This window comes from Theropithecus gelada, chromosome 7b (assembly GCF_003255815.1).
Source record: "Theropithecus gelada isolate Dixy chromosome 7b, Tgel_1.0, whole genome shotgun sequence".
Taxonomy (NCBI): Eukaryota; Metazoa; Chordata; class Mammalia; order Primates; family Cercopithecidae; genus Theropithecus; species Theropithecus gelada.
Window position 1 is genome coordinate 58,067,110 of NC_037675.1, and position 288,358 is coordinate 58,355,467.

Here is a 288,358-nt window from a genome sequence, read left to right on the forward strand (position 1 = left end):
CCTATGCCAGACACTGGGTATTCAGTCATGAACACAAAAGACACAATCCCCCATCCTGAATGCACTTGTAGCAATGCCAACAGCGTCCTCCAGGAGTCTCTGAATATGGAGGCTGAGCCACGATGCACTTCTTTAAGATGGATTAATACCATAGCATTTGCAACTATAATATTATGTTACCTTGGACACCAGGCAATTAGCAAGTAATTAAATCTCCCTTGGTCTGAATACACCTGCAACCAAACTGTCTGCTAAAGTTCCGTTACACTCACTAATTAGCATGAGTTGAATGACAGGATAATCAGAAAGAAAATACCTCCTCTTGGAGACTAGGAGTAAATGATGAAAAAGTGAAATGTGCTTTTAACACTTTTTTGCTTGGGTTTATATTAATGTAGAGTGGATGGACCCATTGTTTATCAATATTAATGTCTCTGGCAATAAATATGTGCCTAGGGAGGACTGACATATGCTCATATTTATATTCATTCTTTCCATATCACAAAAACTTTGAAAATAACTGTTGCTTATCTTCTGAATGCTTCCAACAGTAACAAATAACTATCTCTCGGAGCTAATAGTGAAGGCACTGACACCTGATTAAGTATGGGGATACTCATTCAAGAAGCCACAGTATTATTTTTATGACCACCTACTACAAAGACACTATAGAAAATAGAGGACTCATGCAATTTCTCCCCCGTCCAAAATATTCCCCATTTCAAGAGAGACTGATGTCAGCCAGATTAGCTTATAAATCAGGATAAATTAGCTTTCTGACTACAGAGTACTTTTTTTTTTTTAATAAATGGAGAGAAGTATTCAATAGATCTTTACAAATTAAGTTTCCCACTTTTAAAATTCCTTGGCTCTTTGATTAATACATTGCTTTTAAGACTTCAGTGAGAGGTATCATATTATCCTTGTGTTATCCCCTACTTAGGAGCCTACGAATGTCTCTTAATTGGGGACAAAAGTCACCACCTGGGCTGGTGGCTGACTCATTGTGCATGCTTTGCTGGACCTGCCACTGTTGAGTCAGTGGTTCTTATCCCTCCACCCAGGGCCCAAACAAGCTCCAGACTTCCCGCCTTTAAGAAACGTCATGCGCCTGTCATTCCAGCACTTTGGGAGGCCATTGCGCGTGGATCACGAGGTCAGGAGATAGAGACCATCCTGGCTAACACGGTGAAATCCCATCTCTACTAAAAAATACAAAAAAATAGCCAGGCGTGGTGGCGGGGTCCTGTAGTTCCAGCTAATAGGGAGGCTGAGGCAGGAGAATGGTGTGAACCCGGGAGGCAGAGCTTGCAGTGAGCCAAGATCGCACCACTGCACTCCAGCCTGGGCAACAGGGCGAGACTGTCTCAAAAGAAAGAAAGAAAGAAACGTCATGGATCGGGGCTGCAGCAGAAACAGTGAGTTAGAGCAGACTCGGGACAAAGTAAAAAGTCCTGAGAGCCCACTCTGGGTTTTTCAATGTCTACTATTTGAGACATTTGCCAGCCCTTAAACAAAGGCTCAATGGACAAACTTCAGTGTTCCCAGCTCTAAAGGAATTTAGCTTAATGCTAACGCAGAAAAATTCCCCAGCCACTCATGTAACTTTATTAGACAAAGTGGAGCATGCCTGCTCTTAAAGAAGAAGAAAAAAGACATTATTTTCTTTTTCAGAGATTGTGCTACCCTCGAAAGGGAATGCATTTGAAGTAGTAAATGTAGACATTTCAGGCAAATATGTACTTTGTCTTCAAATGAACAGCTTTCAAAATGATCTTGGTTAAGCTCCCTTTTATTTTTATCTTTTATTCCCCTACAATGCCAGCTGAGGTTACCCATCTCCCAACAGCTACCAAATGGACTAGTAATTGTAAGGCTCGGTGATTTAATTAGACTCATTCTAAACACTCACATTTTTATCAATTAGTTAATGGGCTAAAGAGAGTCTCTTTGTTGGAGCCAGGTCATTTGGAAGCTAGAGGCTTCTTGAGGGCAAGAAGCTGAAGAACAGCAGCGTTAATATTTGTAATTAACCTCACGAGTCCTAGGTTGTTCAATTAGGAATGACCTCCCTTCCCTTCCATATGCCTTTCGTCAGATGGGGTTTTAATGTGAAATAATCACTGAAGAAAAATGAACCAAAAAGAAAGCTTCCCAAAAGTTAGACCTGGATGAAAACAGGACAAAAGAAAAAGTTCCCCATCTCAAGTGCTTCTCAAGTTATTTATTCAACTAGGGTTGTTAATTGGTGGCGTTCCTAAAAATAATAATGATGAATTTTTCAGATCATTAATGCTACTAATAATAGATATCAGAACATCTTTTAAAATAGGGGTTTGTCTAATCATGCAAGCTGATTCTAAAACAGGGGTGATCTATTGTGCTTCTGAAAAATTTTAACCTTTGATTCCTTTTTGTAAATTATTGCCTTCAACTTTTTTTGTATGGAGAATTCCGTTTACATTTCCCTGTGAAAAAAGGCTACCATCCTCTGCCTATAGTTATAATAAATAAATGCTAGGTGCATTGAATCAAAGATTATTTTGCTTCTTAGCAAGCTAGTCAACTTCTACTCTTGCAAGAAATCCATGGGCAGTTCACGAATTGTACATACCTATTCCTACTGCTGATTACTGATAAAACATAAAGCATCTTTACACATAAATAAAGACTGGTATTGATTTAAAAAATTAATCTGTGAGGATGGGATAAAACAATTCATAAATTAAAACACACCAAAGACCACAATGAATGATCTATCAAAAAAATTAACACTCTCAAAGAATATACACCGTTCTTTTTTATTTCTAACTAAATCTTTAAATCTCTATTGTTCAGCATCATCAGCATTTTGAATTTTGAGGAAAAAGATATATTCACTTTGATGGCAAACACATCAAAATAGTAGCAGTTACAAAGATAATTTCTTTGTTTTCTGCCTGGTTAGAAACCATTCACAAAGAAAATAAAGGACTGAATGCCCTAGAAACATGCAAAACAGAGAGGAAGTGACACTTGTTTTGAGGATTTTAACAAAAAAGGAGGATGGACCATCACTTGAGAAAATTGAATTCTTTCAGGCATTCATCACAAACTTTGAGTCCTATCTATTGCTCCTAGTCATCAAAATTAAAGATGCCCAAGCAGCTGGTAAAAAGTAGCAATTCCTTTCTCCTGCTGTAATTGTGTGCATGTTTCAGCAGTTCTGACCAGTAGCAGTTTACGTTTATTGTTATGATCAACAATTATATTGTGCATGCTCAGTAAATATGCTGCTCTGCTGCGCTTCATAAATGTGTCCTTTGTTTCCTTCATCATTAGGCAGACATTCGTTCTGTACAATGTCCAACTTCCAGACAGGTGGAATAAGGAGGTGGCATCTGTCTAAATATTGAATGCCACGCTTCCCCCATCTGCTGTAATAACAGTGCTGGGTCTGCTTGGCTTCAGTTATCCTCTTCTGCATACAACCAGCCAGCCATATGCCCTATATACTGCACGTGCCACCAGAGTGGCAGGGCCTGTTTTACAGCCTCTGAGCAAGTAGCCAAACAAGTGGGGAAAAGATGAGAGGAAAGAGGAGAAGCAGAGGTTGGAGGTCAGGCCAGTGCAGGAATCAGCAGGTGATGGTCAATACAGCCACTGAGAGCTGCTCAAAGAACCAATAGAAAAGGCCTTCAAAAGTCAATGGCCAGCATAGAGCACACTGCCAATCAAATTTTACAGGGCATACCTTCCAGGCTAGGCAAATAAGAAGATTTAGAGCACATGGCAGTTCATCGTTTATAATCCTGTCTTAGCCCAGCATGGCTTAGAGATAGTTCAGTGACAGATGATGAGCACATGACAGCTGCAGGATCTTATACAAACGCATACAGTAAAATTAAAATTAAATTAGTGACACACGTGTACACATTGGTTGTGCAACAGTTACACAATCTGTTCGGGACCCCTCACAGACTCTGCCACTAGGCCTTCCATACAGGATACCAGTAAAGCGCTTTGAAAAGGCACCCAGGAGTTAGTCCTAGCCAGGAAGAGCCCTAGCCTTGGGCAAAGGTAGAATTCAAAAGGACTCTTAGGCAAATAAAGGTGCTCAGGTTCCCACCTACAAAAATGGCAAAGTTTAATGATGCTTTCCATTGGCCTAATTAAAATGGACTGAGGGTTTAGAGTATTCAGAGGAGGAGAAAGAAACCCAACAAGGAAGTAAGTGTATTGGGCCTGGACTAAACCATTAACTGTCGTGCTCCTTCAATCTGTAATCTGCTGATTTCATTACTGACACTTTTTATATGCTTTCATAAAAATATGAATTCCTGTACGGATAACTCTAATTTGAGAATAACTTCTGTTATTTTAATGTCTAGGTCCTTCGTTACAAATTATGTGTTCCTTCATTCGTCTGAAGATTTGTTTTAGGTAATTTATCACAATAAGGGATTTTCCAAATCACGTTTCTCTATGAAACCTTACAAAGGTGTTACGTATTTTTCAAAATTTAAAGTTTATTTTACTATTTTTGCTCTCTTTCCTTGACCCAACCCATTTCAAACGCATTTGTGTTTGATTTTCATATTTGCTTCAACTCAGATTTTAATAAAAACCACCATGTTGGCAAACAATTATATTAGATAGAAGAAAAGAGTTTTGGTTTCTGAGCCGCTTGTCACACCTCTGTAAAATATTCTATTTGCACCTCATGAAATCAAAACAAGAATTATAACTCCACAGTTCTGAATGTTTATAATAATTTACTCTGCATGATTACTTTATAAATCAATTCTATATTTTAATACATAAAATAAGACATTAGATTTTTTTAATTAAGAAAGTTTTTTTAAAGACTACTTTAAATTATTAGAACGTTATATCAAAACAAATTTTTATATTGTTAATCCTCACAGTACCTCTTTGAACACAGTGAGTGAAACGTAACAAAGCGCCAAAAGAAATAAGCAGTTTGACCAAAGTCACATGAAAAAAAAAAAAAAAAAAAAAAAAATTCGTCAGTGGAGGTAAGACTCAAACAAAGAACTTGTTACCTGCCTGTTAGACTTTTATTATAGATTCAAAACTTCCTGACCTAATTGTAAATTCCTGTCACCCTCTCTGGGTCCTGCTCTTCTGCTTTAAATCACCTCCGTCTCCCACACTCCTGAACACGAAGGCAACCTTAGAATCCATGTAAATGTGTCTGCAAATCAAGAAAAAGCCAACCGGTTCTTAAGGTAAGGACTGAAGCCTGACTTCTAGACTACTTTGGGGCCATCTCTAAAAACTTGAAAGAATTGTATTCTTTTAAGAAAAAAGAATTTTCTGACAATGAAATCTTATCTATCAATTCTAACAGTGTTTTGGATATAGGATTTATTGGAGACTTTTACATTCTCATGATGGAGTAATAAAATCACCTCCTGTTTTCCAACTGAAGAATCTTTGAACATTTCCTCTTTGATTTCTATGTGATATGTAGCTTCCCTTGAGGTCAAGTTACACTGAGTGTGCACACAAATTATTACATGCCTCAACTAAAGAGATTTCCTTAATCATTCTTTAAGAAAAAAGAAAAATGAAAAAAAAAAAAAACACTTTCACAAGCAATTATTTTGTTTTTATTGTTACTGATATTTGACCAAAGTTTCTGCCAAATCCCAATTCTCTGTCCCATTCCCAGAAGGATTTCAAACAAGTTTCAGCGCTGGTCACATGTGTTGTGTGGTGGTATAGTACAAACAGAGGTATGGCAAACACAAATTCTGTGACACTCTACAGTTACTGTGAGATGGCAGAGGCCCTTGTTTGAAAGAAAGTGAAAAACAAATGACAATTTTGAATCTATATCACTAGCCCTTTATTTTGTATATCCTAACAACAGGCTGAAAATCTGCCCCCTCCAGGGCCAGGTATTCAAATTAGATTCCTAGTTCATCCATATCGTGAGTATAGTCTGTGTACCTGCTAACACAAAAACCAGAGGGTTTGTTGTCCTAACCCGTGTGAGGCCTGGAGATCTACAGGTGGTCAACAATGAGGATGTGCACACAAGGGGATGCACTCTTCTTCCAAAGGTTGGAGAAAATGGAAAATAAACATTGATAGTAACTATATATGTCCTATTAAAGAAATATGCACATACATTTTTTATAAATACTGTCACAGGAAGAGAACACTCAGGCATTAAGGGTAGTCAGGTTGTTGTAAAAGTTACCTAGGGGATGGAAACTCAGGGTTTGGGGGATGAAGCACCCTGCCTATAATGGGAAATAGTCACAATCACAGCAGGTGGTCTCAAGTTTATTGAAAAATGATACAAATCATAATACCAAGTAAATCATAAACATACACCATTAGGCTGATGGTTGGGTTGATAAAGTTGTGAAACCAACAGGGACCAGTGTTTTCTTTCAAGGGAATTCTGTGTCCCAGCTCCTCTCTGTAGTCCACCCATCAGGATGAAGCTCAAATCTTTCCTGGGTGGGCAGCAATGGAAGGAAAAGGCAGGGTGGAGCATGGTCTCTCTATATCCCCAAACAAATCTTAAAAAAAAAAAACACAACTTACTTATTATTGTTATTATTTTAAGTCCCAGTTCTTCATTAGAAATAAAAGAGTTGTATTCAGGAGCCAAATCTGAAATGATGAAAATCCTGAGAGGAAAAGAAGCAAGAAAGATTTAGCAGTTCACCCTTTTATTACTGTTATGATTACTCTTTATTACTTAGCACTTACATGGCACTTTATTTTTTTCCAAGTGCTTTACACTCCTTAATTACTTAATCTTGAAATATATTTAGAAAGGCACTTGAATTTATTTAATGCTGCTATTCAAAACCTATTTTGCCCCATTGTCAGCCCCCACTCGTGGCAGTACAGTATCTTCCTGCTGGGAATTGAGGTGTGGAAAGGGGTGGCTGATAGAAAGGAACTCCTGAAGAAAAATGGAAGGGGAGGAAGGAGAGGAGAAACCAGCCTGTGCTCAAATAACAATAATCAGCAATGACTACTAGTCTCTCCTTCTCTTTGGCATTCATTGCCAATCTGGAGTCTTTCAAATTTTTAAATAATCAGTAATTTATAAAATGCAGTAAATATAGATTCTGCATACCACACATACAACAGATTTTTCTAACTGAATTATGTTGCTTGTCATGCAAATAGGTAGTCCTGAACCAATTAAAAAACAAAGGCATGTTGTAATGTAGTAATGGAAATTTCTTGAGGCCAGCTCTTGGGTACAGGGTCCTTAAAGACAGAGAAGAAGAAAAAGAAAAAGAAACATGGAGAAAATATCATCATTCTATCAGCAGTTAACTTGAGTCTACTTATGCATGATCAAAGACTACAAATATAGTTTAAACAGCATGAAATAATCGCCGGGTTTACAATATGAAATGACTTTTAAAAGCAAAACCGACAACAATCCTGGTGCCACTATGTTTGGAGACTAATTTTGTGATGTACAGCCAAGCTGAGGTAGTGGTAGGGAAATTAGGGTTAAGAGGCTAACCTCCCTCCTGGGTTCCCTTTGAAGATTTCTATATTCTGGGGAGAGGGTAATGAAAATATTTTACCACTCCTATTGCAATTAGGTCAGTGGGCCAAAGAAAAAGGCTGGTCACACCACCACACACCAATGCAATTGCATTCCCAAAGGAGGCAGAAGGATGGTATTCAGTTCCGTCGGCTGCCTCGGAAAGGCTAAGTCCAAGGGCAGTGAACAAACTTCCTTCAGAACAGGTCTTCCTCTCTAGCCCTGGCATTTTGACAAGAGAGTGAGAGACTAAAAGAAGCAAGTCTTCCTTTCTTCTTCAGCTTCTCACACCTGAAGCGCACCCACACCAACAAGGAGAAGGAGAAAACCCAAACAAACCATACCCACAGCTTGGAGATGAGGGCTGGTATTTACGAAGATAAAAAGAACAACCTTTGCATCTAGATTCCCCTGGTAAGAAAAGAAAGCTGTAACTGGTAGGTTCCATCTATTTGGCTGCTCTGTTATTTTTCTATTTTAATTTTTAATATTGATGAGGCAAAGAAGTGACACACAAAAAATTAGAAAGCAGAAACTTAATAAAACAGCTCTAAACATGACAGCATTTATGAAAAAGATTAATTACTAGGAGTAAAGAGGCCTGATGCCAGGAATTTATAGGATTGATACAAATATGATGCCCTGCTGGGCTGCTAGGCCCATAAAATGCAACCCTAATCTTCAGGCCTATTATTGTTTTTGCAGAAACAACAGGCTTCAGCCATGACAACAAAAGGGCATATAATAGAGTTTCAGTAGGGGAAAAAAAATCACTCCAGCCATAGAAAATAAACACCATTAGAGAATATGTTTGTGAACACCTAACCCAGCCTTCCCTTAAAGCACCAGTGTCTACAGAGTGAAGGTGGCATTGTTGTGTGTTATCTAGAGGACTGAAGGAAAGGAGAGGACCAATTAGTAAGAAGAAATGAGGCCACTAAAGGTTCTGATTGGCAGTGGACAGAGAATTTGTTCACTTGGGAAATAATCCAGCCACTTTCTTAAATAAAAGAATTGCTCTGGTAAAGGTTATGGGACAACTTCTGCTTACACTCACTACTTTAATTTCTTGTAAACATTTTTAAAGCCCCTCTCCCCCTTACTGTGGTTCTCCTTATGCATCTTGCCCATCTCTTATAATTGATGTGTCTGACATTCAGAAACACTTTGTGAAACCACAAATTAGTCATGGCAGGAACAAGAAAAGAAGCTCAACTCGGCAATTGGATTACACTAACCAATCAGACTGGTGTCTGCCTTTGTTTGTACTCACCACACTGATGGTAAAGAGAAAGACAAATTTCATAACTCATAATTTGAGGTTTGCACTAAATTCACATCTTAAATCATACCCATTTTCTGGGGACCAAATGAAGGAAAAGCAGTGTGCCATCTATGTTTGTGTGTCCGTAGCATCTTTGAAAAGTATGAACGGGCATACGTAAAATCCCCTACCCTGAGTGTAACCTGTGTTTACATATGAATTATCTTGATGTTCTACATCATTCAAAGGGTTTGTTTATAACATATGGTATCTGTTTCACACGCTAACAGTGACTTTTTAATTTGAAGTCAGCCACAATCAGTGGTCCTAAATCCTCACTGTCTCCGGGATTAATTATGGGCACTAGACAGCAATAGCAATCCTCTCTTCCTGATAAGCTCCATAGACGAGTTGGCAAGAGGAGAAAATAGGCCTTTCAAGGTTAGAGAGTTTTCAGAGCTGACATACACAGGCCTTTCATGACACCCATTTGGAACTGGAATATTAAAGATAAAACTCCCTCCATTATTAGGGCATCTTAGTAAAACATCACGCATGCAAAAAATGATGTTTCTAAATGCTTGCTTGCTTACTTTGCTTTACAGAGGTTTCTACGTTTTCCCCTCAGTAGAACATTTTAAAGAACTATCTACCTCTGTCTCTGTGGTGATTCAGTGATTGCTAAACAAACAAAACAACCACCACAAAAGTCCCTAATCAAAATAAGGAACGAAGCAGCAGCCTGTGGTTCCACAGGTCGGTGGCATCACAGCTTCACAAACCGGAACTTGGGGGAACTCAGAGTGTGTCCAGGACACAGTGCCTCACTACAGATAAAGAGATGCTAGGTGGCCGGGCGCGGTGACTCACACCTGTAATCCCAGCACTTTGGGAGGCTGAGGTGGGCAGATCACAAGGTCAGGAGATGGAGACCATCCTGGCCAACATGGCAAAATCCTGTCTCTACTAAAATACAAAAAATTAGTCAGGCATGGTGGTGCATGCCTGTAGTCCCAGGGACTTGGGAGGCTGAGGCAGGGGAATCGCTTGAACCCAGGAGGTGGAGGTTGCAGTGAGCCGAGATCGCGCCACTCACTCCAGCCTGGCGACAGAGCAAGACTACGTCAAAAAAGAGAAAAGACTCTAGGTCTCTCCCCACAGATAAATGAAGCAGACACAGTGTAACTCACAATGCACCTACCTGGTTTCCCTGTAATGTCCAACCTAAAGATAGAATGCCTCATTACAATTTCTCATGCAGACTCATTTACGTAATAGATGCTCTAACCAACTTATTGGTTAGAAATATACTATTCTGCCCATTCATTGCCTACTTCTAAAGATTGGAGACAGGGTCAAATGAGATTTCTTGAGATCCTTTCTAGTCCTATTTTTCAGAATCTAAGATGTTTTATTGAAGCAGCCTGATTGTGTCACGGGCACCTTGTTTACATGTTCACCTGAGAACTCTCAAGCACCTACACCTTGCTGCACATTGATTGCACTTGGAGTGAGCGTACCATAGTGGGAATAATGAACATTGGAGTTCCTACCTTTAGGGTTGCCAGAAGAAAAAGGGCATTAGATCATTCCGGGGATTAGGGAAAGTTTCCTTGAAGAAGTGACTTTGGGGCTGAAATCTTAAGGAGGAGTAGAAATTACCTGAATGAAGCCAAGGAAGGAAAACAGAAGTCAGCTTTCTCCAGGCAAAGGGCGCATCATGGACAAAGTTCCTGAGATGGGTGAGGGCAAGTTTCTTTCTTTCTTTTTTTTTAAATTTATTTATTATTATTATACTTTAAGTTGTAGGGTACATGTGCATAACGTGCAGGTTTGTTACATATGTATACTTGTGCCATGTTGGTCTGTTGCACCCATCAACTCGTCATTTACATCAGGTATAACTCCCAATGCAATCCCTCCCCCCTCCCCCCTCCCCATGATAGGCCCCGGTGTGTGATGTTCCCCTTCCTGAGTCCAAGTGATCTCATTGTTCAGTTCCCACCTATGAGAGAGAACATGCGGTGTTTGGTTTTCTGTTCTTGTGATAGTTTGCTAAGAATGATGGTTTCCAGCTGCATCCATGTCCCTACAAAGGACACAAACTCATCCTTTTTTATGGCTGCATAGTATTCCATGGTGTATATGTGCCACATTTTCTTAATCCAATCTGTCACTGATGGACATTTGGGTTGATTCCAAGTCTTTGCTATTGTGAATAGTGCTGCAATAAACATACGTGTGCATGTGTCTTTATAGCAGCATAATTTATAATCCTTTGGGTATATCCCCAGTAATGGGATGGCTGGGTCATATGGTACATCTAGTTCTAGATCCTTGAGGAATCGCCATACTGTTTTCCATAATGGTTGAACTAGTTTACAATCCCACCAACAGTGTAAAAGTGTTCCTATTTCTCCACATCCTCTCCAGCACCTGTTGTTTCCTGACTTTTTAATGATCGCCATTCTAACTGGTGTGAGATGGTATCTCATTGTGGTTTTGATTTGCATTTCTCTGATGGCCAGTGATGATGAGCATTTTTTCATATGTCTGTTGGCTGTATGAATGTCTTCTTTTGAGAAATGTCTGTTCATATCCTTTGCCCACTTTTTGATGGGGTTGTTTGTTTTTTTCTTGTAAATTTGTTTGAGTTCTTTGTAGGTTCTGGATATTAGCCCTTTGTCAGATGAGTAGATTGCAAAAATTTTCTCCCATTCTGTAGGTTGCCTGTTCACTCTGATGGTAGTTTCTTTTGCTGTGCAGAAGCTCTTTAGTTTAATTAGATCCCATTTGTCAATTTTAGCTTTTGCTGCCGTTGCTTTTGGTGTTTTAGACATGAAGTCTTTGCCCATGCCTATGTCCTGAATGGTACTACCTAGGTTTTCCTCTAGGATTTTTATGGTATTAGGTCTAACATTTAAGTCTCTAATCCATCTTGAATTAATTTTCGTATAAGGAGTAAGGAAAGGATCCAGTTTCAGCTTTCTACTTATGGCTAGCCAATTTTCCCAGCACCATTTATTAAATAGGGAATCCTTTCCCCATTTCTTGTTTCTCTCAGGTTTGTCAAAGATCAGATGGCTGTAGATGTGTGGTATTATTTCTGAGGACTCTGTTCTGTTCCATTGGTCTATATCTCTGTTTTGGTACCAGTACCATGCTGTTTTGGTTACTGTAGCCTTGTAGTATAGTTTGAAGTCAGGTAGCGTGATGCCTCCAGCTTTGTTCTTTTGACTTAGGATTGTCTTGGAGATGCGGGCTCTTTTTTGGTTCCATATGAACTTTAAAGCAGTTTTTTCCAATTCTGTGAAGAAACTCATTGGTAGCTTGATGGGGATGGCATTGAATCTATAAATTACCTTGGGCAGTATGGCCATTTTCACGATATTGATTCTTCCTATCCATGAGCATGGTATGTTCTTCCATTTGTTTGTGTCCTTTTATTTCACTGAGCAGTGGTTTGTAGTTCTCCTTGAAGAGGTCCTTTACATCCCTTGTAAGTTGGATTCCTAGGTATTTTATTCTCTTTGAAGCAATTGTGAATGGAAGTTCATTCATGATTTGGCTCTGTGTTTGTCTGTTATTGGTGTATAAGAATGCTTGTGATTTTTGCACATTAATTTTGTATCCTGAGACTTTGCTGAAGTTGCTTATCAGCTTAAGGAGATTTTGGGCTGAGACAATGGGGTTTTCTAAATATACAATCATGTCATCTGCAAACAGGGACAATTTGACTTCTTCTTTTCCTAACTGAATACCCCTGATTTCTTTCTCTTGCCTAATTGCCCTAGCCAGAACTTCCAACACTATGTTGAATAGGAGTGGTGAGAGAGGGCATCCCTGTCTTGTGCCAGTTTTCAAAGGGAATTTTTCCAGTTTTGAGGGCAAGTTTCTTTAAGGAATTGAAAGAAGGCCAGTGTCTGGCATCCTGGGAGTGAGGAGGGCCTGGTGCTGAAGGAGGCAATAAGTGTGGGTCGGGGCCCAGCTGCAGGGTCTGGATTAATGCGAAACCCAAGAGCCTTTTCCCTATGTCCTCTGCTCTCGTAGAGTCTTGTCAATTATATCATGAACAAATAAGACTGTACGATCTCACTTTGGAAACTCTCAAAGATTTAACTACCCCATAATACTCACAAATAACGTAGAATTATAGAAACCTAGGGTTTACAGTCTGAGCTGTTCAGATATCCAACTCCTGTTTTGCAATTAACACCCCACTTTAAAGGCTTAACCATCTACTAATTTCAGAGCTGTAGCCAAAATGTTCTCCTCATGTGTACAACAGGTTAGCCTCTGAGTTAGGAACTTCACTGGCATGCAAAGATGAATAAGCTCCTTTATAACTGGCCTATATTCAATAAAATTTTGGTCTTCTATGAATAAAACTTTGGTTCTATCATAGCTAAGAATTTGTTTCTCAGTGTCTTCTTCTTAAACTACCCACGCAATTTTTAAAAACTAAATACCAGCACTACCAGCACTAAGATACTAGACTCCTAAAAAGTGGAAAAAAGACAAAAACAAACAAACAAAAAAAGCAAAATCAGCCAAACCTACCTTTTATGAGATTGAGTTAGCCTGCCAATGTGGACAAAGGATTGAACTTGTTGTAGATACACAATTATATAAGGTATAGTTTCCTATGTCTTTGGAAAGTTGACCCTATGGAAGGTAACACAAGGAAGCATCATAAGTAGGGATATGCTGACTATTAACTTGACTCAAACATCACTAAAGAAAACATCTTGGCTGGGCGTGGTGGCTGACGCCTGTAATCCCAGCACTTTGGGAGGCTGAGATGGGTGGATCATGAGGTCAGGAGTCGAGACCATCCTGGCTAACACGGTGAAACCCCGTCTCTACTAAAAATACAAAACATTACCCAGGCATGGTGGCGGGCGCCTGTAGTCCCAGCTACTCGGGAGGCTGAGGCAGGAGAATGGCATGAACCCAGGAGGCGGAGCTTGCAGTGAGCCGAGATCGCACCACTGCACTCCAGGCACGGTGGCTCATGCCTGTAACCCTAGCACTTTGGAAGGCTGAGGCAGGAGGATTACTTGAGGTCAGGAGTTCGAGACCAGCCTGGCCAACATGGTGAAACTCCTTGTCTACTAAAAATACAAAAAATTAGCTGCAGCTTATTAATTAGTGCATGCATATAGTCCCAGCTGCTTGGGAGGCTGAGGCACGAGAATCACTTGAACCCAGGAGGCAGAGGTTGCAGTGAGCCAAGATCACGCCACTGCACTCCAGCCTGGGCAACAGAGTGAGACTGTCTCAAAAAAAAAAAAAAAAAAAAAGAAAAGAAAAGAAAGAAAACATCTTTTTCTTAGCCTAATTAAACATGAGCTACTAATGTACAGGATAGATAGTATTGAGCACTAAATTTTGTCATTTCTTAATTCATAAATTGCCTCCAAAGCATCAACTCCACACTTCATTGAATCTTTTTTTTTTTTTTTTAATTTTTTAACTTCCCTGATACCTTCATTGATTCTTCTAGGCCTTTCTTAAGCTCTTTGATTCTTTCTGAGGATGAGGTTCTTGTTTCCCATTGTTGACTATATCTTGCTAGTGGACATACTTTTGGGATTTTTAATAAAGTGTCTTCTTACCCTACATTCTGTCTTCTTTTACTCAACTCCTCCTCATTCAAATTTTTAGTTTTAGAGACAGGCTCTCACTCTTTTGCCCAGACTGGAGTGCAGCGGTGCAATCATAGCTCACTGTAACCTTGAAGTCCTCGACTCAAGAGATCCTCCCACGTCATCCTCCTGTGCAGCTGGGACTATAGGCACGCACTACCACATGTGGCCAATTTTTAATATTTTGTAGAGACCAGGTCTCACTATGTTGCCCAGGCTGGTCTTGAACTCCTGGCCTCAAGTAATCCTCCCACCTTACCGTCCCAAAATGCTGGGATTACAGGTTGAACCACTGCTCCCTCCTCATTTTTAAAAAACGTGTTATTGTTTGGTTTATTTTCCCTGAGCCAATTGCTTTTGTATAAGGCAGTATTCTTTCTCTTGGTCTATCAAACAGGGACTCCTATTTCTGTCATCTCTTCAGCATTGGCACCAGTACCGGCAGCAGATCAGTCCTCTGGACTTTGTTTCATTTTTTAAAGTTCGTGGATAACTGTTAGTACCCTTTCCCTTAAGAGTGGGTTTAATTTTCAGGAGCAAGAACCCAAACATCAGGAATGATGTCATCCTTCAGTGCTAAAAGGCAACTATTATAATAAAACCCACTCAATTTATATCCAGAAGCCATATTTGCAGCTTATTAATTACATAACTCTACAGCAACCCTCCAGGCTATTGGCTTTCAGCCATTTCACTTTTCATTGGCACTTTCAGTAGAAAAAGAACAAGAAAAAAACAGAAGGTTGAAATTCTCATAAAGCAGCCTTGGTTTCTCCCTTGTATATTGAGAATCTTAAAAATTTGGGGGAAAGGGCTTTAGGGATGACGTAGCCCATCCAAGACATGAGGAAACTGAGGCCCAGGACCCCGCAACTTTCAAGAACACAGCACTGATGTGATGCCAATGTGCAGATTAGAGCTAGACCGCTGACTCTGGGCCCTATGCCTCTCTGCTGTATTACAGATACTCTCTTCTGGGACAGGAAGTCAAAGTTTGGAATTCTAGTTTTCTTCTAGCTTCCTTCTGACACTGCACTTATAGGGGAGTCTTGTAAGTTTTCTGAAGCCCAGAATGATAACACCTGAGTTATCTATTTCACAGAGTTACTATACAGGAAATACTTTAAAAGTCTATAAAAAGATTTTTCTTTTGGAGAGCGGAAGAAAATATATTTGAAACATTGTAGTGAAAGATATCTGGTTCCCAAGAAGATGGTAAACAACTCGTGATACTGGTTTTCAGCATGAAACCTCGATCCTCGGTGGTGCCACTGAGTGAGAGGGGAACCGATGATTCCAGAACGTAAAACCCCTGGTTCTCCTTGAATAGATCAGTCCAGGAAATGGAGGGAAGAGAAAGCAGACAGGTCAGGTATCACAAACATGTTTCAGGCATGGGAGGGAGTACTTCTCTGCCATGCACTTTTTCTTCCCTCAGTGCCCTCTGTGCACAAGCCACCACTAAACTACCTGGGGCAGAAAAATATTAGTGCCAGCTCCGCACTAGCTGGCAGCAGTAGGACTCATGTCAAGATAGCCCTGCAGCCCAGCTGTCGTGAGAAGCTAATAACATAATCTATACCTTTCTTGAAATTCCAATCAAAATTCCAGGAAGACTTTTTGGAAACTTGAACACTTTAATTCTAACTTGAATATGGAAGAATAAAGATCCATGAAGAGCCAGGATGCGTTTTAAAAAGAGGAGCCAAGAAGGAGGAGGAGTATGATTTACCCCGTGAGACGCTCAGACATGCGGTAAAGCCTTGGGAATAATAAAAAACAGTAGTTGTGCGATACAAGAATAGACCAATAGTTCAGAATAAAGAGTCTTAAAATAGTAAAATAAATATGCAATAAAACTATATCTAAATATATGAAACTTCTCTTACATATCAAGCACTTTGCATATAAGAAAACCATCACCACAAATCAGTGAAGAAAAAAAATGGGTCATTTAGAATGATACAGTCTCGGAAAACAGATTCATTATACGAAGAAAAATTGAATTTATACCTAAAAAGATGAACTTCAGTGAGAACTGGAGATCTCATTGTGAAAGATAAAACTGAAAAGCTAATATAAGAAAAATGTTGCAGAATATCTTGGTAAACTAAAGGTGAGGAAAGAGTTATTTTAAAAAATTTAAAGGCATAAACCATAAGAGGGAAAACTGATGGACTTGAAAAAAATATTAAAATTGGGAACTTTATTCAACAAAGGACACCACAGACAGATAGCAATTAGGTGACATATAGGAAAAATGTGTGTGTACTGAGTAAAACCAATTAATTTGGTTTATTAATTTCTAGACTATCCAAAGAAATCCTACAGATGAACATGAAAAAAGGAGCCAGGCGCTGTGGCTCATGCCTGTAATCCTAGCACTTTGGGAGGCCAAGGCGGGTGGATCATTTGAGGTCAGGAGTTCAAGACCAGCCTGGCCAATGTGGTGAAACCCCATCTCTACCAAAAATACAAAATTTAGCCGGGCATGGTGGCGGGCACCTGTAATCCCAGCTACTCAGGAGGTGGAGACAGGAGAATCACTTGAACCCAGGAGGCAGAGGTTGCAGTGAGCAGAGATTGCACCACTGCACTCCAGCCTGGGCAACAGAGTGAGACTCTGTTAAAAAAAACAAAACAAAACAAAACAAAACAAAAAAAACACCAAAAAAAAAACTTTGATAAAAGCACAAATCCCAATAGGAATATGGTTCAAAGATATAAATATTCAAATCACAGTAAAGGAAATCCAAGAGGTAACAAATACATGGAAATGTAGGCAACAACACTAATTACCAGAGCTATGTAAATTAAAACAATAAAATAACTGTTATGTATGTCGGATTAGTAGAACATTGGAAAATCAGATAATGCTAAGTGTTAGAGGCTGAGATATTATGAACACTTATGCACTGCTGGTGGGAGTGAAGGCCTGTACAGTTAAGCTAGAATATAACCTGACACTATTTATGATGCATATGTGAGAGAAATTCTCCAAAACTATCACAAGAACAGAAAACCAAACACCGCATGTTCTCACTTATAGGTGGGAACTGAACAATGAGATCACTTGGACTCGGGAAGCGGGACATCACACACCGGGGCCTATGATGGGGAGGGGGGAGGGGGGAGGGATTGCATTGGGAGTTATACCTGATGTAAATGACGAGTAGTTGGGTGCTGACGAGTTGATGGGTGCAGCACAGCAACATGGCACAAGTATACATATGTAACAAACCTGCACGTTATGCACATGTACCCTAGAACTTAAAGTATAATAATAATAACATAAAAAAAAAATGATCATCTACAATGATGCTTATGGCAGCATTTTCATAATAGTGGAGAACTGAAACAAGGTAAACACAAATAAGATAGATGCATATAATATTATGTAGTGATCAAATGCAATGAGCTATAAGTATATACAGCAACATTTGCAGATCTTATAGTATGGAGGAAAAATTTCAAGTGGAATAAGATCCACAGTACAGGCTGGGTGTGGTGGCTAACGCCTGTAATCCCAATACTTTGGTAGGCCAAGGGAGAGTGGATTCCTTGAGCTCAGGAGTTTGAGACCAGCCTGAGCAACATGATGAAACCCCGTTTCTACAAAAAAATTAAAAATTAGCCGGATGTGGTGGCACCCCAGCTACTTGGGAGGCTGAGGTGGAAGGATCACTTGAGCCCAGAAGGTCGAGGCTGCAGTGAGCCAAGATCACACCACTACACTGCAGCCTGGATGACAGAGTGAGACCCTGTCGGTGATGATGATGTGATGTTAACTGAAGAGTATCATTAACTCAACTGTTTGCATCTGATGTTAAAATTAAAATAGAGGATTTTAATTTTACTACAGAGTGGAAACGTTTCATAAAGTTTTAAAAAATATATGCTAAGACCAACAAGGAAAGGCATATTGTAAAAATTAAATAAAGTAGTCATTGTGGACTTTTATCTGGAAACAAACATTCTCAAGGATAGATGACTGTTAGTCTCAAAAATTTAGCCTCATCCAGCGGTTGAACCTAAATGTTAGGCATTTCTTTCTTTTTTTTTTTCTCTTTGAGACAGAGTCTCACTGGAGTGCAGTGGCGCGATCTTGGCGCATTGCAACCTCCATGTCCCAGGTTCAAGCCATTCTCCTGCCTCAGCCTCCCAAATAGCTGGGACTACAGGCATGCGCCATCACGCTCAGCTAATTTTTGTATTTTTAGTAGAGACAAGGTTTCGCTATGTTGGCCAGGCGGGTCTTGAACTCCTGGCCTCAAGTGATCTGTCTGTCTTTGCCTCCCAAAGTACTAGGATTACAGCGTGAGCCACTGCTCCTGGTTGAAATTTCTTTATATTCTGTCTTGCAGAACTGGTATAGGGGAACTTTGCATCTCTAAAAGAAATGTGCTAAACATTTTATTAACAGCTGGAATAAAAATGTATGTCTGCTTTTCAGGGCCAGTGTTAGAGAAAACCACTAGGAGAGTGACACAGTATTTCGGGATTAAGTGCCACTCATGGTACATGCAGACGGCACCTACTCTAGGAGATTCAGCATATTTGCACCAGGGACAATTCTTTGTGTGTGTGTTTTTTTGTTTGTTTTTGTTTTTTTCTTTTCTGGAGACAGTCTCACTCTGTCGTCCAGGCTGGAGTACAGTGACACAGTCTGGGCTCACTGCAACCTCCACCTCCCAGGTTCAAGCGATTCTCCTGCCTCAGCCTCCCGAGTAGCTGGGATTACAGGCGCCCACCACCATGCCCGGCTAATTTTTGTAGTTTTAGTAGAGCTGAGTGTTCCATCATGTTGGCTAGGCTGGTCTTGAACTTCTGACCTCAAGAGATCTGCCCGCATCAGCCTCCCAAAGTGCTGGGATTACAGGCATGGGCCACCATGCCCGGCCTGCACCATGGACAAGGCCTGCACCAAGGACAATTCTAAAGTTCTAAAACATGAGAATTAAAAATAAGAGAATCCATCCCTTTAATTCACTTTATTTCTAATTTTACTATTAGCAAACATACAATGCTTAAAGTATCATTTGAAAAGTACTATCTATTTCAGTGATTTGCAGTTATTATCATAAAGCTGCTCAAATATAAATAGTAGAGTTAGAACTTTATTCCCAAAGGACTTCATTTCTAAAGAAATTTCATGATGCATGCAGTGTGGTCCCTGTATCTACAGAAGGAACTGGAAATGAATTACGGGCCTCTGAGTGGTGCCCCTTTTAAGTCTGAAGTCATTTGCATGGTGGTGGGTGGTGTCATAGAGCATGGTTGTAGATCCCCGAACAAGGCTCGGCTGCTCCTCTTCTTCCAGCCCTGCATGGACTGTCACCAGTGCATTACTAATTGAACATGATGGGTGCTAGGTTATTAAAGAGAAAATTGCACTCTACTACTTATCAAATGCTGATTAGCATAAACAGGACATGGGCTTGCTTTCTCTTGCCCTATTCAATAAACATTTCATTTGAAAAATGAATTCTGTCACCTGAGACATGGAGTTCTAACTCAAACTTCTTACTTGGCATGTAATATTCAGAGAAACTTGATATATAGCCCACGGTTTGTGTATTGTCATATTTATTTGAAAAAAATTCCCCAAGCAAAGCTTGATGTCTTTCCCTTTTAAAATAGGGGAAGTAGGCAGGGCGCGGTGGCTCATGCCTATAATCCCAGCACTTTTGGGAGGCTGAGGCGGGCGGATCACAAGGTCAGGAGATTGAGACCATCCTGGCTAATACAGTGAAACCCCGTCTCTACTAAAAATAGAAAAATTAGCTGGGCGAGGTGGCGGGCGCCTGTAGTCCCAGCTACTCAGGAGGCTGAGGCAGGAGAATGGCGTAAACCCGGGAGGCGGAGCTTGCAGTGAGCTGAGATCGCGCCACTGCACTCCAGACTGGGCGACAGAGCCAGACTCTATCTCGAAACTAATTAAATAAATAAATAAATAATAGGGGAAGTAAAAAAGACAAATTATGTAAGGTACTGGCCCAAGGCCGTGAAGAGCAGCTGACCCAGGCCCCTTGGGCAATAGACCAGAGCCCAGCTTCCAGGAGACCCAGGAGCCAAGGCGAACTCCTCTCAGAGCAGTTTGGCACAGGCCAGTTGCAAAAAGCCTAGAGGAACCCAGCCTTCAGCTCCCGGCCTCATATGTGGCTACAGCTGCAGCAGCTTTGCAAACGTGAATGCCTTCCACACCCTGCCTCCTGCTTCCCCTAAATGAAGTTGAAGGTAAGCAAGTATGAAGGAAATTAGGTGAATAAATCATGGACTCTTCCTCCTCTGCTGCAGTTGATAGCTTTTGATGTGTCTGCCTAGCTCACAATGGTTCCCTCACTTCTGGAAGTAGTTCTCCTACCCTGCCTGTCAACATAGTAACATGGCTTGTACTTCATTACCCACCAGGATCTTCATGGATTGGATTAAGGGTGGGGGCATCTGTCCCAAACTAATTTCATTCCTTCCTCAGAATTTGGAAGTGGGTCAGAAAGGCAGCACACTAAATTCCGCTGATACTTGGAATCATAGTGTGTACACTCAGGAACTGTGAGGAGGCCATATTCCACTACACAGACAACAGAGAGAAAGAGAAAAAGAGCTGGCCAAAGAGGAAGCAAACAAGAAAATTCTTACGTGTAAATACCCAGAAGAAAAAAGAAACATTGAAGGCCTCAGGGCTTTGCACTTCAGCTTCGTGACTGCCTCCTGCATCCCTGACTTGAGTCTAGAAGAAAACCTTTAGATCCTGAAATGTCCTTCCCACTTTTGTTTAAACTAGTTTTAGTTTCTTTTCCATAGAATCCATGAGTCTTGACCAACTAATATACCATTTTTCTTCCAAGTAGTTCAAAGTGACTGAAAGAGAGTTCCAGAAATCATCAATATCTATGAGAAGCTAGGGCCAAGATATCCACAAAAGTTTAGAAAGTGGAAAGCAGATGGCCAGGCAGTAACTCTCTCAGCAAAGCAAGGAAAAAATGTTATTAATAACACCTGCAGAAGAGAAAGACCAAAATCAAAATCAAACAAAACAGAATAAAAGCAAGATTTATGCCACAGAACCCAATAAGGGGCCAGGATTCAGAGGCACTAGAAAGAATAAAATAGGCGTGGGACCTTTCCACGGAAGAATACATCCTGCAGGGGTCACATGACCAGCCCTCCCTCACATCAGCAGGAGATAGGAGGGCTACTCTTTCAATAAATCAAACCAGGGCACTCACAGACATGGGCTCTCCAGGAAGGAGGAAGGCAGGGCGCGTTAAAAGACAGAAGGGATGACAGTTTGCAGGCTGAGTCAGGACCATCCAAACTTCTTTTCCTGCTTTTCCAGAATGCCAGGGACATGTCTTGTTTTTTTTGTTTGTTTGTTTGTTTTGTTTTTTTGCTTGTTTGGTTGTTTTTGTTTTGTTTTGTTTTGTTTTGTTTTTTTGAGACAGAGTTTCACTCTTGCTGCCCAGGCTGGAGTATAATGATGCAGTCTCGGCTCACTGCAACCTGCGCCTCTCAGGTTCAAGCAATTGTCCTGCTTCAGCCTCCTGAGTAGCTGGGATTACGGGAGCCTGCCACCATGCCCAGCTGTTTTCTTTGTATTTTTAGTAGAGACGGGGTTTCACCATGTTGGCAAGGCTGGTCTCAAACTCCTGACCTCAGGTGATCCACCGACCTCAGCCTCCCAAAGTGTTGGGATTATACCACTCCAGACCATGCCTTGTTTTTTAACATGTTGAATACAGCCTGTGTAGCCTGGCGCCAACCAAATGGAATGGACACTGACCTGAGCATTAAGGCAAGGTCCTGCAGGCTTTAACTGTTTTGTTGCTAGGTTGTGGGAAGGGAGTCTCAGTGTGGCTGGAATGAGGCAGTCTGAGAACTTGAGGCAGTGGTTATAGGCCACTAGCAATAGGAGTTTCAATAGGTTTATGAGTATGGCTGCACTGGTGTGTCCAGTTGACTGTCACCCCTGTTCATTTCCCATAGGCAGAAAATTTGAGAATTCTTCTCTGGAGAAACTTAACAGGCCCAGAGAAAAAAATACTGAAAACTTAGAGCCCCCAATATAAAGACCAGGTTATGCCCAGCCATCCTACGGTGAACTCCAATAGTCAGCAAAATTCTACCTATGCACATAGAACTTCCAATTGACTTTTAGTACCCCATGTTTAAACATAAATGGATATCCAAGGATCACCCTGCTTTAAAGATGGAGACCAAACAAACAACGAAAATACAGAACTCAGAGGAAACAGACAAGGCAGAAAAAGGGGAGAGAAAAAGTCCCAAACTTAAAAAAATTAAAAATTAATATCTTCAGAGAGCTGAGTGAAGAAAATGCATACACAAAACAAAAACAACTAAAAAAGCACATACATTCATTCATTCAACAACTATTTGTTGAGCATGTATCAGACACTGTTCTAATGATCACATTCTATTTGCTATCTCTGAAATTGCTCTCTGTTTGGCTGGCTGCCCATCCACCACTCCACAGTTATAGCCCTAAAGCAGCCTTCATCACCTTTCAACTGAGTTTTTAGCAGCTGACCTCTAATTCTTCTCCTTGCATCCAGTCTTGCTCTCCTATAATCCACCATTTACATTTAGTATGTAAACTCCCAGGGTCGATGGCATCTCCACAGCCCAGAGAAAAGAGCACAGAAGTCTTAGTGCTACAGACACAGCCCCTGTTTATCTGGCCTCTGTCACTGCTCCAGCCTCATTTATCACTCTCTCCTCAACTCAACATCAAAGCACTTGAATTTCCCATAATATCTTTTAACATTTTGTGGTTGCATAACTTTAAGTTCCTTCTGCCTGAAATTACCTCCCCAAAGTTATCCGTCCTTCAGGCCTCACTTTGAGAGACACCGCCTCTCATCTCACCCTAACACCAGGCAGCATTGAATACCCACTCCTCACTGCCTGCGCCATTGATGTTATGCTCTTCCCCTTGCAGGAAGTGTTTGGCTTCCTGCTCTGTTGCCCCATCTAAACAATGCACTCCTAGAGGCCCGGGACCTTGTCTCATTTGTCCTTTGGGTCCTCAATAGTCCAGGGCTCAATGCCTGGTGGAGAAATGTTCTTTGAATGAATGGATAGGTGAATGGACGAATCCAGAGATGAAAGTAGGAATGGGCACACTGAAAATGCTACCTTCCTGAGAACACAGGCCAGGTCTCCAGAATGAGGAGTTTGGTTTAGATACGCCACAGAATAGGAAGTCATTTTAAAAATGATGGCTTGTAGGTCTTCAAGTAATTAAAGCCTTGAGTTAGAATGATGAGTCTGTCATGAAGTCCAGCGTGGATCCAAAAAAGTGAAGGGGGAGTGTGGAGAAAGCAACATGTATGAACCCCATCTGTGTGCATGGTGCTTTACACGATACCTCAGGCAAGACTCATTCCAATCTGATGAAGTAGGAATTATTATCCCCCTTTTAGAGATGAAGGAACTGAAACAGAGAAGTTAAGTAACTTTCCCAAGATCAAGTAAATGATGATAAATTTAAATCCAGGTCTAGTCTGCCAAGGTAACTCACCATGAAGATCGCATTCTTTTCATAACTTCGACTGGCATAAAAATATATATCATTTCCATACTTGACCCAAAATATGTGAAGTACTCTGAAATAAACACCATTTAAATTAATTTCTGGCTTTAAGATGGGGTTTATTTCACCTATAACTAAGCAAGAAAACACATGCTGCCATCACAGGAATACTGCCTATATATATATATATATAGAAAGAAAAAAGAAAACACATATCTACACATGTCTACTTAACTTCATTGGCCATAGTTTACTCATCTATAAACAAATAATTACCTCATAGAGTTGGTATATAGATTAATGAGTTAATAAACTTAATGTACTTCGTCTTGACTGGGCATGATGGCTCACACCTGTAATCCTAGCACTTTGGGAGGCTCAGGTGGGTGGATCAGTTGAGGCCAGGAGTTTAAGACCAGCCTGGCCAACATGGTGAAACCCTATCTCTACTAAAATTACAAAAATTAGCTGGGCATAGTGGCATGCTCCTGTAGTCCCAGCTACTCAGAAAGGCACAAGAATTGCTTGAACCCGGGAGGTGGAGGTTGCAGTGAGCCGAGATCATGCCACTATACTCCAGCCTGGGTGACAGAGTGAGACTCTGTCTCAAAAAAAAAAAAGTACATTGCCAGGCATGGTAGCTCATGGCTGTAATCCCAGCAATTTGGGAGGTGGAAGCAGATGGATCACTTGAGCACAGGGGTTCAAGACCAGCCTGGCCAACATGGTGAAATGCCGTCTCTACTAAAAACACAAAAAACTAGCTGGGCATAGTGGTGTGCACCTGTAGTCCCAGCTAAAAAGGAGTCTGAGGTGGGAGGATTGCCTGAACCCAGGAGGTCGAGGCTGCACTGAGCTGTGATCACACCTCTGCACTCCTGCCTGGGTGACAAGAGTGAGATCCTGTCTTCACAATAACAAAATAAATAAAAATAAAAATAAATTTAAAAATAAAATACTTAGCTAGTACTTGATATATATCAACACTTGATAAATATTAGCTACTATTGTCATGTTGTATTTCTTTTATTAAACTGATACCATTCATCTCGTAAGAATTCTAACCAACCATTTAAAATGTTCTCTTTGAACACAAAATTTCTTTGCAGCTTGCATTAGATATAAGAATTATTTTGCAATGTAACATTTTAAAATAAATTATAGGAAATGTATAACTGAATCGTCTGTGAATACAACTATAAACAGCTGTACTACAAATATATTAAATTACACAGAAGTCAGTCCATCAGATTGATTTTTAAAGATATTGCATGAAATACGAAATCAGACACATAATGATGTACTGCTTTTGAACTTCTTATAAGCCCAAAAGGTACCACAACTTGTTTACTTGACAGCTCAGCCATTAATTTCAGAAAGGCTAAAATGAATAACCACCCAGGTTACAGTTGCCTTGCAGGAATCCCTCTGCTATAATCTCATAGTTTTTTCACCTAATTAATTTCCCCTTTCCTTGTACCAGAGTTTCATGAGTGTATCTTGTTTGGAGGAGATTAAGAGTCACACGCTTCATTAGCAAGGTGTAAATTATCAGCGAGGCCCTCTCCATCCACCTGCTTAATCGGGTTAATGAAGCACCTCTGCAGGGCCTTCCTGGGGCCGCCCTCACCGAGCTCTCTGCAGGTTTTACCTCCCTCAGCTGCTTGAAAAACAGGGAACTGTTTAAAGGCGCTATTGGCCTGCTCTGTTTCCAACAAGGGAATCCTTGTCTCTAAAGTTCAGCCTCGCTTTGGTCTTTTGAAAGAGAAAAAATGTTGCTTGGGGAAAATTACCAACAGGTGTTTTTGCTTTTTCCCTTCTGTCCCTTGCTCTTTTAGATAATTTGCCACAAATGGGGCTTGAGTCAGCTTTCGACATTAGGCTTGTGACCATTTTGTATAGAGTCCCAACTTCCTTCTAGGCCTTTTGAATATCAGTGCAAATGTCAGGAAGGTAGAGCCTTCATCATTATTTCTTCTGGTCATCTCAGTTTTTGAGATTATCAAGGTACCTTTTCTTTTTCATTGCATTTAAGTTCGTGAGTGTTGACTTAAAACTTCTACAGAAAATTTTTAAATTGAGACACATCCCAGCTGTATTTAAGCTGGTCATTTCTAAAATATCCTTACTTATAAAGGAATGTTCTGGTGGTTGTTCCAAGCCTTCTGGGAAATCTGCACACTGACCTGGGGCATGCTTATCTTATACCTTTTCAAAAAAAAAAAAAAAAATGAGGCCGGGCACGGTGGCTCATGACTGTCATCCCAGCACTTTAGGAGGCCGAGGCAGGTGGATCAGTTGAGGTCAGGAGTTCGAGACCAACCTGGCCAACATGATGAAACCCTGTCTCTACTAAGAATACAAAAATTAGCCAAGCATGGTGGCATGCACCTATAGTCCTAGCTACTCAGGAGGCTGAGGCGGGGGAATCGCTTGAGCCTGGGAGGCAGACGTTGCAGTGAGCTGAGATTGCGTGGCTGCACTCCAGCCTGGGTGACAGAGTGAGACTCCATCTCAAAAAAAGAAGAAAAAAAAAATAAAGAACTACAGGTGTGCAATGTAGACATTTACTGGGAGACTTAAATAGGTTTCTGGCCTGCTCTCCACTGCCGTCTTTTCTGATAGGTACAGCCGGCAGCTTCACAGCTCCCTCAGGTCCATGTATAGGTGAATGGGACAAAAGTGGTGGGAACAAACTCTTGGGATCCCTCTTTGGCATTTCCTCAGACCAAATTTTCAATGAACTTAAAACTAATTAGAAGTCAACTTTGGGTGTTAGTGACTATCTTGGGACTTTTATCAGAGAAAGAAGCCCATTCGTTGTGCTTAAATCACTTGGCTTTCTGAATGAAATCTCTTTTCAGAATTTGTCACTATGAGTTCCCTTATGTCCGATAAGAAATGCTCCTCTTCCTCCTTTCTGAAACTCCTTAAAGTGCAAGAAAACATACAGGGAGGAAAAAATCCTTTACTAGATCAAGTTCTCCCTCTGATCATCTGTATACACTTTGATTTAAAGGGAATCCGATAGAGGAGGTAGGTGGAGGCATAAAGACAGGAACAGAAAGAGGCCTGTGAACACATTCAACATGTGTGCTTGTTTTAGCTACTCAGGTGGAAACTACTAAGCATAAGTATGCTAAAGCCTTCAGTTGCTTCTGTAGTGTTTATACCCTTCAGTTTATATAACCCTTAACACATTGAAATTTGGGTTTTTAAGATGATGTCTCATTTGGTTAACAGTAGCCCTCAAACATAAACATACACACACAAGCACAGAACATACACAAACACTTACATGGATGACACACACATGCACAGACACACATATACAATTCTGTGTTTCACAGAAATCCATTCTTCAGTCTTACAATAGGGTAATTTAAGGCAAATTATGTGAATGACAGATTGATCCATCTGTAATGTCAACACTGATAATGCAAATATGGTAGGGATTTTAGACCTGTAAGCTTTTTCTTTTATTATTAATGGAAAATTAATCAAATGACAGCTGAATCTGTTTCCATTCAGCCTTGTGAAATAGTGTTAATATTAATGTTGGGATCTGTTTATCTTCACTGTCAGTCCTGGTTACAATTATTATGTTGTTAAGATAAGAAACCTTTACATTTACAGTAGGTTCCTCATTCTTTTATAATCACTCCCATTACAGACACAACTATCCACTTCTGATGTAATAATTCTCTTTTTAACTGTGTAATCTCTAGGACAACACCCATTAGCCTGCACCACGCTGACCTGAATGTGTGTGAGCCACCAAGAAGCATCCGGGGCTGCTCGGCAGTCAGGGCGCAGTAGCCAGCTCTGCCACCCCAAATGTGCTAGGAAACAAATATTAATCTATTCCTTCTTCTTTTCATAAGGAACATTTTTGCCTTTCTTTCCTTTGTAAACAAATGCAATTTCTCACTGCCACCATCATAAATCTAAGGAGAGAAAGTAGCCTTGAATCCATACCTGCATAATGGCTGCACACAGGACATGTTCTCCAATCTGACTGACAGCTCTTTTCCATGTTTGTGAAGACAAACTAGCATCTCCAATCAAACTCAGTTTTCTGAACCTGCAGGCACTAGTCATGTTTGGACCATTCCCCACACAGGGAACCATATTTTCAGCTCCATGGCAATTTCAGGAACAGTCTCTGGTAACATAGACTGACAACTATAGGCGATATAAACAGTGTGCAAATAATATCAAAGGATAAGTGAGAAACTGGATCTTTTGGGAGAACCACCTGCAATGTCAGGTGATTCCCAACAATGGGATTGTGATCATATATGATGCTGAACGGCTCAGAAGCTATGTAAGTTGACTCCATACTGGTCTTTTTCATATGTACCTTGTATGTATGTTTCCAGCTATTGAACTTTTAATAGCCACTGGTGTTTTTATGCTTTTAAATTTTTATTAATTAAATAAAAAGCAAATGCAACTTTGAAGTCTCCTGATTTTCTGCTACCCTGAAAACATATTCTGACTTTTTAGATAAGGTGATTGCTTTCAATTATGATCACACTCCCTCATATCTCTGATAAGTGAGTCTGTACTAGGAAAGAAGAAGGAAAGAAATCATGTGATTTCTGAGAATGAGACTTTCCCACTAAGGTAATTTTGCAAATGGAAACTGCCCAGCTTTAGCTCCTTTTACTAAAATTTTATAGCAGTTGCTCTCAAATCATCTCCATTCATTTATTTATTCAACACTTGACAAACATTTACTGAATGCTAATACTCTCTGCTGAACACTGCACTAGACAATAAATTTATGTAGATAAAAGACAATCCCTACCTTCAAAGACATGCAGTCTAATGAGGAAGACAGGTCAGTGATTACCACAATGTGGGGTACTAGTATGACAGGGGTAGCCCCAGGGTGCTTTGTGAGCACTCAGACTAGGGCAGGAAAGAAATAAGGATGGTTTCCTTGGAGAAATGAAGCTAAGGATTTTAGAGTAGAAAGGTATCTTAAACATCCTGTAATTCAACTTTCCTTCTATAGACTATGGAAATTCCTTCTACAGACTATGGAAATTCCTTCTACAAAACATAGGACCAAAATTTCATCCTGTTTCTGTTTGGATCGTTCGTAGATGAATAGCTCACTGCTCTGCGAGTCCATTCGTCACACTATTTGGAGGCCTCATTGTTAATAATTTATTTCTTAGGATAAGTCAAAATTGTTTCTCCTTGTAACTTCTATCTATCACCACCCGACTACCTTTCACCATAGAAAATAATTAAATCCCTCTTTCCTTTTTCAATGTCTCCTATATTTAAAGACAGTAATTATATCCTCCTTATTTTTTTCTTTGGATTTAAATATTCCCAATTTCTTATAATGTTCTTCAAATGAGATAATTTACAAGTCACCAATCTGTGACTTGTTCTCCAAAGAGAACAAGTAATTGTCAAAGTCCTTCACTTTGCACTTCTGCGGTTATAATTGGGACACTATATTTCTACTAAGTCAGCCTACCATTGCATTTAATGTTTGTTACTTGATTGGGAAGCTCTCACTCTGTATTCCAGCAGCTTTAGAGTCAAACCATTTTTTTCCTGCAACTGCCCCCTAAATCTTCTCTTCTTACTACACACTCTGTCTTAAAGGCATCAACATACTTTCAGGCATCTAGACTTGAAAACTTAAAAGTCCTCATGTGGGTATTTATTATATCTCAGTTGGACTAATTAAATTGCTGCCAACTGGCCTTTCTGCTTTAAATCTTTCTCTGCTATAATCCATTCTTCAGCTGCCACCAAAGTAATCTTCACAAGGAAGGCTCTGATCATGTCACTCCAAGCTGATATATATGCTCTATCTTCTTAAACTTCCCCTGCACTTCTCATGGAAATTTTTTTTAACCAAATATATATTTTTACTTGCCACATTCTATTCGTAATCCTATTACATACCATGAGAGTAATACCTGTGCGATTATATTTACAACCTTGTTTAACACTTCAAGTTCACTTTGTTTATTACCTATATTCTGTGTATTGATATATAATTATCCAGGGTCATAAGTATTGGTTTTAATTCTCAATCTTTTTTTCCCCCATTACTGGACATTTTTTCTAGTATGATTTTTCTTTAAAGGCCACAACTGTTGTTCTCCATAGTAACAAGAAAAAATATGTATATCGTAAGAGAAATACAAATAAAGTGCTATGGAAGATTCAGAGTGAAAGAGATTGCCTCCAGCTTGGGGGCCATGACAGATAGGAGGAGACCCAGGAAAATCTTCCTGAAAGAGGCAGAATTTTAGTTGAGCCATAAAGGATGGATAGAATTTTGGGATTGGGTCAGAGAAAGGGCATTATTGGTGTTGGAGTTTGCAAAGGAAAATAAACTGGGAGTGGGCAAAGAATTTTGATAGGTCCCATTGCCAAGAACATAAAGTACAATGAGAAAAGGGAGATAAGGCCCTAAAAGGAAAAGAGGGATCAGATCACAATGTAGTTGAATATCAGACGGAGGCATTTGGTGCCGTTAAAATAACAAATTTTCCTTTCCTTGTTTTTTTGTTTTTTGAGACGAAGTCTCACTCTTTCACCTAGGCTGCAGTGCAGTGGCATAATCTCAGCTCACTGCAACCTCCACCTCCTGGGTTCAAGCAATTACCCTGCCTCAGCCTCCCTAGTAGCTGGGATTGCAGGCGTGCACTACCACACCTGGCTAATTTTTGTATTTTTATTAGAGAGGGAGTTTTGTCATGTTGGCCAGGCTGGTCTTGAGCTCCTGACCTCTGGTGATCTGCCTGCCTTGGCCTCCCAAAATGCTGGGATTACAGGCATAAGCCACGGCACCCGGCCACAAATTTCTAATTTAGAGTGATCAGAATTCCATTTGTGCCTCCATTGCAAGCTTTGGATTGCCTATCTTTTCAAGGCCAATAAAGATATATACTAGGGACCAGGCACAGTGGCTTACACCTATAATCCTAGCCCTTTGGGAAGCCAAGGCAGGAGGATCGCTTGAGGCCAGGAGTTCCAGACCAGCCTGGGCAACATAGCAAGACCCCATCTCTACCAAAAAAAAAAAAAGCTGGATGCGATGGTTCATATCTGTGGTCCTAGCTACTTGAGAAGCTGAGGCAGGAGGATGGCTTGAGCCCTCAACTGCAGTGAAGGCTGAAGTGAGCTATGATTGCACCACTGCACTCCAGCCTGGTGGCAGAGCAAGACCCTTTCTCTAAAAACACAAAATATTTTTTAAATTAAAAAATAAAAGATAAATACGAGGTGTGGGTTTATATTGTGTCATGTGTCCCCATTTGAATCAGTCAAAATATGCAGAGGTTAGTGGGTTTGATGACCCTTGCCACATATTAATGTATAATACAGGAAAACGGAGACACTTCCCAATTTGCCATCACATGACGACTTTAGGCACAGATGCCTTTGTACTATTCAGTGCAGTGTCACTGATAATCACAACGTGTCTCTTCCTCCTGGGGACAGCTACAGAATTTCTCCGAATTGCCAAGACTTGTACATCACCTTTAAGATTCCTCCGAGTACGCTCTCTGCATCCTCTTCTGAGAATCTCTGCGTTCACCCTTCAAAGAAAGAGTCTCTTACCTGTTGCATGGCTCTAATGCTGCCAAGTTTCTCTTCCTCCTCCTGTTCCTCGTCCCCTTTATTATACTCCTTCACTACAGAACTCTTGCCACTGACTTTTTGCCATTTCAGTGTATGTGACATTTTTTCCCCCATCTGACTTCTATCTAGTCAACCTAAGCACTCCAACCTCTCCAAAAAGGTAGTTGAGGTTCTTCGCCCTAGAACATGGATTTTTATTTTTATTTTTTCAGCCCAGAGGTCCTTTATTTATTTATTTATTTTAACACCTATTATGCCATGAATTCACAGGGAATAGGTTCCAGCAGCTCAGGCTCCTTCCCATTGGTTCTCACAAAGTGTGCTTCTCTGGGTGGAGCAGGCTGGCGCTTCAGTTGAACTCAGGTACCCTTCTCTTTGGCTTCTTTCTTTTTCTGATCATTTTCCTTCACACGTTTCAGGAAGCTATCTTGGCTCTTAGAGTGCTTAATATGCTCAATACGTACATTAATTCTCTTGGCAAGGATCTTGCCCTTAACTTGTTTGTTTACAACAATGCCAACAGCATGCTGGGTAACATTGTAGACTCTTCCAGTTTTGCCATGGTAACACTTGTGGGGCATTCCTTTCTGAACAGTACCCATTCCCTTGATGTCTATGATATCACCTTTCTTATAGATTCGCATGTATGTGGCCAAAGGAACAACTCCATGTTTTCTAAAAGGCCTAGAGAACATATATCGGGTGCCTCTCCTCTTTCCCTTTGTGTTTGTCATTTTGGCGAATTACTGGAAGATGGCGGTTCCGGTCGAAAGGCGAACATGGATTTTTAATGTAAAGTTCACAGGGGCAGCCCCGACACATACATATCCACAGTGTTTGTGCATAGTATTCTGGGGGTCCATGAAATTGGATGGAAAAAAAGTCTATAATTTCATTAATTTCTTATGGAAATTGAACATTTTCTTCCATTATGAATATAGGTAACAAACTATTGTCCTTTTTTTTTTTTTTTTTTGAGACAGAGTCTCACTCTTGTCGCCCAGGCTGGAGTGCAGTAGTGCAATCTTGGCTCACCTCCCAGGTTCAAGCAATTCTCTGCCTCAGCCTCCTGAGTAGCTGGGATTACAGGTGCCCGCCACCACGCCCGGCTAATTTTTGTGCTTTTAGTAGAGACAGGGTTACACCATTTTGGCCAGGCTGGTCTTGAATTCCTGACCTCAGGTGATACACCCACCTCAGCCTCCCAAAATGCTGGGATTACAGGCGTGAGCCACTGCACCTGGCCTTTTTTTTTTTTTTTTAGATGGCGTCTCACTCAGTCACCCAGGCTGAAGTGCACTGGCACGATCTCAGCTCACTGCAACATTTGCCTACCAGGTTCAAGCAATTGTCGTGCCTCAGCCTCCCAAGTAGCTGGGATTATGGGCACGCGCCCCCATACTCGGCTAATTTTTTGTATTTTTAGTAGAGACAGGGTTTTGTCATGCTGCCCAGGCTGGTCTTGAACTCCTGACCTCAGTTGATCCACCTGCCTCAGCCTCCCAAAGTGCTAGGATTACAGGGGTGAGCCACCACACCCAGCCAGCTGTTGTAAAAATTAAATGAAGTTTTATATCTATGTATTTAGCACAGTGTCTGTTAAATAGTAAGCATTCAATAGATAAATATAATAGCTATTATTAATGATAATTATAGTTCATTATTAAAGTTGATAATACTACCAGTTTCATGCAAAAGTAATTGTGACTTTTGTCATTACTTTTAATGGCAAAAACCGCAATTACTTTTGCACCAACCTAATATTAAATAACAACTATGATTCTATGTGACTTCCTCCTCAACTCTGTCAAAAATTTTTTATGTTTTTTCTAAGAGACAGGATCTCACTCTGTCGCCCAGACCGGAGAGCAGTGGCTCTATCATAAGCTCACTGCAGTCTCAAACTCCTGGGCTTAAGTGATCCTCCCACCTCAGACTCCTAAGTAGCTGGGACTGCAGGTGTGCATCCCCACACCAGCTAATTTTGTTGTTGTTATTGTAGAGACAAGGTCTCACTATATTGCCCAGGCTGGTCGGAAACTCCTGACCTCAAGAGTTCCTCCCAGTTTGGCCTCCCAAAGTGCTAAGGATTATAGTTATGAGCCCCCACACCTGGCCTAAGAAATGTTTTCTAATAGACTTTTTTCTTTAGAGCAGTCTTCAATTCACAGCAAAATTGAGCAGATAGAGATTTACCTCGAGACTTTTTGTCTAAAAACATTCATCATTAAAAGTATTCTGTAAAACAGTGACAATGAGAAATTCAGTTCAATTCAATTCAATGAATACTTATTAAAGAATTATTGTGTGCTGGGCTATATACTGTATGCGAGATGGTGATGATGATGATTACTATTATTATTATTATTATTTTGAGACAGGGTCCCACTGTTGCCCAGGCTAGAGTACAGTGATACAATCATGACTCACAGCAGCCTCAACCTCACAGGCTCTGGCGATCTTCCCACCTTGGCCTCTGAAGTAGCTAGGATCACAGGCACGCCACCATGCCTGGGTAGTTTTTTTATTTTTGAGGAGCCAGGGGTCTCCTTAAGTTGCCCAGGCTGGTCTTGAACTTCTGGGCTCAAGCAATCCTCCCACCTTGACCTCCCAAAGTGTTGGGATTACAGGCATGAGCTACCATGCCTGGCCAGTGCTGAGATTATAAAATGGATAAGACCTGGCTTTCTGCCCTGTGTAGCTCATGGTCTAGCTGGAAAGATAACCATGTAAACAAACAGTTATGATAACTTGTATTAAGTACTAAACATTAGTATTTGCAAAGTGCTGTGTCAACTTGGTAGACAGAAGGATTCTTTGGCCGAGGAATGAATCCTTGGAGCTGGAAGGCCTCACAGAGATGATATTTGAGCTGTCTGGAGGGATGAGTTTAGTAGGCAGAATGAGTACAGAGAATTGCCAGGGAATGCCAAGAACAACAGTGTTTCTAGAATGTAGGGTGTGGGAATAAACAGAGATGAACCTGAAAAGGTATTTAACCCCTGGGCCAGGCCGTGTCATAAAACTTGCTACTCTGTGTGGTTCCAGGACCAGCAGCATCTGTATCACCTGGGAGATTGTTAAAAATGCAAATTATTGGCCCGGTGAGGTGGCTCATGCCTGTAATCCCAGCACTTTGGGAGGCCAAGGTGGGCGGATCATTTGAGGTCAGGGGTTCAAGACCAGCCTGGCCAACATGGTGAAACCCACATCTCTATTAAAAGTATGAAAATTAGCCGGGTGTGGTGGCACATGTCTGTAATCCCAGCCACTCAGAAGGCTGAGACATGAAAATCACTTGAATCAAGGAGGCGGAGGTTGTAGTGAGCTGAGATCATGTCACTGTACTCCAGCCTGGGTGATAGAGCAAGACTCCATCTCAAAAAATATTACAAATTATTGGGCTCCACTCCCGTATCTACTGGATCAGAATCTGTATTAGTGAAATCCCCAGGTGATTTATATACATATTGAGGTTTGAAAAGCACTGCTCTAAAACCTTAAATGCCAGGCTAAGATGTTAAGCCTTTATTCTGTGGTCCATGTGTGTTATCGATCTGGTTTCTAGAAAGTAAGTCTAATAGCAGCACCAACCAACAGATTAGAAGGTGGAAAGCAGAAAGCAGGGGGCTAGATAATAGAGGCTTTCCACAATACTCTCTGATAAAGTTTTACTGGCCATCTTCCTCAGGTGAAACTGGCAACCAGTCCTGGTTTCATGGCTGAGCTCTGCTCATCTGAAGAGATGGGAATGGATCGTTAACGGGGGCTTAGAGCATCATCATATCAGCCATTAACTGGAGGGGAGGCAGTTTTTCCTTGATACTGCCCTGTGCCTAGAATGTTTAAACTAGACATTATTTTGTATCTATCAGTGCTATTTTAGAAAAAAAAAAGAACAACAAGAAGAAGAAATTCTGCAACACACCTTCTTCCCTATTAACATAAGAACTAGTCTGTTAGGCTAGGCACAGTGGTCATGTCTGTAATCCCAGCACTTTGGGAGGCCGAGGCAGGAGGATTACTTAAACCCAGGAGTTTGAGACCAGCCTGGGCAACATGGTGAAACCCTGTCTCTACAAAAAAATTAAAAATTAGGTGTGTTGGCGCATGCCCGTGGTCCCAGCTACTCAAGAGGCTGAGGCAGGAGGATCATTTGAGCCCAGGAGTTTGAGTCTTCAGTGAGTTATGTTCACAACACCATACTCCAGCCTGGGCGATACAGAGAGACCTTGTCTAAAAAAAAAAAAAAAAAAGAAAAAGAAAAATTAATTTTTTAGATGTTTGATATAAATTTAAATGGCCTAATGAATTAGTAGTATTAATAATAGTGACAATTCAAAATATATTAACTTTTATTTCTTAGCAAGATACCTGTTCTTCTAAAATGAAAGAGTATTTATTATCTGCAAGAAAATCTCCCTTCTTGACCAACATTGCAACCTAATGTATACCTATGATTCTTTCTTTATTGTTAGAGTAGCCAGCTGAGTGATGTCTTAGAAGTATCCATAACCCCACATTTTATAGCAGAAACATATCAGAAGGGGCCCCATAGCAGTTCAGCCAATGGACACACCTATCCCCTCTTCCTACCTGACTATGGACAAGTGGGAAAATTAGAGCTTAGTTACTAAACCAAGTTCTAAATATACCATCACCACCATTCTCTGTCCCTCTTGTTTGGTCTCTCTCTCTCTCTCTCTCTCTCACACACACACACACACACACACACACACACCTTTCTTCAGAAATTTCTCCATTGGTGTCATCTGTGAACAAGGCTAGCCCCATAGCAGATGCAGAAGAAATTAGGACATGCACACTAAATTAGGAAAAGAGACAAAAATATAATTTCACTTTATTATTAAAGAAAATACAAATGTGTATAAAAAACTACCTTGTAACTTGATTTGAACATTAAGTCTATTGTTACCTAACAATGTATTGGAAGTATGTAGGGAGCACAGCCTGTTGACAGGGTTCAGGAATGTCACTACAGATTGTGCCACTTGAGAAAGATTTGGGAACAGTCTGGGCACTCCCTCTCTGAAAGAGCTGTGGAAGCTACACAAAGCTTTCTAATGCTAGTAGCATGCCAGGTTTTCTAAGAGATGCATTTTCACTTTTTTGTTTTCCTAGTAGGATTATTACTAGTAGGATCTACTAGGATTACTACTACATCATAGAAAAACAAAAACAAAATCAAACCCTGTACTATTTTTCTCGAAATCAGCTAGTTTCTAAGTTTAACTACCAAGTCAGAACTTTGGCATTTACCTGGTATATCAGTTACTACTTTTAATACCATGTTTTCTCTGACTTTGATTTTTTTTTTTTTTTTTTTTTTTTTTGAGATGGAATCTTGCTTTGTTGCCCAGGCTAGAGTGCAGCAGCATGATCTCGGCTCACTGCAACCTCTGCCCCCCAGGTTCAAGCGATTCTCCTGCCTCTGTCTCCCAAGTAGCTAGGATTACAGGTATACACCACCATGCCTGGCTAATTTTTGTACTTTTAGTAGAGACAGAGTTTTACCATGTTGGCCAGGCTGGTCTCGAACTCCTGATCTCAGTCTCCCAAAGTGTTGGGATTCCGTGTTCAGTTTCTAGTTTGAAATTTTAGTAAAACTCACCACACAGATTAGTTTAAACATATTCAATATTTTACTAAGTTAGCTCACTTCCAGTGAATCAAGGGTATAACAATGACTACTGAGGTTTAAATTGGGACATAAGAATAGTACTTTTTCCAATTAACTTTCTAAATAGAATAAAGCCACTAGCCACTCTGCTCCTGTGCTCCTGTCCTTATCTCCCTTGTCTTGGTGACCAGGGGAAATGCTGACCATCCTCTGGTCATGACAAAGACAGAGTGGGAGAAAGGTTGTGGGCTACGGATGGACTGCCAAGTCCATGCCAGTTGTAAAAAGGGAAATTATTAAGCCACAGCAGTCTTTTTGAGAACCCATTCATGCCAGGCACCACAAGAAGGAAACCTGCATTGGCAGGTTTTGTTATTTTTTAACTTGACCCTGACAATACCTGCTGGGTTACCTGCACTTTCTGCCAAATAAGTGTCAAATGAGGGAGGAAGTTTGCACACCTGGTGAATTAAACCTTACAATACCATTTGGAGAGGGGAAAGAGAGAGCAAGGCAACTACAGAAAAGCACAGAGACAAGAAATAGAAACTAGGAGGGAGGAGGAAGAGTAAAGAGACAGACAATTTGAAGGAATTCCTTTATGACATTTTCCAAGATCACATTACATCACAGGGACAGTAATAAGTATTATAGTAGCCCCAGAGTGGGACAATTCGCTACTCTGGGTTTGAGTTTTTGTACCTGGAACTCAAAAGCAAACTGCATCAGCCACTGTGCCTATCTTAGATTTTGATGACCTGTTTGGTTGGGCTGCTACTCTATGGAGTTTTCAAACGCATATAATTAAACATTAAGTGGTCTCTTAATGGACTGTCTTTTCCAAAAGGGCCTTCGTTTAATTTACAATCAGCATGTCTGTAGAAAACACTAAGTAATTGCTTTTGCCCATTCCAGTGACATTTTGGTCATTCCTTTAATAGCCCTCCTTTTTTTTTTTTTTTTTAATATCAGTAGTCCGTTGGAGGCAATTGGAGAGGGTGAAGGAGTGGGTAGTTTCAAAGACATTCAGCCAAAGCCAAGCTTGTTAGCAGCAACTGTCACACAACAGGACACATGACACCATATGGAGCTTCAGCAGCCAGAGACCCCGAGACCCACATGTGTTCTTAGTGCAGAGCACCTTGTGTGCACCAACCTCCTTCCACACATCCGGGACACCCAGAAAGAAAGAGAGACCTGGGTAAGGAGTAGCACACACTGTGCTTCCTTCTATCCAGTGGAATGCTGAATTCTATTCAAATATGTCTTGAAAAATATGTGTTTTTATTCATTAGAGTGCTGACCAACATGAAGCTTCTGGTATTATTTCCATTTCCATACACCTTTAAACCCACTGCTGTTTCCTTCGGACTCAGAAGTTTCTGGCTCCTGTAATCACCACCCACCATTATATTCTCCCTTAACAACAAATGTGAGTTCCAGGGAAGCTGAAACCTTGTGTGTTCCAGACATTGAATGGTGTGTGGTACAGAGAAGACCCCCAAATATTTGCTGAGTGAATAGATACATCTTTGTCATGGCCTAATTTTCCTAAATTCCAAAGAAAGTTTAAATGGCAACTTAATTTTGAGTATGTCTGACACCTGACAACCCTTTCCTGTAGCCATTCTAACATACATTTTAATGTCTCTAGGGCCAGAAAAACATGATTTTTTTAACTCATGAAATTGTGACTAATGCAGTCAATGTCTACTGTTTGCAGAAATTTACAGTAGACATGAGAAGCTGGCAAGTGCTTGGTTATTCTTTGCAATCTCCTGAGGAGGTCAAAGCCGAAGTATCTTCAAGGCAAATGCTGACTCTTAAGTAACTATATTTCCCATGTAACAAATGCAAATCCACATGAACCTACAGAAATCCCTTTGGCAATAACATCATTAGTGACACAGCTGTCAAGAGAATTTTAAAAATAAGTGTTTAAGAAGCATACTGTTAGATAAAATGTAGATAGAAACTCACACCTAACAGGTCATTTAATAGTAAGCCCAAACCTCTGTTAATGCTGGACAGTTCCCCATGGCTTACTTCCAAGAGTTCTTCCTTCCCTAGTTTTGAATGTTCTAAACTGAAGTTTCTGACACTTGGCCTTAAGGGACTCTTCTATAGCTTGTGAAAGGTCATCATTGAGAGATTTCTTGTTTTCATCTCTTTACTACAAATTAGCCCCTTGGACGACCCTGGACAATTCTTCTGCCTACCTGGTGGGTGATGCCTTTTTAGACACTTGTAGGTGGTTATCAGGTCCTTGCTCTATTGCAAACATCACAAAAAAGGTCTTGCCTCCTGCCTGTGCCCTGGAACACATTTTGATTTTGCAATCTTAAACAAATTGATTCTTTGCACAGACCTGTGTGCTGAAGAACTGCTGAAGCTGGTGACTAAAGAAAGCTTTGCTTTTTGCAAATGTGGTCCATTTTGCCTATTCAGAATTTCTTGAGATATTAGCCCCTCTAGTCACTTACTTATTTTCTCTGTAATTCCTTAGAGAGCTGAAATGCTGTCTTCAGTAAATTTATTTGAACAAATTCATTACCCTGTTCTCTTCTTCTTCTGCCATCATCCATGCTAGTTGATTTACATGAAGTCTTTTTTATTCCCAATTATTTTCTTACTTCCTTTTTAAACCAAGAGCCCATTTACAAGTCTTCATTACTTTATTACTAAACTGCTTTACACCACTTTTCTTACTAAATGCCAATATTTAGGGAGGAAAGTATGAAACGTGTTGGCAGCTCTGTTTGAGCCGCGTTTAAAAGGAAATGAAGACCAGAGTTTTTATAGATGAGGAAGGTAATAAACATGGCCCACAGACTGAATTAACCTACATTATATGGTAATAAACATGCTAGTATCATTCTCAATTATAATAAGAACAGGTTCTTATTCAGAGTGCTTGAACTAGAGCTACTTGCAGTGATGGAGAAGTATTTTAAATCTTAGATGGAGAGGACTAAAGTGTGATCTAAAGACAGTGGGGTGGTTTGTTTGCTACAACTTGACTCCCTTGTAGAATTTGTTCTTACTTCCTTTTTTCCTAATATATTTGCAGATTTCTAAATTCTTATGGTTTCTTTGGTTGTTCAACAAAAGATATAGAATATATGTGACAAAGACAAATACAATACACAATGAATTTAGCCATGCAGTTATGCTAAATATGTAGCTTGATATATGGTATGTAATATTATATCATCTCTCTTCTTGAATTCTTCCTACCATATCAGTGTTCCTGTCCTTTTAGCAAAATGAATAGACTCAGCATTAGTTCATCAAGGCTTCTGCTCTGACTCAGTGTAGCTGGCTAGAAACTGACTACAGTGAGAATGACAATAACAATGATAACTCTAGCAGGTAACATGAATTGAGCACTTACAACCTGCCAGACACTTAATCCTCACAACAATCTGGAAACTAGAAAGTGTTATTTTTCCTATGTTGTAGACAAAGACCCTCAGGCCCAGAGGGCTTAAATAATCTTCATGTGGACACATCTATCATGTTGTAGAGAACGATGGATTTAAAACCAGACAATCCAACTATAGAGGCTGAATGCTTAAACACTATCCTTAACTACTCCCCTGGTAAAACTAGAGGCCAATATTTTAAATAATTTTTTTAAAGTACCAATTTACATTTTTTTTTTTTTTTTTTTTTAAGACAGGGTCTTGCTGTGTCACCTAGGCTAGAGTACGGTGGCACAATCTGGGCTCTCTGTAGCTTTGACTGCCTGGGCTTAAGCAATCTTCCCACCTCAGCCTCCTGAGTAGCTGGGACCACAGGCATGCACCACCATGCCCAGCTAATTTTTAAAATTATTTACGGAGACAAGGTCTTGTTATGTTGCCCAGACCAGTCTTGAACTCCTGGGCTTAAGCGATCCTCCTACCTTGGCTTCTAAAAGTGCCAGGATTACAGATGTAAGCTACTGGGCCCAGCCTTAATTTACATGTTTTAAAGCACCTGGAAGTCTTATCTTCTTATTAGATACTGTTGTATGAGGGTTTCTGTAATGTTGGGAGCCTAGAGATACAGACCAAAAAAACATTCAATTTGTATATGAGGTTGGGATAAAATAAACCAAGGCTCGGGAAAAGCTCAAGATATTCAGAAAAGATAAGCAGGATGAGCCCAGATTGTACTTCTATAAGGGAAGGTGCAGACTTCTATTGGCACCATATCTACTAAGTTATCAATGAAACACACAGGTGTAAAAGTTCTAGACCTAAAATGAAAACCAGCCTCTGGAAAGTGGTAAATTTGCCAATTTGGACATATCTTGGAAAGGCTAAGTAAATCACCTTGTCCAGTGCCCTGCTTATTAGTTAAGATACATGCAAATCATTTCAGTATGGGGGATCAATCATATCACCATCATCATCATCATCATCATCATCATCATCATATCACCATCATCACGATCATCACCATCATGACGATCATCATCATCATCATCATCATCATCATCATCATCATCATGAACATGTGGCAGCACTAGGCCAAAAGAACAGAGGCCTAGTCTCCTCTCCTTCCAGGCTCTGGGCTCTAGCCAGACCACCTCTCATTGAGCAGATACTAAGGAAAGATAGTTCTGAAATTGTAATCCCTTCCAAATACTCTAACCATGATAGTTTACCTCTTATCTAACCAGGCAAATGCTGTGACTCTCTTTATGCTGTTTGAAGCTTATATCAGCAAGACACTGGAGCCAAAGCCAGTCTTAAGCAGTGACAATACTTCAATGTTTATTCCGTGCCCTATTTCCTCACAATCACTTAGACAATCATACAGTGTTACAAAATGCACCACGTTATCAGTCAATCAGTGACTTTTTATCATAAGGAGTGTTCTTTAACCAATTGTAAACAGTGCACCCATACTGTGGCTATTCTGTTTTCCCATTAGTAATTATAGCTTGTGTTTATTGAGTGTATTATTTTTGGGAGAAGATACCAAACAATGGGGTAGGGTTTGCAAATACCAGTTAATTAAAAAGGTAGGGCAGCAAACAAAGAATCTAGGAATGAAGTTATTGAACAACATAGTGGGATGTCTTTGTGACATCATTTGCTGAAGGCAAAAATTCTATATATGACAACTTGGTCTTTGATCCTATCCAAAAGAATGTTTTGCTGAAAATACCTATTTTTTTTTAATTTTAACATCAATAACCAACTTCCAACACATGAACCTTAAAAAATGTATTGTTAAAATCGCTGCAATATTTTGACACCTCTTCAAATTTTTTATCTGTCAATCCTCTCTACAGCAATCTAGCAAAATCAAACCGAATCATTTAAACTATGATATTGGGGTAGCAAGGGCAGAATAATTCCACCAGGCAGTAAAAACACATTTCTATAACTTCAGGCTAGAGATGAATACCCTGGGATATGCGGCTAAAACTGTTCACTCTACATATTTGAAAAGTGCAAATAGTATCAGTTCCCCGGCAGGCCACTTAGCCTGCTTCCCCGGAAGGCACCAAAACACAGGACAGTTTTTGTTCACTAGTACTCCCCTTTCCTTAATTCTCCACTGTTCTACCCACTTTACCCTGCCCCTTCTTGCCCTGAACTGATGCTAAATGAGCATATGGTGATCTGTACTGACCCTGCCTGTTGCAAAAATAAAGCTGTTTTCAAAACAATAAAACCAATTCTAGATAGGACTTTACATTTTATTTTTTGAGGTGTATTTTCCATGTACTGTTTGGCAAAAACATCTACTTCCACAAGCTTTTTCTAGTCATAGTCACAGTGATCTTGTTCACAGTTTATTGGGTAGGGAACACACACAGTTACCTTTCCAACCTTTCTAATTTGTATTGGATTCTAAGCTCCCACATCTTGGCCCTCGGGCATTTTCCTTGATAAAGCCCTCCTACCTTAGAGTCCAACGAAGACCAAAGACTTTGGATATGAAATTTTTAAAGTAACCACTGGAGAAGAGGCTTCAATTGTATTGGCCCAACTGGCAATTTGTGGAAGGCCACATGAATTGCTTAGAGATAACACTCTTGCCTTTCACCTTGCGGTCACCAGTTTGAATCAAGCAGAGATTAACAGTGTCCAAGGGTTGTTATCATCTGGTGATGGCTTGGGAGCTGATATGAAATAAATTGCTAGTATCTTGTGTCTACTTGCTGGAGGTCACCCAGTTCAGACTATTTTGGGGACCAGATCCAAATCTTAGCTAAAATGGTTAATCTAAATGGAAGCCTCTGCACAAGGATCAAATGCTAAATAAACGCATAGATTATGCTACCTCTTGCACTAACGGAAGATATCCTCCCAGACAAGGGTGGAAGCCAGGGAGTGATAGGTGGGGGAAATGGGCAAAATCTGTGTATTCTGAACAGCAGGCTTCTGAATATTTAATTTAAATTCTACCCTGGCTCTCTTACAGGTGATTTTACCATTTGAGCTTGATTTCCTCACCTGGATGGTACAGCCATGTCCTCCTTCTGACTCAGAGCTCTCACCTCTTTTACCTATTGTTTCATCCAGCTTTTTTTTTTTTTTTTTTTTTTTGAAATGGAGTCTTGTTCTGTCACCCAGGCTGGAGTGCAGTGGTGTGATCTTGGCTCACTGCAACCTTCACTTCCTGAGTTCAAGAGATTCTCCTGCCTCAGCCTCCTGAGTAGCTGGGATTACAGGCATGCACCACCACACCCAGCTAATTTTTGTATTTTTAGTAGAGATGGGATTTCCCCATGTTGACCAGGCTGGTCTGAAACTCCTGGACTCAAACGCTGCCTGCCTTGACCTCCCAAAGTGCTGGGATTACAGGCATGAGCCACCATGCTGGGCCTTCATCCACCTTTGAGAGTCATCAAGCTTTAAAGAAAATGAAAACTTTTTAAAAGAAACATTTAGGCACTTAGGCATAGTTGGTAAATTTATGTATGTACAGGGAAAGAGAGAGAGAGAGAGAACAAATCAAATAAATTTTCTTTTTTCATTTTTGAGACAGAGTCTCGCTCATGGCAACCTCTGCCTCCTGGGTTCAAGCAATTATCCTGCCTCAGCCTCCTGAGTAGCTGGGACTACAGGTGCATGCCACCACGCCCAGCTAATCTTTCGTATTTTTAGTAGAGACAGGGTTTCACTACATTGGCCAGGAGGGTCTCAATCTCCTGACCTCATGATCCGCCCACCTCAGTCACCCAAAGTGCTGGGATTACAGGTGTGAGCCACCATGCCCAGCCAATAAATTTTCTTAAGCTTTTAATTAGGGCCAGGTAATTGCTTTTGTTGTTATTTTGGCTGAAGAGGGTTTTTAGTCTGAATCATTAAAATACTTGTTTAAATTTTCTACATTGCATTTCACGTGTAGATTCTGTTCAAAATCATTCTTGTTTAGTTCTTTTATTAGTTTTAAATTTGTCATACATAAACAGCCTCTTTAAAAATAATTCAAATTAAGTCTCACTGGGTAAAATTTAGAAATAAAAGTCTCTTTGGGGATTAATTTATTTAAATGAAATCAAAGTCTCAAAAAGTACAGGGTAGATTTACCAGCCCCTACGCCTGGCTCTTTTCCAGTTGTTACCAAGAACTACAACGTTTCTATCTCCAAGTTCACCCAACATAAGTATCAAAAAGACAATGGCTTTTAATTCTGGGTTGTTACCAGTCTCTTTGTGAATTTGATGAAAACTGTGGATCTTCTGCCTGGGAAGACTACACTGCAGAAATACAGAAACCAATTTTTTTTTTCCATACAATTGAAATAATTCATCCATCCTATAGAACCTATTCATGGACAACTATCTTCAAAGGATGCCTGAACTACAGATTAGGAATCTCTGAAAAAATATCAGCTCAAGGATCTTGTGTTAAAAATGTGTACATAATCCACATTCTTATCAATACATATGAAGGGAAAAAGGAGACAAAACAATGTGCCCACCCAAAATGGGCAGGAATCAAGGGTAGTGGTTTAATCAGCTAAAATCATTGGTGAAGATGAAGATGGTGAAAGCATGGTTCTCCCGTTTTCCATTTCTCCCCACCTCAAAATCAGAGGGCCGGAGTGAATCGACTGTTTTAAGACTAAATGAAAGCTATGTTTTTGGTTAAAGGTAATTAACAAACAGACTGAGAGCTTGTTAGCTTTCTAAAGCTTCAAGTGGTCAATTTAGACTAGAATTAAAAATAGAACCAATTTAATCAGCAAGAAGAGCAGTTGAAAGATGCATTTCAATTAGACTTGCATCAATTTAAATGTAAAAATATTAACATGATTCCTCTTTCCAAAATTGCCCAGTTTCATCTTAGACTTCAATTTAAATACCTATTTGTTACATATATTTTATATCTACATGTATTTCTTTTTTATTTTTGCCCACATATCTGCCTCCCAAATAAAAAAAAAATCTCTAGCATTAAGCAATAGCAATAAGGTTGGTTGGAAATCTCAAACCAAATGTAACTCAAAGGTCACGAAACTAACTCGGATTAGTGGCCATGAAGGACTTGCGGGGGTGGGGTGGGGTGTGAAGTGAGCTTTGTGTGCAACTGTAGTGTTCAAAAGCTCTAACTCAAAATTCATTTTAGGCCAATTCGTTAAACCAGCCGTCTAAACGGGCCCTGGCACTGGGTATCCGATCGCTCCACGCGCCAGCTGGTGAGGCCTGGAGTTGGAACCGGAAGCCGTCTCCAGCCGGCCTCCTAGGCCCTGGGTGCCCGGGTGGGCACACTTCCGCGAGGGCCCGGGGACAGCGCCGGCCAAATCTTGCGGGCAACGGCACACTCGGTTCCGGGAGGCAGGTACTAGGCCGGGAGCCTTGAGGCCAAGCCCGTCTCAGTTCCCGCGTCAAGAGGAAGCCTGCGCTTGGGAGCCCTCCCTGCCTGGGGCCGCGATCCAGGAGAGCGGCGCGAAGAGCGCCCACGTCGTCTCCCAGTGTCGTTACACCCACTCACCACACTCTGACCCCCGCAAAGACCACAAAGGAGTGGGAAAAGGGCTGCCTTCGTACTCCCCAAGCCACCCCCGCCTCCGAGCGCGGCGGCGCGGTGTCCGGAGGCTCGAGTCCTCGCATCCGCCGGGCCAGCGCTAACCACCCGCCGCCGCTCTGGAGGGGACCCGGCGGCCCCGCCACGTGCGGCCGCGACCAGGGCTCTCCGCGCCGCGGGTTTCAGGCCCACTTCCGGGGGCCGGAGGCCGTCGGAGGCGCAGGTTGGGGGGTCGTGAGCCGTATGTCCCCCGCAGCTGGCCAGAAAGCTGCCTCTGAGCTTCCTGAGTAACTCACTGCCTCCCCCGGTAGTCTCTCTGGACTCTCCAAATGACTTTTCCTGGGGGCGCCGGGCACAGGGAGGGCAGGCCCCCGGGATGACGCAGGTGTGTACTTTACAGCCAGGGAAGGCCTAGCTTTCAGGGACATTGGCTTAGACGTGGGGCTGGAGAATGGGAGCACTGTCTCTGCCAAATTTTCCGGAGAAACCCCGGACTAGCTCTGTCCCTGGTGCCCCGGCCACTGCCAGCGGGTCCTTAGCGCTGTCGATTGCGCGCACCGGAGCCCGAAGTCTTCCCCATCGCGGGCAGGAGAGGCCCGCGAGCTCTCCCGGACGTGTCCGGTCCTAAAGCGGGGAGCTGAGCAGCCACTTCAGGGATTGCACTCCGAGGGGGCCCGAGGCAGGGAGGCGCGCTGACCCAGCGAAGGAGGCCCCAGCCTTAGGACAATCCCGGCGTCCCGGGCGAAGGTCTCAATCTGCCGGAGCCACTGCCATTCAGGCATCGCTCCATTAAGGCCAGGGAGAAGAGGGGCATTAGCCAGCGACCTGCCCTCCTTACATCCGGAGGTCACCCCGCACCTACAGGCAAGTTTTTCTGTCTCCTTTGAGGAACACTACGCGGTTGTTACATCGATTAAATGAAGAACACAGAAGTCTCTCGCTCTGCCGGGCAAAACCCTCTTAAGAGTATCGCAGCTAAAAAGTGGGTTGACTGTAAGCTGATAATCAGGTAGATGTGGTCAGACACCCACTCCAGAACCTCTGCTACTCAGAGACCATGTTATCACACGCGACGTCCATTAGGCCCCAGTAATCCGCTATCAACGCATTTTAGAGCCATTTGAATGTTAAGGAGATTTTTATTAATGGTCCATGATCCTAAAATGTGACTATTGGTTCTAGGAACAGATTTTAACAACTCAAGGCTGTGATGAGTGATTTTCTGGTTTCCGTTCAGCCTAAGGCCTCAGGAGATTTCATTTGGGAGATTGGGGGCAAGACCTAAGGGAGAGAGCCCTCACTCCACTAAGGACCTGTCTCTAAAGGGTACTTTCCAGCTTTTACCTGGGGAACCTGAGATAGAGGGGGAGCAGGCCTGTGGCTCCTAAAGGCAGCATTTGCAGGTCCTTTAATGGGGAGTCCAGGGGGACAAAAAAAGCAATAGACAATTGTATAGCTACCAGAAACTGGCATCTTATTTTTAAAGAAGCCCTCAGCTGGAAATGTCACCTAGTGATGTCAAGTAGACTAAGAAATTATTAATCAAAAGGCCCCCTTTGCACACCTGCAGTAGGCAAACTAAGGCAGGAGCAGTAGGGGTATCAGGTAGCAGAGGATTCTGATTCTTGAATACCTTTTTTCCTTGTGGTGCTGAAACAGAAGTCAATCCAAACTTTGCCCACTTACCATTATATTTTCAGTGGGATTCTTTTTTGTTTTCTTTGTTGTTGCTGTTGTTTTTTCTTTCAAAATACCGTGTTTCCACTAAGAATTAAAAGAAAAGGGGTGGGGAGATTAAGGAATAAAAGTGAGTCATAGACCTCATGCTGTTTGACTTTCCCTCTAGGAGAAAAACAAAATTTGAAGCGACCCTCCCCCTAGTGATAGCCTGGCTTCCCTGGCACCTGCAGTTATCTTTGACCAAATGGGTTGGACTTGGTAGGGATCCTTTATTTGAATTTGCTTACTGTTTGTTTGCAGTTGACAGCAGGTTGGTTTTTAAACATAAAACACACTGCTTGCAAGAGAGGAAGTCTGGCTGTTTCTCTTTAGCATTGGGGGGCCTCCCTTGGTTGTGAGGACTGCTGCATAGTAGAAGGCCTTTCAAACGCACGTCTGCTCCCTTCTTTACAGCCACTTCAGTATACAGAAACTTCCTCTAGTTTCCCATTTGGTTCCGTTTCCTTCCAACTGCTGCCATCACAAAAACTACCCTTTCCAAATAGTGCCTAGATTTTGTTTCCATCGGGTAAAAAACAAACCCCCCCCCCCAACACCTTATTATTGAAGGTCTCATGTTGCTATTAACAGGCAGTTTGAAAGATGCTCCAAGCAATCCTACACAACGTGTCTCAATACACCGGAGCACTACGGTTTCACATGTAATGTTAATTCTGTCCGAGACAAATCCTATAATCTGTGCAGTTTCAGAGCCTAATACCAAAAAACATGGGGATGGGTTTTGTTTGGGGTTTTGCTCTCCCCATTCCAGGGTAAAGTCCCAGGGGCTCCCGGTCTTTTCTGTCACACCAACCCAAGGGCGGAAATGGGGCGACTGGGGAATCAGGTTTTATCAGAGCACCCTGCGCTGACAAGCTCGGGCGGTTTAGAAGAGAAAATCAGAGGTGCTCAGGGCACCTGGTCACAAATCTGGGCATGCAGATGCCTGATAGGGGATTGGACCCTTTCGTGGCACGAAAAGGAGAGAGATTGCTGTTCATCTTAAGTCTCGAAGGAAGGCAAAAACCCAGGCGGAAGTCATGGCTGACTCTGATCCTGCGTCTTCCCATTCTGGTTGTTTTCCACCACATCTGCTTCCATTTGCGTGGGATGCGCTGGTCTCCTGCCCGACTCCTTTGTGTTCCTCTTTTGCGTGATTAAAAACACGTTTCTGTATGCAATAAACCATCACCTAGCATTGGCACGCCTGGTTTTGGGTTACAGTTTTGTTCGGGTAACAACAGCGAGGTTCTCCCTGGGTGTGAGATGCGGGTTCGAACATGGGGTGTGCGCGCCAGGGCTGGCCGCTTCCGGTTAAGTGTTCACCGGGACTTGACTGCGGCCCCTGCCCTGCAGGTAACCGGAATAGGCTGCCTGGCAAGTGTGCCCTGCCCGGGACGCCGAAGAGACCGCTTCCCCATTCCAGAGCTGGCCTCTGGCCTTCGGCGCCGCTGAGTACTGCGACACGTCCGAAAAGAAAGAGAAGGCACTCAGTTTAAAAAAGGAGATCTAGAGGACTGGGAGAAAGGGGATGAGCCAAGGGAAACTGGGAATTGCTCGTGCTTCCCCCCGAAAGCCTCAGTTCAGTGCCGGAGGAGACCCCAACTGAGGGCCAGACTCCCCCAAATCCAGGGGCCGAGGAGCTGGATTTCCTGGGAAGTTCCTCGGGGGCCCGAGGCAGGCCCAGCTGGGCCCCGTCTGCTTGGAACGCGGGAGGCCACAGCCGTGGCGGGAGCCCCCGCTGTGGCGGCCTCGCCCTTTGCAGCCAGGAGAAGCCGCCCCCTCCCAAGCCGTCCGCGGCTTATCCTACCGGGAGACCTAGGAAACTAGCGGCCGCGAGCCCCGCCGGGCTTGCTTTCGCCGTCCCGGCCCCTTCTCCCCGGCCGGTGGACCCAGCTCGCCGTCCCGTCTGTCGGTCTCGGTTTTAGCTCCTTGGGGCGCAGGGCGCTCGCCTCCTGACCAGGCCACCCCACCCGCCAGTTCCCGAGGCCGACCCGACCCCTGCACTACGCCAGGCCGCGAGGTTTCCCAGCGACCAGCACCCCGGCCCGCGGCCGACCTGGAGGCCTTACTGCAGGGCTCGGGCGGGGCCCTCGCTCGGCTCTGGCTGGCGGCCCACTCCCGCGGGCCCACAGGCCTCGCCACCCGGCCTCGGCCTTGCGGCGGCCCACAGCGCCCTGGGCCCGGCGTCCCCGGGGCCTAAGGACTAGGCCCAGGGGGCGGGCTGAGGCTCAGGAGAGGTCCTAGGTGTGGGCCAGGGACGGAGCCAGCCCAGAGAGAAAGGGGGACACCCGACGAGGCAAGAACCTCAGTCTCTCCCCTGCCTGGCTCGCCAGGCTGTGAGTGGGGCCTATTGGGCAGCGCCAGCCTGGGGAGTCCGACGTCTGCCCCGGCTGGGGACCCTGGGGGCAGAGATGTGAGTGCTGTTCCCGGGTAACTCCGACTGGGCCCTGGGGAGTTAGAAAGCCAGATCTTTAGCCAGAGCGCCGAGGGCGCGGCGGAGAGCGCGGGCCGCCCGGCACCACGTTCCTTCTGGCAGTCCCGCCCCAGCCTCCCAGCGTCTTGCGCCTGTGGCGGCGGCAGTACGGGCCTGGGGGGACACCCACAGGAAAGGTGAGATTAGCGGCACCATGTGGGAGAGGGGTTGAGGAAACCCACCATTATCTAAAACCTGGAGGTTTCGAAAGCCGGAACTTAATTGAGTTGATTGAATTTCTCTTCTTATCTAGGAAGGAAAGAAACACTCCCAAGGTGAAATACAAAGGGCCAAGAATCTCTGTGGGAAAGATAAAGGTTTGGGGCAACAGATCTTTGTAAAGCAAACTACCCCCACCCTCATCAGCACCTGCCCTCCAAAACGAAGCTTATATTGCCGGCTCACTTCTTGTTAATTGCCGATACGCAGCTGAAGTAGCTCCCTGACCCCTTTGGAGGACGGCGTCATTTCAGCACCAAGTATCACCATTATTGGGCTTATTAACTTCATTAAAACCGGTCTTGACTAGGAGTGGAGATCGGAACTCTCTGGATGTCTTTAAGCCAGTGCTAGCTCCCCGCCTCCTTCCCTCCCTCCGTTGCCTTCGGTCAGGGGAATTCATTTCTACTTCGCCTTTGATTCAAAGGGATTTAACTGCGTGGTCTTAGTTAAGAGAAGTTGTGCAGAGGTGATGGAAAAATTAGTTTCAGAGGGTGCTCAGGGCCTCTTCTTTCTGACCTTTTTAAAAAAAGTTTCAGGAGAGAAACTGCCCATTGCGTTATTTGCTGAGTAGCCCAATGTTTATCGTCATTATTGTTTTTAAAGAAAGGGTCATCTTTCCCTGCCCGTTGCGGGACATCCTGAAAAACTGAAGGCAATAGTAGAAAATGGTTATTTTGGTACTGCTTTACTGTTGCAGAAGAAAAGCTGGGAGATTAAGACCTTGAATCTGGGTAAACCTCAGGCCCCAATTTAACTTCATGTAAACTACAGTATGTTGAAGGTTATCAATAGGTACTGAAAACTCTTGCCATCAAATTTGGCCTCAAATGTTGGTTGCAAACTATTGCATTTCCCTTACCAGTGAACCAATTTACTTATTAGGAAAGATTACATAGAGTTCAAGAGAGCATGCGCAGCCAGGGACCGGAAAAATGAAGTAGCCAGAAAACAAAATGGTTGCAACTGCTAACCTTCATTTAAAACGTTACAATCAAGAGTCACTTAATTTTGGTCAGCTGTAAGAGCTTAAGCAGCTTAAAATGAAATTAAATATTGCTTTTACCTGAGGAGCACCATGATCATCGGCCCATTTGTCTTTTCTGGTGACTGGTTTACAAAATGCAGGTACGACTGAAAAGGGACCCATTTTTTTCCCCCCTCGGCACTTTCTTAAACACACACAAAAAAACTGACCAGGGTGCCTTATGTTCAACTACTGAAATTATAGGTTTTAAAACTTTTCTGAAACTCTTTTGTTCAGAAATCATTTCTGCCTGAATTGCTTTCAGATTCTGATTACACTCCCTCTCACGTTTACCTCAGTATTTGGAAGTTAAAAAAAAAAAAAAAAAAAAAAATCCCCTTAACCAAATAAGAGAATAGAAACAAGAAATTCTTGTTATTCTGATGTTTTCAGAAATACTCCAATTCTCCTCCTCCCTCTTAAAAACTTGATATATTTTTAAACATACTAATAAAGTGCCTAAGAAATTGTTCAGGTTTGAGGCAGGAAGGGAAAAGCAAGGAAAACAAGATCCTATTGATTGTCAGGCTCTCCAAACTCATTTTCAGAGCAATACTGATGAAAGTCACAAAAAGTCTACATACCACTGTCGTTCATATCTAGTTTATGCATAGATTAGCAAAAAAAGAAAAAGTAAAAATAAGTTTGCTAATTTCCTCTCTGTCCTAAGAAAAACGTGTTTTGGGAAGGAAAGATTGAATGTAGGCTTCTCATTTGTAAATAGTGGTGTAAAATTAAACTGGACCCAATGTTGTGCTAGAACCATTTTAATATAATTATACATATCTGCCAAATCCAGGAAGAAAAGGTTTATGCATATATAACTTTTCCAGTTAACATCTGCAAGCATAAACGACAATGATCTCAGTTTAATAATTCATCAGGGTCAGAGCAATTGACCAATGTCTGTTTACTGCTAGGCTTACCAACAGTAAATTACAGATGAATTCGTGTCCTTTTGCTTCTCTTCTCTCACTCTCCTTGTCCAGAGACATTTTGTCGTAAAGTTTCAGTGCAGCTCACCTCCAGCCAAAGGTAATCTTTTTAGATCAGTACTCAGTTGCTCTGAATTTTGCTTATAATTATAACCTATTTAATCACAGAAGAACCCCTGCAGAGGTGGAGTTCAAGGTTGCATACAATAACAGGAGATCACAGTTTTGAAGTCTAGCACAGATTAAAAACCACAGATGTACCATTTATAAGACACACACTGATTGTCTCTTAAACTACATATTGACTCCTTATGAACATTATTTTTTAAATAAAGTAGTGCATCTAGGACAATCAGTCGCACAATTCACACAGCCCTGAAAAGTTTTTTCAGTGCCAACTACCAGTTGGTCATGAAACGTGAATGAGCTTGAGACACTGTTCATTCCTAAGATTCAACCAAGGATTGGCTAAAACATTGGAACACCTCTGCTTAAGAAGGCTATGACCTTCCCTCCCTTCCTTCACAACTTAGTTTTGTTTGATTTTATTTTTGGTGGTGTTTGGTTGCACATGGCTAGAATGCTTTTGATCACTTTGCAAATCAGGAAAACCAATGATCTAAAACTATGACAGGATCTTAAGTAGATTGGTTTGTCCATTTCGGGTTGCTGGTTGGTAGGCCCCTCTAAGTCCCTTCGTTTTTCCTTCTATGCCTCTCGGAACTTTGATCAGATGAGTCTGAGCATCATCCCATCTAACTCTTTTAACCAATGCCTGGCTAAAACTGGAATGTCCAGCCCAGTATATTTAAAAATCACCCACAAAAAGAGGTTCTACAGGTCTTCACAAAACCTGGAATTTCCACGAGGATGTCTGATCTTTATAATCCAAGCAGTCAGCATTGAAGTTAAGCTTCCAGGAGGCAGTTTGGTCCTTATAATCCAAGCAATCAGTGGTTGAGTTAAAACCCAAGCTTGAAGCTCCATATCCCTGGGTGGAAAGAGAAGCTGGGGACTGATTGAGATGGCTGGTGACTGCATTGGTACCCATGGGACTGAGTGTGGCCCCTGGTCCGGGAAGCTGGTGATGCATAGGGGTCAAATAAGATCCACAGTCCATGCCCCCAAAGTAGGAAGTTGAGCCAGCATATCCTTGACTATAACCTGAAGCCTGAGTATAGGTCATGGGATAGGACCTCTGCATGCAGGAAGAGGAGGTGGACAAGGGATCTGACAGTGGGGAGATGGAAGCTGGGCTCCAGATAGACACAGGAGCACTGCTGCTGGCAATGGTCGGGACTGAGGTGCTAGAGGGGGGAGTGAATTGGCCACTTGTTCCACTCTCTGAACTCACTTCCCGAGCTGGAGATGTCTTCTTTTTGGCAGGTCTCACTTTGTTTTGACCTCCATTCTGCTGTTGTTGCTGTTGTTGGCGGCACTTAGCTCTTCGATTCTTAAACCATACCTTGAAGGGAAAGAAACTTCTTTAACACAGTTTTGAAAACTCCTTAAGGACAACAATGGCTCCCATATTATAAATCTATCCTACATTGGCAGATCAGCTAAACACACAATTTCCCCTGCCACTGAAGACCTATTATGTGGCACTCTCATATAAACTCCTGGACTTGTAAGAAAGTTGGGGAGGCTCTGTCAAAACACTTGACGCTGCCTTATTTCTTGCCCAGAATAACATTTAAGATAATCCCCCAAATCATATAGCTAAAAACTCTCCACATCACTTTCCTATCTTATTTTGCCTCTAACACACACATACACATAGACCCAGCTATATTTTGGAACACTCTCACAGAGGAATAGAATGTATCTATGTCTTTTGGAGGGAAATACATGAGAGGTGAGAGAAAGCAATTCTGTTGTTACATGCTAACAGGAACAGCCTAAATTCATTTACAGTTCATCTTCCAGGAAGCAGCTGCTAATATGGAGGTTGGTTGGTTCCATCACCCTTCTGTCTCTCTTAGAAAGAAAGGCTCACAAAACAAAGCTCAAGGGGAAGAAACGATCTTGTTGAAGAAAGAGGTCTGAAAGTCACTATTTGCTAAAAGCTTCTTTGTGGTAAAAGGAGTGACTTACATGCACTCTGCTTTGAGCTGGGAGCACAGACCTGCTAGTCTCTGAGACTCGAGTCTGTGTCTTTAGAGTATTGCCACTCAGCATATAGACTCAGTCTCCTGTGCTGTGTTTACTGACTTACCACTTCCACCCCCTGCTGCAATCTTGACAATTCTCTTTACCAGCCCTGTTCATGTTCTGCAATGAAGGAGCTATGATTGGTGTACGAGGGGGCTTAGAAGAGAAACTACTGGCATTTTCTGGAGGACAAACCCTTAGCTGAACTTTTGAACGAGCTCTCTGTATGGGTGCTGTAACTGTGGTAAAAGTGATGCCACCAAGGCCAAGCTCAAGACCACCAACCATTTGGAGCCATTTGTTTTCTCCTAGTGAGGACTTTGGTTCAAGCCTTGCAAGTGCTAAAACTTCCTCTAACCTACTTTGAAAAGGCCCCTTTCCCAATTTGCAACCGACACTGATGTCTGTCGCTTTCATAAACATATTCTAGCTGAAGGAGAGGCCCAGGTGTGTATGTGGTTACACACTTTGCAGAGAACTCTGTATGGGGCTCACTTACAAGGCAAGCTGGAGTTGACCTTCCCTCTTCAGTTTAAGGTCAAGTTTAGGGAAACTAAAACAAGAGAGGTGTTACTAGAGACATTATGTAGATATTTTATCTGTTAAATGGCTCAGAACTAGACAATTCTGTTCAATCCCTAAGAAGTCAAGGAAAATACATTCTTTTTGTGTTGATTTATTTAGTAAAAGCACCAGCTGCATCTATACCCTGACTCTGCCACCAAACTTAGTTATGACCTTAAGCAAGTCATTTATTCTATTTTTTCATCTGTAAAAATATTTGGACTGTCCAGGAGCTGAGCTGCTTTCACATGTACAAGTCCATGAGAATAGGAGAGGATTTCTATACAGAGGAAGGGAAGGGTTACAACACCACGTGACTACTCTTGAAATCTGCTCAAGGATGGGTCTCTGTCCACCAGCAACCCGGGCCTTGAAGACCCTTGCTTATAGGATTAAGTGGTGATGGGCAGGCAAAAAAGGACAGGAGGAGAATAGTTTCCTGGTCCCTTAGTGAGTGAAGGAGAATTTCAAGCCTTCCTTCAGTCTTCTCAAAGACCTGGGGCTCTCCACAGCCCCATACTCTGGGGAAAGGTGGCATGATCAGGAAGGATGGTTCTGCCTCCATCTGCCCTACCTGCACCCTGGACTCGGGCAAGTTGATTTTCAGTGCCACCTCCTCTCGCATGAAGATGTCTGGGTACCGGGTCTTGGCAAACAGTGCTTCCAGCACATCTAGCTGCGCCCGAGTGAACGTCGTCCTCTCCCGGCGCTGTTTCCGGGGGGTGGCTGCGGGACAAGAAGCCCAGGGTCCTTTAGGGTGGGGGAGCAGTTTCTCAGTCATAGGCGTTTCCGCAGGTTCTCCGACGCCCCTGCGCTCCACCCCGCAGCAGTCCCCCGTTCCTCACAGCCCTTCAACTGGGAGCCTACCAGTGCTCTCCCCACCGTCTCCCCAGCCTTGCTCCCCGGGGACCCAGGACACACACTGCTTCTTTCCCCACTCGTCTTGGTGTTGGCATTGCTCCAGTCAGAGCATCACTTGGAAAGTTAACAAATGAAACATTTTTAAAAACACACACACACACAAAACTTCTGCAAGGTCAACCCCCAAACCGCAACACAAAAAGGCTATTCCATGAAGTCAAAGGATCTGCGAGGACAGACTGGCAGCTCGAATTGGTGGGGGAAATCTGGATCCTGTTCCCATGATTTTTAGCACACCTCGGGCCTTTGTTCCTCCATCTTTAAAATGGGGACATAGTTCATACTTCTCCTTCTGGGAGGATTTTAAACAGATCTGATCGGAAAGGAAAGCACCCGCATTTGGAGGAAGTCACGCCTCTTGGGATTAAAGCAGGCTCTGGAGGTCATAGGGGAAGGCCTGGGCATGGAGGGAACAACTGCAAAGCCCGAGGGTGCTAAGGACTTACGGAGAGAAAACTCGGCTTCTCCAAGAGGACACTTCTGAGGAATTGGGCATTGAGATATGGGCAGGGGTCTTTTGCCCAAATGACAAGGACAGTAACCTTCCTCATCCCACTCTGATGCCGATCCTTATTTACTTGAATTAAGAATAAACTGATGTGATTGTAACTGTTGCAGACCCACCTACCCACTTCTCCCAACCCCTGTTCTCTGCTTGGTGAGTAAATGCCCCCTCAGAAGGCAAACCTAGTGGAGACCTACCCTGAAGCTGGGTGGGGACAGTGTGACTGCCAACCCCTGTGTTCCATGGGAACAGGGTATTGCATCCCCGGAGGATGGGCGTGGGGAAGGGGGCTGCGGGAGTGCAGCAGGGCTCACTTACCCGGGTAGCCCACGGAGGGGTGCAGCAAGTCCATACCCGAAGTGGTCAGACTCAGCCCATTGACTGCGTAAGGCGGTTGCTTAAGATAAGACATCATGCTAAGGTTGTTTGGAGGTGCAAAGTCGGCCCAAATCGGGGGTACCCAGCTGGAAGATCTTGATGCGCCCGGGGTGGACAGGTTCAGACTCCTTGGTGGGTGGGTTTGGAGCAGTGGAACTAAGGGCAAAGCAAACAAACAGAGGGGCTGGTTTACTGCTTCGGAGGCAGCAGTTCTTCCACGTTTCACCACTAACTTAAAAAGAGCACGGGCTAGGCGAGGCAGAGGCTTTTAAAGGACTTGCAGACACTCCCCCCCACCCCCATCCCCACCCCCACCCCCAGCTGCTCTGGAACTAGAGGGGATGGAGGGAGACCAGATAAACCTGTCTTCCCCACCCCCACCCTAAAGTTAAAAAAAAAGTACCCGAAGAAAGCAATTACAATCTGCCTTCCCCAAGAACAAAACCCCACGCCTTCAAATGCACACATTGCATTCCTATCCCTACATTTGCATAGGACTCATTGGCTGGCACTAGCTAATTGTCTCAAACAAAACTTGATTGGGGCCATTTGCAGAGACAAAGAACTCTTTGGCTAAATAAATAATGCTGATAACAAAGCCCATTGGTGAGAAACAAAGAAACAATTCAAGAAATCTACCTCTCCCCAGACTGTTGCCTTTCCATGGCAGAGATTTTAATTATCTTAGCTTTTTACCACTTTCAACTGCTGCGAACCTAAAATGTCAGTGCGTTTAACATCTGAAATACCAACTTACTAAACGACAAACTTGGAAAAACCGCTCAACCACTATTATTCCACATTTGAAGTCATTTCCGGTAATCATTTTCACCTAATTAGTAGTCTGGGTAATTAGATTTCGAGGTAAGTAACAGATTTATTAGGGTTTTGGAGAACCTTGATTATACGTGTCTAAGGAACGAAAGCTAAACAAACAAGTATTTAACTTTTAATAGACACCCATCAAATATTTAAACATATTGCAAAAAAGTCTTCAAGATTGGCACAGGGCTTGCCAGAAATTGTGAAGTAAAGTTAGAATCCCACCAATCAGATAATGACGGGACCCCACATTTGTAGTGCAAGCTGCTTCCATGTTGATTTTGATGTGTGGAGGCTGCAGATCCTGCAGGAGGCAAATTTTCAGACATTTGGGTCCTCCGCAGCTGCAGCAGAGCTTCCTGTTAACTCTAACTGCCTTTTGCACATTTTAGTTTTGAAGAAAGTAGATACACAAACACCCAAAGTTGTGAAACTAATAGAATTTCTCCCTACCTTTCAAGTTTCCTACAATCCTATAAGAAAAAGAGCTCAAGGGGGAAAAGAAAGGAAGAAAAAAAAAGTTATTTACTTTCTTCAGCTGTGTTACACCCCGCCCCCCCCACGCACCCCAGCAAAGAGATTCAAAGTAGATGTTAATATAGACTGGCAGTTTGCAAGTCTGGCCTTTATTTTCCTAAAATGTGGCACTTATATGCAAGGATCTCTACTTTGAAACTTTGACACCATGAGAGATTGCTTCAAAATGGCGGATACAAGATAAAGGTCTTACTGAGTTTAAAGGACTCCGGGTTTTCATATTTACGTTGCTTAAGACAGCAAGACACAAAAGTCCATAAATGAAACTCAGTAACTGTAACTTCTTTCTGATTTAAATTCAGAGCACAAAAGTCATGCTTTTCTACCCCAAGATCTAATTTAATGTAATTTTATAAATGTCTTTCTTGAAGGAGTTTGTATTATCCTCAGTAAAACTAATTTAGTTGCTCCTACAATACAGACTTCATGTTTTTGCATTGTCTTTTCTTTTCAAAATGCTGTTCTTTAGAGGCTGGGAAAATAAACAAAAACCTTCAGCTTAGAGGCTGTTTAAACACATATACAACTGCTTTAAAATACAGTTGTATATGTGTTTAAACAGCCTCTAAACCGGAGATTGGAGATTTTTTGTTTAATCGTACTACCTTGCAAAGTTCTGAACTACAGTACTATAGAGAATCGTAAAATCATATCAGGTGTACCCTTGAGAAATACGGAAATGTTCTTACATGTCGAGCTCTCACCAAATTAGAAATGCCTGACACATCACACAATAAAGTAGCACATTCCAACATAAAAAGCAGTAACACGCAGAAAGCACCAGGGCCGAGATCCTTCCAGGGGCTCCTTTGCTCTTACCATTGCACAATGGCTAAAATTCTCGGAATAGACTATTTTCATTTTTATCTCTGGATCCACCTTTAAAAGGAAAAGAGGAAAACCAAAAACCAAAACTAAGAGATTCTCTCCACAACTGGCCTAGTATGCACTCTGCATAGAAGGCATGGGCCCTTCAACCTAACTTTCAAAGCCCTTTTCCAATCTCGAAGCGGGGTCCAGAAGGGGGAAAAGAAATGACTTTTCAAAAACCCACGCCTCACTATGACTGCTCACGAGGTGGCCTCTGGAGAACTCATACCTAGAAGCTGGCCGCGGTCGCGCGGCGAGTCCCGGCAGCCGGTCGGCGACCGCACCTCCAGGCGCTAGTGCCTGGGTCCCGCGTCCCTGCCCGGCAGCCCAGCAGCCCGGCAGCCCAGCAGCCCCGCAGCCCCGCAGGCCTGGCGCCCGAGGTCCCGCTCCACTGCCCGCGTCGCCCGCGCAGCCTTATATCTAACGGTCAATTCGTGCAATCTGTCGCTTCCCCCTCCCCCCCGCCTTGTTTTTTTTTTCTTCCAAGAAGCCCATCTACCAGTTGCTGTGTCCTCGCTCAACAATAATTACCTCGTCCGAGAATTAATTATAATAAATGTTTTCTTGATAAACTAACGAGATAATCCGAGGGGCACACGTCCCTTAATTACAGGCCGCCATGCTCCGCTCTGCTTCTCGTCCGGGCTGATTAATTTTCTGCATGATGGAAAGGAAACAAAACTACGCGGACTGGCGACTGGCCTGCGGCTGGGAGGACGACGAAGAGGAGGAAAGAAAGAAAAAGGAGACGTGTGGGCACCGCGGAAAACGGCCGGCGCTGGCCTCTCTCCGGCGAACTCGAGTGAAAGTTTCTGGTCTCGGGGAATCAAATAACTCTGCCACCCGCGAGGGAGGGAGGAAGAAACGTGCCAAAAGGGTTGGCCTTGACTATTAATTATCGTTGGGAGAAAGCCCCGGTGTTAGCGCTGAGGTCTGGGTGTCTACCTTACTCTGGGGGGAGGAGTTTCCTCTCGTACTCCCCTCTCTGTTGCTAATAACTTTTGTGCCTGGAAAAAGTCCCGAGCTGAGCAGGAGAAATCCTGACCCCCGAAGCTCTAGAATGGGGGGGGGGGGGGGCCGGGCGCGGATAATTTCTAGGAGCCACTTCCCGGTCTCCTCCCCAAGCAATCCACCACCGCAGGGTCAGCGCCGCTCGGCCTTCGCTCCCCGCGCACCACTTCGTCTGTGAAGGAGGCAAAAGCCAACTCGGTGGAATCCTGACAGGGGACTTGGGTTTCCAAAAATGTGTCCCGAAATCGGGCGTCGATTTCAAGAGTCACTTGAACGCAGCAACGCGAAGACTTCTTAGGAGTTTGCAGCGCGACCGGTCGCCCGCGCCTGGAGCTGGCAGGGACCTTCGGATGGTTCTCACTGGGCCGACCCAAGGCACAAGTTGGGCCTCGGCGAACCCCTCGGCCCCCGCCCGGCCCCGACCCACAACACCTTATTGTCCCCGAGCCTGGGAAGGGGGTGCGCGAGCGCGCGGGCAAGCCCTGTGGCTCCCCGCCAGAGAACAGCTGAGGGGCCGCGGTCCCAGCGGGAGGATTCCGGTCCCTGGCCTGGCCGCGGCCTCGGGCGGAGCAGGGGCCACTCGCTGCCACTTCTGCCCGCTCCAGGTGCGCGCGGAGGGCTACGTGGGGCGGGCCGCGAACCGTACCCGACACAGTCATGTTGAAAAACCACTCTTCACGTTCGCTCGGCCTGGTGACCAGGGTTGGGGACCACGACAACCAGGGGTTGCGAGGCTGCGTTATTACAACTCAGGGTGGTTTGGATTTTGGGGCGTAGTGGGTATTTGAACACAAAAAGGAGATCTGGAAGCGTTTGGGAGAAACAGAGAACCGAGCTGTGCTAGGCTGAGGGAGAGGAGGCCAAAGAGAGCAAGCAGTGAGCGCCGGAGCAACGAGAAGCCAGCGCTCCCAGTCTCCTCGGTTATCCGCTCCGGTTTCCGCTCACGTTCATCAGGGGCCGACAGGGGCTCGAGCGGCGGCCCCCAGCCCAGGCCGACCCGCAAGCGAACCGGGCTTCCGGCGCGCGGGCCCAAGAAGGCGCCTGGCTTTTTATTATTGTTGTTTCAATCCATCCATCTAGTTACATTTGCATCTTTTTGTCTCGGACTCTGAAAAGGTCCCTGGGATCCATCCAAACGACCCCAACCCGATCTAGGGGCCAAAACGCAAAGATCGCGGAGAGAAGCCTAGAACGGCGTTGACATAAAAACAAAACCACAAACAAAACCTTCCAAAACATCCCAGATTACACTCGCAGCGTTTCGACGACGTTTTGCAGAAGCGACGACCCCCAGGAGCACGCTCTCTGCCTCTCTCTCACTACCGTTCTCATCCCTAGATCACATTTTTCTTTTTGCAGCGATCGTTATTACACCTCAAAATTTGTAAGAGAAAAAAATACATCCGCCTACAGAACTCCACGTTCGCAGAGGGGCATCGGTCGGTCTATTGGAGGTACTGGGGTGATGGCCGACAGACACGGGGACACGTAGATATGGATATAGACAAGACAGACGGACACTTACCTTACAGCCTCATGGGAGGTTAGAAAAAGTCAAATATCCTTTAAATTCCAAATAGCCAGCTATCCTAAAAGAAATCAAGAGTATTGAGTTAGAAACCTTGCAGTCTTCACCCTTCCATGAAAAGTCAAACACAACCAAAAAAAAATTTTTTTTTTAAAGAACAGAAAATGAGGAAGTAGGCTAGAGTTCTAAACACGCGTGGGCCCCTCTGCAATACATACAAAGTAGATGTGGTGAGTGAGGGCTGCTCTAGCAATTTTTATTTTTAATCACAGTGGAGGCTGAGTTGGAGCTGAGGTCGGTCCCGCTCTCAGGGAGATTTGCTGAGAAAGCGCCTCTCTGGCAACTTTTTGACGCAAACTCTCCAACCAATGGCAGGGAGAGAATGATTGACACATCTAAGCCAGAGGGAAAATAATAAAAACACACAACAGGGGGAGGAAAACAGGCCGCTGCTGCACGGGGGGACGAGCAGGCAACAAATCCAGGCCTCCGACATTACCAGAATGTTCTTTAAAGACACTGGGCTTTGCTTAAAATATACATTATGGGCCGGAGCATGTGAATTAATTGTATAATTAAAGTGATGGACAGGGAGTTCTTCTCTTACCCTCTTTTCCCCTGCTTCTTTTACTCCGTAATTTCCTTTCCCCTCATTCTTTTTGTTTTTTGTTTTTAGGGAAGGGAAGAAAGGAAACCCATGCAATGTAAGATGGAAGATAAAAATATTTAAGTAAATGCTGGAGAAGGGCGGGGGATAGGGAGTGACTGGGTTATCACATTCAACCCCAGCAGTAAGTGTGTGGATGACAGGCAGAAAGCAAGTCAGACTGAAACTCAAAAACACTAGTATACCGTCTCAAACAGGGCCAGAACACGCTGACTGCCAGAAAGGGTAAAGGAGGGAGGCCTGGGAGTGCGATGTGAGCATGTACGGAAAACAGAGACAGAAAGATACACAAGTCCAAGAACAAACTATTCTCTAAAACTCAGTGTCTTCTCTATTCCCTAAGCCCTTATAAATATCCTTACACATATAAAATAAATGATCCCCGAGTGAGAGACCTGGGCTTCTGGTAGGCTCCTGGGGTTTTTTGGAATTGAGAAACCCACGACAGACTGCAGGGAACACGAACCCCGGAATCTAATCCCAGGGCCCATTTAGGGGAAGTACCTGGGGCCACATCGGGCCTCGAGGATGCGAGTGTGAGGTCGACAAGATATCGGGGAAGGGAGCGAGCGAGGGAGGCCCCCGCTGGAAATAGCTTCTGTGTTAGAACAAACGCCACCAAACGCCCGACACTGCGAGGCCTGGAGCTAACTGGGCTGGCGCCGCCCGAGCCCCGGGCTGAGGGCCGGGAGGCTGGGAAGTGATGGGACCTGGGGACCTGAGCTGGAGAGTGCGACCCCCAGCCCAACTTTTTTGCCTGGCATAGAGAGCAGGGACCGGACAGGTTTCAAACGGATCCGAGTCCCTAGAAAAGCAAAAACAGACTGGGCGGAGTATGGGGTGGGGGCTGGCTAGTGGAACTGCTGAGTGTGTGTGAATAAGGGGGGTGGGAGTGGGAGCAGAAGACAGCTCTTCCTTCACAACACCTAGTGCAGGAAAAGAAAAATAAAATCTCTTCCTAAATACCCCACCCCCCGCCACCCACCCACCACCAACTACCATCACCACCACGGCTAGTGGGCCCAAAGAAACAGCTCGCTGCTTTTAATTTGGGGACCTATGTTAATGAAGTTGGTAATTAATTCGTCGCTTTGTTGTCGGTTCTTATACTGTATGTGTAATCAAATGTGGCCGTCCTTGGGATTTACAGCAATTAACGAATTACGGGAGTGCGCACGAGGCAGCAAGCCCTCAGCAGCCGGGCTGGGCTCCGGCTCCTGCTCGGCCTGGGGCTGGGGACTTCGCGGCCGCGGCCCCCGTCACAGGTGTCTCTAGAGCTTTGGGCCCTGGCGGCCCCTCTAGCCCCCGAGGGGCCCGGGGCCCGCCCAGCTCCTTCCCGGCCCTCTGCAACAGCTCCAGTCCGGAGACCCGCTGGCTGTCACGTTCCCAGGAGTCAAGACTTTCTAGGGGCCCGGGCGGGGGGGAGGGTGAGTACGGACCTTTTTTTCTCACTCCACCCCCACTGTACTGAAATACCTGGCGACCGCCCCCGAAGCCTTTAATGGGGATGGTGGTGGGGAGGGGGTACCAATGCCCCAGGCGTTATGACCCTCTTGGCGCTGGCTGTCGGAGGCACTGGTTGGGTGCGCTTGGTCAGAGTCACGATGCTTTCGATGAAGGAAAGGCAAATCCACCCCGATCGCTAGAAGCAGAGTCCCCTTCCTACCCCTAGAAAAAACAACGTTTCCCCCAGTTTGATCACAATGATGCTTAAAGCATAAAAGAGCCGAAGAAGAAAAATGGACGTTGTGGATCTGGCAGAGGGGAAGGCCGGAGGGAGGCCTCGGGGACAGTAGGCAGAGGGTGGGATGGAGAAATATCAGCACACGCTCTTGCGAGCTCCACCAAGTAAACCATTTTGGGCTGGGAGATCCATCTGCTGTAGGGTTCAGTGTCCAGGGAAACCTTTCAAGCCCGATGTAGAGGTTTGCGATGTCCTCCCAGATGGCGAGGGCAGCTGAATCTCCCTAAAAATCCCCCTGTTCTATTTGACAGGGGCAGATTTATGCGTGGTGGGGCGTGAGAGGGTTTTGCCCTTCCAGCGGCCGGCAGCAGACAGCTCCCGCTTCTCCTTTGCACTCTAGTCTAATAACTTCGCAGAAATACCGGGCCAATAAACTACGAGTTGGAAATGGACAGTGTTAAATAAACAAGGGTCTCTTTAAAATTCTCATCCACTTCAGATGTCTAAAGTAAGATTGTGATGATTTTGTCACGGTTTGGTAAATTTACCCCTTTAAGAGGCTTTCATAAATCCCAGAACACACCTTCAGCCAGATTTGAATATAGATTTAGGTTTTAAAACCCAGAAGCTGGAAACACCGCTTTATCAAAGAGAATTTCCCTTTAGCTTAGCAATGTGCTGAAGCTCTTAAAAGATTGGATCTGAGAGAGAGAGACACAGAGGAGAAAGAGAACTAGAGACAGAGAGAGGCAGACAGGGAGGGGGGGGAAAGACTTTCTTTTTCTTTCTAGAGGAATTCTGCCCAGACTCTGCAGCAGTTGGTAGCAGGCAAGCTTTCTCCTGGGTGTCGCCTGGAAAAGTTGCAAAATTGTTCTTCACCTGTAAGAACATGCTCTTTATCTTCCAGTCTCTTCTTGTCAATTTGGAAATTGCAGACAGCCCGGCTCAGGTACAGTCCCCACAAACCCTATTCTAGGTCAGGACAAAAGCCACTGGCTTTGGGGGAAGGGGGCTGGGCTCTTTTACTGAAAACCTTAGATGCTTGGTGGGAGAAAAAGACTCTTTGGATGAAAAGTCTAACTCTTGATTTTCAGTAAGTTCTTGAACTTCCAATTTACTATCTGTTCATTGTATTTCTGTGTTTAACTTTTTTTTTCTGTGTCCTGTGTCTTCAACATTTTTTTTTCTATGAATCTGACTTATAGTAGCATGCTTTGTGTTTTTAGATAATTTTCATTAACAAGTGGGTGGTTTTTAATTGCCACTTGCACAATTATTTTGCTATGCACATGAGATATAAGCATTCAGAAGCTAAATTAAGAAAACCGATATGAAGGGAATCAAATTATTTGCCAGAGCGTGTGTGCAGTTTCCAGAATATGTCTGATACTCATATTTTGAAATCAAGATTCATGCGTGGCACTAACTAGGCTCACTTTCTCCACCGCACAAGCCAGGCCAGTTTAAAATATTCCAAACTTTCCTCCAAGTTTATTAACTTTGGTGGGGGGGGGGGAGGGGGGGAGGGGGAGGGGAGAGAAGACATCCCAGGATTCTTCCAGGCTAATTAAAAAAGACGAACAAAACCCATATTCCGTGAGAACATAGCCTCTTGAGGGAAAGGAGCCAGTTAGACTTCCTTAACACTGACTTCAGAAATATGAACATTAATTTCCAATCTTTTCAGCAATTCAGTGGACAGTGAGGGACTACATTTTGCCTTAGAAGCACCATAATACCTAGAAAGAAGTCATTTTTTCATTAGGTTTTTAGATATGTCTTTATTATAAACTTTGATGAGACTAACCATAATTTTTTAAATAGGGATTTAAGATTGGAAATGCAGACAGAATTTAGGGGAAAAAATAAGGCAACAGATCACTTATAAATTAAGCTTGGGTCTCTCACTCCCTGCACTGCGGTTGCCTCAAAAAAGAGGGTAAGGGAGAAAGAAACAACTTCAAAGATAGGATTTGGCTGTCTCGATAAAAGAGTAGGGAGGCAAACTCCAAATTTGAAAAAGAGGAAAAGAGGACCATGTTGTTCCGGAATGAAACGGATTAAGATTGTGTGACAAGTGCGAGATGTGGGGCTGTGAGACATTTATGAGCAGAGTGTGAGCCGGGAGCTGTGCCTCTGTCCCTGAGAGTGTGGGGACCAAGGGTGTGTGCAGAGTAAGGTTACGGTGAGGGATAGGAAGGGCATGTGTGGATGTGAGACAGAGAGAAGTGTGAGGCAGGTCTGTGTGTGTGTGTGTGTGTGTGTGTGTGTGTGTGTGTTAGGAGGGCGTGGATGGGAATGTGGATGGATTGATGAAGGGTGGTAGCTGTCAGTTTACATAATTTTCATCTCCTGGTCCTGAAGTTTCCTTGAAATCAATTCTACTGCAGGCAGCAGCCTTGAGCTTACAGAGCTGATATAAAACAACCATTACAGTCCAATATCTTGCCTGTTTGCAAACTTCATTTAAAACTGGGGAAAAAAAGACCCAGGAATGGTTTTGTAAGAAAGGAAAAAAAGAAGAAAAGAAAACCACAGTGAAGCTTTAAACTAGTTTGGATAAATCTCTAATCTTTTATTTGTAACCTTTTACAAGCTTTATTTCCCGTATATGAAAAGCTTCTTTTATATGGGCACGACAGACTTTTCCTTTGGATTTTTAATTAGAGTCCATCAATTGTAGCCATATTTAAGAATCAATATAAAGTAATCCTTCGAGATGGGATAAGGTTTTAATCGAAAATCTAATTTTCCTCTCTTTGCAGATCATTTTAAGGGGCTGGTTGATAAAAAAAAAAAAAAAAAAAAAAGGTTCAATTTTTAAAAGATAGACACCTAAAACCTGGAAAAGACCATGTCTACAAGAAACCAACTGATGTTGCCTTACAAAGAAAAAGTCTGGCGGTTGTTGGGAACTTTTTTTTTTTCAACTTAGAAGAATTTGACTTATTTTTCTCTCAAACAGTATTCCCTAATGTGGCTCCTATGAGAGTATTCACATTGAATGGAGAAAGAAAAAGACAGAAATTATTTGTCTGAAACAGTATTTCATACGCAAAATATAGCAACCTTAATTTTTTATTAACAAGAAAATCCAGAAATCTTGACATATCCCTTTCACCACATGGTCCCAGATTCCCAAGGTTAGAGAATAAATAACACACACTTTTTCATTTTTGTTAATGAATGCAAACTTCCCATTTTCGGATTCAGGAATGAATATTTCTGACCAATTTTAAAACTTCAAAATTAGAATTTTGCAATTTTTAATTTTTTTGCAACAATTGGAAAGTTGCTTATCTCGAAGGTATAGAATTTTAAACAGTTCTACCAGGGTCACTGGCTTTCAATTTGTCTTAAAAGAGAAAAGAAAAGAAAATGAAAGCAAGGAAGAAAGCAAATAAACAAACAAACAAATAAAAACTAATTGTAGGTGCACAGTCCAGACCGTTTGTGCTGCTGAATGATTAATCTGAGGCATTTGTTCAAAGGCCGAACATTATCTAAATGTGCATAGTGCATTTCCAACATTCACCGCTTAGTTTAAGATCTGCAGATCATCCGTAAACTAGAAGGGACCCCCCCCCCAAAAAAAGTTTATAGTATATTTTCAGGCAGTCACTGTACTTTTAAAAACTGTTGTATCTGTTAAGTGCATTTGGAAAAATGAACTCATCATGTTTGCTTTTAAAAATCTGAATGAAGCGTGTTTCAACATATTTGATAGCCATGCTTTTCTTTTATCTGCAGAAATTTCAATTTATTTAAAAGCCTGGCGTTTAATGCACTACATGACCGCATGAATTTTAGAGGAGCCCTCTTGTATTTCTCTGTAATCGTGTCTAATGAAAACCCGGGATTTTCCATTATTTAAAAAAAAGTGAAAATATAATGCATCTTCATTAGGAAAATTGACTGCTGTGCTCACGACAGTTCTTAATTGAAAAGGCAACCTATTTTAATGGTGTGGTTGAGAAGAAGATTACATACTTTATCCAAACACAAAGACAATTAATAATGAGAAGCAGGCTGCTGCCATTAACTCTAATGCAGTTGCATCAATGTCAGTGAAAAGTGCTCATACCTGAGATACACGGTGCAAACTCCCCCGGCTCCCTCCTTTCCCAATTCACCCACTTCTTAATTTGAGTTTCTTAATGTGCAAGCGCCAGGGCCGGCTGTGGTCAGGCGGGCTATTTTCTGGCAAGTGCGGCGCGGGACTGGACTCCCCTGCCGGCGGGTCGCCGGGTCTCGAGCTGCGCCGCCCCGCTGGAGGCGCCCGGGCTGCCTGGCTCTCCGCGCAAACCTCGCGCCCTTCCGTTTGCGCACGCGGAGCCGGGTGAGGGCGGCCGCGGCTCCCGCGCGATGGAGGATTTGGAAGCTTAGAGCCACCTGGTACATTTTGAGATATTTAGCAAACCAGACTGGGCTGCCTCGGAAACTGGGTTCTGTTCTGACTCATTTGCAGAAAAGTTATGAGGAAAAACATCTTGTAAAATTAAGGTTATGTTTGGCGGGTACAGTCGTGAACGCACATGGTCATCCGGCGAATCAGCCAAGTTTTCCAAAGCGCCCCCTCTCCGGCTCTCAGGCCAGGGGAGCAAAGCTTACGTGTGTGCGTGTGTGCGCGCGCGCGTGTCTCTGTGTCTGCGTGTGTGCTCGCAAGCGTGTGTGGGTTTGGGGTGGGGGAACATCCCGACCTTTCTACACCCTAGTGCGTCCCAACTTCTGACTGGGAGGAGACGTCGGCGGCCTCTGGTCTTTTCCCTTTTTGGGCGAGGTGCGGCCAGCTGAGACCTCACGCCGGCCGCCTTGGACCCAGGGCGCCGAGCTAGGGGAGACAGCGTGGGACTGGGGGACCCCCGGGATCCCGCCCTCGGCGCGGAAGGAGTGGCAGTCCTTGGTGCCGGGCCTGATCCTTGAGACTGCCGGCCTTCCAGGGCGCCAGGACTCGAGGACGCGGTTTTCTTCCGCAGTCCCAAGAACCCTGGGGCCGTTACAGCTTGGGGAAGGGGCAAACTCTGTTTGGTCTCCACGAAGTGCTTCGATGTTCGCGAAAGGGTAGGCCCTTCTTGCTTGGCGTCCTAAACCCCTCGGAACTGGCTCTGCCCCTGCCTCTTCCCCAGCACAGTCTCCCAGCTAAGGCTCAGACAGCCGGGGAAAGAGGCGCCCCCATCAGTATCCCCCACAACCCGCCCCAGTGTGAGCCTGGGCGCGGCTGCAGGCTGACAGGCGCACTGTGACCAGGCCGTCACTTCTCTTCACCAAAGATTAGATGGGGAGCGTGCACCCTCTGGGGAGTTCGCAAAGCTTCTCGCTTTGATCAGCCAAGCGCAGTGCGAGGGAGAGATATTGCTGGGGTCTGAGTCCATCGGAAGTGTCTAGGAGAGAAGAGAGAAGAGCAGGTAGTCGCTTTGGCGGCTGACCTGCGGACACCTGCACACATCCAGCCTCGTGGAGAAGGAAGGACCCTGTCCTCCAAGGCCAACTGAATACACTCTCCTCCCTTGAGGCATAGCCTCACAGGAAAGCTCCTTCCACAAATGCACGCTTCCCTCTGCATCCGTCAGTATCCTGGGGCCAGCTCTGTTGTCCCTCAATCAAGCATACCCCGCTTCCTTCCCTGCTTCCATCGATTTATCTACAGACTTCCTATAGACTTGCCACTTTTGTGATTTTGCCCACGGGCTAGGTAGCCTCTTCAAGACTCTGAAGACAAGCAGGCCTGGAGATACCCACGAAGCCCCAGGTACCTGCTCTTCCTCCCTTAGGGCAGGTGAGTCTCTAGAACATTGTAACCTCCCTTTGGTGAGAGTCAACTATCAGCTACTTGGTGTGGTCTAGGAATCTTCTCGCCTCCTTTGCAGCTTTCCATCAATGTTAGATAAGCCTCCTGCGTGATGGATCTAGAGTTTCACCTGTTCATTTTAAATGCCTTTTTCAGATTGCAAACGTTGGAGTACTCAGTTACTATTTATCAAACAAGCTCTGGTTTCTGCTTTTGGTGAGGCCATATGTGTCAGCTGGAGTAAGGAGGACACCAGGTCTCCCGGGGATAGCTTGAAGTCTAGGTGTCTTACTTGCCCAACAACATAAGAGCAAAAACAGACTTGCTTCCATTTGTGAATCTCTTTCTTAGCATTTAACCTATGGATGCTTGGAGGCATCTTTATTAGCAAGTGTCTGACTTTGGATAGCCACTCAATAATGACATTCCTAATCATTTATTGAATACCATTTAAGTGAGTTCAACCACAGACAGTAACTCTTAGCCTAAATGGCAGTTTTCTGGCAGCTTATTCAGCCAATGAACATGCAAAAAGTGAAAGATATCATTGCTTCCAATACTTGCTCCCAAATAAGACAATGAAAGCCATCACTTAAGGGACACACAGATCACCCACGTGTAGATGGTGTATTCTGGGTTACTGGAAAAGCAGTAACCCTTTTGATTATGCTCTCTTGTATTTGATGGACAAAATGTGTCAGATAAGCACAGAAGAAACAGGCATGGGGTATAGACCTTGAGTATCAACAGAATCTTGGGCTTAAGTCTACCCTGACCTTTTCCTACTGCTTCAACCAAAAACCACAAGTAGTGGTTGAAGTGGTTGAAGTCTTTCTCTAACAAAAAGACATTCCGTAAACATGAGATAGTCACCAAGGAATTGGAGGGAAACCAAACAATTTCATTATCATCAAGAAATATTTTTAATATCCTGGTAGTTGGCATTGGGTAAATATAACTTCAGTCAAGTCTAGAGTCTTAATGAAAACATTTCAGTAAAAGCAAACAACATTTTACATTAGACCATATATTCTTAAATGCAATTGCACATTTTGATCAATTTGGTTTATTAACCAATTGGTGCACACATGGTGGGATGGATAAATTTGTTTTTTTTTTCACGTGCAAAAATATTTATTGAAGTCTCTGATTTATCTAAAGATTTGTGATTATCAAGCCAGGACGTCTCTAGAGCATAAGTACTTTTTCAAAAGTTTATTGTAACATGAACTCACATTCATTCATTCATTCGTGTATGCATTCAAGAAGCATATCTGGGCGCCTACTACGTAGTAGGCAATTGTCAGGAATTGATTATGTCTAGAGGTTCGTATTTTTCTCATTTCAAATAATCGAATAGTAATAATAAACATTTGATCTAAAAGTTTTCATTACTCTCTTCTGGCCAAAAATTAAGCCTGGAGAGATTTGCTCTAAGTTGTAAGGACCTGTACTGCTCATCCATAGCAATGTTCCCAGGGAAAGCTGTAGGAATTGTTTGCATGAACTGACAAAAGTATATGACTTTTAATGTTCAAATCTAATTTGCTTCTAAAAAATAAAATCAGAAGGCAGCTGAGTGTATGATTTATTGTGTGTTTAGAATATGTGCTCCTCAGTAAAAAATAATTTTTTGATAGGAATCGAACAAACCTTAGATTTAACTCTATATTCTTTTAGTTCATCTGTAAAAGATAGAGACCATATATGCATATATGCCATCATTACATTCTTATCTTATTTCAAACAGAATGTAAAAGCAAGTATTCAATTAATTATAAATACAATTTACTTTTAAAAAGCCCCTTTCTGGGCTAGAAGTAGTTACTGTTATTTATTTATGTCCATTTTAGCTTCAACTGCTTGCCAGTCCTAGAAATTAATGGGTTTAATTTCCCCTCAAATTTAGGATTTTTTGAGTAACAACTTACACTCAAATGTAGTCTTTCTTACACAAATTCTCCCCCTCTCTATTTTTTTCACTTTCCATTCATAACACAGACATTACCATGGAAGTTTTCATAGGTTATTGATGGAGTTATTGAACGTGCTGATCAAATAACAGATTAAAACTGAGTCTCCATGAGGTGGCCAGTGCATGAAGGTTTCTTTTTTTCTGAAGAATTCTCACAGGAAGAATTAAATGCTACCTCTTACAAATCAGTCCTACTGATCTAGTGTGTGTTTGGACACACTAGAGACTTTGAGCCACATCCTCACCAATAGTACTTTACCTTTTGGGTATGAATTGTGGGTAATGGTGCCCGTGCATAGCCTGTGGTCTGTAGAGAAGCCATATTGATTAATAGTTTTCATGCAAATTATTCAGCACATTGAGGAATTTTTTTTTTAATCCCCAAACCTCTAAAAACTCATTCTTTATTTTTCAAATTTGGTCTTTTTAATTTCCTTCACAGCTAAGAAGGTATAAGAGCCCCTTTGTTCTGGAGCTGCTGATTCTGGTATTCAAGGTGTTTGTTTGTTCCAAGGACTGCACTTATGATTTTAAAGTGCCATAAATTCTTCAAACTAAGCTCCTACGGTCTTTATACCACCTTACCAGCTTAGATTATGTGATCCTAAGAATGAAAAAAAAAGTTTTTATGAGATTAGGTAGCTATTCACATTATAAATATGAATTTATTAAATTTAACTGGCAAAAAGATCTATTATGAGTAAAGAAGGTGAGAATATAAGCTTAAAATATTCAAGACTGAGAAGAGAGCATTGAATTTCTGATTCTCTCTGTAGGTGGGGTGTGAAATAGAATGCTAGTGTTGCTGAGCCAGAATGCTTGCCTATTTTTACACTTCCGTAAGAGATGTGGGCAATGAAAAGGGATACTTATGGAAGTACAACAGGGTTTATTTAAAAGTTCATCAGGCTTAAGGAGGGCAGTATTTGCCTTATGGAAGAGAGTGGGTCTCTTGATGCCCAAAATGTATATGAGAAAGACAGTGAAATGAAAAGGAGATGAGAATCCAGACACTCCATCAGCAGCCTTACCCTGTGACAGACCCAGAGGCAACTCCAAAGCCACCAGGGCAACTGCCTGTTCAGTTTGCCAAAGAGCCAGATGCTGTTGCTTGGAAGAATCTCTTCCACAGCTTGATGTCTGGGTCCTGTGATTGCCATCCAAAGAACAGTGGTGGAGCATGCTGGGATGAATGCAATCCCGGCATCCCACTACAGTGTTTTCTTTTTCAAAAAAGAGTCATTTTAAATTAAACAAGTTTTAAAACTCACATATTATTTTTGAAAATGTAAAAAGGAAATTGGAGGATAATAGTACAAGGCAAGGCTGTCTATATGAAAAAAAATATCCGCTTAAAACTTAACTTTGCTTATGGGTCATTTTAATTTATCCCATGAGGAATGGGACATTTAGAAGAGACAAAAGACCATCCACCATTCACAGTGATGAAATAAAAATCACTACAATCTAGAAGAATGGTGGTACAAATAATACTTATTGCTTATGTTACTCACTATGATCATTTACAATATTTATTTAAATAAAATAAAAGTAAGATATTCGATATTGCATTTTGTAATAGAATTTTGATTATGGGTGCCACTGAACATGTGCTTAAATAAAAAAGGCAGTAAGAAAAATCATTAGTGACATTTAAGGGGAAAAATCATGCCTGCCTGAGTGTCTGATGAGTCACTAACATCTCTTCTTAAATATTATCAGTATTGTCACATGAAGCAGCATCTCTCCTTTTCAAAATATGTGTTAATATTTGCTGTGTTGTAGCTAAGTGAATAATAGCTGCTGTACGTCTTTGAGTCACTCAGACTACTTCAAGAAATGAATGTCATTTGATCCTAGTGTACAGCCAACACCTTTGCTTTTCCGTGTAATCTTTTATTTTTTGTAATTATGGGAATTTTTTCCCCTTATATTCCCAGACTTTGTCTAATAGCCTAATGGTAAGTGCCTGAGCACCACAGTAAATCTATAATTTCTTTAATCATTGTGATGAATGTGAATCATGGCATGATTAATGTGGCTGGGGTAATAGGTAATGGTTAAAAAGATAATCAAAATATTTGGATAGTAATAACTCACTATACAACAGTGTTTCTCAACCAGGGACAATTTTGTCCCCCCAGGGGACATTTGGCAATGTCTGGAGATGTTTTTAGTCATCACAACTCTCATCTACTGGGTAGAGATCAGGAATGCTGCTCAACATCCTGCACTACAGAGGACAGCACCCTACAACAGAGAATTGTCTGGCCCAAAGTGTTAATAGTTCCAAGGTTGAAAAATCCTGGTGTAGAGAATGGATAACATGTATAATGATATTGACATTTTAAAAAGTTTGGTGACTACCAAAATATAGATAGCTCTGAGTGTTGTTAATCTAGATGAAAAGAAAAAAAAATCAGTGACAGATATTTTCAAATATCTTCACATTTGGGATCATATTGACAAAGTATAAAGGCATAATATTGTCACTTTCTGTAAGATATGTTTCTCATCCTCACTTCAATTATTTTTTAAGCACATAGTTAGCTACAACTGGATGACATCAACAGCAGCTTGGGGATATCATGTTCCTATTTCATAAACAGAATACTAATTCAACAGGAAAAACATATAAAAGAATTTTCAGTTTTTAAATTTTCTTCGATTCCAAAATTTCCTTCCAAATAATTTAAAAAATACATAAACTTATAAAGAGGAAAATGAAAGACATCTTTAATCTGGCCATCTTAAGCTTTTAGTTTCTTTAAACTCAAACTTGTATCTATGGACATTGATTTCTTAATATAGGACAAAATACTGTTCACCAAAATATTTTGTTATGGTTAAGTTTTCATGATATTAACTCCTTTGTCTAGCACATGTAAAGTGAAATTTATCGTTGTTTTCCTAATTGTTCTGTCCATACCAGTTTGCCTCCCTTTTTTTTGTGTGTGGATTTATTGGATTTTTTTTTCTTTTCTTTCTTTCTTCCTTTACTTCTTTTCTTTCTTTCTTTTGTAATGTATTCAGTTATATTAAGTGGAAGACATCTCCCCATAGAGAAACTGGCTTGGACCTCACCTGCCTTATCTGTTTATATCTTGTAGGACTAGTATTCTCCAACACTATGTATGACTTGTCTCCTAGTCATTTCTTCTTAAGTCAGATGTTTAGAACTAATATTCCCCAACACTATGTATGACTTGTGTACTAGTAATTTTTTCTTAACTCAGGTGTTTATGCTGCCGAGCTAAAGTTATTTAACAGGTAATAGTTTTGCCTCAGTTAAATCTATGGGTGAAGATATTGCCACTGGGCAAGACTAAGGTGGTAGTTACAGTTACCAATGGGTTTGGGCAGGCAGACAGGCACAGAACCCTTGTTAAGGAATGAAACCCAGAGAGAAGGGAGAGGAGAACTGCCAGAAGATAGAGCAGCCTAACATGGACAAATTACAGAAGGAAAGAGGACAAGAGGACGATAATGCCATAATGCACAGCCTTTAAATAACACATTGAACAACAATGAGTTTGCATTTAGCATTTGGGCAGTGCTATCATCTGAATGTTTGTGTCCCTCCAAAATTCATGTTAAAATCCTAACCCCTAAGGTGATGCCATTACGAGATGGGGACTTTGGGAAGTGATTTGGGAAGTGATTCATGAGGGAGCCCTCGTGAATGGGATTAGTGTCCTTATAAAAGAGACCCCAGAGAGGCCCTTACCCCTTCCATCTTGCTGTGAGGACACAGCAAGAAGGTGCCCTCTATAAACCAGAAAGCAGGCCATAACCAGACACCAAATCTGCCTCGATTTTGCACTTCCCAGTCTTCAGAATGGTGAGCAATAAATTTCTGTTGTTTTAAAGCTACCCAGTTTATGGTATTTTGTTATAGCAGCCCAAGTAGTCTAAGAAGGGCAGTTACATGACAAGACTTTTGCTTTATTTGAGGCATTAATCTTTGGTTTCCTCCCCGGACCCATATTATTAGGTTGATGCAAAAGTAGTTGCAGTTTTTGTCATTACTTTTAATGGCAAAAATTGCAATTTCTTTTGCACCAATACCTCTTGTCAGGGAAGCGGAGAAAAATTGGAAATGGGCCCACAATTTTCAGGGTTTATTTTTTCCAGGATTTTTTTTTCTTTTCTTTTTTTTTTTTTTTTTAATAAGATACCATGTTGTCCAGGTTGGAATGCAGTGGCTATTCACAGATGTGATCCCACTACTGATCAGCACTGGAGTTTTGGCCTGCTCCATTTCTGCCCTGAGCCGGTTCACCCCTCCTTGGGCAACCTGTTGGTCTTTTGCTCCCAGGAGGTCACCATATTGATGCTGAACTTAGTGCAAACATGCGATTGGTGTAGCACAGAACTCCTGGGCTCAAGCCATCCTCCCACCTCAGCTTCCCAAGTAGCTGGGACTAGAGGTGCATGCCACCACACCTGGCTTTTTCAGGAATTTAAAACAGTGACTAACTCAAGCTACCACAAGTTCTGCATTGGGCAACTGACAATGCCAATTTCATGGAAACCTCCCTGCTGCAATCCTCCCCCACCTGCAATATAAAACAAAAACTTCACTCAACAGTTTCTAGAGCAGAACTTCTTTTCCTCTTCACAAAATAGGTCTCACCCTTGGGTAATTAATAGGTGGCACATGCAAACAGTAACAGGGGAAGCTGATTATTTGTTTGTTTGTTTGTTTTGAGAAGGAGTCTCGCTCTGTCGCCCACGCTGCAGTGCAGTGGCGTGATCTCGGCTCACTGCAAGCTTCGCCTCCCGGATTCAAGTGATTCTCCTGCCTCAGCCTCCCGAGTAGCTGCGACTACAGGCGCCCGCCACCATGTCTGGCTAATTTTTTTTGGTATTTTTAGTAGAGACGGGGTTTCGCGTGTTAGCCAGGATAGTCTCGATCTCCTGACCTTGCGATCCACCCGCCTCGGCCTCCCAAAGTGCTGGAATTACAGGCGTGAGCCACCGTGCCCGGCCTTGTTTGTTTTTATGTACTCTGAGCAACAGAATTTAGAAGCCAGCTCTCTTGTGTCCACCAAGTTCAGGCACATGAAAGGGAATGTAGTGCTTGCTTCGGCAGCATATACGCCAAAATTGGAACAACACAGAGAACATTAGTATGGCCCCTGTGTGAGAATGACATGCAAATTTGTGAACCGTTCTGCATTTTTTAAATTACAAAACAAAAAATAAAAAAATAAAGAATGAGTACATAAGCAGGAATTTTTTTAAAGATTGGAAAAGGTTCAGTGAAGAGAAATGAAATATACCACAGAATGAATAATATGCCAGTCAGTAAAAAATATATGAGAGTTCACCTGAAGTATGGATCCTTTCCACAATAATGGGCAGACAAACCCTTTGTCCTTAAGACTACAGAATCCCTTGTTCTGATTCTGTGTTTGGTCTTCCTCCTCATCAACTAGCTGATTATGGGTCTCTGCTGGGCCTCCTTTAGGTCCTGTTCATATCCAAAGTTGGCCTATGCCAACCTGGTCACTTCTCTGAATCAGGACTGACTTAGGAATTACAAAAAAATCTCAGTCTATGGGTGTTACTTGAAGTTTGAAATTTAATGTCAAGTGTCTTCATCAACTTTATGTCTATAGGTCTAGATATTTCTGTTCCTATTATGGTAGAAATATCAGAGATGGCTCCTCATTTAATTGTGTAGTCATCTGTAAGTTGTTATGACTGCCAATTATAAAACTCGTTTACTTTTGTTCTGCTGCTGTAGAGAAAGGGGTCTACACATCCGCCCTAGTGTTGATAGAAAGGGAATGGTAACTACTCTGGTTACTGCCTGGAGTTTTCTTTTTTATTTCAGTCACTTACTTGTACATCTTTGGCTTGAGGATACTCCTTTTTTATATTCTTACATGCATTTCCATCATTAACTAAAAAATTAACTAAAGAACCGTGTGCTTCTTTACTGGGGTTTTGTGTTTTACATGAGGCCCATTTGTATGTGGTTTGTATATACAACACATTCTTCTCCCAAGAATGCTAAAAACAAAGAAAAGGAAGGAAGGAAGGAAGGAAGGACAAAGAGAGATAGAAAAAGAAAGAGAGAAGAAAGAGACAGGAAAGAAAGAAAGAGAAAGGCAGAAAGAAAGAAAGAGGGAAAGAAAGAAAAAGAAAGAAAGAGAAACATAGTATACATGGCCCAGGAAGCACTCTAGCACTCTACTCTTGGGACTTGGGCTGAGTACAGGGCCTACTTTGGTCACTGTTCTTTAAAACACAAAGGATGTGGACAACCCAAAGTGTCACTGTTCTTTAAAACACAAAGGATGTGGACGACCCAAAGTGAACAGAAAGAGCTATTATGATAGAAATGTCTTATGGTCATCTCTATGAGCATAGCACATCAAGGGTAGGTTTGTTAAACTTGAAGAAGAACGGCTGAAGAGAGAATCCAATTAATGTCTTGAAAAGCATGGATATTTTCTAGAAGAGGAATTTTTATAGTAGTTCTCCATACCTTGAGAGATCCAAGATGATGAAAGAACTTAACATAGGAGCTGTTTCAGCAGAAACACAGACTCACATCCCCAGCTTAGCTATCCTAGTGCTGAAACATGAGAATATGTTCATTGGTGGCCATTGTGGAATCTCTTTGTTTGGCGATCTCTGAGAAGAGATTTGTAAGCTTTGGTTAAATACCTTTATTTACACCTGCCTGAAGATAATCAAATGATTCTTTAAGTTTCCTTCCAGTTCTTATTCTATGAAGCAAACACAATTTCACAATTATTTTTATTAATTGGTGAGCAAAATATTTATTCCCAACTAGTAAACCCTAGGAAAGCCATCTCATCTTTTGAGGTTGTAAGAAGTTTATGTTGTGAAGATTTAGCAGCCTTGAAATTCTCCCTTGAAAAAGCTCAGAGTCCCAGATTCCATCTGTGATAGATTGTTTTGTGATATTTGGGGGGATATACTTTAAAATATTTTTTCTTGTTATTCATAGTCTTAACATTATTTATGATTTAAAAAATGTTTATTTTATGCCATAGGTTATATTTTATCCTTCAGAGCCCAGCACAAACATTTAAAAAAAAAACTAAACTATTTATTACATCTTCAATATTAGTTTTGACTGGTTGTGGTGGTGCAATGTAGCCTGGGCAATGTGATGGAGACACCCATTGCAAAAAAAAAAAAAGTTAATTTTATTATTTGAATTATCATACAGTAAAATGGACTTCTTTTGGTATACTATTCTGTGAATATTTTAATGTATGTATAGATTCATGTAACCACCACTACAATCTGGATACACCAAACTCTTTTTTTTTTTTGTGAGACGGAGTCTTGCTCTGTTGCCCAGGCTGGGGTGCAGTGGCCAGATCTCAGCTCACTGCAAGCTCCACCTCCCGGGTTTACGCCATTCTCCTGCCTCAGCCTCCCGAGTAGCTGGGACTACAGGCGCCCGCCACCTCGCCCAGCTAGTTTTTTTGTATTTTTTAGTAGAGATGGGGTTTCACCATGTTAGCCAGGATGGTCTCGATCTCCTGACCTCGTGATCCACCCGTTTCGGCCTCCCAAAGTGCTGGGATTACAGGCTTGAGCCACCGCGCCCGGCCCACCAAACTCTTTTAACATAAGATACTCTCCATATTTTAATAGCTTTGTCACTGAAATCCATTCTCTAATGTAACTGGTCAATGAGCAAAATATATAGTAGAGTATATAATACTTACTACAAAATGTAAAGTAGTGTTTACGTACAATAAAGTGCTTTACTGAAGATATTCTTAAAAGATACAAGTTGCTGAATCAGACCCATTGTGTTCAAATGAATTTTATGCAATTCCTTGTTATTGTAACAGCTGTCATCATTAACAGACAACAGCATATGCGTATATACATATCAATATGAATATCAATTCTCCATAATTTTGAGGATTCAATAGTGTCTCATAAGGTTTTTTAGTTTTTAAAATCTAATTTAAACTATGACATAGATTTACAATCAGATTATAACTTATAGAACTTTCTGATTTACAATCAGATTTACAATTGGATTGTAACTTATAGTACTTTCACTCAATTACTTGTTGTAGAATCTACCCTGATTATGTTTTGTTTTATTTTTTCTTTAAAAGTTGCTTAGAAGCCAGGCGCGGTGGCTCATGCCTGTAATCCTAGCACTTTGGGAGGCCGAGGAAGGCGGATCACGAAGTCAGGAGATGGAGACCATCCTGGCTAACACGGTGAAACCCCATCTCTACTAAAAGTATAAAAAATTAGCCGGGCGTTGTGGCAGGCACCTGTATTCCCAGCTACTGGGGAGGCTGAGGCAGGAGAATGGCATAAACCCGGGAGGCGGAGCTTGCAGTGAGCAGAGATCAGGCCACTGTACTCCAGCCCAGGTGACAGAGCGAGACTCGTCTCGGGAAAAAAAAAAAAAAAAAAAAAAAAAAAAGTTGCTTAGAACAGATTGCAGAAAATATGACTTCCATCATAAGCCATCAAAACAAAACAAACTCTTTGCCACAACAGATTTATGTATCCTAAAAATACTACACTCAAGATTAAAGAAATAGGTTTGGAGATTTTTTTTTTTTTTTTTGAGATGGCATCTCACTCTGTCGCCCAGGCTGGAGTGCAGTGGTGGAATCTTGGCTCACTGCAACATCCACCTCCCGGGTTCAAGTGATTCTCCTGTCTCAGTCTCCCAAGTAGGTGGGATTATAGGTGCCCACCACCACACCCGACTAATTTTTGTCTTTTTAGTAGAGACAGGGTTTCACCATGTTGTCCAGGCTGGTTTCAAACTCCTGACCTCGGGTGATCCGCCCCCCTTGGCTTCCCAAAGTGCTGGAATTACAGGCATGCGCCACTGTACCCGGCCCAAAATTTGGAGATTCTACCCACCTTTTATGACTGAATTGGATACAATAAAAAGCTTGGGTCATTCTGACTTGTCTAAACTTCCTAAGAGGAATTAATACTATAGACGGAGTCTTTTTGATAGACCATGATGAGTCAGATCTTTTAGCAGTGTCAAATTTGCCTACCTGTTTGTAGATATATAGCATGTTAATAATTTACTGTAAGCCAAGTTTGTATATATACAGGTAAATAATATAGGTAAGGTAGCATTGATTTTTGGTTATGTTGTCTCTATAGATAGAAGAAAAGATATGTTTGTAATTTTTAAGTAGCTAAGTTGAAAAAGTCAAGAATTTGTGCTCCAATGATTACAGTCAACACATTGAATCGTATTCTGTTAAACGTGGTCCTTTCTTTCCATCTCTTCTTCAGAAAGGGGGTTTATTTTAAGACTATAAACATAATACGATTAAAAGTACCTGGAAATTTAGTACCCAGTGTCAGAGAAGATACCACAATAGTCCAATGTAATGAGGTTGGATCGTGTGTATTTTTCCAATTTTAGTCATTTGCTTTCAAAGCTATTATTTCACCCTTACTGATAACCTCTCTTCAGTTTTTAAAAAAAATTACCATTAACATTCACTCACTTTTTGCAGGTTTTGAACAGTTTTTTAATCCAACAAGCTATTTTACCTTACACAATAGATGCAGTCTTAGCCAATAATCTTCATTGTTAATAACATTCAATGGCTTTTTAACAATTATATGACATCCATTGTGTTCCATTTTCTTTCTATGGCAGTAATGCCCTCTAAAGCATTCCAACTAGTAAGGTACACAAGGATCGCTTTCATAAAGCTATGCTAGCTGTCTCTAATTCAATTACTTACCTCAAAGACTTCCTTCAATGCTGCAAAATTGTCCAGATACTTCCCCATTTCTGACGTTCACCTGAGCTGTTTGTGGTTGCTTGTACTGTAAAATGTTTCTTTATCTATTTTCCTTTTTTTTTTTTAACCATTTCACTTGTCATGAAGAAATAAATGGTTTCAGATTTTTTTTTTAATCCTAAAGGATGATCATAGAAGTGATAGTAGTTATATAGTATAGTAGTGTAAGTGTAAAGAGCATCTTGGAGGAAAAAGAATCAGTATCTCTACCCGTGAAGAAAGCCAAAACGTTAAAGTTCAAACTGTACCACCCATGCCACTGCTCATTGCTGCTTACCTTTCTTAATCTCCTTATTTCTAATAGGAAAGCTTATTTTGGATATTTGATTATTTACTTATTATCTCTAGAGGGTGAGCAGTGTGTGGTGCTGCTCAAACGAGCATGGTTCAAGGAGCAGACCTCTAAATATACTCAAAATGCAATAAAGATCAGAAACTACACTATCTCCCTTAATTCACAGTGGTTGTGTTCCATGATATCCAGTGGATGTCTGAAACTTTGGATAATACTGAACTCTATATATACTATGGATAATACTGAACTTTGGATAATGCTGAACTCTATATATACTATGTTTTCTCCTATACATACATACCTATGACAAAATTTACTTTATAAATTAGTCATGGTAAGACATTAACTATAACAGCTAATATTATGGAGCAGTTATTAACAATATACTGTAATTGGCCAGGCACGGTGGCCTACGCCTGTAATCCCAGCACTTTGGGAGGCCGAGGCGGGTGGATCACCTGAGGTCAGGAGTTCGAGACCAGCCTGACCAACATAGTGAAACCCCTGTCTCTACTAAAAATACAAACATTAGCCGGGCATGGTGGCAGACGCCTGTAGTCCCAGCTACTTGGGAGGCTGAGACAGGAGAATTGCTTGAACCCAGGAGGCGGAGGTTGCAGTGAGCTGAGATCGTGCCATTGTGCTCCAGCCTCCGTGACAGAGGGAGACGCTGTCTCAAAACAAAACAAAACAAAACAAAAAAACACACAAAAACCAATATACTGTAATCAAAGTTTTGTGAATGTGATTTCTCTTTTTCTCTGGAATTTTCCATTTAATGTTTTCAAACCCTGGTTGGTCTCAGATAACTGAAATCATAGAAAGTGAAACTATAGGTAAGAGGGAATTGCTATAGAGAGGATTAAACCCCTCTACATTTTATAGTGATTGCTAAATTTATCTTTTGAAAACCCACTGGCTTTACCCCACAATTTCATCCTGGGAGAAAGTAGAAATAATGTTGAATACATTTTCGGAAGAGTCAGTATGTAGTTCTTTGCCACTAATCATGAATCATTTCTCTTATAAAATAAAAATTTGAAGTTAGTTTGTTATAGTTTTTTTTCTTTCTCTCTGAATTTTTAGGTATGGAAACTGATGCAAAATCTCTCATAGGTTTAATTCCATGGTGATTGAAATGATGAAACATTTGTCTGAAATAATTTTGTCTTTTTTTAATCCCTCAAGGTTAATGGTTATAACTCTCAATCCACCTACACCACTGTTAGGATTTTGAATAGCAGGACCCTGGTATTCCCACCACAATCAACCTGCTGTTGCTGTTCATTGACCTAGCAAACTACCAAACAGTTATTTCTTCATGGAATATTGGCTATAAATGCATTAATTGCAATATGATTCTTGGTGAACAATCATAGTGATGCTAAAAGGATACTAATCAGATAGTGGTACTGCTCAAACCGGTATGGTTCAAGGAGCATGTATTTTGTAGTAACAGGCCGTCCTCTGACTCTGAAAGACAAGGCAGAAGAGCTTGAGGGTTGCTTAAGAAAGACCACTGAGGGAGGAAGACCAGGCTGCAGGTACCTGAGTTTACTTTCAAGAAGTGACAGCCTCTCAAAAGATCACTGCTGAGGGAGTCATTTAACCTGTTCTCCAGGTTATCTATGTACACCTATCTTTTCATCTCCACTGCACAGAACTAACGTACTTCTTTTCTCACCCATGTGTGATAGGCATGTGTCAGGTGGCACCTAGGATATTCAGTAGAAAAGGGTGGAGATAAGCAGGTGAAAAAGCTGGGACTTTCTCAAGTGATTGACAGCTTATGTATTCATCAGATCTATTTAATTTTTTATCCATTAGATTGAGAAATGCAAAAGCATGTCCAGAAAAAGGACTGAAAATAGGAGGGCAAAGTCTGGTATGACTGGGTCATCAGTAAAGAAACTCCATTAAAAAGAGTGAAAAGCAAAGAAGGAAAAAAACGTAAGTTTCATTTCAACTAACCCAGTTTATCGGAGTCCAACTAATTTTTTCCCCAGAATAAGTGGGACTAAATATATGAACTATTTTAATATAGGTTAATTAATGTCATAAATACAGATTCAAGAAGAAACACGATGAGAAAAAAAGAAATAGTACTATGTTTGGTTATGTATAGGTACTAGGTGAAGGTGAATTTTCTCATTAGTTGACGAACCATAGTTCACAGAGATTCTTTTTCTTCTGTGAAGTATCCAGTGTTAATTCAGGTATGGTAGTCCGTCCATGGTTTTACTCCTTCCTTCAACAAATGCTTATCGAGCCCCACAGTGAGCTAGATGTTGTGAGGACTATATGGAAGCATAACTCATGGGAATACACAGAAGCAAAATCCACGGTTGCTGCCCTAGCAGTCAGGGTGCTGGCACTCAAGGATGGTAATTGATGGTGTCCTCAAGCATGGCAGTTGAGGAGACTTCAATGAAGGGAGTATTTACAAATGTGTTGGCAGGGACACAGGAAACCACAAGGGATGGTGAAGCACATGAGACTAGCAACACTTGGGAGCCATTACCACCCATAAGCCTGAAGAGGTCAAGGAAAGGGCTGGGAACTGGAACCCAAGGCTAGCTGCAGCTGTGGTTGTGGCTGTAGCTGGAGGAGAGGGCCACCTGATGGATGCGGTGGCCTTCAGGAGATGAATGCTGACCCAGTGCATCCCAGCATGGTGGGCACTGGGCAGCAAATGCTACACACCCTCTCCTCCCACGCACTGATTCCTGCTGGTGGCTTGCATTGGTTAAACTCAACCAAGAGCCAGAACACAGGGGAACTCGCTAACGTAATTCACAAAGGTCTGTGTCCTACTCTACAGAGAAGGGTAGAGAAAGGTAGAGGATGGTTCTAGAGGGGCAAGTGGCATTTGCAGCATGCTGCCTTGGGACATACATGGAAAGAAACATAGCCACAAAATAAAGCTGCGATACAAAAGATGTCACAAGATGACAGTGAGTGGTATAGACAATAGGTTCAGGTGAGGGATGTAATATAACTTAGGGAAGATCCCTAGGAAGAAAGGAATACTTTTTTGGTTTGGGCCTTTAAGAATGAGTAAGGGCCGGGCGCGGTGGCTCAAGCCTGTAATCCCAGCACTTTGGGAGGCCGAGACGGGCGGATCACGAGGTCAGGAGATCGAGACCATCCTGGCTAACACGGTGAAACCCCGTCTCTACTACAAAATACAAAAAAACTAGCCGGGCGAGGTGGCGGGCGCCTGTAATCCCAGCTACTCGGGAGGCTGAGGCAGGAGAAGGGTGTGAACCCGTGAGGCGGAGCTTGCAGTGAGCTGAGATCCGGCCACTGCACTCCAGCCTGGGCGACAGAGCGAGACTCCGTCTCAAAAAAAAAAAAAAAAAAGAATGAGTAAGAATTAGATTAGCAGAGAGGAATATGGAGGACAGAGGACAGGGAGAACAGTGGAACAAAGACATGGAAATAGAAATAAATATAGTATGGCTGAGAGGCTGTATCCAACTGGCTGAAGCACAGAATAAGCAGATGCAGGCATGAGTTCGAGACCAGCCTGGCCAACATGGCAAAACCCCATCTCTACTAAAAATACAAAAATTAGCCAGGCATGGTGTGCGTCTGTAGTCCCAGCTACTTGGGAGGCTGAGGCAGGAGGATTCCTTGAACCTGGGAGGTGGAGGTTGCAGTGAGCTGAGATCGCGCCACTGCACTCCAGCCTGGGCGACAAGAGTGAAACTCCATCTCAAAAAAAAAAAAAAAAAAAAAAAAAGATACAGTTCCTTGGGAGTGATCCAGTTTCAGAAGGCAATAACTGAGAGTTTGACTCAGCCTGAACCTCATCTAGTTTAGACAGGATGTAAGTGAAGTGTGCTCTTCCAAAGCAGGTTCTGATGAATCCACAATAGGTGGTCACTAAAAATTTGTTGACCAAATGAATGGGATAAGTAATTAAAATGAAGTTACTATAAATTTCTATGATGTTTTGAAACAGTGCATAAGATGGCCATTTACATTGATTTCCAAAATCTAATCATCAGTCCAGGCACGGTGGTTCATGCCTGTAATCCCAGCACTTTGGGAGGCCAAGGCGGGCAGATCACAAGGTTGGGGATTCGAGACCAGCCTGGCCAATGTAGTGAAACCCCATCTCTACCAAAAATAAAATAAAATAAAAAATTAGCCAGGTGTGGTGGCCGCTGCCTGTAATCCCAGCTACTCGGGAGGCTGAGGCAGGAGAATTGCTTGAACCCAGGAGGCAGAGGTTGCAGTGAGCAGAGATCGTGCCATTGCACTCCAGTTAATCATCATGCAGACCCACTCTGAAAGCAGGAACCTGGTCTACCTTGTTCTTAAAATAATCCCATCTCCTAGCACAGAGCCCAGCTCAGAGCTACAGCATCATCCTGTATCTGTTGAATAAATGCTGGGATAAATTAATAAATGAATGCATACTTGAATGCATTTATCCTTTTACAGTCAGGTTGCTTGGGGTGGTGATCCCTCCCTACCCTTGGCAGGTACAGTTACTGTTAAGGTACATTAAGTAGTCAGCCTTTTAATGATTACTTGTTTTTTTTGTTGTTGTTGTTTTGTTTTTTTTTGTTTTTCTGAGATGGAGTTTCGCTCTTTTTGCCCAGGCTGGAGTGCAATGGCACGATCTTGGCTCACCGCAACCTCGGCCTCCTGGGTTCAAGTGATTCTCCTGTCTCAGCCTCCCAAGTAGCTGGGATTACAGGCCTCCACCACCACACCCAGCTAATTTGGTGTTTTATAGTAGAGACAGGGTTTTACCATCTTGGCCAGGCTGGTCTCGAATTCCTGACCTCAGGTGATCTGCCTGCCTTGGCCTCCCAACGTGTTAGGATTACAGGTGTGAGCTGACTACTTGTAAGTGCTTCTTAATTTTTCCTCCCTTTAATTTCTTGTGAGTCTCAGATGTGCAGTTTTTTGAATAGCTTAAATATAAGGGTGAGTAAAAAAACAACTCAGGCCCTGCATCAGCTTTGAGAGGCAACCCATGAGAACAACACATTTCAGATGCAGGGCTTCTGTCTCCAGCCTCCAGCCTGGGGTATGCGCACCTGCAGCCGGCCTCAGTGCCATTTGCTGCAGCGGAGGTGGTTCCTGGGCTCCTTTTACCTTTGTTCCTTTCTTTAAGCATTCAACTTCTTTTCCCACTGCCATTAAAATCATATTAAGTAATTCTGAAGTGCTTCCCATAAACACCAAATGAGAAGTACAACCGTGAGAACAATTATCTACCTGTGTGGAATAGGTTATTATTTTAATTTGTAATCCGAGTGACATTCATTTTAGAGAAGAGAGTATTGGGGTGTACACCTCCCCACATGCCCCATTTACTCAACAAAGAGTGAGGCACTTTTTCTTCTTCCTTAATAGGTAGCTTTAACCTTACTGCCTTGTTAATTATGATACCTGAGGGTAAATTCCTGTTTACTGGCTTTTAAACATTACAATTTTTATTTGCCATCAGACACAGAGAGAGAACTAAGTTCAAACTTATTTTATGGCTTATAGAAGCTAAAAGTCAGACAAGGTTAATATTGTCAGATGATGATAAATATGTGGTAATTTTAACTTTAAAGTGGACAGCCCTCCTTTTATGGTGAATTACATTTGCACAACCTAATTTCTCATTGAGTTGAATTTCAGTTTAACAATTCCTATCTCTTTGAGGAGATCCAAGGATTTCAGGTGTCTCTAAGATCTGGGAATACCTACTGCAATCCAACTGTGGGAGAGGTGCTCTGTGTTTATATTTAGAAAGAAATAGAAAAAGATTGTTAGTGCCGATGGCACCCTGCTGACCTGAAGAGGGAGTTTGTGATGAGGGGGTTTTCAGAATCTTGTGCCTGAGATAGGATGAATTCTTTTCACTTGAACAAAAGATTGTTTATGATGAAAACCTTAACCTATACACTCTAAGACAGACTGAAATGTAAAAAAGGTGAAAGGACTCTGAAACGCATGGATGAAAAAATGTTTTAAACCTGTGTGTTAGAAATACAATTATGCATATGATACCTTCAGCTCTGAGTATTTGTTCTAATTTATGAATTTTTTTCTTGTTTTAAAGATTTTCCCTCTGCTAAATATACTTAGATCTTAATGTGCAGATGTCTTTGCCAGCATTCAGTTTCTAATGTATATGTAATATTCTAAGCAAGTTTTTAGTAGAGATTATGAAATTAAACTGATACATTTAGTTTTTTCCCCAATAATAATTATTGTGGATGCTACATAAAAATAACACAATAGTACATGTTTAAAGACCACTGTGCTTCAAACTACAATGTACTTCAATGCTACATTGAGACCACTATAGCATTCCAATAGGTGGAATTTTTTTTTTTTCCTTTTAGAAGTTCATGAAGAAATGAAAAAAAAAAACTGCTTTGGTCTGAAATATGAGACATGAAATCTCAGTTGAGGAGTATAATTTGGAATTATTTAAACATTTTTCAAATGTCTTCTGAACCCTAACAAATTTTAAATTGACAAACAATAAAATTAACTAGGTTTTTGTTACTTCCCATCACCTCTTTCAGTAAGTAAGAAACAAAGATGGTCTACTTTTTCACTGTATTGAGCAAGCTGTAGGCATTTTAGCAAATAAGAAAAGAAAAGATGGCTTAATGACATGGTGATTTAGGATTTTTAAATTTAATTGATGGGATATAATTATTTAATTTAATCAACTTATTTATTTGTTTTTGAGACGGAGTCTTGCTCTGTCACCCAGGCTGGACATGCAGTAGCATGGTCTCGGCTCACTGCAACCTCTGCCTCACAGGTTCAAGCAATTCTCTGCCTCAGCCTTCCAAGTAGCTGGGATTACAGGCACCTGCCGCTGTGCCCAGCTGATTTTTGTATTTTTAGTAGAGACGGGGTTTCACCATCTTGGCCAGGCTGGTCTTGAACTCCTGACCTCATGATCCACCTGCCTCGGTCTCCCAGAGTACTGGAATTACAGGCATGAGCCACCGTGCTCAGCCAATAATTTTAAATAAAAACATTTAAAATAAATAATCTGTAATTTCATGTCTGATAGGGTAGGCAAGGTTGCAGTAGTAAATACAACCAAACAAGTAATGGCTCAAGACAATGGAAGTTTAGTTCTTGCTCATGTCAGAGTCTTGGGAATATGAACAGATTCTCCAGCAGCTCTCCTTCACGCACTTTTTTAGGGTATCAGGCTGATAGAGACTTTGCCATCTTCAAATTATAGCTTCTATAGTCACTGTAGTTATCTCCATCATAGCCAGCTGGAAGGGAGAAAGAGTACAGAGGAGAATGGGAGGGCATTATGGGCCAGGGAGGGAGTGGCGCACATCCAGTTCCCATTCCATGTGTCTGGAACTTAGTCACATGGCTACCTAACTGCAATTGTATTCTAGCTCTGTGCCTAAGAAAAAGGGTACATAGATTTTGGTGAGTAGCCAATGGCCTCTGCCACAGTCTAGCACCCTCCCAGCCTAGCAGAGTGTGTGATATGTAGTATTCCATTAACATTTGTTGAATTGAGTATGTATATATTGCTTTCCAAAATCATGTATGTTTCTATGATGACACAATAGGATAGTCATGCTATTTCCTGTTTTGCTACTGTGACTTCATAGTTTATTACTTGTTTCAGTAGTTACTTGTATCCCAATTTGTTATAAAAAATAATTAAAGATACAATAATCTGGCAACATGAAATAACTTGTCATTAACTAATAAATATTTTTCTATGCTTCTGAATAGGCTTAATAATTGCAATGCTACAATTAAATTTATTAAGGCTTATTCCAAATGTTGACATAGTTTTGCTTTATACATATGATTAAACATAACTGTAAAGGGATTATTTTTGTGCACATATGTATTTATGTTGGTTGAAGTAGTTGCTTACAATAAATCCTAGAAGTGAAAATATCGGATCAAAAGAAGTAAACATTTTCATGATTTTTGTGAGGTATTTACAGTATTGGTGGAAATGAGTGCAAAGTTCAGTGAGGCTGCAACCTCATCAGTCTGAATGGCATTGGAAACACATTTCAATGCCTAAAATGTGCAAAAACGATACCAATTGTTTTAATTTCTATTTGTTTGATTGTTAGTGAAATTTCTTTACTACTTTTCCCCTCTTTGGGGAAGTAGTTCTTATCTCTTTAGATTTGATGACTTATTGAGTGCTATCATTAAACATGCTACTTGGAAATAAAATTTATTTTTAAAATTTTGCCAGGGCACGGGAAGTGGAAAAAATGGGGAGATGTGGGCCGGGCGCGGTGGCTCAAGCCTGTAATCCCAGCACTTTGGGAGGCCGAGGCGGGTGGATCACGAGGTCAGGAGATCGAGACCATCCTGGCTAACATGGTGAAACCCTGTCTCTACTAAAAATACAAAAAACTAGCCGGGCGTGGTGGCGGGCGCCTGTAGTCCCAGCTACTCGGAGGCTGAGGCGGGAGAATGGCGTGAACCCGGGAGGTGGAGCTTGCAGTGAGCCGAGATCGCGCCACTGCACTCCAGCCTGGGCGACAGAGCGGGACTCCGTCTCAAAAAAAAAAAAAAAAAAAAAAAAAGGGGAGATGTTGGTCAAAGGGTATGAACTTTGAGTTATAAGATGAATAAATTCCAAGCATCTAATTTACAGTGTGATGACTATAATTAATGGTGTATTGAAATGTTCTAAGAGAGTAGATCTTAAGTGTCCTCACCCCACACACCACCACACGATGGTAACTATGTGTGGTGATGGATGTGTCAATTAATTTGATTGTGGCAATCATTTTACAGTGAATATGAATGTCAAATCATCAGGTTGTACAGCATGCATATATACAATTTTTGTTTGTCAGTTATACCTCAATAAAGCTGGAAAAATAATTTGTTTTAAATGGGATATAAATAATATCTGTACATTTTTCTTGGTTGGGAAACAAAAAAACACTAGTTAGTTGGAAGTTCTTTTTTTTCTTTTTCTTTTCTTTCTTTTTTTTCTTTTTTTTCTTTTTTGAGACATCTTGTTGCCCAGGCTGGAGTGCAATGGCACGATCTCAGCTCACTGCAACCTCCACCTCCCGGGTTCAAGCGATTCTCCTGCCTCAGTCTCCTGAGTAGCTGTAATGACAGGCGTGCCACCATGCCCGGCTAATTTTGTATTTTTAGTAGAGACGGGGTTTCTCCATGTTGGTCAGGCTGATCTCAAACTCCCGACCTCAGGTGATCCGCCTGCCTCAGCCTCCCAAAGTGCTGGGATTACAGATGTGAGCCACTGCACCCGGCAAGAAGCTCTTCCTTTTAATTTTATGTTATTAAGAGTCTATGGCTCTATGACTCATAGATACTAGCTGTATGTGACCAATATTTCTTAGTTTTAGGAACTTTGTACAAAAGACTAAACAATAATGTGCTGTTATTTTTTAAGAACATTTCAAATATCAGAAGACACAGAAAGAAATAGTGGGAAAAGTGAAAAAACAATAAAAGTAACAAGAGAAAAAGTAACAAGAGAATTAAACTGAATTATAGCTGGAAACAGAAGTAAAGAAGAGGCAGAAACACAAAGTAACATGGGAGAAAGATGAATAGTTTTGTCCTATACTCATAATAAATAAGGAGACGAATTATTATAGAGTGATTTTCATCTCTTAAGTAGACATACATCCCACTAGAATACAAGCTCTGTGTGACAGTAATCTTGCCTGATCTTGACTGTGTTCCCAGCACTTAGAAGAGTGCCCGTTACAGTGGTGGGTGTTTAATGATAATTGTTAAAATAGATTTCTAAGTCAAATAATTTCCAAATGGGAAAAAGATATACCTTGAAATCTCATTGGAAAGGTGGCAAAAAAATAATACAAGATGGTACAGTGACCAGTGATTGTTTGATTCAAACACTTTATTAGGTCCATGCAAGTACTGTAACCACCCGGTTACAAACGGCTCACAGTCTTTTAAGTTGAGTGGCCATACCAAAAGAAGCCTTGGAAGGGGAGGGAGAATTTCACCCCACTGTAATCTCAGTGCCATCTCTCCTTCAAATAAGTGTGCTCTAATAAGGAAAACTGATGTTTCTGTTAGTCTTAAAATATGAATAAGGCTGTGTGCAGTGGCTGACACCTGTAATCCCAGCACTTTGGGAAGCCGAGGAGGGTGGATCAGGAGGTCAGGAGATCGAGACCAGCCTGGCCAAGATGGTGAAACCCCGTCTCTACTAAAAATACAAAAATTAGCCAGGCATGGAGGTGTGTGCCTGTAGTCCCACCTACTTGGGAGGTTGAGGCAGGAGAATCACTTGAACCTGGGAGGCGGAGGTTGCAGTGAGTTGAATTCATGCCACTGCACTCCAGCCTGGGTGGTGGAGTCTTGCTTAAAAAAATAAATTAATTAATTAAATAAATAAATAAAAATAAAGGCATTTTTAGAAAACTTTATTCTCTCATGGATTTTAAACACACAATCTAAATAAAAAGAAAACACTTATTCTAATAAAGAGTAATGATCATTCCCTTATACTTTTCTCCTTCCACTCTGATTGCTCTTTCTGGATTGAATTCTGGAACTGCCATTGTGTAAGACAAAGAAAATAACGACACGAACAACTATTATACAAGGTTGGAAATGTTAGGGGCCCTAAGAAATGTTTAGGGAAAGTATTATGAGGGTTTGGGAAAAGGAATGATCATCCCTTCCATCAGTCAGTGTCTTTGACTGCAAACAATAGAAACTGGTAGTGGCTAATTTTACAAAGAACTTCATTGGACGGGTATGGAGTTCTTCATGAAATTAAACTGTAGGTCAAAAAACCCAACACTTGCAAGAACTAGAGTAGGTCAGCTACAGGGATCCACAAGCAGGAGTCATTGCTGGCCTCTTCAGGGCATCAGTGAGCTCGGGCCATTTTCTATGCTCACAAAATGAGTCAAGAGTCAAATTGCAGCCTGAGAGGGACATTACTAGCACGTGCACAAGTGCAATTCTGATTGGCCTAGTGAATCTCATATCTCCATCCCCTCGCCAGAAAGACTGGGACATTTTGAGTTATAATTCCATCAAGACTGCATGCATCCCCAAGATTGATTGTATTCTCAAAGCAAAACCAATGCATCCTAGAAGTATCCAAATCATTCTGAAAGAGTGGTGAATGAATAATGTCAGGCAAGAAAAAAGCCATAGGTGTCCACAATACTCATTGGGCTGGGGATACAGGAGTCAGAGAAACCATCATGAAAGAGTTAATATTGGAATTAGGTCTTAAAAATACATAGCATTTGAATATGCAGGGATGAAGAGGAAGGGTTAGGTTTGAAGACAAGAGATCATGGTATAAACAGAGGTACATATGATGGACCAGAGAACAGAGTCTGTCCTACAGAGGTATACAGGGAAGAGAAAATGGTTCAGTTTGGATAGAGTATAGAGTAAGAACAAGCCATGAAGAATCATGAATACTAGCCCAAGGAGTTTGGATTTTATTCTGTAAGCAATTGAAGGGCTGATATTTTTGAGATGGGAGATGTAATTAAATATTGGAATTAGTTATGTACTTTTTTAAAGGGAAGATGTCTTTGGTGACAAGGGATGGAAGGGAGGAGAAGAGATTAGATGCAAGAAAACCAGTTCAGACGTTATTGCAAAAGCTTGGTCTAGAATTACTAAGGAGCTGAATGAGTATCATGACTGTAGGAATACAGTTGAAGAGAGAGGCATAAGAAACATTATAAAGGCAACATATAGTGACAGGGCTTGCTGTCAACCAATACCATATGAAGTGAAGCTGAATGTGGGACTGAAGACTCTATCATTAAAATTCCAGGAAATATTATGACTCAGAAATACTAACAATGTGGCTGGGTGCGGTGGCTCATACCTGTAATCCCAATGCTTTGGTGGAGGCCAAAGCGGGAGGATCACTTGAGGACAGGAGTTCCAGACCAGCCTGGCCAACATAGCAAAACCCCATCTCTACAAAAAAATACAAAAAATTAACTGAGTGTGGTGGCACCCGCCTGTCATCCTAGCTACTTGGGAGGCTGAGGCATGACAATCGCTAGAACCCGTGAGTGGGAGATTGCAGTGAGCTGAGATCATGTCACTGTACTCCAGCCTGGGCAACAGAGTGAGACTCTGTCTGAAAAACAAACAAACAAACAAAAAAACAAAACAACTAGCAATGCAATTCAGCCACTGTTGCAAGTTCTTTATCAGTTAATCAAATATTCTTGATGATTACAATCATACTATTTGAAAAAAATCCTTAAATGCATGAATATAATCCTATAGCTTAAAACTTCAAAGTGAAGGGAACCAATTCTGACAATATATACCTACCTTTCATTAAAAACAGCAGAAAAGACACTCCAGGGCTGGACTGGCAAACTTCTTCTGTAAAAGGTCATATGGTAAACATTTTAGGCTTTCTGGGCCATACAGTCTCTGTTGTAGTTACTCAACTGCGTGAAAGCAGCTGTGAATAATATTTAAATGAATGAATGTGGTTGTGTTCCAATAAAACTTTATGTATGGACACTGCAATTTGAATTTTATATAATTTTCATATGCCATGAAATATTCTTTTGTTTTTTCTCTACCATTACAAAATAGAAAAACTATTCTTGTCTCATAGGCCATGAAAAAAGAGAAAGTAGGCTGGACTTGTCACTTACTGTTAGTGTCATTGTGTCCTACGACAGCACTAGAAACCAGGACCAACCTATCTTTCGTGAGTCAACAACAATATGAACCTATTCTGAAAGTAGTAGTTGAACTAAGAGAAGGAAAATATGAGAACAAATTAATATCTCAATAATTTATTCTGTTCTACTTGTTTTTGTTTCAAATGAATGGAGTTTTTTTTTTTTTAAACTTTCCTTCCTAATGTAGCAAGTTTTTTTTTTTTTTAAACTTTCCGTTCTAATGTAGCAAGTTTTTTCTTTTTTGACTTTCCTTTTTAATGGTGTTAATACTTGTTAAAATACAGGTTAGGCTAAAGTAACAGAGGCATTCTCAAATACAATGGTTTGAACAGGATAGAAATTTATTTATCTCTCAAGTAAGGGTTTGAGTATAAGTAGTCTGAGGCTTGCAGGGAGGCTTGGGGGTGTCAGAGGTGCAGGCTGCTTCTGTCTTTTGCTCCATCATCCTCAACCCACAACTCTGAACGCACAGTCTATGATGGCTGCTCCGGCACCTACCATCACATTTGCATCCCAGCCAGTGGGAAGAGGAGAAAGAAGCAAAGGCCATACTCCTTTCCTTTAAGTGCCAGCTTGGAAGTTGTATATATTACTTCCGTTCACATTTCACTGGTCAGAAGTTAGCGATGTACCTACAGCTAGCTGCAGAGGAGGTAGGGGTTTGGAAGTATAATCATCTGGGAAGTCATGTACCCAACAAAAATGGGGCCGTCCATCCTTTTTTTTAGACGGAGTTTCGCTCTGTCGCCAGGCTGGAGTGCAGTGGCGCGATCTCGGCTCACTGCAAGCTCCGCCTCCCTAGTTCACGCCATTCTCCTGCCTCAGCCTCCCGAGTAGCTGGGACTACAGGCGCCCGCCACCACTCCCTGCTAATTTTTTGTATTTTTAGTGGAGACGGGTTTTGACCGTGTTAGCCAGGATGGTCTCGATCTCCTGACCTCGTGATCAACCCGCCTCGGCCTCGAAAAGTGCTGGGATTACAGGCGTGAGCCAGCGCGCCCGGCCATGGGGGCGTCTGTCCTTAAAGAGATGGATAGAATAGATATTGTTAAAAATCGGAAGACAGTAGGTGATCTCTGCCAAGCCTCGCATATTGCTAAACAATTTCTATACTCCATACAGAGATCGTTTTAATTGCTTCTATCGGGGGAAAGAAGTTATTCAAAATATATTTAATGATTACCTTAAATCCTAAAAATCACAAGGAGTTATTCTGGTGGCAGCTTTTTTTCCAAGGCTTTTACCTTAGTAGCTTCCATAACATCAGAAATTTATTCAACAAATATATTTGAGCACCTATAGTGCCGGGCATTTTTCCAGGCAAATAAATATCCCCATTTCCTACACCACAAACAATGTTTACTCTAACACATCATCTCTGTTGAAGACACTACCTTGAATGTGTAGTAAAGGCTCCTAAAAGCATGGGGAATGAAAGTTGGGAGTCCTGGTGTTAGAATACAAAGTGAAGGGTGCTTTGAGGTGGTGAGGAGTAGGAGTTGGGGGTGGACTCCAGCCCTTCAAAATCTCCATCAGTCCTACAATTTCACCCCCAGTAAACATGGACTCCAAACAACAGACTGTTTTCTGTGTAAACATTTTTATTTTTGAGACAGTCTTGCTCTATTGCCCAGGCTGGAGTGCGGTGGTGCCATCTCGGCTCACTGCAACCTCCGCCTCCTGGGTTCAAGTGATTCTCCTGCCTCAGCCTCCCAAGTAGCTGGGACCACAGATGTGTGCCACCACACCTGGGCAATTTTTGTATTTTTAGTAAAGACGGGATTTCGCCATGTTAGCCAGGCTGATCTCGAACTCCTAACTTCGAGTGATCCGCCCGCCTCTGGCTCCCAAAGCACTGGGATTATAGGCGTGAGTGACTGACCGCGCCCAGTGGTGCAAACATAATTTCAAGAGAAGTTCTCTGTCTCCCTTTTCTGCCAGATTGCACCTATTCTTTTTAGAAATTCTAGACCCCTCCTGGTGGGGGGATTGGGAGTGATATTTAGGTAGCTCTCTCCCAATGCTCCCAATGGGAAAATAACAGTGGATCCTAAAATAAGAGCCTACCTGCATGTGTTTGCATCGTTCCCAAGTTGTATTCTCTAAAAAGAAAGAAAAGCAAGCTGGCAAACACTAAGCACTCCACTGGCATGACTTCAGAATGCTTGTGATTAAGATATTCTGCTTATTGTTAGTCAAAGATCTAGGCCTGCCTTGCTCCACATAAATAGAAGCTCTGTTTCTCAGCTGCCTGCGAGCATCCTCTTACATGTCCTTAGGGTGCTAGAACAGCGGGACTTCTCTAAATGGTTCTTAGACTCGAAGAACATGAAAAGAAGCAGCGAAGGGCTCCTGAAAGCATTTACATTGACAAGTAATATGTATCGACAGTACATTTTTCCTTTTCTTGCTATCAAGTAAAAGTCTTTGTGCACCGCTTTCCGTTGTTAACTCCAAGGGTAATTGAGGCGGCAGCAGCGTGGCCAGCAGCAGGAGTTGGCTGAAATTAATTAAGTGAGGCGGTTTGGACTGCACCATCCTCACTCCCTGCCACTCCCTTGTACTTTAACTGGCTGGGATTCAAGGGGCATGGAGCAGGAGGGAAGAGTGACATGGCCGTGCAAGGTAGAAAGAACCAGAAGTATTTGTTTGGAGTTCAGTCACTTGTTTCAGGTGGTTGGAGAAGGCACGGATTTAAAGAAAAAGCACCTTTGGTTTCTATAGCATGAGTCAAAGCAATTAAGTACCAATAACAGCTAACACTTATTGAGCTCCTTTTATATGTCAGACGCTGTTTTTGTTGTTGTTGTTGTTGTTTGTTTGTTTTTAGATAGGGTCTCACTTTGTCACTCACCCAGGCTGGAGTGCAGTGGTGCGATCTCGGCTCACTGCAGCCTCGACCTCCTGGGCTCAGGTGATCCTCTGCCTCAACCTCCTAAGTAGCTGGGATTATAGGTGCATGCCACCATGCTTGACTGAATTTTTTTTGTATTTTTTGTAGAGACAGGGTTTCTCTATGTTGCCCAGGCTGGTCTCAAACTCCTGGACTCGAGTGGTCTGCCTGCTTTGGCCTCCCAATGTGCTAAGATTACAGGCTTGAGCCAATGCGCCCCGCCCAGACACTGTTCTAAGAGCTTTATATATCATTATCTTATTTGATTCCAATAACTCTCTGTGGTAGGTGCTCTTATTGTTTCCATCTTTCAGCTAATGAAACTGAGGCTGGAAGAGGTTAAGGCTTTCAGCAGCAGGCCCAGAATTCTATTGTTGGCAGTCTGACTCCAGAGAAGCAAGCCATCCACTGTGCATGGCAGTGATGCCTCATTGATAGACGAACGCCTGGTTGTTATTTCCCTCTTGATTTATAGCATTGATTTTTGTCACAGGTGAGGGTATAGATTAGCATATCTTAGTTGAAGAGGAAATCAAGTTAAATCATAAAGAAGAGAACGCTAGAAAAGTATGATGTTCGAAAAACTGCAAAGAGCTTGTGCCTTTTTTTTCCCTGACTGCCTGCTAGCACATTTCTTACTGTAGAGAACTACATATAGTACAACAGTACTAGATTCTATATAAAGCAATTTACTATGTTTTGAAAAGTGATAATGGCCTTGTTTTCATCTTAAGAGTTGAGAGTGGCAAAAGACTGATAGCACCCTCAGAAGCATGCACTTAGCAAGATTCCCTAAATAGTTCTTTCCTTTCCAGTCCTGACCCAGTAACCTCTGGGCCATTCTATTCCCTGGAATCTCCTGTATAGGGCCCTGAAGAGTATGCTGATGCCTGCAACATCCTTTTAGGATTTGAAGACCTGTAGACAAATGGCTCCTGGGGACAGGGAACATATCAAAACATAATCCTTACTCATAACAGAATTGAGTTCCGTTTGAACCCAGCAATCAAGGAATGAAAGGTGAGTGCATTAACCTACCATGTTATCTGTATAGGAGTTTTATATCTTAAATGGAACAGACATCCCTGCAAAACAATAATGGACTGAGATTAATGAGTTACAGGTGACCCTCAGACACGGGAAGGTTGACTTTGGATAAGCACCCACAAAGGTCAAGTGCTTATCTGAATTAACCACAAGTCTTGGATCTGGGGTAAAAATAAAGGATGAGAAATACCCCAGAGAGAGGCTTTCTTTAACCTGAGTTTTGTGTCCTTTCTTACCTTCTGCTAAATTCTGCATTGGATTGGACAAGCCCTTTTCTTGTGCCATTTCCACACACATCTCTGGCCTACACTAGATCTTAGCATTGTGGAAACAGCATGAAAACCCAGAGCAATGCTTTTCAGACATCCAGGGTTTCAGGATGTATGTTGTAGATCAATTATTTTTGTTAACATAGCATTGAGTCTTTTTGACAGAGAGTTTATGACAGCAGGATGGAATCTTTGTAACTATAGTCACTTTTGCCTGGTATTGATGGGAGGATTTGCATATGTCTCGTTATACAGTACAAATATGGAGTGGTAACTATGACTTTCTCCATTTATTACTCTTGCCCTTGGGCTAGTTTTAATGTTTCCATTTAAGACAATAACTCATCCCCAGAGCAGTGCTGTATTCTTGGGTTATTGAAAAACACACCTGACCACCTACCTCCATTAAATGGAGTTACATAGCAACCTAGTGTATTCTCTGGAGAGAGTATCTGCTAGGCCCTATCTTAGGAGACGAGAGGGAACAGATTGGTACAGACTGGGGATGGAGTTGAGGGAGGCTAGGGACAGACCTAGATCAGACCTTAGAAGTTCAGTGTAGAAGATGGAGTGTTCCCTTGGCAAGGTGAGCAGACACTCACCTAAACACAAAACACCAGGGAGTCTCCACTGCCAGGTAGAATCCTGGTCCAGGTGTGTTGTCAGTAATAGAGAGACACAATGAGACAACCTTCATCCACCCGCCCCTGCCAGACCTTGGAAATAAGGGAAATAAGACACCTACTGAGAGCAAAACTTTAAAAACAACGTGAACTAAAACAGAGCATAGATATGCAAAGTTTTCTTAGGACCCTAAGAAACCTCATCAAATTCATTAACACATGCAAAGAAAGAATGTGTAAATCAGAAGGGGGTTGGCGAACCCTGGGAGGTAGGGGGAGAAAAAAAGAGCCCGTAAGCCAAAGGCAGTGGAGCTGGTCCAGGCTTGTCCCTGGAAGGCCAGATCTGGCCAAAGTCTTTCAGACTGGGTTAAGCATCAACTGAACATCTATCCCAACAAATCGGTATGGAGTTCCTACAATGAGTCGGGCATGTATCAGACTCTGGGAAGAAGTGCCAAGGCCTGGAGACGACCTCTAGAGGTTGAAGACTGACCTGAGCCAGGCACAAACTTGAAGGAGAACACACCAACATAATGAAGGAAACCTGAGACTGAGAACTTGCGGTCTCAGGAGGAGACTTGCCTGAGGAAGAACACTAGATCTGAGAGAAAAGGACGTGTGGGAGTGAAACGGTGCGAGGAGGTGGGTATAAGGACAGTACCTTGAACAGGGCAGCATCTGCTCAGGCAGCCAGGCTGGAAAGATCTTGGTTTGCAGCCTATTCAGAGGATGGAAAGAAGGCAGGCGTGACTGGACCCAGAGTGGTTTTCAATAATAACAGATATTTACTGAGTTTTTGGCAGTTGCCAGACATGGTCAAAAGAAGCTTACTCTTTTAATTTTCATTATAATCCTATGAGATAAGCACTATCTTTATTTCCATTGTATTAAGGAGGAAACTATGGCACAATATAAGTAAATAAATCACCTGAGCCGGGAATGAGAGGAACAAGGATTTGAACCGTTGAGGTGTGGTCCCAGAGCCCACATTCCTATCCAGTTCTTATACTGAAGACAGAGGCTGAAGTGCCCAGACCATTGTAGAACTAGTAGGTTGAGGATTTTTCTTCTTTTAAGAACGATATACAGTTTTAGGCCGGGCGCAGTGGCTCACGCCTATAATCCCAGCACTTTGGAGGCCAAGGCGAGAGTGGATCACTTGAGGTCAGGAGTTTGAGATCAGTCTGGCCAACAGGGTGAAACCCCGTCTCTACTAAAAATACAAAAATTAGCTGGGCGTGGTGGCAGGCGCCTGTAATCCCAGCTACTCGGGAAGCTGAGGCAGGAGAATCGCTTGAACCGGGCAGGCAGAGGTTGCAGTGAGCAGAGATTGCGCCACTGCATTCCAGCCTGGGTGACAGAGCAAGACTCTGTCTCAAAAGAAAAAAAAAAAAAAAAGGAGGAATATACAGTTTTAAAGGAGTGACCTGCTCGGATATGTGCTCCAAAAAATATCACTCTGGCTGCAATGTGGGGAAAGATTCACTTAGCTACCATGTCTCTGAAGCCCGACTATGATTTTTCTTCCTGTGTAAGTCTGCTGAGAAAGACAGGATGCATAGATCATATACATTTCAAGAATTTTGCTCAGCAAGTCAATTCTTGACTGCAGGGAGAGAAGATGTTGCTCGTGTGTGTGTGTGTGTGTGTGTGTGTGTGTGTGTGTGTGTGTGTGTGGAGACANTGCTTGTGTGTGTGTGTGTGTGTGTGTGTGTGTGTGTGTGTGTGTGTGTGTTTTGAGACAAAGTCTGCTGGAGTGCAGTGGTGCAATCTCGGCTCACGGCAACCTCCACCTCCCGGGTTCAAGCTATTCTCGTGCCTCAGCCTCCAAAGTAGCTGGGACTACAGGCACGCACCACCACGCCCAGCTAATTTTTGTATTTTTAGTGGAGACGGGGTTTCGCCAGGTTGGCCTGGCTGGTCTTAAACTTCTGACCTCAGCTGATTTGTCAGCCTTGGCCTCTCAAATTGCTGGGATTACAGGCATGAGCCACTGTGCCCAGCCAATCATGTGGTTTTTGAGCTTCCAGGTCTTGTAACATTTATTTCTCAATGTAAATTGACAAAATGGTACTCTGATTTGCAATATCAGACTTAGGAGAAAGATTAGGCAGTCTACCCTAGGACGATTGATTTACTTTCTAAAAATATGAAGTTTCTGGTTTGCAATATTAAGAATTGGGCCTTTCCTAGACCACAGTAAATTCACCACAGCAGTAACTTTTCCCGTGGCTGCTTAGGAGGGAGCCTGCTCTGCTGCCTTTTCTCTGAGAGTGGCAACTGACAACCCACACCACTCAGTTTCTCTGGGCTGTGCACAATAACCACAAGCCATCCTTGTCTTCCTGTTCTTCCTCTTCCTCTTCATTCTCCTCCTCTTTCTCCTCTTCTTTTTTTCTTCTTCCTCCTCCTCCATACAAGGTTTTCAGAAACCTAGACAGGTAGGCAGTATTAGGAAAGTCTGTCAGCAGGTATCAGATACAAAACACTTAAATGGAAACCAATAAGAACAATATAGGATCTCAGACCTCAAGGAATTGTGGTATTAGACAGGGGAAGAAGAGAGAAATTCATGTAACACAGCTGGGGAGCAAGAGAGAACCTAGATTTTGTTTCACGATAGAAGCTTAGGGTAAGAGCCATACAGACTGGAGATGGAAATCTGGATAGCACTGTAGAGATGGTATCTAAAGCTGTGGGACTGATAACATCCTCTAGGAATTGAATGTTGTTAGGGAAAAGAGGTCTGAGCCCTAAGTTCTGGATCACTCCAACTCAGAGTCAGGGAGATGAAGAAAAATGGCCTAAGACACAGGAGAAAACTCAGGAGAGCACGGCATCCTGGAAGGCAAGTGAAAAAGTGTTTGGGGGGCAGGGAGAGGAGGAGAGCGCCTAGATACATGAAATGTTTAAGTACGAATAAGATGAGGACTGAGAACTGGCCAATGGACTTGTCAATGTCCTTAGTAACCTGAACACAGGACATTTTGATGGAATGTTTGCTATGGAGAGGGAAGAAGCAGGGGGGAGCTGATTGAATTGGGTTCAAGAGAGATTGGGAGGAGAAAAGTTACCAGTGAATATGAACAATTTCTTGGAGAAGTTTTGCTGTCAAGTGGTTCAGAGAAATGGAGCAGTAGTTGGAGGGAGATATGGCATCAAAATATTTTTGTTTTTATTTTAATTTAAAAAGGTTTTTTTGTTTTTGTTTTGTTTCTGTTTTTTTTTTTTTGTTTTTGTTTTTTTTTTGTTTTTTTTTTTTTTTTGAGACAGGGTCTCTCTCTGTTGCCCCAACTGGAGTGCAGTAGCATGATCCTGCCTCACTGCTACAGCCTTGAACTCAAGGTCTCAAGTGATCCTCCTGCCTCTGCCTCTGGAGTAGCTGGGACTACAGGTGCATACCACTACGCCTGGCTAATCTTTTTTTTTTTTTTTTCTGGAGACTGAGTCTCATTTTTTTGCCTACGCTGGTCTTGAACTCCTGGCCTCAAGGGATCCTCCCATGTCAGCCTCCCAAAATGCTGGGATTATAAGCATGAGCCACTGTGTCCAGGCTGTTTTATTTTTATTTTTTTGACACAGAGTTTCACTCTTGTAGCCCAGACTGGAGTGCAGTGGTACAATCTCGGCTCACTGCAATCTCCGCCTCCCAGGTTCAAGCGAGTCTCCTGCCTCAGCCTCCCAAGTAGCTGGAACTACAGGTGGGTGCCAACATGTGGCTAATTTTTTGTATTTTTAATAGAGACAGGGTTTCACCAAGTTGGCCAGGGTGGTCTGGAACTGCTGACACCTCAGGTGATCCACCTGCCTTGGGCTCCCAAAGTGTTGGGATTACAGGCGTGAGCCACCACACCCAGCTTATTTTATTTTTAATGAAAGAAACAAGAGCCTGTTTGTATGCTATTGCAACAGTCCAGCAAAAGGAGAGAAATTCATGATGCAGGAGAGAGGGGAGGAATCTAGTACATGAGTCAGGGACTGATCCTGATTGGCCTCAATAATCTATCCAAAGTCACAGAAGGAATGGTAGGGTATACAGGCTCTGATGCTGGTAGCTAGGGAGATGTGATGGTGGGACATGAAGAAGATCGTCCTGGGCACTTCTGTTTTCTTGGTGAAACAGGAAGCAAGTGAATGATGATGGGCGGGCAGGTTGTGAAGGACTGAGGAGAGAAGTGATGAAAGAGTTGTTGAGGAGGGTGGAAGAGGGAATAGACAATGAATGACAATGAATGACAGCTGGGCAGCATTCATGACTCACAGAAGGTTATAATGACCATGATTTAGCATGAGACCAACCAGCATGGTTGTGTGGTTTTCTCCAGCACATTTAGTGGCAGGGATGCAGACACAGAATGGGCAGGAAGTTGGAATGAACTGGGGTGAGAATTTGCCAGTACAGTACAGTGACAGAGCACCAAGGGAGTTGAGGGAACTTGGAAAAGAAGGCTGGGCACGGTGGCTCACACCTGTAATTCCAGTACTTTGGGAGGCTGAGGTGGGTGGATTATGAGGTCAGGAGTTCAAGACCAGCCTGGCCAACATGGTAAAACCCCATCTCTACTAAAAATATAAAAATTAGCCGGAAGTTTTGGCGCAAGCCTGTAGTTGCAGTTACTTGGGAGGCTGAGGCAGGAGAATCGCTTGAACCCGGGAGGTGGAGGTTGCAGTGAGCCAAGATCATACCACTGCACTTCAGCCTGGGCAACAGAACGAGACTCTGTCTCAAATAATAATAATAATAATAATGACTTTTGGAATTTAAGCAGGGTAAGAAGGAGGAAAATGAGGATGTGTGAGAGGTGCTGACAGGGACAGGCAGTGAGATCCACCTCGTAGGACTCTAAATTCCAGTGGAGTCAAAAATATATGTGCTCCAAATGGCATTTCTGGCCCTTGTACTAACAAATCTCTCCAAATCCTAATGTTCAAATTTCTTTAAATTTTGATGGAGATAATAATAACACACATATACATAAATTGTTCATATTTTTCTTGGTTACCAGAAAATTAGGATAGTGCCCCAGCCTCAGGTTTGTAGTCTCTCAATGATTCTCCCAAGGTTTTTAGAGAATAAGAGGAAGTCCACAGAAAGGCGAAGATAAGACAAAATGTCAGGAAATGAAAGGTCTGGAGAAAAAGCCTTTTAAATACAATGTTTGGCCAGGCACAGTGGCTTACGCTCATAATCCCAACACTTTGGGAGGCTGAGGCAGGAGGATGACTTGAAGTCCGGAGTTCAAGACCAGCCTGGGCAAAAAGTGAGAGCCTGGCTCTACAAAATTTTTTTTAAAGTAGCCAGGTATGGTGGCGTGCATGTGTACTCCCAGCTACTCAAGAGGCTGAGGCAGGAGGATTGCTTTGAGTTCAGCATTTCAAGGCCGTAATGAGCTATGGTCATGCCACTGCTCTCTAGCCTGGGTGACAGAGTGAGACCTCATCTCTTAAAAACAAAAAGACAATGTTTTACATGAGAACTTAGTTTATGGATTATATCAAGACATATCACTGTGGGAAATATGTGCTAGAAACTTGATAATCACTTCACTGGGGAATATGGCTCTGAAATGCTGGCAGATGTCTTTGTGTAGTGACCACAGATAGGTAGTTACCTGAAGCTTATCCTGTGGGAATTCTCATGTTTATGACCCTCTGGTCATCAGCCAGGGGTTATTTGGTAGTTTAGATTTTTAAATTAAAAATGGGACTTTTACATCATTTGGACCAATGCTTTCCAACTGTAAATTTTATCAGTTTATAATTGATAAAATTGGGCCCTAGCAAGGTGAAACCTATTTTCTATATTATGTGGTAATATAGGAGATACATTCTGGCCTCTGGCTGTGATCAAAGTATCCCCTTCTTCCAGGATTCTGTGTAAGACCCGTTCCTGTCATGGCCTCCCTTGTCCTGTATTAAAAGTGTTGCTTGCTTTCAGGATTGAGATGCCCTTCCCATGACCCAGGAAGCACAAACTCGTGGCTTCCTGTACTGTTATGCATGGGATGGAGCAAGAAGTTTTTGTTTCTGTTTTTCAAATTGGATATAAATTTTACTCAAGAGAACCATCAAAGACTGAGGGATGAAGAGGGAACAAGGTTTTCATCCCTCTTTAGAATAAATTGTGTAGAAGAGAAATAAAGATAATAAGTGAACTTTGCTGGAAAGAGCATGGGTTTTGGGGTTCAACAATAATACTACTCAGTATACACGGAGTGTTTACTCTTTGTTGGCATTGACCTCTCTCACATCTTGATGTCATTGATTACTAGCAATGTGGTCTTTGGCAGGTTACCTGATTTCTCTGAACTTATTTATGTATGTATTTATTTATTTATTTTTGAGATGGAGTTTCGCTCTTGTTGCCCAGGCTGGAGTGCAATGGCGTGATCTCAGCTCACCGCAACCTCCTGGGTTCAAGCAATTCTCATGCCTCAGCCTCCCAAGTAGCTGGGATTACAGGAATGCACCACCACGCCTGGCTAATTTTGTATTTGTAGTAGAGACAGGGTTTCTTCATGTTGGTCAGGCTGGTGTCGAACTCCCGACCTCAGGTGATTCCCCCACCTCGGCCTCCCAAAGTTCTGGGATTACAGGCGTGAGCCACCATGCCCAGCCTGAACTTTATTTTCTTTTAAACAAAAATATAAGTGCAAATACTTTTTTACCTGGTTTTTAATGTGCAATATGAAATTTGATAAGCATGTGAAACTATCTGGCATATAACAGGTGCTCAGTAAATGTTCATTGTTCTTTCTACCCTTCCCCTCAAGATTCCTGAGGTTTAAAAATACCTTTTCAGGTTTTGAGCTGTTCAAAAATTTCACAGCAAGGGTGGAATGGTTATGATTAGAACCATTTGATATTGTGTATTCAATTTTGTAATGTAACCTGATATCAACAGCCAAGATCTTTGTCCTGAAGGGAATTTCAATATTCAGCAAAGTTGGACTGATTTAATAGCCATTAATTCTGAGGGTATGTTCAAGTTCAAAGTCCGTCTGTTTTAAATGTAAATTGTTCTTTTTCATGTATTTTGTATTGGAATTTAGGAACAAATGCTGTCACTTTTCTTTTTCTTTGCATGGTATTGCAGGCACCTTTATTATCACAGAACCCTATTATTGTGATACTTCGCACAGAAAATGCACACTGTGACATTAGGCACTAAAATTGCTGAAATATTCTGTTTTCTATTCAGTAAAGCCCCAAAGCACTATTTGCAAATTCCCTTACTTTAATTACACACCTCAGGGATGTGCATGCCAAAAAAGAGCCAGTCAGACAAAAAGCCAGATCTTTGCCAAAAAACCCCAGCCCCCTAAACTGGTAAACATTTATTTTCAGCTGGGAAATCTGCTATTAATTCATATAGTGACTTTCCCAGCTGAAATAATGAGCCAAGCCAAGTGAACCAAATGTTCGCAGTGAGCAAACATGAACAGTAGGGAAGCAGCCCATCTCTTATTTACATGTTTGTTCCTTCTGCACTTAAGGAATATTTGTATATTTCTCTTTTACCTGGGAGTGTATCAGTATTTTCCTTTTACCTGGACGTATACCAGTGTTGATGCTTCTAGTGTCTCAGTTTCCAAAAAGAACTTACGGACTCCATTGTAGGTAGGTGCTTTAAGAAGAGGCAAATCACCAAACCGAAGTATTTATTAGACTTTAAGAGCAAAGTCTTGCCACCAGCCTCACTGACTTTCCTATTTTATTGAATTTCTTAAAAGAAGAGAATTAGAGAAGACACAGGATTTTGAGGAAAACACTCTTTCAGAATTATTTTTGAAAAAAAATTAATGATAATTCTAAACTTATGAATAAGAAAATGTATTGTTTCATTAGGCAAAGTAGGGATTAAAATATATTTGTAAAGATTTTTAAATTTTTCAGAAGAATTGTTTTTCATTTCCATTTAATTACAAGCATTGAGGTGTGGAAAATAAGAAAGGAAATAGCTATCCACATACACTTTACGCATATGACAAGGTAGAGTATTATTTACACTTTCTTCTTAAGGCCTGAATGCACACAAAATGTACTCAGATCCTAGAATAGTAAGTTACCCTATATGTGTAAAACTTAGAATAAAAAGTAGTTTGTATAGAACAGCATGCATGAAGGCTTCATGGAAAGCAAAGAAGGAAGGAGAAACCGTTAAATTAACACATGAAATAGCAAGTCAGAGAGTCAAAAAGTCAATATATTGATTAAATCCTATGATGATGTAGAGTATCTACTCAACAGTCAATTAACCGTTTAACGTGTTTCTTGATATAAAGGAAGTTTAAAAAAAGTCTCCAAACTCATATAAAGCTATAATCCAAAATTGGAGTTTTAATGCCTCTCTTAATATAAGGTTGAATACAGAGTTTTAATCTATTCTCAAAGAATAAAATGCTTTACATTTTAATGCAGGTGTGGTTTTGATAATCACAAACCTGAGAAAAAGTAGCTTTTAATTCACAGCACTTTAAAATCAAGGAAACTACCTTTGAACCTTTTTGTCTAAATGAAATTTTTGGCAGATACATGATTTTTTAGCAATGAATAAAATGGATGAGAATTCTTTTTTGTTCTATAAGAAGCAGCAATGCCCTATTAATTTTGACAGACAACTTGGCATTAGCCATTTTAAAATCCAACGTGGGATGAAGTTATGCATTACTAGTCTCTCTACATTTTTGTCAAGAGATGAACATTTTGCCAGATTTTTAATAATATGCCAAGAGCTTTGTCAGTCAGTTTATTTAGCTCTGCATGGTTATGCCAGTTTTCGTCCACCACCCCACTGGGTGTAACACTGCCCGCCACAGCCCACATAACTCCTCCCCTGCAATTAGACAAAGTCAACACAGCAATCACTCCCAACCACCCTTGAGGTACCTGCACTATCAACAGCGCAGATTCCGAGGCTTGAACAAGCTTTGCTTTGTCACTGCCTCCCTACCCCAATTAGGACTTTTTTCAGCCCAGGCAATTTAGCACCAACACCATGGGTGGACCAGATAACTCTTTTAAAAAAGCCCGTTTAAGTCATTCTTCTGCCCTTCCCCCTCCAGCCCAACCCAATCAATTCTTTCTCCACCCTCTTTTCACTACTTCCTCCACTGCCGTCCCCTCCCTGCACCTCCCCCCAACCCCGAGAAAGCACCCTCAGAAAGCAATAGGAGTCTGCCAGAAGGCAACTTGCAGTCCCTAACTAGTTACCATGCCGACTGGAGCCTGTGCTAAGGAATGTGCTGCTGCCACGCTGAACTCAATGAAAAGATGAAGAAAATGTGCAGGCAATACTAGTTTGGCTGCGATGCTGGGGAATCTGAGACAGGGCTATTGGTATGGAAGGATCTCACTGCATGCAATTTGCAAACATGCCAACTCAATAGCATGTGATAGGCACTGGATGGAATTTAGAGGTCTTGGGGTCTTAAAGGGCTGGAATGGAATAAGAGAGCTGAATGGGGGGAAATGTGCCCCCATGAAACAACGCTTGCCCCTTATATGTGATTTATTAATTTTAATAGGAATCTATGTAAGTTGTTAAAAGAGTTAAACTTTTTATAAACCCACTTCTTCTGAGTCCAATCATTATACCTTCTTGTTAATATTATCTGCACCTTAATTTTGACCCTGGCCATAAGAAAAAAAAAACAAAACTGACTTTCTGACTTAGAAGTCGGCAGTAGAATTCATATGACACCAAGGTTGTGTTGTCACGAGCTCTGATGGAGTTGTAAACAGCAAAAATATTTTCTGAACAGTTGCACATAGAAAAGAGTTGCTTTAATTTTGCGTGGGGAAAGCTGGAGGCAGAAGGCAGTCCATGAAGAGCAGAATTTTGAGAGGTGAAGAGTTCCATGGTCTTTCCATTCAAAGAGAGGCAGATTTGGGTTTGCACTAGGGTATTTCAAGGGAGTCTCCCTTGGTCTGGAGAACTGGGCGGCCATGAGATTATTCTTAATTTAGAGGTGCCCTTGGGATATTGAGGGTAGATACAGGACTACCATGGGACTAGGTTCATTCCAACAAAATTTCTATCCAAAACCTCTCTTCTAGTTCCATGTTCATGCAAACCAGAGACTACCTTGGAATTTCTGGAGAGGGTGGGAAGAATTTTCCAAAGTGAACATGATTCAGGATGATTATACCTCACACTCAAATTAGTAAAATTTCCTTCTTCTTGCCTTTTCTGTCTTCCACATCGATTGACTGCAAACTGTCCTGCACATCGCTGGCAAAATAGTTTTCTATGCTTGCCAATTCGACCCTGTCTTTTCATTGCCCACAGCCTCCCCATGGCTCCTCATTGCCATGGCAACCACATGTCCTGGATTTTTCAGGACATTTTTTATTTCAAATATTCTGTCATGTGGTCAAACCATGTGTCAGATCATATGCCAAAAGATATGTTCTGATTTGGGTTTTGAAAATATGGTCACTATACCCATTGCTCCCAAGATATGACCGTTGTTTGCCCTTCCCTTGTCTAGTTTACTAAAGTGGACGTAGTGTTTCCCTTTTAATATAATAATACCTTTAACTTGGAAATACATTGTATTTTGCAGAGTACTTTCACATGATCAACTCAATGGATCCTTTCCTACCTGTGGGGTAGGCAACATAGGAGACATTTCAATTTTACAGATGAGAAAATTGGGGCACAGAGTGGTTAATTGACTTTCTATCATTCCCAGAGTGGCAAAATGACTGAAATTCCAGCCTCCTGACTCTAATGTCTTTTTTCTCCAACATACTGCTTCCAGATATAAATGTGCTGCTTTATACTCTGGGTTTGTTTGCCACTTACATCCCTGGAAGACTGTCTTTCTTTCTTTTTTCTTTCTTTCTTTCTTTTTTTTTTTTGAGACAGAGTCTTGCTCTGTCGCCCAGGCTGGAGTGCAGTGGTGTGATCGCGGCTCACTGCAAGCTCCGCCTCCCGGGTTCACGCCATTCTCCTGCCTCAGCCTCCCGAGTAGCTGGGATTACAGGTGCCCGCCACCACGCCCAGCTAATTTTTTGTATTTTTAGTGGAGACGGGGTTTCACCGTGTTAGCCAGGATGGTCTCGATCTCCTGACCTCGTGACCCACCCGCCTCGGCCTCCCAAAGTGCTGGGATTACAGGCGTGAGCCACCACGCCCGGCCACATCCCTGAAAGACTGTCTTTCAGGGGACCATTTGACTGTAGGAGACCCACTCTTTCTTGATATATGCTTCACATCAGCTCATGACGTTGAGCAACAGTTGAGGGGAAAAGCTTGAAGGTAGAAGAAGTGGGGGACTGAGATGCTAATAACCAACGTCATACATAATTTAAAAGAAGGAGAGAGAAAGAAGGAGGAGGAGTAGGAGAGGGAGAAGGGGAGAAGGAAAAGGAAAAAGAAAATAGTTTTAGAGAATCTGCTCAACAGTTTCACCAGTGATATTTCTGAAAGTCAGGCTATTTAGCACATGTCTGCAATGTTTGTAAATGTCTGCTTCTTAATGTTATTATTTCTCAAAAATAGTATTATTGTGTTAAATTCTTCCATGTTGTATAGTGCTGGATGCTATACCTGGGAATAAAAAAGAGGAGAAATGCATATTATTAGCCTAGTTATTCATTTATGTATTCAATAATTAATTTGACAGATATCAAGCACCAACTTTTTGCCAGGTGCTATACTACACAATACAGATACAGTGGTGATGTCTCAGAGCTTATAGTCCGGTGATAATTATTGATTGTAATAAGTGCTGCAAAGAAGATAAACAGGAGTATGTGATAAAGAGAACTGCAGGAAGTTGGGGAGGTGCTAGGGAGAGCTACTTCAGATAGAGTGGCCAGGGAAAGCCTCTCTGCGAAGGGGGTGTTTAAATTGACACTGGAAGGATGATAAGGAGCCAGAGACATGCACAGAGCTGGAGAAAGAGCACTTCAGGAAGAGGAAGCAAGGAGTACGAAGCCCTGTGATTGTTGCTCTGTGTGCCTATCACATAGTGACCAAGCTGTTGCGGGGTGGGAGAATGGTATGAGGTGAGGCTAAAGAGTTTTACTGGCCTTGAAGGCCATGGTAAGGGGTTGAGATTATATATATATATATTTTTTTCCCCAAAAGACACCATTGTTCCAATTTATTATTCAGTATAGTCAGAGTTAGTAATCATGAGACCAGCAGTCATAGCTAATGTTTATTCCTTTGTGTACTAAGTGCCAGCTATTGCAGATGCATTATCACATTCAGTCTGCACAATAGATAATAAGAGTAATAATAATTATTATTGTTTTTGAGACAGAGTCTTGCTCTGTTGCCCAGGCTGGAGTTGGAGTGCAGTGGTACGATCTCAGCTCACTGCAACCTCCACCTCCCGGGCTCAAGCGATCCTTGTGCCTCAGCCTCCTGAGTAGCTGAGATTACAGGCGTGCACCACCACGTCTGGCTGAATTTTTTTTTTTTTTTTTGGTAGAGACAGGGTTTCTCCATGTTGGCCAGGTTGGTCTTGAACTCCTGACCTCAAGTGATCTACCCGCCTCAGCCTCCCAAAGTGTTGGGATTGTAGGTGTGAGCCACCATGCCCAACCACAGTAAGATAATTATTATTATCCCCATTATAAAGGCGAAAAAGCCGAGGCTTTGAGAGGATGAGTAGCTAGTGAAGTTCACATAGCTAGGAAGTAGGGGGCCCGAATTCAAACCCAGGCCTAGTCCAATGTTAGGGCTAGTGTGTATTTTTGTTCTGTTTTGTTTTTTTTTCAGTGAACCTCAAAGGACTATTTCATACTGTTTTTGTTGATTAGGAATTAAATTGTTTTGTATGAAATATCATTTGAAATTCCTCAATAACATCTGGGGCTCAGAAATATCTTTTTTTGTATATATTTAAGGTGTACAACATGATTTTTTGATACTTAGCTTGATGTACATATATGTAGTGAGTGAAGTGGTTACTACGGTCAAGCACATTAACAAACTTATTGTCTCATATACTTCCCTGTATGTGTGTGTCTGTGTGTGTGTGCACGCGTGTGGTAAGAATACCTAAAATTTACTCTTTTGGCAAATTACCAGGATACAATATGATATTATGAACTGGAGTCCTCATGTTGTGCAAATAGATCTCTCAACTTATTCATGCTACATTACTGTAACTTTGTACCTTTTGATCTACATCTTCCTATTTCCCCCTGTGCTCCCCACAAATCCTGTTTTCACTGTTTTTATGTATTCTTTTTTTTTTTTTTTTAACTAGAAGACATTATGCTAAGGGAATAGGCCAGACATATAAAGAAAAATACTGGTTGGGACAAAATTATAAGAACAATATGAAGTCACTGAAGCCATTGAAGAGAGAGACTTTTAGGTAAGATTCTTTTAGGGAAAAAAATGCAATATTACTCTTCACCCCGATTCTTACCCCAAAGGCCAGAGACTACAGAAGCAATGCTATTGGTAGAATATCAGAATTCCCAGGAGCTATTTGTGCAGCATTATAGAGCTCTTTACCCTCTAAAAATGTTAAGAGCAGAATGTTTATGCTAGATTTCAAAATGTAGGTGAGCCACTCATTCATTAGCACCTCTGATATGCCAGGTTCTACATGATCTATGCTTCTTAACTCAAGATCAATACTATCCAGTCATGGTAATGCAACCAAAGCTAATTTGGGAGGAGACGATATGAAAATAGGAACAAGCAGGCAGATTGTTTCTGGCTAGACAGGGATGGAGAGGATTTGTTATTAGGCAGAGATGGGTTTACATTCTAATTGATGTTGGTGTCTTCAGTCTTAACGTTTTGCCAGAAAGTGAATGGGAGGCGGCAGTGGTAGGTGACAGAAGCTTTTCTGCATAACAGTTTACCATGGAATCCACTCACCAGGCTGGGATTTAAATTTGGCTGTAACTCTAGTCAGGGCAGAACATGAGTGGTGTGTGCTTCTTTCTACTGTGATCCATGGTTATGTCTGCATAATAACTATTGCAAAGAAAGGTGAAAACTTTTGGTTAATTATCAGATGCTTTGCAATGGTCAGACATAATGCATAATACATGTCTCATGGATTTCAGTTTTTAGTTGGATGTGTTGGCATTGAGGTGAGTGTTTGCTAAGGATGGGCACAGATGTATATGTGACCCTCAAAGGAAGCCGGCTTAAGACATTTTTGCATAACAAAGCCAAGAGTCTCTCTCTATATATATACATATGTGTATGTATACACGTGTGTGTATTTTTAATCAAATGATATGGTTCTCATTCTATATGCTTTATTTGTTAGGAATAAAGTATCAAATCAGTTTTAGAAAAGGACTGATTGTTGGATGGTTTATATTTAATTTGCTACACTGTTGGAGAGAAAAAGATTAAAAGCCAATTCCAGCTCAAAATTATAGCTTCTTTCAGTCTCGAAGGTGTGTGTGTGTGTGTGTGTGTATATATATATATATATATGTATGTCTTCATATATATACACACAAACATATATACATATATATACATACACACATACATATTTATGTATGTTTTTAGAGACGAGGTCTCACTATTTGCCTAGATTAGCATCGAACTCCTGGACTCAAACTCACTGGGAGGACCTAAGCCATTCTCCCTCTCAGTCTCCTCAAGTAGCTGTCTGGAAAGGTATATTATTAAGAGCAGACATACAGGTAACCCAAACATACCATAGCTGGTGAAGGATCCCTATTCAAGAGGGTTTACTAATGGAAAAAGTCAGAGAGCTAGTTCATTTGAGTCAATGTAGCTTATTTTTATGCTACTTCCAGAATAATCACCTTAGATCTATTTTAATAGTCTCACAATAATGCAAAGATTCCATGTTACAAAATAAGCCTTAGAATTCTAAACCTGTAATGTCAGGTAGGCCCTAAGATTTAGTCATGCAGCAATGATAGGCTAAATATCTAACTACTCATTTGTTAAAACACACAGAGCAAAAGCATTTTCTTTTAAAAGCATTGGTTTTCCCATTTTGCTCTTTGGATTTGAGTCTTTCAGATTACATAACATAGGGCAAATGCTTAAAAGCTAAAATATACATAAGTTACTTCATACTATCTTTTGTTGCTTTTTAATTTATTTAATTAAAAAATTAAGTTCTATAGTGCAGTTAATATAAGAAAAAGTATAACAATTTTTTTAAAAGAGGCATAGCTGTATTCTCTAGCTGTTGGTCTATACCCTCAAATTACCAGTTTTTTAAATTTTTAAACAACAGTTAAAAATATTCGTTAAATAGGTGACTAGGCCAGATGCAGTGGCTCATGCCTACAATCCCAGCACTTTGGAAGGCCAAGGAGGGAGGATTGCCTGAGCTCAGGAGTTTCAGACCAGCCTGGGCAACATAGCAAGACCTTATCTCTTAAACAACAACAACAACAACAAAAAACAGAAGCAACAATTAGCTAAGCATAGTTGCGTGCACCTGTAGTCCCAGCTACTGGGAGGCTGAGGTGGAAGCATCCTTGAGCCCAGGATTTTGAGAGTGCGGTGAGCTGATTGCGCCAGTGCACTTCAGCCTAGGCAACAGAGCACGACTCTGGCTCGAAAAAAAAAAAATACTTTTTTAAATGGGTGACTGAAGTTTTCTCTCTACATTCATTAATAAATAGCTATGAGTGTCCACTGTGTGCCAGGCACAGGGCCAGGATCTAGGGATACAGCAAGCAGAGTAACCCAGTTTATTTTTGGATGGGATTTAAAGGTGCGGGTGTGGGATAGGAGACAAACCAGAAAGGAGAAAGGGCTGTAGAGAAGCCAGTTTTGACAGGTATTCCTGCCAGTGACCTTATGCATCCAGTAACTAAGCATGAACATTCTTCTTGTTGGTAGTTGTGACCCTCTGATACTAAAGATATTTCCCCCGAGTGGCCTTATTACATGTCCCACAACAGATGACATTCACAGCCTTCACATACTTCATCACTGAACTCACAACTAGCAGTAGGCTTCTCTTTTACTTTCTGTGAACTGATTTTAATTAAGAGAATATAGTAGTTTTGTTTTGTTTTTTTTTTTCTGTCCTAATGTTTTGGCATGTTTGTGTACTCCTCAGAGTACAGCTTCCTATGAGAACACCCTAAGCTTGAATGCTTTGGGGCAGATGTGGGTGATGGTGAGAGAGGAGATGGGAGGGGAGGGCTTGAAATCTTTTTGGAATGTAACTTCTCTCCATGAATGCATTTGCATCCACTAGTCTACATTCCCTTGAATCTGTTCTATTTCTGCCATTTAGTGAAAGCATCACAGAAGATGCTGGCTGCCACCGCAGGAGAACAGAGAGTTTTGGTGACTCAGAATATAACCATATGGCATTCAAGCTTCTTTATGTTGCCCAAAGAGAGCTCACAATAATCTGATCACGGAGTTTGTGCACTGAGAGAAACACCTCTACCGCTGTGAAGCTGACTTAAAGTTGCAGCTGTTTTCTTTGTCTCCTATCCAAATGAGTATGATAGAGTTTCTTTTAAGAAAATTCTCAACTCTTCCATTTTGGGTGCGTCCTCTGCCAAGTGTTTTGAAGACCTTAAAGCAGGGTGCCTGGGTAGGGTTGCTAGATAAAATACTGGATGTTCAGTCAAACATGAATTTCAGATAAACAACAAATAATTTTTTAGTATAAATACGTCTCATGCAATGTTTGGGATATGCTTATACTAAAAAAAAAAAACCACTATTTGTGCCATCTTGTATTTTTATTTGCCATATCTGGCAACATTATGCCTGAGCAATAGGCATCAGAGTATTCATATTGTGGTATCTATAGATAGAGTATTCATATTATGATATTTAGAGTATTCATATTGTGGTAAGCATAGATAGATCAGATTATGACTTTTACTTATTTATTTATTTTGAGACAAGGTCTCATTCTGTCTCCCAGGCTAAAGTGCAAGGGTGCAGTCTTGGCTCACTGTTAACCTCTGCCTCCCAACCTCTAGCAATCCTCCCACCTCGGCCTCCCGAGTAGCTGGGACTATAGGTGTGTGCCACAACACTGGGCTAAGTGTGTGTGTGTGTTTTTTTTTTTTTTTTTAGTTTAGTTTTGTTTTTGTTCTTGTTTGGTAGAGATGGGGTTTCACCATATTGCCCAGGCTGGTCTCAAACTCCTGGGCTCAAGTGATCCTCCTGCCTCGGCCTCCTAAAGTGCTGGGGTTACAGGCGTGAGCCACCAAACCTGGCCAAGATTATGACTTTAAGGCACTATTGTCAGCACAGTTTTGGAGCCTTCAATAGCAGCACCACAAACATTGTCTATCAAGTGTCCACATGCTCATCAGAGTTGTGCTGGTTGCCATGCCAAGTTAAAGTGGACTTGGTCCTTTCAATCTAGAAAGACAATAAGAACAGGACAATATCAACAGTGAGAGACCAGATAAAAAGAAAGGGAAACATAAAAAATTTGACACACATCAAAGGACTATGTACAACAAATAAAGTGCATCTATTATGTGAACAACTCATTGTTGGGAACTGACACGAGACCATAAACATTTCACAGAGGTCACTGGGCAACTGTTCATATCTTCTGTTTGGAGACAAAACAATGACTCAGGAGTAAAAGAATCTCTACTTCCTTTAATTCCCAGAATTGCTCCAATTCCAGAATCACCTCAACACTTCATCTCTGCAAGACATTTCATGGGATGATAAAGTTATATGTATATATAAAAAGGCATACGCACATATGTAATCTACACACATATATATCGTTAGGGGAAAATGTAGCCATTGGTACAATCAGAAAATTCTCACATATTTATGTGTAATTGCTCTGATCAATTTGCCCTCAATAATGAATGGGATTGTTAAATATATTCAGATCAGTGGTGCAGAGGCTGATTTGACTAAGATGACGAGAATGACCCAGTTTATTGTGCCACAACCTAGTCTTATGGTGAGTACTCACTTGGCAACCAGCTTATCAAACTTTAGAATTTGATTTTAAATGATTGATTCAGAATGTCCATAGGTAGGAATGGCATAGCCTGAGAGATTGTCAAGGTTATCTGTGCATATTTTCATATTTTTTTCTTATTGCAAAAGTTATACATAACCATTATAGAGAGTTTAAGAAAAGTAAGATAATAAGAAAAAACAGCTTATGCCAAGCATGGTGGCTCATGCCTGTAATCCCAGCCCTTTGGGAGGCCAAGGCAGGCATATCACTTGAGGTCAGGAGTTCGAGACCAGCCTGACCAACATGGTGAAACCCCATCTCTGTTAAAAATACAAAAAATTAGCCAGGCGTGGTGGCTCATGCCTGTAATCTCAGCTACCTGGGAGGCTGAGGCAGGAGAATCGCTTGAACCCAGGAGACGGAGGATGCAGTGAGCTGAGATTGTGCCACTGCACTCCAGCCTGGGCAACAGAGTGAGTCTTGGTCTTAAACACACACATACACACACACACACACACACACACAAAAGCAACCATAATCTCAGGTCTCTAAATTCCCCTTTAAAATGACTAATAATGACACTTTTCAAACACCCCCAAAAGAATAGGAATCTATCACATTTCTATCCACTACCAATACATTTATTATTATTATTATTATTACTTGGTTTGTATTTCTATGTCCATCAATGATAGACTGGATTAAGAAAATGTGGCACATATACACCATGGAATACTATGCAGCCATAAAAAAGGATAAATTCATGTCATTTGTAGGGACACGGATGCAGCTGGAAACCATCATTCTCAGCAAACTCTCACAAGAACAGAAAACCAAACACCGCATGTTCTCACTCATAGGTGGGAACAATGAGAACACTTGGACACAGGAAGGGGAACATCACACTCCAGGGCCTGTCGTGGGGTTGGGGGAGCGGGGAGAGGGGAGGTATAGCATTAGGAGATATACCTAATGTAAATGATGAGTTAATGGGTGCAGCACACCAACATGGCACATGTATACATATGTAACAAACCTGCACGTTGTGCACATGTACCCTAGAACTTAAAGTAAAATTTTAAAAAAATTAAAAAAAAAAATTCTGTATTTTGAAGGAATGAAATGTAACAGATACTGCTAAAAACACATCTCTTTTCTTTCCTTCCCTTGCCAGGAGCAACCACTGCTTTGAAATTATTGTGTCATTCCCATGAATGCTTTTGTCCTTTTACAATATATGTGTGGGTATATAAACTATTGTTTTGTGTATTTAGAAAAAGAGAAACACTGCACATATTCTTTTGAATCTGTTTTTTTCCACTTGCTTCATATTTTGTAGATTAATTTATGTTAATACATGTAGATTTAATGCATTTACTTAAACTGCTGTAAAGTATCCCACTGAATGAATATATCTATTCAGGGACAGTTAGAATGTTTGCATTGTTTTATCTGATACAGTGTAGCAATGGGTGCTTCCAAGTACACATACTCAATATATATACATTTTTAAATAGAGACAAGGTCTTGCTGTGTTGTCCAGACTGGTCTCCAACTCCTGGCCTCAAGTGATCCTCCTGCCTCAGCCTCCAAAGTGCTGAGATTACAGGAGTGAGCCACCATGCCAGGCCTCAAGAATTTTTTAGGGAGGACATCTAAAAGTATAATTTCTTGTAAAATATGAAAACCTTCAGTTTTCTAAGTTTTCTAATGTTTGCCAATCTGATGATGGTGAACTAGTATCCCATTGATTTAACTTGTATTTATCTAATTGTTATTGAAGTTGAGGATATTTTTCATGTTTATTTACTATTCAAATTTCTTGTTCTGTCAATTTTTTATTCATAACTTCTGCTTTAAAATTTGTTTCCTGTTCTTTCTTTTTTTTTTTTTTTTTTAGTTTTTGCTCTTTTTTTCCCAGGCTGGAGTTCAGTGGTGTCATCTGGGCTCACTGCAACCTCCGTCTCCTGGGTTCAAGCAATTTTCTTGTTTCAGCCTCCTGAGTAGCTGTGATTACAGGCTACTTTTTTGTGTTTTTAGTAGAGAACGGGGTTTCAGCATGTTGGCCAGACTGGTCTCGAACTCCTAACCTCAGGTGATCCACCAGCCTCAGCCTCCCAAAGTGCTGGGATTACAGGTGTGAGCCACTATGCCTGGTGTTCTTACTGGGTTTTAGGAATTTTTAATATGGCTTAGACACAGATCTACTGTTGCATCATTTGCAAATATTTTCTTCCAATCTGTGACTTGTATTTAATTTTGTTCGTGATATCATATCGACTATTTGAATTCAAAGTAGTAAAATATATTCATATTTTAAGGTTTTGGTTTTTTATATATTTTTTAACATATCCTTCTTCAAAAGATGGAAAAGTGGGAGGGGGTCGAGGGATGAGAAATTACCTGTTGGGTACAAGGTATACTATTTGGGTCATGGTTACAGTAAAAACTCAGACTTTAACACTATGTAATAAATACATGTAACAAAACTGCACTTGTACCCCTTAATTCTATAAAAATTATTTTCATTTTTATTTTATTTTATTTTTTGAGACAGTGTCTCACTCTGTTGTACAGGTTGGAGTGCAGTAGCACGACCTTGGCTCACTACAACCTTTGCCTCCCCAATTCAAGCAATTTTCTTGCCTCAGCCTCCTGAGTAGCTGAGATTACAGGCACCCGCCACCACATCTGGCTAATTTTTTTTGTATTTTTAGTAGAGACAGGGTTTCACCATGTTGGCCAGGCTGCTCTCGAGCTTCTGACCTCAGGTGATCCACCCGCCTTGGTCTCCCAAAGGGCTGAGATTACAGGCATAAGCCATCGCACTCATCCAAAAATAAACTAATTTTTAAAAGATATTTTTCTTTATTATGATGCCACAAATATATTCTACTATGTTTTCCTCTAAAAGTTTTATATATATATATTTTTTAACATTTGGGTTTTTTGTCTTTCTGGAATGACATAATTTTGTTTATGGTATGAAATAAGAATTCAGTTTTATCTTTTTCCATATGAATTTCTAATTGTCCTAGCACTATTGTTGGATAATACATTTTTTTCCCCATGGATTTGTAATGTCTTCTCTATTATATATCAAGCACTCATATAAATATATAAAAGAGACTCTTTCTGGGCTCTCTATTTTGTTCTATTTGTCTACTGATGCTCTAATGCCACCCTGTTTGGAATAAGCTCCCCTTTCCCATTCTTAACTCCTCCTTCTTTACAAGGATTGTCTAGCCTCTCCTTAGCTTTCTATTATACAATAAGAGTTGTCACATTCAATGAAAAATCATGTTGAGATTTTGATTGGCATTGAATGTAACTTTTAGAATAACTTAGAGAGATGAAATCTTTGTTGAGTCTTTTCATCTATTAACTTGGTATATCTCTTTTTGCTTTAGTTCTATCATGTTCTTTTTTTTTTTATTCTTGATACAGGGTCTCACTCTGTCACCCAGGCTGGAGTGCAGTGATGCCATCATTGCTCACTGCAGCCTCAACCTCCTGGGCTCAAGCAGTCCTTCCACCTCAGTCTCCCATGTAGCTGAAGGTGGGACTAACAGGTGTGTGCCTGGCTAATTTTTTTTTTTTTTTTTTTTTTTTTAGTAGAGATGAGGTCTTGCTGTGTTTCCCAGGCTGATCTTGAACTCCCCAGCTCAGGACACCTTCCTGCCTCAGCCTCCCAGCGTGCTGAGATTATAGGTGTGAGCCACTGTGCCCAGCCTCATGTTCTTTAATAAAGTTTCATATTTTTTCCATCAAGTGTTTTTTGTTGTTGTGTATTTTCCCTAGGTTCCTTCTAGCTCATGTGGCTATTGTAAATGGAAAACTTTCAATTACATTTTCCAGTTGTTTGTTCTATAGAAATGCAATTAATTTGGGTATGTTGATCTTATATTTAGCAGCCTTGAACTTTTATACTAGTCTTATATTGTTTCTTTGAACCAATCTTACTGTCTTTGAAAACTGACAGCTTCATTTCCTTCTTTTCAATTTTATACCTTTCATTTTTGTCTCCCTGTCTTACCATGCTATCTAGAGCAGTCAGTACAATGTTGAATAGAAATGTTGATGCTGACTGTCCTTGCATTCTTTCTGATTTTAAAGGAAATGCTTATAACTATTAAATAGGATGTTTACTGTAGGTTTCGCCATTAAATAGGATGTTTGTTGTAGGTTCATGAGGAAGGTAGCTAATCTCTCTAGAGTTTTGGGGTTTGTTTATTTTGTTTTGCTTTTAAATAATGGAGGATTGAATTTTATCAGATATTTTTGTACATCTATTGGGATAATCATGCGGCTTTTCTCCTTTAATGTATGTTTTGTTATATTATCTTTGCCTGGCTTTTGTATCGAAAGGGAAGGGAATATTAGTTTCAGAAAGTAAGTTGGGGACCTTCTCTTCTTTTTCTCTTTTTTGGAACAGCTTGTGTAAGATACAGTTTATCTATATTGTGAAAACTTGGCAGAATTTTATAAAAGTGTCTGAGTCTGGTATTTTTGTTTGTTTTGTGGATAGATTATTTTTATAACTGATTCAATTTTTAAAAAATGTTACAGTCTTTAGTTTTCTTTTTTTCTTGAATCAGCTTTAATAAATTTTATTTTCAAAGGAAAATTTCTAACTTTTTACGTATGTTTCCAAATTTGTTGTTATGAAAGTAGATATTCATAGTCTATTCATAGTATTCTCTCATTATTTATGAAATATTTATTTGTACTGATGTTTGCCTTCTTATTAAGTTATTGCTTGTTTATAACTTAATAGTTTTTCTTAAACAAAGACGTTTGACTTGCATATAAACACAAGAAGAAAACAGCTTTTAATTTATTACAAATTTCTTAATTTCTGCTCTTATATTTATTAAGGATGCACTATTTGGATTGCGTAAGGTATTTTTATTGTTTACTTCTTTTTAAAAAAATGTTTATTTTGCCAGTCATGGTGGCTCGTGCTTGTAAACCCAGCACTTTGGGAGGCCAAGGTGGGTGGATCACCTGAGGTCAGGAGTTTGAGTCCAGCCTGACCAACATGGTGTAACCCCATCTCTACTAAAAATACAACATTAGCTGGGCATGGTGGTGCATGCTTGTAGTGCCAGCCACTTGGGAGGCTGAGGCAGTAGAATTGCTAGAACTCAGGAGGAGGTGGAGGTTGCAGTGAGCCAAGATTGTGCTGTTATACTCCAGCCTGGGCAACAAGAGCAAGACTCTGTCTAATATATATATATATATATTTTTTTTTTTTTCCATAGGTTTTGGGGGAACAGGTGGTATTAGGTTACATGAGTAAGTTCTTTAGTGGTGATTTGTGAGATTTTGGTGCACCCATCTCCCGAGCAGTATACACTGAACCCTATTTATAGTCTTTTGTCCCTCACTCCCTTCTCACCTTTTCCAACAAATCCTCAAAGTACACCGTGTCATTATTTTGCCTTTTCATCCTCATAGCTTAGCTCCCACTTATGAGTGAGAATATACGAGTTTGATTTTCCATTCCTGAGTTACTTCACTTAGAACTCCAATCCTATCCAGGCTGCTGCAAATACCATTAGTTCATTCCTTTTTTATGGCTGAGTGACATTCCATCGCAGTTTCTCTATCCACCTGTTGATTGTTGTGCATTTCACCTGGTTCCATGTTTTTGCAATTGCGAATTGTGCACTATAAACATGTGTAAGCAAGTATGTTTTTCATGTAATGACTTCTTTTCCTCTGGGTAAATACCCTTTTAGTGGGATTGCTGGATCAAATGGTAGTTCTACTTTCAGTTTTTAAAGAAATCTCCACACTGTTTTCCACAGTGGTTGTGCTAGTTTACATTCCCACCAGCAGTGTAGAAGTGTTCCCTTTTCACCACATCCACACCAACATCTATTATTATTATTATTTTTATTATGGCCATTCTTGCAGGAGTAAGGTGGTATTGCATTTTGGTTTTGATATGCATTTCCCTGATAATTAGTGATGTGGAACATTTTTTCATATGTTTGTTGGCCGTTTGTATATGTTCTTTGGAGAATTGTCTATTCATGTCCTTAGCCCACTTTTTGATGGGATTGTTTGTTTTTTGCTTGCTAAGTTATTTGAGTTCCTTGTAGATTCTGGATATTGTCTTTTGTTAAATGTATAGATTGTGAAGATTTTCTCCCACTCTGTGGGTTGTCTGTGTACTCTGCTGACTGTTTCTTTTGCGGTGTAAAAGCTCTTTGGTTTAATTAAGTCCCGGTTATTTATCTTTGTTTGTATTGCATTTGTTTTTGGGTCATGAAATCCTTGTCTAAGCCAATGTCCAGAAGGGTTTCTCAGATGTTATCCTATAGAATTTTTATAGTTTCGGGTCTTAGATTTAAGTCCTTAATCCATCTTGAGTTTATTTTTGTATAAGGTGAGAGATGAGGATCCAGTTTCATTCTCCTACATATGGCTTGCCAATTATCCCATCACTATTTGTTGAATAGGGTGTCCTTACCCCACTTTATGTTTTTGTTTGCTTTGTTAAAGGTCAGTTGACTATAAGTATTTGGGTTTATTTCTGGGTTCTCTATTCTGTTCCATTGGTCAATGTGCCTATTTTTATACCAGTATTATGCTGTTTCGGTGACTATGGCTTTATAGCATAGTTTGAAATCATATAATGTGACATCTCCAGATATTTCTTTTTGCTTAGTCTTGCTTTGGCTATGTGGGCTCTTTTTTGGTTCCATGTGAATTTTAGGATTTGTTTTCTAGTTCTGTGAAGAATGATGGTAGTATTTTGATGGGAGTTGCATTGAATTTGTAGATTGCTTTTGTCAGTGTGGTCATTTTCACAATATTGACTCTACCCATCCATGAGCATGGGATGTGTTTCCATTTTTTTTTTATGGTTTACTTCTAAACATATTCTACTTTCGTTATGATTTATTCCTTAACTCAAGAGTTGAAGTATGTTTTTAAATTTTGAAAAATGGCCTAGCTCAGTAGTTCATACCTGTAATCCCAGCACTTTGGGAGGCTAAGGTGGGAGGATTGCTTGAACCCAGGAGTTTGAGACCAGTCTGGGTGACATAGTGAGACTTCATCTCTACAAAAAGTAAAAAAATAAAAATCAGCTGGGAATGGTAGCTTGCTCCTGTAGTCCCAGCTATTTGAGAGGCTAAGGTGGGAGGATCCCTTGGGACCAGGAGGTGGATGCTGCCGTGAACCAAGATTATGCCACTGCACTTCAGCCTGGGCAATAGAACAAGATCCCATCTCAAAAAAATAATAATAAACTTAAAAATTAATAAATAAATTTAAAAATTCCGGGAATTTTTTTTAGTGTTATTGCATTGTGGTCAGAGAACATGGTCTATAAGATACCGATTTTTTGATATTTGGTTTGTGACCTAATACATGGTCAATTTACATAGATGTACTGTGCAAGCTTGAAAGAAAAGTATCTTCTCTAACTGTTGGTAGAAAATTCTCTATATTTATTAAATCAAGTTCATTAATTGTGTCATTTAAATTATAAATAATCTTTCTAAATTTTTAGTCTTCTTGATAATTAAAGAAAGATTAGTGTTTAAATGTTCCTCTATGATTGTGGATTGTTCAAATTCTTCTTGCAGTTCTGTCAATTTTTGCATTATTTGGAGGCTATGTTATTGGGAACAAATGATTTGTAATTGTCATATTTCCTGGTATATTTTTTCCTTTTACATCATTCAGTGATCTCTTTTATTGCTAAAGAAGATTTTTGCTTAACAATCTATTTCATCTGATACTAACATAGGTATACCAACTTTATTATTTGTTTGATATTTCTTTTCTCATCTTTTATAACTTTCTGTGTTTAAAAAATAACGTATACCTACCTAGATTTTTATATATATATATATACACACACACACAAACACACACACACATAGGAATATTCCTTTAAGTGATAAATTTGGTTTATTTACATTTTTCATTTTTGTTTTGTTTTGTTTTCTTGAGACAGAGTCTCGCTCTGTTACTTAGGCTGGAGTGCAATGGCGTGATCTCGGCTCACTGGAACCTGCGCCTCCTAGGTTCAAGCTATTCTTGTGCCTCAGCATCCTGAGTAGCTGGGAATTACAGGCATGTGTCACCATACCCAGCTAAGTTTTGTATTTTTAGTAGAGATGGGGTTTCATCATGTTGGCCAAGCTGGTCTTGAATTTCTGACCTCAGGTGATTTGCCCACCTCAGCCTCTCAAAGTGCTGGGACTATAGGCGTGAGCCACCATGCCTGGCATGACATCATATTATTTTGCATTTGTTTTTCACAATGATTTTTCTTTATATTTCCCTTTCCTTTCCAGTTTTCTATTGAGATAGAGTGTTTTTTCAAAATTCCTTTACTCCTCTTTAATGGTTTCAAAATTATATAATCTAATTTTATTCTCTTTATTGTTATATTAGTTAGCTAATACTATATAACAAACTATCCAAAAATGAGACAGCTTAAAACAACAATGAATATTTATTATCTTACACATCTTTGCTGGGTCAGGAATTTGGGAATGGCTTAACTGGGTGGTTTGGGTCAGGGTCTCTGAAGAACAGACAATCCAAATTTAGCAGGGACTACAGTCTTCTGAAAGCTTGGCTGGGGCTGGAGGATCTGCTTATCAAATGGCTTATTTATATGGCAGTCAAGTTGGTGTTGGCTGTTGGAGGAGGCTTCAGTTCTTCACCACACGGACCTCTCCATAGTGCTGCTTGAACGTCTTCACAACATGGTGGCTAGTTTTCCTCAAAAAGAGTGATCCAAGAGGGAATAAAACAAAGCTGGAATGTCTTTTATGATCTAGCCTTGGAAGTGACATACCATGTCTTTCACCATATTTTATAGTCACAAGACTAACTGGGAAGGAGCTACACAAAGGCATGAGTACAAGGAGGTGAGGCTCACCGGGGAGCCATCTCAAAGCCTGGCAACCACAGTCACCTGTAAGATTTTAACAAGCATACTCACTTTAACAAAGCCTGAAGTTAATTAATATCCCTGCCTCTTTTTGGGCAATATAAGGATCTTATTAAATTGGTGCAAAAGTAACTGCGATTTTGCCATTACTTTCTTTTTTATTTTCTTTCTGTCCATTTTTTTTTTTTTTGAGAAGAAGTCTCATTCTGTCACCCAGGCTGGAGTGCAGTGGCATGATCTTGGCTGACTGCAACATCCACCTCTCAGGTTCAAGCGATTCTCCTGCCTCAGCTTCCCGAGTAGCTGGGACTGCAGGCATGTGCCACCATGCCCAGCTAATTTTTGTATTTTTAGTAGAGAAGGGGTTTCACCATGTTGGCCAGGATAGTCTTGATCTCTTGACCCCGGGGGATCCACCCGCCTCAGCCTCCCAAAGTGCTGGGATTACAGACGTGAGCCATCGTGCTTGGTCTGGTTTCATTCAATTTTATTGTTGCTCTTGTTTTGTGTGTTTGTGCGTGTTCCTGTGCCTAATAGTCAATGTTTGCTTTGATTTATCCCCATACTCACCAACTTATTGGTTCTCTTTTATTTCTTGCATCTTCCTTCTGGATTGACTTTCCTTTTCTGCTCTTAAAGTCTATCCCTAGAAAGTTCTTTCATTAAGAATCTGTGAGTGAGAAACTCTTAAAGATTTTGTCTGAAAGTGTTTTAATTTTACTTCCATTCCCAAATGCCAGTTTACTTGACTTGTATATAGAATTTTAGGTTGATAGCTATTTTAGTAGTATAAAGACATTATTCCATTTACTTCTGGTCTTCACCATTGCTACTAAGTAATCTGCTGTAAGTCTGTCATTTCTTTTTGTAGGTAATCTGTCTTTTCTATGAAGTGGCATTCTCTCTCTCTCTCTCTCTCTCTCTCTGCATTTTCATTACAGTGTGTTCAGGTATGGATTTATTTTTGCTTATCCTACCTGGGACTCACTATGGCTCTTGAATTTGAGGATACATGCCTTTTCATACTTTGGAAGATTCACAGCCACCATCTATTCAAATAGTACATCTCCTTCCTTCTCTCTTGTCTATCCTTTTGGCATTCCTATTGACAAAAATTGGTCTCATGCCAAATCACGCCTGTAATCCCAGCATCTTGGGAGGCTGAGGCAAGTAGATCACAAGGTCAGGAGTTCGAGACCAGCCTGACCAACATGGCGAAACCTCGTCTCTACTAAAAATGCAAAAGTTAGCTGGGCATGGTGGTGCGCACCTGAAGTCCCAGCTACTTAGGAGGCTGAAGCAGGAGAATCACTTGAACCTGGGAGGCAGAGGTTGAGGTTGCAATGAGCCGAGATCACGCCACTGCACTCCAGCCTTGGTGACAGAGTGAGACTCTGTCTAAAAAGGAAGAGCGTCCCATAAAAAAAAAAGGGAAATATCAAAAGTTAAGAAATGTTGAGAAGACAATGAGAAGGTCTAACATTCATCTAAGCATCTGGTTCATTCTAAGCATTCTCTCGGATTTATTTTATAGCCAATTGATCCTTACTTTATCTAGATCTAATCTGTTAATTAATTAATTAATTAATTTATTTGTTTTTGAGACAAAGTCTCACTCTGTTGCCCAGGCTGGAGTGCAGTGGCACAATCTTGATTCACTGCAACCTCCGCCTCCCGGGTTCAAGAGATTCTTGTGCCTCAGCCTTCTGAGTAGCTAGGATTACAGGCGACTGCCACCACACGCAGCTAATTTTTGTATTTTTAGTAGAAACGGGGCTTCACCATGTTGGCCAGGCTGGTCTTGAACTCCTGACCTCAGGTGATTCACCCACCTCAGCCTCCCAAAATGTTGGGATTACAGACATGAGCCACCACGCCTGGCCTGATTTTTTAAAATAAGTGAAAATTTTGTTTCTGGAAGTTTTATTTATTTTTTTCTCAACTCTGTCTATACTTTCTTTTTTAAAAAAAATACAGTGTCTTGTTTTTGTGATTTCAATTCCTTCTTTATATGATTTAAAACATACGTAGGGGCTGGGCATAGTAGCTCATGCCTGTAATCCCAGCACCTTGGAGGCTGAAGCAGGACTACTTGAGGCCAGGAGTTTGAGACCAGCCTGGGCAACATGGTGACAACCCATCTCTACAGAATATTTAAAAAATAGCCAGTCATGGTGGCTCGTGCCTGTGATCCCAGCTACTCACAAGACTGATGCAGGAGGATCACTTGAGTCCAGGAAGTTGAGTGTGCAGTGAGCCATGGTCATGCTACTGCACTCTAGCCTGGGTGACAGAATGAGGCAAACAATAAATAAAACAATAAATAAAATAAATAAAATAACAATAAATAAAATAAAACAATAAATAAAACAATAAATAAAATAAAATATACTTATATCATGGTCTCAAACAATAAATAAATAAATAAAATAAACACTAAATAAAATAAAATATACTTATATCATGGTCACTTCTATTATCTGAACTTCTTGGGGATGAACTATTGTGGATTTTTAAAAAATTATGTCTGCCTGACTTGTTTATGTAGGATTATTTATGATATGCTTTGACTCTAACTGCATCTCCAATGGGAATTTATCTGTGAGAAACCGCTGGGGCCTGGGTTGAGGTATGTCCCTCTGAGGCAGGTGCCAGGCACCCGAGTGGTATCACTAGATCGTTGAAGGCCATCTCAAAGGTTAGCGATCACTGGCCTGGAACCACTTTTTCTTTTCCTTTAGAGATGGGGTCTCACTTTTTCACCCAGGTTGGAGTGCAGTGGCAATTCACAAGCACAATCCTAGCTTACTGCAGCCTCGAACTCTTGGGCTTAAGCGATCCTTCACCTCAGCCTCCTGAGTAGTTGGGATTACAAACACAAGCCACTATGCCCAGCTGGAACCACTTTTTATGTTGGTTCCTACACTTATGGGCTGCCCTGACCTTGTAGTATACATTCCAGAGGAGGTTATTTTCTCACCTAGAGCTGTGGAAGATTCAGATAAATTTCTTGGGGGCCAGGCATGGTGGCTCATGCCCGTGATCCCAGCACTTTGGGAGGCCGAGGCAGGAGAATCATTTCAGTCCAGGAGTTAGTGAGGTCTTGTCTCTACAAAAATTTAACAAATTAGCCAGGCGTGGTGGGGCACCTATAGTGCCAGCTACTCGGAAAGCTGAGGTGGGAGGATTGCTTGAGCCTAGGAGATCCAGGCTGCGGCTGAGCTATGATTGTGCCACTGCACTTCAGCCTGGGTGACAGAGTGAGACGCTGTCTTAACCCCCCTGGTTCCCTGCCCCCAGAAAAATCCAGATACATTTCTTTATCACCTCTCAGTAGCATTGGGTAGATTTTTTTTTCCCCCCAGTCCTTCCCTTCACTGAAGGTCAGAGTCCTGGTTTTATGCCAGGATCTTAGCTTCAATTCCACACTTTATGCTAACTCAAAGTCTTGTCTTCTGTTTCTAATTGAGCATCAGAACTCAAGTCTCTGTGTTACAAAGGACTATACTCTCTTTTTCTTTCTTAGATGCTTATCTATTAAAAATATTTGTATGTTTATCTAGTTTTTCTAGGTGTTTATAGGAGGAGGGATTGCAGATTATCTCGTTTTCCATCTTACCAGCACTTGTCTTTGCTCATGTTACCGTTTCAAGAAACAGGAGTCAAGTTGTCACTTGTGCCTGAGCTGCTTTGTGTATCTGCTATTCCTCCAGCAGGAAACAGGCAAACGCCTGGGCAAAGCAAAGCTGGAAAATGGTAAAATTCGTCTTTAGCGCCTTCTCATCCAGAGCTTTCTCTCCTACCTCTCCAATCCTCTGGAGCATCTTGTTTGTCCTTCCTCATTGAACCCTGCCCTTCCAGGATGCTCCAAAGCCCTTCCAGGACTTGTCATTTGCTGTGCTTTTCCCTCTGCTTTTTGTGGAAATGTGCCTCACCAGTATCTCTGCACTGTCCAAAGTGTCCAGGTGACAATTAGCTAATCTGATAAGCTCATTCATGCTAATGTGCTAATGAAAGAGGACTACAGAAGATGGCTGTCCTTCCCCTACCTCCTAATCAGGGGCTCTTCTTCTCCTGCCAGGTAACATATGTGCAGAGCAGCAGTGAGCTTCTAGAGACCGCGACCCGGCTTTAGTGGTCTAACCTGGAGGATTGACGTTAATGGAATTAGATTTTTAAGTCAAGTAGGAGGAATAGCCAAGTTGAGGCAGGCAGGAGAGGGTTAGAATCAGGCAAAAATGACTGTCAGATCATTTGTGAGTGTCTACGAAGTAGAGGTTGCATTAACCCTTTCATTTCTAGGCTGTAAAGAATAGAGAGGATTTCTTGGAACCTCCCTTGCTGCACCAAAATTACTCTTATCGGAAACCCCTCTACAAAGCAAGAACCAGAACTAAGCAGAACCGATAATAGATTGGGTTCATGACTACACATTCTGATGTTTTCATTTTGCTGATTCCATGGGATAAGTCTACACCCCTTTTAAGGGATGGATGAGAAAGAGATGGGTCCTTAAATTGGAGGCCACAACGTGCAGGGTTAGCTTCAGACAAAATAGAGAAGGAATGGTAACTGTTTTTCTCCCCTTCTTTCTGAGTCTTATTCTATTGCATCCCAATCTCTGAAGAGTTAGGGTGTCAGCTCTTAGAAGGTCAGCAGAGATGAGATAGACTCATGCAGAGCTTCAGTGGGACTGATAGCACCTTTGAGCCTCAGAGAGAAAGCCACATCTTGTAAGAAAGAGTATACAGGTATATGCACATTTATTTTATTGTTTCCTTATTTTCACAAAACAAATGTTTTGGTCTAGTTGTTACTAACTATGCTATGTGGCCTAATGATAGGGTAGACTTTGATAACTGTATTTGTTACAGCTAATGAATAAATCTAACTGCCTTGAAGACACCTTATTACAGGGGTCCCCAATGCCAGGGCCATGGATGGTACCAGTCTGTGTCCTGTTAGGACCTGGGCCGCACAGCAGGAGGTGAGTGGGGCTGGGTGAGTCAGCATTACCACCTGAGTTCCACCTCCTGTCAGATCAGCGGTGGCATTAGGTTCCTACAGGAGCGCAAACTCTATTGTGAGCTGCCCATGTGAGGAATCTAGGTTGCATGCTCCTTATGAGAATCTAACTGATGCCTGATGCTCTGAGGTGGAACAGTTTCATCCCGAAACCACTTCCCCACCCTCAGGTCTGTAGAAAAATTTTCTTCCATGAAACCTCTCTCTGCTGCCAAAAAGGTTGGGGACCACAGCCTTATTAGGTAGAATACTGTGGCTGGCGTCTTCCTTTTGAACCTTCTCTATCCACTCTCTAGGTTCCCCTTCCTTCTCTCTCCCCTGGAGGCTGACCTATACGAGCTGTATCAATAGGTTCTCTTGCCATTTGACTTCTGGTTGGGTTTGGCCAATGAGGCATACTGGTAGGAGGCTGGAGAGCAGGATGTGAGTGGTGCGTTCCAGGTTCCCTTCTCACAGGTTTGTTACAGGCTGTTTTCCTCCCTTGAAAGCCTTACCTCCTCTACAAGCCCCTTTCCACACAGCCTTCTATTTCTTTGGCTTCTGCTCTGTGCGCTTTCCTTCCTAGCCCTGAACACCTTTCTCCCCTTGTGGTTTCCTTATGCTCTGCCCAAACCTTTGTAAAGAGTTCCTTTATGAAACTCCTCAAATTGTCCTAATTTGAGTGTGCCATCTGTTTCCTGCTGGGAAGTTGACTGATAAAACTCCTGAATTCTTCTTTTTATTTCTAGTTTTTTTTCTTAAAGTAAAAGCTGTGTTTTTGGTTGTTTTTGTTTTTGTTTTTGAGATGGAGTTTTGTTGTTGTTGCCCAGGCTGGAGTGCAATGGCGCGATCTCCACTCACTGCAACCTACGCCTCCTGGGTTCAAGCGATTCTCCCACCTTGGCCTCCTGAGTAGTTGGGATTACTGGTGCATGCCACCACACCTGGATAATTCTCGGGGTTTTAGTAGAGACAGGGTTTCATCATGTTAGCCAGCCTGATCTTGAACTCCTGAACTCAGGTGATCCACCGGCCTTGGCTTCCCAAAGTGCCGGGATTATAGGCGTGAGCCACCATGCCTGGCCAAGTAAAAGGTTTTTTTAAAAATTGTGATAAAATATACATAACGTAAAATTACCATTTTGACCATTTTTAGATGTACAGTTTAGTGGCATTAAGTACATTCACAAAACTTAATGGAGATGGATGGTGGTGATGGTATAACCATTAGTAACTTCTCATTACTCCAGCTCCTCAGCCCCTGGTAACCACCATTTTACTTTCTGTCTTTATTAATTTTACCATCCTAGGTTCCTCATGTAAGTGAAATCATACAATATTTGTTCTTTTGTGTCTGGCTTATTTTACTTGGCATAGCATTTTCAAGATTTATAAAAGGTATAAATAGATTGATGCAATAGTTGATCCACAGGGGACAATATTGGTTTGCCTTTATAAGCTTATAAATCTTGGAGATATTTGTAGGCAACTTCCTCTGGAAAGCTGCTGTGATAGAATCAGTGTATGGATTCTTTTTTTTTTTTTCTTTTTTTTTTTTTTTTGAGACAGAATCTTGTTCTGTTGCCAGGCTGGAGTGCAGTGGCATGATCTCGGCTCATTGCAACCTCTGCCTCCTGGGTTCAAGCAATTCCCTTGCCTCAGCCTCCCGAGTAGCTGGGACTTCAGGTGCGTGCCACTATGCCCAGCTAATTTTTTGTATTTTAGTAGAGATGGTGTTTTGCTCTGTTGACCAGGATGGTCTCGATATCCTGACCTCATGATCCTCCTGCCTCGACCTCCCAAAGTGCTGGGATTACAGGCATGAGCCATCGTCCCCGGCCAATGTTTGATTCTTTAGTGGTAAGAAATCATTAATTCCTTAGTGGTAATAATCTAGTTTCTTCCTGAGGGAACTTTATGGAGCAAAATCAAATATTGACCAATAATGCCTTCAAATGATATCAGCTGTGCAATTGTTGTAATATTGAAGAGCGTACTCTAATCTTGATAATCCTTGAGAGGGCCTTTTAGAATATTGTGAAAGATCTCTTTCTGGCATTTACAGCCATTTATGAATATTGGTGTAAAGACAGCAGAATCCAGAAGTGTCTTGCCTGGGATCATCTGAACATGACTCGATTCCTGATCTACATGGTCACAGGAATAATAAATATCCCTTTTGTCACATGATGGAGAATGAAAGCATTTTGTGGATTGTATTCTAATAAACTTAGACTGAAAATATGCGTTACGGTATTACTGAGCAGAACAAGGACATAACTCCCAACGGCCTGAAGAATATTTGTTCTGTCTTGAATCTGAGTTTCCTGTTATATGTATTTTACTAATGCTGTGGGCAAAGGTGTTGAGTCAGAGGATGTTCTGGTTATCGATCGTTGCCAAGCTAACTGTCCCAAAATTGAGTGGCTTGTTTATTTATTTATTTTAGGGTCAGGGTCCTGCTGCGTCACTCAGGATGGAATGCAGTGGCATGACCATAGCTAACTACAGCCTCCAACCTCAGGGCTCAAGCCATCTTCCTGCCTCAACCTCCTGAGTAGCTGAGACTACGGGTGTGTGCCACCATGCCTGGCAAGTTTCTAATTTTTTGTAGAGACGGTCTCACTTTATTGCCCAGGCTGGTCTCAAACTTCTGGCTTCAAGCTGTATTCCCACCTTAGCCTCCCAAAGTGCTGGGATTACAGGCATGAGCCATGGCACCTGGCCAATTTCACAGCTTAAAACCAATTTATTATTATCCTTCGGTGACTGTGCTGGCTGGGCTTAGCTGTATAGTTCTAGCTTGGGAACTTTTATGTGGCTGCAGTCAAATGGTGGCCAGGGCTGAAGTCATCTGAAGGCTTCACTCCTATATGTGCCATCTGAGCTGGGAGATGGTTAGAACAGCTGAGAGCAGATGAGGTATCCATTTCTTCATGCCACCTTTCCACTGGCTAGATTGAGCTGCTTCACAGCATGGCAGCCTCAGGGATGTCAGACTCCTTACTGCTGGCTTTCCCTAGAGCAAGGGGTCCAAGGGGTCCTAGGCAGAAACCGCAAGACTTCCTATGACCCAGCCTCAGAAGGCCCAGAACATTACTTTAGTCACCTAGTATTGCTGAAGCATGTCACTAAGATCAGGCCAGATTCAAGGGGAGGAGTAGCAAAAAATTTGTCTTCACCGGAACATGGTTTTTTTTGTTTGTTTGTTTTTTGTTTTTTCACAGAGTCTCACTCTGTCACCCAGGCTGGACAGCAGTGGTGCGATCTCGGCTTACTGCAACCTCCACCTGCCAGGTTCAAGCGATTCTCCTGCCTCAGCCTCCTGAGTAGCTGGGATTACAGGCATGCGCCACCGTGCCGGGCTAATTTTTGCTTTTCAGTTGAGACAAGGTTTCGCCATGTTGCCCAGGCAGGTCTTGCAACCCTGATCTCAAGTAATCTGCCTTGCTTTGGCCTCCCAAAGTACTGGGATTACAGACATGAGCCACCATGCCTGGCCTGGAACATGGATCTTAATCTCAATTCTGCAGCTCCCAAACTCTGGGAACTTAGGCTTGTCCATTACCTGCTCTTTCTGAGAGTTATTAGTTTATTAAATTATTAATAGTTTCCTCATCTGTACAATGCCAAACATTCCATGGATGATCTTAAAGACTCTTTCACTTCAAAATTATGAGTTCTCTGCCTTCAAATGACACACAACATTTGCAATAGAAGCCTTTCTTGAAATTTCTCTGGAGTAGACATTTTATAGTTTTAGTATCTAGGATCTTTTTATTCTACATAAATAGAAAACTTGAGTCATCCAAAAGATACCAAGACAAGATTTCATTATGAATTTTCCATACTTCTTTGCGCTAGCCAAATAGTTTACAAAATGGAAATGTTGAATAGAAGATAGAGATCCAAAATGTAAGACGCAATGCCCTAATTGAGTTGGAGATTCCAGTTGGAAACACTAGTTCTCTAAACAATAGTGGCTCTCTTTGTTGCCTTTTCAGAAATCCGATGCTCATCAAAAGCTGTTATCTAGTTTTAGGTGAAGCAGGGACAGTGAGAAATATAATTAAGGAAAACGTTTGAACTTGTTAGACAGAGTATGCTTCTCTTTGGGACCCTCCATTCTGTTTGCTATGTTTGTTTCAGGGTAGGGTAAAATTCTCTCAGCATATGAATTCCAGCAATAAGACTGACCCTTCACTTTTCGTTGACACTAAAATTGCTTTTTTTAATAGAGTCCCTCAGGTTTCTAGGTAAAGCCCTTGGCCAATTGTATACCAATGACACCTTAGAGTTGATTTTCATGGCTCACACTGCCCAGATTTTGAAAGCCAGAATCTCAGGGGTGTAAATACTAAAAAAACAAACAAACAAAAAAACATATAGAACACAAAACAAGAAGTTTACAAGTCTGCTGAAAAACTTTCGTCCAGATGAGCCCATTTTCTGCCCTACTTCTTCCAAAATAAACCACTGTGACAAGTGGTATTGAAATACAAAAATATCGAAAATTCTCTGAGCAGACCCTGCTGGTTGCCTATCCAACAGCTGCTCCTCTTTTCTTCCTTGCTTATGGAACTCTGATCTTTCTCCAGAATTTACCCCATTCCAAATTTAGGGCAAATCCTGATTAGTGTAAATCATGATCCCGTTGACAGTCATTAGTTTAGGGGTGAGTACGTGACCCAAATCTGACCAATAAGATATAAAGGGAGATCTGCTTGGGGGTTCTGCAAAACGTAATTTCTTTCTCAAAACAGCACACAAGAAAAGACATTTATTTTTGTCCAGTGAATTTTGTGTCAGAATATAATTCCCAGACTGTAGTTACTGCAGTCATCTTGTAATCATGAAAGTCCTGTTCTGCAGTCCAAGCTGACACATGGAACATGGCAGAGCAGAAAGGTGAAATGAATCTGGGTCCTTGACGATGTTATTGAGTGGAGAATTTGACCAGCTGCAGCGCCACCTACCTCTGAACTTCTCATCATGTGCCATAGGAATTGTCTTCATTGTTTAGACCAGCCTAATCAGAGGCCTCTATTACTTGCAGTTTAAATTATCTTAATGTATCCCTTTCTCACACATGGCAAGGAAATATTGGCATACCTAATATCCCCACTTCACCTGTGCTTGAAGCTGATGTTGCTATTTCCTGAGATCTGAAAAAATAAAAATAGGTAGTGATATAACTCGATGAGATTGTGTCCAGGGTTGTTGAAACATGGCTGTATCCTGACAAAGCCTTAATCCCTGAGAGGAGAATGATATTCATGATAAAATGATGGCCGACACTTTCTGAGTGTTTTCTCTGTACACGGATACTGTTTTAAGTGCTTTATATGTGTAAGTCATTTCATCCACAAAGAACTCTATGAGATTGGTGCTGCCATTATTCTCCCTTACATATGAAGAAAATGAGGCACAGAGAGGTGAAGGAATATGCCCAAGGCTGCATCTCTTATAAGTGTTCAAGAACCCACAATCTCAATCATTGCACTCTTTGGCCTTTTCACTCCTGAAGGCTAAAGGGACACTTCTTTACTATCAGCAGTCCAGGGGAAGCCGTCAGTTTTTCCTGTTTTCTTTTTTCTTTCTTCTTTTTCTTTCTTTCTTCCTTTTCTTTCTTTCTTTCTTTCTTTCTTTCTTTCTTTCTTTCTTTCTTTCTTTCTTTCTTTCTTTCTTTCTTTCTTTCTTTCCTTTCTTCCTTTTCTTCTTTCTCTTTCTTTCTTCTTTCTTTTCTTTCTCTCTCTCTCCTTCCTTCCTTCCTTTCAGTCTCTCTCTCTCCCTTCCTTCCTTCCTTCCTTCCTTCCTTCCTTCCTTCCTTCCTTCCTTCCTTCCTTCCTTCTTCCTTCCTTCCTTCCTCTCTCCCTCCTTTCTTTCTTCCTTTCTTTCTTTCTTGACGGAGTCTCACTCTATTGCCCAGGCTGGAGTGCAGAAGTGCAATCTCAGCTCACTGCAACCTCCACCAACTGGATTCAAGCAATTCTCATGCCCGAGCCTCCCGAGTAGTTGGGATTACAGGTGCCCATCACCAGGCCCAGCTAATTTATGTACCTTTAGTAGAGACTGAGTTTCGCCCTGTTGGCCAGGTTGGTCTTGAACTCCTGACCTCAGGTGATCTGCTCACCTTGGCTTCCCAAAGTGCTAGGATTACAGGTGTGAGCCACTGTGCCCACCCTAGTTTTTCCTATTTTCAAGGGAGGTTTGTGAATAACCACACTCGGTTTCACATATGCATTGTTATTTGGGGTCATTCATTCATTCCTCAAGCATGTATTCAACACAAACTATACTGTAGGCCTTGAGTATTTGTTTATATATTTTTGAGACAAGATCTTGCTCTGTCACCCAGCCTGGAGTGCAGTGGCATGATCATGGCTCACTGCAGCCATGACCTCCTGGGCGTAAGTGATCCTCCCACTTCAGCCTCCCAAGTAGCTAGAATCGCAGGCATACCACCACCACACCTGGCTGATATTCTCCCTGTGTTGCTCAGGGTGCTCTTGAACTCCTGAGCTCGAGTGATCCTCCTGCCTTGGCTTCCCAAAATGCTGAGATTACAGAGATTACAGGCATGAGCCACCATGCCTGGCTTGACACTTTTGATTTTTTTTTTTTTTGTAAAGATGTGCTTTCACCATGTTTCTAAGGGTGGTCTTGAGCTCTTGAGCTAGCTCAAGCGATCCACCTGCCTGTTGGGATTACAGGTGTCAGACACCACACCCAACCAGTCTAGAGTATTTAAAGATGAAGAAAACCTAGTTTCTGTCCTCAACTTAATCTAGTGGGGGTGGGGGACAGATCGTTAATTAAACATTGATCAGAGAGCACCCTCAATGCTTTAGCTGGCCTTTGAGTATGGAGGATGTGTTAGTGAGTTTTGAGGACATAACATGTAGTAACTATTGAATGATCACACATTCCCTATTTTCCTGATAAGGTAACTAAGGAAGAGTTCAGTCCAACATTCCACAGCCGGTTAGTGATGGAGGCTGAACCTAAGCAACCTTTCTGGTTCTGGAAACCACTGTGCTGGGTGTATGTATCCTGGTGGGAGCATGAGGAGCAACTGCTTCCAGCTGGTCAGTGCAGTTGCACAAAAGGGATCTGGCATGCTTCCTAGATGAAGTGATGACTTTTAAACTGAGCCTGGAAGAGCAAATGTAATGGAGGTACCATGAAAGGAAAACCAATTGAGAATTAAAAGAAAAACAAAATGGAAGAAAGGGCATTCCAGATAGGAAAAAAGCAGCATGTACAAAGGTAGGAAGGCTTCAGGGAGCCATGGGATACTCATGGAATGGTACATTTTGGGGGCTTCCACATGGTGTGTGAAGGATGGAGTGATGGGGGACCCTGGGGGTGGAAGGCCCTTTTGTATATATGAGGAGTCTACATTTTATTCTGTAAACAATAGGGGACACACTGAAAATTTTAAAGGTAGAGAGGGATAAGAGCATCTTTTACAGTGATTTAAATGAAAAGTAAGCAACTGGAGTCTTGGGACTTTAAGATGTCTAATATTGACAGATGAGTGGGGGAGGTCAGAGTGGAGGGACAGCATAGGTGAACACTTTGGAAGTAAGTAGACCTATTTGGCGGCTGTTGTTGTTATCTAATGACCATCCAGCCTAGGACTCAATAATAGGTTTTACATTTTTAAAAGGCTGTAAAACAAACAAAAAAAGCAAAGAAAAATATGCAGCAGAATAAGACAGAATATGTGGCCTGCAAAGCCTAAAATACAGAAGGACAAACATTGTTTGTTCAATGTTGTTTTGTTATAATGTTGATGAGAAAAAAAAATCAATTCTAGCCAGGGCCATTGTCTGTGTGGAGTTTGCACGTTCTCCCCAGTCTGCATGGATTCTCCCTGGGTACTCTCATTTCCTCTCATGTCCCAAGGATGTGCATGGTGGGTGAACTGGCGTGTCTAAACGGCCCCAGTCTGAGTGAGTGTGTGTGAGTGTGTCCTGCAGTGGGATGGTGCCCTGTTCAGGGCTGGTTCCTGCCTTGCACCCTGAGTTGCTGGGAGAGGCTCCCACCACCTGCCACCCTAAACTGGAATAAATGGGTAAATAATTATTTTATTTGCTGTTATTAATCTTTCTTAAATCTATGTATAACTCACATTTATTTCAGTATTTAATATTAAAAGTGTTTTAGGCCGGGCGCAGTGGCTCACGCCTGTAATCCCAACCCTTTGGGAGGCCAAGGCTGGTGGATCACTTGAGGAGTTCGAGACCAGCCTGGCCAACATGGTGAAAACCCATCTCTACGAAACATACAAAAAATTAACCAGGCGTAGTGCTTCCTGTTTGTAATTTCAGCTACTCAGGAGGATGAGGCAGGAGAATCACTTGAACCTCAGAGGCAGAGGTTGCAGTGAACTGAGATTGCATCACGGCACTCCATCCTGGGTGACAGAGCGAGACTCCAACTCAAAAAAAAGAAAAAAAAAAGTTTTGGGATGTTTTTGTGACTGGAAATATGCTGTAGAAACTTAACTCTTGTTTATATCAATTAGCCCATGGTAAAGTGGTTGCAGTTTCCAAGAACTTATCAATGATGTAAAGTGAGAACTTACTGCATTTATCATCTGTCCCTTTACAGAAAATGTTTGTGCTAAGTTAAAGCTGGTTGTGACCTGCAAGTGGGGAAGGGGAGGAAGGGGAGGAAGAGGAGGCTGGTCCTCCTTAAAGCCCTTAGGAATCCTGGCCAGAGGAGGTGGGGAATGAGAGGGGATATCAAGGCTGAATCAAGGAATTTTGGTTTGGACAACTGAGTTTTCAGAAGTATCATCATCAACATACAAAATACAGGAGGGAGGATCTGGACAGGGGCAGGAGAGTAGAGAGATTCACTGATTTGGGACCTGATGCTATGAAGTGTCCACAGACATTCAGGTGAAAATGGTTGGGAGACATGTTACACTGAGCAATCTTCTGTGTCTGCTCCCCTGTGATCTAGAATATAAATTCCTTAAGGGCAAAGATTATACAACTCTTTCATATAGACCCTGGCACATAATAAGCTCTGGATCAAGTGTGTTGAGCTTACTGAACTCTAGACAGTTGAATTTAGGAGACTCAGTGAGAAAGTCTTATGTTATTGGCTTGTAGGTGGTAACTAAAGTGTGGAGGTTTATGGCATATTTAATATACACTTAGTGCAATGTGAAGTTGCGTCTTGACATGCATTTGTTTAGCTGTCCAGTTAAAAGCAAGTCCCTTCTGAGTCAGCATGTATCACTTTTGATTCTATTTGCAGAGAGGCAGGAGAGCACAGCGGTTAGGAACCAGGGCTTCTGGCCAGGAAGCTTGAGTTTGAAAACCCACCTCCTCTGCTTCCTAGGTGTAACTGTGAACAAGTCACTCAACTTCTTTGTGGCTTAGTAACTCATCTATAAAATGCAGATAATAATAATACCTGTTAGAGAATTGTGAAGTTTAGTAGTACATGTGTATGTTTGGAAAGACCTACTATCTGTTCTTCAAACAGCAGCCAGAGTTATCCTTTTAAAAAATAAGTCAGCAGGGCACGGTGGCTCATGCCTGTAATCCCAGCACTTTGGGAGGCTAAGGCAGGTGGATCACTTGAGGCCAGGAGTTCAAGACCAGCCTGAGCAACATGGAAAGACCCCACCTCTACAGAAAATACAAAAATTTAGCCAGGCATGGTGGTGTGAGCCTGTAGTCCCAGTAGCCTGGGAGGCTAAGGCAGGAGAATCACTTGAGCCCAGGAGGCAGAGGCTACAGTGAGCTGAGATTGCACCACTACACTCCAGCCTGGGCAACAGAGCCAGACCCTGTCTCAAACAAAAACAAAACAAAAAAACTAAAAGCTAAACTAAACTAGGGTCAGGCGCAGTGGCTCACGCCTGTAATCCCAGCACTTTGAGAGGTTGAGATGGGCGGATCACTTGATGCCAGGAGTTTAAGACCAGCCTGGCCAACATGGTGAAACCCCATCTCTAATAAAAATACAAAAATTAGCTGGGCGTGCTGGCAGGTGCCTGTAATCCCAGCTACTTGGGAGGCTGAGGCACAAGAAATGCTTGAACGTAGGAGGTGGAGGTTGCAGTGAGCCAAAATCGTGCCACTGCACTCCAGCCTGGGTGACAGTGAGACTCTCTCTCAAAAACAACAACAACAACATCAACAACAACAAAACTAAACTAAAAAATAAGTCATATCATGTCGGGCCACTGATAAAAACTCTCCAATGGCTCAGGTAAAGCCAAAGTCCCATGGCCCACCGCACCTTACCTCCCTGAGCCCATCTCCCTCTGTTCACCTTGCTCCAGCCACTCCAGGCTCCTTGCTACCTTCTCAAACTCACTACAGACACTCCTGCCTCAGGGCCTTCGCGCTCACTTTCCTTCTGCCTGGAGCACTGTTCTCCAAGATATCAGCATGTCTTGCTTCCATCTCCTTTGAGCCTTCATTCAAATGTCACCACCCTTTTCTGAATAGCACACACTCTCTCTCCTGAATTCCTTCTATGCTATTTTACCAGAAGAGTTCTCACATGCTAATGTACTACATAACTTATTTCATGTATTATCTACCTCCTCCCATGGAATGTAAGCTTCATGGGAACTGAAATACTGCTGTATTTATATAAGTGATGCCTACTACCTAGTAAGTACTCAATCCATGTTAGCTGTGGTGGTTCCCAAAATGTCTTGCACTATGTTTTTGTAAGTGCAGTTGATGACACACAGCTACCTCTCACTCTGTACCTCCCCCACCACACCAGCCCCAGCAACACGGAGGGGACAGTAGTAAGAGCAGATCTCAGTGTCTGTTCCCTGACTCCCTCTCTCCATAAGCCCCCAGAGGGTTTCCACTTCACCAGTCTTGGACAGCCATTTTGTTAAAGGCAGGGATTTGGAAAAATAGGCAAAGTAGACAAATGCTTCAGAAGAGTACAAAACCCATTTGTAGTCTTTCAGAACTGGTTTAACAACCCAAAGAAGAAAATTTGTATATACACAGCATTACTGTTCTTTTGATATTAAATTAGTATTAAAATGGGATGGAAACTGCTTTTCTATTGGGCTCCTATGGAGACAGACAAAGCAATTTAAGAGAAAAAGCAGCTGCCCTCAGCAGTAGGCTCAGAAATGTCAATTTTAATTAAAACATTTATTTTCAAATACATTTCATGGTTCATATGTAGTGATATGTGCCTACTTCATGCAAATATTCAAACTGCTGGGCTGAGGAAATTGGAGAGAGGCATTTTGATAAAGAGCAGTATGATGAAAACAAAGAGATACAAAGAAAAGAAAATCCACATCATGCTTCCATTTTTCCTTAGTCCACCTGTCAGATTGTTTCTCATGGACTTGCCCACTGCTATGTAAAGGCCAGGGAACTCCACCGTAGAAATCTGGATGTTAGTGAGTCATCTGGTCATTGGTGGGACATCCCCTCACTCTTACGTGAGCCCTGTTTTGTGTACAAATTCCTGTTTACTTCACTAGAAGAACCACCCCTCCCCCAGTGTTTCTAGATCAGAAGAAAACAACCAAAGTGGCCAACTTCCAATTCAAAATTCTTTCGAACTCTGTCTTTCCCTGAGTACTATTTTAGGTTTGAGTCATTAAAGCTGCAGAAAGGTGTCCAAATTTTACAATTACCTTCTGAGCTCACCTCTCCTCTTGCTCTCTGCCCTGCAGAGCTCACGCACCTGCCAAACTTCTGTTGACTTCCCAGGGAAACCGGTCATGACTTCAACGTGGCCAAAAATCATTGAAATAAAAATGTGGCCAGCTTAAATAAGTGGTAATTTAGGCTAAGAATTTCTGAAAATTTTGCTCAAATTTCTGTAAGGATTTTTATGAATACATTTTGATTTACCAGAATTTGGCATTGGAATATTATTAATAATACAATCTGTACATGTACTTGCTAAAAAAATCATTGTCGTTAGGTTAAAATCAAAGACAACCAGCAATATTTATCAATGTGATGTGTCCTTTATCTTGTAGTCCGAGGAGTGCATTTCTGATTAAGGTGTATTCTAATATTTGAGCAAATTATTACATATAAATACAGTTGCATCGATTATTGCTCTCAATATGCTTTTAACCTCTTCAGAGGAGCCATTAACATCACAGTCAGAAACACATAGTCAAGTCCAGAGAATATATGCAGGTATCACATTTGGCTGTGTATGCCAGTGCTAAGCACTTTTACAAATTATTGAATGTTCCAATTTATAAGTTGTGAGAGTTTGATTTTGTATTTAGTGATGTTGATAGTACACTTCCATTTTATTTCTGAGCTCATTTTAAAATGCTTTTGAGTTTTGCACTTTGATTTTAAAAGTATACTAAGTTGTAATCAATACTTTATTAAACCCAAGCATTATTCCCTCCCTAGAGTTACAAACACACACACACACACACACACACACACACACACGCACACACAGACATGCACACAGAGCATTTTGATTGAGAGCTCTGATAAAGGAAGGGAGACCCTGGCAACTGCAATCTTTTGGATTGTGAGAAGGACTATTTGTTCACTGGGCTATCTGGTGACAACATACGTATATTCTGGCAGAGTGAACTGAGTGATGCATCAATGCCACAGAAAAGTACATGGATGAAGTTTAAGAAAGTCAGCCTAGGATACTTGACATTCACAAATGAAAAGAAGACACTTACTAAATGTTGACCATGTTGAACCAGGTGGTCTTCTAAGAGTTTTACACCTAATCCTACCAATACTACTTTGAGAGAGGTACTATGATGGTTCCCATTTTTCCGATGAGAAAACTGTCACAGAAAGGTTAAGTTGCCTCACATCATATAACTAGTGAAGACTTGAACCCAGGCAATCTGCTTTTAAACATTCATGTTTAATAAAAACATAGGATGTGTCATTCTATAACACTCTTTTCCATGAGATGGTGTTTGGTTGCTCATCGCATAGTGGTTAAAAGGGCAGGCTTTCAAGCCCACTACTAGGTTCAGGTCTTAGCTGCTCCAGGTCCAGCTGTGTGACCTTGAACAAGATACATAACTTCTCTGTGCCTCAGTTTTCTGCTTGGTAAAATGGGGACGATGTGAGGGTTAAATGAGTTGGTACACAGCAAGCATTTATAGAGGCTAGTTATTGTTGTGACTAGTTCTGTTACTGTCAACCTAGGAAGAGAGTAGATTAAGAGCACATTGTACTTACAGAGGCCAGTAAAGCCTAAGGTATTTTTTGTGGTATGTATACCACAGAATACTATGTAGCCATATAAAATAATGAAATTGTGTCTTTTGCAGAAACTTCAGTGGAACTGGAGGCCATTATGTGGAGTGAAATAACTCAGAAACAAATACCACATGTTCTCACTTACAAGTGGGATCTAAATAATGTGTACCCATGGACATAGAGAGTGGGATAATAGATACTGGAGACTCAGAAGTCAGAGAGTGGGAGGGGAGAGAGGGATGGGAAATTACCTAATGGGTACAATGTATACTATTCAGGTGACGATTATACTAGAAGCTAAGACTTCACCTATGCAACATATTCATGGAACAAAACTGCACTTGTACTCCCTATATCCAGGAAAATAGTTTTTTTAACCCAAGATATTTTCACAGGTTTTCTTTTTCTTTTTTTTTTTTTTTAAACAGAGTCTCGTTCTGTCGCCCAGGCTGTAGTGCAGTGGCACAATCTTGGCTCACTGCAACCTTTGCTTCCCAGGTTCAAGCGATTCTCATGCCTCAGCCTCCAGAATGGCTGGGATTATAGGTGCGTGCCACCGTGTCTGGCTAATTTTTGTATTTTTAGTAGAGACGGAGATTTTACTGTGTTGGCCAGACTGGTCTCGAACTCCCAACCTCAGCTGATCCGCCTGCCTCGGCCTCCCAAAGTGCCACAGCATTTTTTTTCAGTAATAAAAAAATTGGAAGATAGTTAAATAATGTGGTGTAGCCTCTTTTTATAAAAGGAGAGTAGATGTTTTTCAGCCCCTGATTTTGGTATATATCTGGCATCTGAGTTGATGTAACCTATCACTTACTGGGAACTTCAGCCTTCAGATCTCTATTTTTTTTTTTGTTCCTTCACCCACATTTTTATGTTAGTTCTCTTCCTAACATCTTCTGAAATCTAGTCAGGGTTAGCTTCAACAAAACTAGGTGTCACAGGAGAAATGGTAAAGGATCAGGTTAGCAGGCTGCCCAGATGAAGCAATAAATGTATCAAGGAAAAACTGCAAAAACCATGGGTGATGTGCGTAGTACTCGCCCTGATAAAGCATCTGACACAGGCCTGTGAAAAAGCAAACACATTATGTGCTCTATGTTCATGTGGTTCCGTTAAGCAGAGAAGAGACAGGATCTTCAGAACGAAAGGATGTGAAGAAAAGGAGCTTTTCTTCCGTCACAATTAGGCATCAGGGTGGAAGTCACTTATTACCAATATAGTAGATAGAATCATTCTCTGCATCAGTAGAAGTCTTTACGCCTTGTACAAGGGGCACTGTGTGCTGTAAATAATTCAACCATAATGCAGCCATGGAGAGAAAGCCATCATCAGTAAGAAGGATTCAACCCAGTCAGCGACTGGTTTGTATTAAAAGAAGAAATATAATGAATTGGTAAGATGTTGAAAGTTGTAGGTGTATTTACTTAGAATTTTTTTTTTAATTAGTAGAGGATAATTTTTGTTTTGTGAAGCATTTGATTGATTTAAAGTAGCTCTTGTCATTAAATAATCTTTAAATTAACCTTCAACCATGTATCAGCAGCTGTAAGATAGAAACAAATGCATTATGTATTACTGTTTTGGATATTAGTTCTGAAAAAGCCAACTGTCATTCTCAACATCAAAGAGCACCCCTTATCAAGGGCTTGGCTGAGAGGATAAAGCACTGGCTATTTACCTTATGACCTTGGTCCCAATCCAGATCGTATTGCCAATGAAAGGACTTTTGCGATCCCAGTCCCACACAGGTAGATGGTAGTCCGTATCACCAAGAACACAGATTGGCAAAACTGAAATTTTCCTGCTTAGGAGAGACCTAAGACAGAAAAAAGTTCAGAGCCATGGAAGTGAAAAAGTGTCCAGCTCATACGCCATCCTAGAGATGGCAGTCTTCTCAACTGGACGAGGTGGCTCAGAATAGCAAGCTGGGGATGCGCTCCAACCTGGCTTGCAGATAAAGAAATCTGTTTTCAGAGCTTGCAACTCGTCCAAGCCTATTTTCAAGCCAACACCTCCTCTCCAAATTCTCCCTTCCCCCACCCCTCTCCTTCCAGAAACAAAAAGCAGAAGGATCTTTAGGTTGCCATTTGTAGAACCAGGTTGATGGTTTTAATCTTTTCAAAGGATGATTGCAACTGAGCTGATATGTTTCAGACTTTGCTTTTTAAAAGGAAGATTAAAAACAGTTAGATATTACATTCTCAGTACAGTTTTTTAGATTACAGAGTTAACAATTTATTACAATTATGCCTTCACATCACATTCTCAGGAAGGAGATACACTCCATCAACTGTAGAAAAAACTACACTAGGTAGAAAACTTTTTATTGGCTCCATATGAGTGGTTTAACATTTTTATAATATATACTTAAAGTCATTAATAAAAGATAATGTAGTTTGTATTTGACATTTGCATTTATTTGATAATAGATACCATAAATATTTCAATGTGTAATATCTTATTTCAGGCAATTTCTCCTTGCTTCTATACATTTGGCCACTTTTATTTGACCACTTTTATTTTTCATTCTATTAGTTTACTAAGTTAGTCATTCCTAGTCTTTCCAAGAAATATTTTAGTGATTGTAAATAGTTAACATATATTATAATTATACTTATTTGATCTACTGTGCCCGGCCCTACATATATTATAATTATACTTATTTGATATTACAAGAAGGGAGGCCTCCAACATCTGGTCATACACCACATCCTTTATTTCCAAATAGAGCTAGAGAATAATCTCTCTTTAGCTGTAAGTTAGGATACTCAGCTAGGCAGGCAATGTGAACTCCTATGATACTGTTATTAGAAGCATTTAAGAGCCTATTCTACACATATGAATACTAAATAACAACAGCTATTTTTAAAGTGAATGCACATCTCCTGAGTAGGGAAAGGAGCATTGCTATGTGTTTATGTTTCTACTAAAGGAAAACATCTCTCACCCATAAGACTTAAAGATGACTAGTACCACCCACATGAGGGGAAGTCTGTCTATTCTTGTTCTATATACAATACAAAGTGTGAGAGCATTGGAGCTTCAGCCTAGCTCAACTTGCTCAGACGGCTCAGATGGTGGGCTTGAAGGAAACTCAGGTTGGGGAGGTTGTCAGGACACAGAAAATTGCATGGAGCTCCAGGCATTCCAATGGTCTTGTCTGGGAAGCGGATCCCTTGATTTTCCATGAGGCTGTTTGTCCTTGGTGCCTAGCATTCCTGTAACATCCATTAGGCTAAATTGGCTTCTCTTACATGCACAGAGGGGAGAGCAGATGAAAGAATACAAATGCAACAGACTTTTATTGTCAGCAAACAAAAAAGGGCACATATGTGCCAGTTTATAAATTACTGTTTTCATTAAAAAGGAGTTCAAAAATCAGGTTCCACTTATCATTGTTAAAACCTGAAATTTTTTTTAGCTGTATGATTTCATTATATGAATTACAGAACAGTAATAGAGTAATATTACTCTTAAGCCAGCTCACTTAAATTTAAGACATTCAAGACCCAATAATGCATTAGGTTTTTTAGTTCAAGTTATGCAAATAATATACATTTTTTATTCGGCTTCCCACCAGGTTATACATGTATTATAAACACAACAAAGGCCCCTTTCTTGTACAATATATTACTCAGAAGCTGGTGAAAAATAGAAGCCAAAATATTGTGAATTACATTCTTTTAATGGTTTGGCTTTGTACTACTGGCTGACATATTTTAAATGCTAAAGAGAAGCTGAACTGGAAAGAGAGAAATGTTGACTCACTGTTCCCTACTACTGTTGTCATTCATACTGATGTTCTTCAATGTCTAAATCAGATTATTATCTTTGTTTTCTTTAGAGTGGAACTAGTAGATCCAGCTTTGCTACATTTGGAAAATCAGCAGGGGGAATGGTCATCTCAAAAAGACAAAAATAAAAGAAGGGACTGAAACTTAACATAAATTACCATGGCTGTCCCTGAACTCAGAACTGGAGAGAACCTTTTTATTCTTTTACACAAAGCTTATGATGGAAATCAATATGGACTATTTCACAAGCATTGTTTCATAAATATTTAGTATAGTTGCCTAATGTAATTCAGATACTTAAAAAATACAGCCACTGATGTACTAATTCCAGCCAGGCATTATAATTTTTAAAAAGCTAAAGTTTAAAAAATTAGAAATACTGAACATTATCTTCTGATGAAAACAATATTCACAGACTTTGCCCCAAAATTTATGCACTAAATAGTGAGATGGCTCTGTGCTCTTCCGAAGATTTCCACGTTTCCATGTTTGCCCAATATAGTCAACTGGTAACTAGCTCAAGTGAATAAAATAAAGCTGAAAACATTATGGGTTTTTCTAAAAAGTGAACAGTAACGTGCTTATGTGTGTCCTGAAATACACAGATTAGTCCCATTATAATCTCATACTTTAAAAAAAAATTCCTTTACTAAGGGAGCGTTACTTGTTTACGCTGGGCAAATTGAAAACAAAAATAAGAAAAGTGGAAAATAAGAAATTCAGTCCTTTAGCTTCATGACGTAACATGAGCTTTGTGGGAACGAGAGAGCATTCCTTTATACTTGTATGCAATCTGAGCTCAGTGGCTTTGAAAGCTCTGAAGTCCTCCACAAAACTCTTTCCTCCCTTTTCTCCCTCAAAAACAAAACAAAACAAAACAAAACAAAAAAACCCACCTCCACTAATGTATATAATCTCATCAGCATTTCTAACAGAAATTCTCACCTCAAATTTCTTCCTGTGTGAGAGTAGAACCAGTCTCTGGAGTACTTGGCAAAACACCCCGGGCCTCTTGTTTAATTCAACAAGTGTGAGTTGTGCTTCTCCTGAAAGCATATAGCTCTTTATACACGACAAAAAGAGCCACACTGGATGGCAGGCAATCGTGTTTTAAGATGGTGCATCATCTGTTTGGATGCTGCCAGTCTTCCCCTGGATCTGTAGATGGCTCCTTTCTTAACAAAATGTAGGCACAGAATTGCATTTACTGTCCACCGTGATGATGTGAAAGATTAAAAAATTGCCCTCCATCAGATTGCTATTAAGAAAAAAAGACTGTGAGGTCAGAATTATTTCTTAATTGCATTTCACACCTGGTTAAGATAGTGTATACAGCTGCAAGGAGATGAAAGGAATGATTGATCCCTGAAAAGAGAATAGGTAGGGTAGGCATTGGAAAGCTTGAGAGCAAGGCACACTGGGGTGGAGTGAAAAGCAGAAATCACTTTTGGTAGAATTAATTTCTTGCCAGCATTTGAAAAAGAGGAAGGTGGCTCTGGAAGCAGCCTTCATTCTCCAATGCTGACTGCAAATCCCCCACCAAAACAGTCTCACTGTAAACAGCAGATATTTTAGATGCAATTAGGCTTCCATGTGCCATGCACAACAGCCGGGAAGAGTTTGCAAAGTTTTCTCTTAATTTGAGCACAATCCTAAAGAAATAAAATATCCTGACAACTTTTAGTGTTGTCTTGTGACTTTAAAAAAAAATCAGCCTGTGAAGTATCACTGCTCTGTTTTAGTCTAATGCTACTTCTATCTTTTATCCTTTTTAATTAGAAGGCAAATTCTCAGACCGCCAGGCCTAATCCCTACACAGTGGAACAAAGCCCAGCAAAGCCTTTGAACACTGTTCAGCCGGGCAGCACAAACCCTAGTAACTGTTGGCAGTAGGGGCAGGACTCTGACCCTCATCTCAGCCATTCTCCTGCAGCTCCTGATGCTCCCTGCCCTTCAGAACCCTATCTGTTGTTCTTCTGTTTAGACTGAAAAGACAAAAGAGGAGACAATGTGGGAAACCTAGAGGATTGGCTAGGTAGGATGCGGGGAGCTAGTGACGATAGGGGCAAGTAAATGGAGTTTCACGGGAATGGACACAGTGGGGAGAATTGGATCACCAGATTAGGTCTTTAGGTTCAAGAAATTTCTTCATCCCTCACTAAATCTTTTCATGGACAATGCCACTTTTTAAACAATTGTTGCATTTCCAATTACTCCAGGAGTGTTCAAACAAATGTCCCAAACCCTCCATGAAAAGTTTGCTCATATTTTAAACTCGCCAGATGAAAATCAATAAAACAAATATCCCCCAAATCAGTGGCAGACACTTACATCTCCAAAGTATTTACACTTGTAATAATATTTGAGTCAAGAGCATAATTTGAGCTCACTCAAGCAAAACATGCAACTAGACAGAAACGTGAATTTTCAAAGCTAATCGGAACAATCATGAATCAAAAAGCCAAATTCCAAGTATGCAAATATGAAAAAGGATTGTTCGCATTTCCTACTTTGCTAACTGCGAATTATTGAACAGTGAAACAACAGATGCTACTACCATGTTGCAACCTCTTCCCAATTGTTCTTAGATTGAGCTTCGTATGTGTGGGAATTACTGTCTGATGCCAGGATGTTTAAGAGTTGTAATGAGATTTCTGAAAAAGATAGGCATTTTCTGTTTTTTGAGATATGTGGAGTAGACATTTCCAGAAAAAAAGAGAAGAAAAAAAAACCTTTTATTGAAAATATTTTTAACAGTCTGTCAGTTCTTAAACACAGCAGGTTTTATAAAGCCACTTTCAGTTTTCCTTCTTCTAATGTCTGCAGAAAACCCAACATATGTAGTGCAATGCTTAACCCAATCATTAGGGTTGTCTTTGTAGCCAAGTATAAAATGTGTTACTGATCTGCCTTTGGGTCATTAAGAGGTTAATTTAAATCATAGGAAAGGATTCATTCAGGGGTTTAGATGAGTATTGTCCAATAAATGTGTACATTTTACCAAGTAATCTTAAATTCAAAGTTAGAGCTAACACTTTTAAGGAAGCTTCCATTTTAAAAGCTCTCAGTAAAGACAGATATCCCAAGTTTTATATTTAAATAAAATATGATTTCAAAATTATTAAAGTGTAAGTTTTACATGGATTTCTAGCATTTATTTTGAGAACATATGCTTATCTTATTAAAGGGACAGCAATTACTGTAACTATAGTCCATTTTTATATAATTTCTATTATTCAAATGACAAAACCCAATATCTTCCTCCAGATTCTCCGTCTTTGTGCTGCATAAGCAAATCTTTTCTCCAGGTCAAAAGTGGTAAAATAGGTAAAATCCACAGAGATAATGAAATACAACTATGGATAATAAAAAGAATGATGCAGCATTATTGACAGTCGTGTCTCAACCTGCTTTTATGTTTGTTTTTACCTCTGATCTTATCAAAAAATATACAAAATATAGCTACTTACATCGATACTCTTTAAATACATCTTATGTTTATCATTTTTTCTTTTTTATTTAAATAAAAGCTGTCTGAAAAATTAATACACTAGTTATTTCAGGGCTCTAAGCAGTGATCTTAATTTGCAAATAAAAGAACTTAAATTTTAAAAAATACTTTTTGTAAAGACAGAAGCCATTTAAAGAAATTGTCTGAATGTTTGCATGCATTTCACTCTCTAATGCTCCAATGGAAATGATCAATAAACATTTGCATAAAAAAGAGCAAATTCATTGCATGTATGTTTTAATGATAATTGGAAATCTTTACGTAGTGGAAAATTATTTCTTGTTGTTCTGCATGTACATGCCATCTTTTGCAAGTAGGTAATCAAATCCAACAGGCAACATTCTATAGTGATATTTGGTGCAGTTCTGAAAGTTCTAAAGATTCAGAGATAGTCCTGCAAATGCACGTAACCCACAGCTAAACACAGTTCCCATAAATCAAACCTGGCATCACTTCTACTATCAGGGAATGGCTTTTGTGTTCATTTTTGTCCCCCATCACTATCATCTACCTACTTACCTTAATCATGTATATGAAATAATTTTATCAGAATAGAATAGAAGAGATTCTTGATCAGAGGAATCTAAAGCTTTTGAAGACAGCTTTTTCTTTTAAGAAACTAAGACTTGGGTGAACCGTGACAATGCAGCACACCTAGTTATCAAACAGGGTTGAATATACTCATTAAAACTTACTAGAATGTGAACGTTAAAATAACTGCTATATTTCCCATTTTCTCTTCCTTAGAATTCATGTAACTTAGGTGTACATAATAGATTTGAGTCGATCGGGTTGCCAAAGTTAAAATATTTTTTTGTGGAGGTTAGTTTTTGTTATTGTTACTGTTTCTTCTACTGAATAAAGCTTTCTTTACTAAGAATAAAGCCTTAGAGGGTTTCTGAAGCTTATAATGTAAATGACTATAAATATTAAGCTCAATCAAAACAAATACTTAAAAAAAAAAAAAAAAAGGAAAAGAAAAGAAAGAAAAAAAAAGCCAGGCCTTAATTCTGTATTCTGATCCATCAGTGACTGTATAACTATATCATTAACGATGTTCTCTAACTGGGGAAGTCCCTACCCTAGAGTGTAAGGGATCAAAGAAAACATTCTTTTCTGTCTGGTACACTTAGTAGTCCTGCCTCCCAACAGTGGGATAAAAGGAACTTGCTAAACTGTTGCCATTTTGCAACATCTGCTATAATTCCCCTAAATCCAGATTTGCCTGACACAGAGAGGCCTGTTCTTACATCATTGCCATGTGACAGTATAACACCAGTCACATCAAGCTTGGGGATTGCAGCTTCAGGCTATGATAATATGAAGAAAACCTTTTTGCCTAGGGCAAAACACTTGTAACAAAGTATTATTCATCTGGCCAATTTAAATCTTCTCTCAAAAAGGTACCCAGAAACATATGCAGTATTCCTTTGTAAAAGGCTGGAGCAGCTCATAGGCAAATGACCTGAACCAAGAGTACAAAACCTAATGTCCTGATTAATTACTGTTAAGCAGCTCTGATACACAGAAAGGAGAATGCTGGTACTAATCCTTAACCCTGTCCTACATTCTCAAAATAGGCCAAACATTGCTGACAGTTACAAAAACAAACCTGTCTGGGTTTTTTTTTTTTTTTTTTAAATAGTGGTACATTATCACTTAACGCCCTCCACCTTAAAAAACAAGGATGCAGTTCATATCAGTAGACAGATCAGGGAATTACCAGTTCAGGGGACTTCTTGGGACAAGGGCACAGGCTCACAGAAAGAAAATAATATGAAGGCAAAAAAAATCTAACAAACACAAACTCAAACAGAAATATTGTGGGTGTTCTTATTTTCAGGGATCAGCTTGCATGAGATTGAGCTTTTCTAAAAATTGTTCCTTGAGTTGAGCAACCTCAACAATTTTTTGCTGATTAACATGGAGCAGATAGACTATAGCACTTAGGATTTTATTAGGACGAGATGTTCAAATTCCCTTTACCTATAAAAATAAGGGGATACTCATAGTTCACTAAAAATATCAGACATTTTATAATTCCAAACTATTTGAATTGTGAAGCTCTATTGGCTTCGATCACTCAAATTACAGGTACTTTTATCAATAAAGTAGACATCTGGAGTTTCTTTCACTTTTGCTGAGCAAGATATCAATGGTTAAAAGAAGAAAGTCCTATATAAGGAAAAAGGAAGTTGCATATCTTAGCAGATTTTTTCATTTTTTAAAACAATCAGAAAGTCACTAAAATACAGCTCATGTTACTACCAGTTGTGACAGTTTTATATCATAGGTTGATCACATTAAAATATACCTCTTTGGGGCTTTATGTGTGAAACCTGGCACTCTGATAGCACTAATTCAAAATGAATAATGAACCTTACCTATTTTGAAGACTGCCTTTAATTTGACATTATTTTACAGGCACACTCCCACCTCAGTTCTAGGAAATAGTGAGAAACCGGAAGCCAATGGAGGCCAAGGTCCTGAAGGGCCAGCCTAACTATCCATGGGGTCATTTTCCCCACGGAGCTACCAAAGGAGAGGAGACATATTTTCACCTGAAATACACTCATTATTAAGTCTGATTCCATTTTAGATTTTCAAGAATATTTCTGTGTGTAAGCACATTATTTTTAGACACAAATGTTTTCACATGGCACAGCAACCCATCCAGTGTTTAACAGACTGTGTAGGAAACGAATTTTCCACCTGTCCAGATCAAACAGGATGCCGGAAGCCCAAGAAAATACAAGAAGCTGGTTCAACGTAGCAACCTGAGTTTTGACAGTCTGTGCTGTTTTTCACAGCATCATGCACTTGTTTCTCTTTGTCCAACTTCTTTTCCTCCTTTTCCCTACCCATTTTCCCTGTCTCTCCCTTCCTCAGCTGGTCCCCAAGGGATGCACTTCAGTTTCTCATCAATCCTCATCACCACCCCCCTCCCCGCCCCCAACTTTCTGAATTGGAGTGACTCACCTTCTCATTAGTGGGGTTGTAACTCTGGAGTCAAGTCACCTTGGTTCATAACGTCTTCTCAGTTCCGAGCAACGTCTGCTCCCGGGCATGACGACTTTTGATGGCAACTGTCCCTCCCTGAAGCCTGAAGCTCTGACTCTATTCAGGGGCAGAGTAAAGAACCAAATCGCTGTTTCTCAGGTTTGGACATCCCACTTGACAGTTCTGCAGAAGTGAAAGAGTTGCTTTATTATCTGCAAAGATTGACACAATTTGGGGGAACTTTCTCCTCTCTGGTCTGTGGCAGGTTTTCTTTTGCAGAAAGAAAAGTTAAAACAGAAAAGTTAAGAAGTTTGAAAATCACTGCCCTTCCCGGAATTTGAACTGAATATTATTAAGACTGGAAATACTCAAGCATTTCCTAGTTTCCTAGAATATTATTAAGACTGGAAATAATCAAGCATTTCCTAGTTTCCTTTTCACCAATCAGTCTCCCTAAGTCATAGGAAGTACAATGGAGAGCACATATATTTTGGATTAGAGAGACACAGGCAGGCTGAAAACCTAGCTCTCATTTATCAGCTCTATGATCCTGAGTGAATTACTTGACCTCTCTGAAACTCAGTTTCCTCAGCTATAAAATGGGGGCAAGCAAGGCCTATTTCACCCCATCATTGGGAGGATCAAATGAGATAATGAATGTAAAGCAACCTCTTTAACCAACCACAACAATCCTATTAGGCATTATAATCTCCATTTCACAGAACAGGGGGGAATGGGGAATGATTCAGGAAGGTTAAAGCACATGCCAAATGTCACAGTCACATTGTAGGTGTTTAGTAAATGGAGTCTATTATTCATCAACCCAAGAAACATGGATTCTCACCTATCTCAAAATAACTCGTTAGTAAGTTGGAGGGCCTTTCCTCTAGTGGGTGAAACAGCCAAGCTTCCTTTTTAAAGAGCTCGTCAGAGGCCTTTCCAGGGAAGCCCAAAGGGAAAGGTTCTTCTCATTTTCCAAACCCTGACTTCGTTGTACGCTTTACTGAAATGTTACCTCTTTTTTTTTTTTTTTTTTTTTTTGAGACGGAGTCTGGCTCTGTAGCCCAGGATGGAGTGCAGTGGCCGGATCTCAGCTCACTGCAAGCTCCGCGTCCTGGGTTTACGCCATTCTCCTGCCTCAGCCTCCCGAGTAGCTGGGACTACAGGCGCCCGCCATCTCGCCCGGCTAGTTTTTTGTATTTTTTTAGTAGAGACGAGGTTTCACCGGGTTGGTCTCGATCTCCTGACCTCGTGATCCGCCCGTCTCGGCCTCCCAAAGTGCTGGGATTACAGGCTTGAGCCACCGCGCCCGGCCGAAATGTTACCTCTTTAGTCAACCCAACAACACTTCTAGTTACCGTCTCCTTTTCCCAGAGCAGGATCCAGAACTTTGAGAAATGTTAAATCATTTGTCAAAGGTCACAGGTTTTACTTATGGTGGAACCAGGTTTGTAAATCTAGATCTCTATGCCCTTGAAGACCATGTTTTCCCATCCCGGCTCATGGCTGTCCCTCACCACCCATCGGCTCAGGGCACGGAACCGTCGTTAGATGTTGGAGGAAGAATGGCTAAACCTTTTCAAGGGGCATCCTCTGCGGCAGGTTCTTCTATTAGCCCAACAAACCTATCACGTTTTCTAGAATGAAACCTAAATAGAAATGAATCTTAAATAAAAAGCAGAAATCAGGGTCAAATCACCAGATCAATAAATTGAAAAGGGCAATACAGTGGAAGGCATTTCAAGGTGCAAAACAAAGGAGAGGAGAGTCAGATCAAATTCTAAATTATTTCCAGGAGGAATAGGGACCTAACAGCATAAACTTTTAATTGTGTACATGCTAAAAGGTTTAGAAAACCAGGTTAGTAATAATGGAGATGTTTCTCTCCTGCTGATTCCCACTGTTCTTCTTACCTCACTTTCCCCTCCAACCCACACCGCACATCCTCCCTGGCTCACTAGGGATTGTGAATGAAAGACAGAAAATGAATTTAAAGAATCCACAAGCGTACTCTATATCCTTGCCTTCGCACGGACCCTCAGGTGATTAAAGAAATGTGCATGTGAATCACCTGGTGATCTTGTTATAATGCAGATTCTGGTTAAATAGGTCTTGGGGTGAGGCTTCTATTCTGCTTTTCTAACCGGGAGCGCAGAGTTCAGATAACGTCACTCAGATTCTTCAGCTCTTCTTGAAATGTCAGTGCAGCCCTTAGAATTCAAGGTATCCTCGCGGAAGCAGGGCCATGAACTCTAAAGTGTTACTCCCTTCCAGGCCTCAGAGGACTCTCAGCTGGAAACTCTCTCGACGGTTAGAACAGAATCTGCCTAAGTAGAACAGGCACTCAAGTTAGAGCAGGCACGTAACCGATTGTATAGACTCTCACCTTGAATCAAAAAAAGACAGAAAAGAAAGGGCCGTGAGAGACCCAACGAACCCAAGTGATAACCTCTGAATACAGACCAGACGCTGATTGTCTTAAAGTCAAATTTCTTTCCATTTGAACTTCGAACGTGAACAATTGGCTGGCAGTAGGGCCTATTGGATAGAAGTCAGGGAGAAGGGACAGTGAGTTAATCAGCAAAGGCAAAACTAGACTGATCCAGCACAGAACTGGGCTGGAGCAGGGGTCAGTGGGGGCCTTCTCCTTCTTTTCGTCAGTTAGGGTAACTTTTCTGGCTCTGATAAAGTGAAAGAGAGTCAAGTGGGTGAGCTGTAAAACTGGCTAAGGCTTAAGGACGTGAATTCTGCTGCAGGGGGCCAGAGGAGAGGTTGAGCCAGCTTCATGAATGCTGCTTCTATGCACGAGGGTTGAAAACTTTGGCTGCAGACAAGAGAAGGGCAGAACTCACTTTTTCTTTGTCTCTGTTTCTTGAAAACCTGCTAAATCCCAGCAGCTGGGCCATATATTGTCTTCTATCACCCAGTAGCAGATTCAGGTTGAGGCTGAGGTTGAGTTGAGAATATGATCAAGAACCCCAGGATTTAGGGCCGGGCACGATGGCTCATTCTTATAATCCCAGCCACTTGGGAGGCTGAGGCAGGAGGATCAGTCGAGCCCAGGAGTTGGAGATCAGCCTGAGCAACATGGTGAGACCCCCCCAGCTCTAAAAAAAAAAAAAAAAAGATTGGGCGCCATGGCTCATACCTGTAATCCCAGCACTTAGGGAGGCCAAGGTAGGAGGACTGCTTGAGCTCAGGAGTTGGAGACCAGCCTGGGCAAGATAGTGAAACCTCATCTCTACTAAAAAACAAACAAACAACAACAACAAAACATGAGTGCTGGTACATTCCTGTTGTCCTAGCTACTTGGGAGGCTGAGATGGGAGGATCACTTGAGACCAGGAGATCAAGGCTGCAGTGAGCTATGATTGTGCTATTGTACTCCAGCCTGGGCAACAGAGCAAGACCTTATCTCAAAAGAGACAGAGACAGAGAAAGAAAGAGAGAGAGAGAGAGAGAACTCCCAGGATTTGGGTATCATCACTCATTCCCCGGGAGGATTGAACATTAGATTTAAACCCAACTGCCCTCTGCCCCTGCGCTTGCCACTCACAGGCAGAAAAGGCAATGAACAAGGTCAAGACTGCTCAGATGATCTAGGATGCCCTGTTGGGCAATTTGGTGGAAGAGTGCCAATGTGGGTCTCTTGCATAAAATTTTTTAAAATGCCCTTGACAAGATAAAGATATGAGGCTATGAGAAATATACTCAAGTGTTTGGTTAAGTTGTAACAATTAATCAGCCGGGCATGGTGGCTCACACCTGTAATCCCAGCACTTTGGGAGGCCAAAGAGGGCAGATTACTTAGGAGTTCGAGACCAGTTTGGGCAACATGGCAAAACCCAGTCTCTACAAAAAATACAAGAATTAGCTGGACTTGGTGGCACGCACCTGTGGTCCCAGCTACTTGGGAAGCTGAGGTGGGAGAATCACCCACGCAGAGGAGGCAGAGGTCGCAGTGAGCCAAGATTGTACCATTGCCCTCCAGCCTGAGTGACAGAGTGAGACCCTGTGCTAAACAAACAAACAAACAAAAGTAATTTTCAATTATTGAAAAAGGAAAATCATTTTCTACTGGCGATGAAAATATATGCTACCTCATAAGGTCAGCAGACCAGGTCCCTGTTTTCAGAAGCTGGACGGAACCAGTGGTGGAAGTAAAGCGCTGTGGCTCACTCCACTTAGGCCAGCTACCATTTCACATCACTAACACCCCCTCGAATCTGTTAACATTCTTTTTTTCCTAAAAACTTTCTTAGTGGATGTGGAAAAAAAAGGGGGGCGGAGGGGCCTGGGGGATAAAGGCTACTGTCAAATTGATTAAGTGAACGCTCATTAGAGAAAGTAACAAGAGGTAAAATCTGCATATGCATTGCAGAAATGTGTCTGATCTTGCTTAAGTTGTAAAAGACAAAAAGGGCTGAAAACCTCCCTGGCTGGAAGGACTTGAGGGAGAACTGGGGGAGGGGAAAGTTCTCTAACAGTAACTTTCCTTCATTGTAAACACAAGCCAGAGCAGCCACAGACTCCAACACTCTGGTACAAACTTTGTTTTCTGATAATTTGTAGTACGATTATTTAAAAAAAAGAATTAACCTGACTGTTCTTAGAATACAGTAGCCAGTTCCTCAATTTCTTTTAATGTAAGGGGTGTGTGTGTGTGTGTGTGTGTGTGTGTGTGTGTGTGGTGTGTGTGTGTGTTTTGAGACGGAGTCTCGCTCTGTTGCCCAGGCTGAAGTGCAGTGGCACAATCTTAGCTCACTAAAACCTCCACCTCCCAGATTCAAGTGATTCTCGTGCCTCAGCTTCCCAAGTAGCTGGGATTACAGGCTTGTCAGAAGTACATAAAGACTTAAACCAGTTGATTTTGTGTCACTGGAGCATAAGTTTTGTTATTGTGCAGTGTAGAACAGAATTTTTTTTCCCCCAGTTTTAAAAGAAAAACAAGGCTTCAGTTAACTATTTGTGTGTGTGTGTGTGTGTGTGTGTGTGTGTGTGTGTGTGTGTGTGGTTGTTGGAGGTGGGCGGGGGCAACCCTCCCCAAAGTCTTCTAGCTTATTGGCCCAAACAAATAAATCTAGAATGAAGATCCAGATTCCAGGTAACAATGTTGATTTTGGAGCAGATAAGGGTCCCTCTGCTTCTCATGACCATCAGCTTGGTAGTGTAATTCCAATGCTTAAGCTAGCTACTTGGATAACCCTTTTAAGAGGATAGTAGTATTTCCAGTTGTCCCGATCTATGAGAGTGGCCTAATATTACAGCCCTATATCATCAGGATAACCCTGATGATTTTTTGTTGGTATGTATTTTTAAGGACAAACGTTTCAAAAATAATGTCAAGTCGGAAGGTCCTGTTAACGTTCACACTCATGCATTCTTGTGATTAACATTAAATGTTCTTACTAATACCTCTAACTTGCCTCCTCCTCTCATGAAACCTAACCAGAAAATTTCTTAATGAAAGAGATGATGATGTTGACCTTAACCTCCAGAATGAAGAAACTTCAGGACTTAGTCTGAAAAGGTAAGATAGACGATGACATCAAATGTACCCCAGTTGGCAGAAACCCTTAATTTTGTAAAGTTAAAAATAAGAAAGACACAAACTTGACATTTCTTAGGTTTAGAAGAAAGATGGCATGGGTACTTGAGGTGTGAACCAAATTGTCTTGAAGATTTGAAAAGAAATGAATAATCATCATAATTTTGTGCCAGAGAATGTTCTTTGAAATATCTGCAGACTGGGGACAAAGCAGTTCTTCTCCTCTATGGGGTTGTCTGAGCTGTTTTGCACCATTATGTGCTTCGGAGATCCTTGTAATTACAAATTTAAGACTTAAATCCTCAGTCCTTCTTTATACTTCTAAACTACCCCCATAGGTATATTTACTTCTTTCTTTTGTCAAGCTTAAACATTTCCAATTACCTTAGCCTCTAAAGGGAAGCGTGATGGTTAAATTCCTGCACTAGTAATGACATTTATTAATCTAGTTCTGGTGAGAAATGTTGAACCTCTTGCCTTCCCAAATCATACATTTTAATTCTGAATACACCTCCAAAGAACATTGACATTGTTTAATTAAAATAAGAGTGCACATTAATAAGAAAGGATATCATTTTGTCATTTGTATGTAATTCTATTTTGTTTAAAAAAAAAATGAACAGAGACTGGTAAGTTCCATAATTGCCCTCCATGGTGAAGAAATAAGTGTAGGAGAGAAGAAAAGCACAGTAAGACACATATGTTAGTAAAACACTCCTTAATACTACCCAAGCTACAGAAAATGCTACTTTGCATTTGGTCCTCAACGTGGCTAACTGCAAGCCATTGAGTAAAAAGTGCACCTTTTAAACTAATTCCATAGTCAGAAGATAGAGCCACATCTTGAAGCCTCCTCATTAATATGCTATAATGGTCAAATAAGAGATTAATAGCAAAGTCACCTGCTAAAGCAACCAGGAACCTGTTGATTAACAATAAGCCTCCCCAAAATAAGATACCAGATTGCAAAGCAAAATCAAGTCCCAGGGCAACAAGTGCTTCTGTAATTTATTCCTTCTTTATATGAGGGCATAAAGCTCCCTTTATAAACGTGTTTTCTAGGCCCTGCTGTGAGCTGTAGGTGTGAGCTTTTCAGCTGATTTATTAATTTTAGTTTCAATCAACGTGTCACCTGCAGACACAAAAATGTAGGCCTCACCACAGAAAATACAATTTAAGGAAAAAAAAAAAAAGAAAGAAAGAAAGAAAAAAATGGGGCTTTAATTCAAAAACTCTGCCAAGATTTTTTTTTTTTTTTAGATGAACACTGGAACGCCTATTCTTTGAGATCTAAAATAATTCCCAGCAACGTAATTAAAAAAATCAAAATTAAACATTTTTGTCATACTTTGAAAGTCAGTCTTAGACCCAGGGAAGAGTAACATGAGGCTGCCAAAACAGTCAGCTACTCTTGTCAGTAGGGGTACATTCTCCCCAAAGAATCGAATGAACAGCAAGTCCCCTGGGCAAAATGTGCAAAAAATTCTCAATTAGTTGTCTTTATTTAGTGAGCACTATGGGGTCCTCAACCACACTATAGAATTATGGCAAGAAAGCTGAGCTCTTCACTGGCTTATTAGCATTCTCAGAGGGTTGGAGTGCTGCTGATAGCAGGCTGTTGCCTCCAAGAGCTGTTGGTGGGACCCCTACACTCCCGGGCTTTGTCCTTTTGTCCTTCTAAGCCAGCAGGAAGTACTGCCCCATGTTCAGGGCATTCTGGGATACCTTCATTCCATTCACAGTTTGCATTACCGACAGAGGCCGAAGTCTTTGTTATTGACTATGACCATCACTGTTGCAGGTTTCAATGAAAAGCAAAAGCAATCTGTATCAGTCAATTCTAAATGAAGGTTTAGGAAGTAGCCCCCTTCCAAATGAACATCCTTGTAGGGCTGGAGTGGCCTTACGTGGCCAAAGCCCCATAGGAAATCAAGGTCTCGTCTTATAATCTGGCTGCTGCATTCTTTTCATCCTAAAACTACAGTGTTAGGCAAGGGAACCAAAATAGGAGTGGGCTAATGCATATTCCAGACTGACGCCTCAGTATATGTACATTTTTTCAGCACTCCCTTGCCCATAGAGCTCCCCCAACGCCCTCCTTCCCACACAAACCCACCTACCCCTAACTACCCTTTCCCCAGAAAAAGAAAACCAGAAAGATGAAAACAATGAAAAAGAACTGGCAGCAACTATTAGAAATGTCTTTTCTAAACAAGAGGGTATTTGCTGCTTTAGGGAAAACACTATCATTGACTAAATTAATAAGTTGTCTTATCAACTGCCATAAGCCTTGGAGTCTAATTAATTTAGTACTGATCAATAGTCCTGAATGAGGCATTGATTTCTGCCTGCTTGACAGGGCTGGAGCTGAAATCACTTTCTCTGTACGCCACACACACACACACACACACACACACACACACACGAAGCTTATACGTTATCACATTAAGATTTTATTTCCCTCATCCCATATGGACATGAATTTCATGAACCAACTATAAATGAGGAAATGGGATGAAAAACAACTTTGGAAGTAAGAACAGGTTCACTAGAAAGTGCAAACAGAGCTCGAACACTCCCAGCCAAAGTTCTGCTTTCTTTGAAAATGTCCTCTGAGTGAGATAGAATATTTAAAAAGAAAAAAAAAGAAGCTGAAGGGCTTTGCTTAAAATACACAGTAGATGCTCCAATTGATCATGAAACATGTAAAAATGGATTGGGTTATCCAAAGAGTAATATTCTTCTGTTTCTTGTTTTTTAAATGCTGATGATACTTTATTAAAAATATTCTGATGCAAATAAATAAAAACAGTGATGCTATCTGGCCAAGGGCAGAAGCAGATGGGGAGCCTTTGATAAGAATGAAACCATGTGAAAGATCTACCCCAGATTTGTCTTTCACTGCTGCGATTGGTGAGCTAGGGGTGGGGGTGCAATGAGGAGGACTTCCCACTCTCCCCACCCCCCCACACACCAAATAATAATAATAATAATAATAAATGGGGATAATACTGGGACAGTATTGGTTGAAAATAATTTAAGCATTTGACTTTTTAGTTTTTATTTGGACTGACAAGATATTTATTCTATTAAGATATATATCCCAAAAAGGGGCTTGGTTTGCATCAATGTTTTCACATTTTCCTAGGACACAACCCTGCATTTTCTTTCGGACCCCTCCTTGTTTTTGCAGCTGTTCATTTTCATTGTGCAAGCCCTCCTTTTGACACTCCTGAAAATATTGGGATCTACCCCTTAGACCAGGCCACCGGACAATTTTTTCTCCCATTCTTAAACATGACTTGAAATAAGAAGGATAGCAAAACTTGTCAAATATTTTAAAGATGATGCTTCAATTTCAAACAGGGAAGGAAAATAACTCAAGAACTTGACTATCTCAGAACGATTTTCTATTCAATAAACATCACCAAAAAAAGAAAAGGAAAATAGGAGAACTGAAAATATGAACTGCCTTTTTTTTTTTTTTTTTTTTTTTCTGACAGAGTCTCGCTCTGTTGCCCAGGCTGGAGTGCAGTGGTGCGATCTCAGCTCACTGCATCCTCCGCCTCCTGGGTTCAAGCAATGCTCTGCCTCAGCCTCCCGAGTAGCTGGGATTACAGGTGCCCACCACCATGCCGGGCTAATTTTTGTATTTTTAGTAGAGACAGGGTTTCACCATCTTGGCCAGGGTAGTCTTGAACTCCTGACCTCGTGAACCACCCGCCTCGGCCTCCCAAAGTGCTGGGATTACAGGCGTGAGCCACCACGCCCAGCCTGAACTGCCTTCTTTTACAGGGTTGGAGAAACTATCTAAAATAAAACAAGGAATTCATATTCTTTCCTGAGCATTTATTTAATGCCATTTAGCTTTTTAAAGATTATATATATATACACACACACGCAAACACACACGTATATATATTTGAAAGTCCTAGAAGAGTCCCACCCTTAATCTCTTTGAGGCCTCTATGAGTTTCCATAGCACTTTACAAAAGATCTTTATTGAGGAAAGGATTGGACAAACTTTCCTTATATGTGTGGCCCACACCATTAATTGCCCCATCTCCTTTAGTAAGGCCTTATTCCTATGTAAATACCCTTGCATAATGTTACAGGCTATTGTTAGGCCAGCGCCAGTCAGTCGCCACTTATATGCATTTTTACTTCAATCCGCTGCTCAGAGAATGAAAAGATGTCTGGACTTAAGCTGTTTACCAACTGGGCCGAAGCTGCAGAGCGGCAAAACTGAAGAAAGCCTCAAGCAACTGCAGGAACAAGCTTTTACAATGCGAGCAGCCATTTTCAGTTGAGTTATTAACCCACCCTGAAACTCTTCTAAGCTATGCCTTTTTTAAAGAACAAATGTGCTGAATCAAACATGAATGAGCCAGAACTATGAAGAGAGAAATCCTCTAAAGAACTATTGAACACAACATAGGTTTGTAATCATTTTGTCTCAGTTGCCTGCTACCAACATTATCAAGGATGATAATGCTGGCTCAGTTGAGGCAATTGTCTCATAATTAAACAATAGTGCGGTACAGTAAAAACACACATGCAAGCAACACACACTCCGAGTCACAAAACAATGTGCAAGAGAGGAGAAGGCTGAGTTAATAGCTCACCACCAGGATCTTACATTAATTTGACTACTAAAACCCAGTGATCTCTAACGAGAACAGTGGAAAATGCCTCCATATCCAAGTCTGTCTGATTCTCTCAACCCTATGTGGCATCATCATCTGTGCTTAAACTGAAAAAATAAAATACTTTTTACTTTATAGTTGTAATGATCCCCTGGCATGGCACACCATGAACGTAAAGGAGCAAAATTCTACCAAAGGGAGCTAGCTTTTTTCTCTGAAAAATGTGCTACAGGCAAAGATCATTGTATTTATTTAATGGCACCACAATCTGAGTAGTGTGGTATTAGCCTAAAGAAACTCTTGACTATTTGCATGCTTATTAGAATCCAATGAGTACTTAATAGGTGGATATATATGACAGAAAACATCTCATTGCATAGTTAGTGCTACAGGAAAGACGGGAAGACACACACACACACACACACACACACTCTGAAGAAAGCAGTCTTGAGTTAATTAACATCACAATGCAATCAAGTACAACAGTCATAGCTGGAAAACCATTTCTATTAAAGCTGCTAGACTCAACCTTGCCTCTGCAGGTCAGCTATGGCACTGATAACCTTTCCAGTAGACAAATACATGTAACATCACCTCATCTAATTAGAAGCTCAGGGAGGTGTAGAAAAATACCAGCACATTGAATCCAAGCAAATGAGTGCTGCCTTCGGCTGATGAAGCTACCATATGCTGCTGCTGTTTACTCTGGAAGGAAACTGAGTCACTTAACATTTCAATAGGTTAATCAATTGACAATTAAATAGAGAAATTGGTTAACTCTGAAAACAATTAACATGACACTCCATTAAGTACACTTTCTAATTGCCACAGCTGTGAGTAGAAATTAACGTGCATGTTAAAGGATCTAACTGGGGTGGCACTGTTTTTTTTGTGTGTGTTTAGGAAAACGGAATTAGCTGAAAAGTCGGGTTTTATTTTTATAGATTAGACAGTAGGAATTCTATCATCAACTGCCGTTTTAGCAGAGGGGAGCTATGTATATTTTTTCCTTCTTTTAAGGACTCACTTCAAGTTGTTGAAATATTTAATTTGCAATAATTAATTAAAATAGCCCGAACTCCTCCCACCAAATTACAGGTTGGTGAACAAAAAGAGAAATCGCTGCCTTTGCCCATTTTGTGGACAGAATTACTTTGCAGGAACAGGTATATTTCAAGATTTCCTTTCCAATTAAACAATGCAGTGCACACATTGTAAAGACAGAATTTTCACTGAACATTTTCATGAATGGTTTCTGGTTGTTGGCTGTATCCTGAACCTTACTGTAAAATGGTAACAATAGTGTTTGCTAGTAACAATTTTAAATTAGGAGGCCAGGAGTTAGGATTTTATAGACTAATACACGTGCCTGCTATAGCCAGTTGGTAAGATGAAGAATATTCATTTACAAAACAGGTGATAATTTAAGTAAATCATAAATCTTTTGATATATATTAAAAGCCAAATATATTTTTGAATGAATGAATATCTTTAAGAACTGATTATCAAAATTATTTTATGTAATCTCTCCCGCCTCACCCTCCTTACTACCTTTTTGCATAACTTTACTATCTCTGGATACTCAAAGATGAATAGGATAAATCCTACTTTGAGGGACTGATGGTCTGGCAGTGGGCAGAGTGGCATTTGAGGAGAAGAGGCTAAAGGACTTAGTGAACTGGTGCAAGAGAGGAACACTAAGAAGACTGAAAGTTTTCTAGTTTGGACCCCTGGTTTGGCGGGGAGGTTATTAATCAAAATAAAGAAGGAACACAGGTTAGGAGTGGGGTGGGGATCACAGATAGTAAATTTAATTTAGGACATCCTGAATTAGAAGTGTCATAGGATATCCAGGTGCAGATGTCAACTAGGCAATTAAACATATATACATATACACATGTATTTATGTAATATATTTACACGTACATATATATTTATGTTATACTCACACTATATACATAAAGAGAAATTTGTGAGAGTTGTCAGACTATTAGCAGCCACCTGCTAAGAGTCTGGACACCTGGTTTGGTAGTGAAGTCATTAATCAAAATAAATGAGCAGGTGGCTGCTAATTATATGTAAGCAGATGAGATTGTCTATGCAGAACACGCACAATATGTAGAATAAGAGAAGAGGGCTGAGAACAAGATCTTAGGTAACACCGGTATAAACAGGATAGACAGAGGAAGAACCAGCAAAGGAATCTGAGAAGAAAGAGGAAAAGGAGGAGAATGAAAAGAGAGTTGTCACGTAAGTCAAAGGAGAAGAGAATGACTACTACCTATGGTTAGGTAGGAAATCAGCAGGACGTGTTTTCCCAGCACTGGTCACAAGACCCTGCTCAAGAAAACAGGAGCTTATCAAAACGATTTGCAGCAAAGGAACTGGTCAAAATCAGCTAAACCCAAGACGGCAATGAAAGAGACCTCTGGTTGCCCTCATTGCTAGCTGTACACTAATTATAATGCATTTGCATGCCAAAAAACACTCCCACCAGCGCCATGACAGTTTACAAATGCCATGGCAACTCCTGGAAGTTACCTCATATGTCTTAAAAAAGGAGGCACCCTTGGTTCCAGCAACTCCCAGAAAGTTCACAAATAGCCCACTCTTTGTTTAACATATAGTCAAGGAATAGCCATTATATAGCTAGCCAGCAACCTATGAGGGCTGCTGCTTCTGCCGCTGCTTCTACTGCTACTGCTACTGCTACTGCTACTACTATGTCTACACAGCAGCCATTTTCCTGTACCCTGTTTCTCTAATAAAGTTGTTTTTGCTTTGCTTTGTTTGCTCGTTTGTGAAGTCTCTCCTGTGCAAAGCCAATTTTGAAGTCGGGCTGCATCAAAGGGGTCTAGTAAGAAGCTGGCAACTTATAATGTGGCAATTTGGAACCACTGGTGTCTTGGTGATGGTTGTTTGGTTGGCATGGTGAAGGCTTGAGTCAGAACATCATCCCCACAGGTGAAGAGTTAATGGATGATGAGGAAGGAGAGATGTTGGATCACTTTGAGAAGCTTGATTATGAAGGAGAGGGACAGAGCAGTGGCTTAAGGACTGCAGGATATGAGGACAGTTTTGTTTATGTCTGAGTTTGGAAATAATTGAAGATAGGGCTATATTCAGATGACCCAGAATGGGAAGATGGAGGTTCTGACTGTTGACTGCTGGCGCGCGTGTGCGTGTGTACTAATTTTTGTACACCCGGCTAATTTGTACGCCTGGCTAATTTTTGTACTTTTAGTAGAGACGTAGTTTCACCATGTTGGTCAGGCTGGTCTTGAACTCCTGACCTTGTGATCCGCACCCCCTCGGCCTCTCAAAGTGCTGTGATTACAGGCGTGAGCCACCGTGCCCAGTCTCCCTCACTCTTAAAACTCTGGCATTATACCATCCAATAAAGACTTAGGTCATAACTTTTGCCTTGGGACCATCTTTTGAGGACACCAGTGTACCAAAAATGTAATGAAGATGGTAATGGTAGTATCGTCATCAAGATTTCAGTCCACCCTTTCCAGTGAGAATAGGGAATAGGAAGGGAGGCAAAGGAATATAGTGAGGGCACTGCTAGCCCACATAAACTATTGTACAAATTTAAAAAGTTGACTTCTCTGGATCTATGCAACTCATAGGCATGGTTATTGCATAGAGTTTGGACTGGATTTGAGCTCTCAGGTATCCCCTCAGCTGCATATCCTTATGCAATAAACATCCTATACGAGCATAGTCTTGAGCATAGTAGAAGCATTATGCAACTTATGAAGGAGGAAATTCAGAAAGCTCAGTTTTATAAAGCACTTCTAGTAGCACATGTTGATGTGGTTATATCCAGTTCTAAGCAAGAGATGAATTTTACACTTATTGTTTACAGTCTCTGTTTATACGACAGTTTACCTTTTTTAGGAAACAGCTTAAATGGGTCTTTTCCTTAGTAGGCTGGTAGAAGAGAGATGAGTTGAGCTGGGTTATAACTAGTCAATTCAATTCATGTTGAAGCTGTTGTTTAAAATGTTCCAGGCATTATACTACATGGGGAGCAACAATAAGGAATCAGCACGAGTTTGCATACATTTTTAGCATCACTGAATAACGCAGAATAAAGAGCAGAGAAAATGGATGATTGTGCTTATTCAGGACTGAGAATGCCTTTCCGTTTTTTCATTAGCTACTCACATTTTTACCTTCCACTCAAACCTGGTTCAGGTTCTATACATCACTCAGGGCTTCAATCTTCTCCTAATACTCAACCCCCACATCCCCCCAAGGAGGCAGTTAGATTTCCTGCTTCACCATGTTCGATACATCAAAATCCCAAAGAAATGGAAGTACAACAGCTGTTCTCTTCCATTTATCTGCTGAATACAAACCTCCCTTTCAAAACATTGGAACACTCATAGCCCTCAAGATGGCAGGTGGAACTTTGGATACTTGGTGGAATGTGGAATGATGGGGCATGGGAGAGGGAAAACCCAGCAACCGTGCTTAGGTGCGGCCGAAAAGAAAAGTTTGCAGAGCCCCTCACTACACATTCTATAACAGAAAGACATTCTCAGGCTCCCTTAGTTCAGCAAACATTTCTTTGTTGCTTACCATATGCCAGACCACGTGTTACCACAAAGGTGAGTAAAAATTTCTGCCCTTCATGAACTTATGATCTAGTGGGAAAGATGAAAACATGAACAGATAATTTCAATATAATAAAATGACTGCTGTGAGAAATGCATGAAGAGTGTGCAAAGGGCATTGGTGGCTCGTCCTGCCTTCGGGGTGATGGAAGGCTTCCCAGAAAAGACCCAGGAGCTGGTTTGAGTCTGTCACTCAGGGACTACTTATCACCTGGCTCTCTGTTAGCCTTATCCCTTTCCTGTCTCCACCTAACCCTCCTCGATTCCCCCTGCAATGATTCACACTCCACTTTCCCTAATTTTCAAACACTTCATGTTTGCACAAGCTAGACTTTCAATCTGGAATCTCTTCTCCCACTTCCCAATTCTGGAAAACTTCTATTCATCCCTTACTACTCACCTCCAAAGTAATTTCTGTGACGCTTTCCCTGAAACTCCTAGGCAGAATTGCCTCCCTCCTCCTTCCTGTTCCTAACCTACCATTGTACTACTAAGCCCAAACTGAGCTCTCCAGACTACCATTGTACTCCTGTGTTTACCACCGTGTGCTTCTAAGATAATATTCACCACATTTTTTTCTGCATATGTTTGTTTTTCCGCATTAGACTGTGAGCTTTTAGGGCAGAATAGGGCAGAAGTCATTCATCTTTGTTTCCCGAGCGACTAGCGTTGCAAAGGGTCCTTAGCTCTGTAACTTGCTATGTGAGGGATGAATGATTATATATAATATACTATGGAAACATTGATGATGGAGTCACTCACTGTGCTGTTTGTGCTGAATAAAACATTTGAAACATCGTGTTAACATAGTAAATAGGCATAGGTAACATGTGAGGGAGGCTGAAGCAGACCTCTTTGACTGTGGTATTCAGGGCTTCCTTGCTGGCTTTCTGGTTTTCTTTGCTTGGGGGGTTTCTCTCTGAGGACAATTTATCTTTTTTTTTTTTTTTTTTTTTTGTGAGATGGAGTTTCGCTCTTGTTGCCCAGACTGGAGTGCAACGGCATGATCTCGGCTCACCACAATCTCCACCTCCCAGGCTGGAGTGATTCTCCTTCTCAGCCTCCCGAGTAGCTGGGATTACAGGCATGAGCCACCACACCCGGCTAATTGTTGGCATGTTTAGTAGAGACAGCGTTTCTTCATGGTGGTCAGGCTGGTCTTGAACTCCCTACCTCAGGGGATCCACCGGCCTCGGCCTCCCAAATTGCTGGGATTACAGGCGTGAGCCACTGCTCCTGGCCTGATGACAATCTATCTATAGGAGGCATCGGCAAGAGATCAGAGTCAGAGGAAGGATGAGGGTATTTATTCTCCCGGCTCTCTCTCTGCTGGTCCACTGGTAGGCAGTGGCTGCATGAGGCCACATCCTAAGGCCACAGCCTCTGTTGGTGAACTTTTCTCCACCACAGCTCTTTCCAGGTTCCCATAACCACTCCCTGTGACCCTCCAGGTCTCAGGTGGTTTTGTCCCTTCACTGATGCCAGCCCAGTGGTGCCATACTGTTCCTTGTTAGTTTCCCTTAATTCTTTGTTAACAACCTTTGTAAATATCTTCTTCATTAACATGCATACAGATCTATTTTTAATTGGTAGTGGAGAATCACAGTGATAGAATCAAATCATAGTTTTGATTTGCTCACTTAACATGACATCACAAACATTTCTCAAGGTTTCCACAAAGGCTGCACAATAACCATTTCATGGTAACACAATATTCCACCTTATTATATACAATAGTTTCCTAATATATTTTTCCTTTCCTTTCTTTTCCCTTTGCTTACTTTTTCTTTTCCCTTTCTTTCTTTGTTTACCATTACAGATAGACAAAATAAACATTCTCAAGGTGCAGATTTTTAATGCATCTATCTTCTTTTTTTTTTTCTTTAATCCTGAAGCCGTTCGTCTTCTTTAATCCTGAAGCCGTTCAGCCACATTTCTACCTTTTCTTCTGAATTTTTCTATAGGCAAATAGTTACCTCATTCTACTTGAAATGTATTTACACTCACCTGTCAACAGACATTTGTTTAAACTACACTCTCCACCTGAAATACTGTCTTGTCCCAGTTTTTCAAATGCAGACTTTCCTGGCTATCCAAATTAGATATGTTATGTAATATCATATATTACAAAAGATATGTTATGTCTTTTGAGTTTTCTTTTGAACTGCCCTATTCAAATAATTTATTTGGTAATTAGTGATTTTTATTGTTATTTTGAAATGTAAATTAAGTCTTTTAGGTTATTTAACTTTAAACATATTATTATATTTTCCCTTCCAACTAGACTATTAATTTCTTGACAATAGGAACTATTTTCTTATATCACTTTATGTCTCTTATAGAGATTTTCATGTAGTAATTGTTTCATAAACATGTGTTAATTTGAAAAATGTTGGAATACCATATACAAAAGATTGGCTTTCCAAAGGCTACATAGGTTTAAGTGTGTTTACACTGAGTTCTCTGTTCATTTCTATGACTACAACCCATGGCTTCATTATATGACGCTTGGATTTCCAATGTTGTGTGAGAGTGTTATTGTTCTTATGTGACATTAGGAGGGAAAATGTCTTAGAAGTGTTTACGTCTCTCTAAGTCAAAGTGGAGCCCGTGCATGAGAAAGAAACACCTCCACAATGTAGATTTAAAAGGAAGAGCAGTGGTGGGAAAAATCAGCTTCTGATTACTAATAATAGAGATTCTAAGTTCTTCTATAACATTTGCCCTGCTTTTTCATTATAGCGTGCTATCACCTCCAGATACGTTTCACATTTATTTTGTTATTTGCAATAATGATAAAACCTTCCTTACCACAGCTAAGATATATGCTACATCAGAGTAAGGGCTTTTTCTGTCTTGTATTCTGTATTGTATTCTCAGTCCTAGAACAGGCATAGAGTAGGCACTCGATAAATATTTGTTGAGTAAATTAATGAATAAATGACCATCTATTTGCACAGTCATGCATTGCTCAGCACCAGGGATATGTTCTGCAAAATGCATTGTTAGGCAATTTTGTTATTGTGCGAACATCATAAAGTATACATACACAAACCTAGATGGTGTAGCCTACTGCACACCTTCCTTACTGCAACTAAGATATATGCTACATGAGAGTAAGGCCTACACCTAGGCTCTATGGTATAGCCCATTGCTCCTAGGCTCCAAACCTGTACAGCATCATACTGTGCTGAATACTGTAGGCAATTATATCACAATGGTAAGTATTTATGTATCTAAACATAGAAAAAGCATAATGAAAATACAGTATAAAAGATTTCAAATGGTACACACCTGCATAGGCCACTTACCATGAATGGAGCTTGCAGGACTGGAAGTTTCCCTGGCTGAGACAGTGAGTGAGTGGTGAGTGAATGTGAAGGCCGAGAACATGACCGTACACTACTCTAGATTTTATAAACACCGTACACTTAGGCTATACTAAAATTTATTTTAAAATTTTTCTTTCTTTGATAATAAATTGACCTTAGCTTTCTGTAACTTTTTCACTTTTTAAACTTAAATGTTTTTAACTTTTTGACTCTTGTACTAACACTTAAAACACAAACATTGTAGCACTCACTGTACAAAAATATTTCTTTGTATCCTTATTCTATAAGTGTTTTTCTATGTTTAAATTTTTAGTTTTTTTTTTTCTTTATAAATATTTTTGTCAAAAACTAAGACACAAACACACACTTAAGCCTAGGCCAACACAAGGTCAGGATCATCAATATCACTGTCTTCCACCTCCATATCCTGTCCCACTGGAAATTCTTCAGGGACAATAACACGCATGCAGCTGTCATCTCCTATGATAACAATGCCTTCTTCTGGAATCCCTCCTGAAGGACCTGCCTGAGGCTGTCTTATAGTTGAATTTTCTTTTTTTAAGTAGAAGGATTACACTCTAAAATAACAATAAAAATAATAGTACATAGTATTTATGTAGTAAATACGTAATCTGGTATCATGGTCATTTGTTATCATTATCAAATATTATGCACATACATAATTGTACATGCTGTACTTTTACACAACTAGTAGTGCAGTAGGTTTGTTTACACAAGCATCTCCACAAATATGTAAGTAGTGTGTTGCACTATGACATTATGACGACTAAGACATCGCTGAGTGACTGGAATTTTTCAGCTCCATCATAATCTTATGGAACTATACTGTGGTCCGTCATTGACTGAAACGTCGTTATGTGATGCATGACTCTGTATTTTGCAATTTTCCAGATAGTGCTATAAATGCTTTGTTTCCCTTATCTCCTTTGAGCTTCAGTACATCCTACTCAATAGGTACTATACCTTTTTAGTAAGGAGACTGAATCTTAGAGAAATTAAAGGACCTCCAAGGTCACATATCTAGTAACTGGGGAAGGAAAGTAAGACTTAAATCCAAGCAGTCTGACTTTGAGCCCACAGCCTTAGCCACGGTATTAAATTTGTCAGTACAATATTGTGAAATAACAACAATTTGGCCAGGCACGGTGGCTCATGCCTATAATCCCAGCACTTTGGGAAGCTGAAGTGGGCAGGTCACCCTGAGGTCAGGAGTTCGAGACCAGCCTGGGCAACATGGCAAAACCACATCTCTACTAAAACTATGAAACTTAGCTGGGCATGGTGGCGGGCGCCTGTAATTCCAGCTACTCTGGAGGCTGAGGAAGGAGAATTGCTTGAACCCAGGAGGTGGAGGTTGCAGTGAGCCGAGGTTGTGCCATTGCACTCCAACCTGGGTGACAAGAGCGAAACTCCGTCTCAAAAAAGAAAGAAAAGAGAAAAAGGAAAGAAAAGAAATAACAGCAATTAGCATTTGCTATGTGCTTCTAAAATGTATAAACTATTTTCACATCTGTTTTCTCTTTTAATAACATTCAGTGACCTAAGCTAATGTTATAATTGTCCCTACTTTACAGATGGGAAAACTGAGAGATAAAGTTATTTGTCAAAAGTCACAGTGCCATTAAGTGGCAGACTTGGGAATTAAACTCAAATCTTCTCAGTCCAACCTCCATCTTTCCCCTACCCTCAGCTCCTGGCATCTACCATGCAACAGTTTAAATATGGCCAGAGACCCACATTTATGGTTTTAGACATATGAAAAGAAATTCTATTTCAGAAGTCTCTAATAAAACAACTGCATTTGGTAGTTACTAATAAAGAATTCCATTTTAATATTCACTAATTGTATTTTAGTAGTTACTAAGTCATTACTAATAAAAAATTACACGAGTTCTATTTTTATAATTAATTGATATATTTTTGAGACAGGGTCTCATTCTGTCATCCAGGTTGGAGTGCAGTGACATGATCACGGATCACCGCAAGCTTGACCTGTCAGTCTCAAGTCATCCTACCACCTCAGTCTCCCCAGTTTCTAGGACCACAGGCACACACCACCACACCTGGCTAATTTTTAAAATTTCTTTTTGTAGAAATAGGGTCTCACTGTCTTGCCCAGGTTGGTCTTGAACTACTGGCCTCAAAGGATCTGCCCACTTCAGTCTCCCAAGGTGCTGGGATTATGTGTGTGACCAATCATGCCTGGCCCATGAGTTCAAAATTTGGGGGGACAGTCCCCAAGCATCTTTGACTTTGGAAGGATATGACAGTAACAAAATTTTCACTGGTAACTTTCACAAAGACTGCACAATCATTTGTTCAGGAGGCGTTTGTTTTATATGTTGAAAGACATTTACTTGCCATTGGTACAATAACTTATCTCCTTCTCTCCTCTTAGATACTTAGTCCTACAACAGGTGATGGCAGATGTCTCCAAAGTGTTTTTTCTTTTGACAAATTAAAATATATTATAAACATGATTCTGACAATTAAGATTCATGGCATGAATGTAAAGAAAACAGTCTGGGTGAAGTGGCTCACATCTGTAATGTCAGCACTTTGGGAGGCTGAGGTACACTGCTTGCTTTAGCCCAGGAGTTCAACACCAGCCTGGGCAACATGGTGAGACCCCATCTCTACAAAGAATACAAAAATTACCCAGATGTAGCAGTGTTTTCCTGTAGTCCTGGCTACTCAGGAGGCTGAGGTGGGAGGATCTCCTGAGACTGGGGAGATCTAGACTGCAGTGAGCCGAGATCGCACCACCGCGATCGCACTCCAGCCTGGGCAACAGAGCAAGATACTATCTCCGAAAAAAAAAGCGGGGGGCGGGGGAAAGAAAAGAAAAAAGAAAACAGTGGAATAGCAGTAAAAGTTACAGAGGCTGAACAGATCTAGAGGCTACACAGGAACGGCAGGAGATACAATCTAGAGCAGTGGTTCCTAACCTTTTTGGCACCAGGGACTGGTTTGGTAGAAGACAATTTTTCCACGTATGGGGGTGGGTTGGGAGCAATGGTTTCAGGATGAAACTGTTCCACCTCAGATCATCAGGCTTTAGATTCTTATAAGGAGTACACAACCTAGATCCCTGGCATGCACAGTTTACAATAGGGTTCACACTCCTGCAAGAATCTAATGCCACTGATCTGACAGGAGGTGGAGCTAAGGCCATAAGGCTCACTCACCTGCCACTCACCTTCCACTCACCTCCTGTGCGGCCCAGTTCCTAACAGGCCATGGTCTGTGGCCCGGGAGTTGGGGACTCCTGATCTAGAGGCTGCACTGAGGAATGGCAGGAGATAGGATGGAGAGAAATCTGAATCAATGTGCTGGAGAATGGCTGATGGTAGTGACAACAGGAGAAGGGGTGTCAATCAAGGCGGGCACAGACTTTACTAATATGAGTTGTGGGATAAAGGTGAGATGGGTTTGATGAGGAGTAAGTAGATTAAAGAATATGTCAACCTTCTCTTCAGGGTAAGGGATGAAGAGGTATTCTCCACTTGTGGAAAGCGAGAAGGGAAGATTGTCACTTTACATCAGGGTGAGATGGTAGAGTAACTCTTCATAATATGAAGAATAATTAGCCTTATAATAGGAGATCCAAAAAATAGTTAAAAATGACTTGGGAATCTTTAGGGATCAGAAACTGAATTTGATTTAATATAGAAATATTTTCATTACCAGAAAGGTATTATACTTTGACATAATAAAGAAGTATTCCGATTGTCTATTCAAAAGTTTTACTTTTCATAAAGCTTTTAAAGTTTATAAGCATGTTACTGGCCCATTTGATGTTCAGATTAATCCAAGACTCACCTTAGCACATGCTGACCTGCTGCCTGCTTCTTCAATATACACAGATTTCTCTTTTTAGAACATGTGTGGCATTTACTTTCCATACTACTCACTTGGAATTTGTTGTAATTAGCTTCTTAATGATAGTTTCAGTTTTTACACATACACACCTGTAATCTTGCCAGCTAGATGTGTATGTTTATTCGAAGTAACCTGTGTTCGGGAGTACCTGCCACAGGCTTTTTCCTAGAGCTGCAATACTTAGTTTGGGGCTGGCATATTTGCTTACTCAGCTACTAATTGCTGAGTGATTATTTAGGCTGTGTTTGGGCTGTTTTCTTCTTCACAGCCAGCAAAAGTTGCGGTGAAAACCACACGGTACAATTTATGGAAATCCATGAGTTGTAATTCATTCACAATTTTACCTCTTGATGAAAGGCAATGAGCATCCCTTTAAGTGAGAAATTTGATAAAAACTGGATTTTAAGGAAGCATCACCTCCCCCAAAGGGTAGGCTTCCTTTCTGAGATCTCCTAGCTGCCAAGGTTGCTAAGGCAAACCTTTGCATATACAAATTTGGGTCAATGTGTTGACAGGATGTCAGATTTGTGTAGCTAAGGGAGCTTCAGCATGAATATTGAGCTGTATGCCACTCCATTGATGCCCAAATGAACCTGTAGGTGCCTATTTGTGCCTGAAGCTATTGGGGTGGAAAATAGAAGCCCTTCTTGTGAAAACCTAACCAAGGTCCACAACCCAGCCTTGGCCAGCAGCAACTGGTTTTCAGCAACAACTGAAAAGTAAATTCAAAGAGATCTGAATGATGAAGCACTGATTTGTTTTCATCATACAGCCTGTAACTTCATGTTGCAGTTATTTTTCCTCCTAGACTTACCTGTGCGTATATTAGAAGTCTTCCTGGTGCCAGGAATCAACAAAGAGTTGAGTAACGAAGAACTAATTTAATCAGCTAATTTGGAGAAACTAAGTCTTACAATTATTATTTAGTTCATCAAAACATGTAAATCTCAATGAGAACAATGAAATACGTGACAACTCTTTTTTTTTTTTTTTTTTTTTTACCAGAAAAATACTGTTTGAAATTATATTTTAGGGCTATGAAAATTTTGCTTGAGATTGAACACAGTAAACATCAGATGACTTTTATATTATTTAAGAAATAGAAGTGTGAATTAAATAGTATTCACCATAAGCACTTGTTTTAACTTCTCAATGTTCTGTTACGTAACATTTTGTTACCTAGGATTTCACTAATTAGTGTTTCTACATATGTATAGTACAATGATAATTGATATCATAATTGATCAATCACAATGATTTTGAGTCATTGAGTGACCTTTTCATCAAAGATTTAGTTGTACACAAATCTAGTTTTACTTGATATTTGTTTTTAATTATTATTTTATAAAAATTGACAATCTATTAGAAAACCATTAGCTAGAGGCCGGGCGTGGTGGCTCACGCCTGTAATCCCAGCACTTTGGGAGGCCAAGGTGGGCGGATCACGAAGTCAGAAGATCGAGACCATCCTGGCTAACACGGTGAAACCCCGTCTCTACTAAAAATACAAAAAATTAGCCGGGCGTGGTGGCAGGCGCCTGTAGTCCCAGCTATTCGGGAGGCTGAGGCAGGAGAATGGCGTGAACCCGGGAGGCGGAGCTTGCAGTGAGCCGAGATGGCGCCACTGCACTCCAGCCTGGGCGACAGAGTGAGACTCCGTCTCAAAATAAAATAAAATAAAATAAAAAACCAAAACCATCAGCTAGAGTATTTGAATTATATCCATCTCCTCCTATCATGTAAGGTAATATAATTTATTTTCTTTGCTCCAGTAGACACCTAGGGCATTTGAAACCTTGGGCAGATCATTTTTTCACATTTCCCTTGTCTTATACAACAAAATTATTTTCTGTAAAATTCATAAAATGAAATCAATAATAATATTGTCTAAAAAAGAAATGTAAACCATGAATATTTTCTTTTGCTGAACTTTAAATTTATAATTGTTCAGGTAAAGGAAAAATAAAGGATTCTAAATAAATAGAGATTATAGTACAAAAATGGAAAAAATGAATTAATAGTCTTTAAGTATAGTAATGCATTTTTTTGAGAAAAGGGAAAAATATTATATCTACATTTCAGTCTGTTGCAGTAATAAATAATATTATAATTTCTCCTTTTCACCTTGAGCTATAATTTCTGCAAATTTGTCAGTGACTTTGTCAAAATTGATCTTTACACTTTATATTCAATAGATAATATAGTCAGACTTATCTTTTCCCTTTGTTGATTAAAGAACACTTTTGGCCGGGTACAGTGGCTCATGCCTGTAATCCTAGCACTTTGGGAGGCTGAGTCAGGAGGATCATTTGAGCCTAGAAGTTTAAGACCAGCCTGGGCAACACAGAAAGTCCCTGTCTCAAAAAATTTTTTTTAAAATTAAAATATTAAGAATAATTTTAACTTTAGTTTTGAAATGTTTCTTTTATTTGAAACAAAATATAACAATAGGAAAAGTTTTAAACATAATTTTAGCAGAAATTCACAAAAATCCCGTTTTACAATAAATCCCATGTCTTTATTCCTTCAGAATCAATTCTAATGGCTCTTAAATATTTCTGCAGTAGAAAAAAATTAACTATAAATAAAAATTTCACGTGAGCACTCAGGATGACAGGATTAAGTGCCTTCAATTCTATTTCTTTGTCTTTATAACTGTTATGGTTTGAATGTTTTTCCCAAATTTCATGTGTTGAGAAATTAATTCCAAAAGTCATATGTTGATGGAATTTGAAGGTGGGATCTTTAAGAGCTAATTAGGGTTAGGTAAGGTTATTGAGGTTGGGACCCCTTGATAGTATGGTGGCTTTATAAGAAGACAAAGAGAGCTAAGCTGGCCTGCTGTTGCCCTTTTGACATATGATATCCTCTGTACATGCAGCAAACAGGACCTCATAAATGCCAGCAACTTGACATTGGACTTCCTAACCTCCAGAACCGTAAGAAATAAATTTTTTTTTATAAGTCATCCAGTCTGTGGTATGCTGTTATAACAACAGAAAATGAACTAAAGCAGAATATTGGTACCAGAAGTGGGGTTGTTACTATAACAAATATCTGAATTGTGGAAGCAGCTTTGGAATTGGGTAATGACTAGAGGCTGGAAGAATTTGGAGGAGCACGCTAAAAATAAGCCTGTATTGCCATGAACGGAGCATTAGGGTGATTCTGCTGATGGCTCAGAAGAATAGAAAACTAGAGAAAGTCTGGAACTTCTTAGAGATTACTTGAGTGATCATGGCCAGAATGTTGATAGATAGTAAAGGTCTCAGATGGAACTAAAGAACAAGGTATTGGAAACTGTAGCAAAGACTATTATAAAGTAGCGAAGAACTTGGCTGAAGTATGTCTATGCTTTATGGAAGTCAGAATTTAAGAGTGACAAATTAGAATATTTAGCAGAAAAACTAAGCAACAAAGTATTCCAGTTGCTGCATAGCTACTTTTAACTGCTTATAGTAAAATAGGAGAGAATATATATATTATTATCATTATTTTGAAATTGAGTCTCACTCTGTTGCCCAGGCTGGAGTGCAGTGGTGCTATCTTTGCTCACTGCAACCTCCACCTCCTGCATTCAAGCAATTTTCTCCCTCAGCCTCCTGAGTAGCTGGGATTACAGTTGTGCACCACCACGTCTGACTAATATTTGTATTTTTAGTAGAGATGGGGTTTTGCCATGTTAATCACGTTGGTCTCAGACTCCTGACCTCAAGTGATCTACCCGCCTCGGTCTCCCAAAGTGCTGAGATTACAGGCATGAGCCACCGTGCCCCATCGAGAGAAGAGATTATTTAAAGACAGAACTTATAATTAAAAGGAAAGCAGAGTGGAAAGATTTGGAAAATCTGCAGCCTGGCCATGCAGTAAAGAATGAGAGTACTTTCAACAGAGAAATACAAGAGTGTGACCAAGCGACTGCTTGAGAAGATGAGTATGGGCAGAATGGAACCAGAGGCTCTTCATTAGGCTAATGGGAGAAGAACCTGAAAGTATCTCAGAGATCTTTCAGGCTGTCCCTCCCATCACAGTCGTGGAGCTCTTGGGGGACAAAATGGTTTCAGGGGACAAGTTACTTCCCAGTGCCACTTCCAGTCTCTGCTATCTGCATTCCAGTGCAGTGCTTCTCGGCCACCTCAGCTGAAGCTCAGATGGCTCCAAGTGTGACTGCACCAGCCACTCCTGAAAGTATAGTTGTAAACCTTGATGGTATCCACCTGGCGTTAATTCTGTAGGTGCACAGAATGCAAGAGCTGTGGAGGCATGGCTTCTTCCACTTGGATTTTAAAGGATGCCATAAATAGCCTGGGGACACAGGCAGAGACTTGCTACAGGAGCGGAGACACCACAGAATGCCCCCACTACAGCAATGCCTAGTGGAGCTGCAGGCGCAGCATCACCCCTAAAACCCCAGACTACAACTACCAGTGTGCAATGCCAGGCTGGAAGGATTCCATGAGACTTCAACATGTGAAAACAGCTGCTTGAGCAGAGTGCAGCAAAGCCATAGGGGTGGTACTGCCGAGGATTTGAAAGTCTAAACCTGCAGTGTTTCTAGGAGGTGGTATATGGTATAAAAGCTTTAAGGTTTAAAGCTGTTTTCCCTTTTGAGTTTCAGAATTACTTGAGACCAGTTACCCCTTTTTTTCTTTCCTCTTTCTCCCTTTTGGAATGGGAATGTCTATCCTATGCCTGTCCCACCATTTTATTTTGGAAGTAGATATCTTGTTTTGATTTCATAGGCTCATAGCTGGAGGAAATTTGCATGGGATGAATTGTGCCTTGAGTCTTACCCATATCTGGTTAAAATGAGACTCTGAACTTTGGACTTTTGAAGTGGTGCTGGAATGATTTAAGATTTTGGGTATATTGGACTGGAATAAATGTATTCTGCATGCAAGAAAGGCATAAATTTCAGGGGCCAAGGGCTGAATGATGTGGTTTGAATGTGTTTCCCAAAATTTATGTGTTGGAAACTTAATCCTCAAATTCATATGTTGATGGTATTTGGAGGTGGGGCCTTTGGAAGGTTATTAGGGTCAGATAAGATCATCAGGGCGGGGCCCCCATGGTGGGACTGGTGGCTTTATAAGAAGAGAAAGAGAGACCTGAACTGGCAAGTTCTTGACCTCTTGCCACAGCCTTCAGCTATATTACAATGCAGCAAAAATGGCCCTCACCAGATGCCAGCACTTTGTTATTGGACTTCCCAGCCTATAGAACTGTAATAAATTCCTTTTCTTTATGAATTACCCAGTCTATAGTATTGTTATAGCTAACAAAAAACAGACAAATGCCACAATCATTGTACTCCTACTGTTCATTTAAAATATATTGTTTATATGCAAGAATATATAGTTAGTATCACTGAGTTGAAAGACAAACTACCCAAAGCAAACTCAATGGCTCTCAGTTCTTATAAACTGACTCTCAAAATGAACATATGTAGCTGAGTCCATATATGTTGGGGACAATGTGCCTGACAGTTTTCTGAACTTTTATGTAGAATGCAGTGTTTATAAAGCCTAAGAAATAAAAATGTGCAAACTTTTGATTTCACAGACTCACACCTGGGGGGAATTTGTCCACTACATTATTAAAACTTAATAATGTAATTGAAGTGTACAACTATATTACTAAAACTTAACAGTAACCACAAATATTGTTTAGAACTTAGACAAACTATTTTTGTGGAGAGTATTATTTTATTCCTTACATTATTTAGAATGACCAGCACCTGGGTATGATACCAAAAAGCAGATTTTTTTTCTTTTTGAGACATAGTCTCGCCCTGTTGCCCAGGCTGGAGTGCAGTGGCACAGTCTGGGCTCACTCCAATCTCTGCCTCCTGCGTTCAAGTGATTCTCGTGCCTCAGCCTTCCAAGTAGCTGAGACTACAGGCATGAGCCACCATACCCAGCTGATTTTTGTATTTTTACTAGAGACGGGGTTTTGCCATATTGGCCAGGCTGCTCTTGAACTCTTGGCCTCATGTGATCCGCCAGCCTCGGCCTCCAAAAGTGGTGGGATTTGAACCATCATACTCGGCAAAAGCAGATTGTTTTTGAGGTTATTTTATTTTATTTTATTTTATTTTATTTTATTTTACTTTTTTGAGACGGAGTCTCGCTCTGTCGCCCAGGCTGGAGTGCAGTGGCCGGATCTCAGCTCACTGCAAGCTCCGCCTCCCGGGTTTGCGCCATTCTCCTGCCTCAGCCTCCTGAGTAGTTGGGACTACAGGCGCCCGCCACCCCGCCCGGCTAGTTTTTTGTATTTTTAGTAGAGACGGGGTTTCACTGTGTTAGCCAGGATGGTCTCGATCTCCTGACCTCGTGATCCGCCCGTCTCGGCCTCCCAAAGTGCTGGGATTACAGGCTTGAGCCACCGCGCCCGGCCGTTTTTAAGGTTATTTTAATATTGATTATCCGCTTTCTAAAGACAGTGCCTCATTACTTGTATGAACGGTTCTCACTGTTCCCCAGAGCGTCCGCTCCCTCCACCTTGAGTCCACCACTGCTTTGCTTTATAAAGTTGTATTTCAGTATTATACTAGGTAGTTTGGAGTGTTGTTTTCAGAAATCTTTTTTTTTTTTTAACAGTGTACTTTTTTTTTTCTATCATGCCTCTTCTTAGCATATCAGAAATCTTACTTTTTTCCAAGTTATTAATTGTCATTCAGGAAGCTGTATACTGTTTGATGAGAGCTAGACCTATAGATAAATACTGATTTGTATTTAGCATGTATTTGTACATTTGTTTAAAAGAATAATGCCTTTTAAAAAGTAAGAATGAAAGAGATTAAACAGAAGACTGTGGACGCATTCCCAACAGTTTTTTTTCATATGTGTTTGTATTTGCCCATCATCGAAACTAACTTATCATGTCCTATCTCTTTCATGGAGGCACAAAGTAAGAATCCTTCACAAGAGAGCTCTCTTTTTCTTGTTTCTTCATCCCAGTAAATAAGTATGCATGGATTTTTTTATACATTTATCAGGTTTTGTTTTTCTTTTTCTAGCTGGCACCGCAAACAGTGCCCAGGCTGCATGATACTATGTATGAGTCTGTTTTTATTTGACACTATTGTATTCTTTTTCTCTTTATAAAATTAATTCCTGTATAGCGTCTGAATGGGTTTACAAAAAAATCAATTAGCTTTTACTTGGAAAATCTTTTCCTGTCTTATATAGAATAATGATTTTTTTCATCTGTCAAGGGGGTTATTAATAAATGCCACCAGTGGGGTTAGAACATTCTCTGGTGTTTGCTTTAGGAGAACAAGGGGATTGTCGGAAATCCTAGCCAAACTGAACCATAATTAGAGAGAAAATGTTAGCAATTAGAACTATACGTTAGGCTTTAATTTACTACCATGGAAAAGTCAAGGGTGGCATTTCTATTCCATTTTTAGGTGCAGCCAGATGGATTGCTCATTACAGGGTAATTTCCACCGACCCTCTGCACTTCTCAGGGTAACAAAGCCGCTGACAGTGCTGCGCAGCTCAGTGGCTCAGATTTTATTTTATTTTTTGTGGGGGTGGAGAGTGGAGTAGGAGGTTGAGTAGTTATCAATTTCCTACATAGTCATTGACATTATTGGGAATCTTTTTACATGCTGTATAATTTTAGGCCAAGAAAGCAGTTTGGTAACACGAGTACATTAATACAATTTACTTTTCTACCTTGCCCTGCATGTGTTGGTTATACTAGCATATTTTAGCAATCTTAGCAATCTTCACATTTTCAAGTTCCCCTCTTCAGTGTTTCCACTTTTGGTTTTTCCTAGTAACCAAAATGAACATTTTAGGTTGTTGTTAAGAAAAAAAACTACACACACCATCTCCCACCAAAGTAATATAGCTGTAATCTAATTCTAATCTAATTCCAGTAAAGCTTTGGAGGCCACGAGGTGATATATTTTTGACGACGTGGGATACACTTTATAATTTTTTCTTTTTATCTCACAATCAAATGCCATTTCTTTGTTACATGTCCTATCCAATTTTTTTTTTAATAAAATGAATTTGGTGCCAACATGGTAATGTAAGTGTATTTACTTTAGGGTTGCAACATTTTCGGGGGGAAATAAGTCTTCTACTTACTTTATATTCTAATGAGTCAGAATCAGTCACAGTTTCCTTTGCTCATGAAAATATAGTTGCAAGTTCCTTTATTTTATCTTTTTATTGAGATAAAATATATAGAACATAACATTTACCATTTTAATCATTTTTAGGTATACAATTCAGTGGTACTAGTACAGTCACATTGCTGTGCAAGCATCATCACCATCCCTCTTCAGAACTTTCTCATCTTCCCCAACTAAAATGTTGTACCCATTAAACAATAACTCCCTATTCTCCCCACCTCCTTAGGGAAGTGCCAGTTAAAATAGGAATCATACAATATGTGGCCTTTTGTGCCTGGTTTATTTCACTTGCATAGTGTCATAAGGGTTTATCTGTCTTTTCAGTATTGCCTTCCCTTTTAAGGCTGAATAATATTCCATTATATATGTATCATAAAGGGAAGGTATCTTTATTTATTTGTTTATTTATTTTTGAGACAGAGTTTCACTCTTGTTGCCCAGGCTGGAGTGCAATGGCACAATCTCAGCTCACAGAACCTCTGCCTCCCTGGGTCAAGCAATTCTCTTGCCTGAGCCTCCCAAGTACCTGGGATTACAGGCATGTGCCACCATACCCAGCTAATTTTGTATTTTTGGTAGAGATGGGGTTTCACCATGCTGGTCAGGCTGGTCTCCTGACTTCCTGACCTCTAGTGATCCACCCACCTCAGCCTCTCAAAGTGCTGGGATTACAGGCATGAGCCACCACCCCCAGCCTCCTTTATTTTATTTGACTTTAGAGACAGAGTTTTGCTCTTGTTACCCTAGCTAGAGTACAGATGGCACAATCTTGGCTCACTGCAACCTCTGCCTCCCGGGTTCAAGCAATTCTCCTGTCTCAGCCTCCCGAGTAGCCGGGATTACAGGCATGCGCCACCATGCCTGGCTCATTTTGTATTTTTAGTAGAGACGGGGCTTTCACAGTGTTGGCCAGGCTGGTCTCGAACTCCTGACCTCAGGTGATCCACCTGCCTCTGCTTTCCAAAGTGCTGGGATTACAGGCTTGAGCCACTGTGGCTGGCTGGAAGGTACCTTTATTTTAAGTACTTTACACATATTTCCTAAGGCTGTACCTCCATACTCAAGTCTTGTTTGTATTCTGCTATCTGCAGCTAATATCTGTTAACAAAGCGTCGCTGGCCTCATCATGGTTGAGTCGCTGGCCTCATCATGGTTGATGTGGCTGATAAGAAGGCTTGGCATGTTTTGCCTCATGATGAGCTCATCAGAGGCAGTTCAGACGATGAACAAAGGAAAATATCCAATCTTTCCATTAAAAATACCAGTTAGAGAGCAACCATGTAAGACAAATTTTTGAGTCATGCAGAGAAAAGTAGTTAATTTTATTTTCAGGTAAATGTTAAGACAGCATTACTAAAACCATTTGCATTCATAATTCATTACAGTTATCAGTGGTTGAAAAATTCAAACAACTAAGTATCTTAAATTTTCTCTTTAAGGATCAGAAAACCAGAAATATTTTCCCTACATTCTATATTATATCAGACTTTAGCCAAAATTCTTCATGCTTCTTACGGAAAAAATCATCAACACAAAAATCCCATACTTTTGTCAATTGAAAATATTACAGTTCTATAACAGTGTGACAGAAGGTATTTATTCCTCAACATCCATATTATATAAACAAAACATTACTCTTGGTTTTTAAATGTTTAGATGCTAAAACTTTTATATTAGACTACTCTGCCTGAAGTTAAAGTTAGCCTTTCATAGGCTAAGTTACTAAAAAAACTCTTTCCAAGAAAGGAAAGAGAAAACTTAATAGAAAAAAATTTAGAGTTATGGTTTAACAACCTGTTTAATATTTTTTTCATTCATTAGAAGAGGCAAACCTATAACTGTTTTTAGCTCTGTCTCAAAGATATCAGCTTTGTGCTCCTCCCCTTTCTGACTCTAGTCTTACTTTCTTTTTCATCACAGACTATTCTCTTCCCTGCTTCCTCCCCACAATTTTCTTCTTGCTTTCCACAATCATTTATTGAATGAGAGCTTAGTATGTGGCATGTGGGACACTTGGGGATTGAGAGATTAATATGACATGTTTACTGCTTTGGAAGAGCCCCCTGTAGGTACAGGTGTGTCTGGTACGTTTTAATTGTGTATCCTCTCTAATCTACTGGTACTAAGTTCCCGGAGTACTGAGTTGGTAAGAAAGGGTATCAAGATCTATTAGTGATTTCTGTCTATGGCCTGGCCTGTAGACAGAATAGTTAACATACATGTCATGCCTTTGCCAACCCTTAGTCCAAGACAGCCACAGTTTTTTCTAGCTCCATTTTTTTTTCTATTCCAGTCTCTCAAGTTGAGAACTTTAAAAGATGCTTTAACTATCACTCTAGAACATATCACCTTATATTTCCACCAAGTGCCTACCCAATCAATCCCTAAATCATGTTCACCATTACCAATTAATTTCTCTCTCTCTCTTTTTTTTCTAGGCTACCAAGTCGTGATGGAGAAAAACATGAAACCATTGATTCAGTTCATTGCAAATTCATTCTACCAAACCTGACCTAGCTCTTGCTGCTGCTTGGTAGTCCTTTTATTAATCTCTTGGAGACTCACTGATTAGTTTCCTCCATTGGTTGTCTAAAAGCTTTTTTCATGTTTTTGAAACTCACTGTGTGATCTTCCCTTCCCCTTGCACTCAGAAGATGATCTTGCTTTCTGCTTTACTGAGAAGTTCAAGATTATCTGCAATCTCCTTCAACTTTCCACTCCTATCCTATTTTCTATTTTTCTTCATCTCTTGCTTCCTCTGCTCTTTTGTTTTAGGGGAAGAAACAACCCCTCCATTTCTAGGTTGAACCTAACTTCTCCAGGACTCTTGTCTGTAAATTGTTCTCTCTCTTTTTTTTTTTTTTTTTTTGAGACAGAGTCTCGCTCTGTTGCCCATGCTGGAGTGCAGTGGCATGATCTCAGGTCACTGCAACCTCCGCCTCCTGGGTTAAAGCAATTCTCCTGCCTCAGCCTTCCCAGTAGCTGGGATTACAGGTGCCCGTCATCACTCCCTGCTAAATTTTGGTATTTTTAGTAGAGACAAGTTTTTGGGTTTTCGCTGTGTTTGGCCAGGCTGGTCTCGAATTCCTGACCTCAGGTGATCCGCCCACCCCCACCCGCCTCGGCCTCCCAAAGCGCTGGGATTACAGACGCGAGCCACCGCGCCCAGCTGAATTGTACCTTCTGTTCTATAAAATACTAAACTCCCTTGTTGTATGTTCTTTAACTTTGAGAAAATAATAAATAAAGCACAGCGAATAATAAGACAAATATGCTTGTTTCCAAAATGCAGAATTGACTGTTAATATTATCAAACGCTGGCTTATCTTTTTTCTAATAAAAAAGGTACAGATAAAGTTGAAGTTCCCTTTGACCTACCTTTGCAGTCCTGTTGCCTACATTCCCTCCCTCAAAGCAACCCTATATAATATCTGTATGTATTGTTTGAGTTTATTAAAGAATACATTTATGTGCCATATACATAATAATATGTGTGATTGTTCAGTGGGTAATTTAAGAATTTACAAATTTAATATTCACAGCCTATTTTGTGATGTTTCTGTCTTCTATCCATGCTAGTATATGTGGATCTATTTGTAAGTTCTCTGAGGGCAGGGACTCTGTCTTGCTCATTGCTGAATTTCCAGCACCTAGAAGAGCATTTGGCAAGTAAACATTCAATCTTTCTTTCCTTCTTTCTTTCCTTTTTCCTTTCCTTCTTCCTCTCTTCTCCTTTCCTTTCCTTTCCTTTCCTTTCCTTTCCTTTCCTTTCCTTTCCTTTCCTTTCCTTTCCTTTCCTTTCCTTTCTTTCTCACTCTCTGTCTCTCTCTCTCCCTCTTTCTTTCTTTCTTCTTCTTCTTCTTTTTTTTTTGACAGGGTCTCACTCTGTCTCCCAGGCTGGAGTGCAGTGGCACTATCACTGCTCACTGCAACCTCCTCCTTCCAGGCTCAAACAATCCTCCCACCTCAGCCTCCTGACAGGTGTGCACCATGTCACCTGGATAATTTTTTGTATTTTTTTTTTTTTTTTTTTTTGTAGAGACAGGGTTTCAGCATGTTGCCCAGACTGGTCTCAAACTCCTTTGCTCAAGTGATCCTCCTGCCTTGGCCTCCCAAAGTGCTGGGACTATAGATGTGAGCCACTATGCCTGCCAATATATGTATATATTTCTTAAGTGAGTTAATATCGTTCATTTTTAACTGCTGTATAGTAATCAACTGTATGAGTATTCCACATATCACATTTTATTTATTCATTCTCCTACCAGTAGACAATTTGTGCTTTCCTAATTTCCATGCTTCTTATTACAAATAATGTTGTGGAACAGCCTTGTAGAAGTCTCCTGTGCCTACGCTTGAGTTGTATCCGAGTTGGAATTGCTGCTTTTCACAAATAAACTTTAAACTAGATTTAGCCAAATTGCTCTTCAAAGTTTCCTGGTTTTAAAACATGTTCAATAATTTCTTTCCACATTCTTTTTTTTTTTTTTTTTTTTGAGACGGAGTCTCACTGTGTCGCCCAGGCTGGAGTGCAGTGGCCGGATCTCAGCTCACTGCAAGCTCAGTCTCCCGGGTTTATGCCATTCTCCTGACTCAGGCTCCCGAGTAGCCGGGACTACAGGTGCCTGCCACCTCGCCCGGCTAGTTTTTTTGTATTTTTTTAGTAGAGACGGGGTTTCACCGTGTTAGCCAGGATGGTCTCGATCTCCTGACCTCGTGATCTCCTGATGCCCGTCTCGGCCTCCCAAAGTGCTGGGATTACAGGCTTGAGCCACCGACCGGCCTCTCTCCACATTCTTTTTTCCCGTTGAATGTTCTATACCCTGAAGCAACAGTTTTATTCTTTCTATCAGTGTTTTAAGTTTTCAAGATGATAATCTATGGCCTTAGAATCTTCACGGCCTTAGGATCTTTCAAGCAAGGCCTGTTGCTTGAAAGAACTAACCTTTGACTTTTAAGTTATATTAGCAAGCCTCCCCTTATAAAGATAATTAATGTATATATACATATGTGTATCTGAGAAAACTATCACTTTGATCATAAATTTAAACAAAATTTGACTATATAATGTTGCTTTAATGTAACTAATTGCAAACTATTTTGTTCTATAACTACTTAAATACATATCTTTATAAATAAACTTTAAGATCTTCGAGGGCATAGGTTGTGTCTTGCTCACCTTCTTATGTCCATAGCACCTAGAACCTAATGAATGGCATATTTATATGGAAAAATAGTAACAATTTATGTTTACAATTTCTTTTCACCTCATAATAAAAAGCATTTTTCAAAAAAAGTCAATTTCAGAAGATCATCCTAAGTGGACGTTCTGTACTTTAGCTGGCAGTCTTCAATCTGCCACACATGTAGCCCTCAGAGGTATGGAAGATGTTTCATGAAGTACTCAGGCATACAAAGTTTTCGGGAGCCAGTTTGCAGTTGATCCTCAACTTTCACGTTTGCCCTTTCATACATTTATTGATTTTCTTTTTTCTTTTTCTAGCGGTATGATTCCATTCATAGAAAGTACAAAACTATGTAAAACTAATGTATGCTGTTACAAATCAGGATGATGATACCTTTTTGAGAAGTGGTAGTGATGAGAAGGGCTTCTGAGGTGCTGGCAGTGTCTATTTCCTGGCCTAGATGTATTCAACTGTACAAAATTCATCAAGCCGTATATTTGTTACATGAATGTGCATATTAAACTTTGATAATGAGCTTAAAATGGTTTGCTAGCAATCAGAAATAGAAAACTTTAAGTATTACATATCTTTGTTTTATAAGCCATGGGGGAAACTGATACTCTTATACACGACTGGTAGGAATTAAAAATGGTACAGCCTTTATGAAGGGGATTTGGCAAACTGATCAAAATTACAAATTTGTTTAGCATTTACCCCTTGACCCAGGAATCCCAACTGCGGAAATGTATCCTAAAGATATGCTTGCATATGGAACCGATCTATATTTAAGGTGATCCATTGCAGCATTATTTACAATGGCAGAACACTGGAAACAACCCATATATTCATCAGCAGCTACTTAAACTCTGGTACATCCACACAACAGAACATGATTAAACTGTTAAAAAAGAGGGAAGAAGTGCCGAGCATGGTGGCTCATGCCTGTAATCCCAGCACGTTGGGAGACCAAGGCGGGTGGATCATGAGGTCAAGAAATTGAGACCATCCTGGCCAACATAGTGAAACGCCATCTCTACTAAAAATACAAAAATTAGCCAGGTTTAATGGTGGGCGCCTGTAATCCCAGCTACTTGGGAGGCTGAAGCAGGAGAATCACGTGAACCTGGGAGGCGGAGCTTGCAGTGAGCCGAGATGGCGCCACTGCCCTCCAACAGAGCGAGACTCAGTCTCAAAAAAAAAAAAAAAAAAAAAGTAGGAAGAAGTTCTCTATGTGCTGATGTGGGAAAATCTTTTGGGTATACTGTTAAGGGGGGAAAAAAATAAGGTATAGAACAATGTATATAACATGACCTTTTTATGAGAAAATGTGAAAAACAATATTTGTTTCATTTTTATAAAGATAATATTAAATATTTATTTTATAAAGATATAATTGTTTTATTTTTGTAAAGAAATCCTGGAAGGATAGCAAAAATGAATAAATAGATAAATAAATACAAATCTAACAATAATGGTTCCTTAAAGAGGTAAGTGTAGGGTGACCAACCATTCTGTTTTGGCTTGGACTGTCCCAGTTTTTTGGTTGGTTGTTTGTTTTGTTTTGTTTTGTTTTGTTTCCTTTGAAACAGGGTCTCACTATATTTTCCAGGCTGGAGCGCAGTGAAGCAATTATAGCTCATTGCAGCCTTGAACTCCTAGGCTCAAACAATCCTCCTACCTCAGCCTCCCAAGTAGTTGGGACTATAGGCACCACACCTGACTGTTGTCCCAGTTTTAACACTAAAAGTCCTGTATCCCTGGCAAATCAGGACCGTTGGTCACCATGGCAAAGGAGAGAGACACAGAGATGGGAGTAACATCTGTCAATGTGTACCTTTTTGTATCATTTTTATTTTTGAACCAGGTGAATGTATTACTACAGAAAGCACTTTCAAGAACATTTTATTACAGAAAATAGCAAACATATCCAAATAGACAGCATAATCTAATGAACCTCCACATACTAATCACTAGCCCTCAACAATAATCAACTAACGACCAGTCTTGGGAGAGGGGGCGCCCACCTTCACTTATTATAATTATTATTAGTTTTGAGACAGGGTCTCACTCTGGTGCCAAGACTGGAGTGCAGTAGGGTGCTCATAGCTCTCTGCAGCCTTGAACTCCTGAACTCAAATGATCCTCCTGCCTCAACCTCCCAAGTAGCTGGGACTATAGGTACCCGCCACCATGCCTGGCTAATTTTAGCCACTTATTATTTGGAAGCAAATCCAAGAATACCATTATCACAATTATACATGAATAATTTTTAAATATTAAACATATTTAGTCAGTACTACATTTCAACAGTTTGTTTATGTGAATGAAGCTACAAGTAAGGCCCACATGTGGGGACCAGGTATATTAGTCAGGGTTCTACAGAGAAACAGAATCAATAAGGAGTGTGTGCGTGTGTGTGTGTGTGTGCGCGCAGAGAGAGAGAGAATTGACTCATAATTATGAGGGCTGGCAAGGTAGGCTGGCAGGATGGAGACCTAGGGAAGACTTGAGGTTGCAGCTCAAGTCCAAAGGCAATCTGGAAACAGAATCCCCCCTTCATTGGAGGACTTCAGTCTTTTCTCTTAAGGTCTTCAACTGATTGGAGGAGGCCCACCCAAATTATGGAGGATAATCTGCTTTACTCAAAGTCTGCTGATTTAAATGTTAACGTCTCTACTAAAAATACAAAAAATTAACCAGGCGAGGTGGCAGGCGCCTGTAGTCCCAGCTACTCAGGAGGCTGAGGAAGGAGAATGGCGGGAACCTGGGAGGCAGAGCTTGCAGTAAGCCGAGATCGAGCCACTGCACTCCAGCCTGGGCAACAGAGTGAGACTCCATCTCAAAAAAATAAAATAAAATAAAATAATAAAGTTACCACTCACAATATGACTACTGTAAAGTGTTTACAGTTCTCTTTTGCTGCTCTTTTAATTCTATTGATTACTGGATATACATGTAAATTCATTTATTTTATGTTACTTTTTATTTATAGGGATTTTTAAATATTTTAATTTTGTATGCCTCCCAAGACTTATCTAGAAAACAATGTATATTCAAAGAAGTCTAGTTTTTATTTCCTTAATTCTATTCTATTCCTTCCCTCCCCTAGTAGATAACCATTTAAATAATTTTATGGTTTATCATTCAATTTTTTAATTAATAAAAGTAGATTACACATGCACACTCACACACAAATGCTTTTTTTTTTTTTGAGACGGAGTCTCGCTTTGTCTCCCAGGCTGGAGTGCAGTGGCCAGATCTCAGCTCACTGCAAGCTCCGCCTCCCGGGTTCACACCATTCTCCTGCCTCAGCCTCCCGAGTAGCTGGGACTACAGGCGCCCGCCACCTCGCCTGGCTCGTTTTTTTTTTGTATTTTTTAGTAGAGACGGGGTTTCACCGTGTCAGCCAGGATGGTCTCGATCTCCTGACCTCGTGATCCACCCGTCTCGGCCTCCCAAAGTGCTGGGATTACAGGCTTGCGCCACCGCGCCCGGCCACAAATGCTTTTAACAAACATACTATACTTTCTCTACTTGAATATTATATATATTCAAATTTATATTTATATTCACTATACATTCAAATAAACTCAAATAAATATAAATGTAAATGTATACTTTTCTTGACTTACCTTAAAAAAATACCCGGGAGATGAATCAATGAGAATGGGAGTATGCAAAGACAGATATTCCTTATTCCTTTCCACAGGACTTCATTAGATAGAGAGGGGGTTTCCGTGCTGGTTGCCCAGGTTAGTTAGTGATATCTCTTTTTTTTTTTTTTTTTTAAAGACAGAGTCTTGCTTTGTCACCCAGGCTGGAGTATAGTGGTGCAGTCTCGGCTCACTGCAACCTCCACCTCCTGGGTTCAAGCTATTCTCCTGCTTCAGCCTCCCGAGTAGCTGTGACTACAGGTGAGCACCATCAGGCCGAGCTAATTTTTGTATTTTTAGTAGAGACGGGGTTTCACCATGTTGGCCAGGCTGGTCTCAAACTCCTGACCTCAGGTGATCCACCTGCCTTGGCCTCTCAAAGTGCTGGGATTACAGGCATGGGCCACAGCACCCAGCCATGATCTCTCCTAGGAAGTTACTGGCCAGGTGTGGTGGCTCACGCCTGTAGTCCCAGTACTTTGGAGGCTGAGGCAGACAGATCACCTGAGTCAAGAAATTACTCAAGCAGGAGTAAGAGGCTTACCCAGTAAGGTAGCTGCTAAGTACATATGGCTATTTAAATTCAATCTTAATTAAAATAAAATAAAAAATTTAGTTTCTCAGTCATATTAACCAAGTATCAAGTACCCAACAGTCACAGGTGACAAGTGGCTACTATATTGAAGAGTATACATTATAGAACATTTCTGTCATTGCCGAAAGTTCTGTTGGGCAGAACGAATCTAGAAGCCATAAATATCTCTGAAAGAAGCAACACAACTCTTTGACTTTCATGATGCTCCTGATGAAACTTGATGATGGTATGATGATGAAAGTTATAATAATAATAAAAAGCTAGTGCCATTTGTCTTTTACAATACACCAGGTATTGTATTAATCTCCTTTCATAAACATCTCATTTCTTCTCTCATCAACACTGTGCCATATGTATTATTTATTCTCATTTTACAATTGAGGAAATTGAAGATTCGCAGTGTTCAAGGTCACATAATTAGTATATACCAGAGCTGGGTTCGACACAAGTCTGTCTTACTCCAAAGCTCATGCTTTAAATCACTCCGCCATACACCCTCTCTTATTAAACATCAGAGATGACATAAATCATGGAAGATGAAGTTATGGATGCAAAATAAAACCTCTCCCGTCTGTGACTGTTTTCAGCTAAAACAGCCTGAGATGAGGCAACTCAAACCTTGCTTTTTGAGTATAAGGGAATATCTTAAAAGTAATACTGATATAAAAGAAGAATGCAGTTTCATTTTTTATTTTTATTTATTTATTTTTTAGAGATAAAGTCTTGCTCTGCCATCCAGGCTGGAGTGCAGTGGCTTAATCATAGCTCACTGCAGCCTCAAACTCTTGGGCTCAAGTGATTCTCCTGCCTCAGCCTCTGGAGTAGCTGGGACTAGAGGCACATACCACCAAATCTGGCTAATTTTGTGGTGTTTTTTTCCGGAGATGAAGTTTTGTTCTGTTGTCCAGGCTGGTCTTGAACTCCGGGGCTCAAGTGATTCTCCCACCTAGGCCTTATGAAGTGCTGCAATTACAGATGGGAGCCATCACATCCTACCCAATTTCATTTTTTAAAAGGCTCTAAACTTGTGATGAAAATGCAGCTGGCCTGAGCCATCCCTTATTTGCAGTGTTATCTATTAACATTAGACTATATAGCATAGCGATTAATGACTCGTGTTCTTGTGTTAGGGCTCCCTTTGCCATGCTCAAATTTTGTGATCTCCAACAAATTCTTTACCAGACAAATGCATTATCTATAAAGTGGGAATAAGAGTGATACTTACCACACTGTACACCCAAAGAGCTTTTGAAAAATAATCTCCAGACCAATTAAATCAGAATCTCTGCAGAGAAGGCCCAATATCAATATATTTTTTTAAAAAAGGATACCTAGATGATTTTAGTGTGCATTTAGCATTGACAGTAACTTACCCTGGTGGTGTTTGAGGTTACTTCCGACTCTCAGAATCTCTGATAGAAGCCCTTGGGCACAAAATCCTTCAGCCTCTGGTTTCCTACCTATAAATGTTTCTTCATGGGTAACTACTTTTCTGAAGATGAGGACTCATTTTCCTTACAAAGCTGAAGGCTTCTACCCACACTTGTGTCCTGCCTTATTGAAGATCCAGTTGTATCAATTACCTCTGTCTGTAAGTCTTCATTCGTCTTTTCTAGGGCTTCCTTCTCCCAGCAAATAAATGTATTCAAGCTATTGTCATCTTCACCCACCCACACACACACACACACACACACCACCTTTCTTGAACCTGTGTCTCCCTGACTACTGACAGATGAAGTATTGATACGTGCTACAGTTCATTGTTCAGCTTCAAGAAAAAGCTATCTTCATTTGCTGTCTTCACATCTCAGGTCTGATTTAGTCTCCAACTTACTGCAGCCTGGCACTGCTCCTGTCTCCCTGACACTGCCCTCAGTGTTGTCATTAAGACCCTCCTCTTTATCGTCCTCATCTAACAAGACACTGCTAACCTCACATTCTCTCGTTTAAAAAATAGCGTAACATTCATGACATAAAATTTGCCATGTAAACATTTTAAAATGTGCAATCCGGCAGTGTTAAACACATTCACAATATTGTACAACAATTACCCTATCTAGTTCCAGGACTTTTTCATTACCACAAACGGAAACCCTGTACCCATTCTGCAGTCAGTCCTTACTCCCCATTTTCCACCAGCCTCTGACAACCACTAAGCTCTAGGGGTCTGCCTATCCTGTCTATTGTCTGTAATACAATATGTGGCCTTTTGTGTTTGACTTCTTTTACTTAGCATAATGGTTTCAAGGTTCACCCATTTTATAGCATGTATTAGTATTTCATCCTTTTTATGGCTGAATAATATTCCATTGTATAGATATACTATATTTTGTTTATCCATTCATTTGTCGATGGACATTTGGGCTGTTTCCCCCTTTTGGCTATTGTGAATAGAGCTGCTGTGAACATTTATGTATAAATTTTTGTCTGAACACCTGTTTTCCATTCTTATGGGTGTACACCCAGGAGTGGAATTGCTGGGTCATAGGGTAATTTTATGTTGAACTTACCAGGGGAGCTGCTAAATCAGTTTCCACAGCAGCTGCACCATTTTACATTTCCACTAGCCATGAATGAAGGCTCCAGTTCCTCTACATCTTTGTTTCTTTCTCAACACTTACTATTATTTTTTTCTTTTTTACTTATGGGCACCCTTAGTGGGCTTAAAGTGGTGGTATCTTACTGTGTTTTGATCTGTATTTTCCTAATGTCTAATGATGCTGAGCATTTTTTCATATGGTTGTTGGCCACTCGTGTCTCTTCTTCGGGGAAATGTCTATTCAAGTCATTTGCCTATTATTTAATTGTTTTTTTTGTATTTTTGTTGTTGAGTTTCTCATTCTTCTTTAAAATCTGCTATTAATATTTTTTATATTACAAAAGAAATATGTGCTTGGTAAAAAATGTGAAGCAATCAAGGGCATAAATAAAATCTTCATCCTCCCTGGTTTTTTCATTACGGCACGATTTCTTGCCTTTCTTCCTACTTCTCTGAGCAGACTTCATCCGACTTTTCTTTGTATACTCTTTGTCCTCTTCCTGATCTTCACTTGTTTTTCCTTTCAGCTTTCATTTTAAGAACATGGGGTACATGTGCAGGTTTGTTACATGAGTAAATTGCATGTTGCAGTGGTTTGGTATACAAATTATTTCATCACGCAGATAGTGAGCACAGTACCTGATAGGTAGTTTTTTGATCCTCCCCGTCTTCTTGCCCTCTACCCCACAAGAAGGCCCCAGTGTCTCTTGTTCCCTTATTTGTGTTCATGTGTACTCAATGTTTAGCTCTCCCTTATGTGTGAGAAAATATGGCATTTGGTTTTCTGGTCCTGCGTTAATTCTCATAGGATAATGGCCTCCAGCTTCATCCAGGTTGCTGCAAAGGACATGATTTTTTTAAATGACTGTGTAGTATTCCATGATGTCTATGTATCATGTTTTAAAAATCCCATTTAAAAAAATCCACTGCTGATGGGCATCTAGGTTCATTCCATGTCTTTGCAATTGCGAATACTACTGCAATGACCATATGTGTGTATGTGTTCTTATGGCTGAGCAATTTATATTCTTATAGGTATATATCCAGTAATAGGATTGCTGGGTGGAATAGTAGTTCTAGTTTAAGTTCTTTGAGAAATCTCCAAACTGCTTTCCACAGTGGCTGAACTTACATTCCCACCAGCAGTGTTTAAGTGTTCTCTTTTCTCCACAACATGGCCAACATCTGTTGTTTTTTGACGTTTTAACAATAGCTATCCTGTCTGGTGTTAGATGGTATCTCATTGTGGTTTTGATTTGCATTTTTCTAAGGATTAGTGATGTTGAGCATTTTTTCATATGCTTGTTGGCCATGTGTATGTCTTCTTTTGAGAAGTGTCTGTTTATGTCCATTGCCCATTTTTAAATGGGGTTTTCTGTTTTTTGCTTGTTGATTTGTTTAAATTCCTTACATATTCTAGATATTAGACCTTTGTCTAACACACAGTTTGCAAATATTTTCTCCCCTTCTGCAGATTGTCTGTTTACTCTGTTGACAGTTTCTTTTGCTGTGTAATAGCTCTTTAGGTTAATTAGGTTCCATTTGTTAGTTGTTGTTTTTGTTTCAATTGCTTTTGGAGTCTTTGTTGAAAAACCTGTGTCAGGGCCTATGTCCAGAATGGTATTCCCTAGGTTTTCTTCTAGGGTTTTTTTTTTTTTTTTGAGATGGAGTCTCACTCTGTCACCCAGGCTGGAGTGCTGTGGCGCGATCTTGGCTCACTGCGACCTCCACCTCCCAGGTTCAAGCGATTCTCCTGCCTCAGCCTTCCGAGTAGCTGAGATTACAGGCGCCTGCCACCACGCCTGGCTAATTTCTGTATTTTTAGTAGAGACGAGGTTTCACCACGTTGGCCAGGATGGTCTTGATCTCTTCACCTCATGATCTGCCCGCCTTGGCCTCCCAAAGTGCTGGAATTACAGGCATGAGCCGCTGCGCCCAGCCTAACCACATTTTCTTTATCCAGTCTATCATTGATGGGCATTTAGGCTGATTCCATGTCTTTGCTATTGTGAATAGTGCTGCAATAAACACATGTATGCAGGTATCTTTATAATAGAATGATTTATATTCTTTTGGGTATATATGCAGTAATGGGATTGCTGGGTCAAATGGTATTTGAGTTTATTTTTGTATATGGTGAAAGAAAGGGGTCAAGTTTCAATCTTCTGCATATGGCAAGCCAGTTATCTCAGCACCATTTATGAATGGGGAGTCCTTTCTCCATTGCTTGTTATTGTTGACTTTTTTAGAGATCAGATGGCTGTAGATGTGTGGCTTTATTTCTGGGTTCTCTGCTCTGTTCCATTGGTCTATGTGTTTGTATTTGTATCAGTACCATGATGTTTTAGTTACTGTAGCCTTGTTGTATTGTTTGAAGTTAGGTAGTATGATGCCTCTGGCTTTGTTCTTTGTGCTTAGGATTGTTTTGGCTAGTCAGACTCTTTTTTGGTTCCATATGAATTTCAGTATAGCTTTTTCTAATTCTGTGAAAAATGTTCTTGGTAGTTTGATAGGAATAGCATTGAGTCTGTAAATTGGTTTGGGCAGTATGGCAATTTTAGCAATATTGATTCTTCCTATCCACAAACATGGAACATTTTCCCATTTGTTTGTGTTGTCTCTGATTTCCTTCAGAAGTGTTTTGTGATTCTCTTTGTAGAGATCTTTCACCTTCCTCATGGGCTGTAATCCTAGGTGTCTTATTCTTTTTACGGCTGTTATGAGTGAGACTGCATTCTTGATTTGGCTCTCAGCTTGGACCCTTTTGGTGTATAGATATGCTACTGATTCCTGTATGTTGATTTTGTATCCTGAAGCTTTGCTGAAGTTGTTTATCATATCTGGGGGCCTTTGGCCAGAGACTATGGGGTTTTCTAGGTATAGAATCCTATAATCTGCAAAGAGAGATAGTTTGGCTTCCTCTCTTCCTGTTTAGATACCTTTTATTTCTCTCTCTTGCCTGATTGACTGTCTTCCTGACCTTTAAATGATGGAGTTCTCTAAGATTCTATGTTCAATCCTCTTCATGTCTTACTGTAAACATTCCCTCTGGCATCCACATTCAAAGATTCAATAATATATCTACCTCCAACTTATTTTTGAGTCTAGAAAGAAGAGTCTCGCCTATCAGACAACTCCACTTGGATATCTCAAAAGGATCTCAAGCTGAAAATGTCCCCAAATTACTACCTACCTCTCAAAACTCACTGTTTTTTCCATTTTTCTTATTACAATGAGTGATACTACATTCCATCTACTCCATTGCCCAAGCAAAATCCTGAGGGTTATTTAAAGATTTTTTTCTCTTTTCTTTCTACTCATATCTAATCAATCAGTAGCTACTGTCAATTCCATTTCCTAAATATACCTTACATCTTTCTCCTCTATTCTAGTCCTGCTATCTCTGTACATTAGAATGGTTCAGATTTTTCAGAATCCCTTGGCTGGAATATTGCAGTAGCTTAATGACTATTTTTTCTGCTTCTAAGATGTTCTCTCCCAGTTTATTTTGTACATTTTCTAATCAAAGATGATCATGTTACATGAAATTTATCAATGACTCTCTATGGCCTATGGAATAAAAACTACATTCTTAAGCACGGCATAAAATGAATTTCTGTGATTGGTCTACAGTTTCCTGATGATACCTCATCTTCTATCACTACTCTCATATTTTATTTTCCAACAATAATGAACTACTAGTGTTTCCTTATGTAGGCAAATTGTACCATACCTCCATATCTTGGCGTGTGATTTTCTCTCTGCTTGGCACAGCACTCCTCTTTACTTCTCTTTGTTCTTATTCATTCTTCAAGTTCCATCTCAAAAGCTACCTTCTCTATGAAGTCTTCCCACACTTCATCATAGAACCTTAATTCCGCTTTTATATCCCCCTCACATATTGCACATGCCTATAATACAGAGATTAGCTAATTGTTATTAACTTATTTAAATGAATGAATAAATAATCTTCTCAGAGCTATCCCTGACATCAGGGCATTTTGATAACTACAAATGTGCTATTTTCATGAAACTGTGAGATCCTTCTGGACAGGAACTATGTTGGCCTAGTGCCAGATATACAGCATGTTGACAAATAAACAAGCACTCAATATACGTGTATTAAATGTTGACTGTACTCCCATACTGATCCTCCCATTAGTGTAAATGGCACTATGGTTATGCAGAATCGCAAAAAAAAAAAAAAAAAAAAAAAAACCGTGAAGAACGTTAGCTGATTGTTATATGCAAATTCTTCACTACCAGAAAATAGCATGTTTGTCTATCATCATGAGAATAACACCTAAAACTACATAGAAAAACAATACAAGTCATTAGTCTCCCATCTTTTGTAAGCAAGCGCTAAGTATTAAATTACCTTTCCAGGAACAGATTTTTTCTTTATCATAAGTGATCACGTATATATTTTGAAAACATTGGTCAAAACTTTTATACTATTTATCTTACAAGAACTTTAGGCATTAATCTTCTCAGAGCCATCGCCTACGCCAGGGCATTTTGGTAACTACAAATAGCTGTTTTAAAACTTCAAATCAAAGCATTTTTATAGTAGCATGTTCCCTAAGGAAATATGCAATGAATTTTCTTTACTTATTTGAGGGCTACATTTGGCTTAGGCTGACCCCAAAGCATAATGCCTTTACATTATAAACATGAGTTGCTGCATCTTACTTGACTTTAATGTCATTGTCTCTTGTTTGTGAGCTGTTTTTCTTGATAACGCTAATGGTTAATGGATAAAGTTATTTGGGAAAGAGATTTCATGCTACTCTGAGAAAATGTTAGAGTTGAAAAATCAGCTAGAAGTAAAGACAATAATACCCTAAGTCTAAAAATCTGGTCATTCTATCACACTGTTAGTGTCTGCACTTATTGGTTCTTCAAGACTCTGAAAAGGGAGGGAGAAAACTAAGCTGCCTTCTTAGCTCTCACAGGTGGTGTGAGGATTAGGGAGATAAGAGTTAGACTGTAGAGCTCACCAGTAAACAGACTGGAGTTTCTCTCCTTTAATAGCTAATGCAGGATGTTTTGGTGAAACCAGCAAATTTGTTACCAGACAGCTGAAACTTTGTCCTCTGATGCATCTTGGAGGCCACAGAGAAGTAGCAGTAATTCTCCCTAAAGCAGACCTAAATCGTGGTCATGAGTTTTACACTTGTTTCCATGATATTGGTGAAGGAAAAATAACTTTTTTTTCTCATATTAAATGAATCCCCCTATTGGGATCCATTTGAAGAGAAAGAGTGAAAAACATGAGAGAGAAGAGAGAGAAGAAAAAAGAGTAAAGGGTATTTGATGGAGGCAAAGAAGAATGAGAGGAGGTAGAGGAAGAAGAAATGGAAAGAGGAAAAGGGCAGAGAAAGAAAGAAAAAAAAGAGTGTGTGTTTGTGTGTGTGTATGTGTGTGTGTGCACGTGCATGCGCAGGGTGGGTCTCAAAGGAAAGAGGAAGAGGAAAAAGAGAAAGATAATAGGAAATATCGACTAGATTCTCTAGCAGCTCTCACTTGCTTAAAATTAGTGGAAACAAATGACAGTCCTCTCCCTAGACTTCTCTCAAGTTATTTTCCCTTGAACACGAGATAAAATGTCAACATTCTACTGGGAAATTTAGTACTTAAGACTGTAGATACTGTTACTTGGGTTCCACTTATTCACAAGGATTTCACTATTTTAAAATAAAAATAATTTTATTTAAAAATGCTGATTCTGTTAGACCATAACACCTTTCCTCTGAGCAGAACAAATACCAAAGCAAAGCTCATTTTTATTGTCAGAGTATGATGCCATTTCCAGAAGAGATGGAAGAAGTCCATGCTGTGTTCTTTTCTCCTACTAATATGAGCGAGTGATCTTACCCACCTGACTAGGTAGGCTTCACAGACTGAGGCTGACCAAGACTGTAGATTCAACATTCAGTAGATGTCTTGCCAGCATCTATTTCCTGCTTCCCTCTTCCCAGCAGTCCCTAGTTTTCTTCTGGGGATCAACATAATTTTGTGGAAGCTGACCTTACTGCCTCCCATTTACGGGTAGAATAGATGACGTAGGCCAAGCCAATTATCACATCTCATCCTCTTGACTACAGCGATAGAATCAAGGGTAGATGTGTGAAGGGAGCAGACCAGTAATTATAAGGGTTTTTCTGGGAATGCTGAAACAAAGTAACTCTCTCTGCCACACACACAAAAAGAAAGTATATGAATCCAGGAGCTGTGAGCAGCCATCTTGGGAGTAGGAGTGGAGCCAGCTTTAGGATGAAGCTGACGCAAAGAGATGGAAGAACAAGGTTTTTGGGATATCCTTGAGACATTGGATGAAGCCTCGTATAAAGAACCTTTATCTCTGGGTTTTTCAGTTATGTGAGCAAATAAATTTTCTTTATCGTACTGTTTACTTTCAATCTGGGTGTAACTTAAATGTTTTCCTTCCAGTAAATGGCTTGTGCTGCCAGAAAGAGCCATTAAGATGCTTTGTGGGCCGGGCATGGTGGCTCAAGTCTGTAATCCCAACACTTTGGGAGGCTGAGACGGGCGGATCACGAGGTCAGGAGATCGAGACCATCTTGGCTAGCACGGTGAAACCCCGTCTCTACTAAAAAATACAAAAAACTAGCCGGGTGAGGTGGTGGGCGCCTGTAGTCCCAGCTACTTGGGAGGCTGAGGCAGGAGAATGGCGTAAACCCGGAGGTGGAGCTTGCAGTGAGCTGAGATCCAGCCACTGCACTCCAGCCTGGGCGGCAGAGCCAGACTCCGTTTCAAAAAAAAAAAAAAAAAGATGCTTTGTGTTGGCCGGGTGCAGTGGCTCACGCCTGTAATCCCAGCACTTTGAGAGGCTGAAACGGGTGGATCACTTGAGGTCAGGAGTTCAAGACCAACCTGACCAACATAGTGAAACCTTGTCTATACTAAAAATACAAAAATTAGCTGGGTATGGTGGTGGGCACTTGTACTCCCAGCTTCTTGGGAGGCTGAGGCATGAGAATAGCTTGAACCTGGAAGGTAGAGGTTGCAGTGGGCCGAGATCATGCCAGTGCACTCCATCCTGGGCTACAAAGTGAGACTCTATATTAAAAAAAAATGCTTTGTGTTGTAATGATGACCTTTTTCTCCTGAAATGGGGTCTCACTATGTTGTCCGACCTGGTCTTGAACTGCTGGACTCAAACTATCTTCCTGCATCAACGTCAACCTCCAGAGGAACCAAGACAACCAAGACTACAGGCACACACCACCATACCCATCTAATATTTTAAATTTTTTGTAGAGACAGGGTCTTGCTGTGTTGCCCAGGCTGGTCTCAAACTTCTGGACTTATGTGATCTTCCTGCCTCACCCTTGTGAGTAGCTGGGACCACAGGTGTGAGCCACCGCATCCAGCTGACCATAGTTTTTGACAAGATCATGGGACAAGCAGCAGCAGGATCTTATGTTGGGAAGGTACTTTTAAACGTAGCAGAAAATAATATCTCCAGATGTTGATCTAGGGTTTTCAGTCCAGGGTTCTTCCAAGAATCTCTCTTGTCATAGGATGTTAGACCCTTTTCATAATTAAAATTCTGACTATTTTAACTTGCTCCTGATTTATTCATCATCTATACTATGTGAAAGAAATTACTGTATAAAAATTCACTGACTAAAGAAATAACCTAATGTGAACATGAGAAAGGTTTATTCCAGCCAGAGTAAGTTTTTCACGGTCAAAAGTCAAAGAAGAGTGTAAAATTTCTTTCTAGTTTACAAATACTCCCAGAGCTTTAGTTTGTGCCAGGAGCCTTGCTGGATCCTGTAGGTACAACAGAGGCAGGTAAGACATAGTCCAAACTTCAAGAAGTTTGTAGTCCAGATGCTAAAGATTAGACAAGAGCTTAAATTAGATTAGCAAGAGTAGCTAATATTGGCTGCCATTATGATAGCATAAAACAAATATCATAATAAAAGTATAGTATGGTATAGAGTTTGAAAAAATGGGGAAGACCACATGATTACGAGAGACTGGGAAAGACAAAGACAGGATTCATGGAGCTGCTGGCATCTGAACTGGATCAAGGAGAACAGCTGATTCAATGAATCCCTCATCTCACAGCACCCTGTTCTTTTCTTTCTTAGCAGTTGTTCACAATTAGTTCTTACATATTTATTGGCATCTTTATTTATTTGATGGTCTCGGCTTTAGATTCCATGAGGTGTATCCTGTGGTCCACTCTGATTTGTTCCCCATTATATTCCTAGTACAAAGCTCAGTGTCTGATACATAGTGTGTGACCAATAAAAATCTGTTGAATGAACAAATGAATAGTTAGATGAGTGACGGATTGCAATAGATCGCATTACTAAATGTCTGTTAGGTAACAGCACTGCAGTAAGCACATAGATCATCAAAGTTAATATATTCAACAATGATACCAGGCACATTTATTATCAATTTTATAGAGGAAGAAATGGAGCCCTAGAAAAGATAAATAACTTGTCCAATGTCATATAACGAATACATGGCTGAAGCCATACCAGGTAGGTCTAACTCCAAAGTTTGTGTAGTGAGTCACTGCACAATATTGCCTCCTATTAATTTGGTACTTACCATGTACTCATCATTTGATTGACATACATTATCTTTATTTCATTCACAATCCTGTAAATGAGGTATTATTAACTCACTTAATAGATAAGAAAATGGATTCAGAGATGTTTATTCATTCACTCAATAAATATTTAGATAATCTATCAAATGCTAGGCACTATGCTACCCTCAGAGATAAAATGCTGAGACAAAATAGACATCATCCCTGCCCATGTGAAGTTTGTGATCTAATGGGGGAGCAGATGGTAATCAAATGTGCATCAACAATCTGTGAGAAATGCTGTGAGGGAAAGTTAGAGGGTATCATGCGGGCTGTAATAATGAGGGGAACCAGCAGTGACCAAGCATGGCTTTCAACCAGGCCTATTCGACTCCATTTTAATTACAAAAAAATGTTAGAGGTTGGGGCTTGCTCTGTCACTCACGCTGGAATGCAGCCTCAAACTCCTGGGCTCAAATGATCCTCCCACCTCAGCCTCCTGAGAAGTTGGGACTACAGGTGAACGCCACCACGCCCAGCTCAAAGTCCACATTAAAACAAACAGAAAAACCAAACAAAAACCCCCACATATTTAAAAAATCCGGGATGGATAAGGTTTGCACAGGCAAAGAGGAAGGTCAAACATGGCCTCCAAATTGCGACTGTCTGATATGACTGGAGAGGTAGGGAGATGTGTGGAGAAGAGTACCATGAGTAGCGAAGGCTGGAAAAAACTGGAACAGTGAATGTCATGTTATGGATTGTCCCTGATTTAGGAGACAAAGGGGAGTCATCCAAAAGGTTTTGAATGATTCCCAATCAGAGGTGTATTTTAGGAAGAGTAGTCTAAAAAGCAGAAACTGCTAATATTCATGGATAAAGAGAGAGACATATTAACTAGTTGAGTGTTGCACTTGCAGCACAAAGTTTGAATCTATTTTATGGCTACTATGTCAATGTATTAGTTAGGATAAAGGTTTAGCTGAAAACGTAAGAGCTTAAGACGGAAGCTTATTTCTCTCTCATGAAAGTTTGAGCTGGAATGGCAGCTGTGTTCCAGGGCACCATTAAAGGCTGTTTTTATTTTGATGTGAAAGGCAGAAGAGGAAAAGATGACTTGTCCTTTCAGGGTACAGCCATTTGGTTGCACACACACTTTCACTCACTTCACCTTGGCCAGAACTTAGTCTTATGACTACAGTCAGCAGTTAAGGAGGCTTGGAAGTGTCGTCTATGTTTTTGTTGGCTGTGTGCCCTAGGTCAAAAGTCTATGACTATAAAAAAAAAAGGGGGGGGTATGATTATTAGGGGATGGCTGGCAGTCTCTGCCACACTTGGTGCACTCCTCCTCTGAGAATGACCAAATTTGGTGGTTCATTTACTCTTATTAGAAAAAAATTCCAAATTTTAAAATAATGTTGATGGTTACTATTGGTCAAGTTGTTGTAAAAAATGCTTTTTAGCCAGGTGCAGTGGCTCATACCTGTAGTCCCAGCTACCCTGGAGGTTGAAGCAAGAGGATCATTTGAGCCCAGGAGATTGAGTCTGGCCTGGGTAACATAGTGAGACCTCATTACTGTAAAAAAAAAAAAAAAAAAAAAAAAAAAAAAAGCTTTTTACATACTATAGAAAGCTAAACAAAATTTGGCAGCTTTAGTTCTATTAATTAACAACAAAAAAAGCCAAATTCATTCTAATTTCATTTTTAATTATCAGGAAAAAATATATTTAAGAATAAATTACCTGCAAAATAAATAATTGAGTTATACGTGAACCAGTTTTATGCCCCAAGACTGCAGAAGATGCTTTTTGACACTTTGATATGAACATTGATATTATTAATATGAATATTTTATATTAATATTGCATATATTTTCATTTCCCCTTAATTTCCCATGAAAAAGTGGCAACCCATTCCCAACTTGAAGATTTATCGTTGTTTTTACCAAACTTAAAGAACCAGCAATTGAGAGAAAAGTGCCTCTAATTATACATGGGCTATTCCCGTTTTGGTAGGTCCTACAGTGAGAGTTGCCTTCTCTGTGAACTAAAGACAGAAAGGAGACTCACGGGAGGGTGAGGAATGGACTGACGCTCTTCCTGCACTGTAGGTGACAGTAACCCACAGTGCCCACTCCACAGATTAAAGCATTTTTGTTGTCTGGGGCAGTCCTTAATTTTAGTTAATTTTCCTGTACCTATTTATTTGATAGCTCATTAATTGCCTCAGAGCAGAGAAAATGTTTCCTTTAAGAAGGTTAAACAAAGAGTTTATTGACATAAGTGAATTGGTTGAAGAAAACATTATTAAGTAAAAGGCACTTATTTAAACACCAAATTAATCATTTAAAGGCAAATTAGAGGTCATATCTCCTCCTAAATAAATAATGTTAACCAGTAATGAGATATCCAGTTTAGATTACAAGCATACTTACAGGTTTGGGCTGCTGGCTGCAGTGTGCCTTAGCTTTCCAAGTTTATTCAGGGTCTATAATTCCACTAATGTTTGGAAATGGCAACATTTTAAACTACAGTATATTTTATCTACAATATGTCATTTTTCATTGTATGATTTTTTTTAAAAAAAATTAAAGCTTTCCTTTCATCCCAGCAGAAGAGAAGGCTGGTGCTCTCAGAGAAGATTCCCTAGCAGTGGAGACAGATTCGCCTCTGGCGCTGTTTCAAGTCACTGAACTTATCAAACAAGCTGGTGCACAAGTGCCCTTGGCATTGCCCTCATAGCTCTGGCTGGGCCACAGGTAACTTCCCAATGTTGTAGCTGGGGCAGTGTGCAAACCTATTTCAGGAAGCTTCTATGTAAGTTTTGGAGGCTGAAGAGAAACACACAATGATTTCGTTGTGGAAGTATTGGTGTCCGCAAAGTTGTCTGGTATCTTAGCTTTGGATTTTTCCCTTCCACTTGGAGGGTGTCATAGCTGCCTACCCACATCCAGCCACACATTTTTTTCCACGCAGGCACATAGGCAATGCCCAAACCCCTGCTCCATCACTGGGCTCGCGTTAGCCGGCCTCCCAACCACAGTGACTGTTGAGTGTTGACAGGTACCAGATTCACGCTCCAGGCCCTTCCATAGCACAACGACGCTGATGCCAGCAGCTTTGTTCCACACCACATTGCAGTTTTGTTTTTAGCCAGACAGAAGTCAGGAAGTTTAAGGTTAGTTAATCAAATCTGACGTTAGCCCACCCCGATGATCTGATCATCTGATGGTCCAGCAGATTCTCCTTTTTCTCAAAATATTTTATTGTGCACTTGTGGAGAAGATGGAAAAAAAGAATCCCAATGGAGGATAATTTGAATTGATGTTTTTTTTTTTTTTTTCAGTGTCAGTTCTCATCTGACTTTTTAAACCCCGTTGAAATCAATTATTCTTGCTATTATAATAATCGTCTTGATTTTCATGTTTTATCAATGAATACTGTTCATCTCAAGTCACTGCTGCCCTTATTTAGGCAACTTACAATTTTTGAATACATGGGTCTAAATTCAGGCTTTTCAGCCTTGAGAGAACTGGAGATGTCACCCAACAAGCTAAGCCTCAAAGTTCCTGCCACATACTAACCAAAATGATGATGTCCTTCCAATTGCACTACCTTTCTTTTTCTCAACAGAGACGAGTGACTCTGCTTATGACAAATTGTACGTCAGAAAACACAGATCTCTATGATGTGGGCGGGCAACATAATTTAAGATTCTGCAGGCTTATGGTCAGCCCATTATTTTAAGGATAAGAAATGCGAAAGGAAAAGTTGGTTCAAGGCATCCTGATACTGCTCATTAACTGGGAGACAAAAAGGAATAAAATAGGACTTTTCTGATTATTGTAGGTCCCCTCCCGGATTTCCCCACTCCACACCCCTCCCCCTGGTTAGACATTTACACTGAAAAAGAAAGAAAGGCACTTTGTGTTTAAGGTTAATCAAGTTTCAGTACAATTTTTTTTTTTTTTTTTTTTTACAAACTAGAATCACACTAATCTTTTTTTCTTGCTCTAATGTGTGGCTGTTGAAATCCTCAGCTGTGATAAATTAAGCTACTTATTAATCTAATTATCGTACATTCATCCTAGAAACTTTCATGTGACTTGAAAAGGCTATTCAACCTTTTCCCTCCCCTCCTAGAAAGGGCTCAACCTTGCACCAATTAAGATCATTCTGAAGTAAGGCTTTAAAAAAGCTTTCTCTAATCACCCAATGGAACATGGACCAGTGGAAACCAAACTCAGAGCTCTGGGAAAAAGTTTAGCATTCCTTTCTGTCTGCCAACTTTTATGGTTTCATTGCACAAGGGAGGAAGACTTCATTTTCCTATTTAGTTGTTCCTTCGCTGACCTCCAAATAAAGTCCATGTAATTACAGACCAAATAAAGTTGCAGCATGTGTTTTAAAAATCAATTGCCATCCTTGGACTATAGAAATGTAACAATGCACAGATTTGCCAGAAAATACCCAGCGCCAACCATACGAGCTAAACCCTGTACTGTATCTGTACAATGGAGTAGTTTTGACCTCTAACGCTCATATTTACTATGCAGATTTTTAAAAGCGTTTCTTTTATGATTTAACTATTGATATTAAAATGTCTCCATCCTAATATAAGTTCAATTTGGGATTAAAAATATGTTGCAAATGTATCATATCTTAAACATCCATTCATTGTCAAATGGCTTACTTCTTTTTTTTTTGAAATGATGGCATAAATGAAGCTATTTTACATTCAAATTAAACTGGCTATTAATTTGAATGCAAAGCAGCTCAATGTACAGGATGCAATTTCAATGACAGGTTTACTCCAAGACAGAAAGCAGGAGATAGTCAACGTGGGTAAGTCCAAGCAGTTTGTCCCCTACTTTTGGTGCCTGGCAAACTTGCTCACTGTGAATAGTTTTTGAAGTGAAGATTAAAAGAGTGGAATTATAAAGTATAATTACATTTTATTGAAACTCTAGAAATCAGAAAAAATTCAGCAGGAAACTTTTAGTGAAACATGATGTGTTGTCATTATCATTAAAAGATAAAAGTTCCATACTGTTTTTATCTGTTTATTTGGAAGAAATCCAGCCTTTACAGTTATGCAGGAAACAAAAAACGGGAATGCAGGAGTAATTATTAAAACTGTGTGATTTGTTATCTCAGCTACTGTCTTTCCAAATGGTAATGCGATATCAGCAGCTGCAGACGGTTGCTGATTTCCTCTATTAGTAAACAAGTGCTTTGGAGACCTGTGTGAGGCACTTTAAGCTCGCTACTCCCCGAAGTGCTGTCAGGCTTAACTACTAATCCATGGTATTTCAGAGCACTGGAAATTCATCTTTATGAAACCTGAACAAAAAAGGGAAAAAAGCCTGGAGGGCATGAGCTCCCTCTGGTGAGACAAATGACATGTTCATTTATTAATGAAACAATAACCCTGGAAAAAGGATCAAAGCACATTCCATCCTCACTTTACAATCCCCAATTTTCTCAGGCCAAACCATTTAATTGAGCCATGACAATGGAATACTTAATTGTTGCCTTAAAGTTTTGAAGAAGCGACTTCTTGAGCATCAATGTGAATTTCAGGATTATTATTCAAATATGGCGTAGCCAGATTAAAGATGGTGGAATTTGATTCATCCTCCACTGGGCGGGGGCGCCTCTAGCTGGCAGAAGAGGTGTTTTCTTGAACATGCTTGCAGTGCACACCTCAGATGCCCCTTGCCTAATGGCTGCCTTCACAGGTTGCTTCCTCGTGATAGGTTTCTTCCTCATGATGAATTTAGGTTCTTTTTGCCATGTCCACTGGATCTGAGACATAAATGAGGAAGAGGAAGGAGTCAATCCCAGAACCCAGAAGTTTAAGGAGTTTGAGACGATGCAACATGGAGCCCCTTATTAAGTCTTGACAGGCCCATAGCATCCACAATGGTAACGGGAAACTTACCTACACTCTCTCTGGGTCATTCACCAATTGTATTTGAGAGTGAGTCCATCCACTGAAAACAAACACACATGCAAAATTTAAAAACATTTTTAATAAGTCTGTGTTTAATTTCAGTATATTAACTCGATTTCATATCAGCATTCTAGTTTGACATTTTTTGTTTGTACTTGTACAGTGACTTTTCTGGGGTTTACTTGACTATGTTGTTTTCCAAATTAATCAAGCTTTCAGGAGAGTCTTAAGACACTGAGGTGGGGGGATTCAGAAGATGCTTGTTGATTTACTGGGCAAAGAAAGGAGTAAAGATTTTATATGTAATCTCTAGGACTCATGTGTCTTATACATTCAAGCATTCTAGGCCAGCTTGACTCTAGGACCAATTTTCTATCATGTGGCATCATTTGGAGTTTATAAATGGACTTTCTTTTACTGTGCATGTGCTCATATTCATTCCTTAGGAGATTTATTAATCTCATGAAAACTAGTAGTCAGAAATGAAGGCTGTAAGCAATAAAAATGCTCATGTTTCTGAGTTCTAGAACATCACCTAACTTATTAAGCCTTACTGTGAAATGGAGAATGCACTTTGAGATGATTTTCATTACTTTTACCTGGGATCTTCCTTTCTGATCTGCTTTTGAATACCAACCTTATAAAAGTCTTTTTTTTTTTTTTTTTGCCCTAGCTTATTATACTTACAGGTAAATATTGGAGTTATGAGTATGTGTATATTACATTTTACTAAGTTCCTGGGAAAGAGGAAAGAAAGTCTTTATAAATTTTTTTTGTAATCAGACTAACATTTTGAAAAACTTCCATTTAGTTTGGCCTCTTTGTAGTAAAGTTTTCTGCAGTGTAATTGTTTGGAGTGCATACAGGGGAGTGATGGTGATCAAAGTATTTAGTACATACAGCTTTACCTGAGCCCTTCAGGAGAACAGAGAACCCTCTATATGGACAATCATAGCACTGGCTAGCCTAAGAGCTAAAGGGAGTTTGAAATGGCAGGTATGCACCTGAAGCAGCAGAAACAGTTATTTTTTCAACTTTCCCCTTATCTTCCATCCCTAAATACAGAGCATTTATTTTAAAAAATACACATGTAGGAAAAGTTCATGGGCTTGGTATGTAAGCGTTCAAACTGCCACGACATTGATGGCCGAACTAGGTTTCACATAAGCCAGAGCTGAGACAAAATAACAGACATTCATTTCTGCTGACAGATGTATTTCCATTCTCCATATGCACATTCCACTCATATTTATGTCATTCATTCATTCAATCAGCTGTCCATTAGTCATTTCATGACTATTGATTGAGGCTCTACTGCATATGCATCATAACATAACAAAATATATAGCTGGAGTTATATGTATCTTAGTAAGATAACATGGAAACTGCAAATTTATGTAGGAGAGGGAAACAGAGCAGGGTAGGAGACAAATAATATAAAGACGGGAGCATATTTCTTCTTAGACATTATTTTAATAATGGGCAAAGACCGTTTGGTGTGTGTCTGTTGAATGTGTGATGGAAGTATTCATTCAACAGCATCTATCAAGCAACTGCCACATCTCATGTACTGTGTGGAATACTTATACCAAAAAAGAGCGCTGTCTCTGCCTCTCTGGATCTCCCATTCAATAGTCTGGCTGGGTGCACATGATATGCATACATAAAACAATTAATTCAAGGTGGATGACTAGGCTCCAGATTGAAGGGTATAGATAACAACTACAAAATGAATTGTAAATTTTGAATAATTATGGGTTTCTTGATGTGGTTAAAGAGGATTGTCTGAAAGTTGAGGCTTAGTCTTCTTACCTCCCATTTTGCTGAGAAGTATGCACACTCTGGGAAGGAAGGATGACAAAAGGCACACAAACAGGTGCATACATTCACCTTTTGGCCCTTCTCATCTCCCATCCTTATGAACTTTGTTCCTTGAAGAGAGAAACAAGCTCATTATTAAGAGTTAGTGTAATGTTTGATCATCTTTACTATCTGTCATAGCAGATACATAAACTGATATTCCTGCTATAATGGTGAATAACCCTATTCTTTAAAGTTGCAAGATAGAAGATTACTGACATCCTTAGTAGGAATTTAAATGAGATGAAATACATATGTATATAGGGTTACATGAAAACCTTTAATATGAACTAAGAGCTGAAAAAAGCTGTAGTGTTCCTTGTCTCCTCCACTGCCCAAGTAACAACAAAAAAAAATACTAAACTATGGATATGTAACCAGGAGTAAAGATATAATTTTCTTCTATCATGACTACTTAGAATTAATTTGGGATTATTAGGATTTCTCAAAATATTAATGATAGAATCTAGAATATTTTCTCTTACATTTCCTGGTGTGTCCGGTGTGCTAATGATGGGTAATCCTACACCATTTTTGTATCAGAATCTAAGATGAGGCTGCTTGTCTCTTCTACCTTTTACTAATAAATTGGTTATCTGAATGTCGTGCTATGAATTCCAGTTCTATTTTCTTTCTATTTTCCCAAATTCTGTTGCTAGCTTAGAGGATCTCTGATAACATACTAACCAGTTTTACTTCAGGGCAATTATTTCTTTTCAGTACTCTGAGGTCTGTTAAAGTTCTCCCAAATGTAACACAGGGATAAGGAATACATATTTTCTCTCTAGGTTCTCCTTGGCTCATTTTCATTTTATTGCATGCCAAAAGGAGCTTATAGTGAAGAATATTTAGAATGATTCTGAGTAATCATATCTAAATGATTCTGAGTAAACTGTTTCAAGTAAGGCCATGGCTCTTTATTTAAGTTATACACCAAAAAAAAAAAGAAAAGAAAAATAAAGATTCTTCTTGAAAAAAAAATTATACAAAAGACGATGTTGGGCTTAGTGTCTACTACTTGTTTATTGAACTTAATAAAGAAAGGAATGATAGCTCAGTAATTGCTAAAATAATTAGTTGTCAATATATAATAAAGTCAAATGATAAAACTAACCCAAATCATTTATTTTCTTACTCTCTGAGGTTGAGTATTACATTTAATATTACTAAAAATTATGTAATATGTAAAATAAAATGTCTTAAAACTTTAATGTTGCATTATTTCATACAACACACATTTAATAAGAAAAATTTTAATTAATAATTACTTTTTTACTTAAGATTTATCCTTTCCTAATATCTAAGTTATTATATATAATAATTTTTAAGGTTCCTATTATATTTTTAAAGCAAGAAGTAACTCATAAACAAATACTTATCTTCCCATTTACTCTTGCTCTCTCCATTCTGCTGGACACAAGATTTTATTATAAAAATAAGTTAATTTTGTTGAGTATATATACATGATGACATAATAGTATCAATATTAAGATAACACACCAAATACACACAAAATAATATATATCTCCTGCTGGAGTAATTTCTGATTGCATTACAGCATGTACTTCTGTAGGTACTGTGCTTATATCAGGAGTGAACAATAGGTGATGGTGTAACTGCTGGGCACAGATATCAACGTGTTCTCAGCTTTGGGGAAACAAAATGGCTCCCATGATCTATTTGTGTGGAACGCAGAGGACAGTTCATATCACTTTAATTAGCTGAAATATCAAATGTATTGATCATTTTGAAATGTGTTGCTGTATTTCTAAAATGCAGGTGGCTTACCTAACATGAGAAACACTGGATGTTACTGTATTCATTTATTTATTTGCACATTTATGTCTATCTTAGTGATGAAAAAGTCCTAGAAGATCTTCAAAAAGACAATATGTTTCAGCAGAGAGGCAAACATTACACATTTTTATCACCAAGAGCAGATCTAGCCACAGAACTGGGTCTTGAAGTTGCTTCCCACAGCCCTCTGCAGCTAGGGATGGGCTCCAGGAGGACCAGCCTGAGGAAGGTGAAGGGTGCCTCAGGAGCACCCCTGCCCAATTCAACAGCAAGGAAAAAAATGAGAGCCGATGAACAAAATGGAAAATAACTTTCCCAGACCAGAGAGAAAACACTTGGCATTCCTGAGGAGCAGCTGCTTGCTGGTAGAAGTTTATGATAATAAACTAAACTGGGTGAGCATTTCCTAAGAAGAAATATTTAATTATCCTGCTCACCATTATGAGGAACTTCTGCCACTCTTCAGGTTATTATACAGTAAATAACCATTTTTCTAAAGGACAGAGCTGTTTTAATTATATGACAATGAATGCATAATTATTATGTTTGTTAGGAATGAATCACAAGACAACAGACTTGATATTGCTGCTCTGGTTAGTGCATCTTAATTACTTTTTCATTTATTTTGCATATAAAAGCTATTTGCTAATTGTCTTTGCTGTAAATATGCAAAATATAATTAGTCATTCATAATTCTTTATGTGTTATCTAACTGTACATTTGTTTCTAAGGAATTTATATTAAAGTGTGAATATTTAATGGGCTTTTTTGTGTGAATTCTCTTTTTTTAGACAAAGTTTTAAGTAAATATTAGGCATGTAAGAGTTTTAACTCTATTCTTAGGGAAACTTGTGCTGTGAAAAAATGGAGACCAAAAAATATGGAGTTATGAAATGAATGCCAGACTATATGGAATTTAAATATTTTTCCATGTGAAGACACTGATGGTGATGGGAAATATCCTTTACTAAGCCTTTAAATTAACCTTTTAGCTACTCACCCAAGCTACCCAGATAAATCTTTAAGCATTACCAATTTTAACTTAAGTTTTTACATATTTGTGTGGTTACTTACCAGAAGGAGAGAAGAAATCCATGGTTGTGCTGAAACATGCATTTTTAAGTGATCTAAATAACTTGCTTATATCTGCTTAAAACAGTGGACAAACACTCTTGAAACTCTAAAATCTTAATTATGAGGACTATATCAAATCTATGTAATTGGAAGTATTTGAGAAGGTTATTTTTAATAGTTCGTCAGTGACTATAATGAGGGTGTCATGAGATAAACCCACCATGAGGTTTCTTACAGTCATATTGCCATCTCAAAAGTAAACCATACTGTCCAGTTTCTCAGTCTTAGGATGAAATTTTCTTTTTCTTTTTCTATTTTTTTATTAGCTGGAAACAGCACTTGGACTAGTTTTTTCTATGATTATTACTTCTATATGAACTAACATTGCTGGGAACATCTTAATGCACTCAGATTCATTACGGTGGCTGACTGGTTAAATGGACCACGTGTTTTCAAAATGGTACAGATATCAGGAGCATTGACCAATGATTAAAATTTTTCTTTTCACTTATCTCTATAAAATCCTGCCAGTCCATCCTGCTGATGCATGTAACATTCCACTTTCTTCACCTCAAACATTTGATTTACTAACTGGTTGTACTGTTAATCCCATGTCATGACACTTCTATTCACTTCTGCTTTTCAACTGAAAGCAGCTTCCTATGAAGATAAAGCTAGGTAAAATCTATTGTAAAGAGGAGAATAACTTGAATGCAGCTATCATATCAAAATGAAAACACACTTCTGCTCTCTTCACCCACTAGACATCCTGAATACTTTTCTTAATGATGGAGTCTAATAGGATAGCTGATGAAAATACAACTGATGATAATTTTTTTCTTCAGAAATAATCCTGCTCTGTAATTCTGTAATTGTTCTTATTTATGTTTGGCAAATCTTTTGAAAGGAACATATATAAAAACAGAATGATGGCAGGATGTGAATTAGAAAAGAACTAGTAAACATGCTTTAGAAAACTGTGATATGAATAAATTATTTTGATTCCTATTTATCACAAAAATATCCTGAAGCAGCTTTAAATAAAGCTTTTTAAAACAACACTTGCAGGAACCATAACTTATATGGTTTTCTTTGTTTTTATTTTGAGATTTTCCTTTCTGTTCTGTACATTTTTTCTTTTGCCTTCAGAATAGTCAAAAAAAGGGAAATACATATTTCAAATAACATTTGACTTGTGTGCAAAAGTTGTAGAGCTAACACTCTCTCTACTAAAATCCCAATCTTTAAAACTTGGTGTCCTATAATGAAACAATTTAGTTCGATAAGGTAGTGAAATGAAGAATTTTGTGTAAAAAGATAATTTCATTGTACAGTCTGAAATAGTGAAATACACATCCTTGAATCCCTTTAATAGGAAATGTTTCATATGTTTTATGTGTGTATCCATAGCACTAAGAAGGTTTGCAAATTAAATTTCCATTTGTATTTTCAAACACCTTCATTTTCAACAAGAAGAAGCATAAGAAATGATTTTATTTGCAATTCTTGTAAGCTTCTTCATTCTTCAGTGATCCAAATATATAGGAATGACCAGAAAATTTACTGTGTTATTTGAAATGTAACTAAATGTTCTAAAGAACAACAGGTAACAGGCCTCAGGTAGAAAAAAAAATCTAATTTTTCATCTTAGCAAAAAAAAAAAGTATTTTGATGATATTATGTGGCATGCAAACATTGAAAACATCGGAAAATTCTAGATTTGCCTCTGGTGATGGTGAGGATCACTATCTGTCCTCCTTTACAAGAAGTTTGAGAGAGTAATCACTTGAGGGGCTTTTGGTGTTTTAAAAATAATCCTTATCAAGCACCTATTTCACAAAGAATCATGTCAGAATAATAAACACAGTCTTCACTGTAGCATTATGCAGCATAAAATTCAGAAGAATGTAAATGTGAAGAAGAACTGATAGTGAATAGGTGCTAGGAAAGTAAAAGCTATAAAAGCTTTCTCTCAGTGTGTTGACTAAAAAATTAATAGTCCTTTGTATTTTTCAACATCCTAGATATTTTTACATAGAATGATCCAAAATATATGTTAATTAAAAGCCATTTACAAGATCTGAGAAAGAAAACATCCCTACCTGAATTGTTCTGAATTGTATATTGTGGAAAGGAACCATCCCATTGGCCTTAGACAATTAACTATAGGCTCTCAACACTCATAACTTAAATGTTAAAACACTCAAGGGAAGGGATGGGAAATGGCCCATGGAAATGTCTTAATCATGTTTATAAACCTATGGAGGTAGTAAATAAAAATTCTTAAAGGAAAACCCTTAAGACATTCCTGGAGGAAATACCTTTCATCTAATGCTATCTGACTGTTAAGAGGATCTGTGTGTGTGAGCGTGTGTGTGTATACACACATATGTATATGTGTATATATGTGTGTATACACACATATGTATATGTGTATATATGTGTGTATACTGCATACACATATACGTGTATATATAAGTGTATACACATAATTTAACAGATTCACATACACATATATATATTGTGTGTATACACACACACATTTTATACATACATACACATCTATGTATTCTAACCTCCCTTATGGGGAGATATGATTCAATCTAAATATATCAAATAATGAAATATCCCAATGGCAATCAGTATGACTTTCATGAACTCTGTCCCTTTATTTCCACATTTTCTGTTAATTAGAATTTGAAGTCAGGAGATAAGAGACTAGTTCATTTATCTTTTTTTTTTTTTTCAATGTCCAAGCTCTACTTCCTTTCACTTCCTCTCCAAAAATGTTGCAACCTTTTACAGTCTAATCAACTTCTGCTACATGGTGCCATTATTTGTCCCCTGAAAAATGGTCTCAGCTGATCATCTGAAGAGCCAAATCTAAAAATGTCCTACTTTCTAGAAATAAAAATAGTGTCTTCTCTGGTTTCAGACAAAGTCTTTGGGCTGGGGGAAAATTATCTGCCTAAGAAAAACAAACACTCTTTCTACTCTGTGTTTGTGTTTGCATGGATCAATTGTGAGACAAACAACATTCATTGACGGTTGCTGGCCATGAGTCTGCCTGTTTGAAATACCTTAGTCAGGAGAAGTACCACAAACTGAACCGAACAATCTCTCACAAAACATCTGCAACCATCTGACCCTGGCCTTAACCTTTAAATCTATCTTTTCATATTCATCTCAAAAGACCTTGTCAATGGCCAAGGAGACTCAAGAAAAGGATTCTTCAACAAACAAAAAAGATACAGAGGAAATTCAACCCAGATTAGGTGGCAGAAGATAATACAGTTTGCTCATTTTTATTCTGCTGCTCAAACTGGAGTTGAATTCATTTTCACTTTATCTTTATTCATGTTATTTAAACATAACATTCATTAGGATTGTGAACTGCAACAGATAGAAGAGAACAAAACTACTCGCCAAATTTGTTGGGCATCTGTTCCCACTAGAGGCGGCCCCTTGCCAGCTCCACATCATGTCATTTTTTTTCCCTGAATTCATTTCAAAGTCAATCCATCAGTTTATGAACTGTTTGATCAAACTTGTCATTAACCAAGTGAAACATTTAATTTGTATTAACAAAAATGGGACAAATAATTAGTACAGAGATTAACCATTTCACTTTTTTCCCCCTGCATTTTATTTATCAAACCTGTTCATTGTTGATATAACTTTTTCATGTGACACTATATGGTTTCTCTTGAAATAATGGAAAACATTTTCAAAAAATGAAAATACTTATGAACCGATGGCCATTAAAGAAAATCCATGCAAATAGGTAGATCTAACAGCCACCACTAGTAACTGCTAATTTCTAGTTGCTATCTTCATTAAGATAGAGCATAAGTTTCTCAATGGCAAAGAGACTGAATTGAGCCAACGGGCCGAAGACTTACAAGGAAATTACCACAGCTATATTAAGTATCAAGAGAGATTTTATTTTCATTTTTTGAATAAAGCTAAAGTTTCATTTTAGTTTCCAACTATACTCTCACAAATGGAGTAAGTAACTTACCACAAAGAGCTCACCTCCTCTCTACATTTGCCTGCAATGTTTATTTCAGTTTTTCCAGCCCAAATTGCTATTTATATAACACATGCATTAGAAATAGAACCATTGCTGTTGGTGGGGATTTTTGCTCTTGGGAAGACTTAGTCATCATCTCGTGCAATTGCTGTGACCGTGACCTCACTGGACATTTGTCAGCATAGCTATGACATTTGTTAATGAACTGTTTTTGTTTTTAATTGCTTACTTAATTATGGAGCACCAACATAATAACATTTCTAATTTGTACCATAATTGCATGCAGAGATGAAATGTTGTTGTCTATCATATGCTGCTTTTAATCATCTCTTGTTCATGACAAATTTTCCAAAGAGATATCTTCTTTAATATGATGGTATGGTACTTGTCATTTGAATGCACACCCCTTAAATGCAATTGTGTATGTAAACTAACTTCAGACTCTCTCAATCTCTTTCTCTCTCTCACTGAGTGTATATAAAATTACATACGTAAGTGTATATAAAGTTACTTAAATGTTTCTATTTTCAATAAGATAAAGTACACAAACATGAAAAAATATCTCCTCTGACCTATGTACCAAACATTGAAATTTTTGACAATATCTGTGACCATAACAGTTTTAAAGAATTGCTTATAAAAATAGTTAATTTAAACTGCATGAGTTCTCTTCACTATTTCATTAACATTACTGCTGCTGTATAGAATGTTCAAGATTCCATTTGCTTTGTGAATCAGTTTTCAGTATGCTTCAAATCCATCAAGGGAAAATGAGGGCCATGATTCTTCAAAATGGAATCATGAACTAAGTTTGAAAGCTCAGAGAATTAAACCAAGTTTGTCATGACCTCACTTTGAAAAATTCAGAGAGTTAAACCGAGTCTCTTGTGAGACAGAGAACAAGTAGAAACTAGGCTTCAGAAAGGAAGTAATAGTAGAGGCCACTGAAGCAAGTCACCATTGACCTATGTCCTTCTCAATGAAGTTTCTTCTTTACAGTTGGTTCCTGCAGAAAAATATATTCAATGCAATACATTAGTTATGGGCCCAACAGCACAGTTCAAAACATGTGTAGCTGACGTATGTTTTCCCCCAAAAATACAAGTATTGGGCCGTTCATTGTCATCTACACAAAGAACTGAGTCCTAAAATCCTTTACTCAACTAAATTCTTAATAAGTAAACTGAGACTAACCCTCTAATACCAGATTTGTTAAACAACATGATTTAGGTCCTTGCTATTCATGCACCTTGTACAACTAAAATGACTGGTAAAGCTAGAATCATGAAAGAGTCATTTTATATAGCTGCTAAATTCCTCTCAAATCTCCTTGCAACTTAACGAGTAAAGAAAGCTCAATGTGTAATGCCGGCTAATGTGGTTTATGCTAGAAAATAGTATCAACCTATCTTTGTAGCTTATCTAAGCCAGGATAATACTTTTAGCCTTTATAGTAGACCCAACTCCATTTTTTCAACTCTTGACTATGTATTTCCTGAAATCCTTTTCCAAAGAGTTAAATTGGATGTGAAATCTGTACTAGGCTATGGAGCTGTCTTTGTTCTAAGTCTCGCCAGCAAAGCCTCGCCTCTGTATCACTTTCATTGCGTTCTGATTGAGCTTGACAGTGTGACAGGAAAGCAAAGGGAGGCAATTCCAAACTGAATGAGAGTCTTTTTCAGCCACACAGCAGCCTCCTCCTTAGCCCCTAAGAAAAAGAGGTAACAGATGCCGATAGCAAAGCATCCCTAACAAAGTCCTAACTTTGATGCAGGCAGAAGAAGAAAAAATGTAAAAGATTGTCTCAGCACAGGAAAACCTTGAATGGAACACAAAGGAAGCAAAATGAGCAAAATCGTGGTGCAGAAAATGGCTGGGAGAGTTATGTAGCTATCATACGTTTCAGAAATTATTTAACTCTCAACAAGAGGTTAGGATCTGCAGAATCTTCTCTGCCAGGTATGGCACAACTGGAATAGTTGCATTATATGGGGCCCGAGCAAAAGGTGATCAGCGATGTTGTGATTGCTTGGCATGGAGGACGTTCATGATGAATGCCCTGTCCCTTGGGTGGAAAGTAAAACTCCACTGAAATGATAACTTTATAGTATAGCCATTACCTTTGTACTCTGGGGAGTAGATCTTTTCTGATTGAACGCAGTGTTCAGTGGCTATTATAATTTTTTACTTTAATAAGTTCTATAATTAAGTGGATTGGAGCATCATTACATTATACTGCTTTATATACGGAGGGATCTGCACCTGGCCTCATCAAAGAGTGGTTTCTGAGGTACGTTGATCTCTAAAAGTGAACTATGTTAGTTGCATGACAAAAATTTATTGTAAGGTATAAGCACTGAGAATATACTTATACTCATTTCTCTTATAGTAGTTTCTCTTATTAAGAAACTGATTTAAAATATCAATATGTGTGCAATGCATCTTAATCCTTGTGGCAAGAACATGAATCAAAGTAGGAAAGATCTGTCCAGTTGGACCAGGGTATTGCTAATGCCCAAATAGCTCTGAGCCCATTGCTAAGATAAACACTGAGAAACACAAGTGATTCTCTTGAATCTGTATGCAAGCCCTCAGGCTAGAATATCAGATTCTGAGAGTTTGTAGAAATAACTCGCTGCTTTAGTGGTAGGAGTGGAGACACAGATAGAGAACAGTGTCTCATAGCGCTCTTGTTTGTATTTGTCTTCATGTATATTCAGAGATTTAAAAACTCCAAAATTAACATGATACAAAGATTGCTATAATCTATCATGTAAAATAGTGGGGAGCATTTAAATGAAGAATTCCTTCCTTGATAATCCTCAGTGGCTGATGTGCTTGGTAAAGCTCTGTGAATTCAGACCTCAGTGACATGATAAACATCCCCTAAGGAGTCCTTATTGGCTATTGTGGTATCTATATGCCGGTGGGGTGGCAGTATAAATAATACAAGCATTAGGTCTTATTAGAGGCTAAACCTAGGCAAGAACCTGGTTCACTAGGCTAAACACTTTTTGGGGGGATATTAATATCACAGGGGATTTTTACGTTACATATTTTGTGGCATTCTTTTTTCTCTGGAAATTTTATGACTATTTTTTTCTCTCAAATATGAATATGCTGCTTTGATCTCAGGTAAAAATCTTTCAATTATATACTTATGACAGGTATTAATAAAAGGTCAGATAGAGTCCATGGAAATAAAGCTTGGGCCAGGAACATAGAGCAAAAGACAGTTAGAGCAGTGCATGTTTTGCTAGAATTGTGGTTGAAAATGTACAAAAGATAAAAGAGATGAAGAAAACATCATGACAATAACCTGGAGCTTCAGAACTCCTAGTTTAACTTATAAATCATTATCCATTCATCTATGCTAAAATAATATATGTATATAGTTTAATTGATAATTATATGTTGAGAGCAAATATTGTAATTACCATGCACAGATGCATAACTCATGTATGGAATACTCTTGCAGATTAACATGTCTGTATATACAACTTCTCATACACTTAAAGTGCTAGGAAATTAACAGTGACTTGAATCATTCCTCTCATACTCAGATACAGGTTATACTATTATGTTTTCCAGATAATTAATGTCCTCTGTCTATATTTAATATGATTTGATTTCCTTTAGAGATAGCTAATGAGATAAAACAGGCACTATGAACCAGTTAAATCAACCACCTAATCTTACACATGAAACATTAAACAGAGAGGAGGCATCTGCAATTAGCAAATTGCTTTGATGTGACTAAATATCTGGCTGTCTGCATCACCAGTGTTGTAGGTCTAAGTCCCAGATGAAGCTGCTGATCTAGATGTGCTGAATGTAAATATAATGAGCACGTATTTTCTCATGTAAGCTCACTTTTTGAGGATGACAGTTCTATTGGACTCCAGGGAGCTCAGGGGGCTGTGGACAAGGTATGGAGGTGAGAGAGGAACAGAGAAAAGCAATCCCACTCTCGATCAGAAAGATCCTTATTTCTTTACTGAAAAACAGACAACAGATACAAGATATTTTCAATATGTAGAAGGCTGTTGCATTACTTAATAAAATGCCGAAAATGCAGACCTGGTTAAGTGATGGCAATGATCTTATCTGAAGAGCGGATCTAGTCATTGGGCAAATCTAGCATGCACCTGACTGACGCCAGCAGAAAAACTCACAATCAACATCTTTGCTGTCTGCTTGAAAAACAATTACGATGTTTACCCAGGATGTGGATGGAAGAACACATCTCTTTCTCAACAGCATAGGTGTAGCTGTGGGCAAAGCTAGGCAAGGGCCAGGCATGCGAGGAGGGTCTATACACTTATAAGGGGGTGTGACGTTTTCCTTCAGTGTAATCGAGAGGCCTTGAGAAGGGAAATGGCATTGGTTGATTTACGTTTTTGAAAGACCAACCTGGAGAAGTATGGAGAAGACTGTTGGAAGGGAAAAACCAGGACATCAATTAGGAAGCTACAGAAATAAAGAAGAAAGCTTCAACATTTAAATACTTATTTAGGAAAATAATGTTAATTTTTTACTATGTGCTTTCTCCCATTCTAAGTGCTTTACAGGTGTCATCTCATTTAATTGTCAAAAAACAAAAAACAAAAACCATGAAGGAGACATTATTTTTTATCACTCCCAATGAACAGATAAAGAAACTGAGGCAGAGAAAGATTTATCACTTGGTTCACAGTCTCACCGTGCAAGATGGCAGCACTGGGATATCAATGCAGACAATCTGACCCGCACTTCCTACCCCCCAAGCTCCAACTGCCTCAAGGACACATAACTTGAGATGATCATGGTTAAAAAAAGAAAAGGAGGCCCAGCATGGTGGCTCATATGTGTAATCCCAGCACATTGGGAGGCTAAGGCAGGAGCATCAACTGAGGCCAGAAGTTCAAGACCAGCTTGAGCAATATAGCAAGACCCTCATCTCTACTAAAAATGTTTAAAAATTAGGCAGGCATGATGGTGCACACTTGTAGTCCTAACTACTTGGGAGGCTGAAGTAGGAGGATTACTTAAGCCCCAGAATTCGAGAGTAAGTGAGCTATGATTGCGCCACGGCACTCCAGCGTTGGTGACAGAGAAAGACTTTGTCTCTAAAAAAAAATTAAAATTAAAAAAGGAGTGATGTAATGGGAAAAAACAACAACTAAGACACGTGCATTTGAAACCCAGCTGGACTTATGGGGAAACTGATCACGATGATCAGATGTTGAATGTGAACAGTTTTAGGTGTGAGCACTAGTAGGAAAATGAACCCCATTAAGAGATTTGGGAGGAAAAGGAAGGGACAGCCCTAGCCACTGGCATTTGACTGGTGGAAAACTAGAGAGTAGTGCCTAGGTTCCAGGCATGTTCTTGAGTGTGTTTTATTTAATTTCCTTAGAAACACTGGGAGGTAAATGTTACAGCCTCATTCTTAAAAATTTTATTAGACTTTGTCTTTTACAGGTTTACAGAAAAATTGCACAGAAAGTTTAAAAAGTTTTGTTTTGTTTTGTTTTGTTTTTTTTGGTGAGATGGAGTTTGTTTCACTTTGTTGCTCAGGCTGGAGTGCAGTGGCACGATCTCGGCTCACTGCAACCCCTGCCTCCTGAGTTCAAGCAATTCTCCTGTCTCAGCCTCCCTAGTATCTGGGACTACAGGTGTGTGCCACCACGCCTGGCTGGTTTTTGTATTTTTAGTAGAGATGGGGTTTCGCCCTATTGGCCAGGCTGGTCTCGAACTCCTGACCTCGTGATTCTCCCACCTCAGTTTCCCAAAGTGCTGGGATTACAGGTGTGAGCCACTGCACCCGGCTGAAAGTTTTTCTAAAACTATACTTTGCCCATCATATTCTTTCTCAAACTGATAAAAATTAGCCATTTCTCTAATTAATAAAATGGGCAACATAGTCTGAATAACCTTGCCCTCAATTTCCCAACATAAGAATGATGCAGTATTTGTTTAGTTACCTGGTCCAGAAACTTAGAATTATCCTCAGGTCCTTCCCTCAGGCTACCTTCATTCCTCCATTGAATAAGTCAAAAAGTCCTATTAATTCTACTTCCTCAATAACTACAGGTTGCACCCCCTTTTCTCTATACCCACTGCAATTCATTTGTTCAATAAATGTTAATTAAGCATCTACTATGTCCCAAGGCACTGTGCTATGCACTGGGGTTATACTGGTGAACAAAACAGATGGAGTCCCTGTCCTCACAGAGCTTACAATCTAGTGGGAGAGAGATGATAAGCAAGGCTATCTGAAGGAACAACCTGGGGAGTGACAGAGCAATGAAGGTGAAGCAGAGGGTGACAGGAAGGTAGTACGTTAGATAGGATGGCAAGGCATGGCCTCTGCTGAGTGAACCTTTTCACAGGAAAACATGAAGTATGTGAAGGGTGAGCCATCTGAAGATCTAGGAGAAGCACTCTGGCAGAGAGAAAAGAAATTCCAAGGATCTAAGGTGAGACAGAGCTTCTAGAAGGCTGGTTTGTCTAGAGTGGAGAGAGAGTGAAGTGATGAGGTCAGAGAGCTAGGCAGGGGCCATGAATGCGGGGAGGGTCTATGTATGTGTAAGGAGGTGGGACATTTTTCTTTAGTGAGATGGGATGCTATTGGGAGGCCTTGAGAAAGGGAATGACATGAGTTGATTTACCTTTTGAAAGACCAGCCTGACTGCAGTGTGGAGAAGACTATTGGAAGAGAAAAACCAGGACATTGATTAGGAAGCTGCAGAAATTTGGGCAAGTGGTGGAGAAGCCGATTGCTGTGCAGGTGGCAAGAAGCGATCAGATTCAGTGTGTGTTTTGAAGGCAGAGTCAGTAGGATTTGCAAAAAAAAAAAAAAAAAAAAAAAAAAAAAATACATGGAGGGGCTTTTAGGGAGGAAAATGGAACTATCACAATGACCCCTATGTATTTAGCCTGAGCCAGATACCTCGGTATAATTATAAAATGATTCATCTTTTTGCCATTCAGGGAGAGATCATCTTTCTCATATAGTGAGTTTCCTTGTAAATGTGAATTTATTTCTAGATTTTTGGCTCTGTTACTTTGATCTGTTGCTGGACGACGACCACACTTTTAATTCCTAATTAAAACATAATTAAAATTACCAATTTAGATTCAATTTATATATTATAAATTTATAATATAGATAAACATTTTTAATAAAATTAATTTTCTAATATTCTTATTTCTCAGCTCTGCTTTGGTTATTCTCACATGCTAATTCTACAAATAAACTTTAGAATTATTTTTGTCACATTTATCAAAAAAGGCCTATTAGGAATTTGTTTTATTTATTTGTTTATTTATTTATTTTTCAAGACAGGAGCCTCAGTATGTTACCCAAGCTGGCCTTGAACTCCTGGGCTCAATTGCCTGTCCTGTGCCTCCCAAAGTGCTGGGATTACAAGTGTGAGACACCATGCCCAGTCAGGAATTTGTTTTTGTATTATATTTACAGTTTAGCCTGTTTTGTTGTTTTTCTTTTCTTTTCTTTCTTTCTTTTTTTTTTTTTTTTTTTTTTAAGACAGATTCTCTTGTAGCCCAGGCTGGAGTTCAGTGGCATGATCTCTGCTCAATGCAACCTCTGCCTCTCAGATTCAAGCAATTGTCCCACCTCAGCCTTCCAAGTAGCTGGGATTACAGGTACCCGCCACCAGTCTGGCTAATTTTTGTATTTTTAGGCAAGATGGGGTTTTGCCATGTTGGCCAGGCGGATCTTGAACTCCTGACCTCAAGTTATCTGTCTGCCTCAGCCTCCCAAAGTGCTAAGGTTACAGGCATGAGCCACTGTGCCTGGCCTATAGTTTAGTCTGTAATGACATTTTAAGTTTTTCTTTTCATACTTATCAGTGTCCTCTGTATGTTTTGTTTGTTTGTTTGTTTGTTTTTGAGAGAGGACCTCTCTATATTGCCCAGGCTGGTCTCAAACTCCTGGGCTGGGCTCAAGCGGTCCTCCCACCACAGACTCTGGGATTACAGATATGAACCACCATGCCCCCTAAAGGGGATGATGTGCTTGCTGTCAGCTTTTATAACTTCCTTAATATAAAGCAGACACATTTCTGGTTTTTATTTTTGTGTGTGTGAATAGGAAACTACTTCATAAGTTTGAATGTTGTGACTACTTTTTATAGGCAATGTGAAAGTTATTATCATGTTCATATTTTAAACAGATAATCTACTAAATTCTCTTAAATTTCTAATAGTTTTTCAGTTGATTCACTTGGGTTTTTAAAAACTATAATCTTTATAATCTGCAAATAATGACACTTCTGCCTCTTCCTACCCAATATTTATGCTTCTTATCTCATTCTCTCATCTAATTACATTGGTGAGCACTTCCAGAACAATCATTAAATAACTGTGGTGATAACAAGTACTCTTGTCTTGTTCCTGACTTTAATGAGACTACTTCTAGTTTTTCACCATTAAGTGCTATACTGGCTATTAGTTTGTGATATGCAGATAAATATATGTCTTTAAAATATGGCTTTAAAAATTTTATTCTATTACCACTATAGTAAGATCTATTAAAAAGTTAAGACTTTTTATTTTTGTTTGCAAATATTGAAATCATCCTGTGGTTCAAATTCTCTGATATATTTATATGGTAAAATCTCTTAACAAATTTTATATTATTATTTATATTATGAAACTCCTCAGAAGTCTGGAATTACCCCCATTTGGTATTTTGTAATCTTACTCATTAGTCAGATTAGCCTGTAGTTTTTGTTTGTTTGTTTCTGTGCCATTGTGGCAAACCCCTGGCATCACTGTTGTACTGCCTTTGTAAGAAGAATGATTTCCTTCAACTCTGATATAATTAAATGATTTAATTATTTCAGTCCATGGAAAGCCATTTGGTACTGGCCTTTGAGTAGTACTTCCTTGACCAGTTTGTGGTGGCTAGATAGGTTTTCTATCAGTTAAAAGGAAAAGAGGGACAGGCATGGTGGCTCACACCTGAAATCCCCGCACTTTGAGGGCCAAGGCTGGTAGATCACAAGGTCAAGAGTTCAAGACCAGCCTGGTCAACATGGTGAAACCCCGTCTTTACTAAAAATACAACAAAATTAGCCAGGTGTGGTGGCTGGCACATGTAATCCCAGCTACATGGGAGGCTAAAGCAAGGAGAACTGCTTGAACTGGGAGGTGGAGATTGCAGTGAGCCAAGATTGCGCCATTGCACTCCAGCCTGGACTCCATTTCATAATAAAAAAAGAAATCTAGTTTTGTAGACTTATATTGTCTAAGGAAATGGTCTATTTTACTCAGGTTTTGATATTAGCATAGATGATAAGAATTGTTTAATATTTTACATAAAGTTGGGGTTTGCTTTCTTTTACGTTTATTTGGGTGCTCTTATCATTTACATGTATTGTTATAGCATGTGTTTGACCTTATGTCAGTCTTTGTATTACATATTTTATGAGTTTAATACTTTCTTTCCACCCTCTTTGTTACTGCTGTCTTTGTAAGAGTAGAGATTGTTTATTTAGGAAGTCTAAACGTCTAGAAATCAAAATTATTCTGCCAGTCCAACTCCTATGGGGGTGCAACTCAAACAATGTAGGTGAGGTAGAAAGGTTATGATGAATGAGAAACAGTTTCTAGTTGTTCCATGTTGTAAAAAATTTCATACATTTTATTTTAAAATGGTGATTCGTTACTAAGCAGAAAATGCTCTGTAGGTACATTCTGAGAAAAAAATTTGAGAAAAAAAAATGACTAGCAAGGGCAAGCAGATACCTCTTTCCCAGAGAGCTTGTTACTTCATCCATTGTCTTCTGGTTTGCAAAAGTTGTTACAACATATCCTGATAATGAGTGATTTTTGCCACTATATAAAGATCAAGCAGAATTTCTTGGTGAATGTAACTTTTATATATTTATATGCTTACATTATATTCCCATCTCCTTCCCTACATTTTTAAGGCAACATGGGTGCATTTCACAAAGGAATTAAGTAAAACATATTTATTATGTTTATAGTGCACAATGCTAACTTTTATAGGTAAGCCTGATGTTTTAAACTGATGCAAAATTATGACAAGCAATTTAATATTCAATTCTTTGGCATGATATATTATTTATAATAAAAGAGATATTCAAAATATATACATTTTTAAAGACTATTTCTTAACTTGACCTATTTCCTTTATTACACACTACATTTATATACTCAAATTTGTTCTTTGATTACCCAGCTCTTTTGGAAGGTACATATGTATACTGTCATTAATCTGAACAGGTTAAGTCCTTGGAATTCTGGATAAAAGATCTCCTACTGTAAGTAATCAGTGTTTCCACCCCTTTAGCCCTCCTCCAACCAGCCCTGCCAGCATTATATTATTGAATGTAGACATTGTTTTTTATTACATCAGCAGTGAATTTTACAACTTGTAATAATATTCATATGTCTATATTTCTCAATTATCTATTTAAAAAATTAAAATTTCTATTAGTCCTTTGTTGAAGATGAGGAAATTTGCTCAGTTTACATCTTTTTTTTTTTTTCTTTTTTTCTTTTTAGAGGCAGGGTCTCACTCTGTCTCCCAGGCAGGGGTGCAGTGGTGCATTCACAGCTCACTGCAGCCTGGAACTCCTGAGCTCAGGCGATCTTCCCACCTCAGACTCCCGAGTAGCTGGGACTATAGACAGGTGCCACCATGCCCAGCTAATTTTTAAATTTTTTGTTAAGACAAGACCTTGCTTTGTCCCCTACACTGGTCTTGAACTCCTGATGATCCTCCTGCTTTGGCTCCCCAAAGTTCTTGGATTACAGGTGTGAGCCATTGCGCCCAGTCACTTTATATCTTTTTAGATCCTCTTTCTCTTTAGCCTTCTGTTTTTGTTAATACTATAGGACACCAAATCCATTATTATTTTTAAAATATTATTTAGCTTTGATTTGAAGGTTTTAAAGATTGACTTTATATTTGATAATTACCTAGGTGTAATAAGCATCACTATTTAGACTTCATTCAGTGTGTTCACATTTATTTAGCACACATAAGGAGTCCTTAGGACAAAGCTTTTCCATCTCGAAGTTAATTTTGAATTATTTTTTAATTGGGTAGATTATCTTATCAAATAATTTTTTAAGAAGAAGTTATAGGCAGTATGTCTCTTGAATCTTTACATATTTGAGAATTTTGTTGTTATCTTTACATGTTGGACAACAACTTCTCTGGGTCGCATGATTTTCCACTCAAAATTTGTCAGTCATTGCTCCCCTGTCCTGTGGCCTCAAATGTTGCTATGGAGTGGTCCGAAGCTAGCCTGGTATTTCCCTTCTTTGATTTGTTTCATCTGTCTGGGTGTTAGGAGAATTCTTTTTCTATCCTTGAAGTTTAGTAATTTCAGCAGGAAATATGCCTTGGATTAATTATAATATATTAATTAATTTAATCTGAAGATTCCGCTCTTCTGTGATATCAGAAACTTTTTCTCTGCTATATCCGAGTATTTTTTCCTTGACTTTAGGAAGAGCGATTCTCTATATTTTGTAACTAGATTGGGTACCTTCCATATCTACTAACTTCTTTGTAACTTCTTTTTAATTTTTTCCCCTTTCCTCTTCATTCTGTGTGGTTTTCTCATCTATCAACAAGATCACAAACTCAGTTTTCTGCAATTTTACTTGATGTTTCTAAATCATTTATTATTATGATGATTACTATTATTATTATGTATTTTTTGAGACAGGGTCTCACTGTGTCACCCAGGTTGGAGTGCAGTGACAGGATTATGACTCACTGCAGCCTCAACCTCCTGGGCTCAAGTGAGCCTCCCACCTGAGCCTCCCACGTAGCTGTGACTACAGGCATCCACCACCACACCGGGTTAATTTTTGTTTTAAGATTTTTCGTAGAGACCAGGTCCCACTATCTTGCCCAGACTGGACTCAAACTCCTGGGCTCAAGCAATCTTCTCCCACTTAAGCCTCCCGAAGTGTTGCGATTACAGGTGTGAGCCATCATGCCCAGCCTAAATCATTTATGATTTCTGCAATGAAATTATTTTCTCCTTTGCCTCTGCCTGCTTCCTTTAGATTTCATTGTTTTCTTGTCTTTTTATGTTTGATATCATCTTTCATAGAGCCTGTGTTCTCTTTAATTATATTAAAGTCTGAGCCATTTGTTTTATCAAATTTTCTCCTGATTCTCATTCTCTTTTGAATGTGCCTCTTCTTTATATGTATTCAGCCTTCCTTCCTTCCTTCCTTCCTTCCTTCCTTAATAATAATCATTGCATAGGTCACATAACTTTTTTTCTCTTTTTAACCCAGGAATGTTTTATATTCTGGCCTGTGATCTGCCCCTAAATTTCCTGGGTAGATTCTTTTCATTTTTCTTATTTACTTGGGCTTTATTAGACTTTTCTCTTGTAAAATTAACCTGGGCATTGGGATGTATGTACTTTGGTGCTTTTTGTTCCTTTTTTCCCAACTGTCTCTAGGGAATGATGAGAAGGCACAGGACCTGAATAGCTGAAGTGGGAAAACCTTCTCTCTCACCCTGTCTTACACACATCCATTCTGAGGATTTTTGTTGACAGTCTGGTATTACAGGTCAAGGCCTTTTTGCCACATTAGGGAAACATCCATTTCTGCTTTTAATCTGCACTTGCCCTTTGCTCACCACCACAGGGTGAACCAGGACGTCACTTTTGAATGAAAGCCTTGTCTTTGGCATTTCTGTCAGTTTTTTGAAGCCAGATCTATCTTCTTTCCTTTCTTCTTTCCTTCCTCCTTCCCTCCGTCCCTTCCTTTGGATGTTCTTGCCACATATGTAATTATGGTGACATTATCCTGCAGATCCTTGGTGGCCTCCACTCTTTTTTTTTTTTTTTCTTTGAGACAGAGCTTTGCTCTTGTTGCCCAGGCTGGAGTGCAATGGCGTGATCTTGGCTCACTGCAACTTCCACCTCCTGGGTTCAAGCGATTCTCCTGCCTCAGCCTCCTGAGTAGCTGGGATTACAGGTGCCCACCACCACACCCGGCTAGTTTTGTACTTTTAGTAGAGACGGGGTTTCTCCATATTGGTCAGGCTGGTCTCCAACTCCCAACCTCAGGTGATCTGCCTGCCTCGGCCTCCCAAAGTGCTGGGATTACAGACATGAGCCACCGTGCCTGGCCTGGTGGCCTCCACTTGTACTCTCTCCACACCTGCTGGCTCCCACAGAGGCCTCCACTGAGTCATTGAGGCCAAGCAGTTTCATCCTTTGAAGGGGAAGATGTTCGTTTTCTCTTTGTTTCCTACTGTAGACTGAATGTTTGTGTCCTCCCCAAATTCATATGTTGAAACCTAAGCTCCAGGGTGGTGGCATTTGGAGATGGGGCCTTAGGGAAGTGATTAGGTCATGAGGGGGAGCACTCATGAATGGGATTAATGCCCTTATAAAAGAGACACAGAGAATTCCCTGTGCCTTCGGCCATGTGGAGACACAGCAAAAAGACAGCCGTCTATGAACCAAACAGCAGACCCTCATCAGACATCAAATCAGCAGGTGCCTGGATCTTGGACTTCCCACCTCCAGAACTGTGAGGAATACATTTCTGCTGTTTATAAGCCACCCAGTTTCTGGTATTTTGTTAGCGCAGCCTGAAAGAAATAGAACATTACACTGCATTAAGGCTTCTTAGATGCCAAATCACTGTTTAGCATGTTTACTGTTTTGCATTATAAGCATCCGGATTTATTTTTAAAACTGTATGACCAGTGCTATGTTAGTGTGATTTGGGCACACTAGTACCCACTGTGCACTGTGCCTAGAATCAGCCTGACTCTAATGATCCAAGTCCTGGGGTTGAAAGTGGTCCCCAGCCCCCGCTAACTCCTCTCACGTGGTGAGCTTTCTCTTAGGTGCACCTCTGTTCTTGCATCATGGCCTCAGTCGTAGCCACTTGGTTTATCAGATCTATCATACTACCTTTGAACCTCTGGTGGGGAGAAAAAGGTCAGACTGAATCCTATTCCTTTCCTCCCATGGACTACTCTAACTCCACATGTATTTAGGCTAATCAGATTTCTCTGGTAGCCTCCAGCACCCAAATTTTTTAACAAGAATATTGGAGGGTCAATAATATCTAACTCCACACATTAACTCTATGCTCAAGTTCCTTGCACGTTTCCTACTTATACCTGGCACATCCGAAGTTGCACGTTCCATTAGAATGTCAGATTAAAATGACCTTGGTCCTGTACTCTCCTAGCCCTGAGGACTTGAGCAGCCAGTGGCAGTGCCCACAAAATGTGACTGTTACACAGCCAGCCCAGTGGGCGATATAACCCCTGAGCGCCTTCTTCAAATAAGAGAGTGTTGGACCTACCAGTGCCCAGATTTTAGCACCTTCTCTCGTTCCATGGGTTCATTCATGCAATAAAGCCAGACTCATTCATGTGATACAGAGAACATAAAATATTTGTTGAGCTCTACTCTACTACATTCCAGGCATTATTTGCAGTGATGGCAATATAATTGTGAACAAGAAACCAGTTCCTGCCCTCACAGAGCTTCCAGGCCAGAAGGTATTCTAAGCTTGAGAGATGGGCTCTGCCAAGCTAGAGTTTACTTTCTTTTGGCTTGTATGTTAATTCAAAGGCACTATCTCACTCTACCAGTGGGATTTGACGGCGTGATGTCTCACAGAAAGTTCGCTCCCAGACGTGGGTCCCTCAGCTTCCTGCCTCAGAAGCACAGCAGCAGGCATCGTGGGAAGGTGAAGAGCTTCTCTAAGGATGACCCTTCCAAGCCGGTCTGCCTCACAGGCTTCCCGGGATACAAGGCTGGCGTGACCCACATTATACAGGAAGTCGACAGGCCAGGATCCAAGGTGAATAAGAAGGAGGTGGTAGAGGCTGTGACCATTGTAGAGATAACACCCATGGTGGTTGTGGGCATTGTGGGCTACGTGGAAACCCCTCAAGGCCTCTGGACCTTCCAGACCATCTTCGCTGAGCACATCAGTGATGAGTGCAAGAGGCGCTTCTATAAGAACTGGCATGAATCTAAGAAGAAGGCCTTTACCAAGTACTGCAAGAAATGGCAGGATGAGGATGGCAAGAAGCAGCTGGAGAAGGACTTCAGCAGCATGAAGAAGTATGGCCAAGTCATCTGTGTGATTGCCCACACCCAGATGTGCCTGCTTTCTCTGCGCCACAAGAAGGCCCACCTGATGGAGATCCAGGTGAATGGAGACACCATGGCCCAGAAGCTGGACTGGGTCCACGAGAGGCTTGAGCAGCAGGTACCTGTGAAGCATGTGTTTGGGCAGGACGGGATGATCGACGTCATCAGAATGAGCAAGGGCAAAGGCTACAAAGGGATCACCAGTCGTTGGCTCACCAAGAATCTGCCCCACAAGACCCACCAAGACCTGCTCATGGAGTCCTGTATTGGGGCATGGCATCTTGCCCGTGTTGCCTTCTCTGTGGCACGTGCTGAGCAGAAAGGCTACCATCACCGCACTGAGATCAATAAGAAGATCTATAAGATTGGCCAGGGCTATCTTATCAAGGATGACAAACTGATCAAGAACAATGCCTCCACTGACTATGACATGTCTGACAAGAGTATCAACCCTCTGGGTGGCTTTGGCCACTATGGTGAAGTGACCATTGACTTTGTCATGCTGAAGGACTGTGTGGTAGGAACCAAGAAGTGAGAGCTCACCCTCCCCACAAGTCCTTGCACCAGCAAACCAAACGGCGGGCTCTGGAGAAAACTGACCTTAAGTTCATTGATACCACCTCCAAGTTTGGCCATGGCCGCTTCCAGACCGTGGAGGAGAAGAAAGCATTCATGGGACCACTCAAGAAAGACTGAATTGCAAAGGAAGAAGGAGCTTAATGCCAGGAACAGATTTTGCAACTGGTAGGGTCTCAATAAAACCTATTTTCCACTGGAAGACAAAAACAAAAACAAGAAAAAAACAAAGGCAGTATCTCTTCAAACAGCAGGGACTTGCATTGTAGTTGTGTGAGTTCATCTTTGTTGTGTAGGCATAAATCACCACCCCCTTTAAAAAACAAATAAAACGTATTTTCTAAAGTTAACTTATGTAAGAGAAAGTTCCAGAAATGCTGCCTGGTCCTGAAGGGCAAGTGAAGCATTAGCCTGTCTCCCCGAGGCTTTGTTTCAAAACTCCACAGGTCCATTTGCACCCTGTATTTTGAATGTGATCAGCTACATAATAACCCTTTACTTTTTTCCACACTATGGCACCTTCCTTGGAAGAGCTTAAGGTGTTTTACAGCCATTATCTCATCAACCCTCACCCTGGGGAGTGTTGGGGGTGGCACAGCATATATTATTGTCTCTATTTTACAGAAGGGGACATTATGATGGCACAAGAAGTTAAGTGTCTTGAGCAATAGTACAAAGGAAGTCAAGTGGAACTAAGAACAGAAACAAGTTTCACAAACAGGTTTTTGCTGCCCTGTCATAAATCTATCTGCTTCCCTCTATCAGAAAGAACAGAGTAGGCTTGGTGATGGTACTGAAGGTTTGATCTTCGGTTAAAAAGAATGGGTTAAATGTACGTTGGGAGGAAAGAGCAGATGAGTTAAGTTGAATCATCCAGGGTGATAGAGAGCTGCTTAATAAATGTCTTCAAACAATACACGCATGTACTTCATGCCTACTCCAGGCTGCAATGCTGCTAAGTGCTGTAGGAGAAATCTAGAAAGGCTCTCATCAGTACAGAGTAGGTACTAGATACAAATTTGTTGAAGGAAAGAAGGAAGGAAGTTGGGATATCTTTCTCATCTTCAAGGAGCTTGTAACTGGGGAGGGAGAAAAACTACAAACTATTACAAAAGTAAGTATGTGCTGAACTAGGGAGTATTCTCTGTTGATGCAATAGGAGCTCAGAGAAGGAAGAAACTGCTGCTGCCTGGAGTGATCATAGAAACCTTCTTGCAAGGCATAGAACCTGAATTAGGGTTGGAGAAGCGGGGGATTCTGGAGAAGTGAAGAGGAGGACGGATACTATCTTTGGAAGTGCAAGGGCCTGACAAGGTTGGTGAAGGAGGCATACGTAGGAAGGTGTGCAGCCACATGGCATGTTTTCTAAAAAAAGGAAGTGGATTTTGCAAGATTGGAAAGTGGGATTGTTTCTTTCAATAGGTATTGTGAAGTGTCTGCTATCCACCAGAAGACAAAGGGTAAAGAATCAAGGCAAACTTCTAGATTCTGAAGTTGAAAGAATGTCATTGTCAAGAAAGAAAGCTTGTATTTTGGAGTGTTTTTAATTTTTAAGTGTGTAATAACTTCAGGACATTAGTGTCAGTGCATTTATTTTGAAACTTTATTGATGCCTTCATTTTCTCAGAGTGTCTGTTTCTTCCTTAAAGTGAGATTGAGCACAAAATTGTTTTCCGCTATTACTGAATTAGTAATCTTTTTTATTTTTTTATTTTTTACTTTTATGTATTGTTTTACTCTGTTTTATTTAGTGAAACATTGTTATTATAACTATTATTTTTACTGTTATTCAATTCTAATTAAATGAATTATTGCATCCATTACCATCCCATCTCTGCTTCACATTTATCCCTTATTATGGCCAATATCTGGCAGATATTTTTCCATTAACTTTCTTCTTCTGACTTAGGTTGAACAATTAGACTTATACATTTTGAAAATAGCTATTAGTGTATTTTGGCATTTTCAACCTCTTCAGGAATCAAAATCTTACTTAGTCTCTTTTTCTCTTCCACAAAACAGGGAAGATGAAAAGCTTCAGAGACCAAAATCTCCTTTATTCCCAGATAATGTCAGCCTAAAACTAGGGGGAGATTATCAAAATAAGAAAAAAAATTAACTCAACATCATAGGAAATACGTATCAACCCAAATAGGAGATTTCAGGTTATTGACGATTTCAGTTATTGGGGGGTCTGAAGAAGGCAGGAGGGAGTCTAGCTTCAGAGTTTGGAGGCACTTTGGACTCGGATGATTCTCAACAGAGAGGCTAAGTTGGAGGTATTAATAGGTGCCGGTGCAGAAAAATAGGATCTGTAGATTTGACGACCAGTCTCAGATATGATTTGGGGGTGGGGTACATGGGCAAGAGGCTTAGGTTTCTATATTTCAAGTATTCTAAGCATACAGCAATAGGGAGAAAAATATGTAGAAAAGAGACGGGCAGAATTTTTCTGAAGTTCGTTCTCTCATTTATTACCTTTCCATCTAATGGAGAGCCTTACTGAGAATGAGGTTCATATCAAATTCCTATTTCTCTTTTCTGTCTTTGAATGTTCCCAGTTTAATTCAAGTGCATGCATTATCAAGCATCTGTTTTAATTACAGCTATTGTTAAGGTAGTTAATCAGTTGTCGTCTCTCACCAACCAAAATCCTATATTGCTAAATTTTTGTACAATCAAAGATACAATAAATATAAAAGGAATTCTTGTATATCAGCTTGAAAAAAATGCATACAACTTCTTTGCTCACTGATGCAACCAAAACACCCAGGAGTTATTATAATGTGCATTCCCTTGACACAGACTTTTATTTCATGCAAATGACTGTGATTAAGATTCAAATACTATTTTTTTCATTTTCACACATTACTTAATCAATGTGAAGTACTGTGTAAAAATTGCATCTCTTCATAACAGTGATTTTGACCAAGTCAAGTGTTGCTCCTAGAATTATAATCCAGACTTGTGATTCAATTATCATTTAGAGACTTTCTAAATTCAAATTAAGTTCACTCTTTCCTCCTCCTCCCAACACTGTAAACTTAATATCAATATGGATCCTTTGTAAGGTATGATCAAAATAACTTTCCATTGCAAGAAAATGTCCATTGTGATGTCTGATTTTTCCTTTACTTGCAAAAAGAGGCACAGCAATCAATAGGAACTAGCCATTAAAATGTATGAAAATGCAGAAGGTACCATCTATTTTTCCATTTATGTTAACTTAGCTTTTAGGCTGAATAAAATTGACACTCCCCAGAATACTTATCTATTTAAACCTACTTGGAATAGTTGCACAAACTCCATTTAAAGTTAAAAAGAACCCATGGAATGCTTAAAGTTTGGCATCCCTGTTTGATAAATTAACTACAGGACATTCAAAAAGCACACTCTTATAGAATCAACAAGGAATGCATAAAATGAAGCAAGATTCTAGAGGCCAACTAGGCAACTCTCACACAACTATGAAACACTGATCTATTTACAGTTTACTGCACCCAAGCCAGAGGCTGAATCTTGTTTTGTTACTGTCTGTGACTACCTCTTTTTTGCTCATCTTGCATTTCATCTTTATTTGAGGAAAAATTACATTTTGCCAATGACTAGGAATTAGGCTTCAGAACTGGCAGGTTCTGGGTTCTCATAATATCAACCCCACCCATTTATTAAAAATATGTACCATAGACTGAAGTTCTCTAGCCTCCGAGTTGAAAATAAAATCCAATTTTAAGTTGTTTTTCTTCTTTCAGCATTCACGAAAAATTCCTCCTTTTGTATCCAATTGCAATAAGCAGAAAAAAACACTCATCTTTTATTCTCTATGCTTCCTAGAACAAAATACTATCTCTGCCCAGACCTGAATTTGTTGAATTTGAATTTTTTTTGAGAGAAGCAGAATTTGCATTTGATGGAGTTTGATGAATTCAAACAGACAATGTTTGAATCTGGATATTCCTTTTCAGAAGTTTCTTGGACATGCTCATGGAATGTCCTGACTCTTCTACCATGAAAAGTTGAAGGGACATTGACAATTAGTCCATTTGAAGGGTCCCAACTAAATAAGTACCCTGGCTAGAACCAAAGGTCTAGTTCTGAATTTACTGGAAGACTAGGAAATATCCGTGAGATTGAAGTGGTTCTGCAGGGGGAAGAATTGTGAACTGCTATAGATTCGCCTGAGAAGCCAAGGTAGCGTTCCATGGGAGTAAGGGTAACCAACCATGTTGGGTGTTTTGAAGCTAGAACTGGGTTGTTTGAAGTCAATCTAGGCTACTTACAGAAGACCAAATGGAAAATTCCTATTTATTCTGGTCCCATTCAGGAGGTTCTGAGGATGTTTTAGGAGAAAGCTTTGGAGAAAACGAATGAGACTGTGTCAGAGACTACTGGTTGGGCCTCAATGTCCAATCTTCCTCATCCCATAGCAATAGACTTTTGCTGTGCCCTTGGCTGCTCAGAATAAAGGCCTCATTTGCCAGGTGCCCTGTAGCTAGCAGGGCTGGCTAACTTTTGGCCAGTGGAATGTAAGCAGAGTAGAGATCCAGAATTCCATGCCCCAAACCCTTGGGGCCAGATATGGTTTGGAATTCAGATTTATTTTTATTTTGAAGGTGACATGATGTATATACAGTTTCTTATGGAATATCTCCATTGAAGTTGTGAGGTGCTGTGAGGGCAGCACCTCACAACTAACTGCAACAAATTATAACAGAATTCACTAGTATCCCTAAGTGGGATAAATGAAGACCATAAGGCCAGGTGTAGCGGCTTACACATGTCATCCCAGTGCTTTGGGAGGCTGAGGCTGAAGAATCACTTGAGGCCAGGCAACAAGACCAGCCTCGGCAACATAGCAAGATCCCATCTCTACAAAAAAAATTTATAATTAACCAGGTATGGTGTATCTGTCTGTAGTCCTAGCTACTCAGAAGGCTGAAGAAGGAGGATCATTTGAACCCAGGAATTCGAGGTTACAGTGAGTTATGAGTGCGCCACTCCACTCCAGCCTAGGAGACAGAGCAAGATCCTATCTCTAACAAAGAAAAGAAAAAAAAAAAAAGACATACATAGTCTCACATTAATCAGATTAGCTTTTGCCTTCAAATGAATTTTTGTTGAAAACTTGTGAAAATTTTTGTTTTCAGAGTTTTTTTGGATTTTAGAATTATCTATCATTTGGCTGCTTCTAGAAAACCATAGAGACCACTGACAAATATATTTTGCCCCTTCCATGTTGCTTCCTATATCCAGTCTCCTGGAATGTAATTTTCCTCAGATCATGAGGACTGTGTTTATAAAGACAATATAAAACTATACCTGTTTGGTATTTCCCTCAAAGAGCTATCATTATATTTAAAAATGTGAATACTATTAATTTATTATTGAACATACATTATGTGCAACATACCTTGCTAAGTATCTTATTTAATGTGATTATTAATTCCATTGTATGGATGAAAAAACTGAGTTAAAGGAAGTTTTAGTATCTTGGCCAAGGCCCACAATCAATGAGTGGCAAAGCCAGGATTTGAAACTAAGAAGTCTTTTGTCAGGTCTGCATGTTTGTCCACGGTACTATTTATACCTTCTTTCCATGAGACCATAGTTACTAGATAAAAATATGAAGACTCATTATAGAAATCTGGGTAGAGTTGCATGTTTCTCTGTGGTTCTGGAATTGCATTTTTTAGATGCTTTTTTGGGACATGGTGCTTTTTTTCCTGCTCCATTTTAGTTGCACAAGTTTGACTCGCAATTAACCAGCTTTCTAACCATGCCAATGGACAACCCCAAAGGAAGAGAGTGAAGCTAGAATTCAGCTGTTCTCAATAATCACAGTAACGCTTAGAACCACAACTACATCATGACATTAAAGCATCTTGTTACAGTGTCTTATAGCTGTCATTATTTTATAGCCATACCTCCAGACTAAATTAAATGTGAATATAGATTTCAAAGAACCAGTTCATCTGGCATCTGGGCCATACTTGCTGGGTCACACCTGTGTGTCATTTGAGGTGTCATACACTCAGTGACTGGTGACATTTTACTGTTAGCACCCACCCACCCAAAGAAGTCACAGTCTAATAACAAAACAATCCCAGCTCAAATCTGAAATGAATTTAGAAGTTGTGAATGTGTTCACAAATAACTGTGATTATATTATTATCATTTCTGGCACCATTACCTAGAAAATATGAAAATGAAAATGTAACTAGTTAACAATAGGGAAGGGCAGTGCCAATGGAATTGGTTTTGAGTCCAGAGATGGATGTCAGACTAAGCCCTTTTCAGTTCCAGAGCTTTGGCCTCAACTCATTAGAGTAGTTGGATCTCAAAAATTACTATGGGAAGCATAACAAAATATTAACAATTGCTAAATCTCGATGACAAGCAAGTGGATATTCATTATACTATTCTCCTTACTTTTATGTAAGATTGACAATTTCATAACAAAAAGTCAGAAAACAAAAAGCAAAGGAAAATCCATTCAAATGATAACTTTTAAAATTAGCATGCTAAAATGCATTATTTAAATGAAATTCTTTAGGCATTTAGCCCTGTACATTTAGCTACTGTATTCAATACAGTAGCTGCTAGGCACATGTGGTTATTTAGATTGAAACAAAAACGAATCAAAATTAAATAAAATTAAAAACTCAGTCCCTCAGTTGCACTAGCCACATTTCAATTACTCAGTAGTTACTGGTTATATATTTTTCTGATCATTTAAAAATATTGTGGTAAGCTATGCGTAACATAAAATTCATCATTTTAACAATTTTTAAGCGTACAGCTTAGTGGCATTAAATATATTCACATTGTTGTACAACTATCACCACCATCCAGCTCCAGAACTAGAAATATATATATATTTCATAAACTATTTTAAACATAAACTTTTCATCTATATTCTAATTTTAACTATTTTTTAACTGTGGTAAATATATTACAAGCATATTTAGAACCTGTTAAATTTAGTGCCGTTGTCTTTTTCCAAATTTCCTGACAATATCAGGTTGCTACTTGCTTGTCATGTTGATTGCAAACTGATTAGGAAGTCACAGAAAACTAAAGCATGGGAAATTAAAAGGAGAAAAATTATAAATTGTGAAACTTTATACATTAACTCTTTTTTTTTTCCCTGGCAATGGGGAAGCAGGAGGAACTCCATTCTTGAACTGTAGCAATGAAATTAATCTCACTCCACTTGTGGACCCCCAAGGCTCTGTTCCTCTTGAGCATAATTTGAGTTAAACATCTCTACTGAAGTACAGGCTGATTGAGTCCGCAAACATTTGTGGAGGGCCCACAGGTGCAGTGCCCATGGTGGGGCCATAATGGTGAGCAAGACAGGCAAGACTCCTATTTTCATGGAGCTTCCGTTCTAGCACGGGAAGACAGACAATAAACCAAACCACCCACAAGTAAACCAAAAGGTTTATGGAAGATGGTGATAAATGCTGCAAAGAATGAAGATAAGGCGATACAATAGAGATCACCATGAATTTATATATTATTTTATTTATTTATTTATTTACTTTTTAGATGGCGTCTTATTCTGTAGCCCAGGCTATAGTGCAGTGGCACAATCTCAGCTCACTGCCACCTCCACCTCCCCGGTTCAAGTGATTCTCCTGCCTCACCCTCCCAAATACCTGGGATTACAGGTGCCCACCACCACACCCGGCTAAGTTTTGTATTTTTAGTACAGACGGGGTTTCACCATGTTGGCCAGGCTGGTCTCGAACTGCTGACCTCAGATGATCTGCCCACCTTGGCCTCTCAAAGTGCTGGGATTACAGGCATGAGCCACCACACCCGGCCAAATGTATATCTTAATGTATTAGAAACTTCCACTGCTTCTAAGTCATAAGCCATCTTTAGAAGCAAGTTCTAAATTAGGTGTAAATCACCTAAAGGCAATAAAAAATGAAACGTGCCACTACCATTTGCTATTCCTGCCTCCTGGCTGTCACTTACTAACTGGTTCTACTGAACTACTTATTTAATAAGCTTGCGTCCTACAAATTTGGTAAGTGTTCAAGTAACTCACACCTTATCTTGATGTTTAAGAGAAGCCACCTGTAGCTTTTGCAAAAGAAATTTATCCAGATTGGTGCTGCGTTGCAAATTGAACTCCAGGTTTTAAATGCATAAAGGAAAAAGTCTGAAAATAGAAAAGAAAAGCCACAGATATGTCAGACAACTTTGCATAATATCTGTAATTGCCTTCTCAAGACCCGTCAAGATTTGAAGCAATGCAAGCTAATATTTCCATGGACATTTTCTCCACTGCAGACAGACAGTGGGTGCTTCTCAAGTTTCACCTCTATTCTAGGGACAAACACTTGCAGAGTGAGGAGCTGTGTGAACCTAGGAGGAAGGTAATATGAGTCAGCACAACTTTCCTCCTCTCAAGAAATACAGCAAAGCATTTCCCATATTTCCGTGGAGTTCACCATCTTATGCATTCTATATACCTGTTTCAGTTCAGGAGAAAAATAAATGCATGACGAGAAGTATTTAGTTTTTATTAGGTAAAAGTTCAAATTATAGAGTGAGCAATGATATAAATGTCCACATAATAGGAAATAAACAAGTTGGTCGGTGTTCAAGAGAGAACTGTAAACTTTGCTTCAGGTTTTTGTTTTGACTGTAACACCTTAATCATTTTCAAGCCTTCTTGATTATCTTGCCTCTTGAATGCACACTTCTGTCAGTGTTTCATCTTTAAGATCTATTTACAGCCTTGGAAATAGCCTGGGGCAAACAGCAATTTATATAAGGACAGGCACAGAATGTGGTTTTCAATTACTCCACTATTTGGGTAACTCGTGAGCTAGGGTGATGGGCATTTGAGTGGATTTTAAATGGTAATGGTGATAGAATGATGGCCAATATTTATTTGTAAGGTTTCTTAATCAGTTATCATCATATTTCATTTGTATATATCCCTTAGATTTTGGAGAAATAAATTCCCAAACTCAGTTTCTTACGTTTAGAATATTGACCACAATGAGCTGGGTGCCGTGGCTCACACCTGTAATCTCAGCACTTTGGGAGGCTGAGGCCTTGGGAGGAGTGCCTGAGCCCAGGAGTTTGAGACCAGCTTGAGTAACATGGCAAAACCCCCATCTCTGCAAAAACCAAAATATAAAAATTAGCCAGGCATGGTGGTTTACACCTGTAGCCCCAGCAGCTCAGGAGGCTGAGGTGGGAGGATCGCTTGAACCTGGGAGGTTGAGCCTGCAGTGATGGTGCCACTGCACTCCAGCATTGGTGACAAAGTGAGACCCTGTTTTAAAAAAAAGAAAAAAGAAAAGAAGCATAATACAAGCATCCTTCACTGAAATCCATAAGGATAGTTTTCAGCATGAATAACAATAACACTAATAACACAAGCTAATATTGATTGCGTACTTACTATGTGCCTAGTGGTGTGCTAAGATCTTAGCATACATTATCTCGCATAATTCTCATAACAACCTCCATGTTAGTAATGAGGAAATTAAGGGTTAGAGAAGTACAGCAGGCAGCAAAAGCATGAGCCAGCAACTCCTTGTCATCTGTCCAATAGTGGCAACGAGGTGGGAAGCTTGGAAGACTTGAATTTACCATGATCTCTATCAGAAACTGCCTCCTCCAAGCCACCCAAATAGACATTTTATCCAAGTGAGGACAGTTGCTAAGTACATACATACGTCAATCCGGAAGACCATCCCAGGTAGAAATTCCAGAGCTGTCACTCTATCTACATATGACCATCACTGCCAAATTCCTGTTTACAGAATGCTCATGATGTCTGGAGCACTAGGTTAGACAATGTACGGGATAAAAAAGAAGCCGGAGACCTGGAAGGAGCCCAAGGCAATATGGCTGCATGGAATACGGGAACAAGACCACACCTGGGTGCCAGGCAGGACTGCCTTCTACTTTGGAGTCTTACAAATTATTTCCTTGGCCTCACACAAGTTACCTAGTTTCCTTGAGCCTGGGTTTATTAGATGTAAAATGAGAGGTTCAACCTAAAAACATTTTAAGTCCCTTGTAGCTATAAAATGTGGTAATTCCAGAGGTCCTGTCTTCCAAGAATGTACAATCCAGTGAGGTGATGAGACAAGTTCAGTATTTCAATATTTAGAAATGTTTCTAAACTTTATAATTGCTGTGGTGTTTCTTTTTTCTTAGGGCTGTGGGTGTCTTCTTTATCTCCTCCAAGGTTCAGTGTATGGTAGGCACGTTAGTGAGACAGTCAAGTATAAACGGGTCCCCAGAGAACCTCTGACCAGGCTGCGCACTGGGAGGAGCGGACAGCCGGGTGGAGCCTCCGGAAGCTCGTGCTGTTTGCAGGGCGGAAGAACCTGGGCCCTCCTCTTCCTGCGGGGTACTTGGAATTCAATTTGCAAGGCGGGAAGCCTATATGAACAGGACTCTCGCTCTGCTGAGTTGCCGTTACCCGTTTTTTTCCCCTTTTTGCCCAATAAATTCCATTTTTCTCACCCTTCAAGGTGTCTGCAAGCCTAATCTCTCATCGTCATGTGACAAGGACACTGTTTTTAGCTGAACTAAGGAAAAGTCCTACAACATTAGGGATCTTATAAATGTTTGTTGAACAAATAAGTAACATAATGAGTGAGTATATGAATAAACACATAAATTTAATTTCAAAAAGCAACAGTATGTACAAAAGTGAGCTGTCACTCACTTTTTCAGAGCTGTCACTCTATCTACACATGACCATCACTTCCTCTAGTGCTAATGTTCAGGTCTCATTTTCTGTCATTTATTCCCAGCAGCAGATCCAGGTTTCTGTGGAGACTAAAGTTAAAGTTTCGTGGAGACTAAACTAAAGTTTATAAGGGCCCTTCTTTAAGGAGAATTAAAGATTGCAAATGGAAAATTCAGTACAGCTCCTCTGCGGGGGCCTATGCGAGTGAGGGGCACCAAAGTCTGTGCTTTTGGCTTCACAGTCAGCTCGGCCAGCAGGGCCCTTCTACACTCCGCTCCAGGGACACCTGCCTTCTTGCTTCCTCAAAAGCTTGCTCCTACCTTAGGGTCTTAGCAAGTGTTCCTCCCCCTCCCAGTCTTTCTCTATCAAGATCCTTGACTTAAAAAAAAAAAAAGGGCCGGGCGCGGTGGCTCAAGCCTGTAATCCCAGCACTTTGGGAGGCCGAGACGGGCGGATCACGAGGTCAGGAGATCGAGACCATCCTGGTTAATATGGTGAAACCCCGTCTCTACTAAAAAGTAAAAAAAAAAAAAAAACTAGCCGGGCAAGGTGGCGGGCGCCTGTAGTCCCAGCTACTTGGGAGGCTGAGGCAGGAGAATGGCGTGAACCCGGGAGGCAGAGCTTGTAGTGAGCTGAGATCTGGCCACTGCACTCCAGCCTGGGCGATAGAGCGAAACTCCGTCTCAAAAAAAAAAAAAAAAATGTGGCTAAAATATGCATAACATAATATTGATCATTTTAACCATTCACGAGTGTAGAATTTGGTGGCATTAAATAATTCACAATGTTGTGCAACCACCATTGCTATTAATATCTATACCCCCCATTAAAAAAATCATTTCCAATATAAACTATGTACCCATTAAACAAAAACTGCCCTTTTTCCTCTCTTCCCCACAAACCCGGGCAACCAGTATTGTATTTTTGCTTCTATGAGTTTAACTATTACAGATACCTCATATAGTGGAACCATGCAATATTTGTCCTTCTGTTCCTTTACTAAATATAATGTTTTCAAGGCTCATTGTGGTGCAGCACCACCTAAGAATTCTGTTCTTCTTGATGGCGAAATAATATTCCATTGTCTGTGTTTGCTACATTTTGTTTACCCATTTATCTGTTGATGAATACTTGTTCTGTTTCCACTCTTTGGATATTGTAAGACTGCTGCGAACATGGTTATACAAGTATCTCTTCAAGTTTCTACTTTCCATTCTTTTGGGTATGTATCTAGGTGTTGAATTGCTGGGTAATATGCTAGGTCTATGTTTAACTTTATGAGGAACCTCAACTGTGTGGTTTTACATTCCCACCAGCAATGCATACGGGTTCTAATTTCTCCATATCCTTGCCAGCACTTGTTGTTTTCCTGTTTAAAAAACTTGTAGCCATCCCAATAGATTGGAAGCGGTATCTCTTTGTGGTTTTACCTATTTTTTCATAGTCTTTAACATTATATGAAATGGTCTTGTTATTTTCCCTTACTGGGTTTATTAGTCTGGAAATTCATGAAGGCAGAACCATTTCTTTTACGTTCGTTTCTACATTTCCAGCATCCAGAACTGTTCTTGTCACACCTAGGAATTATATTAAATAAAGGAATATGTGGATGTTCTTCTTGCAGAACTATATGACAATCATTGCTAATTTATTTGTCCAAAAATCAGTGCTTAAACAACAGCACATGAATTAGGTAACAAGTCCACAGTCTGTATTAGGCATCAGAGCTGTGCCCCTCCCATTCACAGTCATTCTCCACCAAGGTCCTTAACTTTTTTTAAAAAGTTGCGGTAAAATAGACATAACATAATATTAATAATTTTAACCATTCATGAAGGTAGAATTTGGTGGCATTAAATCATTCACAATGTGCAATTGTGTGTAGCCTTGAACCAATAAACACCATTATCTTAGGACTTCTGAAAGTGAAGACTAAACACAATTTAAATGAAATGATATGTCATAAAATATATGCATCAACCTCAGATTAAATTTAGTTATTAGAATTGGAATTCAAAGTGAATTAAAAATTTTCATAAAGCTTGCATGGAGAATTGTACACTCTTTCCCTTTCTAGTTGCCCAGTACTAAGGCTGCATTGTACTATGTGTAAACAGGAATGAAAATATTGCACTAGGGGGGCTGGGTGTGATGTCTCACGCCTGAAGTCCCAGCACTTCGGGAGGCACAGGTGGAAGAATCACCTAAGATCAGGAGTTTGACACCAGCGTGGGCAACATAGAAAGATCCCCGCCTCCACAAAAAATTTAAAAATTAGCCAGAAATTGTGGTGCATGCCTGTAGTCCCACCTACTCAGGAGGCAGAGACAGGAGGATCACTTAAGCCCAGGAGATCAAGGCTGCAGTGAGCTATAATTGTGCTACTGCACTCCAGCCTGGGTGACAAAGCAAAATCCTGTCTCAAAAAGAAAAGAAAAATATTGCATTGGGGTATAGAAGGAGTGTGTCACAGAAACCTAACTCCTAAACAAACTGAAGTCTGAAAATTAGTGAGTCACTCACAACATGTAATCTTAACACATGGCTTCTGTGCACTTTACAAACAGAATTTCACAATGGAAAGTTTTCAACAATGCCATTCCCAATTACTAAGAGCCAGAGTCACTGGGTGAAGGGATCCTGGAAATGGCCTAAGGAGCTGTAGCAAAAAAACAGGACCTATGTGCAGTGTTGCACCACAATAAATTGCAAAGTACACTGCAGGGTATCATACGTGTCCACCTGAGCACCACCCAGTCTCACATGATCTGTTTGCTAATGTTTCAGACACAAACCAAACCATGCCTATTGTGTAGTCTGCAATTGCTCTTGGCCACTGTCTGAGTTACCAAGCCAAGTTGCAACATGATAATATTTTGAAATCATGAAGTTTATATCTCTGAAGAGCAAGGAGCCAGGGTTCCTGAGCATGTAAGGAGGACAGCAGGTGCACCTGAGGACAACTGTCCTGGCCAGAAGCAGATTTGCCCAGAAGCTAATAAAGGTGAAGCTTTGGGGCCTGTAACTTACACAGGTGCCTTTCAAGGTTGGTGGGGACAGCTAATTTCTCCTAAAGAGGCTCTCAAATTGTTTCACATCCACTAAAACCTGGATCCACCCACCTCTTCTTTCTCTAGCCACTCTCAGAAATTTTTGAAAATGCATTTATTGGCCGTTTTCTATAGGGAAACATCAACAGATATCAGTGAGGTTTCTGGCATCCCCCACAGGGCCTAGCACAGAGCCATCCACATTGTAGGGCTCAATAACCATTTGATACATAACATTAAATGCGTAAAATAAAGTACACAGTTCCTTGTAGTGTGTGTGTGTGTGTGTGTTTCTGATACTCATCTTGAACATTTGGCTTTAGATGTTCAGGGTTTACTTATCTTAAATGAAAAACCCAATGACATTTGTACTCAGAACACCTGTCTAGGAGTAACTGAAAGTTTATCTCTGAGGACTAATGATCAGAGACTTGGAGAAAACTGTGCTTTTGTTGGATGACTATAGAAAATGACTAGCTAAATAATTTCCCATTTGCTTTTTTTGTTGTTGTTGTTGTTTTGAGACAGAGTCTCTGTCACTCAGGCTGGAGTACAGTGGTGCGATCTCAGCTCACTGCAACCTCCACCTTCTGGGTTCAAGTGATTCTCGTGCCTCAGCCTCCTGAGTAGCTGGGACTACAGGTGTGCACCACCATGCTTGGAAAATTTTTGTATTTTTAGTAGAGATGATGTTTCGCCATGTTGCCCTGGCTGGTCTCGAACTCCTGGCCTCAAGTGATCTGCCTGCTTTGGCCTCCCGAAGTGCTGGAATTACAGGCATGAGCCACCACACTCAGCCCCCATTTGCTTTTATTATTTGGTTTATACACCATTGAATTTTGTTTTACTCACTGGCGGTCAAAAAAAGAAAAAAAAGAAAGAAAAAAAGAATCTGTGACTTTTAGGTTGAGATATTATTTATTTCTACTCAAATACTCCTCCAATTAAAATAGCTTTGTGGAAACTACTCTGAATGTACTGCAAATCTCTTTGCACAGTTACAGTTAACTAACTGGGGTCAGAACTGAAACATTTAAAAATGGCAGCACCTCCCCCACCCACAAATGCCTCCTTTGACCCTCCCAGACTTTGAAATTTGATCTAAGAAGAAAATGTTTGCTGTGAGAAGTTCTACCTAGTTCACCTCAAGTTAAATAGTCAATATTAGAATACTGAGGTGAGGCCTTGGAGTGATGTGTGGAAAATTCTCAGAATTATCCATTTCAGACAGATGCTTTGTAAACGTCCTCATCACACAGGACCAGTGCCCATGTCCATCGGTCCCTTTGGTTTGTGCCCCGCATGCCCATTTGTATTCCCTGTGAGTCACTCACTTTTTAAGGGCTTAACGATAAAACCTGACTGTCCAGTTTTAGACTCTGTCATCATCCATTAGATAGGAGCTTGGTGGGCATTTCATATTTCTTTCCTTTCAGCCCCAAAAGTGACATTAGCAGGGAAATTCAAAAGCAAGCAGAAAACTGGCATAGCTAATTTAGGCTAATTAGGATGGCAGAAGCCGAGATGCGTACTTCAGAGCTTCTCATGCCCTCCCATGTCTCCACCTGATTGCTTTGTCCAGCAGCAAACCCAGGAGGCACTTCCAATTACATCACATCCTCTTCAAACACCAAACCACTCAAGCTAATTTTATCCTATTAAACAGACTGAAGGATCCAGAAGAAAGGTTCTCTCCCCCTCCCCAAAAGCTTCAATTACCAGGGTCCCTGATTATCATCGCTTCAATCCTATATGCACTGCTAAATACTTTTTTTGCTTAGCATTGCCTTCTTCATTTAGATGAAAAGCAAATATTATGAGCATGTCTTTACAGTTCTGGTGAAGTGACATTAGGAGTAGAGCTAAAAAGAAGCACCCTGGTTATTAGCATGGTTAATCAAAGTCAAGTTTGAAGTTTCCAAAGACATTAGAATCACAGATATTTCAGCACCTCTCTGAATATTAGCATTTACAGAAAGCACTGCAGATTTCTTTTTTTCTTCTTCTCTTTTCCCTTTTCTTTCCTTTTCTTTTCCTTCTTTCCTTCCTTCCTTCCTTCTTTCCNCTTTTCCCTTTTCTTTCCTTTTCTTTTCCTTCTTTCCTTCCTTCCTTCCTTCTTTCCTTCCTTCCCTCTTTTCTTACTTCCCTCTTTTTCTCCTTCTTTCCTTTCTTCCATCTTTTATAAGAACTGTTGTAAAAATTACCAGTAAGTATCCAGCAAAAGGAAATTTGTGATTCATGATAATAAATGTGGAATAAGCAACTTGGCCATTGATGCAAATGTAAGGAGACCTAGTGAGACAGATAACACAGCCATTCATCATTCCATCTACTTCTTCCTGGCAAACAAATGCAAATCGTGTGTTTTTTGTGACACATATCCCAAAGACCATCACAGAGTACAAACTTTTTATTTCCAAATTCAAAATCAACTTTCCATTCCATTTTGACCCAGCAAAGAAGTCTTAATCTGAAAGATTTTAAATTTTTTCTGATTATAAAAATAATCAAACAGTGTTCTAATTCTTTTAATGTAAAGCCCCTTCCAAACTAAGTTTAAGACTTGGAATAAAAATGAAACATTTGGTTATTCTTGATTCTTTCCTGGAAAAGGATTTTTACAAGCCACCTTAAAAAATCCTTGCTTAAGAAGACATGACAAGTAAAGATAAATGAATTTACATGAAGAGGGTTATGGTGCCTGAAAGACTTGAAAAACTGTTTTTGAAGTTAAATACATCTACTGTGCAGGCACTGCTCCTCTTCTCAATGACAGGAAATAGGTTTGACAAATCTTAAAAGGTACCAGTGTAACAAAGAAAAGTTTTCCACCTTCAATATCACCTACATGCCCGGAGGATCCTTTTGCAACGACAGGCATAGTGATTTTTCATGTCTTCTGGAAATTTATTATAACTTTTTTTTTTTAAATCTTCCTGAGACTGGTGATGGGCATCATTGCATTTGTCAGTTTTAATTTCAGAAAGTCTCATCTGTATTCTGTGTAGTCAGTCTAAATGACTGAAATTAACTGTTTGCTTTTTTAACAATCTCTTTCCTTTAGCAGAAGTCTACCAGTGACTCTTACACAATTGTCACTATTTTACTGGTATCAAAAAGCCATTGTCTTGGGACAATCATTCCCCTTCCCCCCACCCAAAAGAAACAGCTACTAAACAACAATCCATCTGAACTCTGTTTGGGCCAATTTTCTTAATGTTTCAGCAAGGCTTAATCTGTTGGTATAAGTGTTTAGTCCCATTAACAGCTAAAGTGACAGAACCCACAACTCACGGTGCTGACAGTAAACAAGGAATTTGAGGAATGGCTTTTAAACAATGACTAAGCCTCAAGCCATTTTGTCTTCAGATGCCGTGAAACTTGTCCATGGCTGTAGGAAGAGTTGCCTTCTTTCTACGGTCCTACTTCTATTTAGAATGCACCTCCCTCCTGCTGTCTTGATATTAGCTGATTAGATTTGTCTTGCTAAAATCACTCTCCTCTGATTGGCCACTGAGGACCTACATGGCTGTTAAGATAAGCCACTCATTATTATTTTCTAGAACAAGCTTTGGTAAAAACTGGAAAATAGGTAAGTTTGCAAATGCTGGATTTCTCTTGGGATAACATCATTCAGCCTCACCTGGGATAGGCTCCTTTGGGCAAGAGCAGGGATTTCCTGATCTCTATTATAGCCTATTGTGGCTGGAGAGCAGAAAACAAAGTAAAATGTGTGGGCATGGATCTCCCCACCAACAGAAAAGGTCCCGCAAGGGGCATCAAAGCATAATATTGAGAAGAGGGCAATTCTTTTTAAATATCAAACTTCATTTTGGAGACTCTCCAAGATGTTTTAATCAACACGTGTCCTCTCCTGTGATCTCTCCAGCCAGTATTACCATATTTATCACTTAAGCTACCATATTTATCACTTAAGCTACAAGAGATAGCCAACAATTTTGCTGCTGCTTCTACATCTTTTCACTACTCCCCAGCCCCTTGCTGTCTTCCGTCACCCCATTGCCTACTCATGACCTCCAAACAACAACAAAAGAGAACATTTGCCTCAGGATCTTCATATGATTCCAAGACTAGGGAGATTCCCCAAGGGACCTGGACTCTTCACCGGGACCTTTCCACCTAATTTTTTTTTTTTTTTTATGTCAGCTCCAATTTCCTACTTGGCCAACAATAGATACCATTTTTTCCCCTAAACCTACCACTTCTCTTTGAAATACCACACACATAATGTTCAGACTCTCTTGTGTGTGCTGTCCAGGACTGCTGAACAGAAAGGAGTTCCATTAAGAATATGGTGTTCTGGCAAGCTGAGATTGGACTTGTAGCAAAAGGGGTAAGGAGAAAAAGGTTATCAATGGAGAAGTTGACAAAGTCGGTAGGGAATTTTGAAACACCTTTCCCAATCTCTATCAAATTAAAAGGCAGACAAATTAAGAGGCAGAAAGACAGCAAGGAAGGTGAAGATGGTCCATATTTCATTCTTTTTTTTGAGAGGAAGTCTCACTCTGTTGCCCAGGCTGGAGTGCAGTGGTGTGATCCTGGCTCACTGCAACCTCTGCCTCCCGGGTTCAAGTGATTCTCCTGCCTCAGCCTCCTAGGAACTGGAATTACAAATGCCTACCACCATGCCCGGCTAATTTTTGTATTTTAGTAGAGACGGGGTTTCACCATGTTAGCCAGGCTGATCTCAAACTCCCGACATCAGGTGATCCACCTGCCTTGGCCTCTCAAAGTGCTAGGATTACAGATGTGAGCCACCATGCCTGGCTGAAGATCTATATTTCCATAATCTTTCAACAATGTTTAGCAGATACTTGCTGTATGTCAGATATTGTATATTGTGCATACTGTGTGCTGGGAGTATAAGCATGGCAAGAAGCATTTACCTATCTATAATGTGGGAGAGGAAACAGACCAGAAAATTGATCATTACTATCCAGTGTGTCAAGGTGCTTTGGTAGCCCAGAGGGGGAAACCAGAGGAGAGGCAACTAAGTATTCCGGGGGTGGGGAGTGCAGGGGCTTAGGGATAAAGGATGCCCAAAAGAGGGGGTGCTTTAGATGGGTGTTGAAAACAAGTGGACACCACTAAGCAATTGGGGGTAGGGAGTTGCAGGGATGCCAGGGTGTAATGAGGAGAGGGGCATCCCAGGGTAACAACAACAACAACAAAAAACAGCTGCAAAAGCCCAGAGGTATGGCATATTTGGAAACTGGAAGCATCTTGGAATAGCTAGTGGTTATGGGGAGACAAGAGTAAACAGAGTCCAAGCTCTTAACTTACAGGAGCCTATAAATTAACTGTGACTATAACTATTTTCATAATTCATCCATTTCAATTTCTGGAAAAGATGTAACATTCTAAGATTTGTAGTTTTACCCAGATAACACTATTGTGGTATCAGAAAGTCTTGTGGATATCAACATGAGCCTTATGGCTGTAGTCACAAGTTATCTTCAGAGAGTCCTTTTTATTCCCTGCAGTGTTCAACTCTAAGATTAGGCTGCTTCTTCACAGATGCCATTCCTTAAACACTGGTGCCACCCCTTAAACCCAGTCTAGGGTTTTGTCTCAAGTGTTCTTACTTTGTCTGTTCTCCATGGGCAACTTTAACCATATCCGTGGCTTCAACAAACGCTGTAAACCAGCGACTTCCAAATGACACCTCCAGTCCAGATCTTCAGAGTTTCCAGCCATTACTTCCACTTGCCCACCTAAAATACAACACGTTCAAGACTGGACTCTTCCCTGTGCAAATCTGCTTCTCTTCCTCTAGTCCCTGTCTTGTGGTGACTCCACTGCTGCTCTAAAGCTGGAGACACCTGGGCTAATCCTAGACTTTGTACTCCCCTTTCCCTGACTTACACATTTAAATCCAAAGTCCTGTCAATTCTATGTCTCAATAGCTCTTTTGTCTTTCTCTCTTCCTCTCCATCTTAATTTGCCAGCCCGCTAAAGACATTCAGTTCAACGATTTACTGAAAGGTTCCAATTTGCTGTTTATTAAGTAGCTAAGACATGGCCCATTGAGGAACCAGGCTAGGTGATGAATTATCATCATCACTCAACTCCTTGCCTCCATCTTGTCCCCTTTTAATCACATCATTGCTTCTCAAAAAGTTTCAATGGCTGTCGTTGTCTAAGGTCTAGATGTCGTAACACAGAAGCAATCTGAAGGTTGGCTTCTGACTTTCTGTTCAATATCATCTCTCCACCCCCTCTATACCATAGCCATTCTGGAGAGAGTGCTATGTATGTGTGCATGTATGTATGTATGTATGTGTATATGTATGTATATATGTGTGTATTTAGTGAGCATATTGTTCTGGTATACCTCCATGATATGTTATTTCCTATGTCAGAAATATCCTAGTAGACTCAGAAAACTTTTCTCCCACCTTCAAGTCTTAGCATTTATGTTTCCCTCTGTTCTTTACTGCCCTCCACCCCCACAATCCCCGGACCCTACCCACAGGCACCTTCTTCCATGATCCTTTTACACCTTGTAAAAATCTCCTTTGAACAATTTCTATATTATGTTGTAAATGATTTCTTACAGGTCATGGCTATTCCCTCGCTGAATGTTATTCCCATGTCCATGCAAGTCTCTTCATCTCTGCACAGAGACTGGACCAGAGTGACTGCCCAATGCATTGTTCAAGCTCTTCTGCAATAAGATCTTACTGTGTGCCTCAGGGCTTAAGAAGGCACCTTGGTTCCTAGGCAGGGGACTTGCGAATGGTCCAAGTGATCCAGGCCCCTGGCTGTTCTTTATTTGTAGGAATAGTGGGTCCTAAGCCCCATGGGGTCTCTGGGCACACACACCTCATGCCCCTTCCAAGGACATCAGTGAGGATGGGCTAGTAGAGCACCACCCAGAGGGCAGTGTCTGCCATTGTGTCCTCCCCGGGACAGTCCATCCTCCAAAAGACATGGTCCATTTCTCCACAGTTCTTCAGCATATGTCCTCCTGCTCTTCCTACTCTCTAGGGAAACACAACCACTCCTGTCTCTCAGAATTTCTCACCTCTGTAGCCTTGCTCATAGCTCTTCACCTGGACTGCCTGGCTTTTGACTCTACTTCTGAACTCATGTCCAATCATTCTTCAAGATTAATTTTAAATCATTTTGTTCATGAAGTTTTCTCTGCCCTGCAAATTGGAATGGGCCCCTCTTCCTAAGCGTTTGTTGTTCCTACTTAACGGCACTAATTATATCTGCTTGTTGTTATTTGTACCCTTCCTACCAGCTGGTAAGACTAACTCATGGTTATTTTTGGCCCTCAGAATCCAGTGCAGTGTCTTGCACAAAATAGACGCTCAAGCAGTTCAGGTCTTAGCTTAGATTTGTACTTCTGGGAAGTCTTCCCTGACTTCCTTAGTCTGGATTATATATCCTTTGTTTACCTTTAGTATCTTGTATTGCTCATGGGTCTGTCAGCCTTGTGGTGACAGGGATTGTATCTTTCTTGTCCACAGTAGTATTCCCAGTATCTCACATAGAACTGACCTCAACAAATGTCTGTTGAACAAATAAACAAATTAGCGAACAGGGATGACTGAATGAGTAGAACTCAATTATCATGGGGCCTGCGGAGCAGCAGTTTTTTGAAATATCTGATTGAGTGGCTCTGTGCCTTGATTTCACTCTTCTGAGGGATGTTGGAAAATGGAGATACTACCTTCAAAGCAAAGGGAAGTCCAGTAATTGTCTGGGGATATCAAGGAGTCCTGGCTAACTGAGGGATGAAGCTGGATGTAAGGTGTTGGAGGGAGTTGGTGGGAACGGTGGAGATGAAGCCTTAGTGGGGCAGCATCAGGTACCTTCACTGATTGGTAAGGGGTGGCCCCTCCTTTCCCGATACACATGCTCATTCCTCAACCTCTTACAATTTAGGCAAAGAGTGGCATGTTGGAATGGGCCGAGGGAGGTCCTGATGCTGTCGTCCTGGCATAGATCTCCCAGTCCTTAGAGCATGTCCTACTCTCCATAGATTCAACCACAGCTGCCCCTTGGCTGAGGAGCTTTGGGAAGGGTGGATGGTTTACTGGGGCAGGAGGGAGGGAGAAAAGTAACACATCTTTAGTTGGAAAGGGAGTCTTTTTGGTACGAGGAAGTATTTTTTTCTTTTTGATTTTAAAGGCTGTTTAAATTTTGTAGTCAGTCTACCCTGTTCATGGTTCTTTAGAGTAAGATTCTTTTTCCTAGTTTAGCTGTAAGCCTCCAAACTTCACATGCACATTTTCACCCCAAATGGGAAAAAGTAGACCATATTCAAAATCGAAAATAAAAATGTATCACAAAACCTCCCCAAGAGCTATATTATTCAAGTTACCATCATTCAGTTGGATATTATCAAGACAAAAAAATTAAAGTAGAAATTGTGAACATCGCTGCTCCCGTTTTCTCTTGTGCTTGTAAATGAATGTTTTTCAGCCTTCCCCATCCATCTTCATTAACATTGTGAGCGATTTGTATTGGTCCTGCAATGCAGCATCTTTACATTGTGCAAACGTACGTGATGTTCTGGAAATGGGCAATTTAATATGAAAGGCACACCATGTCTCAGATTTTTTTTTATTTTCTAAACAGTAATTTCTGCTAGGAATTATTCCATGACTTGTGCATAATTTCATGCAGATGGTTATTTAAATATAAATAGAGAAATCTGTCATTTAATATTATGCCTGCCTCTCCTTGGGTTGGCATGGCCACATTTTAAACTCGTGCCATAAATAAAAGATAAAAACATCTTTAAGCACCATAGTAGTCAGAAGATAATTGGGCCTGCTCATTAATTGTCATTTGAGTGACCTCCAATTAACTCTCTTAAATTTTCCAGTTTATTTAAAAAGAAACTTAAATGGGGTCTTTTTTTGTGAAATGTGTTTACAGTGTAATGAAAACCCTCTTTGTTTACCTAATGAAGACTACATTCTCCCAGTAGTAAAAACAAAACTCCTTTTCTTTGGGGACCAACTCACTTTCCTCATTGGTAAATGCCAACTTTTGACACTAAACTAACATGGGAGTGGTTGGGATATGAAGCCACAGATACAAGCCTGAGCTGACCATTTTATAATTCAGGTATATCTTTTGCCAAAACTGCCATATCATTGTTTACCTTGACAGGTTTTGTAATAATTGAAATAGACAACATGAGGAAAAAATGTATATTGAATTAACCTTCTATATTTGAACAAGATTTAAGTTAGTGGCAGCAGGTTAAGAGTGCAAAGTTTTGTGAATTCAAGTCCAAAACATTGCTTAAATAAATATCTTACAATATTTATTAACCAAAAAAATATGACTTGGAAAAATGGTGATGAGAATTTATAAAATGGAAAAAGAAAACATATCACTCCTCTTCAAAGCTCTGCTCTCTGCTTTGTCACACTGTAGACCATTTCCTCATCTATTCAAGTCAAAAGGAATATGGGTTTTTCCAGAGCAAATTTATTTCTATGAGTGTGAGTGTGAGCCTAACTTAGAACAAAAGTGATATTTTCTTATATCTAAAAGATGTCTTGGCAGCAAGAAGTACAAAAGAAAAAAAGTGACGACGTGTGTGTCTGTGTGTGTGTGCGTGTTTAAAGATAAATTGGAACTCCTGATGCCAGTTCTCGTGTTCTGTTTGCTCTCTCAGTTCCACATCTCTGTCTTAGATCTTTTCTCCCTTGGAACGTTTAAACTTCTTAATGGCAGTAGGACATCTCCACATGGAGAGCTGGTTTCCAGGTAAAGGCAAGTATGCTAAAACTCAAGAAATTATTTTCTGTCCTTGCCTTCCTTCCCAATTTCACCATTGTCTTGAAATTAAATTTGAAGTTTTAATTTTCCTTTATTGTTCATGTCGACTGTGCTGCCAATTCAATCCCATAGATACTTTCCCTTCATAACATTAACATATTTCAGCAATTCCTATGCCTACAAGTAGCAGCAGACATCATTTTCATACATATCTTTTGCCCATTTTGTTCTGTCTCAAAAAATCCTGAAGCAGCTTATTGACTTTAATACAGGGAAGAGGCCTGGTTTGGGGTTTAAGAGACCTGGGAGTTTCAGTCTCAGTGTGCCATTGACAGTGTAAGTCATTTTACCTTTCTGCATCTCAGCTCCCTCATTTGTAAAATAACAGGGTTAAAGTTAGGAATTATTAACTCCTTTCCACCTCTCACATCCTATGCATCTAGAGGCCTGGATTAAAACTCCTAACCGGGAGTGCAGGATCTTATGACAATTGCTATCTGGCTAGTCCCATTGACTCTACATATATCCTCTCCATCTGCCTAGAGGTATACGTCCCACTGTAATAATCCTGCAGGCCTAGATGTAACTTTGTATTCTCAATTCTATTGAATATGTAAAAGGTTAGTGTAGTGTTGTGGTTAAAACAAACTCAGGTCAGATTACCTGGTTTTGAACCCAGCTTCACCACCTACCAGATGCATCACCTTGGGCCAGTTACTTAACCTCCATGAATCTCAGTTTCCTCCTCTATAGGAAGAGTATAATAATAATAATAACAATCCACATTTCATACGGTTATTAGGACTAAATGAGATGATCATTGTAAAACCTTAGAGTGGAACCTCGACCTTGGTTAGAGCTCAGTTAAAACTAGCCACTAAAATAAAACAGCCTCTCGTTTTCACATTATAGATTAATCAGTAAAATAGATTAATCAGAATATGTCACACACGACTTATAATGTTATTCTCTTTTAAACATTATTTATAACATCTGCCTTTATAGTTATGTCTGAGAGGGACCCATGCTTTTATCACATTGTTAAAAATGTACACATTCTTATTGTCATCATGACAATTTTTACTCCTAAGACTGGAATGTCTCCTCTTTCTTAATAGCTGTGTACACATTCAGAGTCAAAAAAGCCAGTGGATTTTGTAACATAGAGTAAACAGTATTTGGAAAAATAAATAATAATTTATACAGGGCCTATCTGCAAAAAACAGTTTTAAAATTCTACTTGTATACATTAAAATAAGTTAATATCTTTAAAATGTGGACTATGGCATTATTATATGTTTAAAAAGGCCAGTCTCTTTATTCATCCCTAACAGGAGTCATGAGGTTTATTAGACTAGAGTCATATTTACCATACCCATGTTTTGGAGAATCTTATCTGTATCTTTAAAGCGTATCTAATCAGAGAATTCAAAATAATTTAGCTAAGGGTGTTAATGACTGTGTGGCACTGAACTTGATGACACGTTATATTTTTTATTTATTTTTTTATTTTTTTGAGACTTGAGTTTTGCTCTTGTTACCCAGGTTGGAGTGCACTGGCGTGATCTCAGCTCACTGCAACCTCCACCTCCCAGGTTCAAGCAATTCTCCTGTCTCAGCCTCCCCAGTAGCTGTGATTACAGGCATGTGCCACCGCAACTGGCTAATTTTGTATTTTTAGTGGAGATAGGGTTTCAGCATGTTGATCAGGCTGGTCTCGAACTCCTTACCTCAGGTGCTCTGCCCATCTTGGCCTCTCAAAGTGCTGGGATTACAGGCATGAGCCACCGCACCTGGCCTGACACATTTATTAAATAGCTATTGCCATCATGGAGGTTAAACTTTACAAGGGACATTATGAATATATCAAAGAAAGGTCGAGTAGGTTAATCTGAATAACATGATAATACTATGTATGCAATGTTAAAAGTATATGCAATATTCTGTATAAAAAAATCACACTACTAGTGATACATTGATGAGCTAAAAAACATGGATTCTGTTGATTAGCAAACTATATTTTGGTTAATCACAAATGACTTTTATTTTAAAGCTCAAAACTGATATTCAGAAAGATATTCTGTCTCTCTGTTTTTGGTCTTCATAAAACTCTAAAATAGAAACTTTGTTATCACCTCTTCTCTGTGCATTTCCCTCCACTTCGTTACCTTTCTGAATTCTCTGTTCCATGCCAAGTTCTTATTCCTGGCCACACTCTTTTTTTCCTGTCTACTCCTGACATTGTGCTATTCCTGGGTCCAGAGTAACCTAAAAATTGCTTTATAGGAAGCCCTTTATACTTCAATGCCATTGCTTTCAAGTTCCGGAAAAAAAACCTCTTCAGACCTCACTTTTAGTTTACCCAACAGAGGATATTCTATGTCTGGCTGACATTACATTTCTCTGAATTCAACAATTTGGACTCTAGATTTAAGAATCATTCTCTTATTTTCTAGACTATTAAGAGCCATGTTTCTGAGGGCCGGTCCCCTGAAAGGAAGCCCAAGTCTCTGATCTGTGAGGGCATAAGTGTGCTTATGCATGAGAAGAATCTAAGTAGTGTGAACTGACCAGGTGCAAAACCAAAAAACTTATGTGAATAATAAAGAGCCAATGATTTGGGAACAGCAAATCACAAGTTTGATTAAAATATGTTCTTAGAAAATTAGCAAAAGTGTTAGTGACTGAAGACCATCTTAAATCATGAGCAACTATGTATGTAGCTAGTTCCTTGTAGCCACCGATATTTCTGTCCACAAGTAAATGTCAGAGGAAAAATATAGATGTTACAAACTCTAAATATTAAAATGACGAAGATTGACTCTTTAAAGTATCGTTATGATAATTAATTAAAGAATGATATCCAAATTCACATGTTTACATTAATTTTATGTTTATTCTTTCTTTTTTGCCATGTTTCTAATTCTGCGCATCAACTTCCATGGAGACATAACCGTTGCAAACTAAAGTGATTTTCTCTAAATGAAGACAACACAATTGAGTCTTCTGTGCTACCTAGGTTCACAGTCTGTTTCTAGCCAACAGAAAGACATTTGACCAAAAATTCCAAAAGAGAATCAATAAGAAAATAAAGAGCCAGGCTTGGGTTCTCTAATTCCAAGGAAAAGCTCAATGAATCTTTTCCCTAGTATCTTAAGGGTTGTAAAATTTGAAATAGCTGCTTTCTACGAAACCGAGTTTGCATTACTCTTGTCAATAGTTAAAATGTGTGTTTTTTTAAAAAAACAGTGTCTCAAAGACAAGTTAAGAGTGTCTTTAAGAAATATGATATGAAACTGAACCAGAATTAAGGCTAGGATTCTATGATTTATTTGGAGGGAGCGGGAGGATGGTGGTACAGGGTGATGCCATCCACAGGAGAGTGAAAAAAAAAAATGAAGATAAGTAATAACTACTGTAATAAAGAATCCCTAAGCACACAAACCAACGTAGCAATACCTCCTCTGTTAAACAGAAACATCATCTACCTTGAGAAATTTAAACTGAGATATATGCAGATAAGCACTTTTACTTTTAATGAATATTCTGTTAATTCTTTAAAATACACTTTTGGATAAAAGGTTCTTTTTCTCCCTTCACTCACTATGTGCTTCTCTAAAAGCCTGCATATCTGGAAATGTAAATAGATATCCTTCCAGTTAAATATGAATTAATTAGACAAATCTGCTTTTACCTACACGCTGTGTGTAAAACAGCTTAAATGTACAACGAAGAGGAAGAGAAGAGAAGAGAAGAGAAAAAGAAAAGAGATTTAAAAGGGAAGCAATCCAAGACTTCCATTTTCGTTCTTCAGATAAACATATTTAACACCCACAAATTAAATAGGAAGTTTTAGACAGCTTTAAGTTAGCCCCACAGAATTATTTACTAACAGACCCAAAATGTACACTTTACTGCCTTTAACTTCCCAATTATATTTTTAATTACTGTCAAAGTACCTTCTGCAGACTACAATATCATCGTGTGAAAACCACACATTTCCTTTTAGTACCCCCTGCTCAGAAAAGTTCTACATTCGTTTAATCCTGAATCTGATTTCATCAGTCTAAAATTTTGAGCATGTTCAACTACAGTGTTTCCCTCTTGGAAAACCTGAGACAATGACCAGAATTCATAGCAAGTTTTCCCATTCAACCAGACATTTCTTGAGGGAATTGCAAAGGCTCTGGGAAGAAACAGTTAACATGTATATGTCTCTCTGAAATTGGCAAATATCTTTTATTTCCTCTAATATTCTAGCCAGAGATCCGAGCTCATTTTTTTCCTGTCCATACGCTCAAAAAAAAAAAACAAAAAAAACAAAAAAAACAAAAAAAGACTGTATTCACTAATTATACATCCTGAAAAGAATTTGGTTCAGTGTAAGATGATCCTAGTGATATGCTAATCCCTTTTTCTGCTTGGTGCTGCCTGAAGCTTGTGTCTAACATTTTTTTCAACTGTATGACAATAAAAGTTCTGGCAACAAAAGAAATAAATGGGCAGCTAAAGAAGGTGTAGCTAAACACATGGCAGGCCGCCTCTCCCTCTCCTTCTGGCTGCTCTTTTGTAGCCTCCAGTTTGGTATCCTCAAGTCAATAGCCGAAATCCAGCCACCTTAGCAACTTAGTATGACACCCAAGCCCTCTCTCTTTACATTCATGAATAGTCAGCACCCAGCAGACAAAATAGAACTAATCTTTTTTGACAGAATTGTTCAATTTTAGAGGAAAAGCTTTTGAGTCTTCCACACATTTGCAGAATATGAGACAACAATGGCCGCAATCAAATTTTAAAAACAACAGTGACCAGCAGGGCTGGAAAAAAGTCTCTTTGAATTAAATAGCACATTCAGCCAGTCCCAGTGGTCATAAACTTGGGGCAAACATTCATTTCAGTACGTGAAAGAAAGAGATAAACAAACGAAGACTATATCCAACAGTCCCATTCTGGGCTTCATGCAGTAATGCCTTCTGCTATGATACGTGCATATATTTTTCTTCTATTTTCTTTTCTTTTTTCATAGACTAATACAAATATCTTTCCTCTTGAAAATAATTTTGTTTGGAGGGGGGTGCCCAACAAGTCTCAGTTTAAAATGCTTTTTATTCAGCAGCCTTTTGTAGTCATTTGAAAGCAATTTTACCATATAGAAATCCTCTAATGTATCAGTCACTTGCAAGTCTTACATGTGCTAAAAATGAATCTTCTCCCCATTCCATCCCCCTCTATTTAATACAAGGCATCTCTATACCTTTGGAGACAATATGAACAAGAAGAAAAATCTACCCAGTTCATGGCAAAAACAGAAGTTAGCAACATGGTCCATGCAGCTGCAACATTGCATTTAAAATTCAGTTTCCTCATAGGAAGAGGGCTAATCCTGCCCCCGTAATTCCCTACAGCCAAAATGTGCCCCCTCCCCGCGTGACAGTGCAATGCAAAGACACTAGCACGCTTATCTTGCCTAACCAGATGGCCGACTTGGATCAATGCACACACACCACGATCAATGGGAGAGATAAAGAATTAGGAAAACAGTGGTACATGCTCCCAGAAAGCTTGTACACTGCATAATTATTTTATGATTCTACACATGGCTACATGTGATACTGAAGTAGAGAAGGAAAGGATAATTAGAGTGCCAGGAAGAATTTTGTAGTAGACTACACTTTGTCTGTCAGCACTTCCCACTCTAGCAAACTCACTGCCCTTATCTGAAAGTGAATTTAGAAAAACATGAGCGAAAATGTCAAGGAAGGTATTTCCATTTTTGCCAGGTCCTGTCACGTCCCAAAGTTGAGTTCAAAGCCTGAGGAGGCTTGCTGGGATTTGGATATGCCTCTCATCATTAGCCACCCCTAGCTGCCCAGCCAAGGAAACCCACAGATAATAGTTGAATGTGATGCAGACTGTAACCAGGAAGAATTTGGTCTCCAAGTGATTCAGGCAAGTTCATTCAGTAAAATACAGCAGGATGAGGCAGTCCCTTAATTTCTGTTTCCTGATTGGCTAACCAAAGCAATGTTTTTGAGCAGGTTGGTTACACACTTGAGACTAAGAAAAAAATAGGAACCGACATCCCTGTGACTCAGCCAGGTTAAATAAGGAAAGTATATGAGGCTCTGAAGCTGGAGCATTCCTACTTTATCCTGAATTCAGACCAAGATCATAAACCAGAACAATAAACCACTGTAATTCCCCACTATGGTCATGTATTAATCAGAAAAAACACAAAATGTTCCTTCAGCCCTTAGCACATGGTGGTACTTATTAAATGATTATATTGTTATTGTAAATAATAATAATCCTTTACCCTGTACTATTCCAACATGTTACTCTCTTTTCACCTTACAACTAAAAATAGTGTTAGGTTTTCCTTTGGATTTGAGACTCAGCTTGCATGCTAATTAAAACATTCAATGAACTTTTTACACCATTTTTTTTATGTAAAGAGAGACAGGAACTGAAATCTGGAATTAGACACAGCTCTCCACCACTGTCAACTTCAAAAATCCTGTGGGTAAGCTAGTCATTCTAAGTAGTCTATTACATTTGAAATAGAGCAAATATTCAATATCCAAATAATTAAAATTACTATAAATTATTTCCTAAGGATAAATAAAATGTAGTTTAGGTAAAAAATCAAAGAGGAAAATATTGACGATTGTGAAAAGCCATAGCAACCCTCTTTGTAACTTATTTTACTTGGTATGAATATGATGCTCTAAGTTCTTATATGACTCCCTTGTTCTCTGTGTTGTCGTCTTGTTATGTTATCCCTGGCCTATAACATTTCTCTCCTCAATGTTGGTACAAAATGGATAGCTATATATAACTAGCGCTTAACTTTGCTGCCCATAATCAGATTTGGAGAAAGAGCCTGGGTTAGTAATATGATGCATATTACCATATGTATTTGCAGTTCAAGACCCTTTAAAGGCAGGGCCATCATTTTACCTTTTAGGGCTTATTTTTCTTTTCTCTGAGACTCAAAAAGATAAGTGTAGACACGCAGTATGACAGACTCATTGAGGCTCTTGCAGTAAAAATTGATTCTGCATGTACCATATTTTATATCGTGTAGTTGAGCTTGCAAGATAGAGGGAAACCTTTGGATGTTGGGGAAAAGCGGAAGTTCATGAGTTGGAACTGGAACATGTGAGTAGAAAGAGCACGCCGGGTTTCTCTGAGGGCCAGACTGAGGTGGACTCAACTTTGGGCTGGAGATAAGTTCAGGCAGTTGAACCTGGGTCCTGCCATTAAACCAGAAAACCTGGTAGAAAATGGTGTGCCCTCAGCTCAGTAGTTCCCCTGAATCTCTGTCAAAGAAAATCCAAATCCTGTCAGAAGTAAACCATCATCAGGTTAGACTCCCAGGTTTTCAGGGGATTAAGATTAATGAAATCTAATCTTACAACCGAAGATCACCAATCTCACAGGAAAATAATCCTCTGTAAGCGAGAGTCAGTAAAAACAATAAATAACAAACTTGGATCTTCTAGGATGAAATGTCAGATATAGAATGCAAAATAAACAGGTACAAAATGCTTTAAAAATTAAAATAGGAATCACTAAAATGCATTAACAATAAGAAACTATCAAAAATGACAGTAGGTTTGAAAATGAACCAAAATGAACCAGATAGTACTTTTATTTTTTCAAATTGATTTAGGAATAATTGAATACAATACAGTGCTCCCATTTTAAGTGTACAATTCAATGAGTTTTGACAAACATATATATCTGTGAAACCATCACCACCAGCAGAATGTAGACTATCCCCATCAACTGAAAATGGTACCTTGTGCTTCTTTGCAGTGATTCCTCCCTCCACTCCTGGTCCCAGGCAACCACTGATTTGGCTTATGTCACTATAACACACCTTGCATTTTCTAGAATTTTATATAAATGGAATCATACAATTTACACATCTTTGGATCTGGTGTCTTTGACTCGGCATATTGATTTTTGAGTTTCACCCATTTTGTTGTGTATATCAATAGTTCATTTATTTTTATTACTAAGTAATATTCCATGATTTGGGTATACCATATTTTGTTTATCCATTGCCCAATTAGTGGATGTTTGAGTTGTTTCCAGTTTTTTCCTGTTATAAATAAAGATGTAAAGAACATCCTTGTGAAAGTCTTTGTATGGATATGTGTTTTCATTACTCTTGGGTAAACACCTAGTAATAGAATGGCTGGGTCTTACAGTAGGTATATGCTTAACTTTTGAAAAATTGTCAAAATGTCATCCAAAGTGATCATACTGTTTTACATTCTTACAAGTAGTGTATGAGAATTCCAGTTGCCCCATGTCCTCTTCAACACTTGATGTTGTCAGTCTTAATTTTAGCTATTCTAATAAGTGTGTTATAGAATCTCATTATGGTTTTAATTTGCATTTTGCTATGATGAATGATATGTTTATCCACCATTCATATCTTATTTTGTGAATTGTTTGTTCAAATCTCTTGCCCACTTAAAATATTTTTGTTTTATTGATTTGCAAGAGTTATTTTTGCATCTAAAAAATGGGAGAAAGAACATTTTCTTCTGTTCTGTGATTCACTTTTTGTTTATTTAATGGTGTATTTTGAAGAACAAACATTTTAAATTTTGATAAACTCCAATTTAGCAATTCTAGGTTTTATACCTTGTGCCTTTTTATAACTTATGTAAGAAATATTTGCCTATCCCAAGTTTGCAAAGATTTTTTTTCCCCTACATTTTGTTTTAAAAGTTTTATAATTTCACCTTTTACATTTAGGTAGGTGATCTATTTTAAGTTAATTTTAGTGTATGAGGTAAGATAAAAGTCTGTGTTTAATTTTTTTCCCATTCAGATAATCAATTATTCCAGCACCATTTGTTGAAGAGATTTTCCATTCCCTACTGGATTTCCTGGCACCTTTATTGAAACATCGATTAATCATAAATAGGTCTACTTCTGACTCCCTATTATGTTTTACTGATCTATATATTTATCCTCTCGTCAATTAATTTTTGTGATTTTATAGTAAATAGAAATCAAGTAATGATATTTTCCTATTTTTAACTCTTTTAATTTTCAGTTTTTGTGAGTACACAGTGGGTGTATATATTTATGGGGTATGTTTTGATACGGGCATGCAATGCAAAATAATCACATCAGGGATAATGGGCTATTCATCCCCTCAAGTGTTTATCCTTCATGTTACCAACAATTCAATTGTACTCTTTTAGTTATTTTTAAATGTACAATTAGGTTATTATTGACTGTAGTCACCCTGTTGTGCTGTCAAATAGTAGGTCTTATTTATTCTTTCTAACTTATTCATTATTATTCATTCTTTCTAACTTTTAATGTACCATTAACCATCACCCCCACCTCCATATTAGCCCCCGACTACTCTTCCTAACCTCTGGTAACCATCCTTCTACTCTTTTTGTCCATGAGTTCAATTGTTTTGATTTTTAGATCCCACAGATAAGTGAGAACATGTGTTGTTTGTCTTTCTGTGACTGGCTTATTTCACTTAACATAATGATCTCCAGTTCCATCCATGTTGCTGCAAATGACTACATCTCATTCTTTTTTACAGCTGAATAGTGTTCCATTGTGTATATGTACCACATTTTCTTTATCCATTCATCTGTTGATGGACACTTAGTTTGCTTCCAAATCTTTACTATTCTGAACAGTGCTGCAACAAACATGGAGTGCAGATATCTCTTCAATATACTGATCTCCTTTAATTTCCAGTTGCTTGAGACCAGTATATAAATATATAATTGATTTTGTTATATTACCCTTGCACCTTATGATCTTACTAAATTTACTTATTAATTCTAATTATGTTCTAGATTCCTTAGAATTTTCTATATAAATAATCATGTTTTTAGCAAATAAGGAATTTTAATTTTTTCCTATCTAATATTTATGACTTTTATTTATTTATCTTGTCTTATTGCAATGTATAGAGCCCCCAGTAAAATGTTAAATAGAAGTGGTGAGAACAAACATCTGTACAATGTTCCCAATCCCAGAGGGAAAGCATTCAATTTCTTATCATTAAGTGTATTACTGTAGGTTTCCTATGAATGCCCTTTGTTGAATTAAAGAATTTCCCTTTTCCTAATTTGCTGACAGTTATTTAAAATCATAAGTTGATGCTGAATTCTGTCAAAAGCTTTTTATGACTATGGAAATTATTATATGTCTTTTCCCCTTTAATGGTGCTTAAATACTCCCCTTGTATTCCTGGGATAAACCTTCTTTTTTCATAATGTGTTCATTTTAAAAATACATAGTTGAATATGGTTTATTGATATTTTTGTAAGAATTTTTGCTGTGTGTTTAGAAGGGATATTGATGTTGTATTTCCCTGTTTTTTGTTTTTTACAATGTCCTTGTCCATGTCAGTAGGGACATGATAGCTGTATAGCAGTGTGCTTATTTTTAGCTCTATATATTTATAATAAAACCCACAAGGGCTCAAGTCTGTTATGAAATATAAAAGGTACAGTCTTTTAAAGGAACTGTTTATTAGGAATAAACTGTGAAGAGGATGTGTTACTAAGCCTCTGCTGAAATGTTAATGCAGAGGCCTTCCTGACCACCCTATCTAATATAATACTATCTGTTCATCAATCTTAGTTTCTTGCCATATTTTATTTTTCTTCATAGCCCTCATCATTACCCAATGTGCTATATATTCACTTGTTTATTTGCTATGATCTGTCTTCCCCATTAACATGTAAACTTCATGAGTAAAACATCCTTGCTTGCACCTCTCAACCCCCACTTTTTTTTTTTTTTTTTTTTTTACTTATCTCAACTCTTGGCTGTTGTCTAGGATAGATTCTGGTAGATTTCCTCAAATATCTAGGATGTTGAGAAAGACTTCAAGAAAAATAAAGAACTGACCTTCTAATTGAAATCAGATGCCAAAAGACTGTGTGCTCTGGAGCCATATTGCCTAGATTTGAATCCTGGCTCCACCATTTACTTACTACTTGACCTTAGGCAAATTACTAAATCACTTTTTGCTTCAGTTTTTCAATCTGTAAAATAGGCTATAGCAACCACCTCAAAAGGTTGTTATAAGAATTAAGTAAATTGATACATGTGAAACATTAGGAGCCTGACATCTCTTTTAGAGATCATAATAAATGCTCTCTAAATGCTTACAAAGAAAGTGATATGCATACCTTTCAGGCGGCCATGCATCCCTCCTGGACCCTTGGAATCAGAACTTGGGCTGCCTTCACATCACATATTCTTCTGGTGCATGCACTGCCAATCTTAGCTGCTTGATGCGTCTCCCAATCCATGCCTCAGCTCTAGAGTTGCAGTCCTTCCTCTAATGAAGACCAAAGTTTGCATTATCATTTCATTTCTGATAGGACGTTCTTTCTTTTTAAGATTTTTTGTTTTATAAAGGTGTAATTTATCTTTTTAAAAAATATTTTTTCTTTTTTAACTTTTATGTTAAGTTCAGGGGTGCAAGTGCTGATTTGTTACATAGGTAAATCTGTGTCATGGGGATTTGTTGTACAGATCCTTTCATCACCCCGGTATTAAGCCTAGTACCCATTAATTATTTTTCCTGATCCTCTTCCTCCTCCCACCCTTTCACCCTCCAAAAAGCCCAAGTGTGTGCTATCCATTTAAGCTGTACCTGAATGGGTACAATTAAGGTCTATCCTAGTTCAGATAGTTCACAACAATGAAATCTAAATGAGCTTCTTTTATTTTTATTTTTATTTTTATTTAAATGAGCTTCTTTTATGAATAAACTATTGGAAAATATCTAAATAACACCAGGAGGGAATTTATATATAGAATGACTCACAATTAACTTAGATGTACCATGGTCTCACATCAATATGAACTCTCCTTCCCTAAAGAGTTTATAGTGGACATAGTCTGCCAGGATACTGCCTGTAGTCGTCTAGAGGTTTTACTGGGTCCCTCTGAGAATTGCTTCTTGTCCCGTTATAGTATAAAAGTTTGCTGCCCTAACAGCATGAAATGCCCTCTGTTGCTTCTGCTTTGTCTATATTTCCACCATTTATTTGCCATACACATTCCATACGATGCTAGTGTTCTCTCTCTTAGCTTATCAACTTCATGGCTGCTGAGCAAGAAGCAAATCTTTCTCAGTGGAGGGAACTATTTACTAAGTCTATTTAAAATCGAGCTAATATGAAGAATAGTCCCTCCTCCAGAAAGTGAAAACAAGCCTTACTGTAGTTTTTCCATTTTCCACTTCAGAGTATCCTCTTGGATGAAAGAAAAGAACTAAGATAAAAGATGCTATTCAGCAATAAAATACCACCTACTTCTCTATTAACTTTTTGTTAATGATGATATGTGTTACATTTGTTTAAAAAAAGTCTAGCCAGAATTTATGAAAAAATAAGTAACTCAGCTTTTATTCCCATCATATCTATGGGGCAGACCAGTTAGTTACAACTAGGATTAAAATGTTGCTGTCTTCCATTCTGGACATCTTAGGTGGTCCCTGTCCTAAAGTCATCCTTAAGGATGTGATTTTTACAAGATCAACTTTTTAAAGTTGGGTCCATCTTAAATTTCTTAATAATAATAATTTCAATAATCTTTTTTTCCCCACCCTTGGAGATCAAGTCTCGCTCTGTCATCCAGGTGTGATCTTGGCTCACCACAACCTCTGTGTCCTGGGTTCAAGTGATTCTCCTGCCTCAGTCTCCTGAGTAGGTGGGATTACAGACACCCGCCACCATGTCCAATTAAACTTTATATTTTTAATAGAGAAGGAGTATTGCCATATTGGCCAGGCTGGTCTCGAACTCCTGACCTCAGGAGGCCCATCTTGGCCTCCCAAAGTGCTGGAATTATATGCGTGAGCCACCGCACCTGGCCTCTTCCAATAATCTTTAGATTTCTAAGCCTGTAGTGGAAGAATCCAAAGAGACTGATTCATGGTCTAGCTAAGGATTGGCCTCAACTCCACAGTGTAGCTATTTTAAAACAAAGCCAGAAAACCCTACGTAAGCTCTGAATCTAAGGTATGGGATGGGCCTTAAGGTCCCAGAGTGATAAGGTATTGCTAATTCTATGAAATCTTATCTTTCATTGAAAAGAATAACCTTATTCCTGATATACTGCTAGATGCACTGAAATGCTATTTTCTGTGAAGATCCATAAAATGTAATCAAATAAGAAAAAAGATTAGACTTATTGTCCAATAATCTTCAGTCTTATTGCCTTGTTTCTGTAAATACTTACACTAGACATATCTATCATTGTCTTTCCTGGCATGGCCCCTGCCTGCTCAGAGGCCGTAAATTATATTAATACATCCCATGGCCACAGCTGATGATCAGAGTCAGACATCTGACCAGTGGGACCCACCCAATTCTTTATCTTGTGAATTTGAACTAAGAGACAAACAGAGCAAGTGCTAGAACTGGAAGGCCATTGGACACAGGAGTGGTGTCATGTTTTGCCACATGTGAGATGAGTAGACACTGCGTGATATGGTTTGGCTGTGTCCCCACCCAAATCTTATCTTGAATTGTAGCTCCCATAATTCCCACATGTCATGGGAGGGACCCAGGGGGAGGTAATTGAATCATGGGGGTGGGTCTTTCCCTGTTCTCATGATGGTAAATAAGTCTCCCGAGATCTGATGGTCTTATAAAGTGGCGTTCCCCTGCACAAGCTCTCTTGCCTGCCACCATGTAAGACATCCCTTTGCTCTTCCTTCATCTTCTGCCATGATTATGAGGCTTCCCCAGCCATGTGGAACTGTGAGTCCATTAAACCTGTTTTCTTTATAAATTACCCAGTCTCAGATATGTCTTTATTAGCAGCATGAGAACAGACTAATACACTGTGAGTCAGTCAATATGGAGAAGCAGGCAAACAGAGAAGATGCTAGAGAAAAGTAAAGACAAGAGATCTGCAGCCCTAAGACAGAATAGACTTCATTCCTGAGGCTTTCCAGTCACTACAATACCACATTCAGCTTGATTTTCTATCCTCCGTGTCTGTAAGAACTAGATCTGTAATAAACTGCTTTTTATTTGTACTAGCTGGAGTGGGTTTATGTTACCTGCAAACAATAGAGCTTTGAAAACAGCATACCTTTCAGTGCTTGAGAGCAGGCTCGGTGTCTTACTCAGCTCTAGAGACCGACCAGAAGAGCACAGTGACAGATACACAGTGAGGACTTGGCAAATGGGTTGAAATTCATGACTGTGACTATTTTTTTATTTTCAATCTTTCTAAGTGTTTTCTACCATACAATTTCACTCATCCTTAGAGTAACCCTGTTATGTTTATTTTCTTTAACAACAGAAAAATAAAGTTCCAAAACCCCACCAGTTTTATAAGTAAGAAGAAGGATTGTGCATAGAGTCATTTGGGGACAACAGGAAGGCCTCATAGCCACACTTCTCTCTTCCTTATCTTGTCGTCTCTGAAATATCATTAGAATTATTCCTGAAGTCACTTTGATCTTCCAAGTCACTTACTGAAATACAAATATCTAGGCCAGTATTTCCCAAAATGTGTTCTGCAGAATTCCAATCTCTCAAGATCTTCCATGAGAAAATAAGGGAGGGAGACAAATGAGTAGGGGAGCCATAGTATTCTATATTCTTATCTTGAGAGTCCCAGGGCCCTGTAGCATACTAAAGACTCTGAGAAGTCTCACAGTAAAGAAATGGTACGTCTGCTAGTTTCGGGGCAGGTGAGGATGGCACAGTCATTAAGGACACTGGCTTTGAACTGTGACTCTGCCACCCAACAGTTGTGTGACTTAGACAAAGTGAAGATTATAGTAGCCCCTCCCTCATAGGGGATATTGGGACAATTCAATAAGGTAATGAGAATAAAACACTTAGCCCCTGACCAGCTCAAAGAAGCACTTAAAATGTTAGCTGTTTTTATTATTAATGTCGCATTTTCTAAACTTTGACTGTGCCTGTTAAATGCAAATCACCTATTCACACCTCTCAGACCATGTTCTTTGGGGGATATTAGGAGGAAGAAAAGCTATTGAAGAAAGAAAGGGACCAAGAACCACTGAAATGGAAGGGAGTGAAATGAACAAAGGTAAATTTGCTAATTTTATAATTCTGTTTAATTTAGCAATTGTAAATTTAGATATAGCCTTCTTTCTAATCCTAGCACAGTGCTAGGCTTACAGCAGGCATTTAATAAAAAGATCTGCCATTTAATTAAGTTAAAATATAAAGACAGGGCTGGGCATGGTGGCTCACGCCTGTAATCCCACCACTTTGGGAGGCCGAGGCAGGAAGATCACCTGAGGTCAGGAGTTCAAGACCAGCCTGGCCAACTTGGCAAAATCCAATCTCTATTACAAATACAAAAATTAGCAGGGCGTGGTGGCAGGCGTCTGTAATCCCAGCTACTTGGAAGGCTAAGGCAGAAGAATCGCTTGAACCTGGGAGGTGGAGTTTGCTGTGAGCCAAGACTGTGCCACTGCACTCCAGCCTGGGCGACAGAGCAAGACTCTGTCGCAAAAGTAAAGTAAAATAAAATAAAGGCAGATTTATTTTAACTCTGCTGTGTGCTGTTTTCTTCCTTCTTCAGAGCAAGAAAAACTTCCTGATTTAGAAAAAGTCCTAGAAAGTACTGGCCATCCGGACATTACAAAGTGGCCTTAGAGTTAGTCCGGGGCCACAGAAACAGTTTCAGTGTTCCAGAGATGGCAGAGTGAAGGTAAAAGCATCTTCCTCACCACTTCCTACTTTCTTCAGGCTCTGAACATAAGGCCAAGCTCCAGCACCAGCACTCAAGTTAAGTAAAACAGCAACAACCCTGCTAGTTAGAAAACAAAGGGTGAACAAGTAGAGACTAGACTGATCCTCGCTTTGCTGCAATTTTAACTGCTTTTGTGTTGAGGCTATACACAGGGGTGTAACTAGTGTTACCTCAGTCTTATATAACAAATTAGCAGCATCTATTCAAAAGAAAAATGACAATTGCTTGGTGGGGAAAACATGTAATAGGCCTTTCATTGTATTGTTTCAGATACACCCAAATGAAGAACATATAATTAAGGGTAAAGAAACCCAGCTCTGGCTGAAGTTTGATAAGTATCTCTGACTCTCAAACCAGTCTTCAAGTGTTCACTTCTCTTTAAATGTGTAATTGCTTTTGTGGCCAGCACCTCTCCTTTGCTTTTAGTGAGATAGACAGGCAGACACTCAGACACACTGATGCATAGAGAGGAAACTTACAATGGCCATTCAAATATGTTAACTCTTAAAAAGCCCCTTATGTGTGCTACGTCTGTCATCAAGGACAGGTACAGGAAGGCGAGCACACATTAAGGCTTCAGAATTCATGGGAAGAAGGAAGACTAAACAGTTCAAGACAGTATGCATCGGAGTGGAGAGCATGCATTTTATTTATTTATTTATTTTTCGCTTCAAATATTTTTTTAAAAATTTTTCCTTCTTTCTTACACAAAAGTAGCATATTACATGCTCTTTGTACTTCACCTTTTTCACTTAATAACATCTCTGGAAATCACTCTATATCAGTTGATAGAGATTTTCTTCTTTCTTTCTTTTTTTTTTTTGGTGTCTATATAATTTGTAGTCATGCTATTTTATTTATTTATTTATTTATTTATTTTATTTTTATACTTCAAGTTCTGGGATACATGTGCAGAACCTGCAGGTTTGTGACATAGGTGTACACGTGCCATGGTGGTTTGCTGCACCCATCAACCCGTCATCTACATTAAGTATTCCTCCTAACGCTACCCCTCGCCTAGTCCGCCAATCCCTGACAGGCCCCGGGGTGTGATGTCCCCCTCCCTGTGTCCAAGTGTTCTCATTGTTCAACTCCCACCTATGAGTGAGAACATGCAGTGTTTGGTTTTCTGTTCTTGTGTTAGTTTGCTGAGAATGGTTTCCAGGAGAACATGAATTTTAGAATCCGAGATACCTGGAATCTCAATTTTGGTTCCACTAAATAGTAACAACCTGGACAATTACCTCTGCAGCTTCGGTTTACTAAAGGTCATGATATCTAAGTTTCTAGGTTGTTATAAGGATGAAATTAGATAGTATATGCAGAACGTTTAGGACTGGGCCAGGTATATAGCCATAACAGTGAACATTTAATAAGCACTGTGTTCCTAGAATTGTGCTAAATGCTTTGAATGACTTATTTCATCTAATCCTCAGGATAATCTTTCAGGAGTAGATGCATCAATTATCTCTTATTTACAGGTGAGGAATCGGAGGATTACAGACATTGGGTAATTGGACTAGGAAAGTGCTTTGAGTCCACATTCAGCTGACCGTAGAAAACTCATCCCTGGCTACTGTATATTAATATAATAGAGTAAGATGGTGGTTAGTTTATGGAAAACTCACAATGTGGCTGGAGCTTCACAAATTTTACAATAAATTCATTTAATACTTACACTGAATATTCAATTTCACCTCCTATTCCACAGATGAAGAAATTAAGGCATCAAGAGATCAAATATGACCCTCGAGCAGGGCTGGCCTCATGGACCTTGTGCTTTGAGGGGCCTCATGCTCATTTAATGCTCTGCTATTGCCATCTTGAAATTCTCAAGCATCTTTGGAGAAGGGGACCCATATAGATGATATAGATATAGATATAGATATAGATTTAAAAATTGTTTTAATGTTTGCAGGGGACTCTGCAGATTAAACATCCAGTCCTGCCCTCAAATCTTTTCCTTTTGCACTGCATTTCTGAAGATTCTGGAATTTAACTTGGAGCAAGGGGGCCACTCCTTCCTCTGAGGGCAGCACTAATAGCATCATATCTTTGGTATCCTAGAAACAGAAGCTCACAAATTAATGTTTGCAATTACTGCCTAATGACAGGACAGTCTTAGCAAATGAATGGAATGGTAATAGAGTTAAGAACAGGAAATAAAAAACATGCTTTTACACTGCGTTCTTATAAGAACTCTTTAGAGGATAGGAAACTTGCTCTCTCTTTTAAGTGTTAATGGCACTACTAACATAGATTATACTATCAAATAATAAATGCACACCTGTACGCTACCGTTCTGCCCAATAGAACCCTGGAGAAATAATGCCAAACAAATAAGAAAATCACGGTTTATAGTGGCACTATGGCTAAGATGCTGGCTTAATGTGTATTGTATAGTAAGAACTTAGTGTCTAGTTCATGTAATACTAGTAGAAATAGTGCACTTAATCACTATCAAACTTTGGTACAGAACACCAAGAACACCTCCAAATAGAAGAAATCGTCAAAGCATTTTCACTTGCCTTCACCTCCTGGTTCTTTGCACTTAGCCCTCCTTTCTCCTGCCACAGGAAGGCTCTCTGCCAATGGCAGGAAGATGGCTGCAGCCTACCGAAGGCTTGCATCCTTGTAGCTTGTAATCCAATTGAAAAAGTAACCACCTCTCTCCTAGATCAAATTATATGCAAAGGCTTGAGTTGACTTTAACTGAGACAAATACTTATGTGTAAGGCCAATCAATGTGAACAAGCGACTAGGGTCACGTGCCAAGCCTGGGTCACACGTACACCTATCACCTATGAAGCAAGAAGTAGGTAGGACACTTTGATTGACAAGGCCAGCAGATACAGTTGCCTTAGTTATTTCTACAGTATTTCGTTGTTTATCTGAGATTCAAATTTAGCCAGGCATTCTGTATTTTATCTGGCAACCCCACCACCAGAATCACATGAGATGGAGGCAGAGCAGTTGCTGATAGAACAAGAAGCTATGGAGTAACAAAAACAATATTTCTTAAAGAGGGAATACAACTTGGTCCTATTGGTTTCTTATTCAGGCCCAAAAGGCTTGATCTCAGTTCCAGATTCCAGGGCAAAATGCAGTCCTTTCTGGCTAAGTTCTAGCTATAACCCCCTTTTCAGGGTCAAATGATCCCCTTATGCATAGCATTACCATTTGATGCTCTAAGTTGACGATTTTTGCCATCACTGATTTCTATGTCCAAAAGCTGTTGAAACTCAACTTAAAATTTTAAATTCATTTTTCTAATCAAATGAGCCCTAATGAATCTTACCAGATGACAGTGCTTATGCCATTTATGCCTTGGTATTTATGATGTTTAAAGTTCACTGTAACATTTTGTTTTTAAACAAAACTAAAAGATTCGCTGTTGTTTTCTTTTCTTTGTTAACAAACCAGGATATACTTTTAAAAATGTCGAACCAAAAAAAATTTATTTTGCCAAAGGCCTATACTGTCAAATCCTATTGCAGAAATTAATCTATTTAATTCAAAAATATTTAAGGGAACTTTAGCCAATGGCTCAGATATTGCAAACAATATGGGATAGACTTAAATTATTGCGCAAAAGAAAACCTTGGATGGTCCTCTGAAATATGGTGAAATGTAATTTATTCTTGAAAATCAGGCTCAAGTACTGTGGGTATATTTAAAAATGAAGATAAAAAATGTCCTTTTCTTCCTCTCTGTCTTCTGGCAGTTCTTCTGCCCTCCCTTGGATTCTCATCCTCATGTAATGCATGATAAAAATGTAGAAAAAAATCTAGAACTGCACAGTCCAATAGAAATATAACGTGAGCCAAATACATAATTTAAATTTTATAATAGTCACATTTTAAAAAGTAAAAAGAAACAAGGTCAGTCACAGTGGCTCACGCCTGTAATCCCAACAGTTTGGGAGGCCAAGGCAGGCAGATCACTTGAGGCCAGGAGTTTGAGACCAGCCTGGACAAAATGGTGAAACCCCATCTCTACAAAACACAGAGAAATTAGCAAAGCATGGTGGCAAGCACCTGTGATCCATCTACTTGTGAATTAGTTCATTCTTACACTGCTATAAAGACATACCTGAGACTTGGTAATGTATAAAGGAAACAGGTTTAACTGACTCACAGTTCCACATGGTTGTGGAGACCTCAGGAAACTTACAATCATGGTGGAAAGTGAGAGAGAAGGAAAGGCACCTTCTTCACAGGGTGGCAGGCGAGACAGAGTGAATGAGTGAAAGTGGAGATGCCCCTTATAAAACCTCCAGATCTCGTGAGAACTCACTGTCACGAGAACAGCATGGGGAAACCACCCCCACGATCCAATCACTTCCCACCAGGTCCCTCTCTCGATACATGGGGATTGTGGGGATTAAAATTCAAGATGAGATTTGGGTGGGGACACAGAGCAAAACCATGTCAACTTGGGAAGCTGAGGTGGGAGGATCACTTGAGCCCAGAAGGTTGAGGCCACAATGACCTGTCATTGCACCTGGATGGATGACAGAGGGAAAAAAAAGAAAAGAAAAGAAAAAGAAAATAAACAGGTGATAGCAATTTTAACAGTACATTTTATTTAACCTAATGTATCCAAAACATTTTTATTTTAACATGTAATCAATATAAAAATTTTTAATATTTTACATTTTTTTATACTTACGACACATCTCAATTTGAACACTCACCCTTGATTGGAAATAATCTACGTTTAGATTTCAGAAAATTTACAGGGGGAAAAAAGTACATTCAGAAACCCAAGTTGTTCTAAAACTATTTTATAATTTTCCAGTAACTGAATTGAGTATCAGTTTTAAATTTTAAATGCAAATTAAAATTAAATGAAACTAAAAATCCAGGCCAGGTGCAGGGACTCACATCTGTAATCCTAGCACTTTGGGAGGCCAACGCAGGAGGATCACTTGAGCCTAGGTGTTTGAGACCAGCCTGGGCAACAAGGGAGACTCCGTATCTACAAAATGAAAAAGAACTTAAAAGAAAACCTAGCTGGGGATGGTGGTATGTGCCTGTGGTCCCAGCTACTGGGGAGGCTGAGGTGGGAGGATCACTTGGAACCAGGAGGACAAGCTTGCAGTGAGCAATGATTACGCCACTGCACTCTGGTCGACAGAGGGAGACCCGGTTTTTTTGTTTTTTGTTTTTTTTAAAAAAACACCTAAACATTCAGTTCCTCAGTCACAATAGCCACATTTGGCTGCCACATGTGTCTAGTGGCTACCATACTGAAGAGCAAAAAACTAGAGTCACTTCACTTTCTCATGGGATTTTGAAAAATTATTCCAACTTTAAGTGAACAACACATGAACAATTTATTCATATGTTTAAGGATTCTTGCTGTATTAGTTTTCTATTGCTGCTGCAATAAATTACCACAACCTTCATAACTTAAAGCTATACAAATTTATTATTTTGCAGTCCTGGAGGTCAAAAGTCTGATACTGGTCTCATTGGGCTAAAATCAAGGGTTGGCAGGGCTGTGCTCCTTCTGGAGGTTCTGGAAGAGAATTCATTTCCTTCTTTTAGAGGCCGCCTACATCACTTGGATCATGGCCCCTGTCCCCTACCTTCTTAACCACCAGTACTGCATCTCTCTGACCAGTCTTCCATTGTCATATCTCCCTCTGACCACATGTTAATGGGTGGTGGTATCTCATTTTGGTTTTAATTTTCATTTCCTTTTCCATGTGATAATTCGCTATCTGTAGTCTTTTTTAGTGAAGTGTCTATTAAACTCCTTTGCCCATGTTTAAATGCTGCTTGTTTTCCTATGGTTCAATTTGGAGAACTCTTATAGTCCAGCTGTACGTCCTTTATCAAATGTATAATTTGCAAATGCTTTCTCAAAGTCCTTAGCTTATCTTTTTCTTTCTTTCTCTTTCTTTCTTTCTTTCCTTCCTTCCTTTCTTTCTTTCTTTCTTTCTCTTTCTCTCTTTCTCTTTCTTTCTTCTTTTTCTTCTTTCTTTCTCTTTCTTTCTTTCTTTCTTTCTTTTTCTTCTTTCTTTCTCTCTTTCTTTCTTCTTTCTTTTTTTCTTTTTCTTGTCTTTCTCTTTTCTTTTTTCAGGTGAAGTCTTCCTGTGTTGCCCAGGCTGGAGTGCAGTGGTGTGATCTCTGCTCACTGCAACCTCCACCTCCCGGGTTCAAGTTATTCTCCTGCCTCAGCCTCCCAAGTGGCTGGGATTACAGGGGTGTGTCACCACACCTGGCTAATTTTTGTGTTTTTAGTAGAGATGGGGTTTCACCATGTTGGCCAGGCTGGTCTCGAACTCCTGACCTCAAGTGATCTGCCCACCTCGGCTTCCCAAAGTGCTGGGATTACAGGTGTGAGCCACTGCACCTGGCCCAGTACTTAAGATATTCTTTTAAGAATATCTTTCAAAGAGCAGAAGTTTTCAAGTTTGAAGTCAAATTTATCAAAGTATTCTTTTTTGGATTGTGCTTTTGATGTCACATCTAAGAAATCGTTGTCTATCTAATGTCACAAAAATTTTCTCCTTTGTTTCCTTCTAAAGATTTTGTAGTTTTACATTTAGGTCTACGAACCATCTTGAGTTATGTTTTATATAATACATGGTACAAGGTATGGGTCTTTTTTTTGTGTGTATGTGGATATCCAATTGTTACACCATGTTTAAAAGACTATCCTTTCTTCACAATTGCGTTTGCACCTTTCAGATCAATTGGTTCCATTTCGAAACTCTCTATTCTGTTTCATTTTTATGTTGATATTACACTATCTTGATTACCATAGCCTTAAAATTAAAGTCTTGAAATAAGGTAAGTCCTCCAACTTTGTTCCTTTTCAAAGTTCTTTGGATTATTTCAGGTCTGAGGAATTTTAGAATTAGCATGTCAATTTCTGAAACAAAAAACACCTGGGGGCGGGGATTTTGATTGAAAGTGAGTTGAGTCTACAGATCAGTTTGAGACAAATTTACATCTTAACAATTTTGTGTCTCTGAGCTGTGAACATGGTGTCTCTCCCTATTTATTTAGGTCTTCTTTAATATCTCTCTGTAATATTTTAAAGATTTCAGTGTATGGGTCTTCCCTGGCTTTTGTCAGATCTATCATTATGTATTTACTTTTTGATGTTTTAAAATATTCTATTCTTATATCTTCCAAACTTGCTAAACTCACTTATTAATTCTAGTAATTTTTGTGGATTTCATCACATGCTCAACATAGATGATTTATGAATAAACAGGGATTTACAGTTTCTTTTCTAATCTCACTGCCATTTCTTTTTTTTCTCTTGCTCTATTGCACTGGTTAGAACCTCTAATACAATATTGAATAGAGGTAATAAGAGCAGGCATCTCTGTTAATCCCTGATCTTATGTGAAAAGCATTCACCCTTTCACTAAGTGTGATGTTAGCTATAGATTTTTTCATAGACACTTTTTATTAGGTTGAGGAAGCTTCCTTCTATTTCTAGTTTGGTAAGAGTTTTATGATTTTTTTTTTTTAATCAGCAATGGGTGTTAGATTTTTTGTCAAATGCTTTTTCTGTATCATCTGAGATGATCATATGGTTTTTCTTTTTTAGCTTGTTAATGTGATAAAATATTGATTGATCTTTGAATGTGAAAGCAACCTTGCATTTGTAGAATGAACTCTGTTCAGTCATGATATGTTGTCCTTTTTATATACTGTTTGATTTGCTAAACTTTTGTGAAAAATTTTGCATCTATGTTCATAAGAATATTGATCTGCAGTGCCTTTTCTTATAATATCTTTGGTTTTGGTATCAGGGTAATGCTGGCCTCATAAAATGAGTTGGGAAGTACTTTCCTTCAAATTTTTCAGAAAGAGTTTATATAGAGTCAGTATTTTTTTCTCTCTCTCTTAATTGTTGATCAAATTCACCAGTCAAACCATCTGGGCCTGGAGGTTTTTCTGTGAAAAAAAATGTAACTGTAAATTCGATTTTTTTTCATAGAAATAGAGTAGTTTGTATCTTTCAAGGGATTTGTTCATTTTAGAATTTTTTTGGCATAAAGTCTTTATAGTAATCCTCTAATGTCTTTCTAATACCAGCAAAGTCTCTAGAGATGTCACTTTTCTCATTCCTGATATCAGTAATTTGTGTCTTCTCCCCTCACCTTCCCACAATCAGTTTGGCTAGGGGCTTATTGATTTTACTGATTTTCTCGAGGAACTAACTTTTACTTTAATTGATTTTCCCTATTGTTTTTCTGTTTTCTATTTCACTGATTTCCTTTCTCATCTTTATGATTCCCTTTCTTATGCTTACATTGGGTTTAACTTTCCTCTTTTTTTTTTTTTTTTTTTTTTTTTGAGACGGAGTCTCGCTCTGTCGCCCGGGTTGGAGTGCAATGGCCGGATCTCAGCTCACTGCAAGTTCCGCCTCCCGGGTTTACGCCATTCTCCTGCCTCAGCCTCCCGAGTAGCTGGGACTACAGGCGTCCGCCACCTCGCCCGGCTAGTTTTTTTTTTTTTGTATTTTTTAGTAGAGACGGGGTTTCACCGTGTTAGCCAGGATGGTCTCGATCTCCTGACCTCGTGATCCGCCGGTCTCCGCCTCCCAAAGTGCTGGGATTACAGGCTTGAGCCACCGAGCCCGGCCAACTTTCCTCTTTTTTAAAACTTCTAAAGGTGGAAGAAAAGTCACTGATTTGATACTTGCAGTGCTATAAATTTCTAAGTACTCTTTCAGCTGCATATTACCAAAGTTGATATACGGTATTCTCATTTGCATTCACTTCAAAACATTTTGTAAATTCCCATTTGATTTCTTTTTTTTTTTTTTTTTTTTTTTTTTTTTAGACACAGAGTCTTGCTTTGTTGCTCAGGCTAGAGAGCAGTGGCTAGCACATGCTCCAGCCTCAAACTCCTGGGCTCAAGGGATCCCCACTGCAACAGCCTCCCAAGTAGCTGGGACCACAGGCACATGCCAATATGCTCGGCTCTTCATTTGATTTCCAGACCCATGGTTAATTTAGATGCATGTTATATTATTTTTCAATATTCACCAATTTTCCAGTTATCTTTCTGTTATTGATATTTAGTTCAATTGGATCTTAATCAGAGAACATATTTCAACCTCCTGAGCTCAGTGATCCTTCTACCTCAGCCTCCCCAGGAGCTGGGACCATAGGCATGTGCCACCATACTTGGCTAATTTATGATTATTATTATTATTTTGTAAGTCCTCTATCTTTATTTTTCTTCAGAGTTCTTTGGACTATGTTGTCGAGGATGGTCTCGAACTCCTGGGCTCAAATGATCCTCCTACCTTGGCCTCCCAAAGTGTTGGGATTATAGGCATGAGCCGCTGCGCTCAGCTCCTCCTTTCAAAATTATTCAAGTTGCCCCATAGCTCATGATATGCCAATTCTTTCTTTTCTTTTTTAACCAGTCTTTTCCCCTCTGTTTCATTTTGGATTGTTTATATTGCTATGACTTTACCTTCAGTTATCTTTCCTTTCTCAATGGCCAATCTTTCATTAATCTCCCTACCTCCAATGTATTTTTCACCTCAGACATTGCAGTTTTCATCTCCAGAAGTTTGATTTGAATCTTTTTAATATCCTCTTCTTTTTAATATCCACTGTGTCATTCCTTAACATGTCAATCTTTCTTGTAGTTTGATGAACACACAGAATACAGTTATAATAGCTCTCTTAATGTCCTTGTCTGTTAATTCCATCATTAGTATCATTTCTGGGTCAGTTTCTATTAATTTTTCTTCTCATCCATAAGTTATTAATATATTTTCCTGCTTCTTTACATGACTGGTAATTTTTTATCAGATGCCTGACATTCTGAATTTTAACCTGTTAGATGCTGGATATCTTTGACTTTTATAAATGTTTTTGAGCTTTGATCTGGGATGGAATGAAGTTATTTGGAAATAGTTCGATTCTTTTAGGTCTTGTTCTTAAGCTTTGTTAGGTGGGACCAGAGGAGGATTGAGTGTAGGGTAAATTTTTCCTTACTACCTTTCAGAATACTCTACCAATGTTCCATGAATTATGAGGTTTTTTTCACTGTGGCTGGTGGGAATAGGATATATTCCAGGCCCTGTGTGAGTTCTGAGGATTGTTCCCCATAATTCCTTTGAGTGGTTCTTCCCTCAGCCTCCAGCAGTTTCCTCACATTCATGTGCTGATCCTTTCTCAGCTGGATCCTTAAGGAGACCATCTGCAGATTTTCTAAGTTCCTTCTCTCTGAAGCCTTCTCCTCTCCAGTGCTCAGCCCTGTGAATTCTAGCCACGTTAGCCTCCCCAGACTTTTAGCTCCTTCTCCCCAACTTAGGGAAACTGTGGGGCTCTGCCTTGGTCCCTCATCCAAAACTACAATCCAAATATCTCTCCAAGCAGTAAGCTGACACCATCATGTGGATCACTTTGTGTGTGTGTGTGTGTGTGTGTGTGTGTGTGTGTGTGGCAGAGGGTATCACTCTGTTGCCCACGCTGGAGTTCAGTGATGCAATCATGGCTCACTGCAGCCTCAACCTTCTATGCTCAGGCGGTCTTCCCACTTCAGCCTCTCAAGTAGCAGGGAACATAGGTGCACACCTGGCTAATTTTTAATTGTTTTTTGTAGGGATGGGATCTTGCCATGTTGCCCAGGCTGATCTTGAATTCCCGGGCTCAAGTGGTCCTCTCACTTCGGCCTCCTAAAATCTTGGGATTTCAGGTGTGACCACTGCACCTGGCCCGGATCATTTATTTTGTTTCCTGTCTCTCAGAGGTCACTGTCTTTTGTTACCTGCTGCCTGATATTTTGTTTTGTTTTCCTTTCTATTATCATCCCTTATCTGCAGAAAGGGACCAGTGTTTTTATATCCAATTAGTTTGTATACTTTGTCTGGGTGGTTTTTCTGTTTTCTTTTGTTTTCAGTTATTTCATGTGGAAGATTAAGTCCTATCCTCATTACTCCATCTTGGTCACATGTGAAAGTCTTAAAATACATATGACTGCATTGCATTTTTTCTATTAGGGATTATATTGATCTTTCACTTTTAAAATTATATTTATAAGTACATTTTACTATCTATGAGTTTTATTTCAGGATATGTATCAGTCAGGGTCCACTCAGGAGACAAAACCATATCAGTTATTTGAACAGAAAGAATTTGATACAAAGAATGGTAAGCTATACACAATTATTAACTCAGTAACTAAACAGCTAAAAAGGAAGACATATACCCTCTCACAGACACAGCAACTACAGGCAGCAGCTACCACTACTAGGACTGGGAAAACAGAGAAGAGCTTGGAATTAATAAAACTTAGGAACACAGAGGTAGGGCCCTATGGAGATGAAACTCAGCCTCTGAGAAAGAAGCACTACCTGCCTAGGGCTGTGTTGGCATTGGGAGGAGGAGCCTTGCGGTGTTGAGGCCTGAACTTCTGAAGAAATGATGCTGGTTGGCTGGTGCATGCATCTTTGAGCAGGAGTGGGATGAAGGGTTGGGAAAAACAGCAAGTAGGATCCAACCACTGATTTGGGAAGGAACTATCATTTCCAAGGTGAAGAGGCAAGCCTGGGTGATGCACATAAGCAGACAGGAAGTCCACAGGAAATACGAAGGAAAACATCCTTCTTCCTGTCCTAACCTCATCGTTTTTCTTTAGTGCCCTTTACTGGCAGACTCTAACATGAAGCCAGCAAATAGTGCAGAAATGTGTTTTTCAGAGTACCAGATCCAGTACCACAAAGCAAAGTACAGAAGGGTGGATTTGGAGTTGAGAAAAAAGTAGTAACTGGCACCATATATGTGATAGATTTGAACTGTGCCAATTTAGCTAAGCTAGAACTAATTTCTCCAAATTCTCTTCTCTGCAAAGTTCCAGATTAGTATCAGCTGGAAAAAAAAAAGACTTTTGTGAGCAATTTGAAGGATAGAAGTAAAAAAAAATGGCTTTATTTTTCTTATCCTCTGAAGATCGAAGCAGAGAAAGGAGTGCTTTAGCATCTCACATATGTGGTCCTTATCTGCTGGCTTGCCAGGTTGGTGAGCCCACAGCAACTCCAGCTCCTGCAACATCCTCTTTCAGCTTCCCTGATACCTGGGCCAGGTCATGTTTAGCTTCATGGTAAAGTGCACCAGTTTCTGCAGGATGCCTGCAGGGTTGAATTGGAAGCTTGGAGGTCATGAAAGTCAAACATGGAGTCTAGTCCATCCTCATGTTTCCAGCTCAGCCTCATAGATTCTAGTTTATTACTACTTCCCTTATTTCATATCCATCTTCGCTTCTCAACTACTTGCCCTGTGGACTTGAGGTTTTAGCACTGGAGACACAACAGCCTCATATAGACTCTCACCAGATACCACAGTTCATAAGGTCAATAAAGTCCTAATTTTCCACATGTGCTGTGTGTGTTTGTTTATGTGTATGTGTGTGTGTGAGAGAGAGAGAGAGAGAAAGAGAGAGAGAGAGAGAGAGAGACTGAGAGACAGTGAGAGAAAGAGAGAATATATGTATCCCAGTGGTTCTGCTTTTCTTCTGGTCAAACTCTTACAGACACAGTATAGAAAAGGGAGCATTACAAAATATTTGTTGTTTAAAAGGGTACCATTGGCTTTCAGGATTAAGTCCCACTGTTTTAGGGCACTCTTTGGCTATACCATATGGTCCTAATAGAGCTGTCAATCATAATGATTCTCATTATATCCAATTCTTCAGCCACAGTGATTGTTCATGGGGCTAACAAACTAGCTGTGCCAACCTTGCGTGAAATTGCCTCTATGGACATTAACAAAGAGGTTTTTCTTCCCTTATTTTCATAAACTGTAAGGATATCAGTGTAGGTTAGCCAGAGCCATCTTTCTAGCCATTTCCA

At 40.2% G+C, this 288,358-nt stretch overlaps 2 protein-coding genes, 1 non-coding gene and 2 pseudogenes across 9 annotated transcripts; 3 read left to right on the plus strand and 2 right to left on the minus strand.

The window, feature by feature from the left end:
* Positions 1–31,879: 31,879 nt before the first annotated feature.
* On the minus strand, positions 31,880–32,397 carry LOC112629145 (annotated as a pseudogene). Its single transcript, XR_003120537.1, has one exon. The product of XR_003120537.1 is annotated as a 60S ribosomal protein L21 pseudogene (transcript).
* A 20,042-nt stretch (positions 32,398–52,439) lies between these two features.
* On the minus strand, positions 52,440–62,235 carry OTX2 (orthodenticle homeobox 2). Of its 6 annotated transcripts, XM_025392141.1 has the most exons (6): positions 62,132–62,235; positions 61,911–61,974; positions 58,421–58,440; positions 57,086–57,301; positions 55,916–56,067; positions 52,440–54,088 (listed from the first exon to the last, which is right to left on the minus strand). In XM_025392141.1, exons 4-6 carry the CDS (start codon positions 57,180–57,182, stop codon positions 53,468–53,470), a joined length of 870 nt encoding a protein of 289 aa, XP_025247926.1. In that variant the 5' UTR covers positions 57,183–57,301; positions 58,421–58,440; positions 61,911–61,974; positions 62,132–62,235; the 3' UTR covers positions 52,440–53,467. The 6 variants fall into 6 exon arrangements, with proteins under 6 accessions (XP_025247926.1, XP_025247925.1, XP_025247920.1 ...); XM_025392140.1 differs by lacking the exon at positions 58,421–58,440 and having other exon boundaries at positions 62,132–62,232; XM_025392135.1 differs by lacking the exon at positions 58,421–58,440 and having other exon boundaries at positions 55,916–56,091; positions 62,132–62,232.
* On the plus strand, positions 61,043–179,179 carry LOC112628395 (translation initiation factor IF-2-like). The gene is made up of 6 exons (XM_025391139.1): positions 61,043–61,064; positions 61,184–61,422; positions 63,731–64,007; positions 65,056–65,213; positions 177,867–178,441; positions 178,767–179,179. Exons 1-5 carry the CDS (start codon positions 61,043–61,045, stop codon positions 177,885–177,887), a joined length of 717 nt encoding a protein of 238 aa, XP_025246924.1. The 3' UTR covers positions 177,888–178,441; positions 178,767–179,179.
* LOC112629495 lies at positions 77,107–77,213 on the plus strand. The gene has a single exon (XR_003120608.1). It is a non-coding gene; the product is annotated as a U6 spliceosomal RNA (small nuclear RNA).
* Positions 179,180–235,127: 55,948 nt separating the features above from the next.
* Positions 235,128–236,338, plus strand: LOC112629203 (annotated as a pseudogene).
* The last annotated feature ends 52,020 nt before the right edge of the window (positions 236,339–288,358 follow it).

What these genes read in the sequence shown, in the direction of transcription:
- OTX2 (XM_025392135.1), bottom strand. Translation starts at nt 57,182, where the DNA reads ATGATGTCTTATCTTAAGCAACCGCCTTACGCAGTCAATGGGCTGAGT. An exon ending in CCCCTCCGTGGGCTACCCGG is followed by an intron (nt 56,092 to 57,085) that starts GTAAGTGAGCCC and finishes CCCACCCTAAAG; the next exon opens with GACCCTGGGCTTCTTGTCCC. An exon ending in TGCCCGAGTCCAGGGTGCAG is followed by an intron (nt 54,089 to 55,915) that starts GTAGGGCAGATG and finishes TTTCCCTTCAAG; the next exon opens with GTATGGTTTAAGAATCGAAG.
- LOC112628395 (XM_025391139.1), top strand. Translation starts at nt 61,043, where the DNA reads ATGTTGAAAAACCACTCTTCAC. An exon ending in CGGCGCGCGGGCCCAAGAAG is followed by an intron (nt 61,423 to 63,730) that starts GCGCCTGGCTTT and finishes TGGGATTTACAG; the next exon opens with CAATTAACGAATTACGGGAG. An exon ending in GGGCCCGGGCGGGGGGGAGG is followed by an intron (nt 64,008 to 65,055) that starts GTGAGTACGGAC and finishes TTTTCTTTCTAG; the next exon opens with AGGAATTCTGCCCAGACTCT.